The sequence below is a fragment of the Lacerta agilis genome, chromosome 15, assembly GCF_009819535.1.
Source record: "Lacerta agilis isolate rLacAgi1 chromosome 15, rLacAgi1.pri, whole genome shotgun sequence".
NCBI classification, from domain to species: Eukaryota; Metazoa; Chordata; class Lepidosauria; order Squamata; family Lacertidae; genus Lacerta; species Lacerta agilis.
The window spans coordinates 20,133,867-20,422,224 of record NC_046326.1 but is presented as its reverse complement, the minus strand read 5'-3'; the positions used below and the strand labels follow the sequence as shown (position 1 = coordinate 20,422,224).

General features: G+C 46.6%; 2 protein-coding genes across 3 annotated transcripts; both read left to right on the top strand.

Annotated features, from left to right (window-relative positions):
- The first annotated feature begins 64,097 nt into the window (after window positions 1-64,097).
- LOC117060066 (nectin-1-like) lies at window positions 64,098-191,335 on the top strand. 2 transcript variants are annotated; one of them, XM_033172156.1, is made up of 7 exons: window positions 64,100-64,934; window positions 161,879-162,229; window positions 165,657-165,959; window positions 166,711-166,828; window positions 171,773-171,802; window positions 174,385-174,536; window positions 190,485-191,335. In XM_033172156.1, the coding sequence occupies exons 1-7, from the start codon at window positions 64,853-64,855 to the stop codon at window positions 191,027-191,029; spliced, it is 1,581 nt and encodes a 526-aa protein (XP_033028047.1). In that variant the 5' UTR covers window positions 64,100-64,852; the 3' UTR covers window positions 191,030-191,335. The 2 variants fall into 2 exon arrangements, with proteins under 2 accessions (XP_033028048.1, XP_033028047.1); XM_033172157.1 differs by lacking the exon at window positions 171,773-171,802 and having other exon boundaries at window positions 64,098-64,934.
- Window positions 191,336-224,184: 32,849 nt separating this feature from the next.
- On the top strand, window positions 224,185-249,179 carry LOC117060067. The gene is made up of 5 exons (XM_033172158.1): window positions 224,185-224,388; window positions 225,450-225,597; window positions 226,716-226,806; window positions 227,202-227,315; window positions 248,357-249,179. Exons 1-5 carry the CDS (start codon window positions 224,214-224,216, stop codon window positions 248,576-248,578), a joined length of 750 nt encoding a protein of 249 aa, XP_033028049.1. The 5' UTR covers window positions 224,185-224,213; the 3' UTR covers window positions 248,579-249,179.
- Window positions 249,180-288,358: the final 39,179 nt, after the last annotated feature.

Here is a 288,358-nt window from a genome sequence, read left to right as displayed (position 1 = left end):
TTGGGCATAAATTGTGTATATTGCCTATTTTTTATCATTGTCAGCTGCTTTGAGACCCAGGTGGTGAAAAGCAGGATATGCATTTTAAAAAAATAAATAGAAATAAATAACAAGCACCTGTTCCACTCAGTTCCTTGTTCGGAATGCAGACAAGCTCCCTTGCTGCTTCAGCAATCATATTAGTGACAAAAAAAAAACCCCTGAAGATTCCAAGCTCAGCTATTGGCTGATGTTCATCCCATGCTCCAAACTTTGCATTCCCTTTCTGCCCTGGAACTTTATATTGCAAGTTCCTTGGGGCACAGAACTGTCTGCATTGCTCACATTACTCTCTGCAGCTCGTGTTACCCTCTCCTTTTTCCTCTTTTGATACTTGCAATAGACCAATTCCAATTATTTATAAACTGCAGATGAGATGGTAAAACAAGGGCTGAGATGAAATTCATCAGAATATATTTTTCATGGAACATTTCTGAGATTTCTTCCCCACCCAACCCCGCCGGAAGAAAAAAAGGACAATTTGCATAATTTCCCTCAAAGATCTCTCACCATTTTAAGTGGCAGCCAGCATTCTTCCCTCCTTCTCTGCAACCCCACATGTGCCCTGAAACAATTCTAGGTCCAGGGCACTGTAGCTGGTGCAAAATGATGGGCAAGCTGCCAACACTGTTGCTGCCCCTGCCCCCTGCCGCACTGGCAATGCCAGTTTTTATAAGGGGTAGGAGGGAGGAGGGAGTTGTGCTACTGTCACTGCTACTGTTGAGCCCACCTGTGAGAAACTGTTGCAGAATTTCTCCACCCCTTGGTGAAATTCAGTGAATTAGACCCCCTGCTAGTTTTTTTCTGCACACATATAGGGTGGAAAATGTCAAGAGCCCATTTTCTTGTAACTCTAGGTAAGGGTGTTTCTTGAATGGACCGTCTCGGAATGCTGGTAAGGTCTCACATGACAGGATGTGTACACACACACACACACACACACACACAGGGCTGCCACCCAGGACCGGTGCTAGGGTTTCTTGCGCCTTAGGCAGACCACCTTCTGGCACCCCCCACCCCCTGCCAAAGCCTGCTTTAGCGGGAGGTGGGGGGGTGGAGAGGCAAGCAGCAGTTTCTCCGCTGAAGCGGAGAAGCTGCTGCTCGCCCATCCTGCCGCCCACCCCCCGCCAAAGCCTGCTTTAGCGGGAGGTGAGGGTGGTGGAGAGGCAAGCAGCAGTTTGCTGCTGCTCGCCCGTCCCGCCCCCCACCCCCCGCTACAGTGGATAAGCTGCTGCTAGCCCATCCCGCCCCCCTGCCCAAGCCTGGCCAGTGCCCCCTCCATTTTGGCACCCTAGTTCACCTTAATGGATGCGCCGGCCCTGCTGCCACCCCTCATTACGTTGCTTTCCAGTCCCTCTGTGTCCTTCCATCCCTGCTTTATTCAAACCTCTGCTGTTGTTTAAAACCACATTTTAAAATCCTCATTCTCTTTTGCTCCTCTCTCCCTCCCTGACTTCATGCAAATCCTCCACTGGATTCTGTGTGATGACCACCTTGCATTTTTATGTATAGGGGCAGATCATACAATCCCTGCACACAGGGAAATAGCATATCAAGGAGGAGGATTCCAGTCTTCCCAAAGACGTGCCAGTTTTTCTTTTGGTATGGAGGAGGATTCTATCTTCTCTCTCTGTGTGTGTGTGTCTCTCTCTCACACACACACAGCAGCAGCAGCAGCAGCAGCCTGATATGTGGTTATCTAGACACAGGACAGTCCCTTTAGTTGGATCACTGCCCAAGACAAAAGGACATACCAAGGTTCAAGATTGGTGAAGCCACACCCATCCCTTCCTCTTTTTTCTGATTTATTGGCAACAAGACAGGGAGTTTAAGAGAATTTACTTGTCACCAGTAAATATTCTGCTCTGCACCATCTCAGTTCTTTTTTAAAAATAACTTTTTTTCCCTTTTTTCTTCCTTCAGCGTTCACATCTGATGCAATTAAGACATCGTTAGCAAACGAGGGGGCTGGAGGGGAAGGAAAGGAAGATGTTTCCTTGAAAACAACATTTGTGCCACCAGCCTCATCTCTTATTTTTAGAAGCATAATCAAGGGAGACTTCCATCTCCTTTCCCTCCCATCCCTTACTGAATCAGAACTCTACGTCTAGGAAGAATGGCGCGCTTTGGAAAGGAGGATGTGGGCACACGAAAACAGCAATCAGATCACAGGGGGCAGGGTTGGCAAATGTGGGGCTTGCCCGCCAAAACGGTGATGTGGAGTCTGGATCCTGCCAAGCCTTATCAGGCGCCTCTCGTGCTTTTGTCTGCATCTGCGAGCGAGCGAGAGAATGGGCGAGGGAGAGTCGGCATTTAGTCGTGGAAGAAAAGGTTTATTTAGCACATGCATTTACATTTTTATAACAAAACCTCAAAGTTCCGATTGATCAGACGGGCCCTGCTTGTAGTACAAAGAATGGGATGATTAAAAGGGTTCAGAGCTGTGATTGCAAGTGTGGAGATGAGAGCAGACTCTTCCTGCCCCCCACCCTGTTGCTGAGAAAGGTGCATCCAGTCCACAGGGCTGTGATTATTTCTCCCAAGGAGAAAGGATAGTTAGCATGCATAAAGCAGGTTTTGGGTTTTTTTTGCTTTTAAAGTGAGTTTTCAAGCCTTGTGATAAGAGAAGTCTGGGTCATCGGACATTAATAGATTGGCAGGACAGTCAGTGCAGACAAAAAGAAATCATTTCTTCAAACAACACATTGTTAATTTAACTAATCTGCTGCCAAAGGATAGGGTGATGATCACCAAGCCTTTGGATGGATTTCAAAGGGGATTAGCCAAATTCATGGTGTAAGAGAGGTCTAGTGGCTGTGGCTATTAACCACAATGGCCATGTGGAACTTTCCTGTACAGAGGCAGTCTACCCGTGAATAGCATTTGCTAGGGAGCAACAGCAGAGGAGGGTTGCTGTCCTGTTTGTGGAACCTCTGGTGGCTGGCATATGATTGACCAGTGGAGGATTGGCCAGTGTTAGATGAGATGGGCCAGTGTTCTGACCCAGGATTCTTGTATCCTTATGTAGAGCACTGGAAGAACCTCACATACAACAGCAATCAGGCCATTCCATGCTCCAGATTGAAGCAACCTGCTTTGTGGGGTACCACAAGTGGCGGGGGGAATGGGGACAGATGAAGGCATGGACAGGAGTTTGGTGCACTGTGGCTTTTATAAAGTGTGTGCCCTACAAGGAATGGTAACATGGGAAAGCTCAGGCATGCAGGACAAATATCAGAACATAAGAAAAGCTGTGCTGGATCACACTAGATGGACCTGATCCAGCCTCTGAATGCCAGTTGCTAGGAAACACAAGTGAGGAGAACACTGTTGTCCTTCTTGTAGGCTCCACATGAGCATCTTTTTGGCCACTGGGCAAACAGGATGCTGGACTCATTTCTAAGGCCAAAGTTTCCCTACCACTGCTTTCTACTGCTTTCTAAAACTATTATTATTATTATTATTATTATTATTATTATTATTATTATTGCTGCTGTGTTGTTATTTAAATTTCTATACCGCCCTTCTTCTAAAGATGACAGGGTGGTTTACAATATAAAAATACAGAAATATATACCAAACAAGTAACAAATAAACAAAAACAATAACTCCTCCCACAACACCCAGTATTGTTAGGTGCATTCTAAATGTAAGTCTTATATAGGTGTATTGACATTTGGTGCAGTGAAAGGTATCCTGGCTCCATCACTCTGGGATAATGGCTCTTCCTAGAGGAGAAATGGGTAGTCCTCAGGCCCCCATCTCAGCACAGTCATGTACTTATAGCTTATATTGAAATCTAGCATCTTTATCTTCCGACGAGAAGTATGATGCTATTAAATACTTCAAACAGAGTTGTATCAGCAAAGGGGATCAAAAGGTTGGCAAAGACGTCTCCTTAGATGATTCGGGAGTTCGAAGTTTCAGTAGATTAGCTTGGAAGGAGTTCAAATGATATAATTAAGAATCAAGATCGAGTTGAATGGAATTTGGATAGCTCTACAGGAAAAAAAAGATTTCATCAGAGTCATTCAAGTATAAGGCATCCCTGCATTGCGATACTTATGCAGAAATGAAATGAAGCAGCAGAGGTTCAGCTTTGCAGAAATTGAACATGTGCATGCAACGTAAGTACAAAAGAAGAGCCTGCTGCACCAGGGCAGAGGCCCATCTTATCCAGCATCCTGTTCTCATGATGGACAACCAGAGGACATGAGCCAACTCTGACATGGGCACAAGAGCACTCACCCCACTTGTGATACGCAGCTTCCAACCGTGGGGGGAGAGCATAGCCTTAGACTTAACTTCTATGGATTTGTCCAATCCTCTTTTAAAGTCATATAAGTAGACATCAGAGACTGGACAGAGGAGGAATGCTGGAGACCGCTTCCCCCTTCTGAACCTTCCAGAGAAGAGGAAGACAGTACAGATTTACAACAGTGGTTTAAGGAAGGTCACGGCTCAGAGGTAGATGAGGGGCAAAGTTGGGAAATAATGGAAGAGGGGGGGAGCAGAGCCAGAGCAGCTGGCTGTCACGTTATCACTAGAAAGCATTCCAGACCCCCACTCTCCCAGAACCCGGCAAGCATTGAAACTAGGAGAACAAATGGCTCGGAGGCAAATGGCAAGGTGGGTGGTGGGTGGTGCTGTTGACGATTGAGGAGAGAAGGGGATGGAGATTACTCAGAGCAATGCCATTACTCCAAGAGGCTACATTTCTAAGCCTCTCTCTGTGAACATTGGATAAAATGCTTTGGTGAGATCTGTCCTTGTCTATCTATTCCTGGCAGCCTACCATGGGGAGATTGGATTCCCTGACGCCTGACCATTACTGGCCATCACTGCCTCCCAATGTTGCTGAACTGCAACTCCCATGATTCCCACACCTATCCTGGAGAACGCTGACCTCACCGCAGTGACACACGCTTTTAAACTTTAAGGCTGGACTACTGCAATATGCTATATGCGGGGCTGCCCTTAAAGACTGCTTAGAGCCTTCAGTTAGAAAAGTGGGAGCCTGATTGATAGCAACTGATGGAATCACCTTACTTAACTGTTCTTTGAAATACTCTTCCCAGAGAAGCTTGTCAGGCTGTTTCACCTTTCAGAAATTAGTAAGGAATCCCCCCCCCCCATTTCAGCAAGCATTTGGAGGGTGATTTAGTTTGGATTTTTATTTTAATCTAAGCCAGGGATGGGGTACCTGTGGCCCTCTAGATGTTGTTGGACTGTTTTCTGGCTCCCACCACCCCTGACCATTGGCCGTGCTGATGGATTCCAACAACGCCTGGCGGGGCCCATCCCTGAATTAAATGGAGCATATTTCATCTGCTGCAGTTTGGTGTTTGAAAACAGATTCCGTTTTTTATGTAATTTGGGTTTTCATTTTAAAGGATAATGATGCTGATTTTAATTAGATTTTTTTTAATATCGCACTTTAAGTTTATTTGTATTGTTTTGCATGGCTGTTGTTGTCTCGCTGAGAAATGCCCTAAAGGGGTGGGGGGAAGGAGAAGCTGCGCCATCTTGGCAGGATGGAAATACAAATAAATAAATGAATAAATAAAGCCACAGATCTAGCAGCACAGATGGAACTCTCATATTGCCTCTTATGCAACATGCCTTTTTCTCCCATAGCCAAGTCACTTCACACATTCATCTGCCAGCTAGCAAGTGTGGAGGGAAATCTGCTACATGTGTGAACCAGCCCAGGGTTTTCTGAAGGAAAGAGGCATGAATGCTGCCTCCCTTAAATTCCCAGGAATAGCATGATGTACTGTGGCTGCCAGCTATTCCTGGCAACTGAAGGCTGAATTTGAGGGGCCTTTGTTCTGTGCCCACAAAGAAGCTGCATGTTCTTTAAATTTTTATTAGACTGGGTCAATGAAGGCACATCGCTACATATTGCAGCTAACTCCCTTATTTGCCTGCAAATGTCATCTGCTTCTCATGCCACGAGAAAATATTTTAGGAGACTAACACAGAGGTGGGAAACCTCAGACTCAGGGGCCAAATGTGGCCCTCCAGGCCTCTATATAGCCCTTGAAATGCACCCCCTCAGAGGACCTCAGGCAGTGGTGTACGGTGGAATTTTCTTCGTAGGGGAACAGTTAGGACCAGAGGTGCCAGCTTGCATGGGCAATTAGGATGTTGCACGTGAGTATCACACCTCCCTCCCTAAGCTGGGCAGAAGCTTCCTGGGCTTTGGGAGGGAGGTGCCAGGCTTTAATACTTTAATACTTCACCAGGATAATTTAGGTGTCTAGCGTATTCCCCCACAATGCACTGACTACATGCCACTGCCCTCAAGGCGTTTTTGCCTGGCTGAGATGCCTCCTTGAATTTTGAGAATGCCTCTTACTGGTCTGCATGGTGGATACAGGACCGGTGCTAGGGCTTCTTGTGCCCTAGGCGAGACCACCTTCTGCCCCCCCCCGCCAAAGCCTGCTTTAGCGGGAGGTAGGGGTGGTGGAGAGGCAAGCAGCAGTTTCTCTGCTGTAGCACAGAAGCTGCTGCTTGCCCGTCCTGCTGCCCGCCCCCCGCCAAAGCCTGCTTTAGCGGGAGCTGGGGGGGTGGAGAGGCAAGCAGCAGTTTCTCCGCTGTAGCGAAGAGGCTGCTGCTAGCCCATCCCGCCCATGCCTGGCCAGCGCCCCCTCCATTTTGGCACCCTAGGCAATTGCCTAGTTCGCCTTAATGGACGCGCCGGCCCTGGGTGGATAGAGAGGGGTTTGTGAGTGTGTGTATAAACTAGCCTTCTATACAAAGGTAAAATTGGCATTGGTTGTTCCAACAGCTTTTGCTTCTAGGCCCAGCACTAGCATGTGACCGTCAGGAAGTTTCCCAGAAGACAATGCAGCTTTCAGACTGGAGAAAATTGTAGTCCCCAGACTAACACATAGAAGGCAGGCCAGATACCTAGGCCTGGTTCAGGCTTTCAATGGCTGAATTAAGTAGGTTTGCATCAAAAGGCCACCTCAACCAATTTCTCCCAGTCTTACTTGCATTTGTGAATAAAGAAATGGTTCCAAGTGCTTTTCGTCAATTTCCACAGCTCCCCAAAGCACCCCTTACTTTTGAAACTCTGAATCTATTTCTTTCTCTCCCTGAAAGCTTCTGCCTCGAACTTTAAACGAGGCACACACAACAGCTGGAGAGATTAACGATGCGGGAAACCCAAGGCTCTTCATCTTCCTGATTTGAGAACGTAAGTCAAGCCTTAATTTAGAATTTTATCCAACTTTAAATTATATTTCTTTTGATTGGAGCACATTTACTATGGAATGAGGCTCATGTATTTTATTTGCCGTGCCGTGACTGGGGTTTGTGATCGATCTACCGTAGTGATGAATGCTTGCTTTGTTCTACCGAGTGAACATTCTGCACGTCTCTTCTTCTATGTAATTTTTATGGTCCTATTGTGCATAGTGTTGCTATTTTTGGAAGCCTGTTTTCTAATTCCTTTTTTTTTTTTACAGAGCAAATTTGGTGTCACATAATGAACCATCCGCTGTAAATGTATCTTCTCTGACCTGGGTTTGCTGCAGTGTGATGTGTGAACTATCCCATATATGCTGTTGCCCACTAGAACTGCAACCTTGCAGTAGATTTGTCCTGGTAGACACCACCTCATAGACTGGAACTGAACATTTGTCAAGCCTCCAGGGCTACCTCAGCCAAAACATGTTAGCCACCCTCTTGGAAGGGAGGTCTATCAATGGCTGTTATCCATAACATAGGAAGTGCCCCGACAGCAAGTTAGACCATTGGTCCATCTAGCTCCTTATTATATGCACTGAGTGGCAGTGGCTTTCCAGGGTTTCAGAAAGGGGGCATCCCTAGCCCTACCTGGGCATGCCAGGGATTGATCCTGGGACCTTCTGCATGCAAAACAGATGCATTAACCACTAAGCTACAGCCCTGCAACACCTGCAACAAATCCACCTCGTCAGTATGTTCCATTCCATCTCTCCCACCAGTTTTCCTCTCCCCCTTCCAACAGTCAGTCAACATTTCATGCCCGTTGAGTATGATCAGTCCTCATTTGGAAGCTTTGAGATGTCCCCTCCCTTTAAAACCTATCTTGCGCTACTTCTGCAAAGCTTGCAGCATCTCCAAGTCTGCCCTCTCGCTGTCTTGCATGTATGTGGATTCTTATGTTTTGAATACATAAGAATCCAGTCCTGGGAGATGACTTTGTTTTTAGTGTCTATGGTTGCTGTAGGAGGAAGAAGAGTGAAGGAAGCAGCTGGAGGAAGAGAAGAGGACGGAGGGTGAAGAAAGAGCTGTGAGTGGAGGGGGCCCTTTTCCCATATTCTGGACCCACTGGGAAACTAAGTAAACCAGCTGCACCCAGAACTGGGTGTGGAGAGAGAAGCTGAATGGGACAAAAGTGTGGGCAGCTCGAGGAAGTACCGTCCACCTTGGGCCTGCCCACGAAAAGCAAGTCTAGAGTGAGAGACCAGGGTGTTGTCTGCTGTTTCCAATAACTCTTCTCATTATGAGACTTTTCTGGGTGAGCTGAGTGTGTGCTTGGGCCATGGGTGAGAACCCAGAGGTTGAGAAGAGAGGGCATGTCAGAAATAAAATGAATTGGCATTGATTAGCAACTTTCTATTAATGTAACATTTTTCTATGTAACGATGTATTCTTTGTAATATTTTGATTATGTTGTCGCTTCACTTTTTTGCACAACGCTTGGATATATTTTTAATTGATTAAGTGGTACAGAAATTAAATTATCTATCTGACAGCATGTCACTGAATACTAGTTACTGGAAGAGGGCTGTTGCCTTCAGGTTCTGTTTGGGGACTGACCACAGGCATTTGTTGGCCACTGTGGGAAACTGGAGGCTGGACTAAATGAGCTTCAACCAGATCCATCAGAAAACTCTTCTTCCTCTAAGTTTGCATGAATATTCCATAGCTTTACTTCTGCCAGGCAAAGTTTTCTCTACTTGAAACACCCACATCTCCCTCTCTTACCGGAGCTGTTTGTCTAATGAGATGGTTGCCTGCTGGGGATCCCATATACTTATGAGGTAGAATATCTCCTTTGAGGATCCAGAACAGCAGCAGGGAAGAGGAAAACTGGAACATGGCAGTTCACCCTACTCTGAGTGTTGCAGTGATAAAAATGTGTGTTTGTGCGTGCACACACAGACGCACACATATTCTCTGGTACAGTTTTCTTTAAGCCATAAAATTCTGCAGAAGATGGCATGGAGCCCAAAAAAGGGCAGATAGTGATAGCTCAGCACAAAACACACATATAATAGTTAATCTAATGGCTTCCAACTTTTAGATTTTTCCAGCAGTCCCTCCGGGGTAGCCTCACAAAATGCTAGTGGGGCAAAAAGCTGCATAGGAAATTGTAACAGCACACAGGGGTGAACAGAATGGAGCTGACCATGGTGCTGAATCAGAAAGCAAACCCCATGCTACTTGTAAAACAAGGCTCCGTTTATGCCAACCTCTTCCTTCCTATCTAGACAACAGAGGTCACTTGCTGGGCTATATTATATCACAATCCTCTATGAATTGTTCGTGGAGTCTCTAAAGATATGCTAGTTGTCTGACTCAGCAGGTATCAAATGCAACTTATGCCAAGACCATGAACCTGCCTGCCTGCCTGCTGAGAACTACCTTAAACAATACAGATGGCAGTATAATACCACCATGGGGCAAAGGCACTATCAGCAGGTGACCCTGGAAGGAATGGCTCCAGGTGGCAAGGAGCCATACCACACAGGACAATGCAAAAACCAACTGCAGTGTGTCAAGATATTTGGACTGATGGAAAGTACCCCACGAAGCACTCAGGAGTCAAGCTGTGTTTCTAGTAGGGCTTTATTCCAGTTGCAGTCTTGCATCATTATAAAGCAATATTCTTACATCGAGGAATCAGCATACACAGGAGGGATCACATACAAGGGAGAAGCCAGTGGGGATAGTCAACCATACTTCTTTATACTAACTGGTTTTAGACCAATTAGCCAATGCTCCACCAGTTGTGATGCTGACTCATACCTCCTCGATCCATCAGCTTTGCTGAAATACCAGCTCCATCAGGTACTTTGCACCCCTGAACTGTATATATGCCAGTTCATCATTATTTATTTATTTGTTATTTATTTATTTGTTGCCTTTATATCCCCCTTTTTCCTCCAAGAAGTTCAAGGTGTTGTACATTATTCTTCCCCTCCACATTCAACCTTCACAACAGCCCTGTGAGGTAGGCTTGGCTACGAAGCAGTGACTTCTCCAAAGGAACCCAGGGAACTTCATGGCTCAGTGGGGATTTAAACTCTGGTTTCCCAGGTCAAGGTCCACATTGACTCTCATTGTAAGAACTACTATTTAAGAACTGATTCCTGGGTTTGCATTTCCCCCCTTCCCTCCTGGACACATTTCCCTTTTTTGTCATGACCTTTAAATTGTAAGCCTGTGGGCAGGGACTGTCACATTTTAAATGATTGTGTGTAAGCCAATCTTGGGCCTTTCTTTCACCGAAGAGCAAGCCACAGATGCTTGAAATCTAGCTAGTCAGTAGCTTAACTGAGATTTCAACTTGAGCTAAGAGCCTACCCAACCACCCAACCCATTGGCACTGGGTTTCAGGATGGCACCAAGGACAGATTGCATCTTTCTCTCACATGGTCTTAGCTCCTGATGCCCTCTTATCGCCTTTTGATCATTGTAGCTCAGGAAACAATCTCTCAATAATTCTGCTCTCAGAAGATGGCAGAGGAGAAGGGAGGGGGAAGTAATTCTCTTTTCATTGTTATAGGCGCTTCCACTAATATAGCAGCCCACGGAGTGGGGGAGATCAATAAAAACCATGTGGCTTCCACTTCCTTAAGACTTTATTACAAGCTCTGGGGTTCTGCTAAACAGCATAATAAAATGTAAGTAAGTTCAGTGGTGCTGGGGGGGGGGGTATCTCCAGATTGCTGCTACCATCTCTTTCACTGCTTGCTGCAATTTCCAAGGAAGATTGGGGGGGGCAAGGGGAATAAATGGGATGAGGAGTGTGTAAATATAGATCTCTGGACTCAGTAGGGAATGATGTTAAGGTATTATGTTCTTTGATCCTCATCTGCACTATACATTAAAACAGTAGTATGCTGCTTTAAACAGCCATGCCCACACCCAGCCCAAGAATCCTGGGAAATGTAGTTTTTAAAGGTTGTGATATTCTCATCAGACAGCTATAATTCCCAGAGTGGTTTAACAGTCTATCTGTCTTCACTGCTTGCTATGGGAATCAGAGCTCTGTGAGGACAATAGGTTATTCTAACAACCATCAGCACCCTTAACAAACTACAGTTCCCACAGGTAAACCATGACTGTTTAAAGTGGTGTGACACTTTATGGTGCAGCCGGGGCCTGAGTTACATGAAAACTGTTGGGTCAATATAAGGCACAACAAGTTTAACTCCCATTGTGTAGCATCGAAGAGTAGCTGCTTGTGGCAAACTTTGACTGGCCTTTCCCCTCTTTGGAGCCCATTACAGAATGCTCCTTTCGGATAGGACAGGCAATGTAGTTAGCTCTGTCAGAGAGTGTGCAAATCTCTGCGATATCCTGGATGGGAGGCTAGTATTGTGATGCTATGCCGTCAGGCAGCGCACAGAGAGGAGGCAGGAGGGTTTCGTTCATTTGGCTAAGAATAAGCATGAGTTTCTATAGAGGCAGTTGCTCAGTGTGGTGCCTGTGATGTCAGTAAATCATAGCCGTAAATGGTGTGTGTTTTGCAGTGCGGCTGGCAATATGCAAGTTGAATGCAAAATATGAGTCAGTCACAGAATCTGGTGCCTAATGAGATGTCAGCCTGAAAGCAGAGCTGCGGTCTCTGAAAAGCAGGGCTGCAAAGACCTGTGGGTGTACGTGTGAGAGAGATTTCTAATATCTGGCCTTCCTCCTTTCCTTCATGCTTCCACAGACATGACAGGCTTGACTGCCCAAATAATGTGCAGATTCCACAGTTGCTTGTGCAACCAAGGCATGCTTTGGGAAATTCTTAGCAGAGTGAATTATGGGCCTGGGAGTTTATTTTCTTTCTGGTTGTACACTTATATCCCACCTGTCATGGAATCCAAAATTGAGTGCATGTGGTTCCCAGGAGATCTCCAATCCAGGCTCTGAACAGATCTAGATCTGCTTCGCTTTGGCAAGGTGGTGGCCTCACGCCTTCAGACCGAAAGGCAAAAACAAAACAAAGAAACTTGTATGACTTGCGTATCAAGGTTTGCAGATCCCTCTGTGCCACCCTGAGAACCACAATTACTCTCAGTGCAATTCCTTTTACTTTATTTGAATTTAATACTGCTGTCGTGCCTTACCAGAAATCTTTAAATGCACTTAGCTTTAAGTGAAATCTGATGCCACCTAGAGATGTGAAACTCCTCCCTTGGGAAATTCTTCTAATCTGATTTAAATTCTTAGAACTTCTCTCAGAATTCTCCGCAAACACAGTAGTAATTGTAACTTTTCTGTGGCTTCCTTTAGATTCCTTTTCTGAACTCCACAGCCCAAAAGGTTCATGTCCTCTGCCCTAACCTTCCCCCAGCCCAGAAGTGGGCTTACGCAGAGGTCTGTGCCCTCCGGAAAATAACTGTTCCTACAAATTCAGAAGCAGCACATGCCCCTAGTTCTCATGGTTCTGAATGCAAACTCAGATACTAGTGGGCAATGCCCAGTGAACACTGGAGAAGGAGCTTATAAAAAAAAGCCCAGAGTGTAAGGCAAGAGATTCAGGACCCTGGACACCTCCTTACCCCTCACAATGGCTAGCAGAGGCTGGAGAAATCATGCAAATTTGTGGCGATTGCAGAATTCAGATTTTCCATGGCACAACGTTTGTCCCATCAGAAGTGTGTTTTATTTATAACACAGCATGCAGACAGCTCTGGGACCGAACACTTTCCTGGAGGTTTGGACAGATTACCTAAATGCTTTCAGAAATACCTTGGCCACCTTGAGGGCCAGAATGTTGCTTCTTCTTGAGAGTCTCAGGAATAAGAATTTTGCTCAGAAATCGCAGAAGATTAACCACTCCACCTGGGTGCATATTGAAAGCCTGATTCACCCTGAGAAATGCTGCCTTTGTAAGCAGGAGCTGGAAAGCGTTTCTGAGCACCTCGGTGAATACAGGAGGCCAGCCAAAAGAAACAACAACCAAAAAAACCCAAATGATTATGCAACCCAGCACAGCTATACTTTCACTGCTCCTCCTCTTCCATGAATGTTTTCACTTGCCTGTCTAAAACGGTTCTAATTGAAGACAGGAAGCCCAAAGTGATGCTGCCCCCAGATGCCCTATACACTGGCTCCCCCCTACCACCTGCCCATGGTTCAGTCCATCACAGGGACCAATCTGACAGCAGCATGTAAATGAGCATGTTGATGAAACCTTGATTGGTTCGGACAGCCCAGACAGCCCTGGAGGCACCAGAATGTTCTTTGGGTTGAGGGTTCTAATCCAGTGTCACAGGACTTGGCCTGCCCTACCCCACCTGCGTAGCCCTGCCCTGCCCCACATTACCATGTGGGGTTTTCCCCCCTCACAGGGTAGCTTGAGAAACAACCCCTCCTCCTCTACTTTAGCTGCCAAGCTAAGAGCTCCAGTGACGTACACACTGCTGGAGAAGGAAGCTAATCTGATGTGACATCTCTCTCTGAGCATGTGACACAGCGCGGACAAGACCAGCTGAGGCCTCTGTGTGGTGTGCATCATCTTTGTCCTGGGAACATTTAGCACCAGGCACTTAAGGCCAAACAAAGAAGTGCATGTCTCCAGCAGTAACACACGAGATTGCAACATGCAAGGTTGACCCTTCCCCGCCCCCGCATGCCCCCAAAAGCAATTCAAATTTCTGATTTTGCCTCTTCTGCTTAGATGCTAATGTCATGGGGGTTGGAGAGGATGCACCTCTGCATATGGGTGCACAGTGTGTACAAATTTCATTTGGGGGAGTGGTTAATTTCATCACACTTAGAGCCCTTCCTCCCTCTGAGGTGATTAGGGTGGCAGATATGGGTCTCCACTCCACCCTTCTCCCACTGAAGGCTACAATTGAAACACACAAGATCGACCCTTTGCACACGTATACACGCACACACACACACTCATGCACACGCACACAAAATTTCAGATTCTGTGATGAGAAATCATTTCTTTGATCTGTCCTGGCTAGATGCCAGTCTGGCAAAGGGTTGCGAATGTGTGTGCATGCCTGTGTGTACATTTTCCATGGTTTTATTTTATTCCATTTCTGAATCGCTCCCTATAAAACATCTCAAGGCAATTTAGCAATAATAACACCAACTATTTCATATCTCGAAAGCATTGCAATACAGGCACAGACTGGGGTTACAAATCTCAACCTAAAAGGATTTGGGAACCACCATTGGTCTGCCAGGTTGGTTCAGGTGGTCTGCGGCACATGTGTGGATTTGTGGTTGAAGATCAAGGAGGGCAGATCCATTGCACCAAATGGTAATTTTGATTTTTAATTGTATTTTCACTGCTTCTTTTATTGCATTTTGTTGTGTTGCAATTTGAGTTCAATGGAAGTGCATTTGCTACAGCAGACAGGAAATTCATTAAGTGGTCCGTTAAGACCCTCGGCAATTTTCAAGTGGTCTATGGGGGGGGTGGAGAGAGAGAGAGAGAGAGCTTGGGAACCAGTGATCTAGCTTATTTCTTTTGTAAAATTGAATTTCTTCTATGTTAGCTAGATAGTTAGTTTTTTGTCCCATTTGAATTTACTGATATGCTTTGCAAATGGACTTTTCCTCTCAACCCCCACCCCACCCCGCCATCCCCAATGCTTTGAATTTTGGTAAGTGAGTGTTTCTTGTAAGCCACTTTGGGCACAGCTCTAGGTGCAAAAGCAATAAATTCAATAAAAACATACATCAATAAATTCAATCAATCAATAACTCAATGCATGTGGAGGCCATCATAGCTAACAGGCATGAGCAATTTGTCATGGATGGAGCTGTGCAAAAAAAAAAAGTAATTTCTTTTCCAACTATTTTATTTTATTTTATTTTATTTTATTTTATTTTATGGGTGAGGGAGAAACAACCCCTCCAAAAAGATTATGGTCAAGGAAATAAAAAATCTCTGAAATTTTCAAGAGGGGATTGCAGCTTATCTTACTTTAACTTTATAAAGCCACAAAGAGTTTGGGGGTGGGGTGGGGGGTTATTGCTTGTTCATCTTAAAAAATAGAAAAGTTCCATACCAATCACATTTGCTCCAGACTCTCTCTCCACAACTTCCCATCAGTTAGGCTTTTTGGAACACCTTGGAATTGAATGATGTCACATTCCCAAGGCATTCTGGGAAGTGTGGTCAGCTAGAAGCGGTGCAAGGATGTCAAGGGTGCTTCCCAACCAAGGAATGCACATGACAGATAGTTAACTCTTTATTATCACAGATAATGCAGTTGTTTCTACAGCTCTGGAGACCTAAACACACCATTCTAGCATCTAGGCAGCTATTCCCAGGTCCATGCTCTATGGAGCAGTTGCAGCAGCTGGGCACCATTCTTCCTGCATGAGTTTATGTACTTTCCCGCAATGGACTGTATGCACTGGTTCAGGGAAACAGTGGGGGGGGGGGAGAAGTACCTGGCCCTTCACTTGCCTGGCCTGCCTCTTCCTCCATTTCTTCCAGCTCTGAAGCTTCCCCTGCCTCTGATTCTTGTCTCTTGGCTGGCACAGGTCCCCACAGACCACTGCTCCACTCACTTGACTCCATCCCCTCTTCCCTTGGTGAACACTCATCAGCATCCTGTCTGTCCCTGGCAAAGGATCTCTACAATTTCCCACTTCCAGGCAAGGCCCAGTAAGGTAAGCAACAAACACCTCCTGAAAATATTTGAGCAATGTACACATGCACGCTAGAAAAAAAATTGGGAGGGGGGAATCAGGTCCCCATTTTCATAGGGGGGAATATTTGGGCTAAATGCAGTGGGGAGGGGAGAGCGAATGTGTCCCTGGCTTGATCATAGCTAATAAGTAGTGTGTGGATTCTTCTGCCTTGCATTTGCCCTTGGACTGTGTTGAGAATCCCCCATTCCATGATGTAGCTTTGGATCATGCCCTCAGGATATTCCTGTGTGGGCCAAATGGGGAAGAATTTCCCTCGTTGCTTGGCCCACTGCAAGCTCAAATCTCTTGATGGGCATGAAGAGGGGGACCTCTGTAGGACTGGCCAGGCCATGGACTGCCCCACCACAGGGCATCTGATTGGCATCTTCTCTTAGGTGCCAATTAAATACTTCTCTGATCCAGCATCCTCCTTCGGTTATATAACTTACTATTCTGGCTGCATGTTGCTCTTTTTGTTTATGCTGGATTTCTTTCTCTCTCTATTTTTTTTTATTATTATTTTACTGACTGTTTTGGGATTTCACATTTTGCTTTTTACCACTTTGCTTTTTCGAGCGTTGGTTAAATTGCTCTGGAGGGTTCTGTTGTGGAACCGAACAATGAGATTTCAATAAATACATTGTTCTCATGCACTCTCTGATTCCCACGGATCCTCCACGGAAATTAGGAAACCACCAGGGCTGAGCATGGTGGAGGCTGGTCCATTGGGGCGAATGGAGCAGCACACCACCCACCTCAGTCTGTCCCCAAACAGCCATCACCTGCCTGCCTGCCTGCCTGCCTCCTGACTCACAATCAGTGCAAGGAGTTGCACTGCCTGCCAGATTCCTCCTCCTCTTTAGTCTTAGTATTGCATGGCAGATGAGAATGGGGACAAAATGAGAATTAGTTGGACTCTGTCTCTGTCACTGGCTTTGGCTCCATCTAGTGCAGGACTCCCTGCTTTCTGCTCTACCAGGCCCAATGAGCATGGAATCAGTCACACTCCAGCTGATTAAGGAGGATGCCTGAAGTCAGGACCACAAGACACATCAATACTCAGGAGGACCTTAGCTGGAACAGGATGCCTTCTTGCCATCCTTTCTGATTAGGAGTGTCCACTGGCCAACTTGGGTGAGTAGAGGAAGAAGAAGAAGAAGAAGAGGAGGAGGAGGAGGAGGAGGAGGAGGAGGAGGAGGAGGAGGAGGAGGAGTTTGGATTTGATATTCCGCTTTTCACTACCCAAAGGAGTCTCAAAGCGGCTAACATTCTCCTTTCCCTTCCTCCCCCACAACAAACACTCTGTGAGGTGAGTGGGGCTGAGAGACTTCAAAGAAGTGTGACTAGTCCAAGGTCACCCAGCAGCTGCATGTGGAGGAGTGGAGACACAAACCCGGTTCCCCAGATTATGAGTCTACCACTCTTAACCACTACACCACACTGGCTCTCAGATCTGAGTCCAGATCTGAGCATAACTTCACTGCCTGGATAGATTCTGCAACCTGCAGCTGGGTGGCTCACAGCATAGCTGTATGCCAATCCCAGGGCTCTCACTTGAAGTTCTGGAAGCTTCTGATGGCAAAGAGATGCTGCTTCAGCACTGAGTCTTTTACTGGTCTTATGGAACTCAGTGACAAATATGCATAGGTGAGTGAGGGATGCTGGAGAAATTTGATCACGGCGGATTAACATCTAGATCTGCAGCTCCTGGACTGATGTGAACCTCAAAATGTAATAATCCATGAGCTTGCATGCTTCCAAAGCAATTGTCATTTTCAGTTGGTGGGAAAATACGTATTTAAATGTGAATGTTGAGAAATTCACATTCGTATGTGAATTTTCATGCAGATATTTTTATTTTAAAAAATCAGATGATTTCAAAAAGAGGATGAACAAACTGCTGAGCAAGCACATGCTAATGTGGCAGGGGAAAGATATTGGCTGATTAATGTCAACCAGCCCAGAACTTTCCCTAGTGAACAGCTTATTGGCATCAACCTCTGAATCTCCCTATTGGTATTTTTGAAGCAAGTGGCACAGGAGACAGTTTCAGAGACAGCCTGTTCCAGTGCAACTTGATCTCATGAGTTCATTGTCTCAGGTTTAATCACCCATCTGCTTTCCCAAAACCAGGCAGTGGCGATGAGACTGCCCCCCCCACCCAGATGCCTAGTTCTAGCTGTCTCTTCCCATGGTGACCATAACTTGCATTCCTCCCTCTAGCCCCTTCTCCCTTGCTGTGATTGACAGGTTGGAGGGAAGGTGCTGACTAATTATGGTCCTCACTCCCTTTAACAACAGATTGCCCAGGAGCATGGCCATGTGGTCTCAACAAACAAACCCCCATGCACTGCCCAATTCATTGTTACCATGCCAGAAAGGCACAACTTGACCTAGTTTCTTTCCTGTGTGTAGGTCAACAAGAGCACAGCAAATAAAGCTAATCAGCAATGGGAGATGAACTTTTAATCTGTTCTGCTCCTGCCTTGCTGCTGTTGTGTATGTTAAGCTGCTGCAGCAGCCCCAGAGGGAAAAGCACTTGAAGGGAAACAAGCCAGCGCAATAGGAAATATGCTGGTTGGATCTTCTGTTCTCAGGGATATTAGGCTTTGCTTGTATTTAAAATAAAACAAATGGGAAGCCTCTCCGTTCTCATCTGGGATGTACTCAGTTGCTGCCATGCTGCCATTGAAATAATACCCAGTCAAGAATATTTACAAATGAATTCATGGGAGGGGAAAATAACACTTGGCAAATGCACATCGAGTGGTCCTGTCTCCATTCTAGTGACCATAATTTAAAAAGTTACAAAATCCAGCTTTAAGATGGCTTGTTCTCACCCTATTCAGAGCCATATGTATCGAGTAGGGCTGGGTGAAATCTGGTTTTCAACCACATGATATATCACCAGCTAAACATCACAATATACTGAGCTATGTAGAGGCATTGTCTGGCTTCAGAGTTTTTCCTGCATTGTGATTTTCCCCAGTGCCTGCTCTTGTGGTTCTCTGCCCCCTGCATGAGGCAGGAGAGAGCTGAGCTAGCAGAGTTAACAGAGGCTGTAGGAATCAAAAGAAACATTGGTTGCCTTCATGGTTTTTCCCACCTTGGGATTTTTGCATATCACGCACGCAGAGAGACATCATGATTTGCAATATATTGCAGGGTCAAAAATTATGAAAGCGATATCACGATATTGACTTCAAACCAGTTTTGGATGATGTATCAATCTATCGCCCAACCCTAGTATCAAGAATCTCTTTGACCCCAGCATCTGCCTGCAAATATTAGCCACAGAAGCACATGGCTTGGCAATATGCTTCCCTCTCACCTCTAAAAATGTCCTTACCATATGGTGGGATTCAAGAACTCCTGCACATCAGATGTCAGTACAGTTACCACAACTTGCCTTTTAAGTGAAGAAGGCAACAGGCCACCAACTGGCCCTTCCTTACCTCCAAATTCATCTGGAAGTAACCAGAGATGACCATGCCAGCCAAGAATATGTGGGAATGTTGTGGATACTAGAAGAGGATATATTGACTTAATAGTATCCTTCCTCACTCACGCTTGTGAGTCAGCAGCAGAGCAACTTTCCCCAATATATAGCAAGATGCTAGTTGGTAGATTTGTTTGATCCAATTCTTTCCAAATTGTATCCAAATTGCAAATACTCACAGTCTCAGTAGGCTTTCTATATTTTTTTAAAAAAATGAGAATTGATTGCTAGCATCCCTCAGACATGAAGCTTTGCGCAGAGAAGGAAGCGTTGAATCCACAGTACCCATGTCTCTTCTTAACCCTCTCACTCTCGGGGCTCTTTGCAGAGCTTTGCCGGGGAGGGGGGAGTTGCTCCTGGTACCCGCCGGATCACCAAGCCCTCAGAATTCCAGATCTGAGGTTTCTGAGGGGGGTCCGTAGCACTTTTGCGGAACCCCCAGCCTTCAAAGTGCTGAGGTTTCTTCCACTGAAGAAACCTCCATCCGAAAATGGAGTCACGACCAACTGGAAGTCAATCTGGCTTTGTTCAGATTGGAGTATGTTACTGGTAAGACCCCCTTTATCCCTCGTAAAAAGAATAAAGACACAACAGTCTTCTTTCAAAAGTAATAAGAAGTTTACTCATTCAGTTCACTCATTCAGTAATAAGAAGTTTACTTATTCAGTTCACGGTTGGATCCCTGAAGGCAGGCTTTAGCTTAGAGTTACAGAAGAGGGTTGGTGTTCATCCCATATGGGAATGAGCCCATGTCCTGGTGGCTGAGAGTCAGCAGACAGCAAAATACATCAGCATCAAGAGAGCATGGCATCAAGAGGAAGAAAAGTCCAAAGAGGAGGGTGGCTGCATAACTGGCCCTTTTACAGGGTCTCATAGGGTCACGCCCATCTACCTGGTCACATGCAGGGGGAGGACGCTCCAGACCAGGTGTGACAGGAAGTCCTCTTGGAACTGGAGTAACACCACACACACACACACACACACACACATATGGATGTCCACTCTGGGCAAACAGGAAGTGTTGTACTTGACTGCTTCTGTTGCATCCCACAGAATAATGTATTGAAAACCAAGATTGAAAACAGGAGTCTTTCAGAAAAGGATAACCAAGATGATGAAGGAGGTGGAGCGACTCCCATATGAGGAAAGGTTGTAGCATTTGGGACTTTTTACTTTAGTGTAAAAAGTGAGGTAACAAAAGTAGACGTTTATGAAATTTTGCATGGCATGGAGAAAGTGGGCCAAAGAATGTTTTTCTCCCTCTCTCACAAAATTAGAACTGGTGGACATTCAATGAAGCTGAATTGGGTAGGACAAATTCATGGAGGACCAGCCTCCCAATGGCTACTAGCCATGATAACTATGCTCCGCTCCATGGTCAGAGACACTAATGCTTCTAAATACTACTTGTGATAGACCACATGAAGGGAGAGTGCCCTGGTGCTCATGTCCTGCTTGCAGACTTCCCACAGGCATCTGGTTGGCCACTGTGAGAACAGGATGCCAGACTAGATGGGTGAATGACCTGATCCAGCAGGCTCACCCTATGTTCTTAAAATCAGCCAAACATAAAAGAGCATTCTAATTAGTTGTGGAAACCTGGAGAGCAAAGAACTCTTCTGCTGGAGTCTTCTTAGTGTGTTTCATCCATGTCCAGGGCCCCCCAGTCTTGCATCTCTCACCATGTCATCGTCGTCGTCCTCCTCCTCCCTGCTCCCTGCTGCAAGAGAAATTTCAGCCCCGGCATCTGTAACCCACAGTGTCATACCAGGTGTCACAAGCTCTCCTTGGTGGATGACTGTACATCCTCAATAATGTATAAATGTCTCCTGTCAAATGTTAAGTCCTGAGCAATTAAGCGCAGGATCTTGACAAGTGTTCTGGCAGGTTTGTTCTGAGATTCAAAATTATATGCAGGGGCTGTGCATTGCGGGGAGGGGGGGAGGCAGGGGCAGAGAGCAGGCTGCTCAGTCTGCAGAAGCGCACCTAGCAGTGCATACAGATGTGTACTGGCAATTGAAAGAACCAGCATTTATTATATGTGTCTGTTTTCATGCTACCTCCATTGGAAGAGAATGTTTAAGTGCTATTTTCATGTTTGGCGTTCTGCATATATAGGGGAAAGGGCCATAGCTCAGTGGTAGGGCATCTGCTTGGCATATCAAAAGGTCCCAGGTTCAACCTGAGGCATCTCCAGGTAGGGCTGGGAAATACTCCTGTCTGAAGCCCAAGAGAGCCTCTGTCCATCAGGGTGAGCAATACAGAGCTAGACGGACCAGTGGTCTGACTCAATATAATTCTAAATCAGGACACTCCAGCCCCATGGTGAAAACAGACCTTGTGTGTGCACACATGCACATATTAATTCTGCAAAATTTTATTCACAAGTCCCTGGTTGGGGTGGGAGTTGGCAGGGGAGGTTGGGGGACGAATTGCAAGAACAGGGGAAATTGATAGAGCAACTGGATTGTAGATTGAGGCTGGAGAGTAACAGAGTTAGGACTAGAGGAAGAGGTGCAAACAATATGCATCTATGTATGGAGCAACCATTTGGTACCCATGTTGGATACAGGGATGTTGTCACTTGCTCTCTGATATAGGGCAGAAGTCAGGAGTGGATCAGGTACAGAGAGATAGCACTCTATTCTAAGGTCCGTGCTGCAATGAAACTGAAGGTGGGGTTCAAAGGCCGCATTGCTAAACACCAAGGATACAAATTAGGGATCCATATGAGTAGCTGGCCCTTGGCATGCCTTCTTCCAGTTACAAGAAACACTTAAAAACAGTGACTTGTTGAGAAACACATGGGAAGGAGTTGAGATGTCTGCTTCTCTGAAAGTGGGCATTTATTATGGTGGCACATTCAAAAAGTCTACCTTTTCCACGGGTAAGGTTGAAGAATTGGGAAAGCGAGCCTAGGCTCTCAAGAATTTTGGACCTGCTGGGCTAAGGAATGAGTAGGGATGAGGGGGAAATTCAATGCAATTTCCATTTAAAGCCAAACCCACTTAATTTAACAACAAGCAAACTGAAGCACACCCGTCTTTCAAAATTCACACTTAATTAAATGAAATTCTCCAAATTTCACAGTGCAATTCTCAGTGCAATGTAATGGGCAGACAGATGCATATACTTGGGTGAAGTGTGCAGAAAAATGCATATATTTGTGAAAATAACATACAAAAATGCATTATACAGTATTAAGGAAAATGGCCTTCCAAAAATGTGTATATTGGGCTATATTGCATGCGCAAACACGTATATTGGGATAAATTCACATTGAATTCTGATTAATTTTCATGAGAACTTTAAAAAAAACCACAAATTGATGTGGAAATGTGAAGAACTGAATTGAGGATTGCAAATTGAGAAACAGAGAGAAACCAAAATTGACAGATTCCTAGGGATGGCTAAAAGTTGAAGTGTTTCCAGCTGCTGCTCAAGCTGTGAGACCCCCAGAGAGCCCAAGCCATGTGCAATAGTTTGAGAAGCTTGCATGTGTCATCATCAGATGATGCTGAAAACCAGCCCATTCAGAGTGCACTGCAGGAGAGATGCCTCTCTTTAGCCCTCATCACCCTTCTCTGACGCCCGCTGATTATTAATTCTTGAGAAGTCTTCCTGCATTTGAATATCACTCAGCCAGTTGTTCCTGTCCCTCTGCGATCAAGCTGGAGATGTCTGCTCCAGACCATTCCCTTTGCTGCTGCCTTGATCCAGGTGAGCATTTCATCTTCCCTGACAGGGTGCCAATCTCATTGCTTGGTTGTGTCAAGAACTTTCCCCTTGCAAAAGCTATGGTGCCATAGAAGGAGATGGAATGGGCCTTGAAATATGCTTGCAATGAGCACAGGATCACTTATTTTGCCTCTTTTTGCCTGTATGCTCGGGATTCTACCAACACTCTTGCAAACAGCCAATCAATATGCTCAATCCTTACTTTCCTTGAGGTTTTTTTTCCTCCCCAGAGAATTTTCCACACTTCTAAAAAATCTTGGAGTTCCCCACCCTACAACCTGCAGATTCTTCCTTCTTGTGCCTGGATGGATGTTTTGACTGCAGAATTCTCAGCACTCAAAGCGTGAATACGAGAAATAGAGACGATGAAAAGGTGGAGTTTAGGTCTGTCATTGTCAACTAGCAGTGATAGAGAAATGTAATGCTGCTGTCTAGAGGCAGTGTGTATCTCCAAAGGAGGGCTGTGGCACAGTTACACCCTAAATGACAGTCTTTGGGGGCATCTGGCTACCCCACTGTTAGACTGCTGGAATGGATGGACTTCTCGTTTGAATTCAGTAGAGCTCTATGCTCTTTTATGTAAAAACCACAAGAAAAAAAGTCCACCCATTTGAGCAGCTGAATGGCAGGGGGAGCAATCTGTCGGGATACATAGAATGTTGTGTAGCCTAGTAAGTCTGCAGGCTTGAGCTTGCATGTAAAGTAAAAAGAAGTTGATGCAATAGACCTGCAAACCTTACTGTGTCAGAGTGACTCAGCAAGAGTGTGCCGACAGATGATTGGCTGTTGTCTTGTATTAAAGGGGAACCTGTTAAGCAGGGTGTGGTGGTGTAGAGTGGAGTCAGAGAGTGAGAGTGAAGTTGTCCTACTTGTCTTTGTATGAACTGTCTGTATGTATATAGCTCACAATAAAAGAATACTGCAAGGAAGAACCTGTGGCTTTTGCGATTCTCTGCTACAGCGCCGTGGAGCAATCCGCGACACAATCTGCATGTTGTAACAGAGTAAGCTCTTGGCAGAATTATGACAATGTGTTTCCCAGGTATGTGTTGACCACGGTATGAGAAAGATGGGTCAAAGTTCAGGCTGGAGCCTAGGAGGAGAAGGACCACCAGATGGTACAAAGAAACACCATCACTGAAATGACAGAGCCTCCAGAAGATGCTGTTATTGGTGATTTTCTGATTCATCTCCAGTCATGAGGACTGGAGTCTTTATTTCCTAAATAGAAAGGGACATTTTCACATAGTCATGCTAATCCCCAGCCTCTACACACTCACAGAAGAGCAACATAATGGAATCAGGGCCCTCCTCTCTCCTCCTCAATCAACTTCACAGAGGTGGCACAGCAGAATGGTTAAAGACGGCAGGCAAATAGATAAAAAAAATGATGAAAAGGATTCCTGGCTTCTGCAGCTGAACACCATACTGTTCACCATACTGTGAAGCGTGACCTCCACAGAGAGTCCCAAGAATGTTGTATCCTCCATATGAGCAGCAAATGCATTCTGTGAGCGTAGATCATTATCCAGCACACAGGAGACAGAGGTATAAGAAGGGCTTGGGGGAATCCTAGAGAGTGTCTTTGTGGGAGGGGCCCCTAAAAGTGTGGAGGGGGAGAGAACAGCCCAGTGAAGACCGAACATGTTCATTTGGCAGAAAATGCTGATTGCTGGGGATAAAATGAGAATACCAGGGAGGTAGTAGAAGCAGAGAGGAAGAGGAAATGGAATGGGGTATTCTGCAAAAGACCATGAGTGACTCTCTTGAACCAGTGGCAGCTCAAATGAGCTGCTGCCCCATCAGCCTCAGTCAGCCCTCCCTTGCCTGCCATCTTACTTACAACGGATCAAGGTTTGGCTCAACCTATCACCATCTCTAGTGCCACCTAGTGTTGGTCTCCTTGCCTTCTGCCCTATCAGTCCCAAATGGGCACCAGCCACCTCTGTCTTGACCCTGAACAGGAGCAGTCCACACTGCAACCTTCCATCAGAGGCCTGCTTGCTCCCCTTGTTTCTGAAGCTCAGCATCTGTTTGTGTGGCCAGACCGGCACCAGCCACACACACCAGGCTGGCAAAATGTTTTCAGCCTGCAAAAGTAAAAAATAAATAAATGGGGAGGGGAGACCCACTGAGGACTGAGCGTGCACCGTGACTCATTGTTGGAAAACTGCATGTGACTGGGAATGGTGCTTCCTAGAAGAGGGCAGGGTTCCTGGCAGGCAGCCATGAACACTTCACACTGTAACATTCTGTTTCAGCTCCTGCTTGTGAATTCCTTCCTTCCTTCCTTCCTTCCTTCCTTCCTTCCTTCCGTCATCTACGCTGTCCTGCCTCAAGGACACAGGTGCATTCCCCAGGAACCAGGCAGAGGGCCTTCTTGGTAGTGGCACCTGCCCTGTGGAACGCCCTCCCATTAGATGTCAAGGAAATAAACAACTGACTTTCAGAAGACATCTGAAGGCAGCCCTGTTTAGGGTCGTTTTTAATGTTTGAAGTTTCATTCTGTTTTTAATGTTTTGCTGAAAGCCGCCCAGAGTGGCTGGGGAAACCCAGCCAGATGGGCAGGGTAGAAATAAATAAAATAATAATAGTAATAATAATAATAATAATAATAATAATAATAATAATAATAATAATAAATAATTAGCTACTATGCTGAGTGAGACATTTGTGGTCCATTCGAAGTGTGGTGGAAGGGGGGGAGGATGTTACCAACAGTCAAGCTTCTTGCCTGTTGCTCTGGTAAAAAGCTGTTATTTTTATTTCATTTCCCTTTTATTTCCCTGAGTTGGCTTTCCTCTCTCCGCCCCCCCCCCCGCATCACGTCCCTGCCGTGTGCATCCCTGAATCTCCAGCGCCCGAGCGATCAGCCTAATGTGATGTGACGCCTTCCCCCACACTTTTGTTATAAATATCGTGTGTCACCGTAACTGCCTCTGACACCCCCTCGGAGGCATCTACTCATGCTTCCTGACAAGATCCGAGCACGAGCGGCTCTTGCCGGCACCAGTCTCTTCTCAGAGTTGCTCAGCCTGGAAAGGCAGGAGAAGCAAAGGGAAGAGAAGATGGTGGGAATGGGGCAGGTCTGAGCACAAGCAATCTTGCAAAGCCCAGGGGAAAAGGCCTGCTCAGTTTACAAACCAGCCAGGCTGTTTGGAATAGGGGAGGTACTCTTTCAATTGATCTCGCCACAGGGTCAGGGAACCTCAAATCGGGGACACAAATGCAGCTCTCCAAGCCCAGTCTATCCCTTGGGACTTTCTCCAGGCCACGCCCCTTTCCTCAGGCCACACCCCTTACTGACCCTGCTTTCCCACACACACAGTTGTTTGTGACTAATTAATTTGTTTTAAAATATCTTCTGATCCATATTCCTACTTAATTCAAGAAAAAACATAGAATTCTAGAGCTGGAAAGGGTAATCTAAACCAGTGTTTCCCAAACTTGGGTCTCCACCTGTTTTTGGACCACAACTCCCATCATCCCTAGCTATCAGGACCCATGGTCAGGGATGATGGGAATTGTAATCCAAAATCAGCTGGAGACCCAAGTTTGGGAAACCCTGATGTAATCCAACCCACTGCAGTTCAGGGATCACAGCTGATGTCCAAAAGCAGCTTACAAAGTTCATGAAAGCACAAAACCACAGAATAAAAGCACCACAGTTAGAAAAACCTACAAATATTTGCCAGTATTCTTTAGCAAGTATGGGGTTCTGAGATCTCCAAACTAAAAAATAGAATTTTCCTAGAGTTAGGGGGTGGGTGAGAGCCAAGGTTCGGTGGCAGAGCAACTGCTTTGCATGCAGAAAGCCCCAGGTTCATTCTTCATGGGGGGCTGGGAAAAGACCACCAGCCTGAAATCCTGGACAGCTGCTGCCAGTCAGTGTAGACAACAACCCCCCTAAATTCAGAAGACAATACTGATCAGTCCCCCTAAATTCAATGCCCAACATCTCCAGCTTAGGGCTGGGAAAGATTCCCTGTCTGAAACCTTGCTGGTCAGTGTAGATAATACTGAGCTAGATTGGAGTGGAAAACCTCCTGTGACCCTCCAGGCTTGGCCCTTGAGACTCTCACCTAAGCCACACACCTCAGCAGCCCTCCATGAGTGTTTTTGCCTGACTAGCTGGAATCTATCCCCGAACCTTGATAGCAGGTGGTCTAGATGGAGGACCAGGAGGAGAGTGGAGAAACCAGCCTTCCATTCAATGGTTAAATTTGCATGCATTGCTTTTCCCCAGGCCCAACCCACCACTGCCATGTGCTTCCCCTGCCCAAAGAAGGTTGCCTAGAAGACCATGTGGTCCTCTGCCTGGGAAAGGTCTCCCACCACACCCCTGATCTAGGTGAGCCAATGGTCAGTCTTGGTACAGTATAGGGTTAGCTTCCTGGGCTCCTCCTCCTGTCACCCCTCATACATGCCACCCCCCAACCCAGCTTTTGCTCCACCCACAATGAAGTGATGGGCAAACCCCCACATCTGTTCTGAAGGAGCTTCTTCCTGCAGCTCTGAGAGCTGAGCCGTCGATGCTGAGTGGAGCTCACCTCCCGCTGACTTAGCCCCGCCAGCCATCTTCTGCAGAGCTCATGCTCCGCTGCTTGAGCTGGGCCTCTGGCGCTTGGGCCGACGTGTGACTCAGCTCCGCCAGTGCCGCCTCCCCTCTCCTCCTTCCCCTCCCCTCCCCTGCCTGTGGCCTCCTCTCAACTTGTTCTCCCTGTGCCGTCCTTCAAGTTGACAGCAACGTTTTCGCTCGCCTCTGCTGGGCTCGCCTTCCCCTTGACCCCCTTTCGGTGCCACTCGGCTCTCTCGCTAAGAGCTTGCATCTTCTTGTCTCATCCGGGGAGAGGCATCTGGCCTCACTTGGCTAATGATTCCCAGTGACATAAATCACTGTGACAAGAGCCCTCCGTGGGTCCTTTGCCATTTATCACAAGCCCAGCCCCTGTTGCGTCGCTGCCGGCAGGAGGGTGCTGCAAAGGCTCTAGACCACCAGCCACCAGGGCCTGGGGAGGAGGGAGGGCTGTGTGTGTGTGTTATGCACAAACGTTAACACGTTCACCATTAACAAGCATGTATGTGCATGCACACACATACAGCAATCCACATAAGTAGCAATTTCCAGAAGCTGGGTCTGCAGAGAGAAACAAGCCTGCCTGCATCCTTTGATTCAATTCAACTCAAGAGTCATCTTCAGGGAACGAAAGAGTGGCCTGTCATAAAGGAATACAGGGTCAGTATGATTGGGCACCCGCCGACAGTCTGCACCCCTGCAGGCACGGGGCAATGCTGACAATATACCCCTGGGCCTGCTCCTTCTCTTCACCATTGCCACCTGCTTGTTCAACCAACTCTCGGTCCCGGGATGAGTGAGCAAAGAGCAGCAGTGGGAGGAAGAAGGAAGGATAACTGCACCCCCTGCTTGTCCATTGGCTCTCCCTGGCAGCAGAGGTGAAGCAGCAGGTGGGAATGGTGGCAACGAAGGGGGCATTGAGGGCATCTCTTTCCCAGCTCCACCCCCCCCCAAATAAAACCCCTGGGACTAGCATTGAATTCAAATTAGTTCTGGCTCTGCAGGTTAGCTCGTGTGTCTCAGTGTGCATGTGAGTGTGTGAAAAAGAAAAGAGAGGGTGAGCAGGGATAGACAAGGAATTCGTTCTGTGTGCGTATTGGTGCAAACCTAGCTAATTGGCACTTTCTGAAATGTGCAGACTGAGACACAGCTACTCTCCAGAGGGCCCACAGTTCTCCCGGGTTTTGTGTACATCAGGGGGACCTGAAATGCATATATTATTGGGTAAAATGCATTATATCAGGGAAAACTGCTTGCAAAAACTTGTCTCTTCGGAGACATATGCAATAAAATACTGGCGAAAAATTGTGAGGCTGGTGTTTTTAAGAGTCACAAACTGTTTCAGATATGTGGAGAACTGAACTTGAAGTATGGCAAAATGAAAAACCAGGAGAAACTGAAATTGACCAGCTTGTCCATCCAAGAAGGAGAGAGATCCAAATCAGCAGAGCTTCTTTAGTCGGGTTTGAGTTCAAATCCCATCTCACCCCTAGATCTGTGTGATGTAGGGTGGTATTTGACTATATTTTACCTAAGAGTTTAGCCATGGAAACTAATGAACATGACTATTGTTAGTCCATTAATTTCAATGGGTCTACCCTGAGTTAAGCATAGGCTGCATTGACACACTACATTTAAAGCACTTTAAATAATTGTGGGTTTTCCCAAAGAATTCTGGGAGCTGCCTTTCATTAAGGGTGCTGAAAGTTGTGAGGAGGCCCCTATTCCCCTCACAGAGCGGCAGCGCCCAGAGTTCCCTGTGGAGAGGGATTGACTGCCAAGTCACTCTGAGAATTAATAATAATAATAATAGTAATAATAATAATAATTTATTTGTATCCCTCCCTCCCTGGCCAAGGCCGGGCTCAGAGCGGCTAACATCATAAAAACAAAACAATATGCATAAAAACAGACATCAATTAACTAAAATACATCTTAAAATTAATTCAGACAAGTTAAAATCTGGGCAGATGGCAATTATCAGGTTGGAATTGAGAGTGGTTAATACTTGCCAGGACCAACTGTTTCCACTGATCATACAAGGACCTGTGAACGGGTTGGGGGCCTCCTTTGGGCTTGTTTTATACAAAGGAAAGTAAGTCAAACTACATCCTGTCCAAAGGCCTGGCGGAACAACTCCATCTTGCAGGCCCTGCGGAAAGATGTCAAATCCCAGAGGGTCCTGGTCTCTTGTGAGAGAGTGTTCCAGCGGGCTGGAGCCATGGCCGAAAAGGCCCTGGCTCTAGTCAAGGCCAGTCTAATTTGCCTGGTGCCCGTGATTTTCAAGGTGTTGTTGTTAGCAGACCGTAAGGTCCTCCGTGGGGCATAGCAGAAGAGGCGGTCCCATAGGTATGAGGGTTCTAGAATTGCAGCTGTGAGAGGGGAAAAGAGGCCTCCTCACAGACTCTCAGCACCCATAATGGATGACAGTTCCCAGGATTCTTTGCAGGGGAGCCATGACTGTTTACAGTGGTATCATAATGCTTTAAATGTAGGGTATGAATGTGGCCTTGGTCAAATGTCACACCCTCTCTTCCTCACTATCCCATTTTTTTGTGGGGGGAAGTTTAAAAGAAGGGGTGGGAATCACTGTGGTTTATCAATGCTATGTATAAAGTCCAGGCACCCTTTAGGGAGGGAGAAGAGCAACCGCTTCTCTTCCTTCTGCCCCACCCCCTCCACCTCCACCCCATTTCAGTCTCATGTAATTATTTACTCAAGAACACCTATACTTCTGGCTAACTCACCAGTTTCTGTACATTGTTGAATGACTGTTATTACAAACAATTAAATGGGTTTATCTGCTACACAATGGATCTGTCTGGTAAAGGGGGGGATCTTTTTCTGTGTATAAGGTGCATGGCAGGGTGGCGGTTGACTTGTGTGGATAACATTGTTGGGAGTTATTACAGGTAATTTGGGGGGGGGGGGAGAGACTCACAATGGACGTTCCTAAGTAGCAATGGATGAATCTGTCTATGCCTGGTTCTCTTACTTTCTTGTTTTTGCCCAGGCTTAAGTTGCCCTCTTCACATTTCTTCAGGAACTTCTAGTAGGGTTTTTTTTCGGGGGGGGGGGGAGAGTTTAATCCGCATGAAAATTCATCAGCATCTTGGTGAAGATTTCTCATAATGCACACACTTTTCTATGCTGTTTTCCCCATAACATATGCAATCTTCTAAACATTTTCTGCCTTGATAATTGCATCACAAAATTTGGAGAAGCATCCGTTTCTAAAGATATTCTAGCTTTGGGTCACATTTGGCTTGGAAAATGCAAGTTAGGTTGTTTCTCAGTAAAATGAAAAAAAAAAAATGCTAGCTTCTCAATTTGGCCTTCGAGTCTAAGGTTACCAGATTTTTTTGCAATGAATCTGGGGGCACTTTTCAATTTCAATTGATTTTGTATAGGGACTGATTTGTAAATCCGGGGACTGTCCCTGAGAAACGGGGATGTCTGGTAACCTAATTTGAGTCTCTCTCCAGCCATGGCCACTCCCTCTCTCCTCAAGTCGCCTCTGCTTCATATCATCCCTGAATGGAATATGTCCTTGAACCCTGATCATGCCTCCTTAACCCACTTTAATCGCACAGGCCTAAAGTTTCAGCATGCGCTTGGATCCTCCGCCCCTCCCGAAATACTCCCCATCTGTGCTATACATTTTAAAGTAATATCATGCCACTTTAAGTAGTCGTGATTTTCCCCCAGAGAATCCTGGGAACTGTAGTTTGTTAAGGCTGCTGAGAGTTGCTTGGCGAGAGCTATTTCCTTCTCAGCGCTACAATTCCCAGAGTTTCCTGGGAAGAGGAATGGATTGTTAAGCTACTCTGTGAATGGTAGCCCTGCGAGGGAACTAGGCATCTCCTAACAACTCTCAGCACCCTTAACAAACTACACTTCCTGGGATTCTTTCAGGGAAACCATGATTGTTTGAAGTGGTGTCATAGTGCTTTAAATGCATAGGGGCCATAGTGACAGCCTGGAGGCACCCTAACTGTTATGGGGGGCCCCCTTAAAATGAGATATATCCAGCTTTCATTTGGCTTAGTTTAGACTTGACTGTGTGACCGCAGTTCTTCCTCCACCCCATGTGGTTTGGGGGAGAGATTATGGTACTGCACACCTCCCTACTTCCCCTGAGCTCTCCATCCCCTTTTATGTTGGTTTTTTTTTCTGGATCTTCCTTGCTCCATTAAAAAAATAACCTGACTCACTAGTGTTCGGATTATTCCTCAGTGCCATCAAAAAAAAGCTTGTAATTAAAGCTGAGCAGCCCACAGCGGGGTTCCCCTTCTCAATGGCAGTTCAATTTGATCCAAGCGGATTTTCGTGGCGAGCTGGTGAGAGATGCACGGAAGATCAGCCATTTGCAGCCTGCCAGCTTCTTGGCCTTCTGCACCCCAAACAGGTGCCAGGTGAGCTGCAATGTGTCAGGTTTCGAGAAACTGATGGTGCCTTACAAAAGTGAGAGACTGGAGATCATGCCAAGTTGGCTTTCCTTTTCTGGAGGTATTCCATCACAGGCTGGATGTACATTGATCAGGGATGTCATCGTTGCATCTTTCACAGAACAGGGGTTTGGATTAGATGACCTCAAAGGTCATGAACACACCCATGAAAGTTGAAGCTTTTTTCCCCCAGTGGACACGTTATTTTTTATTGTTGTTATTATTAGCAATGGATAACAATAAATGGGTTCTGGTTTTAACCAGTTCACTGGAACTGGTTGCGTTTGCTTCTGCCTCTTGCACTGTTGCTCAAAGACAGGTTTCCCAGAGAATTTATGCACAAAATATTTGTAACCTTTAACTCAGTGTTTTTCAACCACTGTTCCGCGGCACACTAGTGTGCCGCGAGATGTTGCCTGGTGTGCCGTGGGATAATTACTTTATATATTGTCAATATAGGCACAGAGGTAATCTTTTTAACATTTTCTAATGGTGGTGTGCCTCGTGATTTTTTTTCATGAAACAAGTGTGCCTTTGCCCAAAAAAGGTTGAAAAACACTGCTTTAACTGAAGCAAGCAGTTGACAAAATTAAAGGAATGGCAGCTCACAACTGCAGCCAAAGTGATTTGCCCTGTACTCCTAGTGCTCTGGGTCATCAACATTTATGCTTGTGTGTCATTCACTTGTCCTCACACTGCAATGTGGATCATGTAGTTTTAAGGTTGCATAAGCGGTCCTCTTTGCAGAAGCATGTTTCATTTGGCAAATGGAATGATTTCTGCATAGTAAGGCAAAATCTGAAAATAGACTGGGGCTTTCTCACCCACTTTTGAATAATTAACCACCACTTGACTGTGGTCTACCCTGTAAGCAGAAGTCAGCCCAAAATGAACCATTGTCTCTTCCAGGCTTCCTCATTCGCATGCTCTCTGGAGAAGCATCTGGGCACGAGTAAGATCAGCATGCCCGATCCATCATTTCCAGAAGGCATGTTAAGCTCTGTGTGCACAGGAAGAAATTTCTGAAATGCCAAGCAGCTCTGAACATATTGTCTTACCAACCAGTGACCCAACAGGCTTCAATTAGCTTGAGGATTGAGTGGTGTGGGTGGGTGTGTGTCACAAACAAACAAGCCTCTTCACAAGTTGCTCCAGGCTTCACAAGAGACGTACATCCTGGCTGGATTAGAGGGGAGATCAGTCATTCCTTTCCGTTCTAGCGCTGTGGAGGTGCCATTTGGCTGGAGAAGAAAGGAGTTGTCTTCAAGGAGGTGACTCTCTCCATGGGAGACTTTGTGGTCTGAGCCTTTTGTGAGGAAGACTTTTAAAGCGCACATGCATGCACGTGCGCGCACACACACACACACACACATCTTCTAACAATGAAACAGAATAAAAGTAGAGCAGGGAGAGGGGGACGGATGTGGACAGGAATCTTTGGTGATATGGAAAGCCCAGGATGTATTGCACTCAAAGCATCTGAAAACCCTCAGAAGTCATCTTTGAAATCCGTCCCCCTGGCTGGCATGCCAAGGAGCTTGGATTGCTTTTCAAAAGCCCCCTCTTCCCCTGTTTCGCTTTTGTAATGGGCGTCTGTTCCTAATTATCTGAAAATGTTTAATGCTGCCTAATTCAATTGGAACACTTGTTCACAGGCAGTAAATCCTTCATCTGTTCAGCTTTCAACTGGCTCTTTCTTGATGGGGCTCAAGAGTCCCAGCGAGGGGCTGGCACTGATGTCAGTGGAGCAGATTCAGATCTCAGGAGGAAAAGGAGAGAGGTTGGTCATGTGGGTCACAGAGTGGGGAAGAGGAGGCCAGAAGGGAAATGGGTCAGGGCCAGGGGGTGCCCTCTTCACCCTACTCTTCTCGTTGACATTTGACCAGAGATGTGAGGCTGAACGAACCCATTGGCTATGGTTTATCTTCTGAAATGCCCCAACATATCTATCTTGGTATGGATGGGTTACACACATCCTGAATGGCTTTTCTGGCTGTTGGGAAGCTGAAAGAGAGTGACAGATAAATAGGCAGGGAGGTATCCAGCTAACACATTCCATCAGCAGAAGGTTTTGTGCTGGGGCCCCCCACCTTCTTCCTGCACACATGGAGGGTATGACTAACAATGACTACTAGCCATGATGACTTTGCTCTGCCTCCCTGGTCAGAGGCAGTGATGCTTTTGAATGCCAACTGCTGGGACCCACAGGAAGGGAGAGAATTCTTCTGCTTGGGTCCTGCTTGCAAGTTCCCTACAAGTTATCTGCTTGGCCACTGTGAGAAGAGGATTCATCAACAGATACACAGATCTAATCTGGAGGGTTGGGGGTGGATCCAATAACAGATTTAGTGAGGAGGGGGTTCCATTGCACAAGCAGAAATCCTAGTCCTGGTGGAATGAGTTATGTTGAGTTACTTCGGAGACAATCTAATATCTACAGGGAAAGGAAGAGACTCCACACATGAGGAGAGCTGAGAAGTGAATAAAATACTAAGAAATGTTTCTTTCTTTCTTTCTTTCTTTGTTTATTAGATGTATATCCCACCCTTCCTCCCAAAGGAGCCCAGGACATAAAATAACAAGTAATAAAACATCTTTAAAACATATTAAATTCTCAATTTAGAAGGTTTGTTGAAAAGGAAGATATTCGGTAGGCACCAAAATGATGAAGGAGACAGTGCCTGTCTATTTCTGAAGAGCAGGTGACACCACATTCGAGGCCCATTTCCTACTTTGTACATAGTGGATTTCCTGATAAGATGGCAACTGCAAGAGGTCCTCACTTGCAGACCACAGTGTTCAGTTCAATATATAAGGGGTGAGGCAATCGTTCAAGTACATCTTTCTCCTGTTTTTCTGTTTAGTTGGTGGAAACGAGTGCTTTGTGATATTAGAATCCACTGCACTCTCCTCTTGGATGTGTTTAGCTGTTTCAGCAACCAATACTGCTCACCCTAAAGGATGAGGTAGATACATTCTAACCCATTTGATGGTTCATTGGTGACGGGTCAAGGAGAGACATGACCATAGACAAATAAACAAGACATGACAAGGTTGCTCTATGCACCTTCTGGGCATTTGGTGGTAGCATACCATAACTTTATTCCTAGGCATTATGTGTGCTCTAAATACCAGCAATCTGACATACTGTCTAGGAAATAATCCAAAACACTAGCTGAACCAACCTTCCTGAACCTGGTGCCCTCCAGATGTTCTGGACAAGCACTGCCATCAGCTCAAGTCAGCATGGGCAGTGGTAAAAAATGATAGCTGTGGTCCATAACATCTGGATGGCACCACATTGGAAAACTGACAATTGTCAATCTGTTGCCCCCTCCATAGACAGACTACATCAAAATTCCCAAAGTGTTGCAGAGAGTTATGGCTGATAGTTATAGCGATCAGGGAAATAACTAGAGAAATGTTGTTTTTGAAGCTAGCAATGTTCCTATTATGACTGTCTAGACAATATGTTAAAATAGAACACCAATGTTTAGCAAATAATTTTCTCATCGCAACACATATTTGAGGCAATTTATTTTATTTTTATTATTTTTGGAAGAAATGCAATCTGTCTGCCGTAGATGTTTGGTTGCAGAATGCCTGGCGAACTTAGGTAATGGTTTTTTTAAAAAATGCCAGCAATAAAATATTATGGTCAAAGAAATCTTTCACATGTTTTGGAGAAACAGAGAGCTTTCTTGGTGCACTAGAACCGTGCGCTGCTCTGGTTCGCCAGAAGCGGCTTAGTCATGCTGGCCACATGACCCGGAAGCTGTACGCCGGCTCCCTTGACCAATAAAGCGAGATGAGTGCCACAACCCCAGAGTCGGCCGCGACTGGACCTAATGGTCAGGGGTCCCTTTACCTTTACCTTAGAATAATATTACATATTCAGAATTGTTAAACTTTGCATAAAGGGTAATTCCCCCCCCCCTCTCTCTCTTCTATGTGACAGAAATTTAGGCTTGTGCAATTTAAGCCAATTAAAGAGCTCTGTCATCCTAATGCAAAAAGTCCGCTTTTTAAAGATACTTTTTGCAGTTAGGAAAGTGACAGGGAAATTTATAGAAAGTGTGGAATAAACAAGTGATTAATGGGAAGATGTATAAACACTCTTCAAGCAGATCAAGGTGAATGCAGGATTCATATATAACCTCTCTGCAACACAATCAGAATAAAGGCTCAATAGAGAGCCGATGACATATTCCATGTAAGCTTTGTGCAAGCAGATCTGGATGAATGCTGAATAAACAAGGCATATGGTAGAACCCATGCAGGCAGACATGTGCACATCAGTGAAATGTTGCCCCAAGGTTCCTTATTTTCTTTTCCTTTTTACAGTATTTTTATCCATGTGCACCTACGTATAAGGAATATGTGTATGTGAGAGAAGACACAAAGTAACTACTCGGTTTTAAAAATTAAAATTGGTTGGCTTATAGTATATAAGTATATATCCGAGTTAAAAGGCATAGAAGCTGGAGCTACCTGGAGTTACAACGTCTCCCCACCCATTCTGTCTTATTCACACATCGCTAGCATTGCTTAAAAGGGAAAAACAAGGGACACAGGAGTCCCATTGGTAAAGAAAAAAAAGATACTTTACTTCAAGTAACTTCATATTTACAAGGATGGCTTCAGATTCATGTACACTGGAGCTACTTTCATGGCATCCTCAAGCAAGAGAGAGAGCAACTAAGAGGAAGAGGTTAATAGTTAGCAGCAAACCAGAAAGTGTTTTTCCCAGTCTATCTGTTAGTCCAGTAGTGTAGCGTGGTTTGCCAGTGCCCGGGGTGGACAGACACACACTAGGGAGTAGGGTGGAGAGGGTGAACAGAGCCCACCAAGGCAGCTCAGCCATTGCCACCGCCGCTGCTGGAGCAATCCCCCACCAGAGGCAGTTGGGGCCACACTGCTCCACCTTCCTCCCCACATGGGGGGCAGCCCGGCTGGCTGACACAGCCCTTGGTGGGCAACTCCCCCAAGGCCCATGGGCTGGGCTGGGATTGAAGGGCATATGGCTGTTGCATATTTCTCACGCTGCCCTGCCCTGCCAACCCTGTGCCGCTTTGCGAGTCTGGGATCTGATCTGAATGATCTGAAACAATTTCCAAGGGGAAGCTGTGGAACACAGGAGTGGCTCTCCATTGTGTGAAGAGCAGGATGACCGTGAGGAACACATGAAATTAGTCCAAGGGCTATACATGTTCCCCCAGATCGCCGTTCTCCACTCCAACTCTAAACTCTTTAGAGAGCTCTCCAGCTGCATGGAGACCATTTTCAAACTCATCAATGAACTGGCCATCCTGAGATGTCAGCCAGCAATCTGCCTAACAAAGAAATCCTCTGCCAGCAGCTGTATCCGTGCCTTGCTCTGTTACAAGATTTCTCAGTGTAATAGTCTGAGACATTTTTGAACAAAACTAAATGCTAAGTGGACACCGCCAAGTGATTGGTCAGTTGCAGGAGGAGTGGAGGAGTTAGCTGTTCCTTCTCTTAAGCATATCCCTGGATTTTGCCTTTTAATTACCATACCTTCTGTTCATGAGAAAGGTCTGCTCCCAGGTGATCTCAACTTCAAATTGCTGACCTCAGAGAACAATAGGATGACACACACACACACACTGCTCCTGTCCCCTTCCAACAGTACTGATGAACTTGTTAGAGTCACAGACTCAATAAACCAATACTGAAAAGCTTGTTAACTTCCTTAGCAAATATATATACACATACTACTGGAGCAAGCTGTAACCTGGTACCTTAGGGGGGAAGTCACAGCATGGCTTACAAGAAAGCAATTTGGAAAGTGCTGTGTTAATGAAGCAGATTTCTCCAGCGATGAGGGGAAAGAGGGGAAAAAAGAATGCCCCAAACATTTATAAAACTGCAGAGCTAGATCTGAGCAAGCAGAGGGACACCGCAAGAACCATTACAACTGCCTCCTGCAACACCATCCTGTGTGCATGCCTACTAAGAAATAAGATCTGTATTCGATTGTGTTTCTTCTCAGCTAAGGGATGCACCATATCCATGGGTAGGCAGGCATCATTTGTACACATGAATGCACCTTGTCAAGGCAGGGGAGAGAGCAAAATAGAGGATGCATTCACACCATGCATTTAAAGCACTATGATATCGCTTCTTCCAAAGTATTCTAGGAGCTGTAGTTTGTTACAGTTGCTGGGAGTTGTTAGGAGGCCCCTATTATCCCTCTCAGAACTACAGTTCCCAGAGTGGTTCAATGGTCAACACACAGAACTCTGGAAATGGGAGCTCCAGAAGGGAATAGGGCTTTCCTAACAATTCTCAGCACCCTCAACAAACTACAGCTCCCAGGATTCTGTGGAGGGAGCCATGACTGTTTAAAGTGCTCATTCATTCATTCATTTAATTTCTAGACCACCCTATACCTGGAGGTCTCAGGGCGGTTCACGGAACAAGATCGACATAAAACACCACAATGTATATAATCAAAATAAAAACAACAACTCAATAACACACACACACCCCAAAAGAGCCACGTTTTAAAAGTATGGTGTGAATGTGGCCAGAGTCTGAAAGGGAAAATGCATGAAGTTATGTTGAATATCTACCTGTTTGGATTTGGGGCTCAACGGTGGCTTTCCCATTGTTCTGCAAGATTTTCCTTGGGAAACACACATACACACACACACACAAACTGAGGCTGTTCTCATTCTTTTTCCATTGGGCCGCCATTTCCTTACCTGTTGCTTCTCCTGTGCCATTTCTGCACCCCAGCCCAGCCACTGCATGACCTGCATGTAATTCTTTCTAATAAACAGGGGGGTATCTTCCTATTTGCCTCATCTCTATAGGTTGCACAGGAATGGAACACCCTTTCGGCTCCCCTGCATGAGAACATTAAAAGAGCTTGCTGGGTCAAACCAGTGGCCCATCTGGCTCAGCATCCTGTTCTCAGAGTGGCCAACCAGATGCCTGTGAGAAACCTGCAAGCCAGACCCCCCCCCCCACCTGTGGTTTCCAGCCACTGGCATTTAGAAGCATTGCTGCTTCCAGTTGTGGTGACAGCACAGGCATTGTAGCAGTGATAAATATCAAGTGATAAACATCTTAGCATTCCTCAAAGGCTTTAGAAGGCTATTGCATTCTTAATTCCCACCCACCCAATGCTCCCCGCACTTACTTTCACATTGGAGTCCCTCCCCTCTTCATCAATCAGAATCGATTCCCTATATTGACTGAAAAGGCCTTGGCCATTAATGAGTTCATTTTCCATCACTTAGCTACAGTTGGATTCATGTAAGGACCAAAGGAGCCACGGGGAACATTATTAACAGGCACAATAATGCTCATTTGAATAAATGTTACTCCATCTGATGGCGGCTGTCAGATGCCAGAGAGTCGGTTCTGCCATTCAAATGATGACCAATAAAACCCCCCAGCATCCCCCATCCTGTTCCCAGAAAAAGAACAAGCCTTCAACTTCCTTCATTCCTCTGGCTTGCTCCCTTGTTGCTATCTTTCCTTGGCACTTTAACATACAAGTTTGCATCAGTGTGCTACCAAAAATATAGTCCAGCATCCTGTTCTCACACACCAACATTTCTCCTTGCCTATGATTCCTCACAACTGGTACTCAGGATACAGCCTCTGGCCATGGAGGCAGAGCATAACCATCATGCCAGTAGACGCTGACAGCCTTACTCTCCGTGAATTTGTCCAAAAGGTTTGCTAAAAGCAAAATTTGAACCAAATTGGATGGGTTGGTGGTGGTACTTCTTTGAGTTAAACCAGGGATGGGAATTCTGTGGCCATCCATACATTGTTGGACTACAACTCCCAGCGGCTAGCATGGCGGGTGACATGGGATGGTAAGAATTGTAGTCCAGCAACATCTGGAGGGGTGGAGATGTTCCCCATCTCTGAGTTAAACATTCGAGCATCAGTGGACTCTTGAGATGAGCAGCTGATGGACCTCTGGTAAGAATCAACCCTTAAAACCAACATCAGTAGGTGCACAGATTTTAGGTACTGGGTAGCCAGTCCCATCATATTCAGCTAAAGTCCACGGGACCAATAGTGTAGTTCAGAAATGCATGGCCCCTTCACAATTGTCACAGCCATGGACCCACAGAGTTATGCTCTTTTCTAAGATTATACAATAATATTTTGTTGTTGTTTAGTTGTTTAGTCATGTCCGATTCTTCGTGATCCCATGGACCAGAGCATGCCAGGCACTCCTGTCTTCCACTGCCTCCCACATTTTGATCAAACTCATGTTGGTAGCTTCGAGAACACTGTCCAACCATCTGTCGTCCCCTTCTCCTTGTGCCCTCACTCTTCCCCAACATCAGGGTCTTTTCCAGGGAGTCTTTTCTTCTCATGAGGTGGCCAAAGTATTGGAGCCTCAGCTTCAGCATCTGTCCTTCCAGTGAGCACTCAGGGCTGATTTCCTTACAATAATCTTACAATTGCAATAATAATAATTAGGGATGCATTGCAATGATCAACACAGCTCTCTGTGTGTTGCCCTTCAGCTGGACCTACCATTTCCTGTGCACGTACTTGGGAAATGGTTTGGAGTGCTCCAATATCTTCTTCCAAAACATAATTGCTTTCCCCGGAGTTCCATTGTATGTAACAGAGCTTGTATGCCATTCTCATGAAACTGCTGTGTTTTCAGCATTCCTAAATTCTTAGTTTTGAGGCACACAAAACAGAAACTCCTCGGTGTTCTTCCTGAGTGCCTTCTCTGGAGTGATCCTAGGAGCCAATCCTCAGTGGCTGACTCACCACATTTCACTCTGATTGGCTCCAATCAACACAAATGATGAGAAGACGACTTCTCTGTGGCTAAAACCTCTTCTTTCATGCTGGTTGGGTGACTCTAGAATGCTAGAGGCAGGAACCCTGCTGCAGAAATTTTAACAGGTCTTTGACACACATACATACACACACACACACACACACACACACACCACTACATGGGACCACACTGTAAGATAGATCCTTCCATGGGTTGTTGTTTTTTCCAGATCAGAGAGCAGTGCAGCAACTCTGGGCTGCTTTGCAGCAATAATCTAAGCATAATCCCTCCTTGCCCACAAGCAGTGGCGTAGCTAGCTGCTCGGGTGCCCAGCGCAGTGTGCACGTCCTGCAGCCAGGGGCGGGGCAAGCTGCCCATGGGGGCAGGGTGCGCTGCATGGAGCTTCTGCAAAGCCTCCCCCTCAGCTGTAGGGCAGCTGAGGGAGAGGCAGTGGACAGACGCAAGATCCACATTGCCATTTCAGGCAGCGCTGAGCCTGCAGGTGCTCAAGCCACCACATCACTCCCAGGAGAGACACGTGGCTTGGGCATGCTGCAGGCCCCACAGTAAGTGCCGGTCCCCGCAGTGTGGTGCTCAGTGCCAGCCGCATTTTGTTGCGTTTGTTGACTGAACTAAAAAGTTTTGTGAGCCCAATTTTTATTTTTTATTTTTTATTATTAACTCATATTTTTGTCATTTTGTCACACACACACACCCGTGATGACACCTGGGGTGACCTGCATCCACTGCACCCCCCCTTCCTCCACCACTGCCAGAGAGAGAGAGAGAGAGAGAGAGAGCCCTGCAAAAGAGGCAGAAAAATAGAAGCCCTCTTCTGCAGGAGAAAACTTTTCTATGAATTGAAGGGCATGTTCTGGCACAACACTGGTACATTTCATTTAGATCCTGCATGAACCACATACAGAGAGGCTCAGATATGCTCCACAAGAAGCAAGGGAGCAAATTCTGGCAGAGATAAATCCTTTTCAGCCTGTGGGGCTCCAATCCCGCCCCCCACATCATCCTCTCTCTTTTTTTTCCCTCTCAGCTCAACCCCCTCCTTTCATGTTCTTCTGCATTCCCCTCCTCTACACCCATGGAATGTCCTTCCGTGAAGGTCATAGCATGCCGCAGCCCCTCCGGTTAACGGTACCTTTGACTCGCCCTCTGTTTATGCCTGTCAATGACTCTGTTTGCTTCCCATTACGTGTTTTATGCCACCGTTAAGTGCAGCAATGAATTTTATCTCACGCTCCCCACAGAGCATGGGGGAGGGAGGTGTAGCATACGGGCCACCATGGCTCCATTTTGCCTGCAGCTTGGGGTCTTTTGAGTTTTATTTGCACTCCCTCCCAGCAATTGGTGTGCTGTTCCTTTTGCTCCCTCTCTCCCTCTCATTAGGGATTATATGCAGGTGTGTGTGTGTTTTTGTTTGTTTGCTTGTTTGCTTGCTTGCTTGCTTGCTTGCTATATAGCAGTAGTTTCCAACCAGTGTGCCGTAGCACCCTGGGGTGCCTTGAATGATGGTCAGGAGTGCCATGGGCAACACTGGTCTCTGTCCCTCTTTCCTTCTGCCCCACCTCTGATGCCCTTTCTGTCTTCCAAAGGCTTGCACAGCTGTTTGTTGCAGCAACCCTAGCTACAAGCTCCCCAGGTGAATGGTGCCTCTGGGGCTGGCCAGGAGGAGCTTCCCAGGCCCCTGTGGGGCAGTGTGAGGAGGCACCTCTCTTTGGGGCAGGGTGGGGGGAGCTCAGAGACCAGGGGCAGTGGCAGCAGCTGCCCAGAGGAGTCCCAAGGAAAGGGGAGGGAATACTCCACAAGGGGGGGGATGTTTAAAAAAGGGTGAGAGGCTGGCAGCTCTGCAAGCAAGGGGTAACACAACTGGACTCCTGAGCCCCACAAGGGTGCCACAGAAAGAATGCAGTTGGTCAAGGGAACCGTGGACTCAAAAAGGTCAAAATCCTCTGCTATATAGGGATCCTGCTCCTCTCTGCTTTTATTAGCAGCATAGTTCAGAGGCTCTTGTCTCCATGGTTCATCTCTGTACCAACAAAAGTCTCCCCTGCAAAATTTCCATGTGTTGGGATGATGCCAAAGTTGCAGAAGCAGAGCCAGCAAAAGAAGAGGGCAACCCAAGTTGCTAGTATGCTAGGTTTCTATTTGTCTTACCGGTGATAAAGGCAGAAGAATCCAGCCATTTCTCTGCACACACATGCGTTCATGCAGGTTGTTTGTCTTGTTTTCACTGCAGCTGGACTATGGAAAAGAGTGGATCTGAACATGTGAACATTTCTAAGCTGCTTCAAAAGACGCATTATGTCCAATCAAGGGCAGTAATGGCCCCGCTCTTTTCTGCCTTGGTCACACCACATGTGGAATACTGTGTCCAGTTCTGGGCACCACAGTTTAAGAGTGATATAGACAAGCTGGAACATATGCGAAGGAGGGCAACCATGATGATCCACGTTCTGGAAACCAAGCCTTATGAGGAACAGTTGATGGAGTTGGAACTATTTAGCCTGCAGAAGAAAAGAATGAGAGATGATATGATAGCCATCTTCAGGGACTGTCACACGGAAGATGGAGCAAGCTTGTTTTCTGTTGCTCCTGAGGATAGGACCTGAACCAATGGATTGAAATTACAAGAAAGGAGATTGCGACTAAACATTAGGAAGAACTTGTTGACGGTAAGAGCTATTTGGCAGTAGAATTGACTGCCTCAAAAAGGTAGTGGACTATCCTTCTATGGTGGTTTTTAAACAAGGGTTGCGTGGCCATCTGCATTCCAAAAAAATTGTCCCTGTATATGGAGGTCTGCATTGATTGATGCAATGCATCCCTAACTACATAATTATAAGATGATTTTATAATTTTAGACAGTTGCATCATCTTAGAAGGGATGTGCTGTGACAATCATGAAGCGACCCTGCACTTCTGAATTTGCTACTACACTATGGGATAGACGAAGTGTCTGATGTGGTATAAAGCGTATCCTATATTCCTAAATCCACAGCTGCTGCTACTTTCCCCCAGGGGACTTTCCCAAAGCAGTGTTTACCTTGTATAAGCATGCACAGATCCAGCACAATTCCCAGGAACAGAAGCTCTAACAAGCATGTGCTCCAGCTCCCCCTCTTTAACAGAGGTGGTCCCTGTTTTGTGTGTTTTGGCTCTTTGTAAACCTTCCTCCCAAATTTGACAATTCTGGGGTGAGGGAGAAAGAGATTTGGAGTCGCCTTTCTGAAATATATATTTTTTCTAGTGCAAGTGCATGCATCGAAGAGTAGGATCACTTCTCTGCCATCCCCTCTACCACTGTCCATCCAGATAATCGCTGTCGCTGGTGCATTTGAGCTGTAGCTCTTCTCTAAATATAATGAGATCAGTAGTGAAATTAAACATTCTATTAAACATTCAGCACATTAATTCTACATTAAAGCGGAAACTCTTAAGAGTCCGTTTGCCAACCCGCTTATCTTCAGAAGCGGTGCTGCAAAAGCTAATATGCATCAGAGACTGTGGTGGAAGTGGGGGGTTCGAAATGGATGAGGGACGTACACAGAAGGAGCAAAGGGCATTTTGGAAGGGAGAGAACTGCCAGGATTTGAACTGAGTGCTAAAGGGCTTTGTTTTGCAGTCAAGCTTTACCCAAGTGACACAGGGCTTATCTATATTTACCTTTCCTCCACTCTTTTCCAAGCACAGCCCATGCTTTAAAAGCTCCATGTCTGAGCACTCTTTTCCCCCCACCGGAGCTTTCCCCACAAAACCTTGCTCTTTAAAGCTCATTTGGAGCATACTGTAATCCATGGCGAAACCTGAATTGATATTTGCTCCAACTGAGCGCTAAAGAGTGGGTTTTCATGGGGAAAGTTCCAGGGGTAAAAAGAAAGAAAGAAAAAGAAACAATCTGACACGGAGCTTTTAAGTGAGGTCCTGTGCCTGGAAAGAGCAGGGTGAAAGGCCCACAGTCTTTCTGAGCTTTTGTGTATTCTTGTTTCATAGAATTGCAGAATCTTAGAGTTGGAAGGGGTCCCAAGGGTCACTGCGCTGCTGCAGTGCAGGAATGCCAACTAAAGCATCCATGATAGATGGCCATCCAACCTCTGCTTAAAAACCTCCGAGGATGGAGAGTGCACCACATCCTGCGGGAGACCGTTCCACTGTCAAACAGCTCTTACCATCAGAAACTTCTTCTTGATGTTCATTAGGAGTCTCCTTTCTTGTAACTTGAAGCCATTGGTTCAGGTCCTACCCTCCGGAGCAGGAGAAAACAAGCTTGCTCCATCCTCCATGCAACAGCCCTTGGGATATTTGAAGATGGCTATCATATCTCCTCTCAGTCTCCTCCTATCCAGGCTAAACATACCCAACTCCCTCAACTGTTCCTCATAAAGCTTGATCATCTTGGTCACCCTCCTCTGCACATGTTTCTTTCAGTCCTGCTCTCTAGACTTGATGTTTGCCTTTATCCCTATACTGGAACCAAAGGGCTTGCCTCGTTCCAGCTCAGATGATCACCGCATCCGATCTACATGCCAGTCTTCCTCAACGTGGTGCCTTCCAGAAATGGTTGGACTACATTCCCATCATCCCCCTCCAGTATAACCTATGATCAAGAATGGTGGGAGTTGTAGTCCAATGACAAGTGGAGAGCACCAGCTAGAGGAAGACTGGGATACACAGACTGACAGAGGTTCTCCTGGGTCTCAGGCAGAGGTCTCTCCCCTGGCAGAAAGCTTGGTGTCCTGTTCCTGTCTTGGTTCGATCTATGACCTAAAATTCATCCCTGCAGTCAACACACACTGATCATCTTCACTCTCCCCCTGCCTGCTCCAGCTTCATTCACTGACCTGGGAGGCCCTTCTCTGAATTCTGGGAACTACTAGTTCTCCTTTATCCAAGGAAGGGCCATGAACTCAGCAGCAGAGCATCAGGCTTGCATGCAGAAGGCCCCGGGTTCAATCTCCAGGTAGGGCTAGGGATGTCCCCTACCTGAAAACCTGGAGAGCAGCTTCTAGGAAGTGCTGACAACCCTGAGCTAGATGGACCAAGGATCTAACTCGATTTGAGGCAGCTTCCTATGTTCATCTCTGTGCCCCAGCTGACTGCCTTTCTGAACTGAACTGAACTCAGTTTCCCCCTCTGACTTCAGAGGCACTAAATCAGGCACCTTGGCCTGACCTTTTCACTGGAGAGACCTCCACCTTGGGAAGATGCAGGTCCTTCTCCACTCCCTCTTCCCTGCCCCCTCTGACCCTGCAGGGTAGAATTGCCTATGCTCAGGACTTCATTGCTACTTTCTGTGCTTCAACCAGAAGTTTAAAGGTGCAAGGGGCATCTTTCTCAGCATTATTTCCACTGAAAACTGCCTTGTTCTGAAATAGACCATTATTATTGTCTACCCTGACTGGCAGCAGCTCTCCAGGGTTTCAGACATGGGAAACTCCCATCCATACCTGGAAATGCCAGGGATTGAACCTGAGACCTTCTGCCTGTAAAGCAGGTTGCTCTCCTTCTGAGCAATTGCCCTTCACTTAAAAATAAAGTAAGATTCTAGTCCTCATGCCTCTGGATAGAAAGCTGAATTAAATAGGAACCAAGGAAGCTGTCTTTTACTGAGTCAGACCAGTGGTCCATCTAGCTCAGTATTGTCTACACTGACTGGCAGCAGCTCTCCAGGGTTTCAGGCAGAGGGAATATACAGCCCTACTTGGAGATGCTGGGCATTGACCAGTCTAGACAGCTCCGTCAGTAGAGACTCTTAATCTCAGGCATTGCAGAAGGTTGGACTAGATGACCCCTGTGGCCCCTCTAGGATTCTATGATACCTCCTGCCAGCAGATTAGATGTTCTCCCCCTGAGGTCTGACCCTTTCCATGAACAAGCCCACATCTCCTTGGGAATGCCTTTGTTTGTGGTCAGCTCACCTGGTACATTTTGCTTCAAGCCGGAGAGAGCAAGTTTTATGGCTGAGAGGTTGGGGATTTTTGAGGCATTCCATTTTTCGCATCATCAATCCATATTGTATGGTCACTGGAGTAGAGGGGATGCGGGGGGGGGGGGGAGGCAGTGAGAGAGAGAGAGCACAGTACTCGCCAAAAGGGCAGAGCTGTTATGAGATAATGGAAAACCATTTAGCAGGAAGGAGGAGAAAGTGAGTGTGTGTTTTAAGCTTCACTATGAAAGAAAATAAAGGGGCAGAACGATATAAGGATTGCTGTGCCTTGAGCACAACCAGGGCCCACCCCCTGCAGAAATCAACAGTGCTGGAGATGAAGTACACACAGAAGGCCTGGCAGTGATTAAACACACACACACACACACACACACACACACAAATGCACCATTCTTTATTCCTTAGTACTCAGAGGTTTACCACTGGAACACGTCTACCAAGGATATCTTCCTTAGGCCAGGGGCAGAGGGAGGGGGTGAGGTAGGGGCAGGTCATCCCAGGTGTCACCACTGAGGGGGGTGACAAAATGCTGGGCGGCACTCACCGTGGGGCCTGCAGTGTGCCTGAGCCATGTGTCTCTCCTGGGAGTGACGCGGCGGCTTGAGCACGCATAGCTCCGTGCTGCCAGGACAGTCCACCCACCGCCTCCCCCTCAGCTGTAGGGCAGCTGAGTGGGAGGGGGCAGGCAGATTCCTCAGAGGCCCCACGGAACTTCCTGCCCCAGCTGGCCCCGCCCCACAGATGGCTGGCCCCGCCCCAGGCACAGGGCATGCTGGTTCCCCAGGCACCCGATGGGCTTGCTCTGCCGCTGCCTTAGGCCTCATCCAGCAGTGTAGTGTCAAATTCAGAAGTGCAAGGTCAGAGCCACACCTCCTCACAGCCATGTTCCATCTAAGATTATACAGCCTTCTGTGAATATACAATAACTTATAATTGTACAATAATCTTAATTAGGGATTCATTGCAAGGATCAAGGCAGATCTCCATGTGTTGCCTAGATCTATTTTCTCTGCATGCAGGGACAAAACTAGGCTTTATTTCACCCAGGGCAAAGACCCAGTTTACACCCATGCACATTTGCATACACAGAGAGAGAGAGACTTGGCACCTCAATGACACTGCTCTGGAGGCTTCACCGGAGGCAAAAAACCTGACTATAACCCCCACCCCTACCCTGGTAGCTATGGCTCTGGTGCATGCAAACTAAGTTGAGTTTTCAATGAAGTTCCATCGTGGATAACAGAACGTGCACACCATTCTCTTAAAACGGGTGCACTTTGGCTTCCGGTTCCTGTCTGCGGCTGTGGCAGCACCTCTCCTGTTTGTGGGAGAGACTTAGGCCAAGGGGAGGGGGTTACCTGAGGCTGTAAAACCTCTGAGGAAATTTGGGGGACCAGGGTACTTGTAGTTGTCTTTTGAAGTTGGGGGGGGGCAGAGATGATGGGTCTCAAACTCTCCATCACAGAGACAGTGTCCAAGTCTGTCATGACAAGCAGAAGTGCTCCTATGCATTTTGGAACATAGTTGTGGAAAACCCTCACATGGGACCCAAGCATAAAAGCATTCTCCTCTCGGCAACTGGTTTTCAGAAGCATCACTGCCTCTGACTAAGGCAGTAAAAGTTCACCCAGATTGACTTTTTAGAGGTTTCTTTCGTAGCCAGAATCACAGGGTTGGACCCCACAAAACCCATTTGGCCCAGCCCCAATCTCATTACAGTATCATAGGCCCTAAATAGTACTACAAACACGGGTCCCAACTCTACAAGTTTAGCTTTTCCATGTGAAAATTGTGGTATTTGGAGGTGTGTCTAAAATATATATATCTTGGATGAAGAGATGAAAGAAATAATTGCAAAGACTCAAAGTGTGCAAACTTTTCAAATTTCACTATTCAGATTTTGATATTTCATTCTGGATATGAAATTTTGCTCCAAATACTGGGTTGATTAAGATTGGCTGACAGTACTTTGTGGGTTTTCATTTTGTCAGGCATCGAGAAACCTTCTAAATGGCAAACACTAAACACCACTGAGCGCTCACCATCTCATATGATAAAATGCTATAGACCACTGCATGTCGGCAGCCAAGAAAATTACTAAATCCCATCCCTCGGCTGCTGTCAAGTATGAAACATTGTTGCATGTCAAGCAATCAAATGCCATCAATTGCCAGATGCAATAATGTGCCAGCAATCAAATATCAAAATCTATATCCAAGGACATGGCATGAAATAAAATTTAAGCAAGCATCAAATGGGGGTATCAAATATGCAAAAACTGAGGGTTGTTTGCAGAATATTCCGCATCAAAATTTGCAGAGGAGACATTTGGTGGACGAGACTGATTCCTAGCCTGTCTCAGCCTTCCCCAACCTGGCGCCTTCTGGATACTATGCTTTCCAACTCACTTCAGCCCCAACCTGCATGTTCAGTGAGAGTTTCAATCTAAAACATCTGGAGAGCACCAGGTTGGGGAAATCTGCTATAGCTGGAAGAGATGTGGGAGGTGACTTGTTAGCTGCATCAGGTTTCCAGCAACTTGTTAGCTGCATCAGGTTCTGATGTATTTTGAAATGCAAAGAGAGAAACCTTGTATCCATCGTATCCTTTGTGTGGTTTTCCCCGCTATCCCCTGAGCCTGCACAGAGGTTGGTTGGAGAGCTCTCTGCCTGAAGCAGCTTCTGTGTTTTTTTTCTTCCCTTTGTGTTCCTATACATTGTTAAGTACTCGTTGTACCTGGGCGTTTGTGTCTGTTTTTTTTTTTTTCCTGGTGCACCCCCCCCCCCTTTGCAAACCAGAGTCTGGCTTTCCACATTGCTCCTCTTCTTGTTGTTTTTAACAGATGGCATGCAAGATTACCATTAACAACCCCAACCATTCTTGCCCAAGTTCTGTCTTGGTTTTGGGGTCTCCAACAGCTTTCATATACCGGTCGACCTTGCAGGTAGTCTGCCAATTGATAGCTATAGCTACTTCTTCTTCTTCTTCTTTACCCTGCCCATCTGGCTGGATTTCCCCAGCCACTCTGGGTAGCTCCCAATCAAATATTAAAAACGCAATACAGCCAATCGAATATTAAAAAACACAATACAGCATTAAACATTCAAAACTTCCCTAAACAGGGCTGCCTTCAGTTGTCTTTTAGAAGTAGGATAGTTGCTTATTTCCTTGACATCTGATGGGAGGGCGTTCCACAGGGCAGGCGCCACTACCGAGAAGGCCCTCTGCCTGGTTCCCTGTAACATCACTTCTCGCAGTAAGGGAACTGCCAGAAGGCCCTCGGTGCTGGATCTCAGTGTACGTATGTATATCAGAAAGGCTTGGAAGCTGGAGCTACCCTATTCACCCATTCTGTATCATTTTCACACATCACTAGCAATGCTTAAAAATGCAAAACAGAAGATACTGGAGTCCCATTGCTAATGAAAGAAGAACTGTTCCTTACTGACAGTTATTTCATATCCGCAAGAGTGGCTTTGGATTCTAAACTACATGAGTGGAGCTGCTTTCCTTGCAGCCTCGTGCAAGAAGGAGGGAGAAGAAAGATAGTGAGTAAGAGACAGAGCTTAGGTGGTTCGACCACAGAGTATATTTCCCCTGACACTCTGTTAATCTGAAACGCTGCCCTCTACTGATGGGAGGAATGCAAGGTGGGTTACACCCAAAACCGATCCAGTGATGAACGAAGATGGTTGAGCAGCTTTTGATATAGGTGATGGCAAAAACGCATCACAGAAGGAACATAACGAGCTCTCTTATGCCAGGCCAGACCACTGGTCTTTCTTGGTCAGTTTTGGCTACACTGACTGGCAGAAGCTCTCCAGGGTTTCAGGCAGGGAACATTCCCAACCATACCCAGAGTGGCTAGGGATTGAGCCTGAGGCCTTCTGCATTCAAAGCAGATGCCTTGTCACTGAGCGATGGCATTCCCTGGCAGATCAAGCCATTTTGAGTAGTTAGACAGGCAAATACCTGCAGAGTCCTCCCCTCTCAGCCTACATTTTATTATTTATTTATTGCATTTAGATCACACCTTTTTTCTCCAAGAATTTCAAGGTGGCCTACATGGTTCTCCCCCTTCTCATTTAATCCCCCACAGCAACCCTGTGGGGTGGGTTAGGCTGAGAGGCAGGGACTAACCCAAGGACACCCAGTGAGCTTCATGGCCGAGCAAAGATCTGAACCCTGGTCTCCCAGGTCCCAGTCTGATGCTCTAACCACTGCACCAACACTGCCTCTAATTGCAATCTAATTTTATATTAGATTGTTTGAGCACCACATTTGCACTTCTCCTCTCCAAAGGACCTCAAAGAAGTAGACATACCTACAGTACCATGTCCTTAGGAACACAGGAAGCTGCCTTGTTCTGAGTTAGACCATTAGACCATCTAGTTCAGTATTGTCTACAATGACTGGCAGCAGGTCTCCAGGGTTTCAGGCAAGAATCTGTCCCAGCCCTGTGTGGAGATGCCAGAGATTGAAATTGGGATCTTCTGCTTTGAACTACAGCCCTTCTTTGATGGAGCATTCTCTCCTTTGATTTCATGGATCTAGATCTTAAAACAAGAACTCCTTGTTGTTCACATGAAAAGTAAAACACCATTTACTAAACCTGCCAAGCAAATGTCATTTGGAGGACTCAGATCCTTTACCAGCAATAAAAGCATGTGTTAAAATTTACTAAGAGAGCAGACTTTAATCTACTCTTTTGTAACTTCTGGAAGCTTAGATCTATGCTCCAATTTATGCCTTCTTAAGCATTGCAACATTTGGTTAACTCGCTTTTAGAATATTATCCACTTGAACGTAACAATAAACGTTAAAATGATTTGCTCTGGTTTTCTCAGTTTTCATTTTCATCGTGGGTCAAGTTACGAAACTATGTGGGGGGAAATCAAGGTCAGGGAGACCATCAAGGGAGTTAAAAATTCATTCCCAATACAGTATATCTATATATCTATATCTATCTATATTGGGCATCCCTACTGGACAAAGCAGCTGCATCCATACTGTCCAAGCATCTGCTGGACAAGAGATGAAACCAGCAGCTTAAGACACTGCTGTTCAGACACTAGATGGTGCTAGAAAGTTGTGCTTCTGCTCTTCTCATCTTCCCTTATAAAGGCAGAAGAGAAGAGGAAGGCAAAGTCTTTGCAGATTCAGAACCCTGCCTGGCAGGATTGAGAACAGGTTTCCCTGTGCAAAGAGTTTGCATTGTTATTGCTTTCCTTTGCAGTGTGGGCATGCCTGATGTACGGGCTTAGGCATCTGGAGAGGCTGCAGTTCCTGACTCAGTGGCATTCAAGTCCCCATAAGCTCAGTGGGGCTTGCTCCATCAGAAGGGTGCTCACAATTGCAGGGTGCCTTATTAAAATCACACACAGACAGCCCAGAAAGAAGAATGGAGCTAATTGATTGAGACTGGTGCTCAAAAGATATTATAAGCATCCATGCAGCTGGCAGAGTCTTCCCGGGGGTCTCCTCCTGCTGATCTCACAAAGGAAGGGGCGGGGGGAGCAGCATAGAGATGTTCTTGACTTTCCAAAGCATCTTCAGAGCCTCGGATGCAGAAACAGAGCCGGCCCTAGCATTGGGCATAGTGCAGCAGCTGCCTCGGGTGGCAAATGCTATGGGGTAGGCAGTGGTGGAAAGGTATTAAATGACAGAGTTGAATGCTGCCATGCAGCTTGGCCTACAGTGGAAGTTGCCGTCCCATTGCCGTCCTGAAATATAATTCAACAAGAGACTCCAGACTAGTCCTGGGGAGAAAGGTGAACAGAAGGAGCTTCCAGAATGATGCAGGATTCAGTCACATGCCAGCAAGTTCACAGACCCTCCAACATTTCTCTGACGAAAATAAGGAAGTCCTATTTAATAACAATAGTTTTACTATTTATACCCTGCCCATCTGTCTGGGTTGCCCCAGCCACTCTGGGAGGTTTCCAGCACATACAAAAAATAAATAATAAAACATTAAACAAAAAAAACAAAAAACCTTCTCTATACAGGGCTGCCTTCACATGGCTCAGGGGTTCAGTTAACTCCATACCCTCCAACATTTATCCGATGAAAATTGGAACATCCTAAGGAAAAGCAGGACATTCCGGGATCAAATCAGAAACCGGGATGGCTTCTATAAATCTGGGGTTGTCCCTGGAAAATAGGGACACTTGGAGGATCTGAGTTCAGGAGAGCAGAGAGATGCAGCATCAAAATGCCGCATAAACTGGGTATTACCGAGAGAATGTGCGTGAAGCACTTTGAAGACTACAAAGCACAACAGAAACAGTTTGTAGTCAAATGCTTTCTTCTCGCAATGACCCTGCAGGGTAGGCTAGCCTGAGTGGAAATCTCTTGCAGCGGATTTTGCCAGGAGATAATTAGGATTACCTCCCAAGTGAAGAAACTAGCCCTTGGCTGACACCCTTGTGTAGGCCAAAAGTGTTGCAGCTTGTTCACCATTCCTCCATCTGTGGATGCATTAATGTGTTTACAGACAACGGAGCGAAAATAAAGCTGGCGCTGGCGTTCAGATTCTGTTTGACACGGCGCTCTGCACTGATTTGGAATGTTTATAAACACCAAAAGGTAATGCAATCAAGTACAGCAGGAAATAAGCACGGCAGGTACTCAGCGGTGACAGGAGTGTCAAATATTTTCTCCCGCATAGAGCAGTGGGGCTGCCCTCGGAACAAAAGCGTCGGCCAAGCCCCAGGGAGGAGGAGTGTTCCAGAGAGCAATTTCTTCCCCTTTCAGCCTCCATGCTAATATTAGTAATAATAATAATAATGTCATCCATTTCCACAGTGCTTTTTCACCCCTATGGAGTGCTCTGCTAATGCGATGTCTGCAGAAAACTCACCAAATGCACATGAATGACTTCTCTGTTGGATGGATGCGGAATAAACAATGCAGGGATTTTGAACCTCGGAAGGTGAGAGGAGGAAGGAGGCAAATTCAATTGTTCCACACACCTCAGTCCCAGAGATTTAAGCACATATCTGGGTTTGATTTCCTTTGGAAGGCGGCCATCACAGGAGGTTTATTAGTGTTTTGTTACATTTGCATTTATTTACAAATTCGCAGGTTGATCATCGGTGGGCTTAAAACTCCAATAGACACTTCCTAAACCTCTCCAAGTTCCTGCAGATATTTGTGAAAAATAGCGTATGAAAAGGCATTATATTAGGGGAAGGTGATTTGCAAAAACGTTTATATTAGTATAAATTTGCACTAAAGCGTTGGTGAATTTTCATGAGGGCTTTAAAAAAAGAAAAACACCACCAACTGATGCGGAAATGCGGAGAAATGGACTTAATATGGGGGAAATGTGAAACAGGGAAGCAGAAACCAACAGATTTGCCCATCCCTAGCTGAATTGTCAGACCATCACATTGCTCGTGTGAGATGAGACACACCAGTTTCTACGTGCTGACATGTTCTTTATCTTTCCCCAGACCAAGTCTTGTTACATGCTTTAATTGCAATTTCAAGAACTTCATGAGCATGACAGGGCCGATAAGAGATGGCCAATTTACTTACTACAATGCAGCTAGTCTCTGAGGCTCGGGCGAATTTTACAGCGCGGTTATGGTTTTCCATCTCATAGAGAGTTTAACTCGTTGCCATGTAACATGAGGCACTCGATGCCCTCCACTTAAAGTCTTGCTCAGTGAGGATTGGCCAATACACCCCAGATTAAAAGGAGGTGGCTTTTATATAGTGATGGAGTATTGACATTGCAATGGTGAGAGGGCTATTGATGGCTACGCTCGGCCTCCACAGTAACGCTTCTGACTACCAATTGTCAGAAGCCACAAGAGGGGAGGGTACTCCTGTGTTCAAATCCTGCTTGCTGGTTCCCCATAAATATCTGATTGGCCACTGTGAGAACAGGATGCTGGACCAGATGGGCCATTGGCCTGATCCAGCAGGCTCTGCTTGTGTCGTTACGCTGAAGCTTAATTCATTTTACGCCAGTTAATTACTATTTACTGGCTACAGTAATCCATGCTCTATAATGTCAAGGATGGACTTTTGCAATGCACCCTACACAGGCCTGCCTTTCAAAACAGCTCAGAACCTTCAATTAGTGCAGAATGCAGCTTCCCTGAGAGCCAGTGTGGTGTAGTGGTTAAGAGCGGTAGACTCGTAATCTGGGGAACCGGGTTCGCGTCTCCGCTCCTCCACATGCAGCTGCTGGGTGACCTTGGGCTAGTCACACTTCTCTGAAGTCTCTCAGCCCCACTCACCTCACAGAGTGTTTGTTGTGGGGGAGGAAGGGAAAGGAGAATGTTAGCTGCTTTTGAGACTCCTTCGGGTAGTGAAAAGCGGGATATCAAATCCAAATTCTTCTTCTTCTTCTCTTCTTCTTCCCAACCATTGACAGATTTGTGACAAATACAGGTAGATCATATAACACCAATTCTGTTCCAACGACGCTGACTGCCATTATGCTTCTGAGCCCGAAACCCTGATTTTAACCCATAAAGCTCTTTACAGACCCAAAGAATTTCTGAGACAACTCTCCTGGTATGAGACTGCCTGGACCCTTAGATCTTTGTCTAAGTTTCTTCGTCTGAGGGATGACGAGAGGGTGGTGACAAGGGAGAGGGCCTTCTCTGTTGTGGCCCTCTGTGGAATGCTCTCCCCAAGAGTTGTCTGCCAAGTACCTTCATTGACAACTATTAGACACCAGATAAAGACTTACCTTCTTTCCTAGGCTTTTTAATAGACTAAGATGATCTTTCCTTACTAGTGTTCTGCCAAACATTGCTGTGATGGCAATTGTTTTGCTCTGTCTGTGTGGCATATAACGTATTTATATGTATGTTTTAAATACGTTGTAAGTCACTTGGAGACATTTGGGTATCAAACCTAAATAAATAATAAAATAGTAAAACTAATAATATCCAGTGCTTTTTTTCTGGGGGGACGTATACCCCTAAACATTTCGTGAATCTTTGCACTTTTGTGCATTTACTATATTTATTTTCCCCCGACTTGAACTATAAAATGGTGGTTTTCTTGAGTCAAAATGAGAGTACCCCTAAACAGTTTTTTTTAGAAAAAAGGACTGATAATATCAAATCTAAAATGAAATGATAACACATAAGCAAAGTCTGCTTAAAGACATACATGTTCAAACAGTGTGGTGTAGTGGTTAGAGTCAGACAAGAACTGGAGTGGCCCAAGTTCCAGTCTCCCATTCAACTCTGGGTGACCTTAGACTCTCTTGGCCTCACCCACCTCAAAGGGTTGTTGGGAGTGGTGCTGGGTTGTTGTTGGTTTTTTTTTAAGAAAAATGAACATTTTACTAGTTCTCTTATAATAGAAATGGTGTCCACCTGAGAGGTGCTGGAACTGAGTTCTGGCTGGGGAAAAAAGCCCTGGTCGTGAGGATGTGGAGATGGGAGAAGCATGCGAACCACCCTGAGATCTCTAGCTGAAGAATAGGATAACAAAACACACATTATTATGAATAATAATAGATTGGAACAGATACTCATGCAGAAGCCTTCTCCAAGGGTTGATAAGTCTGTTGCGCCTGAACTGGGAGTCGATGAAAGATGCATTTGCACCTGACACATAAATGAGGTTATCTAAGTGGAAGGAGGAAATCCCAGAGACTGGTTTATACACAATGGGGGAGCCTCCTCTGAGGATGCCGCCGCATCTCTGTATGGGAAGTTAAGGAATAATCCAATTGCACATGATGCAGAGACAGAGAATTAACTCCCCACCATCAGCTATGGAGGCCATGAGGAGGAGTCCGGAAGAACCATAGCTCAGTGCTGGAGAGCAAGCCTTGAATGCAGAAGGCCCTTGGATCAGACAGAATCTCATCCAGAGACGTGACCTGGAGTTTCCCCTACAAACGGCCTCTTCCGGCTTATCAGAGGCCTTCCTCATTCTGATTCCTTTTCTTCCACGCTGGTTCCCGAGTTGCAGCTCACCAGTGAGCGTGCCAATGTGTGCCTTTGGGGGAACAGCTACCCCGATATCCTCCCTTTCCCTCCCCTCTCCCCCATACGCCTTACTCAGCCTGACATTTGCAGAGACGGCTCCAAAGAGGCAGAGGGGGTAGGATCTCGAGCTGCCGCCCACCCCCACCTCACCACCACCACCCTTACCATCCCCCAACCCCTACAAATCTGGAGCGGCTGCTGCTGATTGGGGCTGCAGCCGTAGGCGCTAAGCAGCGCAGCTTGACAATCAGGCCGCCATTGTGTGTTCTGTAGGAACAAGGCTCATTATTTATTTATTTTGATGAACAATAAGAGATGCCCTTTAAAGCGACGGGGGAGGGAGGGAAATAGAGGAGCAAAAAAGGGGGGGGACTCCCGTAACCCAGCTCCAGGCGCCCTGACGATTAATTAGACTCACAGTTGCAAATGATAGTTCTCTGAGAGTCAATAAAATAAAAATAGAGGTATGATCCGATAGGCAGCTGTTTCTATTCCAAATGGCATAAAAGTTTCTTGATTTACACACAAACACACACACACCCAAATACCCTAAAATAAATCGCCACTAGGAGCAGTGTCAGAACCATAAATATTATATCATTACTCATATCAGTTTAAATACACACAGTCACAGGTATTTTTAAAAAAACAAAAACAAAAACCCACACTCACACAAACAATGTCCTTCCTACACAGTTCTGAACTCCTGCATGAAACTAATTAAAAGGTCCAGCTGACAGAAGGAAGAGTCAAAACTGGTAGATGCATGCCTCACTGTTTGGTTATAGCAGCGGCCGCTGGTGCCCACCAGAACCGATAGGGTGGAAGGCAGGGAGTCGAACAGTAGGTGGCATTAGAGAGCCAGTAAGAGGCAGAGCCAAGGAATTATAGTCTCCCCCCCCCCCATCCTCTTCCTTCCTGCTGAGTTTTATAAGGGGCAATGCTGAGACAAAGGATGAGAGAAAATTGATAGGAAGTGCAACCCGCTGAAGTGGGTTATTTAGAGGGTAATGTTGATATATATATGTACTAGCGGCTGCTGCCCCAGCTCATTCGGCTTGCCAACCCCACCTATCCCTTTGCCAACCACCCTTCCCCCCCCACCTGACCAAACCCTCCTCCCCTCACAGCTCACCTCAAGCCCCTCTCCTCATACCTCACACCACCCCCAACCCTTTTTTAAGGAAAGATGGAGGGACTTTACACAGCAACTTGCTAAATCGCTGTTTGAAGCACACACACACCCCAAGCCTTTTTAACAGCTTGCCTAGGCCAACTGACCGCCATTCTACTTGCTTGCTTGCTCACCTGCTGCCTGCCATTGTCTTGCTAGAGTTGGTGTGGCCACCTGTTGGTAGCCATATGAACTGCAGTGAGATGGCTGCCTTACATTTCTATGTATATAGGAAGATTACACACACACACACACACTTTTTTTTAGTGTTGTAGGAGGAAATTCTAATAAAGTACTAATTAGCCTTGGTGGGCCCACTACTTACTGTGGTCTCCTTCCTGTCTTGATCAGCCCCTGGGTGGGACTAAGGACTGGTTACAAGCAGCGGGATCAGGTGGTAGAATGGGCAAGAACCACTGCAAATGGCAGGCGAGTCAGGATTCAAAAACGGTCCCTTTCTGCAAGAAGAGAATTAGCTCAGCAGGGAGGGAAGCAGTGGACTTCAATTCCTGATGAGCTAGCTTTCTACTTACGTAGGGTGTGTTGGGAAGGGGGACAACTTATTTTCAAAGGAACATTCAGTCATGGCGGGTCCTTCCTGCCCCCCGAAGTGGTGAAGTGAACCCTCCTACCTCAGAAGTCTACTGCATCAATTTCGCTACGTGAGTGTACCGTTAGATAGCCCCAGCACAATCGTCTGTCATTTCAGCCACAAACTTCCTTTATGTCTGTGGAGATGAACCACTGGCAAGATAAACGAAGCAAAGGCTTGCAAGGACACAGGAAGGCATCTTTTTATAGCCTTTCCCCCCTCTTCCACCTTCTCCATTTTCCATTGTGTGTGACACCCTCCCCATCAGATTGTCTCTTTTCTTGTTTGCCAGCCATTGATTTCTTTCTGGGCTGCTTCTAATGGTGCTTGAAATCAACATGACTTTCTAGCCGGCGTGGTGACGGCGGCTGTTCTTTACGTCTTTGTGCCTCGCTGTCATTGCCCAAGTTGCTACAGATCGGAGATTGAGGCTTTGTTGGGCAAGAATAAATAACACACACTTCTTCTTCTCTTTTTGCATTTGCAAAAAATAAAAGCCCACTAACAACTCAAGAACTAATGTGGGTACACTACTTCTCCGAACTGGGAAACTTTTCACAAAAGGGGAACCAGATAATTTCAGATTCCAGCTCCCACCAGCCCTAGCCAGCATGACACAGTGGATGATGAGAGTTGTAGTCTGCAATGCATTCTATGTGGGGCTTTCCTTGCACTTGACCCAGAAACTGCAGTTACTGCAGAATGATGCAGCTTGGTTGCTGACAGGAGTGAGACCCTCCAATGCCTAAAGCCAATACCTGTCACATGCTATAACCAATAAAGTTGTGGCCTTATTTTGCCCATTAACCTAAAATCTTGTGTCCTTGTGTTTTATTTACTCCACGCGGGTGGCGGGTCATCGACTCGCAATGTGGGGATAGGGGAAAGGGGCTCTCAGGTGCTGGAGGTGGGAAAAAAAGCTTCCTTGAGCACCCAGTATATGATGGGAACCAATGAGGGGAAATGCAGTTCCACTAAGCACCTCCTGAGCTGTGAAGGCAGGTGACACCAGACAGCCAATGCAGTGCCACAATCCTTGGCCAGCTGTCTTCCCCTAATATTGGGAGACTGGCAGCCATTAACAGCTATCAGAGGGGAGTCGAGAGTTGAGCCACGCTCCAAAATACATCCTCAGATCCAAGAAAATCAATGGCTAGCCTGGGTGTGGACAGTCCAGAGCCTGAGAAAACTTCACTGCCCAGTAAGATGCTCCAAACTGGAGTTCCGTGGGTCACCACATGGGGCAGCTACACACAAACTCTTGGTTCCAGCAGCTCTGCTTGGTCCCGACACCTTTGTTTCAGCTTAGAGAACAGGGCTTCTATTGCAGCATCCTGTTCTTGCAGTGGCCAACCAAATGCCTCTGGAAAACCGGCAAACAGGAGCTGAGTGCAAGAGCCCTCCCCTCCTGAGGCATCCAGCAACTGTTATTCAGAGGCACCACTGCCTCTGACTGCAGAGCATAGCCATTGTGGCTAGTAGCCATCAATAGCCTTCTCCTCCACGAATTTGCCCAATCCTCTTTTAAAGCTTGTAAAGTCAGTGGCCCCTACTGCTGCCAGTGGGAGTGAGTTCCCTAGTTTAACTATGCTCTATAGCAGTTTCCCAAACTTGAGTCTCCAACCATAGCCATCATCCCTAACCGCAGGAGACCCAAATTTGGAAAACCCTGGTCTATAGGAAGCGCTTTCTTCCTGAAACCTGTCCTGAAACTTCCAACATTCGGCTTCATTGGATGTTCCTGAGTTTTGGTGTTACAAGAGACAAGGCAAAACTTTTCCTTATCTACCGGTACTTTCTCCGCGCTATTCATAATGTCACACAACTCTTACTCACCTTTTCTCTAAACTAGAAAGCCCCCAATGTCTTTCCTCATAGGCGAGCTGCTGCTCTATGCTCTATCTATGCCCTCGATCGTTTTGGCTGCCCTTTTCTGAACCTTTTGCAACGGTGCCATTTTCGAGGGGAGGGGAGGAGACCAGAACTGTACACAAATGAGACCGCACCACAAATTTGTATAATGGCATTATAATGTTGGCAGTTTTATTTTCCATTCCACTAACCCAGGGGTCTGCAACCTTTAAGATAAAAAGAGCCATTTGGACCCGTTTCCGAAGAGAAAAAAAAACTGGGAGCCGCAAAACCATTGCGGCCCACAAAAATATAAATACCCAGAAGTTCATAGCACAATTTAGACAGGTAATGAAGAGCAGGTAATGAAGGCAAAATGGCAAAATATCACGAAACACCCCCCCCCAGCCAAACAACAAGCACTGTATTAAAGGAACCGTCCGAACGCCTGACGCTGCAGGGGCAAATCTAGAAGGGGAAATCCAACCCCCCAGAATACTTCCGCCCCATGAACAGCACAAAAACCTCTTTCCCCCTTCTCTCATTGCACACACTTTGTAAACCAAGAAAATCTTTTTTTAAAAAAAACAATTTGGGAATCCAGTTGCGGTGAGGTAATAGCCCAGCTATTAAAGAACAATGTAGCTAATTCCAAGGCAACTGAATAACAAAGAGGCCAGCGATTAAGCTACAGTGCCTGGGGGGGAAAAGTCAAAGGGCAATTCTAAAATGCAGCAGGGTGACTTTTAAAAAATGAAGTTTTTTACCCACCAAAAATGGTGACCTCCAATATGTCCCCAAACCACTGCCCAACACGGATGCAAGTACAGGCTCCAAGCACTATAAACACCCAGAAGCTCATAGCACAATTTAGACAGGTAATGAAGAGCAGGTAATGAAGGCAAAATGGCAAAATATCACGAAACGCTCCCCCCCCCCACCAAACAACAAGCACTGTATTAAAGGAACCATCTGAACTCCTGACACTGCAGGGGCAAATATAGAAGGGGAAATCCAACCCCCCAGAATACTTCCGCCCCATGAACAGCACAAATGCAACCCTAAAAGTTTAGCAAACTTATGCAAAAGCACACAGCATTCACACTGCCCCAATCACTATTGGCCAGCAGAGGGGCTGGGCAAGGCAGCTGAGAGGGGATGAAGCAGGGGGCTGATCACGTCCCCCCTGCAGGCGCGGGAAAACATTCCTTCAGAATGGATAAAACCCTTCTTTCAGTCCATGGGACTCCCGCTTCTAGGGGGGCAGGGGGCTTCTGGGGGGGGCTGCCCCCTCCTGCCCCCCCTATCGGTACGCCCATGCTCGGGCCCCTTTCGCCACGCTGCTTAAGGGAAGTCTCCTGCGCGCCCCCGAAACAGAGCCTGGGACCGGTCGTCCCCTGAGCTTTTTCCCGCGCCCATCTCATCCCGTTGGGCCACCCTTAGCTGAACAGCCGGGCTTCCTTTTCCTTCCCAGACTGCCACGTGTCCTGGAGCCGGGCCCTTCCACTTTTTAAAAAGAGGGCTTCCCCCTTGCCCGCCGCCCGCCGCCGCTGGCCCAGCCCGCAGCTGCCTCCTTACCTCGTTGAGTCGTCGCACCTCGTCGAATTGCAGCAGCCAGCAGCTCCACCAGCAGCAGCCAAACACAAGCACCGGGACAGGCGCCAAGGAGGGAAGCTGCTGCGGTCTGCTGCTGCGCCTTCGCTGGCACGAAACGAGGCACGCATGAGCAGCACAGCCGCCGGCAAGGTAGAGAAGTGGGTTGGTGCAGGCGGGCCAGCAGCGTGGCACAGCGACCCCTACATTTCGGTGCTAAACGCACCGGCCCTGCCCAGAGCCGCAGCAAAGGTGCAAAAGAGCCGCATGCGGCTCCGGAGCCGCAGGTTGCAGACCCCCGCACTAACCAAATGATGCTGTGGTTTAACTCTGTGTCCACTGGAGGAAGCTGTTCAGTTACGGCTCTGCCCCAGCCTCTGCCTGCCTGCCTTCTTTTACACAGACAGCCCCTGGGTTAGGGCTGCCTCCCAGCTTCATCTTCCTTAAGTCCCATTACTGCCCTCTCGGAACTCAGCAGGGAGGAAGAAGATGGGATTAAACTAGAATTAGTTGGCTCTGCTTGTGATAGGCTCTGTCTCAGCCTATGATTAGGCTCCTTGCCTTCCACCCTATCACCAACACCAAGCCCCCTCTTTTGGTGTCCGACCCCCGCATCATTTCCCATCTTTTTGCCACGTCTCGGGAAATATCCATTCACACATCCCGTCTCTCTCCATCTCTAACAGCGGCCCCTGGGAAGCTTACAAGCACAGCGGAGGACCATAGCGAGAGCTTAGCAGTAGAACTCAGAAAGGGGAAAAATCCTGCAAGGATCACGCACGCTTCTCTTCCTCCTTTAAACACACCCATTTGGATCAATTCCTTCCATTTTGAGCCACCGCTGCCCCCACTCCAATGAAAGAGATCTAGTTGGGTCTCAATACCAGATGGGCTTCAGTTCAAAGTGTTTCACTATGGCTGGATCAGACCCAGAAGGGCAGGGGATGAGAGGAAAAGGTCAATAAATATAGCGGGGAGTGGGGTATGAAAGCAAAGGAGGAAGGTGATAAATGAATAAATAAGAAAGGCCGTAGCTCCGCGGTACAGCACGCGGTCCGCATGCAAAAGGTCCCAGGTTCAATCCCTGGCATCTCCTCCAGACAGATACGGGTGATGATCCTTGAGCTGTTGCTGGACTCCAACTCCCATCAGCCCCAGCTAGCTCTGCCGAGGCTCGGGAGTGATGGGAGTTGTAGTCCTGGCGCGCCAGAGTTTCCCCTACTACCCGGTCTCCTGGTGGGAAATGCCGAAGACTGATCTGAAACCCGGGACCGCCGCTGGCTGCCAGCCCGTGTCGACAAGACTGGGCTACCCCACGGACCATGCAGCAGCAGCAGCTCCTGTGCTGCAAGCGGGAAAAGACGGAGGGGAGAACTGCAGGGGCAAGGAGGAAAAGACGAACCGCGTGGGGGGCAGCAGGAGGGGGAGTAGCGGGAAGCGAAGGAAGCGTGCAGCCGCCGAGCCTCTCCGACCACACCAGACGGACGCCGGAGGAACGCGCGGCACTGCGCACGCGCCCCTTTCGCGGAGAATTAACGCCGGGGCCCCGCCTGCTGTTTTGCATGCTGTGACATCACAGCCGCGGGGGGCGGGCCCGGGGATCCAGCGGCGGGGCTCTGGGGCGAGTTGTGTTTGCGTGTGTTAGAGAGCGCGCGCGCTCCGCTCCTCTCCCCCTTTCTCCCCGCTCTCTCTCTCTCTCTCTCGTGCGCTTGCGGGCGAGGGTGCACGCGCAGGCGCGCCCCCGCCGCGGCTCTCCGGCTGGCCACTCTGCTCCAGCTCAGAGCAAGCCGAGGCTGCCCAGAGAAAGGGAGGCGCCTCTCGCCGGTGCTGATGTTGCAGCGAGGAGCTGCTGCTCTCCTCCTCCTCCTCCTCGTCGTCGTCCTCCGCCCTCTTCGCCGCTCCAGCCGCCTCGGAGTGCTCTCGCCAGTCCCATTCGCGGGGATCCGACGCCGCCGCTGCCGCCGCCTCTCCTCCTCCTTCCCGCTCGCCGTGGGGTTCGCCTAAAGCTGGGATCTGCGAGACATGGAGCTTGTTTGGAGCACTTTACGCCGCGCCGGGGCCCTCTGATCGCCGGGCGGCGGCAACAGCAGCAGGAGCAACAGCAACGTGTTCGCGGGATCCCACCGCGCTCGCTCTCTTTTTCCGTCCCAGAAAAGCCCCAAAGCCACGGGGGATCCGGCTCGGTGGCTGGCGAGAGAGGAGGGGGGAGGGAAGGAAGGAAGGAAGGAAGCGAGAGAAAGGAGGGAGAGAAAGCGGGGCAAAGCCGATCCCTGGTCGGAGGCTGTGCCGCCTCGCCGCACGAGGGGTGTCCGAAGCATCGGGAGATGACTTGTCGCCAGGATCCGGTCTAAGCAGCCCAGGAGGAGGCGGTCTTCTCCTTTCTCGCCCTCCGTGCGTGCCTTCTCGTTTTTGTGCCAGCTTTGGCCCCCGATCCCAGAGGAGACGACCGGACTGGGCTGGCCTTGGAGAGCGCAGGGGGCGATTGGCAAGCGGCTGCGTCGATCTCGGCAAGCAACTTGGGGGCGTGTGTGGCTTGATTTCCTCTGGTGGATATTGCACTCCCCCTTTAGCCCTTTCCAGGACCCGTAATTTTATTTTTTTAAAGGGCCGCGCTTTTTTTTGCCAGCGGATCCGATTGATGCTACTAGCGTGGGGGGTTCTTCGCTTATCAATCCGCACCTTCGGCGTCGCTTCGTCTTTGTTTGAATCGCCAACCAGGCAACCTAAGGAACTCTCTCCCCGATGGCCGGGAAACTGCAGAAGGGCTGGTTTGGGGGCTGGTGGACTACCGGAGTTTGCTTGACGGCGCTTTCCTACGTCCCAGGTGAGCGATCGTCTGAACAAGACGCTCTCTTCTTTTTCGTGCCTCTCATTAAGAACGATGGTTCTCCGGTGGAGCTACCTTGGAGCGTTTGGGTCTCTCTTATGTGTCTCGGGATCTCTGTATAGGAGACCGAGAAAGTTGAGCTGGGCATCTGGAGGAAAGGTTTGCCTCGGTCTGGAGCAGGTGATGGTGGTGGCACTATTTTGGCGAGAGGGTGGGCAGCTGTCCTGGTGGCATGGGGGAAGAAAGGGGTATGAAAGACTCTGGGCATTGGATAGGCTCGTTATGTCAGCGGGTGCCAGGCTGGCTCCTGCCAGCCCGTGCCTGTTTCTTTTTTTAAATAAAAACCCAGTTTTGGCCACCTTCGCCTGCTGAGTGCTACCCTGGCATGAGTGCTACCCTGGTTTTGCCAGAGCTCAGCAGTTGGGAAGGCTAGCTTGCTCCAGTATTGTGCCCTCCAACGCCCTAGGTGTGTTCTCCTCCTGGTCCAAAGTGTCAGGTAGAGAACGCATCCATCGCCCACCCTCGACAGAATACATCTTGGTTCTGATAGATGCCCAACCAGGGTACAGATGCCCTAATATACACCCTTTTCCTGCAACTCTCTCCTTTATGCCTGACTCTTGGTAGGAAGCAGAAAAGGGGAAGACGCTGTCTCTTGGTATGATCTTGTCTTTCCCCCTTTTTAATTTCCTGTGCCCAGCTGGGTAGCCGACCCACCTTGCCCACTCTTCCACAACTGAAAAGAGAGGGGGGGGGAAACCCTTCTTTGTGCTTTTGCCTGCTTTGCACGCAGTGGGTTAATCCAGTTGTGGATGGGGGGGGCACACACACACATCCCGAGAAGACACAAGGTGGCTGTGCAGGAGGATTCCTGGGGAGGCTGGAGAGAGAGGCTTGGAGGAAAAACGGGAAGTCCATGCCGATTGTGTGTCAGCTCCATTAATGGAAAACTGTCTTCCAGGAGGAAATCCAAGTGTGGCTTTTGGGGGAGGTCTTGCTGGGAGGTTTAACTCTTTGGGCTGTGGAGGCAATGGGCCGCCCTGCAAGGAAGATGTGCAAGTGTGTGTATCACTGCCCCCAGGTCTGCCATGCCCAGCTTGTCTTGCAGGGGTAGGAAGGGGCTGTGTGTGTGTGTGCTGCAGTGGGAGGGGTTGCCTTTTGGAGAGGGAACACTGCAGCGGGCAATAAAAGGGGAAAGATGCTCTGGGAGGATACAGCTGCTGCTGCTGAGCGTTCAGTTCCAGAAATGTGCAGGGAAGTGAGTGCCCACAGTTTTCAAGGGGCTGGAGAACCCAGAGGGGTTTTCCTTCTGCAAGCAGCTGGGTCGCTGGAGGAAAGCTGTTGTGGGAGCCTGTTCCGAGTCCCTGTTCACTGCTGGCTTTTTGGTGCCCGCCGGAGTGGCAGTTGGCAAAGAGGTCTATTGGCTTGGCTCTCTGTGGCGGTGTTGCTGCTGCTGGTACAGTAGGGGGCAGGCTGAACTGAGGCCTGAGGATGGGCGGAAGCTAAGGGGAAGGTAGGAAGTGGGATCCAGAGTCTTCAAAGCACAGAGCAGTTAACAGTTGGTAGTGACCCCATCCTTTCTCACCTAGGGCCAGCAGTATCTCATAGAAGGCGATCCCCAGGAACGAGCTGTGTTCATGGTGGAAAGGGAGTCTTTGCCTTGTAACTCCTTCCATAGAGGATTTTAAGCTGCTAGTCCCTAGTGTTCCTTGCATTGAAAGAGAGGCTGCTCTGAAAGCTGGTTTTCTTGGCCCAATCCCAGAGTTGTGCCGGGAGAAGAGGATTCAGATCATAAGTTTAAAATCTGAGGAGAGGGGGTCTGGGAATGTGATGGACTTCTAAAGTGGATGTTAGTTTTCCAGAGGCAGGTGCATGAATTAGGTAGTTGGGGTTTTTTTCTTTTCTTTTCTTTTTTAAAAAAGTATTTTGAACCTCAGGACTGGAGGCTAGCAGGTGAGACACTGGTGTTTGGGCGGGCTCTAATTCCATGCTCCCCAAAACTTCAGCAAATTTCTTCTGTAAACTTCGGTGAATGGAATCAAATCCATGAAGTAATCTGAGTGGGCTCTTACTTTCCAGATATATATATATATCTTTATGTCTTGGTAGCTTAATAAAATACTTAACACATGCACCCACGGTTTTGAAATACCAGACTCTCGCTCTTTCTCTCTCTCCATTTTCCTTGCCAGTGAAAAAGCATCAATATTATGCAAGCATACTTTCCGGGAATATTGTGTGTTTAAGAGCGGGGGTGTGGTGTGGGGAGTGTGTGATGTTTTTGTTCCAAAAGCTTTTAACTGTTGCTTCCTAGGCTCAAGAAATTCACTGAAATCTGCGTACTCAAACACACATGCATGGGTTTATCAATAGCTGAATGGGATGTCTGGGACCAGAATGCCACTTGGAATTTGAACTGCATATGTCAAATTTGAATAAAGTTCTCAGGGGTTTTCGCACAGTTGTTTGCAGAATCTTGAAGTGAAGGGTTTTCTGCTTGCAGATATGCATTCCGAGAATTTGATGGGAGCAAAGTATTACAATTCTATCCAGCCCATATTTAGTCATATGGATGTCACTCTTAAATATTCTTCCTAGCACCCAAATCTCCTGCTGCCTTTTTTTTGCATTTAGACAACACCATCACACATACATGGTGCTGTAAGTTTTATATGAGGAAAAAGTCCTTGCCCCAAGGAGCCTACAGTCTTAATTTTGATAGGCGGGTGTGGGGGAGAAAGAAGAGAGAAGTGGGGAGAAGCAAAGATAACAGAGAGTGACTGTGAGCAAGTGTAGTTACTTAGGTGAGCAATTGTTTATACCTATGTATTGGAAAGGTGTAGTTTGTATTCTGATATTAAAATAAATCTCACTTCCTTAGGCTTTTGTTTCAGTTGTGGATGAGGACAGAGGGTTTACTCCAAAGGCCTCATGTGGCTGTGCTGCAGCATCATGCTAGTCCACATTGTGCCACTTTGAGCATTCATTCATTCAGCCATGTGTCTCAGAGCACCATAGATACTGATGTCATGGTCTGTGGGAGTTTAGCTCACAAGGGCAGTTAAGACCACATCTGGTCTCAGGAGCAGAATTATATATTTCTATGGCATTTCCTGGTTATGATATGGCAGTTCATCTATTAGCTCCCTTCCTTGATTCCGGGGTGCGGTGGGAGGAACCCCACTTGCATTTCAAGAAAAGCCAGTGCTAGCAGCTCAGGAGAAAGAGACCTTTGCTTTGGAAACTTCCTGCAGCAGGGGTGTCCAGCAGTTAACAATAGCAAGGAGGTGATGCTTATATGCATGTGAATAAACTTGTGGTGTGGAAATCTTGCACATTAGGGAATGGGGGGGGGAAGGGAGAAGAGATTTAAGAGTGCATGGTTATTATTTTCATTTCTCTCCCAGGTCAAAAGCACACTCTTTTAACTCACCTTACTCCCCACCTCCACCCCTTATTTCCTGGCCTGATGCCCTGGACAGAGTGGATCTGCCTTCTCTTACCAGACGGGCTGCAATGGAATCATCCGGCTGTCTCTAAGTGTTTTCTCCGCAGTCTCTTTCATGTTGTTCATATGCATCCCTTCAATATGGGGATATAGATATATTACTCTCACTACTTCTCGGTTTTGCCTGCCGCTCCTTATTACAATATTTGCTTTTTTTCTCTTGTGCTAATAAAGGGGATCTATGTATATATATGCCATAAAAGTGATAGAAGATCTCCCTAAGAAAAGAGCAGCATCCTGTTCCGTAAATGTGCCCTTAGTATGGTCGGCTCAAGTACCCATTGCGGATCTTCCTTCTGCAATCTGTGATGCAACCTGCGTACTTTCCCTTCCCCTGCAGAGTTTATAGCAAGCTGTGGCACGTTTGGATGACTCGAGACGCAGGTCTGACTATTTAATACTCTGAAACATCCGGGAGTGGGGGTGGGGTGGGGTGCAAGATGACAAACCGCTCAGGGCTTCTGGGCACGATGCTCTTAAAGAGAAGCTTTTAAAAAAGATGAACAGTTTTGTTACTTGCCTGTCATGGAAATGGGTACAAAGGGGAAAGCAGCACTGCTCATTGCACTCGGAGCAGACCAACAGTCAGTCTAAGAATGTGTGGTGGTTTTGAAGACAACTGCTGCGTCTGTCTCGAGAGACAGTGGGCTGTTCATAGACTCATAGATTTGCAAGGCTGGGTGGGACCCAAAGGTTAATCACTGCAACCCCCTGCAATGCAGGAATCACAGCAAAGTTATTTCAATTAATTAAACTTACCAGTCGTTTGTTGCCTAAAAGATCTCCAAGTGACTTACGTTGCTACTTTCTGCTGTGTGCCTGCACCTCTCTAACCCACATTACAATTGGTTTTAATGGAAGTTGCTTTGGGCCACTCTGTGAAAACCATAATATCAGTGAATATCCTGGTATAGGTGATGCACTAGGAATTTAGGAGCAAGCCTGCAAAACCAAAGAAAGGGTCCCTGTGATTTAAAAAAGCCAGTATCATGTGTAGCAGAAAACTTCATCATCAACAGCAGTAAAATGGCAGAACGGAAGCAAAAAAGCAGATTCCAGATATTTTAAAAAAGATGGGATTGGAGTTCCTGCCTTGGTCTTCCTCTTTTAGCCAAAAGGACCTTCCAGCTAGGATCTCCCCTGGACTGTAAGACTCAATTGACAGCTGCATTTATTTCCTCTCTCCCCTCCTCCCTCCTTTGAAGTTGGGTTTACACATCCCTTCCAACACAAGTAGAGGCTTGTGGTGAGGCCTGGGCATGAGATGTGCTGAGTAAGGGAAACAGGCTGTCTCTGCATTGTGTGCACATGGTTGGGGGTCCGACTGACCCAGCAAAACAGTTAGCCTTAACCCTTGGAGCTTCAGAGTTCAAATCCAGCTCCTACAAGAGCTTGCAATCTTGCAGGGGAGAGTGAAATTCTCCACCCCAGTTTCCCTGGCCATCATTTTGAGGGAACCAAGAGAGGCCTTGCAAGGCAAGGTGGCAGTTGTTTGCTGTTGCTGGAGTTGTTATAAACTGCAAAAAGGAAAATTGTCACCTCCTTAGAGCCTTGGGAAAACGCTGGGCTGCAACACTAAATAAACACACTCTTTCAAGTTCCTGAACAAACCATAAGTGATTATCATCGGTAGTTAATTCAGAGAGATGCTGGAACACAGCCCTGCCTAGAAGCAAGTGCATTTAATTTTCAGCAAAAGAACCAGCTTTGCTTACTGATTGGTATGCGGAAAGGCACTCTGCACGTGCTCAGGGCCCATCCTGTATTATTATTATTATCATTACTTCCCATGTTCCAGGGCAGTGCCGAGGAAAGTAAAACAGGTTTAAGGGCTGATCCCCACCTCATGTTAATCCCTGATTAATATCATGCAGCGGTCAAAATAACACCAGGCCATGTCAGTGACGGCAGTGGGGTGTGTTACTGTCAGGGAGTCACTGGGAACTTTCAGCACTGTGCTCAGTTGGAAGATTATGGTTATTTATGTCATCCCAGTGCTGTGGCTTTTACAGCGTGGCATAAGCAGAAGACAGGTCCCTGCCCCAACGAGTTTACAGTCTGGATGTTGACAGAGGAGATGACATTTTAAAAGCCAGCTGGAGGAAGGTGCTGCTTTGAAGGATTCCCACAGACATCTGGGTGGCCACCGTGAGAACACAGCTGGACTAGATGAGCAATTGGCCTGATCCAACAGGTTATTCTTAAACAAATTCTTTAATAAGCACTGGAAGTTCATCAGGGAAGGGGCTCGTCTGGCCTCAACTGTTCCTGAGAACTGAGCCCACCATGCTGCTGGGTACGAGCAGTGTTTGAAATTAGCCAGGCGCCAGGCACATTTTGCACCAGCCTTTCAACCACTTTTGAGACCAAGTGAAGATGTCTGGGTGCCAAGATGTCACCTGACATCTCCACCATCTGGGGATCCTTGGACCTGGACTGATTTCACACACTAATGTAGAATTCTGTCAGTTATAAATTATCTGCACAATCAGAAGGAATTTTTGGATCCTGATTGCTTTTTCTGTGCAGCCTTAGCAGGAGCAGTCACCATCAGGGAAAAAAAAGGTTGGAATAGGCCAATATATATGTGGACTGTCCCTTGATAAAGTAACTTTTCTTCTTTAAGTTTTCAAAGTTCTTAACCTAGCTCAAGGTTGTCATCTGAACTAGCCAGATGTTTAACTGATAATCAATGACAGTCAGTCCATCATTTGAAAAATAAGGCTTTAGAGCCGTTTTGCCTCCAAATGGCAACTAGGCATTCCGTTCTGGTGACTGAAAAATTAGCTTAAGGAGCCTAGCTTATATATCCTGAGTTTCTAACACTGGTTAGGAGCCATGCATCTGAGCAATAGGGGACCACAAACAGTGACTCCCAAAAAAACCTCAGTGATTTAACAGGGATGTAAGAGATCTGGACCCGTTATTAAGGGCCTTGTAAATTAATAGAAGAAACTTGAACCCAGCCTGATAGTATAATGGCAGCTAGGGCAAGCTTTTGAGAAGCAGTGTTAGGTGCTGGAGATAGTCTGTCCCCATCAACCGTCTAGCCTCAGCATGTTATAGCAGCTGGAGCCTCTGGGCGAAGCCCAAAGGTAATGATCTCCTGTGCTCCATTTGAATTTCATGAGGTTCTCTAAGTATAATGCAGACATGATGCTAGTCCTGCCCTGAGGACTTAATGGTTAAGCAAGATGGCCAGGGCAGAGGTGAAGGGAGGTGGGACAAGGAACAGCAAGCCCAGGCCACACCAGCAAGGGAGGATGAGCTACCAATGCAGTGTGTGGAATTGGTGGAGGTTGTTACAGTCTAGGGAAGAGGGTTGGGAGGACAGTTTTGGAGGATAACTAGGATTCGGGTTGAGGGATGGAATTGGCAAAGGCTGATGCATGGTGAGAGTGGGAAGGGATGGCAAAAGGAGCCAACAGAAGGTTGCCTCCAGCCAGCCCAAACTAGGTATCCCTGGGATTTGCACATAGAAATTCTCTGGTTCAATTTGTGACTTTGCTAGAAGGGCTGCAGCTCAGTGATAGAGCTTCTGTGTTGCATCCAGAAAGTCCCATATTCAATCACGGGCATCTCCTGGTAAGACTAGAAGAGATCCCTGCACCAGAAGCACCAGAGAATTGCCACAAGTGATTGCCACCCATGTGGAGCACAATGGACTCAGTGCTCTGACTGTAGTTTAAAGTAGCTTCCTATGTTCTTAGGTAACAGACCTGGGAAGTGTGTTGACTGCTGAAACCCTAGAAAGCTGTACATCAGAGTAGGCCAGGCTTTCCCAACCTGTTGCCCCCTAGATGTTCTTGGAGTACAACATCATCCTTGAGTCCAACAACGTTTGACAAACAGCAGGTTGAGGAAGGTTGGGGCAGCCCATGCTGAGTTGGACAGGCCAATGTCCTGGCTCCACGTAAAATGCTTTCATGTGTTTTTGCATGTTCATTGTTAAGAGTAGTCTGCTCAGTTGGTCAGCCTCCCAAGTTGGCCAATGGATTTCAAGCTGTATTCTGCTGAGTCTTGAGGTTCTCTGGAAGCTCACCAGAGGTTTGCCTATGTAAAGATCTGTAATAGGGACCCATCTATCCAAAATACTGCTTGTTCACCATTATCAGTGCAGATGTAGAACAATGCCTAGTGTGTTCAAGGTTTTGCTCTGGGTTTAAATAGGGTGAGGTCAAGTGAAGACCGCTTTGAAAGGGGATCCATGGAGCATAAAGGCTATCCTTGGCTACTCCCCATCTTGGCTTCCTCCCACCTCAATTATCAGAGGCCGAGAGTGACGCTGCTTCACTCATATCCTGCTTGTGGGCTTCTCACTGTGGTACCTGGTTGGCCACTGTAAGAACAGGATGCTGGACTAGATGGGCCATTGGTCTGATCCAGCAGAGCTCATCTTAAGTTCTTATGGTTGCAGCTACTAATTTAGAGTGGGGTAGATTGTAGGCCCTTTGAGCAATCCCCCAGAATCCTCTGCAGTGAGCTAGAGATCTATTTCAGACTCCTTTGGAGTGCTGGACTCCTTTGGTAGATAAGTAGATGTGGAAAGACTACCTTAAATATAGAAAAAAAACTCTGTTGATATGACAACTGTGTCCCCCCCCCCTGCACACTCCAAAAACACAACTAGATGCCATTGTTTATGGGGTATCATTGAACATGTGTGTGTTCTGCTTCTCATGGGATTTGCTAGAACCCACTGGCCCTGGTGGAGCCAGAGGCAAATGTATAGACTTGAAGGGGAGCAAGTACTGGTTGGAACCAGAACAAACCAATGTGGTCTTGCCTCATCTTCTATAGTTGGTTCTCTGCTCTGGCTGATGGAGAAATGAACTTGAGAGCCGGACAAGCACCGAATCATTCATTTTCAAAAGAGGGCAACATTTTTAAGCGTTTGCCTAAACAAGGAGTGTATGAATGAACCCAGCAAGCGTTTGGAAACTTTTGCATCATGAAGGTATTCCCATTGGAGAGCCAGGGTTCAGCTCTTTGCTAAGCCTAGACTCCATGGCAAAGCCTGGTTTGGTACTTTGCCGTATGGGGAGAGAGAGAGAGAGGAAGAAGCAGAATTTGACCCAGCTGCTGAGCGAAACCCACCGAATCTCATTGGAAAAATGCACCATCCCATTGCATTTTTGCTTTTTTCATCTGAGATCCCATGTGCAAGGAGACAAGGCTTGGCTGGTGCTTGGAGAATGGATAGGAGATAAGGGGGAAAAGGTGGGTTTTTTGTTTTGTTTTTTAGTGGGCATGAAGAAGCAGCCTTTCTTGGAACGTTGTTCCTTGGCTAAGGACCGCCAGTGACCTTGGCGAAGTCTGGAAGCTGTGTCCCAGGCTTCATTCTGCCTTGCTCACCCAGGAGCTTGCTACATGGTTATTATTTTATTTCGGCACTGCCATTAATCAGCACTGAAGGCTCCCGCGGGCATCGTCTTGCACCCGAGCTGAGTCAGAGGAGGAACCGGAAGATCTAGCTCCCGAGTGACCTGCTTTCCCAGGCCTGATCTAGCCAGTGGCACCTCGCCTCCCTCTGTCTGCTGCTTTCCCGCTCTCTCTTGCGGGGAAACAGGGGCTGTGTAATAAGCCAGATAGCGCCCCATGGGGTGCGGCATACAAACCTAGATAGAGAGAGGAGATAAGCAGGGAGAGGTTGCAGAGGAGGCCAGGAGGGAACAGACATTGGCTGCGCTTCAGTGAAACAGCTGTAGCCCCGGGCGAAAAGAGGTTCGGCTCAACAGTGCTGTGTCATCGAGATATTCTGGCCTGCATGGGTGCGCCACCCTGGGTGGGTTAGGCCCAAGATGAGGGGTGGAACAGAGAAAAGCCCCCTCTTCACTGTATATTTCAAGCAGCATGGTGCCACGTTAAACAGTCATGGCTTATCCCAAAGAATCCTGGGAACTGTGGTTTGTTACAGGTGCTGAGCATTGTTAGGGGATGCTTCTTCCCCTTCTAGAGCCACAGTTCCCAGAGTTCCCTGGGAAGAGGGATGGATTATTAAGCCTTTCTAGGAGTTGTGGCTCTGTCATGGGAACAGGGGGTCTCCTAACAGCACTCTCAATTGTAAGTTTTTGAACTGTTCTAAACCCTATTTTAAATTATTGTAACCTTCTGTGGGACTTTAGGGTAAAGGGCGGGTTGTTATTATTATTATTATTATTAATAATATTAGTAATGACATTCATTACTTTCTTTGTTTTATACTGCACCATTGGTGTGAGTCTCATTTTACAGAGCGCAAAAAGACAGCACCCTGCCCCTAGGACTTTGCAATCTCAGTTTCAAGCGTGGGAAGCAGCAGCAGCGGAGGAGAGAGAGAAAACTGGGGGGGGGGGGGATGAGGGATGAATGTGCTTCGGTGCAGTTGCACATTCGCAGGGCTTATTTTTTGCTTGGGATGTGCATCTGCAGATGGGATGCATTCGCAGGTTTACAGCCCCTCCATCCGAATTCAGCGGATCCTGTTTCCTGGTCTGCAGGTGCTTAGCACCTGGTGTTATGGCTTGCAGCCCCCTCCCTTAGCAATGTTTGTTTATGGGGCTGTGTGCGTGTGCATGTGTGTGTGTGTGTGTCTGCATGTGTGTATACTCTTACATCTGTTTGCCATTCTGCACGAGGCAAAACAAGATCCATTAGAGCGGAGGGGAATGGAGGAAACGCAGCAAGAGACGTGCTACTTTCTAATTAAATAATAGAGGAGGGGAAAACAGCTCACTTACTCAACAGCATCTGAAATTTGCCGAGCTCGGGAATCTCTTGCTGTTGTGGTGCCACCCAGGCAGTGGCTCCAGCATGGGATTTGCATATTGTGGGAATGAGGCCAAGCGCCACTATTCGATTCCTTAGGTAGAATTCAGTGTATGTCCAGTTGGTGAAGTGTTTCCTCGTAGTATAGATGTGGGGGGTGGGCGGGATTAGTTTGGATCATGTTTTAATGCAAAGCTCCCTAATTAGCATTTTTCGAACCAACATACCAACCCAAATGCTGCTGCCCTTAAAGATTTGCCCTTCTATGAGTTTTGTGATGCAGTTCTCTAATAATAATAATAATAATAATAATAATAATAATAATAATGTTTTTATATGAAGGGGAAGTGTGCCCACAGTTAGTGAAAATCATGGCAGAAATGCATTACATTGGAGAAACATGTTTGCCAAAATGCACATCATATGCGAAATGCATCCACAATTAGGATTTTCCATGCAGGCTTTTGCAATGAAGTTGGCAAACAGAGTTCGAGAAGGGGAAAGCGAAACTTTAGAAAATTAAGGAACTGAGAGAAATGGAAACTGACAGATTCACTCATCATATGTTACATTTTTTTCCCCAAGTGTAAAAAGCAAAAGTGTAAACAGGAGAGGAAGGAGCTGGAGAAAATATGGGTGATTACAACATACACATCAATTGCAATACAGGACTGGCGACGACAAATCCAGAACAATTCTTCACGTCGTGCATCAGCATTGACAAGGGATAGGCCAATAGGCAGCCAGTTTGTGGAACTGGGCTGGGTTGGTTGTCATTCCAGTTGAGCCAGCCACAACACTACATGGGCTGGAGTAAAGGTAAAGGGACCCCTGACCATTAGGTGCAGTCGTGAACGACTTTGGGGTTGCGGTGCTCATCTCACTTTACTGGCCAAGGGAGCCGGCGTACAGCTTCTGGGTCATGTGGCCAGCATGACTAAGCCTGATCTGGCAAACCAGATCAGCGCATGGAAACACCGTTTACCTTCCCGCCGGAGTGATATCTAATTATCAACTTGCACTTTGACGTGCTTTTGAACTGCTAGGTTGGCAGGATCAGGGACCGAGCAACGGGAGCTCACCCCATCGTGGGGATTTGAACTGCTGACCTTCTGATCAGCAAGCCCTAGGCTCTGTGCTTTAGACCACAGCGCCACCCACGTCCCATGATTCGGAATAGGTGAGATCAAATGCAGGAGAAGCTACAGTGGAAGATCAGGAGGACCAAGGGCAGATGGATAGTCAAAACCAGAGACGGTCTAAGGAAACACGAACTTTGGCTGAGTCTTCACACGTGAGACAAACTACACATACTGAGGAGGAAGGGCTGTGGCTGGGGGTTTATAGGGTAGAGCTGGCTGGGGACAGGGGGTGGCCAGCTGACCAGGTTCTCTAGCAGGCTGGTCCTGCAGCCTTGGTGGTGCCCTTGAAGCAAACGGCCCAGTCTGCTGCCAAGTTCTTCAACTTTGTCTCCCAAGATGTTCTTGGACTCCCATCTGCTTCAGCCAGCTCAGCCAATGGTCAGGGATAATGGGAGTTGTGATATTTAGGAACCCAAGGTGGAAGAACTCTGGTCTGCTGGGTTTTGCAGAGGAAACGGCACACCAGTGTAGGAAGTAAGCCATTGGGCCTCGTAAGCTGGGAGTCCCCATTTTTGAGGCCCGCCTGCTGGCCTCACCTCAGGGCTTCATGTATTGTGTGAGGCGGTGCTTCTATACTTTCTGCAGGAGCTGACAGCTCAGGTGTCTCCTGTTGCTCGCTCTTCTGTAGCTTCTGATGCCAGCAGGTTGTTTTGTGGTAGAATGTCAAGCGTTTGAATGGCAAGCCCCGGGTTCCCCAGCTGGTAGAGGTCCCCAAGCACCACTCCTCCGAAACAGCCAGCAAGTGTCTCTGAATACAATAGGAAGTCTGTTTGGGTGTGAAATTGAGGGGCTGGAGGAAAGTTATTAATGGCCGTACAGTCACAAATAGCTTCCCTTCCCCTCTCAAGGCTTTAATGCATATTACATCACCAGATGTGGGGATGGAAGGCTTTGATTGGTTCTCCAGTTGTGGCCTCCGTAGGCCCATTTCCTTTTTTAAAACCTGCTTCTGAATCCCAAGAGTGCCATCCAGAGTGGCAAGGGTCTTTCCCCCAGAGGCTGGAGATTGCCCCCAGGGCCTTCTGCATATACTCCACCAATAAGGTACAGCCCTTTCCCTGTAGAGCTCTCAGGTGTGGGGTTTGTCTAGGCTCAGTGTCCTCTGACCAATTCCGGCCAAGTGATGGACACTGACTGCTATTCATATATAGGGTTAACCCTTGGGTTTTTTCTTCTGTTGATGCTGCATCTCAGGAAAGGCTGGCCCTAACATTAGGCAGAGTCAGGTGGCAGGTGCTGAGGGGCGGCAGTGAGACACAGCTGGGTATCTCTCTTGACCTCTGCTCCCTTAGGCTAGCTTGCTGCCCTCAGGTGCAGAAGTGGCCAGTGCCCTCTCACCAGTGTTGCAATAAATTCAGCTGTCAGTCAGGTCAGCTTTGGTGTGTAGACGGAGGGGAACTACCATCGTTTCATTTGCCTCAAGCAGCAAAAGGTTTGGAGCCAAACTTGATTATGGGTGTGGCTATTTCTAAGGCTTCTGGGGGGGGATATGATTGCAGGGGGAGGGGAATCAAATCCTTGCTAATCCTTCCATAAACCTCTGCCGTGGTGCTAGATGAAAACTTGCCAGTCACCTACTGCTAGCTTCTGGAGTTAGCGTGGGGCCAGATGCATTCTGGGAACTCTGACGTGTTTTCATGCTGGTGAGGTTGGGCCACTTCTCGCTGTGCTTGTTTCGGAGTCCACACAGGCCTCAGGCTTCCTAATCTCTCTCTTTTCTTGTGGCTGGAGCTTTGCTTCTCTCTAAAAAGAAACAACAACCCATCTCTTTCCTGCCTCTTTTTTATTTCCCCCCTCTGGTGGCTTCAGTCTTCATTGCATTGCACAGATGTTGGCTTTGCCCTCTCAAAGCCGGCTGTGTCTCGTTCGGTATGTGCTGGATGCACAGCTGTCCTGCTGGGTGTTATTTATAGCTGAAGCTGCAAATGCGGTCATTTTTGGGACATCTGTACGTCGCCTTCCTCTGCCATGCCAGGTGCGGCCCATCAAGCTTCAGGCGGGGATGTGACAGGACTGCGGACGAGGGCACAGCGCTGGCTCCACGGCACGTGCGGCATGGGCTAGTACCCTGCTAGCGGAGCCCAGGCTGGAGAAGCGGGGAAGTGGGAGAGAGGAGTTTCGGAACACCGCAGCGAAGCTATTGTTGCCCGCTAGCTGTGCATCTGCGGCTGGCAAGACCGTGTGGCTTCAGTTCAGCAGCTCCAAAGATGACGATCTGAGTCACAGGGCAGGCTTTATCTTGGTCTCCATCCAGAGGGGATGATCGCAGCACAGAGGGATCTTGAGGGATTGATTTTCCTGGCATTTGGGTCGCTGTTTGTGTTGCTAGAGAGCCAAAGTCTCCCTGGGATGCTGGGAGTCTGTCATTTTTAATGCCGTGAACGGTGGAGGTGCTGGATGAAGGGAGACGCAAATGGCACGAATCGAGGGCTAAGAGGGAACTGAAGTCCGTATCTCTGCAGAAGCCAGTTCTTGAGATCTGGTGGCATGCTTCCAGAGCCCTGTCGCTCTCAAGTGTGAGGACCAAGGCTACAACTGCATCATACATTTAAACCACTATGATACCACTTAGAACAGCCATGGCTTCCCTCAAAGAATACTGGGAACTGTAGTTTGTTAAGGCTGCTTAGAGTCTTCTAGTGCCCTCCTATAAATATGAATTGACATGGGAGGGGAGCCAAATAGACAACTTGCAGCATAGAGTTCCAAAGTTCCAGAGCAGCCATTGAAAAGGCCCTGTTTTTTTGTTTTGTTTTTTTGGGTAGAGAACTGTCCCCAGGAGACAGAATTTGAAATGGAGCTTCATTGGTAGATCTTATGTTTTCAACTAGGTTTGTAGCTGTCATTTATAGGGCCAGTTTAGTACAGTCGTTCTAGTTTCTGACAAGAACCTAGGTAACCAGGGTTCAAACCAAAAGCTCATTGAGTGACCTTGGGCTCATCACATTCTCTCTGCCTAACCTACCTTGCAGGATTCTTGTTTCAATTAATATTAATAATAATAATAATAATAATAATAATAATAATAATAATAATAATACTAAGGCAAAAATGGAGCGGGAGAGAGGCAGGATGTAAATGGGATTACAAAAATGTAACATTGGTTCATACTAATACTTTGGAGAGGTTCAGGCTAAAAATCTTGCTATTTATTTGACACATTTCTTGAATGTTCAAATTGCTTCATCTGTATTTTCTGAGCAATCCTCAAAGTAACCCTGTGAGGTAGTCCTATGTGATTATCTTCATTTTACCAAAGGAGGGGTGGGGGTGTTGTGTGAGGTTATATTTGGGGTTAAATTAGGGACTTTCCCAGCTTGCTTCTTGCTCTCCTAACCCCCATGCTTCATTGTCTCACAGTAAGTATCCAGATACTTTATTTAAAAAACAGATAGGGAAGAAGGAAGATGACCAGTGGCTGCATCCATTGTGGAACAGCACAGTGGAAATGTGGTCTTAAATGACAGGAACGCTGGCTGAGGATAAATCTTAGGGGAAACGTCCACATTCAAGTCCACTAATGAAATATGCTGCCTAGAAATGTTGGGGGTTATTTTTCCCAAAAAGACAAGTCTGCACATGTTTGTCACTCCTCTGCCAAGCAGATAAATTTCTGCTAGGCACAGATTTCACCACCCTAACATCCTAAAATGTGCCTTTTTTACCTAAAGGAAAAAAGAGCAACAGCACACCACTGCCAACTTTCTAGTCCTTAAGGTTATGAGGGAAGATTGGCTTGAAATTGTCTGGGCAAATGCCTTGTAAAACCACAGAAGACAGAGGGAGGCCAACTGTCAGGTTGCGGGGCATCAGTTCAAATCTTATTTTAGAGTGATTTTTTAAAACTAAAGTTTCCTTTTTCTGCACACTTTGCAGCTGATCACACAGCCTCAAGAGCCCACAACACTGAAATACAATCTCCTGTATCAACAAGAGGGTTTTTTTTCTGTCTTTGGTTCTCGCAAGCAGAAGATTATAGGAGGGCTAATGAGTCTTCTCCAATATGCAAAGCAAAACTTAAGAACTTAGAAACTTCCTTTTAAAAAAAAATTCAAAGCAAAGATTCTCAGCTTGCTGAATTCTATACCGAATATAGATGTATTTTCTGAGTTCTGCATTTCCTTTAACCAACATAGTTTGATCCAGTTGTGGAGAAGTCTGTGTAAACCTGGACTGATTTCAGACATGTTGCTCAATCCATCCCTTAGAATTCCTTGCTTGTTAATCTGGTGCTGCACACATCATGGAATTGATTATCCCAGTACCTGGTAACCTATACATTATATGCCTGGTGCAATTGTTACTTAATTATGGGAAGGAGGGAATCATAGCAGCTCTGACGGCGAGGTTGCGGCGAATTTGCATAGTCATGAATTTACAGTGTTACGACATCCTAGAATTTACAACGTTCCCATGTTAGCTACAGTAATTCCGTGGCTCATTTGCAAGCTTCTTCCAGAGTGCAGATTTGTTTCACACGCAGGAGGAAGAGGCCAAGACTATCAAATCACAGGAGAGTGTACCCAAAATTCTCCTGTGGCTCAAAGTGTTGGGGTGGGGGAGAGAGAGATAGTTGAGAGTGGGGAAACCAAGACGCAGTGTGAAAATAGCTGCTTTCAGGTCCCAGAGCATAAGCTTTGGGGGCTGAAATCCAATCGACACCAGAGGTTGTGGGTTCAGTAAATAATTGTGGGGCTAAGCAGAGCTTGCAAAGCAGGATATCAGATGTCATAGAATCATAGTGTTGGAAGGGACCCTGAGGATCATCTAGTCCAACCCCCCGCAACGCAGGAATATGCATCTGTCCCATACAGGGATCAAACCTGCAACCTTGGCATTATCAGCACCATGATGCATCCAACTGTGCTATCCAAGCACAGGATGCCAGCTTTTAAGCTGCTCAGAGCTTTTCTTCAAAAGGAAGCAACTGGAAACCTTCCATTTTGCTTTGTTTAGCCTTCGACTGAGCCCAGCTGCACTGTTATCTCAGACTTTTTTAGCTGAGAGGAAAAAATGAGTACGATAACTTGATAGAAGTTTATAAAATTATTCACGGCATGGAGAACGTGGGCAGGGAAAAGTGTTGTTTCTTTCATGGACATCTAACGAAGCTGAACGTTGGAGGATTCAGGGCAGATGAAAGGAAGGACTTCTTCACACAGCTCATAGTTAAGCCATGGAACTCCCTCCCACAGTAGGCACCGACTTGGATGGTTTTAAAAGAGGATTAAACAGATTCATGGAGGATAAAGCTATCCATGGATACTAGCCAGGATGGCTATGCCCTCCACTGTTGGAGGCAGTAACACTTCTGAAAACCAGTTGCTAGAAACCGCAGGAGGGGAGAGGGTTCTTGTGCTCAGGTCCTGCTTGCAGGCTTCCCTCAAGCATTAGGTTGACCACTATGAAAACAGGATGCTGGAAAAGATGGACCATTGGCCTGGTCCAGCAGTTTCTTCTTATGTTTGTATTTTAGTCAATCCATGGTTTTTCGTTCATATTGAACCCACTTGGTCACCTGTTTTCTGACCAGTGGCAGACTTTGCCTTCTAGTATACAGTATCTCAATATAGGTATCTGAAGAAGTGTGCATGCACATGAAAGCTCATACCAAGAACAAACTCAGTTGGTCTCTTAAGGTGCTACTGGAAAGAATTTTCTATTTTGTTTCAATATAGGAAGATGCCTTACACCAAGTTGGAATATTTGTCCATTTAGCTTAGATGTAGTCAACATGATGCCCTCAAGATGTTCTTGGAAGCACATCCTCCTTGACCATTGTCTGGCCCTGGGCTGATGAGAGTTGGGAGTCAACATCTAGAGAGCACCCCACTGGCTACTGATCTAGCCCAATACATGTCTCCTGACTGGCAGGAAGTCTCTCTGAGGCAGCCTCTTCAAGCTTGGATCCCCTGATGTCATTGGACTATATCTCCCAGCATCCTTGATGAGGATGATGGAATTGTAGTCCCAAGAACTTATGGGGACTCAAGGTTGGGAAACACTGCTTTGGGAGTCTCAGATAGAAGTTTTTTTTTCCATCCCCTATTAAACCGGCAATGGCAAAGACTGAATCTGAGATGTTCTGTGTGTGTTCTTCCATTGAGCTGTAGTCCTGGTCCATCCCAATAGGTACAGTCAAAACATGCTCTAGGAAGGGAGCCATGGGAAACTTGTATCTTCCCATGCTACCCAAGGGAGCCATGGGAAATTGGTATCTTCCCATGCTACCCAAGGGAGCTCCAGCTCCTGCTGTTCTGTGAAACTGGATGCATGACCCGCAAGGTTCTTTCTGCTCTTCTGTTTCTTTTCTTCTCTGGTGTTAAACACAGCAGGGGGCAGGTTTTATTTGTGTTTTAAATAAAAAATTGAGCCTGCAGTATAAATACCAAAAAAGGGGGGGTTATGGTCTCCCTCTCTGCCATTCAGCCTTCTTTCCTGGAGTTTGGAAAATGTTGCTAGCCTGGGGAGATGCATCTTTCAGAGAGATTTATAATTGCTGCTTTCAAGCGATGTGGAAAATGAACCTTCCTCTCCCCATAGCCAGCCTCGCACTTCTCAAAAATTAATTCCTTTTTATTTGCAGGGGTCTACTAATAATTAAAAGCAGCATCTCATTCTAGGCATTCTAATTATTTAAAGGTATATTAAATATGTAGTCTCCGGGGATGCAAGTGGTCCCAGGATGCTGCTCTGTTGCCCTGCTCAGTTACTCAGCCCAGCTATTCCTGCCTCTGGTTGACCATGGCCAACAAATCACAGGCAAGTCTTGGCATCTCTTGCTCATCGTGAATCATGCAAATAAATGCAGGCAGCTGCCGTGGTGAGCAGGACAGAGATTTAGGCTCTTGGCAGCTCCTTGAACCAAGATCGGCCAGCACTCATTGCTTATTTCCTCTAATACAGGGGTGGAGGACCTTTATCAGTTTGAAGGTTGCATTCTCTTCTGCAAACTGCATGGCAGGGGAGGGCGGGGCTAGAAGGAAAAGTGGGAGGAGCCACGGACATTAACATTATCTCAGTACACTAGGCTTGTTTCTGGATGCCCCTCGGCCTCCTTCCCCAGCAGGAACATGAAAGTCGTTATCAGTGTTCAAGGACACATTCCAGGCAGGCCAAACCGCTGGAGGGGAATAATGTGATGCAAGGTCAGTGAGGGAAGCAGCCTGAGAAAAGGGTGTGTGGCTGAGGAGGCTGTTTGGCATGGGAAGAATCCTAGGGGCCACACATTTGCCCCTTCTCTAATGCAATGTTGGGGAACCCAGTGCCACTGGATCGCATGTCCCATCACCCCAACCATTGACCATGTGAGCCGACGGGGTATTGGAGCCTGTGAACTTCTGGAGTGCCACAAACCACATCCCTGCTCCACTGTATTGGGCTGCCTAAGACTGGGTGTGCCGTCTATAGGGATGGATTGATAAATGCTGCCCAGGGGTGTGTGGATTAGTGTGGTTGGATGTTGCAATGCCCTTGCCCCTCAAGGTGTACTCAAACCTGAACTTAAGAGTATATATATTCTGCAACTCTGGATCTTGTGAAAACAGGGTTGGTTTGTTTGGGTGGCATCCCTTACCTCTCACAATGCTGTTTGCTTGTCTGGATGGAGGAACGTATGAGAGTGTGCAGAAAGTGGCGTGCGTTTTTACAAAGCTAGAAGCTTGCTTTTGTTTCCCGGGCCACTTGTGCCTCTGGCTCTGCTGGCATGAAGTGACTTCTGGAAGGTGGTCCTGTAGGGGATGCGGTTCTCAAGCTGGAAAAAAAGTTCCTTGGGCCTGCCTCCCGTTTTGAAAACTCTGCTGACTACTAGAACCCCTGCTCTCTCTGTACCTGTATCCTCTTGCTCTCCAAAGCAACGAGACATCGGCTGAGATTTTCTGTGTTGATGCCACTTCAGAGGCACCACAGAATGCCTCTTGCGATTCCAATTAGTGGAGGTTGCGCGGCTGCTGCCTGACAGGTCAATCGATCCCACTTTATATGGGGAGAGCCTCCTGCACGAGGCTTCCAGGCCCCTGAGGCGCCGACAGTACGCAGCTGTGTACATAGAGGGCTTGTTTTATACCCTGAAGTGAATGATAACAGTGCTGGGTTTGAATACTATCAAAGGCAGGCCTGTGATTAGGTCAAAGTCTATAAGTCCTGGACAGAACATTGTGTTTTATAGCAGGGAGGGGAGGGTATCTGTAGCTCTGCAGACTTTGCTGGATTACAACTCCCATCATCCCTGCCCCATTGGGCAGGGATGATGGGAGTTGGAGTCCCAGGGGTTCTGGAGGACCACAGGTTTCCCTACCACTCTGTATAAAGTTGCATATTCACTTGGCTGTTGCTAAATGCCACACGCCTTCCTGGGAGATCAGAGCAATGTAACATGCCTTCCCCAGCTTATCCTCTCAACACTCCTATGATATAAGAGTTTAGAGGGAGGGAGGGGGGGGAGAGAGAGAGATGGACTCCCAGTGAGCATCATTTGAGCAAGGATTTGAATTCAGGCCTCCCGCTCGTCTAAATCCAGCACTCTATCCATCACAGTTCATTGTCTCTTAGGTTATTATGACCTCCATTGCATTACATATGAACCTGCCTTTTATCAGATCAGACCATTGTTGACATTATCTGCTGTTGGCTCTCCAGAGATTCAGGCAGGAGACTTTGCAAGCCCCATCTAGAGACACCAGGGATTGAGCATGGAACCTTTTGCATGCACAGTATGGGCTCTACCGCTTGAGCTACAGCCTTTCCCCACCGGATTACTTGCTGACCTAAACATTGCCTGTTATGGCTGGGCTAGTATCCTTGCCCTGCTCCTAAAACAGTTGAAAAATTCCTTCCCTGACTACTTTGAACTTAGGAAAGCTGTCTTATACTGAGTGAGATCCTTGGTCCATCCAGCTCCATATTGTCTACCTTGACTGTCAGAAGCTCTCCAGGATTGGGGACAGGTGTCTCTCCTAGCCACACCTGGAGATGCCAGGCGTTGAACCCCCAAGACCTTCTACATGCAGAATAGGTGCTCTGCCACTGAGCTACTTCCCTTTCCATTTCTTTGTGCTTCTTACCTGTTTGCTTTGTATATTCCTTGGGGCAGCCCTGCCCCTCCATCTCCCCCCCCCACTTTTTTTCCCCAGCTCCTTAGCACAAGTGCTTGAACTGATCTCTGGGCACATTTGTTTTAGATCTGGTCCTGGCAGGTCTGTGTTCCACTCTCTACTCACCTGTGAAACCATGTTGGCTGCATCACAACTTTGCAGTGTCCCGCACCTATAACCCAGGGTTATTGCTGATTTGCCACAGCAGGGTGGTTGTAAGGGCAGGGATGTGTACGGAATTCACTGCCAGAATATCTTAGGAAAATAATTATTCCATGCCTCTGCGATAGCTCAGTCGGTAGAATATGAGACTTTTAAACTCATGGTTGTGGGTTTGTGCCCCACGTTGGGTAAAAGATTCCTGCATTGCAGGGGGGTTGGGCTAGATGACCCTTGTGGACAAATTCCAGCCAGGCAAAAACACTAGAGGTGCAAAGCAAGGCAAGATGTGTTGGAAAGGTTCCAAGGGCCAGATAGAAAGCCATGGAGGGCCACATCCACCCCTGCCAAACCAGAAGTTCACTATAGTAGATTCTCTATAGTAGATTCTCTATAGCATGTGCTCTGTAGGAAAACTGATATTGATTACTATTTATTTAATGGTTGAGCAGGGATTAGGGGTAGAGGGTAGGAAGGAAATACTGCTTTGTCCAAGGGCAGAAGAAACACCAACATTTGGATGGGGAAACAAGACAGTTTTTATGGCTGTTCCTCTTGCTTTCTTGCTTTCTGATCATTGAGACGGCGAGGAGGCCAAACCTATTAGCTCCTGCAACTTGGGTTCACTGCTTCTCCTGATCAGAGTGTCTCCCGGGGAGCTGTGAGCGAGGCAGCTGGATCTTTCAGCAACAGCTCAGGGCAGAGGTGCAGGGAAAGGGGCAGAGGAGGATCCGTCTTATCAGTGGGTCAGGGAGATGGCGGGGTGTGTGTGGCGGGGGTGGACACTGGGCCGTGATGGATTGGTCCTTGGCCAGAGTTGGCAAGGTTGCCCGCTCCCATTAACTCTCTCCAGGGCCATCTGCGTGTGCCTCCCACCTCTGCATGCTCCGAACGGAGGCCAAGGAAGGAGGCAGGCGCCGTCCAAGAATTGCTAAGGTTGTGCAGATTGTGCGTGTGTCTTTTGCTGCAGCTCCTGAGAACATTGGAAGAGCCCTGCTGGATCCGGCCAGTGGCCCATCTATTCCAGCATCCTTTTTTTCACAGTGGCCAACCAGATGCTTGTGGGAAGCCTGCAAGCAGGACCCCCAAGCACAAGAGCTGCCTCCCCTCCTGCATTTTCCAGCAACTGGTATTCAAGAGACACTGATAGCCATACCCTCCGTGAATCCTCTTTTAAAGCCATCCAAGTTGGTGTCCGAATCTCTGCCTCCTGTGGGAGAGAGTTCCATAGTTCCTTCACTACAACAGGGATGGTGAGCATGGGAAGAACCCTAGTGGGACTGGGTAAATAATCTGGTTTTCAACATGATGATACATCACCAGGTTAACATCGTAATATACCAATAAAGCATGATGTCTGAAATAAGGGTGGAACTCCGCAGAGGCGAACAGTAGGACTGGACGATATCTGATTTTCAACTTCATCATATATCACCAGCTAAACACCGTGATATACTGAAATATCACAATGAAATAAGGAAGGAGCTATGGAGAGGCTTTGGCTGCCTTCACGCTTTCCCCCACATTGCAGTGTTTTGCATAGCACACACACACACATCATGATCCACGATATGTTGCCAGGTCAAAAACTGTGAAACCGATATCACGATATGGACTTGAACACCCAGCCCTAGACAGTAACTCATTGGCAGGGCATCTGCTTTGAAAGCCTGGAGAGGCCCGTCCAGTCAGAACAGATAATACTGAGTCAGGTGGGCCAATGGTGTGGGCTCAGTATTGGCTAGCTTCGTATGCTGCTGTCGCCTTCTGGATGTTACTGAACTACAACTCCCATCACCTCTGAGCATTGGCCATACCAGCTGGGGCTGATGGGAACTGGAGTTCTGCACCATCTAAAGGGTTTCTGGTTAGCCACTGTGTTCGTAAGGACGGTCAGTGTGGGGAACTGCAAAAGCCAGCGGCCAGCAGACTTCACATGGCCTTCCTGGGGCCCCACTAGCCCCTGCGCTGCTGTCCGCAGTCACCAGGCCTGGTGGGAAGTTCCTAGGGGTAGTCATCTTCTCCTGAGCAGGAGACTGAAGACAGCAAAGGTACCAGTAAGTGAGGGGAGGAGAGGAGGGGGCGAGCAGTCGGGCGAGGAAAGGGTCAGCGGCATGGAGCGAGCGAGCGATGGAGATGTGGTGGGGGTCTGGGTTTTTGCTGTTCAGAATATGGCAACTCTAACATACATGCACAGAAAAAAACTGTCAATTTCTTCCAGGACTCTGGATGAGCTTATCGAGTGTAAGCCAAAAATTCAGATTTCTCTTGGTAGTGATAGCCAGAAGTAATCTGAAAAATAAGTGACCCTGGCATTATCTGTGCAGCTTGATAAGATGTTCTGGTGTATCTGCTGTGCTGCTGCTGCAGAACTGCTTGCTTTGAGGGGTTCCTGTCTGCTGTGAAAGGAGACCGTCGTTGAAATACCGGGTATTCGTTAATATTTGCATGGTGAAGAATTGAAGGCCACAGGAACTGAACTGTGTGGTTTTGTTGTTTAGCCCTCTGCTGTGTGTCAGAAAAGACGTCTCACAGAAGCACACAACCTCTTCCATGTTAAGGGAGCAGCACACTGGAGATCCTTCACCCTCCCCCCCCCCAAAAAAAAACACTATCCTGACAGGACCCCCCCCCCCCAAGTGTCCCTATTTTCTAGGCAAGTCCCTGATTTAGAAAAGCCATCCCGGTTTCTGATTTGACCCTGGAATGTCCTATTTTCATTGGAGAAATGTTGGAGGGTATGGAGTTATCTGACCCCCAAGCCATCTGAAAGCAATTCTGTATTGGGAAGCCTTTTTAATGTTTTATTATGTTTTTATATATGTTGGAGGCTGCCCAGAGTGGCCGAGGCAACCCAGTAAGATGTGTGTGGGGTATAAATAGTAAAATTAACATTATGAAATGGGACGTCACTATTTTCATTGGAGAAATGTTGGAGGGTATGTCCTGACTGGGGCAGCATCATTAACGCTGGACCTACATCTCTCTCTCCCTCCTCCCCACAGCACTCTTGGGATTTTGCGGGGAGAGTATTCCTTTGTGATGCTAGCATGTCACTCTAGCTCAGCTCTGTCTACACAGAGTGGACAGAGCGATCAGCTAATCTAACCAGAGATTGGTGACCTGGTTTTTATCTTGCGTGTATCCCCCCTCCCCCATTTCTCTTCCCAAGAAGCTGCTGGAGTGATAGGCGTCTGTTTCCCTGCATATCACCAATTGTGGGGCATTGTTCAGCCCTGGGAGATGAGAGGGAAGGAGGCGTGGAGGGTGTTAGCCCTGGGCTTTGTGTGGGGTGGAAGGACCAGCAGTGCACATCCTGGGCTGCCTTTTCTTTTTGCTAGAACTGGATGCTTTGCATCCTTCAGAAAGGGCGAGTTGAACTCTCCCCCCCACCCCCACCACACCCCAATGTAACCCCATAAAGCAAGGTTGCACATTAGTTAGGTCGTTTTAGACTCTGGATTTAATGGCTGCATGTATGTGTGTGTTTGCATGCTCGCATGGGGGGTGGGTGGGCTTTCTTTAGATGGCCGTGTGAATTGCGTTGTTAAGGCCCTTTTGGGTATCTGAGCAGTGATTTGAACTCAGCTCTCCCTGGTTCTAGACCAGCATGATACAGGTCCTCTGTGCACAGAACAATGGTTTGTGACAAGGCTTCTGCTATCAGCCCCAGCCAGCATGACCAGTGGTCAAAGGTGATTCAAGCTTTTTCTTTTAATTTTACTTGTCTATTGCATTTATATCCCACCTTATTCTCCCCATCCTCGTTTAATCCCCACAACAATCCTGTGAGGTAGGCTAGGCTGAGAGGCAGCGACTGGCCCAAGGCCACACCCAGTCAGCTCCATGGCTGAGTGGGGGTTTGAACCCGGGTCCCCCAGGTCCTAGTCTCGCACTTACCACTCTCAAACAGAGAGTCCCAAACATCTGGAGGGTGCTAGGTACTGCCATTTATTTACTCTAAGTTTCAAGGTTGTAACCCACCCTGGGACCGTAGGCAGAAGTGCTACTAATTAAGAACAGCAGCAGCAACAAGAAGTGGTACCACACTTGTCTTCTTTTTAGAGTGTTGAAAGCATTTTGTGCCCATTATCTTGTCATCCTTGCAGCAATGCTGCAAAGTAGGTCAGTCTTATTAGCTCCATAATGCAGACGGGCAAGTTGAGCCTGAGAGCAGGGCGTAGCTTGCTCGAGGCCGGCGACGTGAGTTTATGGCAGAGGCGAGATTCGCACCTGCAACTTCTCCGCCATAGCTTGGCCTTCCAGCCACTATGTGTGCTGGCTTTGTGGTGAGCTGTCCCAAAAGCAGGAAGCCGGGACTGTGCCCCTCAGAGCTTGCAAGCTTCATTCGAACCCTCGCCTCGCCTCTGCTTTTTTCTTCCCCGGGAGCTTTTTGACTGGCTTGTTTTGCGTGTTTCCTGCCGCAGCCTTGGAAGACTGGGAAGCGGCTTATTGTTTTACAACGCCAAGCTGAGATAAAGCCATTTATGGGGAAAGAGGCAAATGCTCATCTGTAGCCTTCAAAGCTTCACAGAGGAAAACAGAAGCACTCCAGCGCGCATGACAAGCAGGCCTGATTCTTCCACCAAGGCACACTTAAATAGGAAGGTTGCTGCTGTCCGGTGAGACTTCTGAGAAAACATGCATAGGAGCTGCCTCACTCCAGGGACTGATGCCTTTGCTCCCACCTCCTTCTGCTCAGTATACATTGCTAAAGGCTGTTTGCTGTATTGATTTACCCCGAAACAGCCTGCTTTCTGTTAGTAAACTGACCACAACACACACACACACACACACACACACACACACACACACATACACACACACACACACACACCAGGTATCGGTGGATAGGATTGTAGGTCTAATCATGTTATACATTTGCATCGCATTCCATTTCATTCCACCACCCACAGTTCTGAGTGAGGCTTTTTGCACGTGGATGTATTTACTGTATTTTTATTTATTTATTGCATCGATATGCCGCCTTTATCTTCCAAGGATCTCAAGGTGGTGCAGCCGGTTCTCCTCCTCCCCATTTCATCCTCACAACAACCCTGTGAGGTAGGTTAGCCTAAGAGATGGTGACTGGCCCCAGGTCACCCAGTGAGCTTCGTGGCTGAGTGAGGATTCAAACCCTCGTCTCCCGGGACCTAGTCCAACACTCTAACCATTATACCACACTGTTTCTCCCTAATGCAACCATTCCTAGTATGGTGCCCTGGATGACTGTGGGGCTGATAGGAGTTGCCCTCGGAAACCTCTGGAGGGCACCAGGTTGGGAAAGGTTGCACTGGTTGAATCGAAGCTGGATAGTAGCTCCCTTGCTGGATCAGACGTGGGTCAATTGAGTATCATTCCCCCCCCCACCAGACACTTCTGGATTCTCACAAAATTATGAATGCCCTTTCTTATTTAGCCCTAGTAGTTACCTGGCAATCCAAGGTATACTGCCCCTGAACTTGGCGGTTCCATTTAATTATCATCGCAGAAAGCTGTTGATTAAACCAAATCAGCAGCATATATTTCCCCGTTCTAGAATGCGGGTAACCTAGGATAAGGATTTTGTCTTTTGTTCCCTGGCAGGGTGCCGTGTGCAACAGAAGGAGATTAAACAGGTGGAAGCTTTTTTTCCTCCACTGCTTCATCTCTGCGCTAGGGAGAGCTCCGTTTATCTTAAATTTCAGCCTGTGTGGCAGTTGTTAAAACTCCCCTACCCAGGGCAGGGTGGCGGGATGGCAGTGATATTCTGGAAGAGCCATTTCACACCCTCTGGAAATGCCTTCTAGCCTTGGCTTTAACTCTGCTCTTCAGACTAGTGGGTTGCAAACATTTGGCCTCCCGGAAGACTACGGACTCCCAACTCTTAGTCAGTTCTGGCCAGCATGGTCAGGGATGATGGGAATTGTAGTGTAGTAACACCTGGAGGACCACGAGTTCTTCATCCCTGTCCTCAGCATTTGCTTCAGGAAACAAGATTCCATGATCTCATAGTCCTAGAGTGCACCTGGGCCAGAAACACCATTGGCTTGGGCCCACAATACCTAGATGAGGGATACATCTCACCTCCCTTTGTTCAGACTTTGGCTCAGGGAGGCACCAGTTGGTGTGAGAGAGTGGCTGGAGAAGAGAGGAAATGTCTAGTTAGCAAATGTCTGTGGGAAATCAAACCCCCAAAGATTGCTTCTTCTTCTTCTTTTCGGTTTTTGTTTTGCAAACCAGATTTTTTTGGGGGGGGGGAGAGAAAGATGTGGGTTTTTGCTGGACCTGCAGGGTTTTGCTCTCAATGTGCACACCTGGACTTTCGGCTGTCACTTTCCTCTCCTTACCTTCACTTCTTGCACGTCATCCATATTTTTGAATGTGTACTTTTGTACTGCAAGTTTGATCTTCACAGATCAAACGTCGCAGGGCAAGCTTTCATGTCTCCTGGTGTCTGGTGAAAATCAAGTTCCTTTTCCTCCCAGTAGAGACGGTTTGTAAGTTCAGTCATGAAACTTTTGAGTGAGGCGTATGTAAATAACACCCTCTTTGGTGGGGTTTGGACTGGGTGAATCACCTGCAGGATAGGTGCTCCATTGCCCTGTGTTTGCTAGGGACAGACCCTTTTTCCTGCCACCTCATAAATCCTTGCCTCTGTTTAGGGTTTTTTCCACCCAGAGGTCATCCAGTCCAACCCCGATGCTGGTGCATGAAAACCACTGCTATAGCGGCCATCAAACTCTGCTTTAACATCTTGAGGAAGAGACCCACACTTGCTACTGTTATAAACAGCTTTTATCCTTGACTCAGAATTTCCCACTTTGAATTTAAAGCTAAGAGTTCAAGTCCTGCTCTTTGGAGCAGCCTTCCCCAACCTGGACTCCAGCTCCCAGCATCCATGACCTTTGGCCATGCTGGCTAAGGCTGATGGGAACTGTAGTCCAGTCATATCTGGAGGGCACCATCTTGGGAAGGCTGCAACGGGAAACAAATCTGCTCCAGCACCCATAAAACAACTCTTTAGATACTTGGAGTTGTATCTAAAGTCTAGTTGTCTCTTTTAATTGCCTTTGCGACAGCTGGGCCTGGCAAACTATCAAAAGGTCCCTGGTCTACACAGCACTGCCTTTTGCGTGGAGCACCTGAGATGAGCTTTCACCTTTCATCTTGTCCTGTTTAAGAGGGGATCACCCGAGCTGCCTTGTGCTAGGCACCCCTAAATACTGGAACTGGCCTACAATTTACACCATTTACCACCACCAGTGTGCTCCAACACCCTGCCATGCAGGAAGTCCATTAAATCGTTCCCTATTAAGACGTGGAGCCATTTCCTTGCTGTATGTTCCAAATCAGAATTCGTCCAGCTTTGTTATTCTCTCCCCTCTGTTTGTTTTCATTGAAAGAGTCATTTGCCAGGCCAGATTAGGCTGCAAATTTAGTTTCTCTTCAAAAAGAGCTTGTCACGAAGTCTGCCAGAGAAGAGACCAGCAAAACAGGGAAGTGGGGGGTGGGGAGGAAAGATTTCCCCTTCCCTCCCGTTAGTGAAACGTTGTTGGGGAAAACAACCCAGCGAGAGGAACAAGAGAAAATGCATGTTTGCCTAGAGCCTTCTAGGCTTAGATGTGGTAGATTTATGCAAGCTCCGGAGAAGGTGAAAATGAAAATAAGCAGAGCAGAGCCATCTCCAGTGGCAGCTCCAGATTTGCATCAATCAGTTACCTTGCCTGCTACACGGATGAGAATTAGCTGCTTTCTCATCTGGCCGATGAGCTCTGTTCAATTCAGGAGCTTGTAGACTCCCATCACCGTAAGAAATTGACTCAATCAAAGATACCGTGTGGTCTTCCCCTCCAGTCCAGTTCAGCAGATTCTTTGTTGCTGCTACTGGAATAACCTCCTCTTCAACCATGAGGACTAGAAGCCTTGTTAGGTTTTATCATGAAAGCTGGAATACAGTTCTTTGCTACTAGCAAAATGCCTGCCAGGTGATGGGAATGTTCAAAGCCCGCTAGTTGCAGCCCTGTGTTCATCTATGACACTTTGCTTCCAGGCTAGTTAAGCATGCTGTTTGTCTCTCGTGTGAGGCTTGTTGGTTGCTGGGCATGCAGATAGGTATGAGGGGAAGCTGGGGATAGGTGCTGTGACTGCTGATCAGTTCAGCCCTGGAGTTTAACCCCCAGCACCTACAGGTAGGATTGGGTGTCCCCCCCTTGCCAGAAAACCCACCTATCCTGCAGGAGATTCACCCAGTCCAAACCCCACCAAAGAGGGTGTTATTTACATATGCCTCACTCAAAAGTTTCACGACTGAACTTACAGAAAACCCAAACAGCACCCAGGTCAAGGAGCCACCGTCCCTCTCTTCCTATCCACTTTGCATCGTTTTATAAGCCTCTTGTCTTTGCTGACCTTGAAATCTTCCATTTTGTTGTGATGCTTCACCCCTTAGGGTGTGACTTGACTCACTCGCTTGAGTCACACGGAGTGCTTGGCGCTGGGTGTGCAGTTGCGCAACACACTTTCTCTTGTACTGTACCCTGCACTTGCCTAACTTGTCTAGGATGGACGGATGGAGCCTTCCTTGCAAAGACAGGTTAGACCAGAAGGACCACAGGCTGGTTCCTTTACAATTCCCTGATTTCGCACTGAGTCTCTCCCATAGTACATAGGTTAGCCTGGTCCTTCACACAGTGGAGGAGTGGCCACCCCTCCACCTCCTCCTCCTCCTCCATGCGGATGATGTAATGTAGCTTTCCCCAACCTGCCAGGCAGAACTGAAGATCCTGGAGCAGCCAGGCCTGGTTAGCATTGGATCCTGGCTTCCTGCCCTTGCATGGTCCTCAGAGCAGCACCTTCCTATCCACTGCAATCCAGCTCCACTAGTTGCTCCCATCATCCCTTGCCATTGGCCATGCTTGTTGGGGCTGATGGGAGCTGTGGTTCAGCAACATCTGGAGGGTTGAAGCTTCCTCACACCTGGGCTAGACCATCCAATGATTTGGCTTGGAGTCAAGCTGCTTCTGATAATGCAAGAAGAGAGAGAGTCAGTGTGGTGTAGTGGTTAGAGAGTTGGACTAAGACCTGGGAGACCAGGGTTCAAATCCCCACTCAGACACGGAGCTCACTGGGTGACCTTGGGTAAGTCTGACCTACCGCACTGGGTTGTTGTGATAATTAAAGGAAGAAGGAGAGAACCATGTTTCTCCTTGGGGGGAAAAGCTGGGGTATAAATGTAAATCAACCAAGAAGACCCAAAAATAGTGTCTCAACTGGACTTAATCCAACAGTGCGCCAGAGTTTTTCACCTGCTACTGTGTGTTTTCTCCTTGTTGAGTGAAAACGGTAAAGTAAACCAGAGTGTCCTTCGCAAAGCAGGTTCAATATGTAACTGCAAATCCACATTAACGTCTGCTTTTACCCACCCCTGGTCTTTCTGAGCAAAGCAAACAGGAGGCCTTAAAATGCTAGGCTTCTTGGTTGTTGTTATTATTATTACCAGTATTTTTAATAATGGAATTGATTTTTATTTTTAAGTAGCTCGTCAATAAGCACTTAAATGAGCCAATTCCCTCCGTGGCTGAAACAACAGCAAAAAAGCAACAGCAGCAGAAGGGGGACTCGGGCTCCTTATCCCCTTGAAAAGCAAAGTTCGTTAATTGGCTTTTAATCTGAGAAGCTGAGCACTTGTTTGGAGTCTGTATTGAATAGTAATAGAGGATAATATCTTTCCTTTGAGTGATGAGTTATTTGATCTCCGTGTGGCAGGAAACTTGCCCATCTGTGTGCAAAATTCAGGTGGAGAGGGCTGGGCATTGGCTCAGAGCCTGGATGGAGAAACAGCTGCTTTCTCCCTTTCTTCCTCCCCCTGCCCCAACCCCATTATTCCTACCAATAATAATTAGAACCAAGGCCAGGAAGAATCAGGTTTTGTCTCTTTGTCTGGGGCATTGAAAGATGCAAGGAGAAGCCGTGGGTGTGGCTTAGAATCATAGAATCATAGAACTGTGGAGTTGGAAGGGACCCCAAGAGTCATCTAGTCCAACCCCCTGCAATGCAGGAACCTCAACTGAAGCATCCATGATAGATGGCCATCTAACCTCTCCTTAAAAACCTCCAATGAAGGAGAGTCTAGTATCTTCTGTCAGTTGCACTGCTGATCAGCTCTTGCTGTCAGAAACAAAATAGAAAATTCTTTCCAGTAGCACCTTAGAGACCAACTGAGTTTGTTCTTGGTATGAGCTTTCGTGTGCATGCACACTTCTTCAGAAACTCAGAAAGTTCTTCCTAATTTTTAGCTGGAATTACAGTGGAAACACCAAGCCAGGAAGGATGTTGTGACACTTTGCACCCAGGGCAAGTGGTGTCCTGGAACCAGCCACAGTGAGCCGCCTCAGTCCTGGTGCATCCGCACTACAGCCGGGCGATACCTGGTTTTCAACATTGTGATATATCATCAGCTAAGCATCACGATACACTGATATATCTCGACGTCTTAGAATCATAGAATTGTAAAGCTGGAAGGGATCCCCAAAGGTCTTCTCGTCCAACCCCCTGCAATGCAGGAATTAAGATTTTTGTTCCTCGTTGTCCCATACAACGATGTTGCTTTTGGCCATGGCCAAAAATGTTCATGGAAATGACCTTTTTACACGGACCTTTCAGCTTAGCTCTGCTGTACACCCACCTGTTTTGTCACTGCTGGACCACTTGTTCTGTCTTGTTTCGGAAGCTGGGCCAGAGCAGGCAACGGAAGAAGCCACCTGGGGGAGGGCACCAGTGAAGCAGAGGATGCTAGGCAGGAACTCAAGAGCTCCATCCCTGTGGCCTCTACAGCGCTGCATGGGACCTGGATCAATGCCTCTCTGTCCATCCTTCCTCTGCTATGATGGAAAACACACATGCGCCTGTGTGTGCAAATCCAGAGAGCGTGAGAGCTTACCTACTCCAGTTTTACAACCAGAATAGAATAAGTCAAAGTAAAGCTGGTTCAGGCAGATGTTCTCTCTTTGCATCATTTATTTCAATGGTGTGGTGTCATTTCTCCGCTTTTCTGGTCACACGAAGTGTGGGGAGGTAGGCAGTCGGGGGGGGGGGAGAGAATAAATATCTGATTAACCCTTTGCCCGCTTTTGAGCCCAGACTGCACTTGTGGAGACACGCAGGTACCAAGGTTGTTAAGTGAGAGGGGTCACTGCGAGCCGAGCTTGAATCAATGAGAAGCAACTGGCGTTTTCATCTGGTCTCTGCTGAGCTGTAAATATTTCATAAGGTTCCTGAAACTGGCTTGGCCGGGTGGTTGAATCTCCCCTCCCTATCCACTTCTTCATTTTCCTCTGTTAAAGACAGGACTGGATTTTCATATCCTTTGAGATTGCCTTCAATTAAATCCTTGGCTCCATCCAGAGCAAATTCAGTGGGGTTGGGAGTGGGGACTGGTGGGTGTGGTTTTTTGTGTGTGTTTTCTGGTGTGTGCTACTAGCTGTTTTTAATTGGGCCCTGGCGTCCATTTCAGAAAGCCTAATCACCATACTGCACCATCCTGGACCACGCTGGGCTGTTGCAGCTTATTCTGCTTTTCGTCCTATTGTACCATCTATTAAGCGAAATTGGGTTAGCTGGAGGAGAGACTTCAGGCTGTCCGTTTCACTGGTCAGATAAGAGCCAATTAGTTTTAAAGCATTAGCATTGTGAGAATATTGAAAATGAGCATCAGCAGGTGAGATGGCGGCGACATTAAATTGGATAGTCGTTGCTGCAAAACAGTAAAGTTGACTCCAGAATTAATGTCAATGATTTTAAAACACTATTAATGAAATACCTGTTCCACTACCTTCTGCTCTGCTCTTCCCACGAGGCCCATCTAGTTCAGCATCCTGTTCTCACAGTGGCCATCCAACCTGCAAGCTGGATGTTGGTGTAATCACCCTGGTCACCTGTGATTCCAGCAACTTGCATTCACATCCCTCCTAGTTTCATCTTCACAACAACCCTGAAAGGTAGGCTAGGCTGAGAGTGTGTGACCAACCCCCACAGTGATGCAAGTGCAGGGGCATCTTTGACCCTCCAAATGTTGCTGGACTACAACTCCCACCATCCAGGAAACCAGCTTCCTCTAAGAGTACCTGATTGTGGCCTGCAGCCACCAAGCTCAAGAACCTAGGCTGGTAATTACTTAAATTTCCTGAATCTGGGGAGGGTTTCTTGAGTGGTTTTACCACGTCCTCTTTCAAGCAGGCAGGATCCACCCCCACTTGAAAGGAGGCATTAATCACCTCCCTGGGCCAGCCAGCTGTTCCCTCCCTGCTAGTTTTTATCAGCCAAGAGGACCAAGGGTCCAGAGCACAAGTGGTCGCAACTTGTCCACATCCTTAAGCCTTACTAACTAAAACTCATCCAACACAACAGGACTAGACAGTGCTCTGGACACCCTTTGAGATTCATTTGGAGCCAAGATCCTGGGGGATGCAAGTGATTTTATCCTCAAAATTCTGTTCCAACAACTCACAGCGAGCTACTGTTGGCTCTACCTTCTCCTTTGGGCCAGACTGTAAGAGGCCCCACACTACCGGAAAAGCTCTGCCGCGTGGCACAACGAGGATGCGAAAAGTATGCCTTCTTTGCTGACTGCCTTCACTACCACTAGGTAGGCTCGATGATAGGCCCTCACCAGTGCTTGATTGCATTTGACCAGAGTTTTTCTCCACTCATGTTTGAGCTTGTTTCCTCACCCTAACCTCTGGAGTATACCGGGGACCCAAGTGGGCTGCATGGAGTGGGAGAGGGCATTCATGTCAGTGGCTCCAGCCATTTGGATGTTCCAGAGGTTGACCACAGCAACTCCCCCTCCTTGATCCTCAAGTCTGCCCTGATGCTGCACTGAGTACCCAGGTGGGCACAGCTGGGTGAGACCAACTGCACTCTGCTCACCCATCCAGCTGTCAGTGATACAGAGCAGATCGGCCTCCTCATCCATGATCAGATTCAAAGCTGACCTGGCCTTCGGCAACAGCAGTCACGGACCCGAGGGCTGACTGATGGGACAACCACAATTCCCCAGGTTGGAGGAGGGGCTGTGTCACTAACTGCCTGTGTCATGTGCCCCTTACTCAACCTGCCCCACCCCATACCCCCCTTTACCCAGAACCACTGTGATTGGGGTCACCCCAGCTCTCCCCAGCTCATCTCTTCCCAGGCACATATTACGGTATGTTCCTTGATTTTAAAAACAAAAACCCTGAATTTAAAAACACACAAGTTAAAAAGCAGTTAATATTTTTTTTAAAAAACCCAAACATTAGGGCAGCAATAACAGCAACAGAACCCCCCCCCCCAAAAAAATACCAATTAAGCAATACAGCAACCCAGGCAGATCTCTAGGTTGTTATTCCACAGAGTGCCCTGTTTCTGTTCCGCTTCCACAGTCCCATTCCCCAGGGGAGCAATGTCCCTGTTTGCTCTTAGATGATTCTGGCATGCTGCTGCCCAAGCACATCATTTTGGGCACTGCTCAGGCTTCCCTTGGTCATGGTGAGAGCTGGAAACATTCGAGTCCCATCTGCAACTGTTGGCAGTCGTCTCCTGACTCCCTTTCCATCTGGACACCGATAAAGTTTACGGGTCCTGTCTTAATGATGAAACAGCTACGGAGGAGAAGCAAATGGACAGAGGTCTATGATGGAGCCGGCAGAAGGTCTCAGCTTCGATCCCCAGCAGTTGATGGGAGTGAGATGTCAGGGCTAAGAAAAACCCCTCTCTGCATAAAGCCTTGTGGAACCCCTATCAGTCAGTAGTCATGATTTCTCTATCGGCATCCTTCATCCTTGGATTTCCAGAGCAACAACTTCCATCACCTCTCACCATCAGCTAAGTTGGCTAGAGCAGTGTTCCTCAACCTTGGGTCCCCAGATGTTTTTGGCCTACAACTCCCATCATCCATTACCACTGGTCCTGCTAGCTATGGATGATGGGAGTTATAGGCCAAAAACATCTGGGGACCTAAGGTTGAGGAACACTGGGCTAGAGAATGTTTTAGTCCAGCAGCATCTGGGGACTCAAGGATGAAGGACTCTAGGGTGGGCAGAACATTGGAGGCTGCCTTAAACCAGCAGAGACTCTTTGCCCACCTGGTCCAGTATTTTGTCTTGCAGATTCCTCTCCATTGTTTCAGGCAGAAGGTCTTTCCTGCTCTCTGCTGCCAGGGATCCTTCTAACTGAAGTTGCTGGGTATGGAGCCTGGGACCTTCTGCATTCAAAGCACATGCTCTCACCACTGAGTTATGGCCCATCACCACCGCTTGGTCCCCACAACAAACCAATGCACACTCTCCAATGCTTCAGAGATGAGAGATGAGGTTTGCTTGAAACATATCCATTCTCTTCTAGGAACAGGCCCTTATTCAATACATGGATATAATCAACATAAAGAGTCAGACCATCAGGTCTGGGTGGGGGGGAGGCTTCTGTTACCGAGTAACTGCTGAATGTGACAGAAGCAATTAACAAACATAATAAATAGAATGATTTTGCTCTGCTGTGGTTTGCCAAACCATCGTGACAGCATCAAGTGTCAGTCACTCTGGTGTTCCTGGATTTTTGAGGATGGGGGATCAGCAGGTACCACAATCCCAGCTGGAGAAAGGAAGTTCAAAATCTTGTCCAGCATCTGAGCTGAGCATAGCACCTGCCTTGCAAAACATTCCACGAGAGCAACTGCAGCTCTGTGGGAAAGAGGTGTGCTGATGTTTTAATGGGTGTTGCACAGAACAGATAATGGGAATTTTGGGTACCCTCAGAGTATGATGGAGTCAGAGGCTCCCATGTTTGTGTCTGATTTCACTCCTGTTCCCCCCCCCCACTATCTAATCTGCTCAGTGTCAAAACCTTCCCTCTAGGAGCTTTTCCTTACTTGCTAACAGGGTATGCATGCTTTAGAGTGGCTTCTTTTATAAAAGGATTCACATAGCTTCAAGTGTTCGAAAATGCAAATCTAGACTGCTCCCATGACAGAATGAGAACTACCCCAATTCTCAACACGCACACACAATAAACTTGCAAGATTGTTTTGACTGAGAGATAACGATTGAGGGTCAACCAAGAGAGCTGAGTCAGGATTCGAACCTAGCTCTCCCTGATCTTAGTCTGGCATGCTGTATTGTAGTACAAACCAATTCAGTATGCTAAAGATGGGAAGCAGGGCTGGAGGGTGATTAAAAAATACTTTGCAGAGCCTTCAGGGATGCTGTGCAAAGTCTGACCTTGGTGTCCTCCTTCTCCCAAGTATCTCCAGCAAAAGAGCCTTTGTTCTCCGATGCCTGACGATATTGCAAAACACAACATTAAGGAATTAGCATTGCAAAATATTACGATCAAGCTTTATTATGCTGTTTCCAAATCTCGACAGCTGTTCCGTTTTCCCGCTCTGTCTTTTCCTGTCTCTCCAAAGAATCACATATTTCTGTTACAAAGAGAGAGAGAGAAGAAAAGGCAAGCCGATTAATAATCATTCCCATGAGCAAATGTGGGTATCATCATTTGGCAAGAATTTAAAAAAATGGCTTTTCCCTTGACTTCTGCCATGGCTTACACCACCTTTGAAGAGAGGTTTTGTCTAGTTGGCATGGGAAAAGCTACATAAGGGCCACAGAAATAATTTCCCAACTGTGTGCCTAGGAACATTACACTTCTGGTGGGGGGGGGGATAGTCTACTGTGAGAAATAAGTTAGCAGAATAATTAAAGACTAATCTGAGCTCAGAACAACCATCAACAGGAGGTTGCCCGCTATGTCCCCATGGCTTCATTGGTCTGGCCCTGCCTCCTTGCAATCACTCTTCCAGGGATGGGTAATGCTATGTTAGGTCTTGTGGGATCATTCAGTCAGTCCCAAGGCACCCAGAAGTACAACAGAGTCACACCCACCCAAAGGAGGGTGCCTGTTGCTTCTCTGCATGAATCACTGCTTTGAAGTAGCCATGTTGCTGAATGTTGTGCTTTCCGGCTTGGGGACCTAATCAAATCTGAGGTGGATACTAGAGACTGAAAAGTTCTGAACAATCTGAACAAGGATTCGCTCTGTGCCCTCTCTATCCACTTCCTCTCGTCAACTTATCTTTATTACTGCTCTGGTGGTGATGGGAATAGAGGAAGGAAAAGAGAACTCTTTCCTTCTCTGGTGCCTGGCGTAGACTCTGGACGTAACCCCAGCCTACTCGAGATGGCAATGCTTTCATGTTACTCTCTTCAAAATGTGGCCAAGCCAGCCCCTCCTTGCTACATTTTGGGTACCCCCTTCTCTTTCTGCAGAGCATAGACTTTGGATCTCTGTCCCCTGGCAGCTCCACAGATAGGAAATCACCCATAATCTTTTGAAATCCACCTCACCCGCTTGCTGTGTGTGTGTGTGTGTGTGTGTGTGTTGATCCTTTCCCCCACCTCTTTTCTTTTGTGTGCTTGGCAATCCCAGTGCCTGGGCTGAGAGACTCCCAGGGACACAATCTCTGAGGCCATCCATCTTCCCTCCTAAGGGTTGGAGTAGACTCTGCTTCTTTGAGTGATGGGCTGGACTTTGGAGAGAGATGGGTGGGGCGGGGGAGACAGAATCCTTTTATCCTCCTGAAGGCCCGCCAGCTGGGGCAAGGAAGCATTAGCAGAGGCCACCTGCACCAATGACACAACCAGTGACAGGGATGGGGGTGGGTGGGACCAAGGGAGGGGGTCTGGCTTTGTTCTTTGACATCCCTTGTTTGTTCAGAGAGACTTTGCCAGATCAATGAAGGACGAGGCCCCATTCCCCCCCACACACACACATTCTGGCGAAACTGTACACACCACTGGGGAGAGACGGTGTGGCGCAGTGGTTAAAGTGCTAAAAGACGAAAGATCTGGATTCAAATCCCATGAGGTTCACTGGGTGATATTGGGCCAGTCACCCTTGAGCTCCTTGGGGGAAAGGTGAGATATAAATGTAATCCGACGATCAATCAATCGCTTGCAGACAGACAGCTACAAAAGGCTGAACGCATTTAGAAATCCACAGCAAATCTCCCTCTTGTCTTCTTATCCCCTGTGGCTAGCTTCTGGACCCTTCCTTGCCCCCTCCTCTAAATTCCCCAGCTCTACCACAACCCCACCCCCTTAATCCCCACAGCAAATCTAGGGAGGACTGCAGGATCCAAATGACAAGGCTTCCACCCCCTCTCCGACAACAACACAATTACTCTCCTTAAGTCTAGGGTATTTCCCTTGAGGGGTGCTGCTCCTCAGCCCCTCTGCCAACTCAGCAACCAACCACAGCATTTTTGGAGTCTCCAGTTGGGCTTCAGACCATCCCTAATCCTTTCCCACATATAAATACAGCTGGAGATGGGGGAAGAGGGGTGGGGAGGTGCAGGACAATTTGCCTTGCATTTCTGGAGTCCAGATGATGAAAGGGGGGTGAGGAGAGGGCTGAGACAGTCTAAATCCTTTTTTGCAAAGGGTGCTTGTGGAGAGGGGTGAGGCCTTATACTGGGGTGAGGGGCGGGCTTCTTAACCCCACAGAGTGGGTCAGCACAAAGAAGGAAAGAATGGAAAGGAAAGGCAGACTACAGACCCTCAAATCCACACAGCACGACTGACTCTGAATGGGGAAAGAGGGAGCCTCCAGGATCCCAACCAGAAGTGGCTATGAGACGGAGCTGTGAACAGAGACTAGGCAGCATAGCAGAGTGGCTGGATCGTGAAGACCCAGCGCTAGGTCATCCTGGGTTCAAACCCATGCTTAGCCAAGAAGCTCCACCTGATGTGTCGCTTCAAGCTGGTCGCTGGCTTTCAGCCTAACCAGCCTCGCAGGTTTGTCGTGCAGATTAAATGAGCAGGAGGGGGTTACTGTGTAAGTTGCTCTGAACTCCTTGGTGGGGTAAAAATATAGCCCAGGCTACCATAAATGCAAACTGCTTCAGTGGGTTGGCTTGAAGCAGGAAAAGGGCGCAGAAGTAAGGGTTAACACGCCTCTCCTGAGGTCTGGATCCCGTTTACTCTTTCTCTGTGGAAAACCAAGGGGAAACTCTGGGCTTCTAGTTTGGCTTTTACTAGGAAGGCTTAAGGAGGTGGAGGGAAGGAGACCACTTATGTCCTCTAGCTCTCGGCTTTCCCATTTGCAACATGGGGATAATGATACTGACCTATTTTGCAAAGTTATTGTGAAGATTACTATGTTGCTGCTTGCAATGACTTTAAATAGGGCTTCTAGTCATGATGACTGTATAATGCCTCCAGCGTTAGGGGCTCTCTGCCCCAATCACTGACGGAACACAACACTATTGTTCTTGTGAGCTTCCCAGAGGTGTCTAGGTGGTCTGGTCCAGCCCAAGCATCTCCTTGTACCCCAATCCTCAGCTCCCTCAAAGCAAAATGGCTGGACTAAGTAAACCAAGAGGTAGCCAACATTGTGCCTTCCAGGTGGACTGCAGCTCCAGCCAGCATGGCCAGTGGGCCGCAATGATGGGACTTATAGTCCCACAACATCCTGGATGACACCACATTGCCTATATTGACTTTTTGTCCCTGGTTCTGCCATCAGGTGTGGGCATCCTCTTCACTGTATCATTTGCCTTTGGGAAATGTCCCAGGGGACCTGAGTGGAGAAGACAATGAAGTGTGTCTCGACCCACCCGAGAGCTGTATCTCTTCTGACACCGTGTTGCACAGGGAGTGAGCCAACCCTCCTCTCTCTCCCGCCACAAGGAGTGGGAATTAGATACGGTGAATAAATGAAGGCACGTTTAATCGTTATTATTAATGTGTCAGAACTAATTGCCATCTTCTGGACATTCATCTCTTTGCCTGGTCCCCCATGAATCAATGCAATCTATGAGAATCAAATAGAGAACGGCTCCCATTGCTCCGTGATACAGCAGAGGTGGGAGATGGTCAGAGCTTAGAGCTTTTTCTTTCTTTGTTACGCTGAGCAGTAACAGATGCAAGGTGTGACCTTCAGCAGGGTGGCAGTGAGTTCAGAGCCGGGACATTTTAAAACTCTGACCATGCGATCTGGAAGAAATCTGGATATTACTGCATTTTTATCACTCTTCTTTTGTTGTGTATGCAATCATTCTTTAGCCCAGAGGTGGGGAGTGTTATTTTTATTTACTTTTTTTTTTTTACCCGGAGGCCCTCATTTCCTTCTGGCTTACCTTCCCTTTGGTCAGAGTAACCAAAGTGGGGCCAGTAGCAGAAGCGGAAAGCACAACAACTGTAATATTTTACTTTGTACAGTAGGCTTGCTTCTAAACACACACACACACACACACACACACACACCTCTTTATTCTCCATTCAGGCAAACAAGAATCATTACCAGAGTTCAAGGACACATTCCAGCCAAGTAGAATCACTTGAGTTACAAAGCCAGACCAGCGAGGGGGTGTGGCCTGGGGAGAAGGGGTGTGACCTGAAGATAGTTTTGAAGACCGCTTGGAAAGGTCTGGAGGGCCACATAAGCCCCTCAAGCCTGAGGTTACCCCACCCCCTTGGTTTCGGTTAAGAGCTCAGAATCCAAAGAGCAGATCCCTGAAAACAAAGGCAGGATCAATGGTTTAAAATAAACCATAAAATTAATATACCTTTTTTTATTATTAGTGAGAGGTGGGTGGAGGGAAACGCGAAAAAGTTCTGCATAGCTGAGAACCACGCAATAATGACTCCTTTCGGGAATTGAAAATAAAATTAGTCACAGCATGCTCCCTTGTGCATTATTTATTTATTTTGCTCACAAGTAAGTCCTATCGTGTTCAATGGGGCTAATTCCCAGGTAAGTGGATATATAGAGTTGTAGCTTTAGGCTGCAAATGATAAATAAATTAAATATCCTGAGGAGTAAGCCTTGCTGAACACAGGTTTTGAGTAAAAATGCAGTGTGAGCTTCCAAATTAGGCATCCGTTTGTGGGTGTGCAAATCCCACTGAAATCCCTTGCTGAGGAGCTGGGTTACTTTGTGAACCCTGAGCTTCTGGGATTGCTCACCCGGCCCAGAGCTTACCTGCAGATAAGAGCTGTTCAGCAGCTGAGGGTGAGCAAAAAAGATCTTGCCTTCTCAATCTGACCTCGGCGCCCATATTTAATAATTGAAACGATGCAACCAGATACGATCCACCATTGCACCGTGCTCTGCAATATGCTTGTTCTGCCTCAGCAGCGGTGTGATGGACTTTCCTGCTCAGATACAGGTTCAGGTTTATAATGTGTCAATTCTAAAAAAAGAAAAGGAACAAATGCTCTGGTCTCGTTCAATCTTACCGCACACTTTTAGGAGTCTCCTCACCCTCCCTTGCCATTCCCTGCACATTGGGGCTCAAGGATTAGCTCTGATTTATTTTTTCACCGGCAGGGCTTTTTTGTTTTTTTACATGCCACTTCCCACCTGCACCCTGAAGTGGTATAGTCTGCTCTACTATTTCAGGACTCTACCATCTCCTCCTTCCCACGCGTCTAGACTGGGCCTCTTATTTCTTCTGAAACGGCAAGTCTGGGCCGAGATCTCGAGAGATCTTGTTGTCTGCGTGGGAAAACCTCTGACGGAAAACATATTTGTTTGCTTGTTTGTTTGGGGAAAAACTTAGCATCCCTCCCTGCTTCCTTGTGTTACCTCTTCACCGCTCAGGGTCATGTTGCCACATCAGCCTGTTGGTACTTGAAAAGGTTTTAACAAGGAACGGGAGACCCAGAAACGAGTAGCTCCTCTGGCATAACATGTGACCGACCTGCGGAACTTCTAGCCGTGGGATTTTGCGCCAGCCAGTGATCCCGCCGGGATTAATACCAATATTTAACAGGGCAATGTCATCTATCGCCTCAACTTTTATACGCATGTAGATGGTTATCTCACCCGCCCCAAAAGAATTGCAAGCAACGAGAATGCCAAGGTGCTCAAAGAACTCTATTCATGGCGCCTTTGATGTGTGGGATGGGATCATGGCTTTCACTTGAAAATAAGCCTTATAGTGCAACCTTTTGCATGCTTGCCCCAGTGTAAGTCCTACTGCATTCAGTGGTGCTTACTCCCATGTAAGTGTGCGCAGGATTGCAGCTTGAGCTGCTGGTGGCTTTCTCCTAGGGGCGCAAAGGCCGAGTGTGGTTAATAAAGCAATAAACAATCCATGCTGTTGAAATCTGTGTGTGCTCAGAGGCACTATCCTCTTTAACCCTGCCTTGCTTTAAAAAAAAATAGTAATGGAGGGGGCTACGGAATCACCAGCCTGCACCGCTTCATAAATCCTTTCCTTTAATACCAGATATGGCTGTATCTAATCTGTAGCTGGGGAAGGGGAGGGGGAATTCCCTGGACATGCTTAGAGGCACGCCACTTCCATCCTGCAGCATTGAGTTCAGCTTGAATTAAATTCCACACATTCGCTGGGACCTCCTACTGGAGAGATGACAGTGCAGGTGCTTGGACACACCACTCCCTTGGCCACCAAATAGAACTCACTTGCTGCAGCTCCTCCTCCTACCTGTGACACCGCTGAGAGCTTGGGTGCCGTAGTGCTGAGAGCGTTGGACTAGCACTGAGCAGACTCAGCCTTGCAGAACGCCGGGTAGCCTTGAGCCAGTCACTGTCTCTCTACTTCAACCAGGGGTGAGGAACCTGTGGCCCACTGCATGTTGTTGGACTACAACTCCCATCGTCCCTGGCATTGACCATCCTGGCTTCTGGGAGTTGGAGCCTAACTGTACCTAACATAAGAAAATATAAAAAAGCCTGCTTGGTCAGGCTTTTGGCCCATCCAGTCCAGCATCCTCTTCTCCCAGGGACTAACCAGATGCCCAATTTTTGGAAGCCCAGGACTGGAAGACAAGAGCATTCTCCCCCTCCTGCAGTTTCCAGCAACAGAAGGCACCATTGAACATCAATAATCTACCCCACAGGGTTGTTGTGAGCTGGAACTGCCTGTGTATTATTATTATTATTATTATTATTATTATTATTATTATTTTGGCTGCCTGGGTAGCCTCCCTTCCCCTGCAACCTTGTGCACAAACATTACTCCAGGAATTGCCTCGCTGTTGCCATCCCCTGCCTTGCAGATTTGCACAGAAGGGAGGATTTTGCCTACTGCAGCTTTCCGTATCAAAGCAGTTCACCCGGGAGCTCCCCCACCCCAACCCACCTGCGCAACCCTCGGAAAAGTTGCAGCAATCAGCCTCTGCATCTGGACCTGGCAGCCAGGTACTCTCAGTCATCCCAGCCGTGCGCCAGGGTGTTTGGGATCCCCCACATCGAGCCGCGATAAGTACAAATTGGCATTATTACGGAGGGGCACGTCGGGGCCTGAGCCAAGGTGGGCGTTTGTCTCGGTCTCCCAGCACCTGCTTCGCCTCTGGTGCTGTCATTTATGGGACGACTCACCATCTTCACCTGCGGAGCATCTCATGCCAATTTCCACGGAGGGATAAGTAGCTCCAGCCATAATTGCGATAATGAGCCAGGCTTACCCCATCCCTCAACACAACCTCTGTGCTCTCTCCTCCCCTCTTCCTTGCCACTTAATTGCTGCATATGCAGCAGTGAGACATGTTCCAGGTGTGGGTCTCTTTAACCCAAAGCACCACAGTACGCATTTTTAGGGACGTTTCTTCTGTCAGGAGTGGCAGAAACCCAAACGAGCGCATGAAAAGGAGAGTCCGGCCCTACTGCGCTCTGCTGAATTCCTGCCTACCCCCTCTGCAGAGATCAGCTTGGCCAGTTGCAGGATTAGACCCAAGAGGGCTGTTGTGTCCTTTGGGAGCGTGGCAAGTGTTTGCAATGAACTGGGCAGGGCAGGAGGGCTTCCTGGTTTTGATTGCAGTTGAAATGGCAGGAAGGTTTCACTCACCTCATAGTGAGAATTTGTGGAAGAAGCGCTGTTTCTGAATTTTCATTGGAATCCACACACACCCCCACGCGTACTTTTGCTTTCCCCAACCCATTTAGGGTTTTCCTCTTGGGCTGAAAGAATAAAATGTCATTTTTTGTTGTAGCACATATCCTTCGACATTTCTTTTATGAAAATAGGGACGTCCTGTTCCATAACAACAACAACAACAACAACAACAACAAATTTATTATTTATACCCCACCCATTTGACTGGGTTGCCCCAGCCACTTTTTGGTGGCTTCCAACATATGTGAAAACATAATAAAACATGAAACATATAAAAAAAACACTTCTCTATGCAGGACTACCTTCAGATGCCTTCTAAAGGTTGTATCTCCTTATCTCCTTGGCTTGGGGGTTCACATAACCGCCATATCCTCCAACATTTCTCTGATGAAAATAGGGATGTCCAGTGCTATTTTTTTTCTAGAAAAAGAGGTGCCAGAACTCAACATAAACATCTCCTTTGTTCTCTTATAATGGCAATGGCACTCACCTGAGAGGTGCCAGAACTGAGTTCTGGCTGGAAAGAAAGCCCTGGATATGTCCTAAGGAAAGGCGGGACATTCTGGGACCAAATAAGAAACCAGGATGGCTTCTGTAAATCCAGGACTGATCCTGGAAAACAGGGACACTCGTAGGATCCGATAGCATTGCAACTCATGACATGAGAAAAACAAACAAAACCCTAGTGACTAACCAATGTGCAATGAAAGAGATCTAGAGCAAGACTAGATCTTCAGCTAAGCCCACCCTAAACTGTCCAGGAAAATCATCCAGAGAGAACATAAGAAGAGCCTTCTGGATCAGGCCAGTGGCCTATCTAGTTCTGCATCCTGTTCTCACAGTGGCCAACCAGGTGCCCCAATGGGAAACTCGCAAGCAGGACCTGAGTGCAACAGCACTCTATCCCCTCCTGTGAATGAATTTGTCTATTCCTCTTTTAAAGACACCCAAGTTGGTGATCACCCCTGCCTCCTGTGGGAGTGAGTTCCATAGTTTAACAAGGTGCTGCATGAAGAAGTACTTTTTATCTGCCCCAAATTTCCCAACAATCATTGGATGCCCGTGAATTCTTGTGTTACGAGAGGAGAATGCGTAATTTTATAAACTTCTATCATGTCACCTCGTGCTCACCTGTTCTCTAAACTAAAGATGCTGAAGTCTGGAGCTACCACTAGAATCTGATCTGCCCATCCTGCTTTTAAAGCAAGAATAATCCCAAGATGCTGCCATGAATACATGAGTTTTACAGCCACGGTCAGTCCACTTTTTGTAGGGGTGCTACATTTCTCTGCATGCTGTTGTTGTTGTTCAGTCGTTCAGTCGTGTCCGACTCTTCGTGACCCCATGGACCAGAGCACGCCAGGCACCCCTATCCTTCACTGCCTCTCGCAGTTTGGCCAAACTCATGCCAGTCGCTTCGAGAACACTGTCCAACCATCTCGTCCTCTTTCGTCCCCTTCTCCTTGTGCCCTCCATCTTTCCCAACATCAGGGTCTTTTCTAGGGAGTCTTCTCTTCTCATGAGGTGGCCAAAGTACTGGAGCCTCAACTTCAGGATCTGTCCTTCTAGTGAGCACTCAGGGCCGATTTCCTTGAGAATGGATAGGTTTGATCTTCTTGCAGTCCATGGGACTCTCAAGAGTCTCCTCCAGCACCATAATTCAAAAGCATCAATTCTTCGGCGATCAGCCTTCTTTATGGTCCAGCTCTCACTTCCGTACATTACTACTGGGAAAACCATAGCTTTAACTATACAGACCTGCATGCTGTACCCAGGGTGATTCCCAGCACCAAAAAACAAACAAACAAAAGTCCCATCAATATGCATGCACAACTTAATTGAAAACAAGCTTTGCAGTAACAGAAATACTTAAAGGCGCCTTAAAAATTCATTAAAAAAATAATTTCAGTTGAGGCAGCAGAAGTGTATGCACCCGCTGAGGATATGAACGACATTGTCCCAACAGCTTTGTAGACATAGTGGAGAACCATCGCCTCCACATGCAAAAAGACCCAGGTCTGGTCTACCTCGCAATGCACCAAAGATGTTGGGCAGGAAACTTTCAAAGGCTTACATTTTTCTGCATAACTTTTTTCCATTTCACAGTTCAATTAGTAACCACGATTGGATGTCCATTGCAAATAAATATTGGGAAGATGGGCAGTTTTTAATTTTTTTTAGCTTTTGTTTGCTAAACACAAGTAAAAGGAACATGGTAAGTTTGATCATTCCTGAGGGGGATCAGAAGCATTTCCAACGCAAACAGAACGTTTCCCAATGTAAATTACCCTACTTTTCATGGGAACCCCCCCCCTCGATTTCCCTTCCGGAAAATTTTCCAATTCAACCTTTTTTCAGAAAGACCACATTGCTGCTGTGCTCTGTTCCCCTAAATCTGACACATTCCTTCTCTTGCAGGAGAAACCCTGCTGCAGGCAAGTGTTCAGAGCCCTACTGGGGGAATTGTATAAAACTTCTGAAGTTAATACTGGCGTGGAATAGGAATTTTGTAGACCACTTTGCTGAAGCTAAGGATTCCTGCGTTTGGCCTGTGCCTGTATGAGAGCCCACTTTTTGCAATGCCTTTGAGTTTCATGGGGGGGGGGGGAAGTAGGATGCTGATGAAAGTATGATACTAATCATTATTCCTCACATTTGTATTCTCCTTCTTTCAAGGAAGATCAGGGTGGCGCATATGAATGGGCCTTTTCCCTGTTACCCCCCACACAACTCTGCGAGGTAGGCTGGAAAGAAAGCTCAACTTGCCAAAGTCAACCAGTGGATTTTTAGCCCTAGCAGGAGGGATATGGACCCAGATTTCCCTGGGCCAACAACACCAACGCTCTTACCCATTATCCCACATGCACAGGGAATAGGTACAGATTAGATACAACCGTATCTGGTGTTTGCACCCACCCAGTCAAGCTCTCAGAGCTGTTCACATAAACAGTAAAATGCATGCTTGTCGCATGTAGGTGTAATAGGAAAAATCTGCCCTTATTCCCTTATGGGGTACACAAGAGCCCTTGCAAAGTCCTTTGCAGGTTCTCCATTGGTAGGAATAAAAAACAGAGGCCAACCAGAGAAGATTGAGAAGCAAAGCAGCTAGTAAGCTTTATTGGAGCTGTTGCAAGAAAGGTGTTTTTCAGGGGAAAAGACCCAGAACAATGCCCCCATGCTCTTATAAAGACATTTCAAAATCCCTCCTGGAGTCTAGCCCACCCCCAGAAACATCATCCAACCAACAGAAGCGATGTAACCCAAGGCCACTACCCCCCCCCCATACATCAGAGCTACATCACAAATTGGGGAGGGTCAGAGGAGGTAACTTGGGAATTTTCCACACCTGTGCCATCTCTCCTTGACCCCTCCCAGACACACATTTCTGCAAAACAAAAGGTTTCCTCCATTGTGAGGGAAGTGGCCCATCCTCAGGCAGAGACTTCTCACCTCCTCCCTGCAGATGAAAACACTTGGCCAGCTAGGAGTCAAAATGGAGTGAGACCTGTCTTTCTGTGCTGTTTTCAGACATGTGGCCTTATTTGTTTGGTAAATTAATAACAATTATAATATAAATATGAAAGACCTTTTAATTCTTACAAGGATAGAATAAGTCATGAAACGAAAAGCCCAGCCAATGCCCTCTACCCAATAGAAACCAGCATGAAACACAGCATTACTTCTTGACCTTCCACACTACATTCCAATGGGTTCAGAGAGCCACGTTCCCCAGAAAGTGAGCATATGATCGTGGCCGTCCCTATTTATTTCAGATCCTTTTGCGCTAGCTGCAGGTGGGGCCTGGCTGCCCCTCTGCTCCATGGAGATGTACTGTATTTCTTCTTCCTTTCCTCTTCACCCTCCTAATCCCACCCAGCCTTTGCCTTGAGAGCTCTCTGGCCCACTTCTGTTCCAGCTGAGAGCCTTTCCTACCTCTTCCCACATCCTTCCTTCAAACCCCTCTTGCTCCCTGCCTGTGTCTCAGGGCTCTTAATTCCTTTCTCCCCAGGCTAGAGGCATGATTTAATCCCCCACTTATCGCCCTGCAAATGAGCTGAAATTGGGTGAGCGCCTGCTCAGAGAGAGAGAGGCTGTAGAGAGTCAAGCTTGCATCCTCCCAGGAAGAAAAGAGGGCAAATATTTGCTTGTGCAGTCAGAGAGAGATGTAGCCTTGGGCCAGCCAGCTAAGAGAGAGAGAGAGAGTGCAGGGGGGAAATAATAGGGGCGAGGGAAGTAAAAACTCAATGATTAAAGCTGCTATTCCTACAGAGGAAGCAAGGTGGGATCTTTCTTTGGCTTTTGCACAGCACTCTTGAGGAAGGGAGACATGTCCTGAGCTCCCAGGTATTGGAAGCAATTTGATCTACTGCTCTGCTCTTAAAATTATTAATCAGTTCTTTGAAACATCCAAATCCTGTGCCAAGAACAGCCAAATGCATCCGCACACATCCTGCAAGTTAAAAAATGTTCACAGGCTTGCTTACTTGGCGCAGTGCATTGCATTTGCAGGGAACTGCACAGATCTCTGAAGCCTTGTCTTCCTCTTTGGAGTTTTCCCCTTCCTCCCTTATCTTTCAGGTCTGGTTTCTTTAGAGAGTCTCCAGGAGATCTGAGGGACTAGAAGCTTGTTTTAGGGTCAGGAAGCGGAGACAGAAAGACAGACACGCAGAGAATTAGGTCCAGTGACATTAGAGGTTCCTTTGCTTTTAATGTGCAAGTTTAAGAAACAAAAGAAAATAGAACTTTTTTTTTAAGGTATGGTTCTTAACATTCTTTATTAAGGGTCTCTGAAGGTATTCACAGCAAAGCATGGAAGTCTCAAATATCAAACAGCAGTACATAAATAAGGATTTTATATAAATGTTATATTTTGAGAGAGAGAGAGACACCAGAGCAGCATCCTCCCAAAGTTGTGTCTTTCAGGTTGAGAGCAAAGCCATTACTAAGAATCTTAGGGGAAAGTGTGGTCATTTCATAAGATTTGGTTGGTACACAACAGGTTGGCATATGAGTTTGGGCAGGAAAAAGAGGAGGAGGAGGAGGCAGATTAGAGGCCTGACTGTTTAGCAGAAAGGTACAAATGTAGGATTTGAATGCCTTCCAAGCTTTGGGGTGATTCTCCCAGCCCCACATGCCACCCTCAGCATGTGCCCCTCTCCCCCACCGCCCTAGCAAGGCTCCACCATGCCGCTGGAATAATACATCACCTGATGTGATGTGGGCACCATAAATCATTCCTCGATTTTCTTTGAAAGTGGGCCTAGGGATGCCTCAGGGCTCTGCTTGCAAACCTCAGAGAAGTCTCGGGTGAGATCAGCCTTGAGTCTCGAGTTCGTCATTACGGCCTTGCCTGAACCACAGAAAACCTTTGAGGCCAAACTTTCCCACAGCTCTGCGTAGCTCATCTTATGGCTCCCTTGTAGATAAAGCAGTTGTCTTAGGCCTTTCTTAAATCTGGGAGCTAGTGGCCACACCGGCTGGGGCTGATGAGAGTTGTAGCCCACAACATCCAGAACTGGAGGAAGGCTGGTCTAGATGTTACACAACACGTAGAACAGCTGTCATTTTGAATCTCTTTCTTTTTCTCCCAATGCCGGTGTCTATTATAACACATGGCGTGTGATGCGATGCCATCAGCCTGGGCATTTTCTCTTCTGCCAACAGCTGATGATGTGAGATGGAGAAAAAATTCATGGCGGGGTGATGTCACATCACACATTGTCTTGTCGTTCTTGACGGGTCCCAGAAAGAAGGGAGGCAAGAGGCACACAATGGAAAATATTCTCCGTTTCTCCGTTTCTTGTGTTAGCTCCGTGGCAGGTCATGGAGCTAAAAATCTCCAGTTAAGAACACAAGAAGATCTCTGGCAATCTCTTCTGGGGAACCCGCAGCAGGCAGGAGCTGAGTGCAGCAGCCCTCTATCCCCTCTTGTGGTCTCCAGCAACTGGTATTCAGAAGCATCACTGCCTCAGACCATGAATGTGTGTCCACCAGAGAGGTGGGACAATCTTTTATGGCTCTGTCTGGAGGAAAAGGAAGCTTTCCAAGGGAAATGCAGCGCCTTCATTGTGTGTGCAGACTTTGCCCCCACCCCCAAGACCTCTTGAAAATTGCTGAGGGCTTCAGCAGACCACTTAATGGTTCTCCTGCCTGTTGTAGCATTTGAAATGTACCATGCTCAATGCTATATTTTTAATTGCATTTTCACAGACACATCACAGGCCACCTGAATGAAGCTCATGAACCGCTACCGGTCCATGGACCACAATTTGGGAACCCCTGGTTCGTTTCCTGTCCCGCTGCTCTTCTGTTGTGGAACTCAGGGCCGAAGATACCTGAGAGATCACCTTATTCCCTATGACCCACATCCTTCTCTTATGCCAGTTTCCATCTCTGCTGCACTAGATACCATTGGGAGTATGGGCAGAGGGTGCCGTGTCTCCCAGCCAAGCAGCAATCGCTGAATTCCATCTTATTTTTCAAGGCAGAGAGTAATGGGCACATTCCTTTGCAAGCCAAGACAGACCCTCCTCCCCGCTTTAGTACCCAACCCCTTCCTTGTTTACCCAGGACAGGCCCCGATCCTCCGCCACAAGAGAAGGGTTTGCATTCCTCGCCCTCTTTTCCCCTGAGCTGACATTTCTGATTAAGGCTCCCTTTTTGGCTGGGCAAGTTGGAGCAAGAGGCCTCATTTTCAGGTTGGGCAACCTTTGTTCCTGATCTGGGGAAAGAGAGAGAGAGAGAGGGTGTTTTCTCTCTCCTTTTTTCCCCTGTGCAGGTCTTGGTGGGGGAGGGAGGCGAAGAGAGGTGAGTCTCCTGGCCTGGGAACGGAGGGATGCGTTGAAACCTGCAGAAACCGCCCCAGAACCTTGAACTTTTTGAAACCTCCTTTGGTTTGAAAATGGAAAGGGAAAAGGCAGGCGAGGGCTTAATTTTAAGCCAGGGCTTGGCTCCAGAAACTATACAAAAAGACAAGGAATCACTACATTAGTGCTGAAATATAAATAAAGAAGGGCACTTTGAGCATGTGCAGAGTGAGGTTCGCCCCTTCCCTTGCCACTAAGACAACACAACTGCTCTCTGTGAGTCTGGGATCAATTCTAGGTCAAAAAGTCCTTTTGTCCATTTTAAACCAAATTCTTGGGCTGATGTTGGACTCACTTGTTGAAGTGGTGGTGTCCTTTCATGGTATCAAAGCTTTCTGCTGCCCTCATCTCATCTCTTTGGCTGCAAAGCTCTTCCAAAACCAGGCTTTCAGTTGAATTCTTGTGACTCCATGGAGCATTTTATTTGCCTGTTGTATTTATAGTGTACCATTTTCTCCCAAGGAGCTCAAGGTGCAGTACGTGGTGCTCCCCCTCCTCATTCAATCCTCACAACAACCTTGTGAGGCATGTTAGGTGGAAAGAGTCAGTTGACTGGCAAAAGGTCAATCAGTGAGCTTCATGGCAGAGTGGAGATTTGAACCCCAGTCTCCTAGGTGCTATTCCGGCACTCTAACCACTACACCACACTGGTAGGGTTGGAGTGGCAATGGCATGAAGGGAGCTTCAGTGCATATGGCAGCCTTGGAGCAGAGGCAGCCCTATAGGTGGCGTTGGAACACAACTCCCATCATCCTTAGCTAGAGGGGATAAAAATAAATGATTTTTTAAATATATAAATTGGATTTTTTTATTTAAATTAGATTTTTTTAAAATTTAAATTGGATTTTTAAAATGAAATGCTTTTGGAGGGAAAATCTTTCTAAAGATAGTTTTCTATTTAGGTTACATTATAGTCCAAAGGCTATTCATCAGGAAATAAGGATTTGTTTAAAGTTTTTCTTGTGTGCTAAAACTCAGTCTAAGGTGTGTGTTTTTTTAACAAACCCCCCCCCCCACAATTTTTTTAACCACATCAGTTAACAAACATGGATACATATGCTATAATGTTATTGTTTTAGTTAAATAAATTGTTCAAATTGTTATTAAGGAAATGATTATTTTTCTCCTTCCAATAAAGTAAAGCAGAAAGTTGTCGAAATATAAACAAGGTAACTTATTAAACCACAATAATTTCAATGTATTTCCAATAGAATAACTGAATCAGTAGTTTTTGATATAACTGTTAAAACTACCTTGAAAATTTATTACTCCAGAAATGAAACCTTCATCTGGTTGTAAATATTAAGATTATGCCAGCAAGAATAAGTCTTTCTGTAAAAAAATAATGATGATGATGATGATTTAAATCAAGTCTTAATGACTAGTGATTTAAATCAAGTCTTACTGACTAGAGATTTAAATTGTGATTTAAATTGTGATTTAAATCAAATCCACCTTGTCCTTAGCCATTGGCCACACTGATGGGAGTTGGAGTCTGAAAACATCAGGATGGCACCACATTGGCTACCCCTGACTTAGGATCTCTAAAGGATCTCCAAAGGATTACTGTATTTTTCGCTTCATAAGACACACTTTTTTCCTCCTAAAAAGTAAGGGGAAATATCTGTGCGTCTTATGGATCGAATGGTGGTCCCTGGAGCTGAATTGCCCAGGGGCCAAAAGAGAATCATGCTTTTTATTTTACAAAGAGAAAAGGTGTTGAAAGGACCCCGCTCAGCAGCTGATCAGCAAGAGATCGGGAGAGAGATAAGAGTCCCGGCTCCCTTTGGCCCCGCCCCCTTGCCCAGGCCTCCATTGTTGAATGTGCTGCAGAGGGAGGTTGTTTGTTCCCCCAGCGACATGTGACTGGCTGATTAGATTTTCTGTCTGGAAACTGTAGAAAAGCCTCCCTTTCCTTTAGAAGCTGCAGAAATGTGAGTTGAACCCCATAAAAAACGGGGCTTTTCCTCCTTGCTTTCCCCCCTTTGCAAAAAAAGCTGCAAAACTTTTAGCTGATCCTCAAAAAAAGGGTTTTTCCCTTTGCAAAAAAGCTGCAAAACTTTTAGCTGATCCTCAAAAAACCTGGGCTTTTCCCTTTGCAAAAAAGCTGCAAAACTTTTAGCTGATCCTCAAAAAAACCAGGGCTTTTTCCTTTGTAAAAAAAGCTTCAAAACTTTTAGCTGATCCTAAAAAAAAACCAGGGCTTTTCCCTTTGCAAAAAAAAAAGCTGCAAAACTTTTAGCTGGTCCTCAAAAAAGCAGGGCTTTTAAAGGAGGAAAACCAGAAAAATATATATTTTTTTCTTGTTTCCTCCTCTAAAAACAAGGTGCACCCTATGGAGTGAAAAATACGGTACATTATCTCTGGGCAGGACCTGCCCTTTGCCTTCCTCTGTTCAAAGATGGAGGTGCTTGGGGTAGAGGAGGACCTCTGGCCTCTTCTGCCTCCGCCTTCCCCACCCAGGCAGCTTTGTCCTTGCAGCTTTATCAGGTGACAGCTCAGCTCACTCGTCAGTGCTCTTTCTTCTGTGGCAAGCTAAGCCGCTTTGGCAAGGCCACCCACAGACAATATGCATGGGGGGGGGGAGAACTGAGGCCCTGCACCTTCTCCCCCTCCCCCATCCTCCCCTTTTCCTTTGGACAGCATCCCCAGGAGGCAAAGGATAATCAATTGGAAATCCCAGCCAGTCTGCTGAAGATTTTTTTTTTTTTTTATGGAGGTAGGTGGAAGGATGAGAGATGAAGACTCTTGCCCATTCATGGGCCTCCTTAGGTTGCTTGGTTACCAGCCAGGTTCCTATAGCTATCAACCCTCCCTGCTGTTCCCCACTGCTATATACATAGCTGTCAACCCTCCCTGCTGTTTCCCAATGCTATAATAAGGGAATTTCCTGCAAAAAAGGGAAAGGTTGACAGCTATGTAGACTTGGACCCCCTGCCCAGAGCATCCTCACATAGGCAAGGTGGCTGCAGGGAGTCTTGAAGGCTGAGTTTAGGCTTCTTTTTCTCCTCTCCTCTTCCTCTTTCTCTCCCTCTCTTTGACTTTTTATCCTGCTGCCTCTTGCTCGAAAGGCACCTTCACCTTTCCGAGAAGTTGTGCCAGGCTCCCGTCTTGTAGGTATCTGGGAGGTCAACACTGCCCCTTTGTTCCCTTTCACAGGCAGAGAGCAGGGACAGAAAAGCGGTCAGGCGAAGGAACAATCCCTGTTCTCTGAGCATCTCTTTTATCCTACTGAAATGCTTCAAGATTCTCTTTCTCCCTCACTTCCCGTGTGTGTGTCTCCCCCCCCCCCGCATATCCCTACAGTTCTTATTCTGCTTCCCTGAATGTCTTCATTCCCCCACCCTATCTTTCTTTCACACAGACACACACACACACACACACACACACACACCATTCAAAAGCAAAAACTGTAAACTTAACAACTTTTAACTTCCCGCTGCACCCCTGAAATAAATGCAGCACCCGCTTCCTCGCCGCATGTGTTCCAATTACTGGAGGATGCTGCCTTTTTTAATATTAGGAATGCAACCTTCGAAATTGTATTCATGAGCTGTATGAATCGCTTTCCTGCTGAAAAGAGACATGTGGAGGGAAGAAAGCAAATGATCCTGTTTGGCTGCCTGAATACCTGTTTCCGTCTCCCTTTTTTTCGGAGTCCAGCCATTTAGCAAGGACAGCTGTGGGCAGCCTGGGGTCATCTAACTGGGTTCCCAGTTGCCACCATCCCTAACCATTGGTGGGAGCTGGGGCTCTAACCACCTGAGAACATACAACCCTGTGTACATGCCTGCTCAGAATTAAGTCCTGTTGAGTTCCATGGGGTGTACTTTCTGGTAGGTGTGTATGGGACTGCAGCTAAAGGATAACCAGTGGAAGCTACAACAAAGTGTTGCAGTGCATCATCACCTTTTAACAGGAGGGTTCTAGTTTAGGGATCCAGCCAGCTAGCCATCCATCCATCTTTTCCTCCAGGTTAGTCCATTTCCCCTCTGCCATTTTCCTTCTCAAACTACCGTGTTTCTCCTAAAATAAGACACCGTCTTATATATATTTTTGCTCAACAAAACACAGTATGGCTTATTTTCAGGGGATGTCTTATTTTAACCGTGTCGCATCGGTACGCTGCATAGCCACGCCTCTCCAGGCTGTTTTAATGGGAGGTACCACGTCACTATGGCTTATTTTCGGGGTATGGCTTATTTTTGGGGAACGGCTTATATTTCGCAAATGCATAGAAATCATGCTATGGCTTATTTTATGGCTATGTCTTATTTTAGGAGAAACAGGGTACCACTTATAGTTCTGTGGCTGCTGAGTGTGTACAATCCTCACCAAATGGCATTTTAACTTTTCCAGCTTTTGTGGAGGGGGGGGGGTTCAGTGCTCTCTGTGGTTCTCCTAACCCACTGACGTCTCTCCTGTTTCTTAGTGGCCTGCTCCATTGGCACTCCCCCACCTGCGTTCACTATTAGCAGGAGTAATTGCTGGCACTGGATGTACACAAGTGAAATGATGTGTTTTGTGGGTTATAGGGAAGAGTATTGATTTCCCAGAATATATTTAAGGTTTCTAATAGACTTGTTTGCTGACCTCAAGATCCTGCGAAGCAGTTTGCTTGTCCCTCACTTGGTGCCCTCAAGGAGCAGCTCCTCTGCTTAATGGAAAGCTAGTGGGCCTATTTTTATCTGGCAAACACAGGGAAGTATGCTGCCGTTTCCATTACAGTTGCTCTCCTTTCTCCTTTTCTTGTCCTGTCTCATCAATTTCCTCTCCATCCTCCCACAGAATGCAATTACATTAGTTGCAGGAGAAGGGTGGGGGGCACAACAAATGGCCACATCTGCTGGGTCCTTCTCCAACCCCCACCCCCACCCCGCTTTCCTCAATCCCCTTTTCGCAATTCCATGCACTTCTCGAAATGATACCCCAAACATTTTCTGCTCCTGGAGGGTTCTGGCCTGGCACGATTTAGGGAGGTGCAAAATGCAATGCAGAAAAGGTTGATACGCTATGGCACGTATAGGCTGCTCATTTCAACCCTCTTTGAAACTGGCTCAATGGTTGTGGTTCCCTCCAGTAATTCTGACTGCTGTGGCTTCACGGGAAGGCAACAAGTTCTTTGAATAGGCTGTGTAGATGCTGTCCCTTTAAAATGTGCGAAAAGCACAGCCCTCTCCAAAGCATCGTGGGAATTGCGGTTTGCTAAGAATGCTGGGGACTGTAGCTCTGTGAGGGGTAAACTACACTCCCCAGAATTCTTTGGGGGAAGCCTAGTGCTTGAAATGTAGAGTGTGGATGTGGCCACAAGAAGCAGCAGGCTGGTCTAGGTGGTTGCTTTCCTCTGATCCAGCGTGGCAGTCATTGTTTTTACGGGCCTCCTGGCTAAACAGTGCCTGTGGTTTGAATATGCTTCAAAGCAACCTCCAAGAACTTTGGCCCCTTCATTGACTGTAAGAACATCAGAAGGTCCTGCTTCATCAGGCCAGTGGCCCATCTAGTCCAGCACCCTGTTCTCACAGGGGCCAGTCAGATACCTGTGGGGAAACGACAATCCCTCATTTGTTTAGTTGAGGCCCATGGCATTTAAACTAGTTGGGAAGTGATTCAAGTTTGTAGTGTAGATTTTCCTTTAGATGCATCCCAATTGACATACCTTTGAAGGCATCTCTGGTGGTTTTGTTTCTTTGTTTTGTTTTTGACCCGGTGGTTTGACTCAAACAGAGGCATTTTTCTGGAATATGCTTGTACGTGCACATGCGTTTGATTCCCATCCACACCAGCAAATTTCTGCCCACATCAGTTGTGGTTTAGTATTAATAGGAGTTTCAGCAGAGTTTCCTCAAACAACCACAAAGTGGATGCATTTGGACCAGCAGCAAGCAGCCAGGTGTAGCTAATGAAGGAGAAAGGTACATCTCTGGGCATCTTTAAATGGCTTTTGATGTAAATCTGGGGAAACCCAATCAAAATCCAGGCTTAGCTTACTGACCTAGTTGCACACAATGTTTCTACGGCCTCTCGGAGACCCAGACAGGTGCAGAGTTACAAATAACCTTACCTGTGTGGCAGGTAGAGTGACCTATCATGTAAGGGAGGAGGCACTGGCTTATCTCTGCCTTCCGTCGAGGACCTGGGTATGTACATCTTACTCAAAGGCAGGTCCAAAACTAGCTGGTGGCAGGAAGAGAATATGCTTCAGCCTGGAACTGAGGATGTCACTGTTTTCAGATAGGTACCAAGAGGACTTCTGATGTACAGGTACAGGAGAATTTTCTGGAAATCCTCTTAAGACTGCAGCGCTGTCTTAAACAGACTTGGAAGTAAGCCCAATTGAATGCCGGCAGGGGTTTTATTCTGTGTCAGCGATGGGGAGCTTCAGGGCCAAGTGTCTTTCTAGCCAACCATTGGGGCTTTCCCAGGCCACACCCATTTCCCTAGGCCACACCCCTCACTGGCACTGCCCTCCTCAAATGGGGACTTTGATGCAACTGGGTATTTCTGAATTGGAAAAAGAGTGTGCTCAGTTCAAAATGCAAACTACCTTTTCCTTCTTCTTATCAGTTTGGTCGCCATCTTGGAAAAATGGCTGCCCATTTTCACATTGTTGTTTACTGGGTGCAATCTTATCAAATCTATCCAGGTTTTCTTCTTTTAATAGATGTTTTGTAGGATTTCTGTGAACTTCAATTATTTAAAACTGATTCATAAACCAAAAAAAAAAATGTGATAGCACCGTTTTCCAAAGAAAGGGGTAGCTGATCCAAGACTGGCTGCTCTGACTGGCTGTGGCTCCTATCACCTGCTCCTTCCAGATCCTCCATTTTTAAAAAGTGGAGATGCTGTGGATTCAACTGGCTGCCCTCCTGCATTCCTTCACCACTCCAATTACAAATAAAAGTTCACAGAAGTGCATTGAGGCAGGGATGTGCAAACCACAGGCTTGCTGACTCTACTTTGGATTGAACTAGAACACCATGTTCGACCTAAAGACACATTGTTAAAATTGAAGCATAGGCAGCTTCTGAGCTTAGAAATTAGTTTTTGGTACCAGAACTGTTCTGAGTTCACAGTCCTTTCAGATCAAAGTTTTTCCTTTCTTTCTAGCGCCTAATAAAAACCATGTTGTTTGGAAGTCAGAAGCCTTGACCATCTGCTGCACATCACACAGAGATGTACCAGCAAAACACTGCCCAGCCCAGTGTTTAAACAAGTATAGGGTTGTCTCCAGCTAAGTCCTACTCCGAGTAGACTCATTGAAATGAATGAACCTCAGTTAGTCGTACCCATTAACTTCAGTGGGTCTCCTCCGAGTAGGAGACGAGCAATGGAGAATAATACCCATGGATTTTCTGCCTGACATGATGTGAGTGATTTGACGCATGTGTCCTGGGAGAGGATATGCTCCCACCCCCCAGGCTCCTGGTGGGATGCCGCAGTGGCAGGTAGGTGGGTGTGTTTTACTTGGAGGTGGTGGGGGGAGTTGTTGTTGTTGCTGCTTTCGATGTGCCTCGCCAGTTTATGCTCCTGTTCAAAGGGAAGAGGAGGAGGAGGAAGAGGAGGTGGCGGCTCCAGCAGGTCCCAGCATGTGCAGCAAAGTGCTTGAAAGGTTGCAAGTTGCAGCTGGAACTGGGCAGGGCGCGGCTTCCCACAGGAGCACCTTGATTTGGGGGAAGGGGGGTGGCAAGATGGTACAGCAAGAGACCCTGTGAGATCGAAACTGCACCTCTCCTAATGCCTGGAGGGGAGGCAGAGCAAGGGGAAGGAGAGGGAAGGGGAAAGATGGGATCACGTAGGCAAGGAGGAGGGGGTGGCAAGGGAGCGTTTCGGGGCAAGCAGGAGGGGGGGCCCTCGTCTTTTTATAGGGGCTGCCTCATTTCAAAACAGGCCACTGTACCAGGCAGAGGTCTTTTCCAGCTCAGCCTAGAGGCAAGAAAGGAAAAGCCAGAGGCCCTCTCTAGTCCAGTATCCTGTTTTCAAAGTGGCCAACCAGACACCCTATTCTCTCCCTACTTGAAAAAAAAATCATTTAAAAAAAAATTTAAGCCATTGGTCAGCAAATGTTTTCAGCATGGGGCTGGTCCACTGTCCCTCAGACCTTGTGGGGGACCGGACTATATTTTTTTTGGGGGGGGGATAAATAATTTCCTATGCCCCACAAATAACTCAGAGATGCATTTTAAATAAAAGCACACATTCTACTCATGTAAAAACATGCTGATTCCCGGACCGTCTGTGGGACGGATTTAGAAGGTGATTGGGCCGGATGTGGCCCCCTGGCTTTAGTTTGCCTACCCATGATTTAAGCTCAACAACCTTGGCCCAAAAAAGCTCAACATTTGCGTCTTGATCTGTGAAATATGGAAAGCTTAACGTAGCCATTGCTAACATCGGTTATCGTTTCTTCCGCTAAATGTCAGGGATTCGATGTGGGACTTTTGGCATTTAAAATGTGTGTTGTATCATTTTATCATACCACAACACGCCCCCTTCAAAGTGCTCACAATACTTCACTGACTCAGGAGTCACAACAACCCTGCACGGTAGGCCAATATTATTCCCATTTTACAGAAGGAGAGGAAAAAGAGCTGAGAGGCCGTGACTTGCCTAATAGCACCACTGAGTCTGTGCCAAAGAAGCTGAGATATTAATCATGTGGACCCTGTCTATGACACCGGCTCTCATTGAGACATGAAGGTGGGCCTTCATGTAGAAGTGCGACCATATTTTTGATTGCTAACTCCATATTAACTTCCTCCCCTTACCCATAATTCATTTGGGGCAAAGGCAGAGCACATTCCCAAGTATAGCATGAGATTTATCTCACGAGCCAATCCAGTCCTGCTCAGCCTCTGGCTTACTTTGCAGGGATGTGATTAAAAAAAAAAAAAAAAGTGCTGAACTCACATGTGCGCAAAGTGCTTGAAATGCATTATAGAAGTTGCTTGCCAATGTGGTGGCTTACAATGGAAAGCGGTGCAAAATGGCGCTTGCCGAACCGGTTCCAACAGTGTGGCGGAGGTAGCTCGGATTGGTTTTGCACACATATAAAATGATTGAGTGTGGCCGCGCACATTGGTCCTGGTGGGTCGAAAGAATTCTGATCTGAATCTGAACAGAGTGGAAAACCGTGAGGACTAGAAATATTTGGGGTTTTGGGTAGCTGCACAAGTGAGTGCATGTGGCCTTTATGTGTGGAGTTGCATGCCAAGAGGAACTTATGTAGGGCTTAACCTCTCTGCCAAGGCAGGTACAGTGGTACCTCTGGTTACGTACTTAAATCGTTCCGGAGGTCCGTTCTTAACCTGAAACTGTTCTTAACCTGAAGCACCACTTTAGCTAATGGGGCCTCCCGCTGCCACTGCGCTGCCAGAGCACAATTTCTGTTCTTATCCTGAAGCAAAGTTCTTAACCTGAAGCGTTATTTCTGGGTTAGCCGAGTATGTAACCTGAAGCGTATGTAACCCGAGGTACAACTGTACTTGGTTGGACCCTTGGGCTTACTTCTTGGCACTAGACAGGGATTTTGAACTTTGGGAAAGAAGGTGGCAGCATAGGGTCCCTTTGATGCCCTGAGACGTTTGGAAAGATTTAATTCCAAGCTGTGGATATTGTTTTGACGATGAATTATGAATTAGCGCCTTTGGAACACCTCAAGAGGAAAGAGCCCTGTGGGGTACTGGCGGTCGGTCCCTGGGATCATCACGTGTTCCTTAGCATGATAGCTGTTCCTACACGGCTTTACAACTTCATTTATCTGAATGGCCTCTGGGAACGCCGGGGCAATCGGGAGTTTGGCTGATCCTGAGTGAGATTTCCATTGTGATGTGTTGGCTCATGGCTTGCAACCAAGTCCCAGATAATGGGTCTGCGTTAGCACCAAAAGCCTTAATTGATTGGATTGATGCAGCTCCTTAATTCATTCGATTGCTGGTTGAAATTTTTGGTTTTTAGAAATTAGGTTTTAATTATAGCTGGCGCCCGCCAAAGAGTTTTATTCTGCACTGTGCTGCTGTAAATCTCCATGCGTCTCTTCGGGCAGCGTTGAAATCTGATTTACTCAACTGCTGGTGCTGTGGAAATGTTGCTTCACAGCGATTTTCCTCCCTCGGTATTAATTTGGTAAGATGACCCTTCTGGAAAGGCATCGTCCGTGCAGCAAAGCAGCAATTTACAGTGTCCAGAAAGAGAAGGTGGGAGGGGAACAGTTAGGGGACAATTGTTCAGGACATGAGAGCTGGTATAGCAGTTAAGAGTGTGTGCTATGAATCAAGACACCCAAATATCACATCAGCAGTGGTCTGGGGGGGGGGGGAACCTGTGAGCTCTCTGCCCCAGTTTGTAAAATGTAGATGATACGACTGTCCCGCCTTGCAAGGCTGTTGTAAGAGCTGCTAATACCCTGCAGCATTTCAGAGAGGCAAACGGGCAGTTTTTGTGTGTGCTGGCAATGCTCACTTTTGAGACAAAGGACCAAGACCTGAGATTTTACACACATGGGTACATACCAGTATATGCATTGCAGCACTACAACAGCCTTTTGTCACCTGCTGCCAAGATTCGTCCCTGCTCTTGTTCCTTCAGCTGCAATTCTGTCTCACCGCTTAGGTGGTAAATGGACAAGGAGTTGTGGGCTGATGTTTCGTGCCCAAGAACCCGTACCGACATGCACGGGGCTGTTCCTTTTAAGTGCGGAGAGCTGGAATTGCATGATAGGGACATAATAAGCTCTTCATCTTCTGAGTCAGGCCCTGGATTCTGTCCGTTCTGTCTGGCAGTGTTTCTCCACGGCCTCTGGCAGAGAAGGGTCTTCTCCATCACTTGCCCCCAGAGCTCCTTCAACTGGAGACACTGAGGACTGAACCGGTGAAGGAATCATTTCCTTCCCCTTGGAGCTCAGAGCCCCTCTTCCTCCCTCTCTCCAGAGCTCTCTTTGCCCCTGATTAGCTGGGTGAATTATGCCAGAGAAATATATGCAAATCTGCTAAACGCTTGCAAAAATTTCTAACACATTGGAGAATTTAGCCTTTGTGTGTGGCATAAGGCTTAGATTTTGCAAAAAAAGTGCATTCTTATATGTGTGACTATTGTATATTTCCCATGCACAGAGTTGTATCCCTCGCGGTGTTGTTGCTGAAGCTCTAGCTGACCTCGCCAAATCCCTTCCATTCCAATGCCCAAACAGCAATTTGGAGTTTTGTAAATGGGGGATTTCTGTCCTGGCCTGAATGTGAAGGCTTCTTCCCCCCCCCCCCCAGGATCCCCCAAACAGGTTTTTGCTTGCCCTCTGCTGGGTGAAGGGGCCTCCCTCCCTCTCCCCCTGTTTGCCTCTCAAAGGTTTTGTTAGATTAGTTCTCCCTGCCTTAAGCTGGAGCCTCCCTCACTCTCATGTCAGAATTTAATCAAACAGAACATCAACAAGCAGCTCTTAGTGAGATATCCCGGCCCCTTTGGGGGCGCTGGGCTTGCCTCATCCACTGCCTGTTTTTCCACTGATCCTAGGTAATTAAAATGGCTTAACAGCCCTATAAACCAAACAGCTGTCTCTCGATGAATCGCCCTGCTACGCAGGAGACCTTCGGTTCATGAAAAAGAACCAGAGAGAGAGAGAAAGACCTCATAATTCTAGAGATCTGAGGGTAGTGGCGGGGGCAAAGCAACGATTTGCCTTAAATGGCGAGGAATTTGGGGGCAGGAGGTGGAGGAGGGAAGATTAAAATGCCTCAATTTCAAAGGGGAATGGGTGGAAAATGGAGAGGGTGGGGGAGATAAGGAAAGAAGGGTGGGAATCTGGATTCCAGGAAAAGGGTAAAGTCTGTTGACCAGATAATCCAGCCAATGATGGGAATGGGCACGCAACGGTTATTGGAACTCCTTTTGGGCACGAAAAATGCAAAATATGCTTTGCACACATCTGTTCCTTTATTTATTTTAAAATTTGCTGTAGTGCCCTTCGCCGTCAGTTCCAGGGCAATGTGTAACACATCAAAACCGATAAACTGCAGCAAGAATTATAATGCCAACAGCTTATGTAAAATGATTAAAGCACCAGGAAGTGAAGAGTGGAACCATTTGTGATGATTATTATTATTATTTGTAGTAGTACCGGTAACAGTGGTCCTGTGGTCAGTTGTCCTGCACTCGGTTCTCATGTCCCTCCATTCCACCCTGATGAAAACCTGCATTTTTGTATGATGGCAGGCCCTCCAAGTGTCCCTATTTTCCAGGAACAGACCTGGGTTAGCAGGTGCCATCCCAGTTTCTGATTTGATCCCAGATTCCTTAGGACATCCCTATTTTCACCAGAGAAATGTCGGAGGGTATGGAGCTATGTGACCCTCGAGCCAATGTGATCAATAACTATACAACTTTCAGAGGACATCTCAATGCAGGCCTTTATAGAGAAGTTTTTTTAAAAAATGTTTAATGTTTTATAACATTTTTATATATGTTGGAAGCTGCCCAGAGTGGCTGGGGCAACCCAGTCAGGTGGGTGGGGTATAAATAAAAAAGTTGTTGTTGTTGTTGTTGTTGAACAGGGCATCCCTATTTTAATCAGAAAAAATATTGAGAGGTTATAAAATTGCATCAGTTTTATCCTGAGCATACAGCCTGGCTGGCACTGCTCATCAAAGGGCCTGGTGAAGCAAAGGATTTGCCATGCCAGTGGCAAATGGAAGCGCCAGTGTTGGTACTTGCTATCGATTCCCTCGATCCACTTCCTTCGACTTTTTTTTTTTTTTTTTTGGAAAGCAGCGGAGCCAAGCCCAGCTTGATCGCATCATGGCTGGAAGGCTGCAAACTGGTTTGGGGAGACGATCCCCTGCCGTCGGGGTTGGCTCTGTCTGAATGGGGGTTTGCAGGGGTAGTGCACACTTTCCCTGGATGGGTGTTGTTCCTCGCCAAGAGGCTGTTTCCGTGGGAGAGAGAAAGAGAGAGTGAGAGAGAGTTTGCTGGTGAATGCAGAGGAACAAACTTTTCCAGTGGGTGGGTGTGCCTTTCCCAGCATTTGCAGGCTGAGAAATTGACAGCAGAAAATCTGCACATTTTGGGACTGGGGCGTTAGGCAGTCTGCAAGGAGCAGAGTCCAATTTCAGTCCTCTGCCGTGTTAAGAGTCCAATTTCCATGCAAAAATATTGTGGGACAATATGTCAGAGATGCCTGTGATGTTTTGCAGCACTGACTAGCTCGTCCCAAAGTTCCTCTCCTTAGATTCTCTTCTCTTTCTGCAGCAAGTCTGAATGTCCGAACACACAGAAACTCACTGTGTTCTCAGGAACCTTTAAGTCCTCTAGACCCCCTCATTTTATTAAATAATGGCATAGTTTTGCATGAAGAAATAGCCCAGGTAGCACAAGTTCCTCTGTTGGGGGTTGAGGAAAGGACTCAGTCTTTTGCATCTGCTGCAAGTGAGAGTGCACAGAGGATGGGTGTTTCGTGTGTGCACAAAGTGTGCACAGGACATTTGCGGGCCCTTGAGTTTTGGCTACCTCTCCCTTCCCAAAAGGCCTTCCCAGTTTACCGGTGCAGGTGAAGGAGGACATAAGAGTTCTGCTGCATCATGCCAGCGGCCCATCTAGTTCAGCATTCTGAATCTTCCAGCATTCAGCTTTGTTGGCTGTCCCCGAGTTCTCGTATTATGACAGGGGGAGAGAAACATTTCTCTGTCCACTTTCTCCAAAACATTCCTAATATTATAATCTCACTTTCCCTCTAAACTAAAAAGCCTCAAATGTTGTAACATTGCCTCATAGAGGGGTTAGTTGCTTCATCTCCTTAAGAATCTCCAACCTGGAATTCAATATTTCACAACTGCTGTGATTTCAGTCAGCATCTGGTTTGCCTCTTTGAGAACAAGATGCTGAACTAGATGAGCCTTTGACCTCATCCAGCAGAACTCACCTTATGTTCCCCAGCAACTGGTATTCAGTCGCCTGGTTTGCACTTCACATCAGACCATAGTTTAAAACAAACTATGGTTCACTGTGAATGAGTGTGCTGGTGCATAATGGTAAAGGTAAAGGTACCCCTGACCGTTAGGTCCAGTCGCGGCCGACTCTGGGGTTGTGGCGCTCTCTGAGAGTCTTCACTCCCACACTGCAAACATGTTGAGACTGGGCAGACTGTTACAGGTGCTCATCTCGCTCTATAGGCTGAGGGACCTGGCGTTTGTCCAGAGACAGCTTCCAGGTCATGTGGCCAGCATGACTAAGCCACTTCTGGCGAACCAGAGCAGCGCACAGAAACGGCGTTTACCTTCCCGCCAGAGCGGTACCTATTTATCTACTTGCACTTTGACGTGCTTTCGAACTGCTAGGTTGGCAGGAGCAGGGACTGAGCAATGGAAGCTCACCCCATCGTGGGCATTCGAACCGCCCACCTTCTGATCGGTAAGCCCTAGGCCCAGTGGTTTAGACCACAGCACCACTCACGCTGGTGCATGCTACTCTATAAAGTTTCTGGGGTGCTTCTCCCCTGCCTTGGATGAAACAAGCCAGACTCTGGCTTGCTGCATCGTTCAAAACTAGGCGTGTGGCTGGCTTCCTTCAAACAAACCACAAATGGTAAGCAGGTTTACTCGGAATAGTTTGGAAACACCTGTCGGGACCTTGCCAGGTGCTTTTCCAAATCCCAAACAGTGGAAGCAATACTGGCAGAGAATCTCTCTCGGGACCAATTAGCTCAGCTGCCAAAATCAATGCCTGTAAATATTTTTTGGAAAACATTTATTCTCTGATAAAATGCTTTCGTTCTAATTAGGCAGAACTCTGCATAAACAGATGACGGGTGATGGATGGGCCCACTACTTTGCGTCCGGCTGGGCAGAAGAGCTCTTTGGGGAGTAACCGCTTTTGTTTCTTTGCCGATGGGGCAGGTTACAGTTGGGCGAGCGTCCTGGGAAGGAATAATTGAGAGGGGGGAAACGTATGGTGGTACCTCACCACAAAAAGAAAATTGTAGAGTTGGGAAAGGTTCAACCAAAACGATCAAGGGAGTGGAGTGATCCTCCCATGAGTAAAAGTTGCAGCATTTGGGACCCTCTGTTTTAAAGAAAAGGGGAGTGAGAGGGATCGTCATAGAAGTTTATAAAATTATGCATGGCATGGAGGAAGAGGATACAGAAAAAGCTTTTCACCATCTCTCATAATGCTCTAAGTCATGGGGCATCCAATCAAGCTGAATGTTGGAAGATTCAGGACGGGGAAAAGGAAAGACTTCTTTACACATCCCATAGTTAAACTATGGAACTCTCTCCCACAGGAGGCATTGATGGCCACCAGCTTGGGTGGCTTTAAAAGATGATTGGACAAATTGGGGGAGTGGGGATAAGACTAGCAATGGCTGTTAGCTACAATGACTGTTCTCTTCCTCCATGGTTAGAGGCAGCAATGCCTCTGAATACCAGTTACTGGAAACTACGGGAAGGGGTCTTGTGGTGGGGTGCTGCTTGAGGGCTTCCCATAGGCACCTGTGTGGCAACTGTGAGGATGCTGGGTTAGATCAGCCATTCACCTGATTCGGCAGGCTCTTCCGATGTAGCATGGAAGAGCTGTGACGGAAACAAATGAAAAGTTGCAAGAATTGTCCTTGCACAGCATGCCTTCTTGAACGCTTGCATACCCAAACACGTGTGCTGGCTTGCTCAGTGGAACCCTGTTGACTGAGTGCCTTCCCGGGCTCTTTTATATAGAGTCTTAGCTGAAAGGACTCCTTTTCTTGTCGACCTTTCAAGTATGCTAAAAACTGAGATTGAGAAATCCTTCCGTCCCTTCCTCATGTCGAAAGACGTTTCCCTCACCTAGCTTGTGAGGGACAGGTGACTTTTAAGTATGGTTTCTGGTAAAAGAAAGATAGAGGAGAAATGTTGAATTGGCGTCTTCCTTGGACAAGGCACCTTCCCCTGTTCTAACCTTCCTAACCCCCGATTACTCAATAGCATTTCCAACCCACATTACTTATACTTTGCAGACCCTCAGGTGTGAGATGGCTGGGGAGGAACTGGTTATCACATGGTCGCTGTTGCAGAGGGGGAGATCCAAAGTCCAGCAGAGCCTCGTGTGGGTGTGGCTTTATAAGAGGGCGGGGCTTCATCACCTGCACCATTGGTCTGTTTTGAACATGCACAACCATTCCCAAATGGGTTCCAATTTAGAGCATTAAAGGCTCCCTTGAAAAACTTCCCCGCTGACTGAAGTGCAAAGAAGATAATTTTTCTCTCTCCCTCTTTATCCCACCCTGCCAAATCATCCTTTTAAAAAAGAAGAGGGAGTTCTCCAGGGGAGATTCCCTCCCCACAAATGAATCTTCCTCCTTAGTCATTTCCCTTCTGCCTGGGGAGCTGCTTGACATTTGGGAAGGAGGGGAGGGGTAAAGTTCATAATTAAAAATGCAACGCTTGCTAGAAGGATGGCATCCAAACTGCCGTGTCTACTAAAAAATGAAACAGTTTGCTTTGCTTCACATTTTTGTTTTTTTTATTTAAAAAAAAAGAAAAATCAACCAGCCGAGAAAGCCAAACGCAGTCTCCCGTGCACCCATCAGAATGATGAAAACAGCAGAGAGCAAACTGCAAAGACTAAAGACTAAACTGGCGGGGGTGGGGTGGGGACAAAACCTTATTTACAGGAGGGGCAGAAAGCAGGCATGTGTATCTGGGATGGGGGAAAGCAAGCCAGCCAAAGGACGAAGTGATATTTTGGAGACAGAGGCTGATTCTCCCTTTCTGTTTCCCTTGCTTTCGTTTCCCTCTCTCCTTCCATCTGCCTGGATGCTGCTCATTTCCCCCAGGTCAGGAAGGCCGGTGCTTGCCGCTGTTGCTTCAGCAACAAAGCGGTTGAGAGCGAATTTAGCTTAAATACATGCATAAGAAGCATGCCCCATGCATTCAAGGTGAGGAGGCAGGTCAGGGAGGTCCAGGTCTGGCCAAACTTTCTTCCTGATATACTAGCTTTCTCTGTGCCGGGGATTCTTCATAGTGAAGGGGGTGGGTTGGAATTCAAGCTTGAAATCTATACACACAGATTCTGAAGTTGTACCATCCAACAGGAGAGCCTGCTGAAGGCAGGACCAGTCTGAGACATTTTGTTTCCTGAAGAAAAGGGCAACCCCCCCCTCCAATTCCCCCATTCATTGTGCAGAAGCTCATTGGACCGGCATTTGAATCTTACTTCAATGCTGGCAGTGGGATAACAGCCTCCAGTGCACCTGAGGTCAGCAGGCTGGTTTATGGGATGTAGGGACCTAGGAGGCTGCTTTAAGCTGTGCCACTCGTCCCGTTCAGTATTGTGTACATGAATTGGCCGTGGCTCTCAAGAATTGTAGGCAGGTGTCTCTGTCTGCCCTACCTGAAGATGCCGGGGATCTTTTACTTGCATCTTTTACTTGCAAATGGATGTCCTACCTCTGAGTTGCAGTCCTCCAGCCCATGTTGGTGCCTGAGGCTGAAGATCCATTGAATTGCACCCCTTTGTGGATATAAAGCCAGCAAACCCAGTTATTCCTTTCCATGTCTCTTACAGGCCACAGAAAGAGTTGGGAGTCTGGTTGACCCAGGTCTGTCTGTGAAGTAGTGCATGATCTGGGCCAAGCTGATTGCATGCAGGTGGGCGAAAGACCTTTGTCAGCTGGCCAAGGCTTGTACTGAAGGGAAGCTAATCTGATGCTCTGTTGATGGCCGAGAATGCTGGTGGAAGTATATAAAACCTGGGTTCTTTGTGTAAAGTAGGAAACTATATGTGACATCTCCAAAAGGTCCCGTGCTCAATTCCTGGCATCTCCAGGTAATGCTGGGAGAAACCCCTGCCTGAAATCTTGGAGAGCAGCTGCCAGTCAGTGTTAGTAGCACTGAGGTAGATAGACCAATGATCTGCATATGTGGAAGGCAGCATGCGTTGTTCCCCAAAAGCCTTTGTGCTAAGTGCTGTACAGAGGCAGCTCCACCACCCATCTCACATTCCCAGCAAAGCAGGAACCCAGAGACTCACTAGTTGCAACCAGCTGCTGCAAATCAACCCTCTGTATGAAGTGTGCTTAGCAGACAATCCTCTGTTGTGTGTCCCTGTGTGTGTGTGTGTGTGTGTGTGCGCGCGCACACACACACACACACACACACATATGTTGGTGATGGTGCCTTACACAGGTGGTAATGTTCTTGTTGAGTCACTCTGCACAACCTGTAATTCCAGCTCCGTCTGGTCCATCCTCCACTTGTTTTTCTCACCGTTGATCTCCCGGGGCTCCGGACTGCCTGGGAGACCAAAGACAGCTGTCTCTTGGGGGGATAATGGGGCACCACAAAGCCGGAAGGATGGCTCTGATCTTGGCCCATCATCCTCTATGTTTTTGCTGCCTTCCCGTTACTTGCTGCTGCTGGCGCAGACCCCAGGCATGCAAAATCCCATTAGGCAAACCCCAAATTACCACCATTTACCAATTTTCCTCTCTTCCAAGCGAGGGATTGCGCCCTCGGCAGGCGTCTCACAAGGGGATCAGGAACAATTAGCTGACTGGGCCAGGAGCCTGGGAAGATTGTCTGGCAAGTCACAATTCATTTGTGAGTTGGGGGAGAAGAGTACTAGCTTCACAGCATTTTTCCTGAGCAGCAGTTTGGTTGAACGGGTTCTGCGGACGTCACCAGGGTCGATGCTGAGTTTGGAGCAAGAGCTTAACTTTTCACGGCGTCTCGGGTGGTTGGGGGGTCTTCAACTTTCTGCTTGCAGGGAAAGACTCCCAGATCAATCTGTCTGCCTCACAACCCCAGCGTAGTGCAAAGGATTCTGGGACATGATCTAGACTCAGGAGTCAGGCTGGACCTCGTTCATGCTCTGGGTGAACTGAGAGTACATCCCAATAATATGTCCAGTACTAAAACCAAGACCAAATTTCTCAACTATCCCCTAGGTAGGAAGGTAGGATAGGAAGACGGGAACTTGAGAAGGCAGCATCTCAGATGAGCTTGTTGTGTGGGGCAGTAGGTAGACACAGAGGAGAGCTTTAGTTAAACCTTGGCTTGGGCACAAAACTCACTTTGGTGCCAGCATTTGCATAAAAATAAAAATAAAAGCCTCCCTTGATGTCTCTAGAGAGTACATTGACCTCCAACTAGAAGGGCACAGGTCTGACTAGTGGTACCATAATCCTTTCTTGATTTTTGTTTGTTTGTTTGTTTTGTTTTCCATGAAAACTATTTATTTGAAGCATACAGCCTTGCCAAATAAACAATTCACTCAGTAATCCCTAAAAATGCTGTTGGATGCAGATAATTTTTAATTATTATTATTTATTATTTATTTTGCTTCTAGGGGGGAAAACTCTTCATTTTATTCTGCTTTTCTATGATGCAGAGTTTTGGAACAGGAAATGGCGCCTTGTCTTGACATGTTGAGCCATTCGTTTGCTTTGTTCCAGATGAAGATATAACAGGGCTGGGCATCAGCATAGCCAGCCTTAAAGTCATATAGATTAAAAAAAAGTTTGTTAGGTGAGTGGAGGATTCTGTGATATGCCCTGAATTGCTGTTTTGATCTGGGTTTGGAAATACCTGCAACACTTTCTGCAGGACGAATGTTCTCTCCCCTGCATTGGCCCACAGTCTCTGTTGAGGGTGGGAGGCATGTGTGATTCCCTACATAAAAGACAGTTTTCGTGGAACTGAGGAGGAGGATTCCCTCCCAGGGCTTTCCACATTCTGTTTAACAAATCATTTCTCTTCCTGTGCCCTGTTGCAGTGATAAGAGGGTTGGACTGGCACCGGGCAGACTGGATTACAAATCCCTTCTCTGCCACAAAGATCACTGGGTGACCTGGAGCCAGTCACAATTTGACCTACCTCGCAGGATTTTTGTGAGGATGAAATATGGGAGACAAGGAGAAAGCCATGCAGGAATAATTAAAATCAAAATAAATTAATGAAGTTGGACAGAGCATCCATTCAGCTCCCTGAGAAACTCCGCTTTCCACAACAAGAACAAAGTTTCTAGACCTTATGATTTTGGATAAATTTTTGAAAGGCAGTGGATGTCTGGAAAGCAGATGGGTGGCTGTGTAAGATTCCAAGTGTTTAAGGAACCCCTCATATATATTTTTTTACCATGGGGAACCTCTGGTAAGGACCCCCAAAATTGCAACAAACATAACTTGAAAGCTATTCCCCATCCTGATCCCTGGATCCAGACCTCAAAACTGCAAGTCAGCCTGCAGGATTGTCATTTTGGACTTTGAATCCTGACTAACTCCTTGGGTGGCCTTGGGGGAATGATGGCTCACCTCCCTGGGTTTTAGGTTTCAGTGCCTGCTAAACAGGGATAATAGCATTTCTCTGCCTCTCTGGGGTATTGGGCGGATTAATTGGTTCACGTTTGGGGGTGGGGTATCTTTTGAAGATTCAAAGCTCTCTGTAAATACTGCATGTTTTTCTTCTGGGTGGGGCCGAAAGAGGACAAGCAAGGACTCTCTGCCAGGAGGCTTTCTCTGTGTAGGAAAGTGGAGAAGTCCATCCAGATGGGAGAAATGGTTTGCAATTTGTCATGTGGATCTGCAGAGATTGATACTTTTTACCAGTCTGGCTGCAGAGATCCCACTTTGCAGGTTGGGGCAGATGTTGAAACGGCAGCAAATCTGGTCTACAGTATTCAGACTAGTAGGAACAGCAAGTCCAGTGGGATGGGGTAAGGGAAAGAGGAGAGTAAGGTAAGATTGCAATAATGTCATGGATCTTGCTGCCTGACCCACCCTCCGCGGTGCTTCCTCCAGCATCACCTGTAGATCACGTGGATATTTGCCTACAAGCCTACAAACACAGCCTAACATAGTTAACCCAGTTCCTCAACTTAATTGATTAAACACCAGTTCTAGTGATGGGTAAGCAAAAATATATATATGTTAGGGTTAATTTTGATCCTTCAGTGTGTTTCGGGGAGAGCAATCTTGTTCCCATGGGTCAGACATCATAAATTCCAGTTGTGAAACCACAAATACAACTAATGTTCAGGGAAGAAGAAGATGCTGCAACCAACAAGGGTTTCTTTCCATTGCTCAACAGTTCATACAAGTCAGGAGGGACGTTTTCCCTTCCTATCACCTCTAAATCTCTCTCTCTCTTTTTGCTATGACTTGAACTCATTGGATGCAGTCCAGGGAATTGTTAAGTACTCCGAAGCCCCAGCGAAATCAGTTGTGCATTACGTGCCGGAGCTGCGCACTTGTGTCACTTTGATTTCAAGGGGACGGAGCTGGATTTCAAGTGGACGCCATTTCCGCAGGATTTAATTTTTGCTAAATTGTGCGCATTGTTCCCTGTCCTTCCTTCTGTCGCTTGATAAGACCCGTTCCTCACCCACTTTCGGATGGCAGCTGTTTTGAGTATTTGATAGCTGCTGTGATGTTACCCACCCACCCTCGTAATCTCCGTTTCTTAAAGCCAGGATGATCAAGGGAATGGAGTGACTCTTCTGTGATGAAAGGTTGCGGCACTCGGGTCTTCAAAGTTTAGAGAAAAGGAGTATAAAAGGAAATGATGGGAGTATATGGAATTATGCCTGGCATGGAGAAAGTGGACGGAGAGAAGCTTTCCCCCCCTCTTTCATAACACAAGAACCCGTGGGCATCCAAGGAAGCTGAGCATTGGGAGCTGCAGGGCAAAGGAAAGAAAGTACTGCTTCACACAGAGCAACGCCAAACTATGGAACTTGATCCCAAGGGAGGCAGTGAGGGCCACCAACTTAGATAGCTTTGAAAGAAGAACAGGCAAATTCATGGAGGTGAAGGTTCTCAATGGATGTTAGCCACAACGCTCTGCTTCCATAATTGAAGGCAGTAATGCTTCTGAATTTTGAATTATGGTGCTGGAGGAGACTCTTGAGAGTCCCATGGACTGCAGAAAGATCAAACATATCCATCCTTAAAGAAATCAGCCCTGAGTGCTCACTGGAAGGGTAGATCCTGAAGTTGAGGCTCCAGTACTTTGGCCACCTCATGAGAAGAGAAGACTCCCTGGAAAAGACCCCGATGTTGGGAAAGATGGAGGGCACAAGGAGAAGGGGACGACAGAGGATGAGATGGTTGGACAGTGTTCTCGAAGTGACTGGCATGAGTTTGGCCAAACTGCGGGAGGCAGTGGAGGATAGGGGTGCCTGGCGTGCTCTGGTCCATGGGGTCATGAAGAGTCGGGCACGACTGAACAACAACAACAACAACAACAACAAATGCTTCTGAATACCTGTTGCTGGAAACTATGATGAAGGGAGATTGTGCTCAGGTCCTGCTTATGGGTTTTCCACAAGGATCTGGTCCACTATGGTCAGAACAGGATGCTGGACTAGATGGGCCATTGGCCTGATCCAGCAGGCTCTTCTTATGTTGTTGTGGTTGTTGTTGTTTAGTCATGTCCGACTCTTTGTGACCCCATGAACCAGAGCACGCCAGTCACTCCTGTCTTCCACTGCCTCCCACAGTTTGGTGAAACTCATGTTAGTAGCTTTGAGAACACTGTCCAACCATCTCGTCCTCTGTCGTCCCCTTCTCCTTGTGCCCTCCATCTTTTCCAACATTGTGGTCTTTTCCAGGGAGTCTTCTCTTCTCATGAGGTGGCCAAAGTATTGGAGCCTCAGCTTCAGGATCTGTCCTTCCAGTGAGCACTCAGTGAGCACTTACGTTCTTAGGAGTGAGTAAAAGGGGGAGACTGAACATGGCCCATGAGACTTCCCACAATCCTCATTGGTGCATTGGTGTGCGCCAATGTTAGAAACTCTGATATATAAGTCCTGATTCCCCTTAGCAACCTTTTTGTTTCAAAGAAGACTGATAATGATGTTTGAAGATGCATAGCCAAGATAGGGTGAGAGGGGTCATTTTACCCCATATATGCCCACTCAACCTCTTAAACCTGCAGAACTGGCCCTGTTACAAGTGGCACACAATACCCTGCTCTGCACTCATAATAAATTGTCCTTTTTGTGTGACTGCTTAGAGGTTTTGCTGCAGTCAAGCAACTCATACATTTTGGCACATGAAATGTTAGGAAAAGTACGGAGGGACAAGAAGTGTCAATAAGGCTACCAGTCACTACTAGCTATGCCACACCTCTACTCTCAGAGGCAGTATGTATATATCTCAAGAGTTGGCTCAGTTGGTCGAGCAGGAGACTCTCAGGGTCATGGGTTGGAGCCCCATGTTGGGCCAAAGATTACTGCATTTCTAGAGGTTTCACTAAATGAGCCTTGTGGTCCCTTCCAACCCCACAATTCTATGACTTGATGTGTCTGGGAATCACAGGAGGGAAGGGGGCTGTTGGGCTCAGGTCTTCCTTGCAGTCTTCCCAGGAGCATCTGCTTGTCAGCTGTGAGAACAGGATGCTAGACCTTTGGGTCTGATTCAGCAGCCAAGCTCTTCTCATGTTCTTGCACAGCTAGCTGTGCCCTGCCCCCATGAGTGCTGAGCTTCAGAGTTGAGTCAGCACAGTTTCAGCTTTTGTCATGACTCCATTGTGCTGCCAGGTGACTCATCATCTCTACCAGCCAAGTGGTGTAAGCTCCTGGCTTCCGCTTCCCTCTCTCTAATCTGCCAGGTCAGGTGTGTGTGTTTTGTTACCCTACTGGGTCCGTTTTCCTCCACCCACCACCCCTGAAATGGTAGGGGCTCTGCTTCCTTTCTTTCGGAAACAAATTGGTCCAGCAGACTTAGAGGTATTCAGTCTTCCATTGTTCCCAGCAGCTGGAAGGCTGGCATGGGGGTGATGAGAGGGGGGAGCAACATTTTGAGCCCCAGCAGAAGTGGCTCACTGGGAGGGAGGGACTCAGACCCTTGCATTCATACGCAACAGGATGGTGATGAGAATGGTTGCACCAGAGAATTAGAAGCAAGCAATCCATAGGGAAACAGAAGCCATCATCTTTTAAATACTGAGCTGGCCCAAGTGATGAGTGCTATGATTTTTATTTTATTTTAATTTATTTATTTATTTTTGCAAAGCGGTTTCCTTGGGGGCAGCTTTGCAGCCTTTAAAAATTTATATACTATTGGTTTTGTAATGAAACGGCATTGCTCAACTTGTAACAAAACCTGTGGAGTGTTACATGTGTACATCAGAAAGAGAATTGAGCAGGGGCACTGTCAAATGACTGAATCATTGAATACTTTGCCAAGGCTTCAACTGTCCATGACATAGCCTCTCCATAAGCAAGCACAAGTGACTGCATGTCTGATATTAACATCGCTTCTGTTCACATAGCTGATATACGGGGACCATACCTTATCAAAACGATTCTGTTAGGTTGGCCTCTGACAACCCTTCTGTGTTACATTAGATGCTCAGAAAGAGCCAGACCACAAACTTTCACTTGCCATCCTGTCAGAGATGGACCTTAGGGATCTTTCCAATGGACCACCTCTAGGCAGTCAATGGTTAAATAGCATGGCAGTTAGATCTCTATATATCTTGTCAGGGTCTAGATCTGCATCTAGTGACAGAAGGGCCAGAGCAAGGTTTGAGTTCTATGACTGACTAATAATTGCAGAAGCAACATCAAAAGTATTTTGCCAAAAAGTAAGCTTATCGCACTCCCACCATAAATGTAGGAGGGTTCCTCTCTTGTTACAACTCCACCAGCATTGGGAATGAACTCGCAGAGATGTTGTGAGAGAGCTTGACCAGATAACAGTGCCAGCAAAATGCTGCCTACAGCACTGTCTTTCTGGACTCTGACCCAAAAGGTCTTTGTAGAAGGCTTCACCCGTAAGGCGTTTTAAGAGGGCTCTTCATCCTTCACAGTAAAGACTATGTTAGCGGAGAAACAGGGAGGGGTTTTTTTTTGCATTCTGTACAGTAGCAAAACTTGGAGAGGGTAAAACAGGTGGAGAAACCAGTGGCCTTCTGGACTCCAACTCCCACCAGCCCCATTTCCTGCAGCCAGTCACCATGGATTATGGGAATTGTAGTCCAGAAACATTTGGGCTAAAAGGTGAAGGAGTGGGTTCAAAAGATGGATGAATGGCAAAAAAAATAAAAAATGGTGAGAATGAACACACTGGGCAGGGGAAGTGTGGCGGATGCAAAAACAGTTGTGTGAGCCATGAGATCTACAGATGAAGGGCTGTATACTAATAGTGATAGTAATAGTAATAAGTGATCATGGCAGTCAACCTGGTTCAGGAAGAGACAAGGCATGGCTCTGGCACACAGAAGGTCGTAGGTTCAATCAATGGCATCTTCGTTTAAAAAAACCTGGGTTAGAATTGGTGGGAAAGACCTTTGCCTGAGATTCCAGGAGCCACAGGCAGCCAGAGTAGACAGCAAACTAGATGGGCAAATAAGCCTGACCTGATCGAAGGCAGCTTCCTGCATTGGCACCTGCCAAGGTTTGGTAACTGGAGAAAGCGCTTGCTGCAAGATTTGTTCACAATAGAGGGTGGCGGATCTCCCAACCCTGGGAACCCGGCTGCAGGAGGAACCTCTCTGTTCTCGTGCTGAGCTTTTGGTTTTGCCTGCATTACAACAGGGAAGCCAATCCCAGGACTGTGTCAGCACTTCAGGCAGAGAGTTCTCAGCTTCCTCTTCCTCAAGAGCCAGTTCAACCAGAACCAGGCACCTTGTATCATGCTCAGGCCTCTCTCTCTCATCGTTCATAGCTCTCACTTTTGGAAACAGTGACCGGAGCATGGTCTTGGGTAGAACTCGAACTCGGGACCCTGCAGAGGGAATGTAGATGGCACCATTGCTAGGGCTACCAGACCATAAAACCTTGACATGTTTCCTGAGCAAGTGCAATGGTGCTGCTGTACTGTAGGGATGAGAAGATTTTGCTTGTTCTCCTTAACTCTCCTCTTCTGGGGGGTTCAACCTGCCCTACATTCCACTGTTCCTGAATTTTGGTTTAACGAGGATTTCTGAAACACATTCTAGAATTGAAGTTCTTGCACAGTCCAGATTCAACCCAGATGCATATTTTCCCTCATCTTAGACATGGTGTTGTCTTTCAGATTATCATAGAACATCAGAGTTGGAAGGGACCCTCTATTCTAGGCATGTCCAAAGTCCGTTTCGGGGACCTAATCCGGGGTAAAATCCTTAAAAAAGCTCAACAACTTCGAACTTAAATGTTTGGGCACCCCTGCTCTAGTCCAACCCCTTGCAATGCAGGGACATGCAGCTGTCCCATATAGGGATCAAATCTTCAACCTTGGTGCCATGATCTAACAAACTAACTAGCTGCAGACCATAGGGCTTTAAAAGCCAGAACAAGCACTTTGACTTGCCCCCCCCCAATAACAAATTCCTATTAAAACCTATCAATCACCTTACATTTAGGATTCTCAGAATCCCTTCACTTCCCCCCGTCCTTCTCTGGTTTCCATTTCCCATCTCTTTTTATTTAATTTATCCTCTATTATTTAACTTTTCCTTTATACTTTATCCTTTACAAGTATCATTCCAATCCTGCCAAAGTTTTTAACTATTTACAATGTTCTCTTAAATAAACTATAATTCTCTCTCCCCCCTCCCCGCATTATTTCTTAAACTTATTCTTGTCCTTGTCTCTGATTCTCCTGGTCAATTTTGCCATTTTGGAATAGTCCATCATCTTCATCAGCCATTTTTCTCTGGTTGGAATTTTGTCTTCTTTCCATCTCTGGGCCAGTAGTATTCTTGCTGTTGTCGTCGCATCCATAAATACTGTAGTCTTTTCTGCTCTTTTGGAATCTCTGTACTTATAATGTCTAGCAAAAAAAGCCTCTGGTTCCCCCCCCCCCCCAATGTTATTTTAAACATTTATTTTCATCTCATTATATATCATTTCCCAGAATGCTTTTGTTACTTTGAACGTCCACCACATGTGGTAAAAATTAAAATTTACAGCGTGCTGTCCGTTGAAAGAAAATTATATGAAAATGATGTATAAAGGGTAAAGGGACCCCTGACCATTAGGTCCAGTCGCGGACGACTCTGGGGTTGCGGCGCTCATCTCGCGTTACTGGCCGAGGGAGCTGGCATACAGCTTCCGGGTCATGTGGCCAGCATGACTAAGCCGCTTCTGGTGAACCAGAGCAGCTCACGGAAATGGCGTTTACCTTCCCGCTGCAGTGGTACCTATTTATCTACTTGCATTTTGACATGCTTTCGAACTGCTAGGTTGGCAGGAGCTGGGACTGAGCAATGGGAGCTCACTCCATTGCAGGGATTCGAACTGCCGACCTTCTGATCGGCAAGCCCTAGGCTCTGTGGTTTAACCCACAGCGCCACCCATATAGATGTTACTTAACACTGGTGAAATTAGCGAAGATGTATGGAACTGCTTCGAATACATGTTGGAAATGTAAAGAAAAGGAAGGCACGTGCAGCTGAAGTTTCCAGTGGCAGTCCCACGTAGAGCACATTGCAGCAGTCTAGCCTGCACACCGAACTGGAAGCCAGGCCTTTCTCACTCCCGCTGCCTGGTTTCTAATTCAACCTTTTGCCTCAGTGATTGAGTATCGGTGTCTATAATCTTTCAGCGCCTAGAGCTTGCTGGCTAAGCAGTGTTTGAGCAGGACTGGGACTTGGCTGATGAAGTAACTGTGATGAATGCCACTGATTCATTCAAGAACCTGTGCTTCCTTTGGTGGGCATCCAAGCACTGACTCAGCACAGGTGTGGCAAAGGTGTCCTCTTTCAGCAAAGATGTAGGAAACAAGGGTGGCTTTCCTTCCCCCCCTCCTTTTTTAACCCCAGCTCTTCAGGAAGGCATCAGTCAACCTACCAGCACATTCCCCAATATACAACAAAAAGGATGTTGGATCAGAGTCTCGGCCAGACCCCTCGGCCGGCAGCTCTGGCAGTCGTCTTCCCCCTCTAAAAATTCCCCTGCAGTTTTGCTTGAACTCAAAAGTTCCTCCTCTGTCTCGCACCCACTCCATGGGGAGTGTTTCCCTCTGATGTTAAATGCCCATCCTACCTAAATGGCAATTGCATCACATGACTGGCTGATATGAATCCCAGTTCTCCTTTTCAAGCCATCTAAGCTGGTGGTGACATCTTGTGGCAAGGACTTCCTTAGTTTAAGCATGCTGAGGATGAGGAATCTTTTTTCAGCCCGATGGCCCCTTTCCCTTGTGTGGTGGGTGGGGCCATCGCCTTAGCCCATACATGCCCACTTGACCACTTTGATCTGTGGAACTAACACTGTTGCAAATGCCACATTATAGTTGTTTCGCATCTTTTAAGAAATCGATCTTTTTAGTGCAGCAGCACCCAAACTTTGGAACTCCCTGCCTATTGACACCAGGCAGGCACCTTCACTGTGCTTTTTGGGGCACCTGCTAAAAACATTTTTCTTTAGGCAAGCCTTTCCAGGCACATAGAACATGTTTTTATCTGGGGGTTTTTTTAGGTTATTGTTGAATTAAATTGTGGTGTTTTGTTTTTTTAAATGTTTATGTGTGTGCATTTTTTTAAAACAAAAAACAAAAAACAACCCAGATAATTTCATTGTTTTATTCTTTTTGTAAACCACCTTGACAGTTGTATTTTTTACACTCAAGTAGCATATGAAGTAATCATAAACAAACAAACAAACAAACAAACAAATAAAAGAAAGAAAGTGGGCAGAGTGATTAATATGGATTCTACCTTTCTACATAAGGATAGGTTTCTACACACACTCGCATACCCATCTCCAAGCTCTCAGACACATTCCAACCAGGCAAAAACACTCAAGGTGGGAGAAAATCAGTGGCAGTGAGAAGGTGTGGCCTGGGGCAAAGTCCCAAGGGTCTGGAGGGCCACATTTTGCTGATGGGGTAAGGGTTCCCTATCTCACACACATGTGGTCTGTGAATAAATACATTAGACTGCAACCTTTGGGACAGAGGCAGCATTTCTGAATCTGTTTAGTCGTGGGGGGGGGGGGATGGCTCCCTTCCTTCTCTCCCAGGTGGCAGATGTTGATTACGTGATCCTCTTGTGAAATTACAGCGCTAGGAAGGGGGCTTGGAGTTTTCTCCTTTTGGTCTTTTCGCCCAGAGCTGAGTCACAAACCCTGCCACCTTTCCGTGTCTCTAAACCCCATGACACGTCCATTAGCAAGATGTTCTCTTGCCACATCTCACACTGCGGTGGATGCCGAGGAAATGTTCCAGCGACTATCCAGTGCCTTAGGGGGTTGGCAGGCAGGATGAGTTATCTGGGAAGGAGAGAGAGAGAGAGAGAGAGAGAGAGAGAGAGAGAGAGAGAGATCAGCAGCAGGCTGAGTCTGTGGGAAGTTGTGCAAAGCAGCCTCGAGCCCACGTGGTTCTTCTTAACAAAGAGTCATTGATTTGATGCTCGGCAGCCGAGAACATAAATCTCTCCTTCCCGGTGATTGGAGATCATCTCCCCAGCTTAGGAAGTGAGACTCTTGAGCACTTAGTTCCTGATAGTGAAGTGCAAAAGAGGCCAACTCTTTTCAGCTCAAGTAGATGGGAGCACCTGTTTGAACACGGCAGAGACTGCCTCCAAGTTCAAACTAAAGCGAGCCATTTGCATCTCCTGGGCTCGCAGGATGAAGCAAACAGAGCGACTTCATCCAGGCGTTTGAAGATGCAGAACGTGAATCTAGTGGTACTCAAGAGCCAGTGTGGTGTAGTGGGTAGAGCAATAGGTTAGGAACCGGGAGACCAGGGTTCAAATCCCCATTCAGCCAGGAAGCTTCCTGGGTGAACTGGGGCCAGTCACTGCCTCCCAGCCTAACCTATCTCACAGGGTTGTTGTGGGGATTAAATGAGCAGGGGGAGAACCATGCACTCCATCTGAGCAGTGAGACCTTGGCATTTGAGCAGATGGTCCCTGGTCTTAACTCAGCCCAGATTTTACCAGTCACCCCACAGCTAAGTGCAGGGGCCAGACCAGGAATTGGGATGGTATAGAAATGATGAGATATAGCCAGAATCAGAACCTGTGGGCTTGTTTGTTTGTTTGTTTGTTTTTACTCTGAAATAGGTCTGCTAATCCAGTTACAAATTGGAGCCAGGAGATTTCTGGGGCTCAAAGCATTGGTCAATGGAGCATGGAGCAGTTCAGTTGCTAAAACCTGGACTTACGCTGTGCTCACTGAATAACTGACTAGCTGGGACTCATAAGTAAGGCATTCTGAGCTTCTAAGAGCAACAGCATGTAAATATGTGAATATTTGTGTGTGTGTGTGTACATGCACACAAAGCATAGGGTTAGATTTTTTTATTAGAAGAAGAATTTCCTTTATAAAGAAGAGTGAGAAAAAGAAAAAGTAAAAAGCAGGTGTGAAAATAGAAATACTGAAAAGGAAAAATACTCTGTTGCATTTCCATACATCAGTATACAGATGTGTATATTCTTATTATCCCCTAGTGCATATATCTTTATCAATAACCTAATATATTCTGTGCAAAGCCATTCCAAATATCATCATATTTATCCAAAGAAAGTCTGCGTCTTTTATGCAATCCATTCACACGCAAGCAGAGGATTAGTTAACAATAATTTAGTAACACATTTGGGTTTTCAGAGGTAATTTCATTTTATGTTTTCAACCTTTCTGCAAGAGTACTGATGTGCTGTGGAGGGGCATTTTAACAATTCTTTTGGGAAAAGAGAGTGAAGAGAATGCTTGGAGATGCTTCTCCGGGTAATAATGTTGCAAAGAGAGTAAACCCACTTGTTACAAGATTCTGGAGAAAGTCTCCCGAGGTGGTCATTTCCTGCTTTCAACATCCGGTTGGCCACTATGAGAACAGGATGCTGGACTAGATGGGTTATGGGCCTGATCCTGCAGGGCTCTTCCAGTGTTCTCATGCTAGTATGACCAGACCACCAATGTTTGTTAAAGTCGTCGTGGTTCATTGTTGCAACTGAAAATAATAAAAATTTTGGCAAAAGAGAGAGAAAGGGGGATGCCTCTAACCAGTTTTGACCCCCACCATCCCTGGCTTCAACCCCACCTAATGCTGGTCCTTGACACATAACCTTCACCACCCCCTTCAAGTCCTGAGGGAATCCAGCCCTCAACAGGATTAAAAGAAAAGTCCCCTAACCCTTCCGTTACAGATGTTAGAAGGGAAATTCCCTGCTTGGATGTTCGATACAGATATGGGAAGAATAAGGAAGTTTTGGGGGTGGGCAGGGAGAATAGGAATCTTATATATCTATCATCAGGGACGGATTTAGGTTTGATGAGGCCCTAAGCTACTTGAAGGTAATGGGGCCCTTTATATGTCCAGCTGTCCTTTGTCAACAACAAATTGTCACTTCTAAAGCCATTTGCACATGTTGCCATGAAGAATGTAGGCACCCTATATATAGAAATGAGCAAACCAGTGATATTTTAGGGAGCAGGCTAACAGGCATGGCCCATTACTTACATCATAGGAGCCTATACAACATAAGGCACTGTTGCTGTATGTAGGTTTTATTTTATTTGTTTTTTATCTTATTTTTTGGAAATGTGCATGCCTTCTTTCTGTCTCTGGGCTAAAAGTGTCTGGGCAGCAGTGGTCACTTGGAATTTTGGCACCTACAATTCCTAGAAGAAAAGCTTCCGGGTTTTGTTGTTGTTGTTGTTGTTTAAAGAAAAGTCTATTTTAAAGATTTTTTTTTCCAGGGTGCTCATGTCCCCCTTGCTGGCATCCCATGGGGGCATTTGGTTGGCCGCTGTGAGAAAAGGATGCCAGACCTTTGGCCTGATCCAGCAGATTGATTCTCCATTGGTTCTTGTTCCAAAAGCATCATCTTACAAATATCCATCCACCTGCTTCCTAGAATAGACAGCAGGAGAGAGTAGCCTGCCTTCTTCTGAAGGCATCTCGGAGGAGCTATGGTTGCAAGACCCAGCCAGTCTCTCCGGCTCAGGCATGCCACACAAACCACTTCAAATGCAACAGCAGAGGAAGGAGGGCCAAGGTCTCTGCTAATGAAGGCTTGGCACCAGAGTGTCTCCAGCACTCAGCTGCTTTTTGGCCCTGAACATGAGAGCAAGAGAGAGAAAGGGAGAGAGAGGCGCTCAACCCAGCATGCTTGGATGTGCACGGCTAATTTTTGTGGAGTACTCCCACTAGCTGGTTGACCCCGTTTGAGGGCAGGGGGGGGGGGGAAAGGAGGGAACCAGTGGTGCTGGAGAGATGGAACTTGGAAGCAGAACCAGCTGTACCCTGGTTCACTTAGGCTGCACTCAGATGCACACTTCACCTGAGAGAAAGCCCCAATGGACACACTTCCAATTAAGCATGCATGGAATTTCACTGTGCACCTTGCATCTCATAACGTTCACAGTGCAAGCCCAGGTATGCTTAATCATCAGTTAAGCCCCACTGTGTTCAGTGGGGGTCACATCCTGATGGTAAGTGCCTTGTAGGGTTGCAGACTCAAGCATTCTCTCTCTCTCTCTCTCTCCCTCCCTCGGTATCAGAGGCAGCAGTGCTCAGGTCCTGCTTGCAGGTTTCCCACAGGCGTCTGGTCAGCCACTGTGAGAACAGGATATTGGACCAGATGGGCCATTAGCCTGATCCAGCAGACCTTTCTTATGGTCTTATGCTCTTGACTATTTCTGGAGAGGTAGGCATGTTGTTAGTCTGCTTTGCATGCAGATGATCCGAGGTTCAATTCCTGGCAGCTCCAGATAGGGTTGGGGGGGTGGGGAGATCCCATCTGAAATTCTTGAGAGCTGCTGCTAGTAAATTTAGACCAGGGGTTCCCTACTTGTGATCAGTGAGTCTCTGGTGGTCTGTGAGCTTCATTCAGGAGATCTGCCAGACGACATGTCTGTGGACTTTTGGTTGATGATGTGGAACAACCCATCCATCCTGTTGAATATTCATTATGATTTTTCATTGGTTTTTTTCTTGCTTCTTTTATTTCTTATATTGTATTTTTGCAATTTGAATTCTTCAGAATTAGAATTGCTATGGCAGGCAGGAAATTCACTAAGTGGTCTGCAAGACCCTCTGCAATTTTTCAAGTAGTCCCGGGGGGGGGGGGAGTTTGGGAACCTTAGCTTTAGATACTGCTGGACTAGATGGACCAAAATACTTACCCTCAGCATATGGCAGCTTCCTGTGAGGTGGTTGTTGTTACAATTGATTTCTTAATCCCTATCCTCTCAAGGAGATTTACACATGAGAGATAAGTGGTTTTTAAAATAATAATAAAAACCAGGTACAAAAACAACAAATCTATTGAAAATAAGACTTAAATCCTAGGCAGTGGGCACTCATGGTAAAGACCAATTTATCCAGCTGGGAAAATCTGTTCTTCATCTGTGTTACAATAAAAACTGCAGCCTTGTGGCACCTAACAAATTTACCATGCCTTTGTGGACTAGCATCCACCATTACATGGCAGGGAGGCGATATTAACAGTGAGGTTGGAGGGACATGAAATGTAGAAATTACATACAGGTGACTCACACCTTAAGCACGTTTAACTTGCACACGTTCACCTTTATGCACTTAACAAAAATATTTTTAAAAATTTAAAAGGGGAAAGAAAAGGGGTGGGCACCCAAGAAAAGAGACTTAGGCAATCCCACCCATCATTGAACCCAATGTATTTGGGTTATATTGGATATATGCACTATCCCCGGAACATAAACCCCGCATTAAGTTGAAAGTCACCTGTACATATAGTGGCAATTTAGTTAGAGCTAAAACATATGCAGAATAAGTGCATATGCATCAGTGATATTCGATAAAACAACAAACCACCTGATTGTAATGCTGAGTTAATTAATGCCTGTAATCTCACAAGAAGCCATTGTCTCTATTCAGACCCCAGTGAAGAGAATCAATGATTGCAATCCATAGTTTTCATACGGGAGCCCCCTTTCGAAATTCCTTTGTTCAGTTATGGCCTCCTTCAGATCAACGAAAGACTCAATGGACACAAATCTGACAGCAGAGCTGACAAGGTTCAGAAACCAGTAGGAAGAGATTTCAATTTTAGTGAGCTTAAAGATAGCCATCTTTGAACAAAGGAACTTCAAAGGGAGGCTGCTGAACGAATCACAATTCTTGATGAAGTTCAAATCTTCTCAGTTTGGCCTGAATGGAGATGAAGGTTTCCTATCCCACTGAGTTGATTAACTCAGCATTACAAAGTTGATTGTTGGATCAACCTATCTGTCATAAAAGGCCACTGTACTTATTTTGCATAGTATCATCCCTAATGGAATTGTCACCATCTCTGCTTGCATTGCATTTTCCTTCTGACCTCACTGCTTATAATGCCATTATTTGCAGTGTGTGTGCATACCTGCAAACTGAGGATCCCACTTCATTCATGAAACGAAACCTTAGCCTTATGCTGTTAGTCTTTACAGTGCTACAAGACTCTTGGGGTTGCTGTCAGCTAATGTTTGCCCTAAGCCCTATAACCACGTAGAATCAGTGTGCTTTGAGTTTAGAGGAGGGATCAGAATGACATCACAGTCATCTTGCAGTTGCTTCTTTCATTCTCTATAAAGGGTATTAACTCTTTGGGGTTAAATTCTCCCGCACCCACACACCAATGGACCCCAGTTCCTGTAGGCCAGGAGAGTGGCTGTCCCGTTCTTCCCATTTGGATCCCTATGTGTCTTGGGTGGAAGTTTGTTTTCCGGCCTGGATGTTGCATTCTTCTTCCTTTTCCCTGCAGACTTGAACTCTGGAATGTGTTGTTTTGAGAGCAGGGGCATGCAAGAGCTTGATGTGGCCTGTTGCAAGCCCGCCTGGCAGAGATGAGCTGTTTTTCAGGGTCCATTCCTCAGCTGGCACAGAGTTTGTGTTGGCAGCCTCAGAGAGGTGAGGCTTCCCTGAACCAGCTGCAAGCAAAGTATATCTCCGAAGAGCCTGGCTGCTTATGCAGGTTCATTGCCATGGGGTGGTGCTGAACGCTGTAGGTGCCTCCTTTCCACAGGAATGCTCTCAAGTTTCCTGCTTAAATCTTCAACTTTTTTTCTTTTTAAAAACACATGTCTCTATCCCTTTTCTTTAACTCGGGCTTCCCCAACCTACCGGTAGTTCCCTCAAGACCTTTTGGACTACAGCTCCCGTAATGTCTGGTTGGCCATGTTGGCAAAGGCTGCTGGGAGTTGTGGTCCAAAACATCTGGAGGACACCAAGCTGGCAAAATTCGATTTAAGCAGAGACAAAGGTGGGCCTAGGGAGTTTTCAGCACAGTTTGCTACCTGCCCAGTTGCTGAGCAAAACATTGACCCATTCCGTTCTTTCCAGTAAGTATAAAGGCATTAGGATAATTGCCGAGTTCTTGAGGACTCTGGAAAATAAATAAATCTGTGCTTTATTTAATATATTCTTTAATAATTCTTTAATAAATGATTTGGCTGCTTCTGGGCAGTTTTTGCTGTTTCGTATTGATATACTATTTGCCAGAGCAAGTGCTGTGGCTCAGTAGCAGAGCATCTGTATGCATGCATAAGGACCCAGGTTCAATCCCCAATGGCATCTCCAAGCAGGGCTGGGAAAAGACTCCTTCCTAAAACCCTAGAGAGACCCAATCAGTGTAGACCAGCCTTCCTTAACCATGTCAGCTGCAGGCTGATTGGAGTTGTCATCCAAAACATCTGGAGGGCAACAGGTTTGTAGGGGAGGCTGGCACTGCAAAAATATTGAGCTTCCTATACCCCCTAAATGGTTGAGATAGCTCAGTCGGCAGAGTGTTAGACTCTTAATCTCAGGGTGGTGGGTTCGAGCCCCACGTTGGGCAAAAGATTCCTGCATTGCAGGGGGTTGGATTAGATGACCCTTTTGATCCTTTCCAACTCTAGAATTCTATGATTCTATGAGACGGAGAGCAGTCAGCAAGTGTGTGAGTCTTTTTGTATCCCTCAGTTGCTCTCTGTTGGCCTCTTTGCTGTCACCAGACTTCCCAGCCCAGGAGGATCTTAAAGTACTGTGTCACTCTTTGGGGCAGAATGAGTGGTACTAGTTCCCTTTCATAATCAGCAATCTAGCAGAGTGCAAGTGTTCCAGCTGAAGCCCACAGTACATGGAAGCTGTGGCAAGGCATAGTTAACTTCAGTGAAGATTTTGTATTTCCCCTTTCATATCTAATCCAGCATTTGGATTCCATGCTGGCCAACTGGAATGTCCACTGGAAAACCCACAAATAAGGCGTGGGGGCAAGAGACTCAAACCCCCCCCCAGCATCTAATATTCCTTGGTAGACTGCCAATGGACATGGAAGTTCTAGGACAGCTGTAAAGCTATCCAAAGAGCCCTGCAAGCACTTAGCCCAGCTTGCTGCTGCTTATTTGACTGTGTCTGCACCACTTAGCACATAATTAAAGCAAACAGCTTCTCCCCCCCCAAAAAAAAATGCTGGGAAGTGTGATTTAACCCTCACAGAGCTGCAGTTCCCGGTACCCTTAAAAACTACAGTTCCCAGGATTATTGGGAGGTCGGGGACATCACAGGATTTAAATGTATGGCATGGACGAGAAAGTGGACTGAGCAGGCATTTTCTAGAAAGCCCACATGTGGAAAGGTAGTCTATTTTTAGAATGTGGGCTAGGAAATTTGGTGGGCTGCATTTGCAAGGCTGGTTTGGGTGGAAACAGACCTATCTGGGCGCCCGTTCCCAAACCTCTGAGCTCGCTGCCCAGTTGAGTGGAGAGCCTCTCAGCAATGCTGTTTTAATGAGCAGGAGAGACAATGTGCCTCCCTGGCTGGGCTTCAAGAAACAGGGGCGGGGACCCAGCACAGCCGAGCGCCATCTCCCCAAAGCCTGGGAGTGAGTGAGGCACAGCTCAGTGCAAGGAGACTGTTCCCAGGACCTCGGTTACGTGACGGCTCTTGCCAGCCGACAAGCTCCCACACGCTCAGGGGAGTCGTAAACACTCTGGAGCTTGGCAGCGGCTCAATCACCTTGTACAGGTGTGGGCAGTTCCAGAGTCAAAAGCTTTGCTTTCCACGGGAAGGGCAGAGGGAGTGGGAGAGTGGCAGGCTCGAGGCGCTTGCTGTCTCGACTCTCTCTCTCTCTCTCTCTCTCTCTCTCTCTCTCTCTCTCTCTCTCTCTGCCTTTTGGTGATGCTCTCCTCTCTGTGGGGCCTGTGCATTGGCTGGAGGCCCCACGCTTTCTCACCAGAGCTTATGCACTAAGCGAAAAAGAAAAAGAAAATTCAAATCCCATCCCAGGGCAATCCAAAACAGTACACCCAAGAAAGCCAAATCCTGCGCAAATGATGCAAACTGGGCACATTCAGACCAATTTCTCTCGTTTGCTAATCCCCAAGCGCATACAAGATTTTACTTTATTTTATTGCATAGCTTATTCTGCTTTGGCTAATCATAGGAGGAATGTGGCACAGTGTGGGGCTTTCTGTCTCCCCTCCTATCAGTGCCACTGCTGTAAGTCTTGCTCAACAAACCCTTTCGCCATTGAGATTAGAGCCCTTGTTGTCCACAGAGACTTTTTTTTAAAAGCATTATCTTTGCGAAGGGGAAGAAAGCAATATTGGGTGAAGAATTCCGCTCCGTGGGAATGTCAGGTTGAAGAGGAAGAAACCATGAGAACTCGCGGGCATTCAGTGAAGCTGAATGTTGGAATATTCGAGACAGAGGAAAGAAAATACTTCTTCCTGCAGTGTGGTTGACCTATGGGACTTGCTCCCACGGGGGGCAATGACAGCCACCAACTTGAATGGCTTTAAAAAAGGATTGGACCAAAACATGGAGGAGAAGGCTATCAATGGCTACTAGCCCCAATGTTTCTAGTCCTTATGAATGCAAGGGTGGACTTGAAAAGGGATAGGCAGTACCTTCTGCAGTCTTCAAAGGATGATCAAAGAAGGTTTCCCAGTGGGGAAGGGGAGGCCCTACGTAGCTCCCCCCAATTTACATAGTTTTGTTCCCATGACTAGCAAAAGCAGCAGAATAAATGGTGCATACTAAGCATAAAGGTGAATTTTTCCTCGATTTGCATCTACTTTATATTTTGGAAAGTTGTTTTGCTATGCATTTGGATATCCGTTAAGAGATGACCGCCAAAGTTTGCATGGTGGTTCCTGAGATCAAGTAGCATGTTTGCATCTGTACAGTTGGACATAATTTTGAATCAACATGGAACTGCACTGATTTTGATTCCAAAACTGCAGGGTGGATTTTTTTTTTGGGGGGGGGGGCTGGGGCTGGGCTGGAGTTATTAGCATTCAGGAACAACACCAGGTATGAGGCTGCTTGTGATCCACAAGCAGAATCTAGCTTTCCCTTGCTACAGAATTTGGACTGTGGAATTTTAATGGCTTTTCAGTGTGGAGGATGCAAAGTCACCTGACCGCTTCCGAGGGTGAGCAGAGCTGCTTCCTAACGCAACATCACACACCTTCTGCTGTTTCTTTGATCCTCCTTTTTATTACCTTGCCCTGGATATTTGTCCCTATCCAGAGGTGGGGGCATGAGGAGAACAAGAATCAGCAATCTAGGAGGGAGTGGATGTTAGTTTCCCCGAGAAGATGCATTTGAGCTGCCATTTCCATCCTCACACTGTGCCCAGCTCTGGAATCCTTAGTCAAGGGAATAAACAACTACCTGACATTCAGAAAATATCTGAAGGCAGCCCTTTTTAGGGAAGTTTTTAATCCGTGATATTTTAAATGTATTTTAATATTTGATGGAAGCCGCCCAGAGTGGCTGGGGAGACCCAGCCAGATGGGCGGGGTACAAATAAAAAGTTATTATTATTATTAGTCCAACTGGTGCCAGGACCAGCACATCGCATATCTTCCACACCCCCTTGCAGTATCTTTAGCAATGGGACAGCAGTTCCATCGCGCCCACATTCCCAAGCCCAGTTTTTGCTTGTACAGCTGCAGGCGGTGTGTTGAGCCAAACAGCGACCGCCAGCAGGCTCAGCGGAGAGGGCATGTGTGGCAGCTAAATGGCGGCGGTGCCACAGGCACCAGATTGCATCTGTGTGTCACAAAGCTTTGTCAGGGCTTGCATACAGAAGTGAGGGGTGGCAGAGGAGATGGGACCTCAGAAAACATAGTGACAGGGTTGTCAAAGCCGGATCACAAAACATGGTTACAGTTACAGGTGGGTAGCCATGCTGGTCTGCCATAGTTGAAACAAAATAGAAAATTCTTTCCAGTAGCACCTTAGAGACCAACTGAGTTTGTTCTTGGTATGAGCTTTCGTGTGCATGCACACTTCCTCAGATACAAGTGTGCATGCACCCCAAAGCTCATACCAAGAACAAACTCAGTTGGTCTCTAAGGTGCTACTGGAAAGAATTTTCTATTTTGTTTCGAAACATGGTTAGTTGGAGATCATGGAATTGTATAGATTGAAGGGACCACAAGGGTGTGGGGGGGGGGTGCATGAGTGTTTTTGAAAGGGGTTTGCTAGTGTCTCAGGGTCTTGGGGAGGCATTCAGGGTGCATCTGTGTTAGACAGGGGTATTTTTCCAGAGGTCACTAACCAGCAGTCGATCCAATTCCAATGCATCTCTTTGGCCATCTGGAGGCGCAATGGGTTGGGAAAGCTCTAACCAAATTTCTTTCTCTCTCCGCCTCTTCATTTCAGCAGCCATTCAGAATGGCAAGGCTTTTGTCACAACCCTTTGCAATGTAACCCTGTGTCCTGTCAGAAACACAGTTTTCAATGCCAACCAGTGTGCATTTGGGGACAGGAATATACCCAGATCCAGACCTTTTAGCAACTTGGTTGACACGGCAGGCGCCAAAACCCACTGGCAATTTCTTGGGACGGAAAGTATCCCATTCCAATTTATCCAAGCTGCCATCTGGAAGAAGAAGGGTTTCCTTTGATATATTCTGATATTGTAGAACAAGCCAGTGGGTGGGGCGGTCAGTGCTGGCCTACCTCACAGGGTTGTGGTAATCTGGGAAAAATGAGTAGATCACAGTCTCTTGAGAGTTGGATGTGCCTGAAATATGAGTTGTGTCTTTGATTTTTAATCTAGATCCCACACACACATACATGCACACCAATTTTATTAAGTTGTCCACTGAGGCACCCAGCCATTTTAAATGGTCTGCAAAAAAGGAGGTAAGAGAGTTTGAGAAATGTTTGTTTAGTGCTGGTTTAATTCAAAAATTCATGGTTTCCCTGTGGCCATTTGAACAGAATACAAATGATCAACCCTTAAGCTGTTCCCAGTGTGAATCCTATGCAGAGCAGACCCATTGAAATTAATCGGCATGACAAACTTAGGCCCATTAATTACTGAAACTACTATGCCAAGTAGCATTTAGTTGGACACAGTCCCTAGTCATAAATGTCTCTCCACTGTTTCCCTGAGCTGGAAGGCCAGTTTCCCTGCAGACAGGCTGGCCTATCCCAAAATTACGAGTCAGGACTTCTAGAGCCTACCGGGGGACTGTGGACTCTTTCTGAGTCACCTCTTGAACGAGAACACAAGTTGGAAGCCTCCCGACATAAGGCAGTTTCGTATCGTTATCTCCGGGTGTCTGAAGCCTCAAGTGATAACTTGCATGTATGAACGAGCCATCCCAGATCTAATAGATGGGACTTTTGCATTTCTTCGGAGAGCTGCCTTCCCCTGGGGTGATCTGTCTGGACTGTGGGTGGGTAGGTACAGAACCAAAAATGGGTGGAGCACAATTTGATTTCTCTCCCCCTCTGCTGACTTCTTTTCTCTCTTATCGCCCCTTTCTCCACCCCACTCCCTTGCTGCTCACATGGAATTAGGCTGAGGACCACATTAAATCATGCTAAGGGCCACATTCAGCCATTCGGCTGCAGGTTGCCCACCCCTGCTTTAAGCAGAAAGTGTTTGGGTGAGTGAAAGGTGACATCTGTACCTGCCAGTCCTCAAATGTGGAGGAATCGAGAGGTGTGTGCATGTATGTGTGAATTGGTTGTGTGAGTTGGTTACCTGTACCAGTAAGTAAGGGTGTGTGCCCCAGGAGGGACTCTAGTATTCAGAGTCTTTTCAGTCATGCCAAAGGATTTGTTGCACCTATGAAACATCTGCTGACTCAGGCCAGGGTCCAGCATCTTGTTCTCACAGTGGCCAACAAGAAACCTGTAAGACAGCACTCTCCCCTTCTGCAGTTTCCAGTAAATAGTATTCAGAGTCTTTGCAGTCATGCCAAAGGATTTGTTGCACTCGAAGTTTGGGGGATGCCCTCAAAGCTCTTACCACCATCTGGAATCCTGCCCCCCCCAAAGATCTGAGACTTACCTGGGGCCCAGCAGAGAAAGGAGGTGGGCACTCACCAGCTCTTACAGAGCATCATTCCTCCATCTTGCTCTGCTCTGCTCCAGGTCAATCACTAAACCCTTGGGGGACTGGGGCAGTAGTTGCAGCCCCTGGCATTGAAAGAGGAGTGTTCACTTTTGCAAGCACCCCTGGGCGAGGGCTTGTGAAATTCCATGCCAGAAAGAGGTTCCTCCAAGCCTTTGCCAGGGTGCTAGTTAAACAGTCAGTTTTGTTCTTGGTCGTTTCCCCAGAATGTTCTGGAAAATGCCAGGGTTCCCCAGAAGCTTATCAGGGGTACCTTGCAGCAAGATCAGAAAGGGAGCACAAGATTTCCTGCTACCCACTACAGATCTTCTACAGTGCTCTGTCATAGGGGCGTGTTGTAAGATGAAATCTCATTTCACATGGGGTGGTGGCAATCCAGCCCAACAGGCCGGTCTGGTGTGTCACATGGATTCAACATGTGCTCAGACAAACGCCCCAGAATCCTTTGTAACTTGGGGGGGGGGGCTTCTGCAGCAGGTGTGTGACGGTCTCTCTGCCAAGATGCTGATGTGTTGAGAAGAGATGTCAAAAATCACCACCTGAGAAGGCAGGGCCAAGAAAGATAGGGTAAGGGTTTTGTTTTGTTTTGTTTTGTTTTGTTTTGTTTTGTTTTGTTTTGTTTTGTTTTGTTTTGTTTTGTTTTTGCTGAGCCCCACATTAGGGGTCGGCCCTACTGTTAGGTAAAGTGAGGTGACTGCTTCAGGTGGCAGGTGCCGAGTGGTGGCTCCCGCCTCTCCTCCTGAGACTCCCCAGCATGAATATATCAGACTGTACAAGGTATTCCTCATGGGTAAAAACAGAAAAAGAAGGGAGAAACAGAGTATGAACAAACCCACAGGATCTGCTCCTGCCCCAGTTCTTTGGGTTTGTTGGACCCAAATCGTGGACCCTACTGGAGTAGGAGGCAGGCAGCATAGTGACATAGATCGTGTTTGGTCTACTTATTGATCTGATTCGAAACGTTCTTTTAAAGCAGACAGTGGGAAGCCCGTGACCCTCTAGTTGTTTTTTTCAATTCCACCTCCCATCAGATCCAGCACAGCAAATAGGCAGGAATTCAGTCGTACCTTGGTTGACGAACGCCTTGCGAGTTGAACGTTTTGGCTCCCCAATGTCACAATGTGAGTGTTCCGGTTTGCGAACGTTCTTTGGAACCTGAATATCCGACGCAGCTTCTGATTGGCTGCAGGAGCTTCCTGCAGCCAATTGGAAGCCACACCTTGGTTTCCAAACGTCTTGGAAGTCGAATGGACTTCCGGAATGGATTCCGTTCGACTTCCGAGGTACAACTGCAATGGAAATTATAGGTAGTCCAACAGCTACAAGTTTTCTGCTCCTGCTTTAACATCAGTTCTGCACATGTTCAGGACCTTGATGTGGGGCAGGAGGAGAGATGCACTTTCCGCTCCGCCTCAAGCAGCAAAATACATTGGCTCTGGCTTGCTCATGCGAGCAAGAGTCGCTGCCTTCCTCTCCTTGTGTGGAGCAATCATTCCTTCCAGTGCCGCATTCCCACTCTGACGGCTTCTCTAGCCTTCCTTCCCATGTCCCTCGTGAAAAAGACCATTGCTCAGTGATAGATGATCTTCTTCCCACACAAAAGGTCCCAGGTTCAATCCCCAACATCTCTACGGAGGGCTGGGAATGTCCCCTGTCTGAGTGCAGCAGCCGGTCAGTGTTCACATTACTGAGCTGGAGAGACCGAGGCTCTGACTCGGAACAAGGCAGATTCTTAGATTCCTATTTTAAAAGAAGCCTTTTATTCAAAACAATGAGGACTAGAATCTTTCTTGATTTGTAGGGAAGGGCCATGGCTCACTGGGAAAGGAAGTGCTTTGCATGGAGAACGCCCCAGGTCCAATCCTCAAATTTTGCAGGTAGGGTTGGGAATGCCCCCTGCCTGAAACCCTGGAGAACAGCTGCCAGTCATTGAAGACAATTCTGAGTTAGACAGACTGGTGCTCTGACTCGGGATATATGGTGGCTTTCCTCTTCATTTTCTTTCATGCTTTGCATGAACCACTGTTCCTTGGCCTCCTCTCCTCAGGCTTCCCATTTCTCGAATGACCTGTTTTTCCAGTTTTATGCTACACTTTCACCACCCGTCCTCTGCTTCCCCCCCTTTCGCTTTGAATATAAATACAGCTATATAATTATTGAAGTGTTCTCTCTAAACACACAGATTAGGGAGAGACACAGCAGCAATTTTGCATGTGTGTGTGTGTGTGTGTTTGGGGGGGGGTGAAGCTGGATTTAAATGTTGCTCATCCTGTAAGAGACTTCTCTCTTTCTCGGTGGAAGGGAAAGGTATTACCTGAGATGGAGTACAGACAGTGTTTTAAAAAGCAAAGTCACCCATTGATGGTCTTCAACGGGAGAAATGAAACATCCCAAGGTCCACAGTTGGAGAATATACCTTCACAATGACCGAGGGGGAAAGGTTGCAGAATGGTGGTAAGCTTTGGAGTCCTGCAGAAGTCTTTGCCAGGCAACGTCTTACACCAGATAATCTCACAGGGCGATCTTAGGCCAGTCGCCATCTCTCAGCCTAACCAACCTCACAGGGTTGTTGTGAGGATGAAAGCAGGAAGGGGGAGATCCATGTGTACCACCTTGAGCTCCTTGGAGGAAAAGAGGGGTGGGGGTGGATCTAAATGTGATAAAAGAAAATGAAAGCTGGCTAGAGTGTGGTGCTGATAACGCCAAGGTTGCAGGTTTGATCCTTGTATGGAACAGCTGCATGTTCCTGCATTGCAGGGGGTTGGACTAGATGATCCTCAAGGTCCCTTCCAACTCTACGATGCTGTGATCCTATGATGGGGAACCCAATGCTCCCCAGAGGTTGTTGGACTCCAACTCCCAGCGAACCTAATGGTTAGGGGGTCATGGGGGTTGTAGTCCAGCAACATTGAAGGACCACAAGTTCTACACCTCTGTTTGTTGCAAGGAGAGGGCTATTGATGGCTGCTAGCCATGATGGTTCTGCTATGCCTTCACTGTCAGAGGCAGCAGGGCTTCTGAATGCCAGTTGTTGGAAACCACAGGAGGGGAAAGGGCTCTTGGGTTCAAATCCTGCACACGGGCTTCTCACAGGCACCTGGTTCACAACTGTGAGAACAGGAGGCTGAACTAGATGTCTCATTGGCCTGATCCAGCAGGCTTTTCTGAACATAACATAGATAAATTTAAAAAGTGCAAGGCAGCAAGCCAGCTTTTGTAGCCATGAGGCCAGCTTGTTGACTTGCTTCTCTCCAAGGTGCTAGGGGCTGCCAATCATCCGCTTGCACCCCAAGCATTAAGAAGTCATAGCCGCTCCCCATTTCTGAAAGCATGAAGCCCAGCTGTTAGCCAGATCTGTCTTCATGCCTTAAGCAAAGCACGCAGGCAGAGAGAAGAAATAATGAGAAACACAGCAGTCTTTATTCTTTATTCCCAAAGACAGAGGTTAATTTTGGATTTGGGGAAAGGGTTTAATCATGTCGTATCACTAGTGGCTGGAGAGGATGTAACTCTCAAAAATGCAAACCTGATGCTCCCCTTTCAGTAGAGGAGTCCATGAATAAGGAACACACACCCCCTTCCAAAATGCTATGTGCATGTGTAATTAATTGGTTAATTGACTATAAATCATGCACTTAGTCAACGTTCGGTTGCAATAATCAACACTAGAAAGCAAGGCCTGTCAAACACAGAGAGACTTTGGATAGCATGATTCCCCCCCAAAAAAAACCAGTGGGTGACAACCTCCCTATATATCTACATCTCTGTCTGTGGAGACCTAGATAGATATTCTATATGCTGTATAAATTATGCAAATCAAACACATTTGCATGATTTCCCCCACAAACACACACACAGATTTTGCATGATTCACTCTGCAATATTTGCTACCTTGCGTCATTCATTCTGCCGTCCTGCTAGTTGCAGGGAGGGGCACAGCACTGCATAGGGCACTGAATCTCTAACCCCCTGAACCCTGGGAATCTTCCAAGATCTGCCAGGCAGGCACTGCAGATGTACACACACACACACATGCACTTATCCTTGCAGCCTTAAGGGCCAGGAAAAGGTAGAAACACAGCCACCAGAATTAGCAGCCATTGATAGCCTTGTCCTCCATCATTTTGTTTCACCCTCTTTTAAAGCTATTGATATTTTAAAGCGGTCTGTTGTAAAGATGGCATTCTATGTGTGCTTATTCCTCACGATCTCTTGCCATTTCATTACTCAATGTGGGGGGGGGATTCACATCTGCATACCCCCTTCCTGCCTTTCTCATCACCATTTTTCAACTCTCACATCCCAACACTTGAAGCTGTGCAGTGATGTGGCTGAAAGGTGAGGAGACACTGGAGTCCTGGCGGCAGTATCAAAGCTGGGGTGGCTCAGTCATACATGCCAGCTGCCACTTAACACTGCAGTCAATACGCTCTAAACATACCGTACATGTGTGGACCGGCTTATATAGATATGTTTGTGCCAGGCTGGTAGAGTCACCCATCTGGTCTAGAAAGGGTGGGAAACCTCAACCCTCAAAGCCAATTGCCATCCTCCGAGCCTCTGTCTCTGGCACTTGGGACTTTCCTCGCAGCACAAACCCAAGGCCACACCCCTCACACACACACACCCTGCTTTGCACCCCCTTGGGTCTTAGCTGGGATGTGTCCTTCAACTCTGGCAATGCCTCTTACATGTCTGGATGGAGGATCAAGCAGGATATGGGAGTGTGTGTCGTCTACTGTATAAAGATGAAAATTGCATTTGTGGCACTGCCCACCTTTTCCTCTGTCCCCACCCAACACTGGCATGTGGCCCTTTGAAGGGTGACTAGAACGGAGTATGGCCCTTCAGCCAAAAGCAGTTTCCCGTCCCCTTGAAGTATGGCCACTCGGTGGCCTTAGCCATCTCTTCCAGGCAAGCAGAGAGGGCAATTTGACAGACGTTTCCTGTCTCCCATTTTTAGGCGCAAGTGAGCAGCACGGTTTTATGTACCACTGGGCAGGCAAATCTGAAGGAGGAACATAGTGGGACTATTTGCGTGGCTTTCCTGTCTTCCAGCCAGCTCCGTCGCAGGCTCAGGAAACTCAAATGCACTTGTTTAACTATTGGGAAGGGGGATTATGTCCTGTAGGCAATTTCTTTTTTTCCTCTCTCTCTCCAATTTATCTGCGGAGCTGTGAGCCATATTTAGCTGGGCTTGCGCGAACCTGCTGCTTCCAAGCTACAAGCAGAGAGAATTAATTGGGACAAACGGTGCGCTGGAATCCCAGCAACAAGGACCATTTCTTATCACTCTGCAACTGACTCCTCTCCCCCCCCCTCCCTTCTGCTCTCATTTCAGGCCTCTGGGCTCAGACGGTGCTTGTCAACGACACGGTCTCGGGGTACATTGGGACTGACGTGAACCTGCACTGCACCTTGACCAACCCCAGCCTCGGCATGAAGATCACCCAGGTCACCTGGCAGAAGGCCACCAATGGCTCCAAGCAGAACGTGGCCATCTCCAACCCCGTCATGGGCATCTCCATCCTGCCCCCGTACAAGGACCGGATGGTCTTTCGAAACACCTCCGCCCAGGATGGGACCATCCGGCTGTCACGCCTCAAGCTGGAGGATGAAGGCGTTTACATCTGCGAGTTTGCGACATTTCCCGATGGCAATCGGGAGAATCAGCTCAACCTCACTGTGTTGGGTAAGCTGGCTTTGCTATCTTCCAAACAACTAGTGGTCCTTCTACCCTCCTGTCTGAGCAACCAGCTTCTTAGGTTTTACATACTGGTCCCGTAACACTAATGGGTTGAGTAGGAGCAGAGGTTTGGGAGCCAGGCTCCCTAGTGAGCTTGAGAGGGGAAGCCTAGTCTATTTCTCCCACCTCTCCTCTCCTTCCCTTCATGGGGTGGTGGGGTTACAGTCATCATCCGGCCGCCATTGCTGAGTGACAGCAGAGGAAGCAGAGGCAAGGACTATCCTTGATCACCTGGGTGCAGAACTTCCATACCCCACTCTCTGCAGAATCCCAGACCAAGTCCTTAGGAAATGCTTGTTCCCTGGTCTGCTGAGGTAAAACAAGAAGGCAAATTTTACAGCATTTGCCATCGACGATGCTCACCCCTCACCTTATTTTTGGAGAGAACTTGGAGGTCCTGCAAAATGGAACAGAAGCATTCTCCAATTCAGAGTGAGGGCAAGAGATATTTATCTCTCTTTCTGATCTGGCTTCAAATTGTCATCGCATAGCCACATCTGATTGGTTAGGTAGTGCCGTGATGTCACCGCACTGCCTATATCATCCCTGATTGGTTGAATCATGTATTTAGCAAGAAGAAAACTCCTTTTGGATAGATGATGATAGATAGATAGATAGATAGATAGATAGATAGATAGATAGATAGATAGATAGATAGATAGAAAGTTCTACTGAAACAGCACCTGTGGAATATAGGGAATAGATTGAGAAATTATATGAAAAAGGCTAGTTTTGCAGGACCTAGTTTGGGGACCTTTGAAAACGTTACTTTTTTGCATGAAAAGTGTTGATCTTTCAAACTTTGGCTCAGCCTTTATCATGGAACATTCTGAGTATCACATTCTGTATTTACCCAGAGTCCTGCTTTGTTCTCAGTTTAAAGCAAAGGTGAAGACCCAGTTAGACTACACCTCCCATCATCCCTGACCATTGCCATGTGTGCTTGGTGCTGATGGGAGCTGGAGTACAAAATCACCTTTGGGGGGCACAGGTTGCTCATTCCTGTGCTGATGGGTTAATTTTTCCTCATCAGCACTAGCAAGCCTATGCTCAGAAGCTAAGGCATGCTCTCCCTCTTGCATTTCCCCGAGGACCCATTCCACTGGGACAGCCCCATGCATCAGGTCAGCTTGAAATGAAATCTCCTAACCTTGTACCCAAAGCAGCGAGTGAAACATGGCAATCCCCCCTGCAGCTTCCTTGACAAGTTTACTGCATCTCCCTCTGTTGCAATCTGCCTCCAGTCCCCTTCCACTGGAACAGCATGCTTGAAGCAGTGAGAACAAAGGATTAGATTCTAGACTGATGCAAGGCATCTACCGGGGTGGGGGTGGGGAGTGGTTCTGTGCCCAGATACCAAATGTCCTATGGGATTCCGTTCTGTGTTCTCCTTCCTAAGGGATGATAATGACGATGCCATCAGTGTGCAAATGATGCATTTCAGAGTTGCATGGGTGGCGTAAGGTTGCTGTCTCGCTTCTTCCACTGTATTATCTTGGATAAGGATTGATTGCAGTGATCTGTTTCCCAAGGGTGTGGCAAAGCTTTGAAAATGATGCTCCTTTGGGAGCCTTTCCCTTTGATGTCCCAAAATGGATTTCAGAAGGAATTGGCGAAGCATCGTTTTTGGCTTCCTTTGTGTCTGAGGTTTTTTTTTTTTTGGAGAGGATGTGGCTCTGGATTCAAGCCCTGTCACCGAGTCTTCACTTCACTTATCAAACCTTTATTAGGCATTTACATGTAAAATCGCGATAGAAAGAATCACATGCAGGAACTTTAAAATATATATACACAAAGAAACAGCAATTAAACTCATAGGCTGATTGTATGTGTGTATTAGTAAAATCTACAATTTCGTCCTGTTAAAGTACTCCTTGAAGCACTGCTGCCAAAAACTCGGCTACCCCTGCAGTCACCCCTTGGTCAATGTCAGAGAGACAGAATCCAACACTTCCACCCTGCTGCGGTTTCAAACCGTCCAAAAGGGGGGACAACAAGCGTTCACGCAGTGTATTGTGTAGTGGACTCTACAGTGTCCGGGACATTCAGGGAACATCTGCAGTCTTTCTCTCTCCCCTCCTGCTTCTGTGCATTTCATTTAGACCAAGAGGTCTCCATGATCAAAGCCCCAAAAGTCTTATGCATGGCTGAAGGTGCAATGGGTAGCTGTACCAAGTCATTGATTAGAGGTGATAAGATATCTTTATTCTTCCCATTCATCCATATCAGTCTCTTAGCCACCATTTGGGCATGTAGAATCCATTTTTGTTGCCATGTTGTTAACTTCCATACAATAGGCATATAGTTCAAAAGAATATTCTCCGCTGAAAGTTTTAGCCTTTTTGGTACAGCCATACTTATACAGTCCAGCACGAAACTTAGGAAGGCATAGACTTTGTTTGGCTAAATATGATAACATTTACCTGTAGGATGAGTTTCTACAGAATGTAGTAGGCTATTAATATCTACATATGTATTAGGATACATATGTATTAGGATAATAACATCAAAAATATCCATGTGGTAATGTATGGGAGTATACAGTCAAACCTCGGCTCACGAATCCCTCCGTTTTGGAATGTTTCCAGCACACTGGAGATCTTTTGGCACAATGCTGCATTTGTGTCCAAACCTATAAGGGGCTATAAACTTGCTTTTTTCTTCTCTCCCCCCCCCTTTTTTTTTAAGTGGAGCAACAGGCGAAACAATAGAAGTTGGCAAAATTATGCAGGGCATGGGGAAAGTGGATAAAGATTTTTTTTTTCCCCCTCCCTGTCTCTTAACGCTAGAACTCGTGGGACATCTCACGAAGCTGAGCATTGGAAGATTCAGGGCAGATAAAAGAAGGACGTTTTTGTGCAGGACATGGTTAAACTATGGAACTCACTCCCATAGGAGGAAGGGGCGGCCATCAGCTGGCTACAAGCCACGATGGATGTGCTCTGCCTCCATGATCCAAGGTAGTAACACTTCTGAATAGCAGTTGGCAGAAACTGCAGGAGGTCAGAGGGCTCTTATGTTTGGGTTCTACATGAGAGTTTCCTGCAGGCCACTGTGAAAGCAGGATGCCAAACTAGACGGCCCATTGGCCTGATCCAGCAGTCTCTTCTTACGAAAGGTGGAATTCTGATAAATATTGACACTGCAATAGAGCACAACGTTTGTGTTCAGTGTCTGCAGGATGGTGTACGGTGAAGGCCAGGGAAACTAGTGTATTCTGATGAATCAGCGAAGCCACTTTGATTTCGAACCCCTTGTATGTCTCAGCAGGAGATTAACCCCAAGGGCTGACCAAACAGCTCACAGCACACGCTACCGTAGTAACCTCAAAGACCCTCCCCTCTCGTCTAACCTTCTCGCCTCTTCTCCTCAGCCAAACCGACAAACCGGATGGAGGCCACCACGAGCCTGCTCATTGCCAAGGCCGGTATGACGGAGAAGATTGTGGTCGCCACCTGCACATCCTCCAACGGGAAGCCCCCCAGCACCGTGTCCTGGGAAACCAAGCTGAAAGGGGTGGCGGAATACCAAGAGATCCGTAACCCCAATGGCACCTTCACCGTGGTCAGCCAGTACCGACTTTTGCCCAGCCGGGAGGCCCATCGGCAGCATCTGACGTGTGTGGTCAACTACCAACTGGACCGCTTCACTGACAGCATGATCCTCAATGTGCTGTGTAAGTGAGAGAGGCAGGGAGGCCAGCCTGGGCTAGAGGTTCCAGCATTGCAGAGGGTTGGACTAGATGACTCTCACCGTCCCTTCCAGCACTATAAATCTGAGATGCTGTTATTCGTTCTCCAGCAGCGGAGCTGGTATCTTTAAGAAGATTATGAACCCTTTTTGACTTTCCCAGGGCAGAACAGGGGCGGATTTGGGTGTGGGGGAGCAGCTGTAGGGCATTTTCTTTTTAAAAGTCAGGGTTCCCCTGTGAGAATGAATGAGTGAAGGTGTAACAGCACCCCTGAACATGTGGAGAGGGATTTTCTCCTATCCCATCCCAAAACTTATTTGTTTGTTGTATTCATGGCCAACCGTTTCTCCCAAGGTGTTCACGGTTCTCCCCCTCTTTCATTTAATCCCTACAACAACCCTGTGAGGTAGGCTAGGCTGAGAGGCAGTGACTGGCCCTAGGTCAGGGCCAAGGGGGGGATTTGAACCCTGGTCTCCCACATCCTAGTCCAACACCTTAACCACTGCACCACACTAGATCTGCAGCATGCCCCGGAGCTGAGCTAGGAGACAAAGATGAGCCAGAGTGAATATTAATGGCCTTTTGTTCCCCTCCCTTGTCCACATCTTTGTACCTCTCTTTTCACCCCTCTCTCCTTTCTTCTCTTCCGCTCTCCCTTCCCTGGCCTCTCCTCTCTCACCGGCCTGCCCTTCGCAACTTCCTCCCCTTCTGCTGTCATTCCTGTTCCGCCTCGCAGACGAGCCCGAAGTGAGGATTGATGGCTTTGATGGCAACTGGTACCTCAACCGGAAAGATGTGAAGCTGACTTGTATCTCCGATGCCAACCCTCCTGCCACCTCGTACCAGTGGAAGCTGTAAGTAGCCACCTACAGGGTTCCTTTTGACTTGACTTCCCTCTAACTCCGAATGCAGAGTGATCCTCAATTGGGCAGGAGGGAGACGTCTTTCTGCTGAGAGCGTCGCACCTTTGCTCCCAAGTCCTACGGAACTGTTGGGACTTCAGTCTCGCTGTGATGGTCAATGTGGAACTAACCAGTTCCGCTTCAGGTTTTGCAGATTGCGAGAATTTGTGTGTGACGTAACTGAGTTATTTCCTAAACTGGCCAAATGCCTGGCATGTAGAAAGCTGTCATATCAAAAAAGAGGCAGATTAGCATAGCCTTCTCCCTGAAGTGCTGCTTTACTTTGTGTAAGCATTTTTTTAAAAAAAAATATCATTTATTCATTTATATTCCTTCATGTGAGTCCCCATGCCGACAATACCCCCATGAGTGCCTTGCCCATAGAAAGCTAGCATATCAAGGAGGTGGCAGTCTAGCCTAGCCTTCTCCCTGATGTGCTACTTTACTCCTTGCAAGCATTTCATTTCATTTCATTTCATTCATTCATTCATATCCTATCATGTCACTCCCCATTGTCCAGTCTGAATTAATGCAGCCCAAACGCCTCAGTAAAATCCAGGCCTGGCTGTAACAGGCCATGATGATTTGACCTGTGCTAAGTCACCCCTTCCAAAATAACAACAATAATGACATTAAACCCTTGTGGCCACAGGAAAACCCACCCGAACACATCACATTTCAAAGCACCAACTGCATATATACTATATGAGTGGACCAGAAAGTAGATCAGGACCTACCATTCAACAACTGGAATATTTGTTGCAGATTGACACAAATTTCTGACTCGGAATCACTTAACAATAGCAATGAGAGACAACAGCCCCCCCCCCAAAAAAAAGATTGTGAGAATCTGTGAGTTTCAGTAGCTCTGATGCAGATGTGTACTTGCAGAAGCAAGTTGCCCCAGCATGTGGCTCATGGGGTACAGTCAGTCACTGCGTCTGCTCTTAGACGCTGTTATGCAGCTGGGTTTGGTTGGTGCCCCCCAAAGTTCTCATAATATGGTACATCCCACAAGCCTGTCCATGTGACATCCTCAGATGCCCCCTGCTCCCCCCCCCCCCGGCACTTTCCTCTTTATATAATGCTCCTTCATCTTTGTTCTGTAATGAAGGCTCTGCTGAGGAGGTCAGTTTCCACCTAGATGAGCATCCCTGACTGGGCATATGTAGAGAGGAAAAGGCTGCCCATGTGTGTGTGTGTGTGTCTGTGTGTCTGTGTGTTTGTGTGTGTGTTACAGGCAAGGCAGATTTGATCAGCAGCTGGGTGACTCACAAGCCTGATCACCTGGGATGACCCGGATGGAGCCAGGCATGCGAGTAGATGGCCTAGTTCTCACAAACAGCAGAGGAGGAGGTAATCCTGTGTCTGGACTGTACAGATTCTAGTTGCAGCTTGCAGCTTGCAGGACTGAATGCTCCTCCATTAAAAAAGAAAAAGAAAAAAATCCACCGTATATAGAAAGCTAGCATGCCAGAGGAGAAGCGCTACAGCCTAGCCTTCTCCCTGACATACCAAATTTCCATGTGCAGGGGTTGTTGTCGTTTTTTTGCTTGCTTGCTTGTTTAAAGGAGAATGCAGTCATATGGGCTCCCACATGCAGTCGGAAGTGGGTGCAGTCTAGGGCTGGGTAAGAAGGTGATCGAGATCAACTGGTAGATCACTCGTTTACTTGCAGTAGATTAGCAAGGATTTCCTGACTCACTGTTTTCCAGTTGGCTAAAAACCATTTCTACCACCCTCAGTGAAGCAGCTGAAAACAACAGTCAGAGGAAAACCAGGAGTGGATTTTTAGTTTGGAAGGACTGGGTGAGAGAGAGAGTTTTGGCCCAAACTTGCATATACTTTCCACCTGTGTGTTAAGTACAGCTGAGCTGGAGTGCAGAAGAAGCTGCTTTCCACTCACCCACCCAATTGGCATGTGTTTCTCTTTGCTCAGGAACGGGTTCTTCAGCATTTATCCCTGCATTCAGCCTGGTTTTATGGACTCCCTTAAAAAGCATTTTTGATCGACAGAGCCTATAGGAACCACTGCTCTGACTAATAAGCAATGCTGCTAGTTCTTCCCCTTCCAGGTTCCATTGTTCGGTGGAATGGATTCAATCTCTTTCTGAGTTCCAGTTTTTTTTGCTGAATAAAATAAAAGATCAAGGCATGGACCAAAGCCACTGGGAAGAGAGAAGGATCAATGCAGATAGAATGAGAGAGAGAGAGAGAGAGAGAGAGAGAGAGAGAGAGAGAGAGAGAGAAATTGCTAAAATGAGACAAAGAAAATCTTGATAGTATGAGCTTTTATTCACCCAGTGTGAGAGCCAGTGTGGTGTAGTGGTTAAGAGCGGTAGACTCGTAATCTGGGGAACTGGGTTCGTGTCTCCGCTCCTCCACATGCAGCTGCTGGGTGACCTTCGGCTAGTCACACTTCTCTGAAGTCTCTCAGCCCCACTCACCTCACAGAGTGTTTGTTGTGGGGGAGGAAGGGAAAGGAGAATGTTAGCCGCTTTGAGACTCCTTCGGGTAGTGAAAAGCGGGATATCAAATCCAAACTCTTCTTCTTCTTCTTCTTCTTCTTCTTCTTCTTCTTCTTCTTCTTCTACCCAAGCTTTGCCAGTGGGGATATAGGCCTAACAATGGTGATTCTGGAATAAAAAGCTTGACTGTCTAGTGTTCATCTCCCTGATCAAATCTCTCTGGCAGGGATGGGAGTACCTTATTCATCCTGAGGGCCACAGTCCTTTCTGGGAAACCTTCCAAGGGCCATATGCCAGTGATGGGTAAAGCCAGAAGTAAAAGTGGGTGGGCAAAGAAAGTAAATTTTACCTTTATACACCCTACTGGCTTCTACACACATTCCCACGCCCCTCTCAGTCTTGCAGCCAGACAAAGCAAGAGGCATTCTCAGACCCCCCAAGGACACATTCCAGCCAGGCAGAAACTCTTAAAAGAGGCTGCAGAGCCGAACCAGTGTTTTCTGCCACTGACAGGTCCACTACCCAGCTCAAAATGGTTCATTTCTTTTTTGAAATATTATCACAAATATTAAACTTCACCCAAGATTCTTCTGAATCTCAAGACTTCCTTCCTTCCCTCCGTGGGTTCTTTAACTAACTTTTTAAACTGGATATTGTCAGTCTCTCTAGTTTATCATCCCTCCATAGCAGGCTTCCTCAAACTTGGCCCTCCAGATGTTTTTGGCCTACAACTCCCATAATCCCTAGCTAGCAAGACCAGTGGTCAGGGATGATGGGAATTGTAGTCTCAAAACATCTGGAGGGCCAAGTTTGAGGACGCCTGCTCCATAGTATCCAAAATCTATGCATCATTGCAAGAGTCATGTAAAGCCTGCCAAAACAGTTCAAGTGTTTACAGTGGTCTGTCAAGTATGTTATATATTTATCCCATTCTTTGTTGAAGTTTTGATCCTCCTGATTTCTGATTTTCCCGGTTAATCTTGCCATCTCTACATAGTCCAATAATTTCATCTGCCAGTCCGCCCTAGTAGGTATCTTGTCGTCTTTCCATCTCTGGGAAAGAAGCACCCTTGCAAAATGCTTCATTTCTACCTTAGCTGAAAGAGAAGAAAGTGGACGAAGGTATTTGAGGTGTGCATTTTACGGAGCCGGCAGAATCTGTTCCAGTTTAGGCTCCAGGCTAAACTGCACCATGATGCCAACTTGAGCTACAGAGTCATGCCATACTTAATCATCTAGGTTTTCCCCTGTCCTCAACTCCTCATTCTGAACTAGGTGTTTTGTGTTGCTGAGAAAGATGGGTGTCCATTGTTACAAATGCCCCTTTGAGTTAACTGGGTGTAATGTTAACCTCAGCTTTCTGCTCAGTGTGGAAATATTTTGAGTCCCCCAATTTTTGTGTGTGTGTGTGGTGGTAAGTTGGGAGATATCAGGAATCTCCACCATTCCGAGTTTCCAGCCCTAGTACTCAAGCTGTGTGGACTGAAGAGGAGGCAAACAGCACATGTGTGCTAAGCATGCAGAAGGGCAATTCCTGGGTCCCTTGTTAATTTTGCTTGAAGGATCGAGTTCCCATTCAGCCAGCAAACTTGTTTTCAATGTTGGGTGCTGCCTTGCCAAGAGGCTCATTTATTAGAAGTGTGGAACGAGAGTTCTGTGGTACCTCTAACTGTGCCAGCTCTGCAGATCGAAATGGTCACGTGGGCCCACATGGGGGTAAGGCGATCTCACAGGCAAACCACCCCCAAGATGTTAAGGGCTTTATGCACCAAGAGTAACACCTTAAATTTGGCCTGGTAGTAAAATGGCAATCAGTGTAGACCCCTGAGCAAATGCAGACAGGGTCTCACTTTCTGCGCTAACTGCAATTCCCTAGTCAAGCACAGGGGAAGTCCCAAACAAAGCACATGGCAGTAGTCAAAGCTCCAAGTAGCCAATGCATGAACTACTGTAAGATAGTTCTGAACGTTAAGTGAGGGAGGAGAGGTGGCTGCAGCGCAGGAAGAGAAGTGAAAGAAAGAGAGATTAAATGTATGAGAGTTGGGGGCAGGGAGGGTGAAGGACTGTGAGACAGGCTTAGTTACAAAGTGGGGAAAATATAGGTGTGATGGGAATTGGGGAGGGTTGAATGTCCCACAAGTGTGAATAGCTGTGAGGCATCTTCCAGGGGTGAACCTCAGAACATTCTGCTCATGGAAGGTGGTGCATTGCTTGGCTACAAATTCATTTATAAGCCAGCATGGGTACTATCCCAATATGGAGATGTTCAAAATGGCAGCCAAACGGTAGAAAATATAAGTCACGGGGGTAGGGGAAAGGTTTCGTGGCCAAAATAGGGGTGGGGTGGGCTAGCTCCCTCTTTTCTCATTTGTCTGGTGCACAGTAATAATCAGCAAAGCTTTACCAAAGTGTTCCTTTTTTCTTTCAGGGTCCCATTGCCTAACGTAGGTAGGAATAGGTGAGCAGGCGATCACATTTCCTATGGACTAGTAACTTCTGGGCTTCTTTGCATGACTGATGCTGGGCATCTTCTGCCCTTTAGCCATTCAGAACATGACTCTGATCTTCCCTTTCGCTCTGCACAGAAGTGCGCCTTCATCTTTCAAGAGTTGCGCAACACACTTGATGGATAAGGCTGTCATGGCTTGGCTTGGGTTATAAACGCCTCTGTCATCTCTGGGTCTTTAACTATATTGAGCTTTGCTTTTATGCATGCTAACGTAGTCATAGACAAAATCCTAACTTTTCCTGTTTATATACTACTTGCGGATTACTGTTGGTGCTTTGGAGGGGAAGGAGAGGATAGAAGAATTTCCTGTATTGTCAATAGGAATTTGCATTCTACTAAATTGCTCCATTGGTCCAAGGCCGCCTACTCTGACTGGCAGTGGTTCTTACAGGTCTTGGGCAGAGAGAGGTATTTGCCACCATCAGCTACCTGGGATCTTTTCTGGGGCTGAACCTGGGTCCTTGTACACGCAAAACATGCACTCTGCCACTGAGCTTTTGGGTGATCCAATTACTCTAGCTAAAGTAATTGCTTCACCTTGTGCCAGTAATTAAAAATGAGCAAGCTGCATTATTCTTTACCTGCATGTATACATGCAGTTATGGTTACATTTTTTTTGTTCCACGACTTTCCAAAACAGTTTGGGATTAATTCATCGATGAGTTACTGGCCTTTGATTCCAGGGTAACACTGTGAGGAAACAACAACAACAACAACAACAACAACAACAACAACAACAACAACAACAACAACAACAACAACAACAACATTTCAGTCACCTTCCACAAACGTCTCTCAAACCATGTGAAATAAAAACAATTAAAAATGACATAGAAAGCAATAGCAGATAAATTTTAAAACAATACAAAATGGACACCCATGGCAAAGACCCATTCGCCCAGCTGAGAAAACCCATCAGAACAAAAATGCCTTCAGTTGTTTCTGGAAAATGCAGAAAGTGGCCACCTGTTGTATGTCGACAGGGATGCTGTTCCACAGAACAGGGGCAAGGGAACTAAAAGCCGTACTCTGAGTTGCCATGTTTTATTGCTTGATAGGTTGGGGAAAACCCATCAGGGTAGAGATAAGACTGATTTTGCTAGCATGGAAGTCAGGCAAATTGAAAATATTGCTACAGGGTTAAGAAATTGCCACAAGTTGCCAAGTTCAGCATCTCAGTTTTTTGTTTTTTGTTTTTTTAAATAAATCCAAGTTTCCAGCCCCTGGAAACTTTGAAGGTAGATCTAAAAGAGTGTGGCCAGCATTTCTAGCTGATGGGACAAGGCATCAGTTTCCAACTGGTGGGGCTTTAGCACCAACTTAGCTCTTTGCCCAGTCTAGCATAAGCAGGATAAATTATGCAATGACACAGTTATAATCTGCATAATTTATTGATGTTGCATACTTTGCAGAATTCAAGCTATTGCCCTGAGATTTCCCCCGCCCCTCCACACACACCACCCAGCTCTCTTCTGAGATGTCCATGGCTTGGGAAAAGACGTCGGGTGGAATATTTAGTGACACAGCATCTTTTTTTTAAAACACAAAGAATGTCCTGGATTTGATCCCCAGCACCTCCAGTTAAACGAATAAATCATCACAATAATTTTCTTAAAACCATTGCAAAAGTACAAAGAAGAAAAAAAACAGGCAGATGGTAAATCTGTCCTATAAAATGATCCATGGTGCCTTGACATAAATTGTCTCCTGATTGTAGGTGGCCAAACTGGGAAAGACCTCTCTCTCTATCTATCTATCTATCTCTCTTTCTTTCAGCTGGGAGACCACAGGAAACCTTATTGAGAGTCAGAACATTGTCTGATGAGTGGGAAAAATATTATTATTATTATCATTATTATTATTATTATTATTCCATCTAAGTCAGTGTTGTCTCCAGGGTTCCAGGTTCTGCAGATCTTACCCCATGCCCCTATTGCTCCCCAAATCAAAACCCTGCTTGAATATGAGGAGGGAGGGGTGCAGGTACAATTTTAAATTCATCTTTCATTTTATCCCACTCTTCAAGGAACTCATGGTGATGTAGATAGTTCCCTCTCACCAAGTTTATCCTCACAACAACCCTGGTAGGTAGGCTGGGCCAAGAAATGATGGCTAACCCAAGATGTGGCTCAAATCCTATAGCTACCTGGTTGTCATTCCACTACAGTGACCACAACCTGCTGCCTTTACATCTAAGCCCTTTTCAGGCATTATTCCCCCCCCCCACACACACACACAAATGTGAGGGGCAGTCAGTGAACACGAACCCACTCGCTCCATGTAGTGAGCCTTATTGTATAAGGGCATTTTACATACACTAAATTCAGAAGATGTTGGATTTGGAAGGTAGTAGGCAATGAAGGTTTTTGCAAGAAAATTGGGTTGTAGAACAGATGGACTTGAACCTCGACTAGGTGGGCTCAAACAGATGGGCTTGGATAGTCCTATAATAGCTCCAGGGAATTAGCCAGGATTCACTGTCTACAGGAAAGAACATTCTCACTAACCATTTGACCTTCCTTTTGTGACAGACTGAACGGATCGCTTCCCGACAACGTGGAGGTTCAGAACAGCACGTTGTTCTTCAAGGGGCCGGTCACCTACAGCCTGGCAGGGACGTACGTCTGCGAGGCCACCAACACCATCGGGACGCGGTCTGGCCAGGTGGAAGTTAACGTGACAGGTAGGAACCCCTCGTCGGAAAGGCAGCCTCTGTTTGCTCAACGCGTCCGCGTTGTGGGAGGGAAGTGTAAGCAAGTCGCACACCGTTATTTGTTTTCCTTCCTCGCTGTCGCTTGACAGATCTCCCACCTCCCACCCTTTCCTCTCAGGGCGGAACCAAGCTGGCGGGGGACCCCCGATGCTTCTTTCGCCATGCTTGAAGAAGTGCGTCCCAAAGGAAAGCTGTCTTGCTGGAATCATCTCCTCTCTTTGCGCTTTCCCCTCCTTTTGTTCGCTGGTACTTTGTTCCCCCTTGTTTTCCTTTCTACGTCTGGTTCAAACAAAGCACGAGAGCATCAGAGCTGTGCTCTAAAGTGAGAGGAGCACAAAAGGAGATGTCACAAAGGGATGGCAAAAAAGAAGGGTGTCCCACTGTGGTTGCAGTTATATGCAAAGGACTAAGGAACAGAGGCCATCCACTATAGAAATTCTCTTGTTTGGTCTTGGTAGGTTTGTTTTGGGGTTTTTGGCGTGTGTGTGGATTTTTTTCATTTTATTTTTAAGTTCTGAGCAAATTGTCTGTCCATGTCCCTACCCAGCCCATTTTCTACTTTGTGACTTGTCTGCACTGTTTTTAAGGAGTATTGCTCAAACAAGGTCCATGAAGAGAAATCATAGAGATGAACCACTCCTCTAAGCTTCAGAAGGAAGTGGTGAGACTGGGAGGCGAGGCATTGAGGAATTGATGTCGTATGACAATTTGAGAAGTTATGAGGGGAGGGGGGAATGCTGCAGAATAAGGGAAGATTTTGGGTTGGCCCAGAGGAAGTGATGTCTGTTCTTGTTGGTACTGCAAGGAGAGGAAATGACATCACACAGGCATAATCAACCAATGGCAATATCTGCACCATAAAGGAATAGCTGGGTGATTGGAGAGTAAAGAAACACCATCCATTTCCAATGTCCTTCTGTTTGGTGGCAGAACAGGCTTTCAAAGGGTGAAAGAACAGTGTGGTTTCCCATCTCGAAGAAATCCCAAAGATTATCCAGATTCCAGGCTTTCCTTTTGCTTCCCAGGCAGTCTGTCCTCTGGCTCATAATGATAAGCTATTATTATTATTATTATTATTATTATTATTATTATTATTATTATTATTATTAAAGACTATATTGTAAGACGCATAGAGATATTTTTTGTTGGTTTTGAAGCCTCTAGCCTTGATTGGCTGAACTGCCCTGATGTCACAGAGCAGGAAGAAGGCTATCAGGTTGTAGTTGATTGAGCTTCCTAAATGGGCAGGCCAAGCCTATAGACAGGGCTTTTTTTCAGTCAGAACTCGCTTAAACTCACTTCCAGCACCTCTCAGGTGGGCACCATTGCTATTATAAGAGAACAAAGGAGGCATTCATGGTGAGCTCTGGCATCTCTTTTTCTAGAAAAAGGGCACTGCCTATCGAACAGAAGAATTGGAGGCTTAGGAAAGGAAGGCCAGCCTGAGATGTTGAAGTCGGCCAAGAGTTGCAAGAGGGAGTTGTCCAAAAGAAGTGAGAGAAAAAGGAGGGGGGGTAGAAAGAAAACCTGAGGGGACAAGGAACAGAGAGGAGAAAGTCATGCACAGCCAGGTGTTTGAGAGATGAGAAAGGCTGGACTTCACCTCTTGTTTTGAAATAGCCATGTGCAGTTTGCAGCAACAGGTCACTGAGCAGATTGGTCATCCCATAGTCTCTGGTTTTCAATGGTCTTTGAGTCATATCAACGCCAGGGTGCTCAGCAATAAGGGCAAATACAAATTCTTCCAAGAAGAAGCTCCCCATTTGACACCCGTCCAAGACAAGTATGATCGTGTCGCAGAGACTACACAGGGGACCTTTCTGCTGATGGGCCCATGGGGCTTCTGTGAGATGGGGGATGTGGTGAGTGAGGAGAGAGAAGGATGCTTTATTTCCCAGCAGAAATGACACAGAGCTTGCTTGACAACATGCCAAAAACTTATCGGGCTGATGACATGGGTGTAGCCAAGATTTTTGTTAGCAAATCAGCAAGAAGATGTTTCCTGGGGTTAGGGGAAAATTTAAGGTGGACTAGGCATCTAGGCTCAGCTCTGACAAATCCTTCCATGTAACATAAGTGAGGTTTTGGAGTCTCTCTCTGTTGCTTTTTTAAAGTTTAGACCAGCCTTAGCCAACCAAGTGGCCTCCACATGTCCGACTACAGCTTCCATCATCCCTGGCCAATTGGGCATTCTGGTTGACGCTGATGGGAGTTGTAGTCCAAAGCTTCAGGGTGAGGAAGGGCATTTTGTTTTGCTTTTCAAAGACAAGGGAGACTGTGATACAGGTTTGCAAAATGCTGAATGAATTTGCTGGGGATGGGGAGAATTATTATGCATTTATCATAATACTAGGCTATTGAGGTCGGCCAAGGAAGCAGATGGGCAGTGGGCATTTGTGTGGCGTAGGAAGTAAAAGCGCCAGGCTAGAACCTGAGAGTTCAGAAACCCACTCTGCCATGAAGCTCAAAGGAGCCTTTACTCTAAATTCAAAATGCTGGTTCATAACTGAGCCAGTGTGATATTTATTATGTGCTTTCTTATATTCATATCCCCCTTTTTTTCCTCCATGAAGCTCAAGGTGGCATATATGACTCTCCTCTCCCAGCTTTCTCCTCACAACAACCCTGTGAGGCTTAACAGGGTCACCTATTCAGCTTTGTGGCTGAGCAGGGTTTTGAAATCCGACCTCCTGGACCCTAGTTCAACCCTCTAACCACTACGCCATGCTGTCTTCTGCAGTGGTTTGAGTGTCACAATAGGACCTGGGAGCCTCAGGTTCAAGTCCCCAAATGACCATGAACTCACTGGGTGACCTTGGGCCAATCTCATGCTCTCACCCTGACCTACCTCACAGGTAGGATGAAAGTGAATGGGTGGGAGAACCATATTCACTGCCTTGAGCTCTTGGAGGAAATCTGCAACATCGGCGTAATAAATAACGCTGAGGACAGGACAAACGAAGTGTTTCATGCACCGTTTCAGCTACATGTTCTAGATGTGCAGTTAACTTCATGGGTAGCATCCCGAAGTGGTAAGGTGAACTATACCATTTTTCAGACTTCAGGGGTACCATTCCTGAACGTTCCCTCCCATTAAAAAAAAATTGCCTGCAAATAAACAAGAAATCTAACAAGTCGTGGAAGTTCCTCGCTCAGCCTTCTCCCTGCGGTACTAATTTTCAAGCTGCAAATTTTGTTGTTTTGTTTTTTAACAAACTCATAAATGTGCCCTCCCCACCACTGCCCACCGTCAGAACGAGCACAGTCCCTTCAGGACCTCATCCGTCTCCCCTCTCAGAACAAGCCACAGATGGTTTCTAAAGAGGATTAGACAAAGTTATGGCGGATTGGTCTATCAGTGGGGAAATCTAGCGTTACCCAGGTGGACTGCTTGGCCTTTTCCAGCATCGTGTCCCTACACTTAATTGGTTTAATTGGCAGACTAATTGGCGACAGCGGATTTTTAATCCGCAGGTTGGAAGTTAAGGAGACCTCCTTATTTATTTTTCCCTACCAAAAGGGTTGTTTTTGTTCCGATGCTGTCGCAGACGGCGGAAAAGGCTGTGTTAAAAAGTGCAGCATCTGCGTACAGCAACAAATAGCAGAAACAGTTTTTGTTGTTGTTGTTGTTGTTCTTCAGTTTCAGACCTTTTAAGCGCTCCTTTCAATGGCGGGGCTTTCGCCTGTATGCAAATCCGCCGCGCGGTTTAATCGGTTGGTTAATGGATGCATCAGTTGAAAAGGCGGGTGATTAATCAATTAACGGCTCTCTTAAGCACGTTGACAGTCTTAATCGGAATAATTGTCGGTAAGGAATTGAGCAAAATGAAATGAAACAAAACGAGTAATAAGCAAAATGCCCCCCCTCCCCCAGTATGGATTTTGATCCCCTGAACAGGGAGGCGGCGGGCGGGCGGGCGGGCGGGGGAGAGCCCAGGTGGCAAGGGAGGCGGCTGGTCAGGAACTCCTGCCAGGAGATGCCACGTTTGCCGGGATTAGCAGCTGTCTCATTAGACCAGGATACATAAAGCAAAATCCTTGTTAATCATTCATGGCCTCGGAATATGTTTATCCGGCTCTCCCCAAGGGCCGATTAGGCTAGCGATGGAGCAGACTCAGTCAGCTTCTCCGAGGCTATTACAGGTAGGTTTGTTTGGGGCTTGTGGGCAATTTAGGCACCATTGGCAGAAAACTCTTTTCTCCCCCCAAAAACGGCTTGCCGCACATTCAGCTTGAACCACCAAGCAGCCAGACAGTCCCCAGGGGCGGAGGCGACCCTCACAGCGTGATCTCATATAGCCATGGCCCTTCATGGCTCATGCAGTCGTTATTTGCTTTTGTTCTGCTCTGATCAAAAGAGGTTACGTAGGTTTCGGGAGGGCTCCAAAACCTGCACAACCTGTTCTGTTCAGAAATTATGAAAAAGGCGGGCGGTGGAATTAATATGCATGAGGAATAGTGCAATGCCTCTTGCTTTGTTCCTTTACTTCCTCAGATATTCAGCCTTCTCAGATACACAGATTTGGGGCAGTTGTCTGCCAGACTGATTTATTTATTTTTTTTGCACGGGATCTGAATCATTCTCGTATCACACAACACCATCAACATTCTGCTTTTCTATCAAAAAGTTCCCAGAGTGGGTTCTACAATAAAAGAAAAATAGAGAATTTCATAGAGAATAAACACTTAGGATTGGCTATGGAAGGCAGCAACTGAAACCATGTTTTGCAGAACTGCATGCAACCCTTAACCTGGAGGGGGGATTGAGTGGGGCACAAGTACTGCTCTGAATGTGGCACACAGTCCCACTGCAAAAGCCCATAGAAAGCTCCCCAAGTCCCTATTTACTGCTGGCCCTCTTGAAATAGGATGTCCCCGGGGTGGTTTGGAGGTGGATTTGAATCTGTGCGACCCCAAGCCTCCTTGTTCCACTAAGGGGCCCTAAGATTGGGCCCATCCACTGTGCCAAGCTGGAGATAGTGTCATTCATTCCCCCAAGAGGATTCCTAATTGGTTTCAAGGAGGGGATTTAGCTGGGTTGTTCTCAATAAATCCTTGCCCACCCTAGTTCCCCCCAGGCTCTTTTGAATTACCGTCAGCCCCAGCCAACACAGCCATGCCCCCCTCAGCCCCAGACACATACATCTGGGCCGGGCAGAGTCTGATGAGAGTCATAGCCCCCAACGTCTGATGGCTGGTGAAGGTTACTGTAAACAGTCTATTGCAGATGTGATCCACGGTGGCACATAGCATGCACAATTGACTTGATGTTGCAAAGCCTTGCACATCAAGCCTCTGTGCTTTTTATTAACTCCGATCCGGCCATAATGTTCTGAAACCTGCTGCCTTTTTTGGAACGCATGGCAGCATCGACAAATGCGTGGTTTTTGAATCAAGAGCTAGAAGACATGGATCATCTTGTTATTTATTACTTGGTTATTTTTTAAAATTCCAAAGGAGCCCGGGTCAGCAAACATCTCTGCAATAAAACACAAATAAAATGGAAAGTAAGAAAAATATTTAAGACATTTTAAAACATCTAAAAAGGCTAAAACACAATAAACCATGTGTCTGGATAGGACTGCTGAAACAGAAAAGTATTCAGTAAGTGTCAGAATTTCATTACTACTACTACTACTATTAATTTTCTATAGTGCCTTCATCTGATGATCATAGGGCAGTTTACAATGATGGCGGCTGCTTAACATCAATAGGCAAGGAGTTCCAAAGGACATGTGCTGCCATGTTAAAAGTGTGCCTCCTTACAAACTCAGAATGGGCATTGTGTGGCCCTTGCAGAAGTTCCCATTCTGTAGATTGAATTGATCAAATAGGCATGTACAGATTAAGGCGGTCCCTTAAGTAAACTTGTCCCGAGCTCTTAAGGGTTTTCTATACCAATAGTAAGACTTTGAACTCATTGTGTAAAATGGTATTTATTACACTGCCTTGAAATTCCCAGCAAATAGTCATCTATGCGAAACCACAGATGATCCCAGATCGGAGAGCCCTCTGAGAAGGCTGTGTCGGGGGTTTTCATGCTTGCAGTTGAGCATAAACAAACACAGTTTCCCACAATGCTCTTTGGCCCTGCAGAATCTCACCCTGCCTTGAAGAAGGAAGGAGTGTGTGTGTCTGTCTGCCTGCATGGGCCAACCCCCTGATGATGAGCTCCCAGCACTGGCTGAAAGCTGGCATTACGAGTTACAGCACATTAAAAAGATGGATAAGTGGAAGTTTAATATTTTATTCCCACAATCTGTTCACGTAATAGGTTTCCTGGCGTTGCAGGACATTTGTCAGCCGAGGTGAATCCAGGCTGCAAGACGTGCAACTTCATTACGGCTGGCTTGATTGTGTGTTTGGGGGTGCGGAACGAGGAGGCTCTCGAGGAGAGGCTTAGCGGCACCCACACGTGTCTTCGGAGGGGCTTCCCAAGGACATGCATGTTGCCCTGCAGGGGAGCATGCTCCACCAAGCATCTGCGGTCGCAGAAGCGCAGGCATGCACAGGGAAGCTTCACGCACGGGCACACAGATGCAGAATCAGCCAGAGCTACGCAGTTGGAAACGAGGCAGGATCTTCCTCTGCTGCAGTCGCGCACGCACCCAGACGTCCAGTTACTCGTGTTTCCTCACGGCCCTGAACAGTAATAAGAATGGGAGAAGAGCCTGCTGGATCAGGCCAACTAGTCCAGCATCCTCTTCTCACTGTGGCCAGCCAGATGCTTGTGGAAAACCCACAGACAGGATCCAAGCGTGTGGGCTCCCAACTCCACCAGCTCCCTTCAGCCTCCCCCCAATAAAATATTTGAGGAGGCCGCCCCCCCAAGTTGATAGGTATTGCCATTTCACCCATTGTCCCAGGGCAGGTTACAACAATTAGAATGCAATATTTAAGAGCAATTGTAAACACTATGGGTCCTAAAAATAGGTCTAAGTAGGCAAATGCATATATCATTGATTTTTTACTATTATTATTATTATTATTATTATTGGGGGGGGGCAACCAGATGTCCAGAAACTTGGGCTTGGGGAGAGTTGGGTTCAAGTCCCTTTTTAGCTTTAAGGATTCAGAGTAGCCCTGGACCAGTCGTCGTTTCTGAGGCCAGTCCACCTCACATAGCTGTTTTTTTTTTGGGGGGGGGGGGTTGAAGTTCGTGTGAGAGGGGAATAAACTTTCACCAGCCCTAGGTACCTCCGTTTGCTAGGATCGGAGACAGGGCTTATCTCTCTCTCTCTCTCTCTCTCTCTCTCTCTCTCTCTCTCTCTCTCACACACACACACACACACACACACACACACACACTATTTTATTAAAGTTTGCACCCATGCCTGAATGCAACAGCACTCTCCCCCGTGGCTTTTAATTGCATTTAGTTGATTGGCAGTTTAATGCTTACACACAATTTGGCTGTGGAGTTTTCTCCAAGACTCTTTTGGTTCTCCTTCATTGTGCGAGGAGGAAAAGGACAGGAAACTGAAGGAAAGCGATGGTGCAGTTTCATTCGAAGGGACAAGCAAAAGGCTTTGCTTCCAAAAGCTCACACCAGGCTTCCCCAACCTGGTGCCCTCCAGATGTTTTGGACTACAGCGCCCCAACAGCTGTGCTGGAGAGTTGTAGTTCATCGTGCCTGGTTGAGAGAGGCTTCAGAAAGTTATCTCACACGAACCTCGGCAACCTCCTGACTATAGGTTTCAGTGACACTTGCATTTGTTTTCAATGTGGTCAATGAATGAAAATGGCTTCTTGGGTTTTTAACCAGAAATCAAACAGGGATGTGTACATCTTTGGTAGACGACAGCTTTAAGGAGGACGTGTAGGAGACAATGATTGTTGGTGATGAATTAAGCAAGCAAGCAAGCAATAAAAAATGAAAAACATTCCGGCATAGATGGAGACATCTCTTGATCCAAAGTCAACAATTGAGAGGAATGGGAAGAGGAGAGGGGAGATATGAGTAACTGTGAGAAGGTGCCACTTTAAAATCTCTTATTACCTGTCCATTTTGGCCCAACTTGAAGGAAAGCAACACATTTCAAATAGGTAAATGGACAAGTAAATTGCATGGTAGCAGAGCACCAACTCCTCCCAGGCACCCCCCCCCCCATTCAGGAGTGAAACTCGGCTGCTTTGAAACCTGGCCTCCTAGTCTGCAGGGCGGGGGGGGGGCAGCATGCCAGCCCCCACCTCAGCCCCCCGCCAGGAAGTGCTTGATTGACAAGCAGTAGGTGACCCTGCAGAAAGATTAAATCCTAAGACCCGTCTGGCATCTGTCCCGAAACCTATCGCAGGGGCCTGGAAAGCCGACAGCAGCTGCTGAAACCTCTGGGTGAGTCCCCAGTGGTTTCAGATAGGGACATTGCACACAGACCGACCCTTTCTCTCTTCTTTGGCACAATACCCTACCATAGGGTAGAAAAGGCAATTTCCTTCTATTATCAGACGAGCCTGCTGGATCAGTCCAATTGAATTATAGAGATGAAAAGGAAGCGCTAGGGTCATCTAGTCCAACCCATTGCAATGCAGGAATCTCAGCTAAAGCATCCATGACTGATGGCCAGCCAGCCAGCATCTCACAGTGGCCAACCAGGTAGAGAACTCTTCTGCATTATTTCCTCTAAACGTGGAAGCAAAGCCCAGAGCCATTGTAGCTAGTAGCCATTGAGAGCTCTCTCCTCCATAAATTTGTCTAATCCTCTGTAAAAGTCATCTAACTTGGCTGGCCATCCCTGCCACCTGTGGGAGTGAGTTCCATAGTTCCTGCAGAAGAAGGACTTTCGTTGTGCTGAATCTTCCAGCGGTTTGGTGTGCCAGAAGGCTGGGAAGGGGCAATAGCTGAGTGGTACAGCACCTGCCTTGCCTTGTCTTGCCTTGCCTGCAGAAGATCCCAGATTGAATCCTTAATGGCATTACCACATAGGAGATGGAAAGGATTCCCTGTCTGAAACCTTGGGAGAGTCATTTCCAGTCGGTGTAGACAAAACTGAAATCAATGGTCTTGACTCAGCATAAGCCCACTTCCTATGCCCCTATGGGCTGGGTAGCCACAAGCCACAAATCCAGTCCAGAGTTTCACTGAAACTTGTCTCCACCCACTTTTAGAATCATATGCTGATCCTGATGAACATCATAGTGGAGAAGGGATCCATGCTTAGCCCATTCCCTAAACACTCCACTCCAGGCTTTGCAACTTGCTGCAGGAAGAGGTGGATAAAATTAAGGTAGTGTCAAGTAGCTTTCCCCAACCCTCCAGAGGGTGCTGAACTACAACTCCCATCATGCCTGGCCATTGGGAAAGGCTAGCATAGCAGATGGATGTACTGGTAGCCATGTGATATAGTCGAAAGAGGGGTGGAAGAATGAGGAGCTTTTACCATTCAAAAGCTCAGGACGTGTGACTTCAAATATGACTCTGTGAAGCTCTAAGGAGAGAAGCAGCCCCTGAGATTCTGTGGCAGAAAGGGCACCATGGAATCTAGAAACTTGATGAATGGAAGGTCTCCCTCCAACCTCTGTTGCGTGCTGGAAAACGACTGCATGGCGTGCCTCCGCGAATAATCAGCGTGAGAGTTATTAATTTGGTGTGCTCTGTTTCCAGCTTCGTGGGAAGAGAGGGGAGGCCCTCTCCGGGCATCTTTTGCTGCCATGGCCCCTCCAGCTGTCTGTCAGCAACAGGTGGGACCCACTCAGTGCCAACCTCTCCTGGAAAGGATCCTAGAAACCTCCTTGCCCAGCAGAGGAGAATCCCCGACTCCCGTGCAGGCCCCTGTTCGCACTCATCGCTCTTTCCTAAATAAGTCCCCCATTGTCTTTCCCTTTGGCGGGATCAAAGAAACGCAGCAGCCTCGGCCACGTTCCAGAGCGAAACCCAAAGCGATCCCTCTATTCTCTTTGCTTCCAGCTGCTGCCCCAGGAGATAGAGCCATTGGCAGCAGGACAGGAAGCCTTGCCTGAATGCAACAGCTGTCAGAGCAAAACGAGGAGGGGGTGGAATCCGAGGTAGCCGCTTTTCATGCCCCTGCCCGCTGTTTTTATGGGGGGGGGTGAGGACAAAAGAGGTTTATAACCAAAGTGGGTGGAGATGTGTGATGGGTTCTCTTTAAACCGCTCCCCACCCTCTGCCTGCTTCCTATGTCATGGCAGGGCTTTAATCCTTTCCAGATTGTTTCCCTCCTAATGGGGTTTTCAGATGCAGCAACAGACGCCCCCCCCCCCAGTGTAGATTTGCAGGGAGACTGGGCCCCTTGGAGGCAATGGGTGTCCCCAGGATTTCTAAGGCTGGCACAACCATTTTGCAAGGGCCTGTCCAAGCCATTCCGGTGCCAGAGATAGGGAGCCCCAACAGCAGACATGTACACCCATTCATTGGCATGGGGGCCCAACGCACCAGGAAGCGAATGATCCTGCAGAGTGGGCTAAAGAGCTCAGTGGTCAGACAAGAGTCTTGGGTAGCTTCTTAGATTTAGACATCACCAGTGGGGAGAGAGAGCTGTGGAGCTCAGGTCCTGCTTGCAGCCTTCCCACAGGCATCTGGTTGGAGAGCAAGATGCTGGTCTCGAACATAAGAAGAGTCTTGCTGGATCAGGCAAGTGGCTCATCTAGTCCAGGATGTCGGGCTTTGGCCAGGTATATTCTGCAGTGGTGCAGGCCTGTGGTGTGTGTTTTCTGTCACTGTGCAATGTGCGAAACGAACCACACAGGACAGATGGGGCAGCCGAGATGCCTGAGTGAGGAAATCTGGAATGATCCCTGCGGAAAGGATAAGTTATTCATCAACAGCAGAGGTCAACTTTGGGCCAGCAGAGCTGGGTGGAAAGATGACACTGATTTGGGGGTGGGGGTGGGGTCAAAAGCTTGCATGCCACTGTATTCTCTTCAGAGCTGACCCATTGAAATTAATGAACCTTAGTTAGATACAACCAGGGTTTTTTCCAGCTGGAAATTGACAAAACTCAGTTCTGGCACCTCTCAGGTGGAGGCATTCATGGTGAGTTCCGGCAACTCTTCATCTTCACCCATCAACTTCAGTGGGTCTTCTCTGAGTAGAACTAGCATTGGATGTAACCCCAAATCTTTTGTCTTTTGGTGGACCTGGCTGAGAAAAAGCCAGTTAGGAAGAGCTGAGGTCCCAGGTAATTTTGGAGCAAGCAAACAGAGTTCATAATCCAATGGGGTTCAATAAGAGGCAATGTTGTGTAGTGTAGCATTCAAAGTGTTGGACTATGACAGGAGTGGAGAACCTCAAGCTGTCTTCCTTGCCTCTGGATTTTGCATGGCTGAAATGGAGCCTGCTGCACAAAGTTAAGAGTCACGGCCATAGCTCTGCCCACTTTTGGCCTTGTCTCCACACGCCGTTGCCTCTGTCTCCACCTGCTGCTAGGAGGCATGCATGCCTCAGGCTGGAAGAAGAAAAAGGCTCCCCATCACTGTTTGGCAGGGGACACATCATTGCAATTCCACGTTGTTTTCCCAACCCTGTTGCAACCTGGCATCTCATTGAGGTTTCTGAACATCTCCGTGCAGTCAGAGAATGCAAAATGTTCCTAGTATGACTGGCTTGGGAGAGGGAAGGTTGGGATACAGGCTAAGGATCTTCTGAGCCCCAAAGGGAATCACAACGGTTTGGGATGGCGCTGTTTGTAGAGGATCTCCCTGTCCTTAGGGGATCTCACAGGAAGCAACCCTGGTTTGGACAGAAAGGGAGGAAGGCAGGGCTTGTCCACAAAGGATGTTTGTAGAGGGCAAAGGGCTGCAAGGAATCTCAAAATGCCCTTGAAATTCGCCTCCCCACCAAGAATCTGGGATGCAGAGCTGGTCTCTACCACCACCAAGTGGCAGTGCCGTGAATGTCCCTTTTCATTGTCCCTTCCAGAAGATGGTCGTCCCTTTCTCTCTCTCTCTCTCTCTCTCTCTCTGTCTCTCTCTCTCTCTCTCTCTCTCTCTCAAAAAAAGCCTTCCCTTCCCTTCTTTTCTACTTCTGGTTTCCTTTTGCTCTTCCTCCTACTCTGATTGGTATTTCCCCCACAAAACCGGGTTTCCTGGGCTTGTAGCCAACTTGGTTCCGCTTGGAGAAAACCCCATTGAAATGAACTAGTCTAAGGTAGTCAACGGGACACGGGTGGCGCTGTGGGTTAAACCACAGAGCCTAGGGCTTGCTGATCAGAAGGTCAGTTGTTCAAATCCCTGCGACGGGTGAGCTACCGTTGCTCGGTCCCAGCTCCTGCCAACCTAGCAGTTCAAAAGCACCCCAAAAAATGCAAGTAGATAAATAGGTACCACTCCGGTGGGAAGGTAAACGGCATTTCCATGCACTGCTCTGGTTCGCCAGAAGCGGCTTTGTCATGCTGGCCACATGACCCGGAAGCTGTACGCCGGCTCCCTTGGCCGGTAACGTGAGATGAGCGTTGCAACCCCAGAGTCGGACACAACTGGACCTAATGGTCAGGAGTCCCTTTACCTTTACCTTTAAGGTAGTCAAGAGCCCTACTCTGAGTAGGACTAGCCCTGGATTAAACCCAAAGTCATTGAACAGTGAGCTGTGCGAGGTTGCCAAATTTCTAACCAGCTGCTGCTCCTCTGCCCCTAAGCGGAACCCTACCTGAGTCCAACACTACCCAGCCATTTAGCAGGCAGGGCTTTCTCTGCAATAGGAAAGGAATAGGAAACATTCCTTTGTGTCAAGCCTTATATTTTAAGCCCAGTAAAAGAGAAAAAGACAACTTGGAGGCAAAGGATAAATTTTGGGGGGTGGGGAGCAGGGAAGCAGAGAGACTGGATGCAAATGCCGGAAACTATAATCTCTCTTTCCCCGCCCCACCCTGCCCCCCCAACCACAATTCACCTTGCAGGCTGCATTGGGGAAGGAGAGATCTGTGGAAGTGTCATGGCAACGGGGTGTCACAGGGGCAGGCACACAAGTGTCGGGGGATTGTGTGAAAACAAACGGCATCTTGCTATTTTGCTACTGAATTGTGAATAATGGGAAGTGTGGCATGGCGGGGAGGGGGGGTGAGGGGTGAGCTTGGAGTCTGAGCCCAGAGTTGCAGTCTCCTTTGCAACTGAGAGACAGGCAGGGAAAGAGAGTGAAGATTTCCCCTCTCCCTGCTGTTTTGCTCACCCCACAAGTCACAAGTGAGGAACCTAGGGAGCTGCCTTACACCATTCATGCCATTGGTGCATCTAGCTCTACTCTGTCCGTCAGAAGCTCTCCAGGGTTTCAGGTCTGGATCTTTGCCCCAGCCCTACCTGGAGATGCAAGGGATCGAACCTGGAACCTCCTGCATGCAAGGCAGACTGCTATACCACTAAGCTATGGTCCTTGTTCACGTTGTGCAGGTCTGCCCTTGTGGGAGATGGGCTCCTTTGCTCGGTCCCTGGCAGCACCCTCCTTACAACTGCAATGGAAAGCTTGCTCAGTCCTTTGGAGTGCTATGTTTGGGGGGATGCACCCCCTCCCCACAAACGTTCCCTGACCGGGGCTTTCGGGAGTCCAGGGCTGAATTTGCTACGCCCAACTCACATGGTGCAATAGAGAGGAGAGAGGACTTCTGAGCAGATTGCAGAGTGCCCTTTCCTCACCACCGAGCAATCGCAGCCCCATGTGGTGGGATCTGGAGGGCAAGGTTTCTAGACTGGAACATGTAGTGAAAACAACTTGATGGTTTTTTGGGGGGGGGGAGATGAGGAAATATACTGGTGGGGTTAACAGATGCAGGTGAGCCTGGGGTTTGTGGTGACAGGGCAGGGAGGTTTTTCAGCTGTAGGATTCTGGCATGCACCAAACAAGATACAATGTGCCCCCTCTCTGTGTCTTTCTTTCTTTCTTTCTTTCTTTCTTTCTTTCTTTCTTTCTTTCTTTCTCTCCCTCGCCATCCAGCATTTGCTTGGGCTAATTTGCAGCAACAATAATACCCTTGGCTCAAAGCCAGGCATCTAACCCCAACTTCACCCCCCACCCTGTTCTGAGTTCTTGGCCAGTCTACCTTCTCGCACTCCCTTTGCGGGGAGGGGGCAGGGAAACTCATTTTTTCCATTTTGTGGAGGAAGAAAAAAAATGCTTCCTCTATTGTAAAGAGAGAGAAGGTGGGATGGGAATTGGTGCTTCGGTGTGAAATGGATGGCAGGGCGTACTGTGGAGGTTTGTAAGTTTGCGAGCAATGGGAGAGGGTTGCTGGTAGGAAACCACTCCCTTCCTTCGGGGAGAACTCAGGGTCAACATAGTGAAACTGGCAGGGCATAAATTTGTGAGAAGGAGTTTGCTTTCCCCCTTCCCCAGATGCAGAGGTGACCACTGTCTTGGCAATAATGGTTTTCTCCAGTCAACTCCATGGAGGGATGTACGTCTCAGCAGCTATTAGCTATGACAGCAAAAAATAAAATAAAAAAATGAAACCTCCATATACACACGCAGTCTACCTCTGAGTGCCGGATTTTACAAAATCAGTAAATAAAAAGGTGTAAGCTTAACATGGATAACTCACACAGGTTGCAGGGGCTTTCTCTCTGGGTCCAGATATGGGGTTAACTTGGTGCAGATTAACATTATTTAAATAAATGCAACACACCCCTGCTAAATACAGTAGTTGCCCTGATGGAACTTCCTTTCAGTGCTGGTTTAATGGATTGCATCACATTAATATTTTCCAAAGCGTCTCGCACATTTTTAGGATGGTGGATGGCATGAGCTAGGAGAGGGCGTAATACCACATCCTACCACTTGAGTGTCTGATTCACACAATCTCTCTTCCCCAATTTTCAAAGAGGAATAATGGCATGATTTGGACATCTGTGTGGCGAAGCCACATCTAATGAAATGTTACCTTTCTGTGAAATAATGGGGGGTCTCTGGGGGGTGGGAAGTGTGGTGGGAGAGGGTGCCTCTCTTTTAACCTTTTCAGGTGTGCCTGCTGTTTATCCCTGGAAAGCTCACACACAGGGGTCTTATTCCAGGCAAGCTCTAGAGACCAGAGCCGATTCCTAAGTGGGGTGCCCATTGAGCTGAAGCAAATAGTCACAGATAGGAGTCCCACCCACCCACCCAAAACCAAACTGGACAACATGTCGGAATTTGCCGTTTTGCAAATAGCTGCTCTTTGAAAGATTTTTTAAAATAATAATAATAAAAATACCAATAACCTTACTGTTTTATTCTCTTTGTAAACTCTGAGTTTTTCTTCAACCCAGCAGTATTTCAAATGCATAAATTTCAAATGCATAAATTGCCTGCAAAATTGCAAACTCGAAGCAAGAATAATTCAAAGTTGCATTGCAAATAGGACGCTGCATTTTTAAGGCTTGGCGGTTTCTTTCCACCTGCCTTGATTTTTCATGGGATCTTAACATCTCCAAGTGGGAAACTTTATCAAACACGTATCAAACAGCAACAGAAGCCCGATGATCACCCACTGTCAAATATTCTGCGAATATTCGGCAGATGTGCTTTGAGTGCTCAGGATAGGGGTAAAAGAAATGTGGGGTGGAATTCTGAAGGGAAATTTGAGGAGCACGGTGTCTTCAGCTCAGGTCCCCAACACCTAAAGATGTTTCCTTGGGGTGGGGTGGGGTGGGTGCATGCAGTTGGCATTTCAGAGCTCCTGGCTCTGACAGGAACATGGAGTCGGGATGTTCCAATGCGCTGGGCTGATGCATGAGGCTAACTTGCTTGCGCTGACAGAAGCGGACTTTGAGGCTTAATCCGCCGCACAGAGGCTGAGCCGAGGGCCTCCGTAGGTAGCCACCCCCCCTTCCCCGACTTTTCCCTCCCTTTTCCCTTCTCCTCATCTCCCCACCCCCCCCCCACCCTCCCCGATATATTTTTTTTTTTGAATTTGGTTTCTTTAAACTCTTAAAGCATGGTGTGGCCGTTCCTCACAGACTGACGCTTGTTCCCCCTTCCATCTGTCTTTTCCTACCCAGAATTCCCCTACACCCCGTCTCCACCGGGCACATCCGTGGCGCAGTCGACCATCCCCACCGCTGTGATTGGGGGCGTGGTGGGCGGAGTCTCCCTGGTCGTGGTGCTGGCCGTGGTGGTTTTTGTCGTGCTCCGCCACCGGCGCCACACCTTCAAGGGCGACTACAGCACCAAGAAGCACGTCTACGGCAACGGCTACAGCAAGGCCGGCATCCCCCAGCACCACCCTCCCATGGCGCAGAACCTCCAGTACCCCGACGACTCGGATGACGAGAAGAAGGCCGGCCCGCTGGGGGGGCACAGCTACGAGGACGAGGAGGAGGACGGCGCCGGAGGGGACCGCAAGCTGGGCGGGGGACCCCCCGGCAAGTACGAAGACGACTCCAAGCGGCCTTACTTCACGGTGGACGAGGGCGAGGCCCGCTCGGAGGCCTACGACGAGAGGACACTCGGTTTCCAGTACGACCCCGAGCAGCTGGACATAGCCGATAACATGGTCTCTCAGAACGACGGGTCATTTATTTCCAAAAAGGAGTGGTATGTTTAGCTCGCTCCGGCCGCACACCCCTTCTCTTGCCTCCTCGCACTCGCCACGCGCTGCCTCCGAGCCCCAGGGCCAACAGCTGTCACGCACAGCCCCTGCGTGCCCTCTTCATGCACGAGCCCATGCGCACGCACACATAACACACAAAAACACATCGACCTGGGCAGGGCGCATAGTGTGACAGAGACTCTCTGTTTTTTTTTTTTTCCGTTTAATGAACTGCTGCTGGTTCAGAGGCAACCAGGACAAGGCGAGGCAGGAGGGGGCTGGTCGTTCGTTTTATCCATTTTTGCTTTCGTTGTGGGGGGGGAGGGGTGTTGGGGGAGGGGGGGGACATTTCTCCTTCCCTGCTCCCCCACCCCCGCACTCCCTTAAGTCCTCCAGCAGATCTTTGTTCCCTAAAGTGTTGTTTCTGTGGCTTTGGTGTTAAGATTCCTTTCCTTTTAATGACTACTGCCCACCCTTGTATAGTATACTGAAACTCCCCCCCCCCGAAAAAACCCTTCTGTTTGTAGTCTTAAGGTGTCTCTTTGTCAACATTTGGGTTTCCCCTCCCAATGCCCCCCTCCCCCCCAACAAAAAACAAAACAAAACACTGGAACTTGTATGTTGTCTTAACGTTGTACGGGGGATGGGGGGGCCTAAATCACACACCAATGAATTTTGGAATGGGAGGGGGGCCACAAGGACAGAAAGCACAAAAAGCTCAGATGATCCAGGGGGAAGGCATCTCTGTCCTCATCTGGGCTTGTATATCTTTATCTGTATATTCATTTGAGCTCCTGTTGCCGTTTCCCACAATGCACTTCTGGTGGGGAGGCGAAATCCACCAGCCTTGTGTGTGTGTGTGTGGTTTTTTTTAGGAAACATAACGAATGACTTGATCATCAAAAGAACAACTGCGAAAGTACAACAGGAAACTGCATGATATCAAGGAGGGCGAGTGTAGCCATTTTCCTCCTGTGTTCTTGCTTTGCTTTTTAACAATTATTGTTATTTTCAGTTGGAGGGGTGGAGCATCCGAGGGCCGTAGCTCAATGGCAGAGCACTGCTTTGCATGCAGAAGGTCCCGAGTTCAGATCCCGATAACATCTCCCAAATAGGGCTGGGAAAGACTGAAATCCCGGAGAGCTGCTGCCAGTCCGTGCAGACAGTACTGAGCTAGATGGACAAGCGGTGGTCTGGCTCAGTATAAGGCAAGCTTCCTTTCTCCCTAAGTTTCCCCCGATGGGCATGCCTCATGTTCAGAAAACTATCTGTGTTATCAAACAAGGAAGGGGTACCGCAGACATCCTTACAGAGGCAAATTGGACCCAACATAGAGGTTGCCAATGGGCCATTCGGATCTCATGGCTCTCTCTGCTAACTCCTGCCAACCTCCTGCTCTGGGTTGGCTGTGCAGAGCGATTCCCTTCCCACGTGCTCAGTTTTACTTGAAGGCTGCAGAGGACAGGCCACAGCTCGGTGCTCAAGGGTGTGCTTGCATGCAGGAGGTCCCAGGTTCGATCCCCAATGGCATCTCCAGGTAGGGCTGGAAGAGAACCCTGCCTGAAATCCCAGAGACACCTCTGCCAGTCACTGGAGACAGTACTTGAGGAAGATGGACTCCACAGGGGATGTGGGTGGTGTTGTGGTCTAAACCACTGAGCCTCTTGGACTTGCCAATCAGAAGGTCAGCGATTCAAATCCCTGCGATGGAGTGAGCTCCCGTTGCTCTGTCCCAGCTCCTGCCAACCTAGCAGTTTGAAAGCACGCCAGTGCAAGTAGGTAAAAAGGTACCGCTGCGGCGGGAAAGTAAACGGTGTTTCCGTGCGCTCACAGAATTTATCTTAGTGGGACTCCATATAATGCTCTATGAAGGAGGAATAATTCCGCAGGGCTGGATCAGGCAAGATGTTGCCTCCTTCACAGGATCAGTCCTTGCTTGACCATGCATGCACACCCATCATTGCTTGCAGGGAATGGAAGTGGGCATGCCGATAGCGTTTCTTTAAATATTGGCGACTTGGCAGGCAGCAGCCATTGCCACGAACCACCTTGCTGAGGAGGAAAGGGTAACATTTTCAGCTGCAGCCACAGGGTTGGCAGCGGCTGCTCACTGCGGGCATAGCTTTCATTCCCATGGCTCCTTGATCGCTGGAGGCTTCTCTCAGACTGAGCACAGGGGACGTCTGCCATGTGACATCTTTCAGGGTAGCGTAGGGACGAAAGATCCCCTCCTTCTGTTGCATGTCTTGAGGGAAGGCAGAAGCAGGATGTATATACTGCAGGGGAAATGGATTCCAAAATTTTCTGCATCTGGGAGGCCGAAATTCCGCAACCTGAATAAACGACACATTTGTTTGCATTGATATGACTAGATGTGCATCATTTTCTCCTATGTTGAGAGTTGAGTTTTCAAATAATCTGGATGGTGGGAGGGGGCGTCATTTGCTTTTTTCAAGAAAGGGGTGAGGAACAGAGGAAAAACACTGAGATGTTTTTACAGGCAGTAATGAGATCTGGAAACTTGAGCTCCTCTCAGATGTCCCGTATCCGTGGATACTGGATATGCATAGATCAGAGGTGGATCTTGTGCTTATGCACCCCAATCTGTGCACATTCAGTGTCCGCAGTGTTTTCTTTTAGTAAAATCTGATACCTCCAAGATCCCAAATATCCCTCCAGATGGCTTCAAGACCATGGCCATGTGGAATGCACAGAGAGATCTGTACATAAGCTGTTGGCTCCTTGTAAGAGAAAACGAGAAAGGTTTCGAACAAACGAAAAGCAAGTCCTGATCTAAATATTGCATCTGTGTCTTCAGTAGCCACAGGGCACAGAGCAGTTTGTCAAAGGCTGCAGCAAAACACAGAGGCAGCATCTGCTGAATTCCTCTTGGAGGGATCTACTCTGCAGGCTTCAGCAGTCATCCGCTCTCCCCTATAGAGCATGTTCAACACAGTCAAAACTACAGTGCCCAGGATTCTTCGGGAGGAAGTTATGCTGGCTAAGCTGCACTATATGTTTAAAGCAATACCATACCACTTTAAACAGCCATGGCTTACCCTGAACAAAGAATTCTGGGAAGTGTAGTTTGTTAAGAATCCTGGGACTTGTCAGACTTATTCTCCTCGCAGAATTACAATTTCCAGAGTTCTCCTAGAAGAGGGATCGGTTGTTAAACCCCTCTGAGAAGTGCAACTCTGCAGAGGGAATAGAGGTCTCTTAGCAATGCTCAGCACCCTTAAATTATATGCCACAGTTGTGGTACGATAATGCTTTAAATGCATAATGCAGATGGACTTTATATACGCCGTTTTGATCCTGGACACATCTGATCTATAGACATACGATGGCAAATATCACAGATAGACCTGTCCTCCATTTGAAAAGCCTCTCTCCAATGGTCCATGTAATGAGTCAATTTGGAGTCCAACGCCCAGGACAGATTTCCTGTATGTACATCTATGCACTTGTTCTTCTTAATCTGCCGTGGAATGGGAAGGCAAAGCAACCACCAGCCTTCGTACCGTGCCTGCTGAAGCGAGCAGGACTCCAGATATGCAGCAGATACCGATTCCATATAGACGTATGACAGCACCCAACTGGAGCTTCCAGGCCACGCTTGCAAGTCGAAAGAGGCGGGTGTTAATTTGGCACGCAGGATAATGCGCGGGTGCCGCGTCGCTGTTTGCGCAGCATCGATAATCTGTGTAGGAAATTCAGCATGTATTAAGCGGCCCTGAATTGGATGCAGGACCCCCGCGGGACCCTAATTAGCAAGGCTAAATGATTCACAGTTAATCCATAGCGTGAAATAAGATGCCTGTAAAAGAAAAAAACAGAACAAAAAATTATGGATCAAGGCTTTTGTCAGTGCCAGGCCTCTGATAACACCAGGAACATCCATTGCTGCAGCTGTATGTATCTGGAGATTCATGTTGCCATCGTCCCTGGCCAGTGGCTATGCTTTCTGGAGATGACAGGGGGTCACCCAGTGACCTTTGGGGACCCATAGTTGGGAACAACTGCAGTATAGACCCATAGAATAGGATAGAAGCATCAGGTGGTTTTGTCAAGATACGGGATTTCTGCTTTTCTCCACCAAGAACCAGGAACCACCAGTAATCCTAAGAAAGTTTGTGTTTCTTGAAATGCCTACAGCTATAGAACATGAGCTCTGTTTTCCTCGCTTTCCTTGAATTTTGTTTTAGGCGAAGGTTTGTTAGCACCTCAAAAAGGTGGCAAGTCCATCTGAGAAGTATTCAGAAATCTTCTGAAACTGCTTTAGGCTACTTTTATCATTTCTGAGCATGTGTTGCTTGAGCAGGACACAGGCTGCAAACCCACTCAGATTTCTTTACTTTCCCCTCAAAATTTGGTGGCAATGTAAATTTAAAAAATAAATTAAGCGGGAGGATGGGTTGGTTAGAAAGCTAACCTGGTTAATGCATAAGGGGATGTTCTGTTAACTCTTGATTCACCTCCATTGCACCAAGTCCTGAAGAGTGCAGCTCATAGAGGCCTTGCCAGGAATCGCCAAGACTAGAACCAGTATTATTTTTCTTGAAAAAGAGGTGCCAGAACTCACCATGAATGCCTCACTTGTTCTCTTAAAATGGCAATGGCACCCATTTGAGAGGTGCCGGAACTGATTTCCAGTTTGGAAAAAAAAAAAATCCTTAGTAGAACCATAGGCTGTTTTGGGTTTCACTGCTTTTTCTGGTGAGCCACTTGAGGCAGATAGAAGAAGGAAGGAAGGAAGGAAAAGGCTGAATTAGGGCTTGAGCATAAAAGGAAAAAAGAAAATGAACTTTAACATGACAACCATCATGTTTTCTCTCCCAGAAGCCCCTTTAGAGTGACGGCAAGAAGGATTGCCCACACTCTGGCTTCTGGTCGATGCCCATAGTGATATAACATAGTTCTGAAGCCAGTTCAGAATGAGGACAATGCTTCCTGTCTTCACTCTTAACCTACTTATGAGAGTAAAACAGTGTTGCATCCACTGCAAATAACTGGCAACAACGAAAGAAGGACTGGGGCAGTTTGGGGAAATGTAAAACAAAAAAACCAAACCATAAGTTCAGCTTTGGTTTTCTTCTTCTTCTAGGTACCAGTGTATCTTCACCCCCCCACACCCAGTGTATTGGCTGCACATGGCCCAACATTTGGGCCACATTCTGTCCTTGTTAATAAGAATCTCCAAGCACATTCTGAGCCCCCAATTTTCCCATTTATTGCCTCCACCTCTCTTCTCAGTCCACTTTCCTGCCAGTTTGGAGACCAGCTTGTACTGAAACAGCTGGCATAATTGGGGGGGGGGGTCCCCACAGGCCCAATAGAGAAGCCCCTTAAACTGCAGGCTGGGAGTTCCTTGCTCCTGTTGTACTTCTTAGAGTGTTACATCTTGTTTCAGACTCTCCAGCCACTGAACCAGACTGCAAGTGTTGAGGTGGCCATTTTGTATGTGATTGGGGTGCATAGCAACTTTGGCACAAGCCGTGTTACAGAAGGAAGACACACTAGTTGCTGTTTGGTCCAGAGACTTGGAGGTGACACAGTAAAGCGGTTGCGGGGAATCCTTTGGCCCTCCAGGTGTTGCTGAACTAAAACTCCCATCAGTGACTATCCACTGGCCATGCTTGCTGGGGCTGATGTGAGTTGTGGTTCAGCAACATCTCGAAGGCACCAAATTGGCAGAGACTGCTAGAGACCCAACATGCTGTTCCCAACACCAGGCAGCCATCTGCTACCCGAAATTGCACAGCCATGGCACAAAAGCAGCAACCCCTATCCTGTTGTCTGCTACATCTGGTTCTCGGGGGTAGACTGCCCCTGACCTGTAGGTTCCATTTGACTTTTATGGCTAATAGTCTATTGTTAGAACCACTCCCCATATTTTCTCGATCCCTTGCCCATTTTGATTAATGTGAGGTCGATCCCAAAGATGTGCAGTGGGGTGGTAGAGAACAATGTTTCTGGGCACAAACTTATCTTCCTGGACAGCCAGCAAAAAAGGTGGGGGGAAGAAATCTGTGTTATCGGCCAAATTAAATCCATTTGAAATAGAACATGGCAGGTGTTTTTTCTGATGGGATTTATGTCTGGGATTACCCATCTCAATTTACCGTAGCGATTTGATTTCCCTTATTTAATTACGGGACTGATTTTCTTTCCTCGCCTCCCTTTGAATCATTTTTATTCAGCCCATTTAAGAGAGAGAGAGAGAGAGAGAGAGAAAGGGAAGGTTTCCTGAAGGGGGTGGGGGAAAGGCACAAATGTTGGGGTGGGTTTGATTGCAAAGCAAGATGCACACTGGGGGGGGGGGGAGAAGCCATTTAGATTTTTAAGGGGTAGGTGATGCCGGAAAGCCGTTGGTTGTTTGCGTAGAATCTCCGGGAGATTTGGCCAAAGGGGTTTTTCAAATCCTTAAAACGAAGGCAAATGATTGATTGAGGCAAAATATTGGATGCCAGAACATGTGAGTGGGCAGTTGAGATATACTTAGGCTCCCTGAGAATTCTGTCAGGGAAATAGCTGGGAATCTACAGCCACGTTCACGTCATACATTTGAAGCGCTACAAAATAGCCATGGCTGCCCCCCACCCAAATTCTAGGAGCTGAGAGTTGTTGGGACACTCCTATTCCCCTTCCAGAGTTACAGTCCCGGAGTGGTTTAACAATCAATCCCTCTTCGTGGGGCACTCGGGGAACTGCAGCAGGTTGTCGGGCTCCCCTAACAACTCCCAGCATCCATAATAAACTACAGCTCCCAGAAGCCAGGAGTGTTTAAGGTGGAATCTTAGAGCTTTAAAAGCATGGTTTGACAGTGGCCTAAATCCAAGTCGATGACTGCAACTATAGTGGCAAGCTTGGCCCCGCAGCCGTGGAAGTCCAGGGCCGTGGGTGCCATGCAGTGTGCATGACCCTGGCACCAAACTTTGTGGGTGCTCGGCTCCTTCATGGGGAATTTTGTGGGTGCTTGGGCACCCAGGGTGCCAGGGAGTTGGCACCTATGGTGGCCAGCCTCAGAGTGGCCAGCCTTTTGGGTGGTGGTGAGAGCCACTCTATCCAAATACAAAACCTTTCCAGCTCAGGTGATCCCTGAAGATTTACCTGAAGTGGAGAACAGGCAAACATATCACTGGTTGACCTTACAAAGACAAAGGGCTAGGATCCTGGTATTTATTCAAATTCGGGCTAGCCAATCCTGATGCCTCATACCACTTCCCAGTCACAGGGAACCATCCTGCGCAGCCTGATCCCAATGTAGTTCCATAAACCAGGCCCCGGTTTAAACCCTGGTCGTCCGTGTCACTACTGGAACCCAAGGGCGTTCCTGACTCCAGAACGATTAACCAAAAGTACAAGGGTGTGATTTTTTTGTGTTAACGTGGTGCTAAATGGGGAGGGTGGGGGTATTCTGTTTTGCTAGAACATTCCGTGGGTCCTTCTTCTCTTGAAAGCGAATGTATATGTAATGGCTCTCTAGGGTAAGATACTCAAACCGGTGTAAATAGATAACAATGGGGATTAATTGCACACCAGATGAAAACTTGGATGATTATTTTATTTTCCATTAAAAAAGAAAAAAAAATCTCCAAAGTGTTTTCATCCACTCGTGACTGTATCCACACCCTTTTCCTCCCCTCTCCTCCCATCCTACCCGCTGCTGTAATGATCATTGTGACATAAGATAAATAAATAAAAACAGCATTCGGAAAAAAAAATCTACTTTTTTGGTAATCTGTGTTGTAAGTGCTTTTGTAAAAAGAGAGAGAGAAAGAGAGAAAAGAATATTATGAATAATGTAATGGACTGAAATTGCTTTTATGATTATTATTTTTTGTTTCTTTTATTTTATTCCTTTTTATTTTGTTTCCCCATTCTTTGTAATAATAACTTTTGTCGTCGTTCTTTTTTTTTGTTTGTTTGTTTGGGCTGAACTGGGGGGTTTTTCATTTTGGGGGAAGCAATAATGGCTTCGCCCTCTTTTACTTGTATAAAATTTTTAAAAAAGAGAGAACTAGTGGTTCAACTGTGGAAAGAAATGTACTTTTTTATAAATAAAGAATTTTAAAACAAGGAAGCTGGAACGCCTGGATCTGTTTCTCCTTTGGAAGCCTGCAGCGGGTCTGGTTCTCTGCCTCCTCTGGACCACCAGCAAAACTACATGCATCTTGGGAGAGTGGGGTGGATCGAGGGGAAACTGGCAGCAACATCAGCTACTCTCAGGCTCCCTGCGGCTTCTGATAACCTGCTGTCAGTCTGCTTATAGTAGCTGGATTATGGTGCATAGAAGCCATTTCGGAAGGAAGCTGCTTGGCAGGCAGACACTTCCTGCCCTTCTCCTTGTCCTCTGATTCTCCCTGCAAGGGATTCCTCCTAAGCCTCTCTTTCCTCTTACAGCATTTCTCCACAGCTAAGTGGCAGAGGGTCCTTTCCATGCAGAGGGTCCCAGGTTCAGTCTCTGGCATCTCCAGGTAGGTCTGGGAGAGATCCCTGCCTGAAACCCTGGAGAGCCACTGCCCGTCAGTGTAGACCAGGGGTCCCCAAACTAAGGCCCAGGGGCCAGATGCGGCCCAATCGCCTTCTAAATCCGGCCCGCGGACGGTCCAGGAATCAGCGTGTTTTTACATGAGTAGAATGTGTCCTTTTATTTAAAATGCATCTCTGGGTTATTTGTGGGGCCTGCCTGGTGTTTTTACATGGGTATCTCTGGGTTATTTGTAGGGCATAGGAATTCGTTCATTCCCCCCCCCCAAAAAAAATATAGTCTGGCCCCACACAAGGTCTGAGGGATGGTGGACCGGCCCCCTGCTGAAAAGTTTGCTGACCCCTGGTGTAGACAATAGAACTGGATGGACCAGTGGTGTGATTCGGTAGAAAGCAGCTTTCTTTATCTGTAAAGGGCTATAGCTGAGGGTTTGAGCATCTGCTTTGCAGGCAGAAACTCCTAGGCTCAGTCTCCAGTAAGGGCTGGGATTGTCCCACTTCAGATAACCCTGAAGAGCTGGTCAGTGTATATGATACTGAGCTAGGAGCACCAGTAGTGTGACCTGGGAGTAAGGCAGCTTCCTAGGTTCCCAAGCCCGTTCCCCACATGCCCCCCGCAGGACACCCCCATCACTTTGAAAGTAGCCTCCCTCCCATCAACCCCCTTCTGTGTGTGCATGGCACTAGCATAGACATTGGCTGCCTATGAGCCTCTTGACCCTTTCCTCCCTTCCCCACTTGGGCATGGCCTGCTCCTATGCGCAAATATACACACAAAAAGAGATAGCATTTAAATGCCCTGCTGGATCAGGCCAAAGGGATGTCCAATCCTGTTCTCACAGTAGCCAACCAGATGCCTATGAGAAGCTCACAGGCAGAGTCTAAATGCAACAGTGCTCTCCACCACGTGTGATTCAAAGCAACTGATATTCAGAGTCATGCTGTCTCTGAAAGTGGAAGCAAAGTATACCTATCATGACTTGAAGTTGTTCACGCTAATGGGTTTGTTTAAGCCCAAGTGGCGCAATAAGTCCAGTTTCACAGCTCAGCCAATCCACCAGTTGTCAGTTTCCGTGCATGGATGTAGCCATACTGTTGTTGAGGCTATAGGCAGCCCGAATTTGGGGGCTGCTCAATTGACCTGTGACTGCCTGCCTCATCTCTAACCATGGGGACACCTCTCCACACAGTTGCTTGTGTGAATAATCATCAGAGGGGCTAAGCTTTTCTTTTTAAAATGCCACAATCTCTGTCCCCTCTCTGCTTGTCCCTGGTCTGGAATGCACAAACTGCCCTTCAGAACTCTTGGCAACTTATTAAAGTTGGGGGCCGGGGTGGGATTGCCTTCACTGAAGTTCATCAGATGTTTTCCTTACCTGAATAGGACTATCCAAATTTCATGATTAGGTAAAGCTCAGTGGCATCTTAAGAGTTTACAGAAATTCCACCACTCATGGAATGTCATCCATTGTACAGTTTCCCACCTTCATTTGAAATGGCAGAATTACTTCACTTTTAAGGCGGGGAAATCTGAGCGCCATCTTGAAATTTCATTTTCAGTAACCTGGGGTGGAGAACCTGTGGACCTCCAGTTAGTGTTGGACTCCCAGCTCCCATTAGCCACCATGGCCAATGGTCAGGGCTGATGGGAGTTGTAGTCCAAGAATATCTGGAAAACCGCTAGCTCATTCCCCCCCCCCACGCCTTGTGGTATCTGCTCTGTGTTCATCAGATTCCCATGTACCTGGCTTCTGAGTTCTCTGCCCAAGGAACCCCTAGGAAATGTGGTTCTGTGAGTGAAAGCTGAGATCTTGGGGGGGGGCATCTTTTTCCTTTCCACTGAAGCTGGCTCAGGAAGGGCCAAAGAACGAGAAATGACCCCACTATGATCTTCAACCAAGATGTGGCTGTCGCTTTGGATCACAGGGATGTGTCACTAGGTCCCTGGCCAGCAGGAGAAGCTATGATGTGTCCTTCCGAGTGCCAGCTGGGGACCTGTCATTTCAGGTTGCCTTCGGGGGAAAGGGAAATAGATAGACAGTGGCAGCGGTGGAGGGTGACTGCCTGGATAGATGGATTTGGCCTCAGGGCTCCTTGCAGGATCTGCTCTAGAAGGGGAAGGTTATGGTACTTCCTTTGGTCTGGTCTGGCAGCCATCTTGCTCTCCCATTGCCCTTCCTTATCAGAGCAGCATTTGGCCTATGCCCAAGGAGCTGCAGCTTCTAATACCATCTGTCAGGCTCATAGCTCCAGCAGAGACTACCTTGCCGCTTAGCGGATCAGTGTTGTGTATGTGTTCGAGATGCCCTTGGGTTTGGGTTTGTTTGGTTCCCCCCCCCCCCTCGCAGCAAATTTCAGGACAAATTTGAAGACATGTCAGCGGAATTCCACCAGAAGCCAAAGAAAAGTGTTACTAAAACAAGTGGAATTCTAACAGTGGCACTGCACATCCATTGCTGTCTATGGGAATGAACCCACAGAGAACATTGGTGTGCATGTTTAGCTGAGCTGCATTGCGGACATCACCTTTTTGCCTTTTCTTGACATTTGGGGGCCCTGTTGAGAGCTGAGCACTGGTAAATAATGATGGTTATGTTCTACCTCCACTGTTTGAGGGAGAATGCTTCTGGTCTAGCAGGCTGTTTTTATGTTCTTGTGAAAATTGCCTAAGAGTTGCTGCCAACTTTCAGGCTGTCCCTTGGTTAGATCAGCAAAAGAATCTATAGGGAACTCAAAGGGTTTTGATAAGACACTCTTTCTTTTCCTTTTTTATAACAATATTTGTTACTCAACAATTATATTCCAATTCAACAATTCCAATTTAACTTCCCGCTCACCCAGCGTTGATGTTTATAACCCAAAATGCAGTTTAAGGTTCTGTCTTATCTAATTCCATCCTAACATGTTTCTTAATATACTCTCCTGTTTTCTTACACTTCAAATCCCACTGTGGTCTTCACATATGGGGAAACAGCTTTTTAAATAGACTAGAAAGGGTTTCCAGGATTCTCAATGCTCAGAAATGGAAGGAGGAGAGAACACCTCAAGGGATGAATGATAAGACACCCTTTCTTGATGCCCTCAGAAAGAAAGCATTACCACATATCAGGGATCGCAACTTCCAGATGTTGTTGGACTTCAATTACTACCAGCCCAAATCAGCAGATCCATTGGTCACAAATGATGGGAGTTGTAGTCATTATGTTGATTAATCCTGTCACAGATTACTAGTCCAGCTGTCCTATGGGCATCACAATGCTCAACTGTCCTGGAGACCCTGTTGAGAGTGGAGGGCTGGTGAAGAAACTCTCTTTGCATTGGCCAAAGTTGGTATCGAGTTGAGTGAAGAAGTTGTGGCCCTCCAGATGTGGTTGAACTCCAGCTGTCCTCAGCCCAAACCAGCATGGCCAAAGGTGAGGGAAACAATAGTCCAACAGCACCATTTTCCTGGAACTAGTGTTTCTCATGGCTTTTTTCGAAAGGAATTTTGAGGTTCTTGCTTTGGAAAAGCACCTGAAGAATTTTGAGGAAAGCGAGTCTTGATAATGCGAATGAAAGATCTCGAGGCTTGGGGGTGGGGGGAGAGGCCCCGCAAATCCCTAGTATGTATAAATCTAGATTCCTAACAGCTGGTTCAACACAGCTAGCCAAGCGCAGAAAACAGAACAAAGGCACACAGATTGGGCACTGAACTGGAAACGGCAGAGAGGGAGGGAGAGAGAGAGAGCCTGGCTGCAACGTGGCAAATGGCACTGTAGCAACAACCCAGAGGGAATTTCTGCCTTTCTTTTCCCAGGCCTGTCCCTCTCACAGCTGAGCAATGAGGGGATAAAACCATAACATGGGGCTCTCTCTTGCTCTGTTGGAGATGCAGGAAGCCTGGAGCGGGTGCCCTCCCAGTTTGGGTTTCCTTGGAACAAACGAGGAACAGGTGTGAGTCCAAAATTCCCACAGAGAGAGCAGGGCGGGGAGGCGGGAGAGTTTCTCAAATTGCTTTTGCAGCTTAGAAACAGCATTGCCAGAGCTCCTCGCAGCACAGTTCAGCTTCAGGCATAGCTATAAGGTTGTATGCAACCATGTTTCGCTCTGAGTAATCCCACTGCAGTGAATGAATCATAAGTTAGTCATGCCCATTGACCTCAGTGGGCCTACTCATTGGATGCAACCCTATAAGGTTGCAGCCAACTAAAATCTATTCAGAGTAGGCCCATTGCAATGAAATTGATTTGTGAATTGAAAGGAACAGAACCAAAAGTTGTATAATGAAGGTGCCAGACTCACCCCTGTGGGTAGGAAAATCCAGGATTTAAGGGATACCTTAGAAACGGTCATCTCCCAGGTAACCACCACCCCAAACTTCTGAGGGAGGTGGAACAACTAAAGGGGACCCCTCTGCTGATCACAACACCCAGGAGATTCTCAGTAGAAGGAGATGGTCTCCCATATATGTGGGGTACAATCAAGTGGTGGTATACAAATGCTGTTCAGTTAATCAATCAATCAATAAGGCAGGGGGTATCAGGATTGACTTAGCTTGACAGCAGCAGACTAAAGCATGCAAATCAGAGTTTGTGGCACACACAGCTGTTCTCCATTTCCTCGCCATCTCTGCCCAATCCCCATCATCAGCCATCTGAGGCATCTACTCCACTCTATCCAATGTTAGGGCTGGCCCTGCATTCCCAGTCAGGCTAGAGCAGGGGGCACCATCGTAGTGCCCAAAGGGGCCACTGTGCTTGCCAGTACCTCCTCTGGCACCCATGAAAGGTCTGAGCAAAATCCCTCTCAGAAATCCACAGCACAATGAGATACCTTTTGCTCTTCCTACTTAGTTCCTGTCCACACCAGCTCAGCCTCTCGTACACTGTACATGTTCCCTGAAACATGCCCATATTCCATTGCAAGGACCGGACACCCACCCTCCTTCCCTTTCTGAACAAAGGAAAGGAGCAAAAAGAAGCTTTCCTTAGAACGAGAGTGGCAGTCCTGATGTAGCTGCCTTTTCACCTCCACAGGAGGTGTGGAATCTAATGGGGGCTACACCTGCCCCATATTTTGCCCCTTCTTCTGCTTTTTTTTAGATGTGGCAGCCATTTTGTGACTGGCACCTGCAACCCTTTTTCGAAATTCCAAATGGGCCCAGTGGCCCAACAAAATGGACGGCCCCTGGGCTAGAGGCTGCTTTAACGGCTGCTCAGCATTCATCATGGCCTCTCAACTGTGTCTCTCTTCCTCTGAATAATACATTGAAACAGTTGGAAAATCCAGACATTTCCTTCCCAACAGATATTCAAGGCTATGTCTTTAAGCCAACATTATATTGAAAGGACTCCTTTTAAAAAACCAGATCACTGTCTCCACAGGTTTTTCTTATCCTAAAGTTGAAATACTATACTGTATAGCTGTTGTGTTAAGTATGGTACCCAACCTGGAAACCTTGTGCTTGAATCCATGTTCTATTTCCTTCCATCAAGCTATCTTCTTTCAGTTGCCAGACAGCAACTGGCAAGGAGAGATGAAGTCTGAGGTGGGAGCTCTGTGTCTGTTTGTGGCCTTTCTCTTCTTCTTCTTTTTTTTTAGCAAAGGCCCTCAGAATCACCTGGGGAAATGTAGGCAGACCTACATTTTGGGCACCCTGAAGCTTGAAATGTCATGGTGGCCTCCTCACAACCAGCAACGGTGGTCTGGGCAACCACTTTTATCTTCTTCCGTGGGGTTGTTTACCACAACAATTACATGTGTGCTACTAACTCTCAAACTTTGGGATTGTTGAAATATATACAAAAAAATAAAATCAACCAATCAATCAGTTTGAGTCGTGCAACTCAAATTGGGTTTACTGGACCCATTTTTTTTAAAAAAAGCAATGGGGACCAAATATGCTTCGGGGGCCCCTCTGGGATTAGGGTCCCTGAAGTTTAAACTTCATTAGTTTCATAGTAGACCTGCCCCTGCTTGTGAATGTAATTTAGTTCCTTAGAAGCTCTTTTTTCATTTTTACATAAAATGATAACATGCAATAGGGTTCTGCCATCTTTCTTGGGTTTACCCTCACAATCTTTCTCAGGAAAACCTAGGGTGGATCTACACATGGGGGGGGGGGGGTTGCTATAAATAAGTCATAAATTAAATTGTTATAACAAAAGAGAGAGAAAACCCTATAGAAAATCACATGGAAAAGTTTTGTGCTCTACAGTGCCATCTGGTGCTGCATGTTTATAACACATTTAAGACACCCTTTTTTGACTAATGTAGCTGAATCCCCGAACACAGAATCTAATTCAGGCCTGGTCTACCCCTGCTACTAGATGAGGCCCTGGAGGCCTGAGGTGATAGAATGAGCCTGCCTTTGCCAAGCCAAGCTGCTCCAGATGTAGTTGTACTCCAGATCCAATCATCCACAGCCAACAGAGCCAATCATCAGGAATGATGGGAGTTGTAGTCTAACATCTGAAGGCAACTAGGTTTGGGGATGACCGCCCTTTAGTATTATCCAGAGCTCACATGAAGCATATGCATGAACTAAAACCAATTAAAACACACTGGATTAAATTGGGGGTGTGATTTTGTTTTATACTTTTTAATTACTGCAGATCATACCATTAACCTCTTAGTCATAGCATAGGCTACACACACGGTCTTGTTCATCATATAACAAGTAGTTTTAATTGGCTTCCAGTGTTCAAGGGAGAGGTGCTAGTTGTAAAATCAAACTAGTTTTAAAATATTGCTTAGAATTAGGGCAGAATTAGACAACAACAACAACAACAACAACAACAACAACAACAACAACAACAACAACAACAACTTATTTTCTTAAAATACATATGCACAGACTTTGAAGACACACACACACCCGGCTAACATTTTCATGTAGGACGTAATCCCTTGTATCCCTGCTTGCTTACTGAGGTCTTTGGGGAAGCCACCGCTGTTGCTGCCACCATCGCTTGGGACATGACTTGGCTCATCCTCCTTCCTCAGCAGTGGCAGCACTGGCAGGGGGAACTGGGACCTTCCAGGATCAAATCAGAAACCAGGGTGGCTTTCACAATTCTGGGGCGGACCCTGGAAAATCGTGACACTTGGAGGGTGTGCGTTTGGTATGAGAACTGAAAGCTGTGAAATTTTGGACCAGACCCAAGTCTGCTCAACTCAGGACCATATTTCCAACTGGTCTCCTATGTATAATGAAAATAATAGGGTTCTCCTTGCTTGGAAAGGATGCAGGAGCAGAGTTAGAGGATGCCCTGGGGACCCAAGTCCCTGATCTTATGTGCCAGACCTCTCACACTTCCTGCCTCTTCCCCTCCCTTTAAAAATGAAACAAAAACAAAGCTTTGCCCACAGGGTGGCTGAGTCAGAACGGGACGTGGGGCAAGAGTCCACCTTAATTTCCCCAGAGGCATCTATCTATCTATCTATCTATCTATCTATCTATCTATCTATCTATCTATCTATCATCTATCTCTATCTAAGCATATGCACATTTACATCATGGGTGCATGCCTTTAAGAACCTACAGAGTCCTTTAAGAGCCCAGAGATACCCTTGCCTGGATCTGTAAATCTATTCCTTTTCCATCTCACCCCAAAGATGTTTCTTGTGGTGGGTGGGCCAGTCAGTGTAGGGTTAATCCTTTTCTTTGCTTCTGGTCTGTGACAGAGCTGGCTGAGTGATCTGCTCCAGCTGCCCATCTTTTTCTGTTTCCATTCCCCCCCTTATCTCCATGTCCCTCTCCATCTCCCCTGACTGCTGCCAGCCTGTTTATCTGGCCGTTTTGGGAAAGAAAATTGCCAACTTCACACCTGTCAGCCTGAACTGATCACCCGTCACAGAGAGACTGCAGCCGGTCCTGACCTCGCAGGCTTTGTGCTTTCTGCAGGGAAATTGCTGCGGCTCCCCGAGGAGCAGGAAACATGCGCCATTTCCCATTTATGCGGGTTGATGTGCATGACCGTTTGGACATGGCAGGACGTGGCTTCAATCAGCCTTAAGCTGGCGTTTCTGCATGTTAAAACCATTCGTCTCAGTGGTTCGCCACATGCTCCACTCATCAACAGGCCTACCATGAGCTGATCCATTTTTGCAAATTATTTTATTATTTACCATTGTGCACACCGGCCAGCAACATGAATGCACAATGATACCAATAGCTCCATTCACACCGCTAGCCTTGCCCAGGAGGCATAGGCACAAGGAGGTGGTCTGCATGCTGGTCTCACCCCCCAGGTGTCCCTGTGTACTCCAACCCCCAACCTTCCCATGTTGAGTGCGAAGATCTGAATGGGGGTTTGAAGCACATGCTTCAAGGTGGACAAGCTTAGAAACTTTCGTGCATTCAGGCCCCATCACCCCCTGATAATACAGTCATGCAGAGACTTGATCTCCCATTATCAATGTCACTGTTTCTTACTGGAAAGGGCGCTGGTGGCACTGTGGTTAAACCACGGAGCCTCTTGGCTTGCCGATTGGAAGGTCGGTGGTTTGAATCCGCACGACGGGGTGAGCTCCCGTTGCTCTGTCCCAACTCCTGCCAACCTGGCAGTTTGAAAGCACACCAGTGCAAGTAGATAAATAGATACCGCTGTGACGGGAAGGTAAACAGTGTTTCCATGAGCTCTGGTTTCCGTCATGGTGTCCCGTTGTGCCAGAAGCAGTTTAGTCATGCTGGCCACATGACCCAGAAAGCTGCCTGTGGACAAACACCAGCTCCCTCGGCCTGAAAAGCAAGATGAGCACCGCAACCCCATAGTCGCCTTTGATTGAACTTAACTGTCCAGGGGTCCTTTACCTTTACCCTTACTAGAAAGGAGACAGGCAAGGCAGCAGTGAGGCTGGCTACAATTCTCAGAGTGGTTTAGCAATCAATCCCCCTTCCCAGGAACTCTGGGAATTGTAGTTCTGCGAAGGGAAGGGGGCAGTCTCCTAACAACTTCAGCACCCATAACGAACTACAGCTTCCAGAGTTCTGTGACCAAAGCCAGGAGTGTTTAAAGTGGCATCACAACGCTTTAAATTTATGGGCTTCACCATGTATTTCCAAATGAGCGCTTAGGCTCAGAATCCACTTGGAAACCAGCATCTTACCAGTGGGAAGGTGAAAACCATATATCAGTGCAGGATTATTCTGTAATAGCCATGGTATACCAGAACACACCGATCCAAAAGTTCTCTATTGGGATGTACCCACATTAAATACCGGAGAAGAAGCTGGTGGTGGGAATATATGTCCCATCCAGCTGTTTGCAGCTGGACAATGCAAAGAAAAGAGAAGATGCCAAGGACCATTCAGGGAATTTAATCTCAACAGCTGTCCAAGGGCTTGAGTCATTGCCAATGCGGGGAAGCCGAGATGGAATTCCTCAGACTAGCATTGCAACTGAGTTCTGAGAAAAGAAATGATAAAGACTGACGTTTTTTTAGATTATTACAGAGGAGGGGCCTATAATTAAATAGACATTAGTTTCCTAAATGGTCACTTCCTGGGGTTGCACTGCCACCCGATTAAGTTCTATCTTTTTTCCATTTGCATTAAGTGATACATGTTTAATTGTGTTATTAATATGCTGCAGCCGGGAAGCTTGCAGGGTTTCGTAATTGGCGTTTAACTGGATAGTTCCAGCGTATTAGTGGAGGTTTTTTTTTTTTTTAATAGCAGCACATGAGGAGTTCCCAATTGTCTCTGACCGATACATTTTTTGGTAAGGGTCTGTTTTTGAAAGTGTTACCTGAGCAGCAGAATAGACAGTGTTTCCCCATTTCTCCCCATTCCACATTGAAGGATCACTCATGTAGAGGAAATGTTTGTTTGTTCTTAGGTCTGGGCAGTGCTTTTTTTCTTTAAAAAAAAAAGTTTAGGGGTACTCTCATTTTCCTACTCATATTGAAATACTGCCCCTCAATGAGGCCAAACCTAGATTCACAAAATGTTTAGGGGTATGCGTACACCTGCGTCCCACCAGAAAAAAGCACTGGGGCTGGGTGCCTCTCCAGCTCCTGGGATTCTCCAACTGCTTTTTTGGCATCTTTCCCAGAGGAGGGCGGGGAGAGAGTAAAAGTCCTATTTGCTCCCAGAGCCAGCCAAGGATATCGAAATCTAGACCACAAGGGAGCATAAATTCAGGGTCTCTAAACTCTGCCGTTGCTGGAACCTAGACCTGTTTCCTGCCCTGTTGACCAGGCAAGGTCAAAGTTTTGAGTTCTCTTAAGAGGACTGAATGACTGAACAACAACAACAACAAGAGGACTTTCAAATTGAAATTGGACATGGTGAAAGACAAAATTTCCCTGCTCTAAGGAGAATTATGGGTAGTGATAGCAGCACTAACACTCATGCGAGAAAAACCTGGAAAAGGAGAACTGGCCATGAGTGGAGAGGAGCCCCCTCTTTCTACTGGCCTGCTTAACTGCATCCAGACAGGGGAGGACTGTAGCTCAGTGGCTGGGGCAACCCACCCAGATGTATGGGCGGGGTATAAATAATAAAATTATTATTATTATTATTATTATTATTATTATTATTATTATTATTATTATTATATCTGCTTTGCACACAGAAGCTCTCAAGTTCAACCCGCAGATTCTCCAGGTGGCACACATCGCAAGTGTCCTGGAAAAATCGGGACGTCCCATTTTTTCCTCACTAGAGAATGGCAGCCATTTTGGGCACCGGGATCTCACATTGTTTTGCACCATGATTTCTCCGGGGGGTGGGGGGAGTGCTTTTTTCAGGACGAGATCACAGCGCAAAATTGCACCAGATCACAGTGGTCAAAATGGTTGCCATTCTGTTGCAAGAAAAAAAAGAGAAGAAGATATCTGGGAAGATGGCATCCTGCTTTTTGCTTTCAGGGTGTTGGAGGCTATGAGATTGGAGTAGGAAAAGCTCCTAACTGAATCCCCAGAAAGCTACTGTCAGTCAGTGTCAGTAATATAAGGCCTCTTCCATTGTTCCCCTGACAGTTGGAAATTTAATGGGTGGGGCTTTTCTTGAAAGAGCGATGAAGCCATGAGGAAAAGGTCACCTGGTTAATTTCTGTATGGCAGGCAGCTGTTAAAAACGGAGGTGCAGAATCAGAAAAAAAAAATAGCAGCCTTAGCAACAAGGTGTAGACTGCATCAGCTGTTCACGATATGTCCTTGGACACATGGCTTGCCAAACAGATGTTAGAGTCAGAGAAGCCCCTATGGGCAGACAAGAAGAGCCTCTCCTTTAACCCCTTTGCCAAACATAGCTGGACTAAGCATTTCACACCCAATTTAAGAGTGGATGAAGCAATTGGAGATGTTTCACCAAGCCTGATTTCATTTCCCCCCCTCGCTAGTACGCCAGATTAAATTTCTTCCAGGAGTGACTGAGTTAATCCTCCGCTCCCCGCTGTGATTTCTCAGCACCAAAATCCACTTTCTATTTTTCCTGCTTCTGCTTCTGCCTGCTACCTGGAATGCACTCGAAAGAGAAATTGCAGCAAAGGGTCGCAGGGGGTCAAGCTGCATTCCACAAGAGATGATTTCCCCCCCATATCCAGTGACTGTTTAATGGCTGATGGCTCCTCTGCCTCACCTGCAGGAGAAGGGAGGTGAAAGGGAGCCTGCTGTGATCAAAGATACCTTAGCACACTGATGGGCATTTGCGCGGCAGGGTCACAATCTCGATCTGGAATTCCAGTCCGTATTTTATGGACCACCAACCCGGCAGAGGTGTTTAAAAGGGGGGAGGGGGTGTCTGAAAGTGAAATTGATGTGTGTCTCTATCTCTCAGCCTTCATTCCCCATACATTAAATGGGGATAATATGCGCACTGCTTGCTTGGTTGCAGTGAGGGTGGTGTGGGGCAGAGGTGCACATCACAACATCAGCTGTACATTCACACACACATAAATTTTAAACCAACTTTGGAGCTCTAGTGCTTTTTTTCCTTGGAGCGCATGGTTTCAGTTCTACATTCATTTTGTAGTGATGCAGTTTGTGTAGAGATATTAGCTGTTACATGTGTTTTTATTATTATTATTGATTATTGGCTATATTGTAAACCGTCCTGTGATATTTGGATGAAGGGCAGCGTATAAATCTAACAATTTATTATTAAACAAACAAACAACTGCAAACTGCCCAGAGGACATGTTCAATTGGTTGGCATATAAATGCCCCTAATCAACAATGAAATAAATCCATTCTCCTTAGTAGCCGATTGCAAATTCTGGGTGCCTGTAAAACAGGGGTAGCCAAATTTTCTCTTACTTGCTGACAGGGATGGGGGGGAGGCTTCTGGGGTGGCTGAGCTGCCAGGAGATAGTCCAAGGGGTGTCAACTTGGATAAAATATGGGGGGCAAGTATGACAGATCACATGATGTGGTGCACACACACCATTTGAATGGCATTGCTCATCAACTTTGGGACGGGCAGCCCCCTCGAATATTTTATTGGGGGGGGTTGAAGGGACCTCAGCCCCTAGGACAGGCATAGGCAAACTCTGGCCCTCCAGATGTTTGGGACTACAATTCCCATCATCCCTAGCTAACAGGACCAGTGGTCAGGGATGATGGGAATTGTAGTCCCAAACATCTGGAGGACCGGAGTTTCCCTATGCCTGCCCTAGAAGTTTTCTATGGCGTATCCCTTGGGCCATTCCGCCAATTATTTCTGGGGTGGACAGGGAGGAACCTGCATTTGCTGACTTCATCTGTGAACCCAGCACTGATCTCATCTCTCTCCCATCCTTCATATTCGTCTCCAGAATCCACCTCTCCTGCATGGTCTTTGGCTTACCCTCCAAATCGTCAATCCCAACAGTAACCAAGCTTTAAGTCAGTGGTGGGAACCCCAGGCCAGGAGCCAAAGGTGGGCCTTCAAGTTGTACCCCTTGATCCTCGGGACTCTTCCCAACTGCACTGCCTCTCCCCAGGCCACAGCCCTGACTAGCCCTGCTTCATGCCTTCCTCATGGTGGAGGTGGGTTGGATTGGAATGTGTGCTTGCATACTGGTGGTGCCTTTTGCTTTTCTGGATGGAGAACAGAGAAAGGGTATCCGAGTGTGCCTAAAAAGTAGCGTCCTGTAAAAGGGGGAGGAAATGGCACCTTTTGTTTTCCCCACTTTTGCTACTGGTGCCACCCACCATGGGCAGGTGGCCCCTGGAAGGATGCCCAGGAGAGAATGTGGCCCCTGGGTTGAAAATTGCTCCCCGCTCTTGATTTAGATACATGTGAGGTCATGTACCCACCCTCTCTCTCTCTCTCTCTCTCTCTCTCTCTCTCTCTCTCCTTCTGTCTCGCCACTGTCTGTTTTATATTGTAAGCACCCTGAGGGAGGTGGGGAAGCCTTATCCATGTCACCTGGGTGTAACTCTGCAGGGCTCTATATAAATCAGTGCATAGGCAAACAGGAACACAGTGCTACTTCCAAGTAAGCATGTGCAGGATCTTGCTTTTGTTTGACCCTCTCGCAATTGTGTTTTTGCAAACAATAATAGCATTTTATTTTATTTATTTTTTAAAGGGAAAAAAAGCTCATTTTCTTCCTTTGAAACTGGCTGCCTTCAATTCCTCCGTATCTTTCGCCTTCAATGTTAAGAACTCTTTCTCATTCACCCCCTGGGTAGCCGGCACTTGAATAACTCTGTCTGTCTTCTACCGCACCAGGAATGATGCTTCCATTGCTGTTTTATTGGACAGGACAGTAAATCTGATCCAGATCTCTGTCGCTGCAAATGGAAACATCAACCCTGCAGCAGCCTTTCTACAGGAGAATTTAATAGCTAGCAGGCTACAGCAGAAGGGGGGGGGAGAGAAGGGGAGAGAATGCTCCACCCTGACATGACAACTCATCCATTCTGACGGCTTCTGTGCAATGACTGCGTGATCTGTTAAAGTCTCTGCAAGCTACTGGGTTAAATAAGCCACAGATTATATTCCACGGTAATTGCTGAGGACAGATACATGGAAGTGTGTGTGTGTTGCGGGGTGGGGTGTCATGTTCCAGGAACTCACAAACAGCACATAAGAAGGAGAAAGGCTAACACATCTGCAGCTTCTAAGTTTAAAAACACAAATCCGACTTCCGGCGAGGACGCCATGCTGGGCGGTCGTGGGTTGCTTCGGTAGCGAGGCGACCCAGGCCAGCCCGGGGGTTGGAGCCCTGCTACCGCACAGCGGGGCTCCGATAAGCCGTGGGAAGAGCGTCCCACGGCTTGGGCTCTCCAGCGAGCCCACTATGGCACTGAACTCTTCTCCCGATCCCCTTGTAAAAGGGGAAAAGGAGTGAAGAGTCCACAGCGTCGGGCTGTGGAGGCATTGCCCCAACCGGGCGGCGATGCGGCGGCTGCCGCCTGCATGAGCGCGTCATTCTACCTGTTTTGCATTTAAAAGAAGGAAACTGGAGGCCGTGAGCACGAAGTTAATTGGCTTTAAAATTTATGGCATTTGGCACTCCAGGAGGATCGTAAAAAAGGAGCCCGTTCCTCCTCCCTTTGCTGATCGGAGAAGATAACATTGTTGTGAGCTGCTGCTGCAGTAGTGGATACAAAGTTTCTATGGAACTTTTAACAAGTGAGACTGGTTGAATCCCCGTTGGGGGAATTAAGAGTTCGGAAATATCTCTTTTTGGAAAATGATGGATTGCATTCTTTTTACCCTGACCCGGGGGAAAATGGCGGCTGAAAATTATAGTTGAAGATGGAAAAGTACTGAAACTTGATACCCTATGCCTACTTCTACCATGCTTGGTTTCGTTTTTAAACTGGCGTTAGACTCTGAATTGACTCATGAACAAAGGATTATTCTTCTGAAATTAGAACTGTTAAGCCAGAAATTAATTTTGCTGAACCAGGATCTTGAGGAAAAGTTATATATTACAGGAAAGACCTTTGCTAAATTGGAAAAAAATCTTGCTGGGGAACTTGAGGAAATTTTTGAGAAACAAAGTACAGTGACTGCGCAACTCCAAGAAGCTGAAAGACCCTATTGGTGTGAGAGACCTAGGGTTGGAATACAATTTATATCCAATTTCTGGGGTGGGAGCCCGGAAATGATGGGCAAAAGACTTGTGAAACTACAATTTCAAGATGAATGCAACTGTGAAATGGAGATGCTGGAAGATGAAGATATGAGTTTCCTGGAGCCCCCTGCAAGGATATTTATGGACTGTGTCTGGTCTGTTGGTTTCAAAGGAAAAGAGGATATTCTGGGTAATGTTGTGGTAAAAAGATGGAGAAATGTCGGGGAAGCGACCCCGAGATTGCGAAGGAAAATGGTTAGAAGAGGGATAGGGTGAGACTATTTAAAATATAAACAGGACGGCTCACCATGGTACCCTGAAGTCAGTGTGTTAAGAGTTTAAGATTTTGAACTAGTGAAGAGATATTGGACATGTTTATTAGCAGCAGTTTAAGAAAATAAGATGTAAGATTGGAGCTAAGAAGTAATAGGTTATATCATGAAGTTAAAAATAAAAATTAAGAAGTTTGTTTGTTATTATGAACATTATATGTAATAATTGAACATTAAGAAGTTTGTTTAGATAATTTTGATGATTTTAAATTTATATATGAGAAGTTAGATGTAAGATTGGAGCTAAGAAGTAATAGGTTATATCATGAAGTTAAAAATAAATATTAAGAAGTTTGTTTGTTATTGTGAACATTATATGTAATAATTGAATATTAAGAAGTTTGTTTAGATAATTTTGATGATTCTAAACTTAAAGATGAGAAGTTATCAAAGTGGATTGGAATTGGAAACAAAGGAGAGAGGACGGGGGAAGTCATTTAGTAAGATTTGAAACAAGAATTTTTTTTTTAAGATGAATAAGAAATATTGGTGTTTGTTTTGTTGTATTTGTTGTTGTATTGTTGTTTTGTTTTGTTTGTATTATGTGGAAAACTAATAAATTCTTTGTAAAATAAAAAAATAAAAACACAAATCCACTAAGTGGCGTGGAGAGGGATGTGACTGAGGTTTATAAAACAGTGTGCGGCATGGAGAAAGAAGATAGAGAGGAGAGGCTGTTGTTTTCACCCTCTCCCTTTCTTCTAACACTAATACCAAGAACAAACTTAGTTGGTCTCTAAGGTGCTACTGGAAAGAATTTTTATTTTATTTTATTTTGCTTTGACTCTAAACTTGGGATCATTTGATGACAGCGACAGAGCTACTGTTAGGCTGGGTGAGGCAGCTGCCTCGGGTGGCAGTTTTTGGAAGGCAGGGAACCACAGGGAGGTCCTGGGGATGGGGCCTTGGCTCAGTGCCAGAGCATATCAAGGTAGGAATGGGAGGGATCCCTGCCTAAAACCCTGGAGAGCTGCTGCCAGCCAGTGTTGTTGTTGTTGTTTGTTTGTTTATACTGAGCTAGATAGACCAACAATCTGACTCTGTATAATGTCCCTATGTTGATCTTGACCTAAAAAGCTGAGAAGCACACCATCTGAGAGACTACCATCTCCCATACCAAATTACCCAGATTATTGCAATCTGATGGGGAGGCTATGTTGACTGTGCGATGGAGGTGCAGAGCAGGGTCTTTTCGGTAATGGCTCCTAACCCGTGGAATGATCCTCCAGAAGAAATCAGGCTGGTGCCTTTCAGAAACAATTAGGGATGTTACAGGGTTGGACTTCAAACTGAAAGGAGAGGAGGATACTTTTTTTAATAACATGACAAAGGATGCAAAAGAGTTTGGCACTTTGGAGATAGATTCATAGAACTGGAGGGGACCATGAATGACATCTAGTCCAACTTGCTGCTTCGTGGAGGAAATCCTGAGCTACAGCATCCTCCAGAAATGGCTGTCCAAGCCTCAGCTGGCAGAGCTTCCAATGAGAGAGAGCTCCATCAATCTTCTAGGTGGTTGGTGGTTCCACTGTCTGGCTCTCTCATTCTTAAGAAATGTCTCCTAATGTTGACATGAAATCTGCTGTCCTGTAACTGAAGATATGCTCCAGGCTTCTGGGTCAGCTGAGAGCTCTGCCCACCTTTATATCTCATTATTTAAAGAATCCTATCACATAGTCTTCCCCAAGCTAAATATATTCCCAGTGCCCTCAACCTTTAAACGCCATTTCCGTGTGCTCTGGCACGCATCACAGTGTCCCGTTGCACCTGAAGCAGTTTAGTCATGATGGCCACATGACCCGGAAAGATGCCTGTGGACAAATGCCGGCTTCCTTGGCCTGAAAGCGAGATGAGCGCCACAACCCCATAGTCACCTTTGACTAGACTTCACCATCCAGGGGTCCTTTACCCCTTTACCTTTACTCAAAGGACTTGTGTTCCACACCTTTGGCCATCTCTGTTGTTCTCCTCTGAAGCGATTCCAGTTTGGCTAAATAGATTGTTAAGGAGCAGTCGGGGGGGGGGGTAACAGGAACTGTGAAAGGATGTGGATGGTTTTTGTTTTGGTTTTTGCTGCTGCTTTAGGGCTATGGTTTTGACTTCCTGTGTCCCTGGGGGCTTGCTTCCCATCTGCCTTACCTGTATATTTGGAAATATGCATGCACTGAAAAACAAAACACCCAAGCATGCTAAGTGTGACACCCACCCATCTCCCCTCACCCCCTGGTTTGAACATTGAACCCAGGGAGGTAAAAGAGCCATTTGCAAGGCATTTATTATGGGATGGGGGACCTACCACCCTAGAGACATTGTTGGACTCCAGATCCCATCAGCTCCAACCAGCATGGCCAGTGGTGAGGCATGATCATTTAGATCCTTGGCATTTCCAGTTAGGAAGGGCTTGGGAAACAGACCTGCCTTTCAGAGTAGACAATCCTAGGAAAGAGAGACAAAAAGGCTGACCTGCTCCAACAGGGTTCTGGAATCTGTGCTCCCCTAGATGTTGCTGGACTCCAACTCCCATCAGCCCCAACCAGCGCAGCCGGGGTCAGGCATGATGCGAGCTGAAGTTCAACAACATTTGGTGGACCACAGGCTCTCCATCCCTCATGCTGTATTGTATGCTGCCTAGAGAATTTTAGAAAGGCAGGTTAAGGATCAGGCACCCCCAAACTTCGGCCCTCCAGATGTTTTGGACTACAGTTGCCATCATTCCTGACCACTGGTCCTATTAGCTAGGGATCATGGGAGTTGTAGGCCAAAACATCTGGAGGGCTGCAGTTTGGGGATGCCTGTTCAAGATATTAAAATGGGAAACTGCTTTACTGTTTGTGTCCAAACAGCCATCTAAGGTAGGGACGCCATACATCTGGAATTTCCCAGACAAGCCGGGATTCAGCTGTTGGAAACAGTGTCCAGGCGGAAATCGCTGAAATGTCTGGGAAAATCTGGACATATGGCAACTCATGTCGAAAGTGTAGGTTTTGGTGAATTTCTTTTTAAAAAGCTTTAAAACCAGTGATGGAAGAAGCCTCCGCGCAGCCTGGGGCAGCACGTGGAGACACCCCCCTGAGGGCTGGGCATCGCAACATCACAACGCACGTTGGGACAGGCTGCACATGAACAGAAATGTCACGCATGCACAGCCCACCGGCCCAGCGCTGCTGCTCCCACGACGGCCGGGCGGGCCGCTGGGTGAGCGGCGGCCCGTGGGGCTGCCCCAACCGTCTGTGGTGCAGCACGGATTGGGTGCCGTGCAGTGGGGAGTGGCGGGAGGGGCCGCCAAGTGTCATCCCCCTCCCCTGGAACCCGGGGCGGAGCGTCCCCTATGCCCCGCCCTTCCTGTGCCACTGTTTAAAACGCCTTCTTTTTGAGATTTTTTTTGGGGGGAAGCCCAGCAACTTTGGGTAAAACTAAAAAAAAAAGCTCAACAACATTTGTGTCTGAGTTTTCACGTTTTGAAATATGGCAACCCTAATCCTTCCTTCTCCTTCTCATCTCTCCATCTTCCTTCTCATCCACATGCTCCTCTCTCCACTTTTGCCAACATGCATCCCTCACTCCAGCTTGCAGCAAAAGTTCACATTGATTTCTGTATCCCGTTCCCCTTCCGTCAAGACCTTTCCAATCAAAGTGCCTGATTAGATTTACAGCCTTTCCAGGGGAGCTGATGGCACCCCCTCCCCTTGCTACCTGCTATCAGGAGGGCCATTAGGGGCCAATCCATCACACGGAAAAATCCCCCCAGCCAAAGCAATCCTCCCCCCCCACACCCCCAGTTTGTTGCCATCTCCTTCCCTGCCACAATCTCTAATGTAGTCAAAGGGATCATATCGCATCACTCTGGCTGTCTGCTTAGGCCTGGCAGTTAAGTGAGCTGTCTCGAAGCAGAAATATTATTTATGGGATAATGTAGTTTAGAGAGAGAAAGAGAGTGACACACAGCCAGGGGAGGTAGAGGACGGGGACGGGAGGGGGAAGGAGAAGGGAGAAGGGAGAAGATCGGCCTTGCACTACGATAACTGTCGGCAGCTCCAATTCATCTTGGTGACACCCAGGCTCATGCAGTTTAATGGAGGGCAGAGAAGGCCAGGTGTAGGACACAGGGGGAGAGGAGAGGAAGGCAGGTGTCCCCTAAACGTATGCAATGAGATGCGGAAAGGAGATTTTCTCCCCTTGCCACACTTCTAGGATCCACATGACCAAGATGTTGATAGACCAGAGTCCTTTGATAGACCAGAGTCCTGAGAGCCAGTGTGGTGTAGTGGTTAAGAGCGGTAGTCTCGTAATCTGGTGAACCGGGTTCGCGTCTCCACTCCTCCACATGCAGCTGCTGGGTGACCTTGAGCTAGTCACACTTCTTTGAAGTCTCTCAGCCCCACTCACCTCACAGAGTGTTTGTTGTGGGGGAGGAAGGGAAAGGAGAACGTTAGCCGCTTTGAGACTCCTTTGGGTAGTGAAAAGCGGGATATCAAATCCAAACTCTTCTTCTTCTTCTTTCTGTTGTGGATAATTCAGACTGAAATTCCCAGGTGTCAAAAAAGGTTATTTATGTATGCTACTACTGCGGCCCGTGTTTCGTTAGCCCAAAAATGGAAAACGAGTGAGGTCCCAACTAAAGAAGAATGGCAACTTGAGTTGACAGAATATGCACAACTCGCCAACCTAACACATAGAATAAGAGAACAAGAAGAACATACATTTAAAGAAGATTGGAAAACATTTATTGAATATATGGGAAATAATTGTGTACAGCTGAAAACGCTGGCAGCATTAAGATAAATTCAACAGTGTAAACAAGTTTTGATGGATGCAGTAATGGAATACTGAATGGTATAGTTTCTGTAAAATATGCGGGATTTATGATATGTAAAATGAACCGTGGAAGGAGAAGAAGAGAAGCCATTGATATCTTAAGGATGTAGAAGGAGTACTTTAAATTGTAAAACAGAAAATTTAATAAAAAATATATATATGAAGTTGATACTGTAGTTTGGCACCTGGTTCTGGGTATGAACTAAGGGAGTCCATTGCTCAGTCAGTTGGAGGCAGTAATGCTTCTGAATATCAGTTACTGGAAACGGCAGAAAAGCAAAGGGCTCCTGTACTCCAGTCCTGCTCGAGGACTTCACAGAGGCATCTGGTCAGCCACTGTGAGAACAGGATACTTGACTAGATGGGCCATTGACCTGATCCAGCAGACTCATGTGTTCTTACTCAACCAGAGTTTCTCCCCAAATAATTTAAAACGAACTGTTGTGAAAGTGGTTTGTTTTAACAGCAATTTTGTCACTGTATCCCTTCATTTGTATGCTGCCTCCTAATAATACCAATAATAATAATAATAATAATAATAATAATAATTTATTTATATCCCACCCATCTGGCTGGGTTTCCCCAGCCACTCTGGGCAGCTTCCAACAGAACATTAAAATGCAATAATCTATTAAATTGTTGGCACAGGGGACAGAGACCAGGGAGGGGGACCCCGTGGCACAAGTGATGCTGCTGAACTCCAGCTCTCATCAGGACCAGCCAGTGGAGACAACCGTCAGGGATGATGGGAGATATATTCCAGCAACACCTGGAAAGGCAGAGGCTCCCCATCCATGGGGTTGAGCAAGGGTGGAGGACCTGTGGACCTCCAGATGTTGCTGGACTACAATTCCTATCATCCCTGACCATTGACCATGTGAGCTGGAGGAGCTGATGGGAGTTCAAGTCCAACAACAACTCCCCAGGTTTGGGCCATCGGCTGCCATCAGGAGGACAGTGCAGCTCCTGTACCTTTAGGAGTGCAATAGAAAAATCTCAAATTTTTGGCAGCACTTCCAAAAATGTCTTCATCCACACAACGGTCACAAGTGGGAACAAGGCTGCTGCATTTATGATGGCAAAATCTAGCACAGGGACTTTTTGACTCGAGTATGAAGATTTGCTTCCTTCACGGAAGGCAGGAGAGAACCGTTTGATGGGCCGTGCTGTCAGACCTCATGAAAACAGCTCGCTTCTTTGGCTTGCTCACACTGGCGTGTCACAAACTTCTGTTTCACATAATGTAACGCTCACATGCCTGTTTTATGTCAGCAGATGTTAGGAGGAGGATAATCTCTGTAGCATTTCTCTCTCCCCCCCCCCCTTAAGACATCAGGCTTCGGTGTGCTTTGTTACAAGCTACATATTCTATTCTCCTCCCTCACCCTCCCATTATTTGCAGGTGATCAGATCATTTTGCCCTCTTTCCCCCCCATTTTAATTTCCCCCCTCCTCTCCTGCAATTATCTTTCCCTTTCATCACCACTGGAGCTGGAAGTACAAAGTACCAATTAGCTGGTTTTCAACTTTAATTAGCTTGGAAGGTAGAGCAAATTAAATCCTTTTATCATATGTTTCAAAGCCCTTTCCCATCAAGCTCCCCCCACCCACCCACCCAACGCAACCTCCCCACCCACCCTGGCTCCAACACCCCCCCCCCAAATTGCCTGCCTTTGAATGTGAAGGTCATTTTCACACTCTGAGGTCAACCCCAGTCTCTGTATCCCCCCCACACACACACCTAACTTGGATTGGGGCCTTCCAGCTCCATGGGGGGCGGGGCGCTGACTGATACGTCTGTTCCCTTTTCATTGAGTCTTCTCTGGCTGATTTTACAGGGTGAGCTCTCTCAAATGATCTGCAAGGAAGAGAGATGTTCAGCACTGTGTAAAAACTTTTTGGACAGAACAGGATAAGAGGGATTCTGATTGCCACTATGTGAAGGCTGAGGTCATCTTTGTATCTGACATTGCAAAGAAGCACTGCTTAGCCCCTTATATCATAGCCCAGCCACTGAGATTTTGGGGGAGTCACTATTGGTGCCCCTGCTTGCCTCAGACGCAGAGCTCCTAGTGACCAGAAACTGTGCATTCCATGTTGTAGGTCCAAGCCTACGGGCTGAGATTGTACAGGCACCCTCTTTGCTGAACAAAGACCTTCTTGCTCCAGCAGGCATTTTTAGATAATAATTGGGCTCAGTTTAATTGAGGGATGTTGTTTTTTGTTTGTGTTTGTTTGGCTTGGTGTGGTTTTTATTTATGTACTCCGTTTAAGATATGCTAAAGATTAAGCAGCATTTAAATGCCAAAAGTAAGCAAATAACAGTTGGAAATACAAATGTGACTTTGGTTTAGGTAGAAAGGCTCCTGGAATTTGGGCTGCTCCAGAATTTCGGCAGCACCCCAAAAATTATTTGGAGGGTGCTGGATTTTGCACATTTGTTTTCATATTTATTTATGGGGCTCCTTATAAGAGGATCTTTTTTATCACAGACATGAATTTTATAACCTATTTTAATAATTTTAATAATTTTAACTCTACCCTTTTAATAATGTTATATGGTATTTTGTGTAAAGGCATGGACCTCACAAATCTAATAAATGATGATGATCATAGAGTGGGAAAGAGTAAGCCAGAGATCATCTAGCCAGACCCACAAATGAATGCAAAATGGCTCTGCAATGCATGATGTGATGGTGGCACCCATGACAGGTGTCGGCTCAACTACCTCCAGGGCAGATCTGTCCCAGTTCCAAACAGCTCTTGCCATTAGGAAGGTTTTCCTAACGCTCAGCTGAAATCTGCTTCCACGCTGCTTCTTTTCTGCCTTCCCAGTCCAGACTAGAACCAATATGCTGCTTCTCTTGCCATGCAACTATCAAAGATGCGCACAGGAATATAAAACGGCTAAAACAAGTCATCCGATAAACAATACAGTACAATGAAATGGAATGAAATTATATGAAATGAAATGAGAGATGGAAATTTTAAAATGAAAGGTAGACAGAGGCAGCGGAAAACAACCCAAGAATTGTCACCTGGCTACAACAGAGGGAGAGAAGGGAAGCAAGTCCTCTCCATGGTCTCAGCTGAGAAACCAGCAACATTTCTCTGCTCCTCTCCTCGAAATCTTAAGCTGGTTGTTACAAAAACTCTGTTACAAAAGACGAGTGGTTGAGTTTGCCATTCTTCTCCTTCCTCCTCCTCTCTTTTTGTTTTGTGTCATGCCTTCACTATAAGCTTGAGGACAGTGAATGGCACTCACTGCAATCTCTCTCTCTCTCTCTCTCTCTCTCTCTCTCTCTCTCTCTCTCTCTCTCTCTCTCTCTCTCTGTGTGTGTGTGTGTGTGTGTGTGTGTGGTTATCTACACAAACCATGGATTATTTACAGCCAAGGCTTGCTCTGTTCCAGGTGTGGGGAAGCTTTGTCCCTCCAAATGTTGCTGAACTACAACTCCCATCATCCCTAGTTACTGACCTTGCTTGCTAGGGCTGATGGGAGTTGTAGTTCAGCAACATCAGGAGGGTCACAGATTCTTCACACCTGCTGTAAGCATAAAGCAAAATGAAGTTGAGTCCAACATGTTAGACAGTCGTGTGTGTGTGTGTGTGAGAGAGAGAGAGAGAGAGAGAGAGAGAGAGAGAGAGAATTTGGAATGTCCCCTGTACAAGTAAAGCTTAGACTCTCTGAATGTAGAAAAGTAGGAAAGCACAGGAGAGGTTGAGCTAAAACATTTTTCCTTGCTAGATCTATTTATTGCATTTATTTATTCATTTCACTTATTTACTGCTTTTATGTCCCACTCCACATATTTCTGAAAGGAGCTCAAAGTGGTTTACATGGTTCTCTGCTTCCTCCTTTAATCCCCACAATCACCTGAGGTTGGTTAGGCTGAAAGGCAGTGACTGACCCAAGAGTACCCAATAAGTTTCATGGCCAAGTGAGGACTTGAACTCTGGTCTCCCAAAGCCTTAGATCGCAGAGTTTTCTAACTCCCCCCTTCTCTATCCTTTTCTTTCTTCTTTTTCTTTTCCCTATCCTTTCCTCCTCTACTCACCCTTCCTTCCTTCCTTCCTTCCTTCCTTCCTTCCTTCCTTCCTTCCTTCCTTCCTTCCTTCCTTCCTTCCTTCCTTCCTTCTTCCCTCCCTCCCTCCCTCCCTCCCTCCCTCCCTCCCTCATAAAATATAACCCACCTCCACTTCCAGTATGAAAAGGTGCCATTTCCAATGTACCACCTCATTCTGTTGTCTGTGTGGAGCTGGCCTGAATGTGTGAACAGGATCTGCTGAAATAAAAGTGGGGAAGGGAGATGACGCAAAAGTTCTAGCTGTGTTTGGCTCATTCACACATGAAAGACTACACCTGAGGGTGCCATTGTCAGCTGCTGAACATCCACGTGCAAACTGGCTTAACCCAGCGGGCCCTGGGTTTTTGGTCCTGTGTCCCTCCCAACATCATCACATCCCCTTCTACAGAAGGCACTGCCCCACTCTTCCTCACCATCAAGGCATTTCCCCAACAGACCAACAACTGGCTGCAGCTCAGAAGGAACCTGTCGCTGCATGATGGAGGCCCAGCAGGATCCATTTATCACCCGGCAGGCAGCTTTATTTTTTAAAAAAGACGTGAGAGTATATCAGGGCCAGAAGAATAAAACAACTCAACAAAGACAAGCAAACACGGGAAAGATGACAGCCTGGCGAGATGAAGATGTACAACTGGTGGGATCACAGGAGGGTAGAAGCGGTATTTGTGTGGGGTGTGTGTGTTTGTATCTGCTTGCTGGGGAACCAGCTAAACAAGCACCTTTCCTGAGCAGGTATAAACTGACTCAATGTGGGTCAGTTTCTAGGTTGCGTATTGGGCTGAGACTTGCAGCCAATACTGATTTTCTGCTGCAAAGAGGTAGGGAGAGGGGTGCAATTTGCACAGGGTGAAACAATGGGTTGGCACTTCTGCCTCCACCCATTCCAAGCCACTTTGCGCTCTTATTTATTTATCATTTATTTATTTAGAACATGTGCTGTTGTTGTTTACCCACCCTCCACTTTAAGGTCCCGGGGCAGGCTACAACAATTAAAATAGAATATTTAAAACAGTTCAAAACAACTTACGATCACAGAAATAAGGTGGGTCCTAAAAATATTCAGTGTGTGTGTGTGTGTGTGTGTTACATACCACGCCAATCTCCAAGCAGGGAAAGACTCCAGAGGTTCCTGCACTTACCTAGGTTTAGATCCTTTGGAATGAAGCTCAGATGGTATCTTTATGATATATGGCTTTATTTACGCATATATACAACCTGAGCATAGGAAGCAAGGGCTCAGAGTATTAACACTCCCATAGATATTGCTCCTCCTTTATTTTATTTATTTGTTCACATGTGAAGTAAACTTTGCTATGAGTATTAAAATGCAAACAGACAAGAGTCACAGGAGCAGACAAAGCTGCCTTATATCAAGTCACACCACTGCTCCATCTAGCTTAGTACTGCCTGCACTGACTGGCAGCAGCTCTTCAGGGTTTCAGGCAGCTTATGTTCCCAGCGTTACCTGGAGATGCTAGGGATTGGATGGGAGAGATCTTCTGCATGCAGAACTGATGCTCTGCCAATGAGCTGCAACCCTTCCCCACGTTGCCCATCCCCTAATAAATGGTGTGATCAGGGCCTACCATGCAGAGTTGATGTGAGGATAATACTCCACATTTTGTTTTTGTTTTTTGCAGGCTTGGAGAAATGATAGAATGCTGCTTATATGATCTTGGTGCCTAAGACTACTTTTCCCTATTAATTACAGATAAGCCATTGCCCCGAGGGATACCGGGAGGCATTTTTGGAATCCTGGGCGTCGTTGCTGCTGCTGCTCTCATTATCAGCGTGGCTGTGACGGTCTTCATTGTCTACAGGCGACAGCAAAAGGGCCGCTCTGACACTGACAATGATCTGTGAGTACCACACGCCCACCACAACCCCATATCTGTTCTCCCAAGGAGGAGGAGGAGGAGGAGGATGACTGGGATCAACTTTGAGATTGCATGGGCCAATAAAAGGATAGGGCACCAACTGTGGAAGATGCTATTGTGTGGGCATTCCCTGGACTGTGTTAAGCACCCCTAATAGCAGGAAAGAGCTGTCCGTGGTGCTGATCTTCCATGACACAACTCAAGAGCAACCTGAGGGCCCCATCAGTGGTATGCATTGAGATCAGATACATCCAATGGAAATCTAGTGTAGAGGGTTCACTTTTGCACTCTCTGGGCCGTGTTTTTTTGCCCACTTAATTTCAACTCTAAGAGGCAAATAGCTTTGACAAGTCCCTGTCCTGGGCTTGCCAGCCTTCATCTCATTGCTTCCCCTTTTAACGGGGCCATTTTCTTAGTACTGGTAAAGAAAATATTCTCTCTTCAGAGGGCATTTGAACATACCTCCCTCTCTCCTCTGCCTGCCTGCAGCTTCTCAAAGCATCCCTGGAGATGAATAGGGTTTCTAGCGGAAATGTTATTGTGCCGGGACAATGCATGGCCTGTCCATTTTTGTAAATGCATCTCACTCCCCACTTGAGCCCATTCCTGTATGCCACTTATGCACCAGTGGCACATGAGCCTTGACTCACTCTGTACGCGGAGCCATTTTCATTGTGGAGACTCTGGGATTGCTTAATAATATTCTAAGTGGGGGAAACCTACATCAGCCACCACTGTGCTCACTCCTTGAGAGAAGCTCTTTGCCCCTCTCCTCTGTTCAGAACTGAAGTGGGAGGGATCCAATCCTGGCATCCAATGAAATATGGACATGTCTAAGGGTGTATGTTCAATTTGGGAGAGGCTGAGCCAATGAAAACAAAGAACTCAGCAGGAGGGGAGAAGATGGTGGATTTCTGCAGGGATACTTATGGAGACCTTTCACGAGCATCATAGGAGGTATTGGTGGGCACACTGGCACCCAAAAGCACCACATTAGTGACCCTGCTCTAAGATGAAGAGTGGAACCTAACAAAATAGACTTTCTGGGATGTTCCTGTGCCCTGCATTGTGTCTATGGCTGACCATTTCTCTTCCTGCAGGATTGACCTTCCCCCCTCCCACAAACCTGCTCCCCCACCTCCCAAGCGGAAGCAGGAGATGAAAAGCCACCTAACAGCAGAGGATATCCAGGTACCTTCCCCCGTTGCTGACCATCCTCACCTGAAGCAGAAGGAAGCATGGTTTCTCCAGCCACTTGTCAGAGTGGCTCTGCCCATCCTATCTGGGGAAGCCTTTTGGTGGGGAGTCAGTTTGGTAGGACGGGTGTGATGAGGTAGGATGGTGAGGTAGGATGCGGTGAGGTAGCCATTTCCATAGTTCCTTCAAGGGATACTGTAATTCAATTTGCAACTTTGGCAAGGAAAAGAAAAGGGGAGGAATGAATTAGAATTAAGGGGGAAAGGGAGTTGGGGAGAGAGGGACAGAAGATAATTCTAATGGGCAAATAATACAGATGGTCTACCAATAATATTTGTGAAGAGTTGCTAATCTGCCCTCTTGAACTTTACTCGCCCCACCAACCACAGGTTGTGCACTTGGACAACATGAAGGAGCCAGAGGAAGAGATCCAGAAGTTGCCACCACAGCCCCCCTACTATGATATGGCAGCCACTGAGCCAACCCCTCACTCTGACAAGATGGTAAGGGCGGGGGGGGCACTGCCTGCCCGCAATCTGGACCTTTCCATGGAACAAGGATGGGGACCCTGCATTCCTCCAGACACAGCTGGACAACAACACCCATTCTCCTTGACCGTTGGTCATAATGGTTGGGGCCAATGGGAGTTGAAGTCTGACAACATCTGGTGTGCCACAGATGTCTCCATTCCTGATCCAAGAGGAGGCCTTCCTTGCTCTCAGGAGGGAATGTCTCTTCTAAATATTTTTTTTGTATGCAGTGTGGAATGCTGCTTCGTATATCAGAGATGGGTAACCGGATGCTGGACTTCAATTCCCATACTCCCTGACCATCGACCATGCTGGCTGGGACTGATGGGAGTTGGAGTCCAAAAGCAAACTGGTGCCCCATTCCTGACATACAACCTAAGCACCACCAGTAGTCAGCTGGTGGTCCAATTTGACTCCCTCAGCTATTAGGTCTCTCCCACCCACCCATCTCCAAAAGGTAACTTCCCATCAAGAATCCCTTGCTACACCTGGATTTCTTTTCTGGGCGAGAAGCAAAATACCACAGATGCTTCTTTGTATGATCTTAAGCCTGTCACTCACAGGAGGCAATAGCTGCTGTGGTACATCCTGCGAGCACTTCTCCAACTGTGAGATGGGAATTGTGAACCTGGCCTGGGTGGATTGCCAGAGTATCAGCTTGTGGATTGCCAGAGCATCAGCTTGGGAGAAAATGGTGATGGTGCGATATTAAAGGAGAGCAGTAGCCCCTATGGGATGGTGAGCTATGCTGTGGGGCCAGATGAGAAAAGGGAAGAGGGCAGGTCTTGGTCCAGAGTCAACGGCTGCTGCTCTTTGCTGTTGGCTCTGGTTGCATCCCTCTTGCAGGACTCAGACCTTTGAGGAAGCCAGCTTGAAAGCAACAATGATGCAGGGGGCCTCTGTGCAGGTCCCCAAGGGGGGGGGGCTTTGCCTGTGGGGAAGCATAGGGCTTCCCACCAGCCAGCACGCCCCAGACTGGGAAGATGTCCACACAGAGCATGGAGAGAGGGGGAAGGAGGGAGGGTGGATGCCCCGGCAGATGGGTGATCTGCCAGTGGAGCGTGCTGGTGCTTGACTGTTAAATGAGGACAGCACTTTTTTTCTGAAAGCCCTTGTATTGTATGAATCTGTTTCAGCTGCAGGCAGGAAGACAGTACTGTAAATGCAAAGCAGGAGCGACAGCAGGGAGATTAGTGGGGGGTCACCGAAGGCGAAGCGAGTTGAGTGGAGAGGCAGGCGAGAGGCCACTTCGGAGGAGGGAGAGGAATACAGAACAGGGCAGGGAAGGTGGCTTTTTCTCCCTAGCCCAAGATGGGCTCGCAAGACCCGTTTGCAAGGGAGACCGCTGCTCGGCGCTTCTCAAAGCTGCACATTCAAAGCCCGAGACCAGCCCAGGTGGGCCCCTTGAGGAAGGTGATGGAGGTGACGGTTCTCCCCAAACTGTGTCATTCTGGCTCCTTCGCAGGTAACCCAGAGCCATAGATCAGAGGTAGCCAATGTGGTGCCTTCCAGACATTATTAGAATGTAACTTCCCCCCCCCCATCCCTGACCATTGGACATGGTGGCAGGGGCTGATGGGAGTTGGAGTCTTCACATGGGCTATCAAGCTTCAAATGGTGCAGGGAGGGCACCGATTCACACATCATCCCAAACAACAGTGTGCACCACCATCGTGTGACTTTGTAAATGAGAAGAGCAAAGAGCTGGGCTTTAAAGAGTTCTGCTGATTCAGACCAACGGCCCATTTGCTACCTGCTTCCCAGCTTCACCAACCAGATTCCGCTGGGAAGCAGAGCAAGAGGATCATTCTCTACTGTTTCATCCCTAATGTTTCTTATTCAGGGGTACACTGCTTCTGACCCTGGAGGTTCTGTACGGTCAGTCCAGCTATCAGCCACTGACAAATCACTCCTCCTGTACTCATTTGGGTCATCCTCTGTAAAGCCATCTCAGCTTGCAGCCAGCACTGCATCATGTGGCAGTGAGTTCTGTAAGCTACTTGTGCCTTTGGAGAAGAATCGCTTTGTTTTGTCAGTCCCAACCTGCTGCCCATCAGATTCATGGGATGACCCTGAGTTCTAGTGTTGTGAGTCTTCTTTTATTGCTATTGATTCTTTTCATACTGACAATAATTTTAGAAACCTCCATCCTGTCTTCCCTTCCTCATTTTTTTTTTTTTTTTTTTTTTTGCTAAACGTAAAAGTCTCAAATACTTTTCCTTGTCCTTTACTGCACTTTCTCTAACTTTATGATATTTCATACAGAAACTGGCTGGGGACCAGTTTACTTGCAGCATTGCTTTACCCCACAGATACCCACTCAACTGCTTCAATCTGCAGAATTGGCACTGTTGCAAGCGCCACATAACATCCACTCCGAAGTTGTAATAAATTGATCGTTTAGCGTGGCAGCTCCCTCCTTGTTAGGGCACCCCATATTCATCTCACAGAGCTACAGTTCCCAGAACTCCCTGGAAAGAGGGATTGATTGTTACAAGAGCCTGAGAATTTTAGCTCTGGGAGGAGAATAGGGGTTACCTGGTAACTCTCAGCACCCTTAGAAAACTACAGTTCCAAGAATTCATCAGGAGAAAGCCAGAACTGTTTAAAGTCATATCACAGGCGCTGTGTGGTGTGAACATGGCCTGAGCTTCCTGCACTGCCCTCAGATTCTGAAATTGGACTCACTTCTGTGCTTTGTGTCTGCGCTGCTTGGGCTGATGACCCTGGACATTAATGCCGGTTGCTGTTTGATGTTGTGGTCAGTTTGCCAGCTGGCTCCTTTCCTAGCAGACTCCTAAATCAGCAGGTCCTCTGAGCTGGCAGAACAGTCCCAGAGGCATGTGGCCTCCCTAGTCCCTGCCAGGCAGCGCAGTTCCAGAGTCAGGTCAGGGGCTCTGAGAAAAGCAGATAAAGCACAATGGCAGCGTTAGTATGGAGGCAACAGGTGCCTGCGCATTATGCGGTGATGCAGGCAGTGCCGCCACCTTCCCTTATTTCCTGGGACATAATGATGGCTGTCGCCAAATGAAATAAAAGTGCATGGCAGCACTAGGAACTCAAGATGCTGATCATTGAACAGATCAGATCCTTGGTCTGTTTAAGACAGTTTTGTCCGCTATAACTCCCAAAGTCTCAGGAAGAGGCATTTCTTTTGGGGGGGTGCACAAAATGCACACTCAACATGGCATCTGCAAGAGGGAGGGATCAGCAGACATGCGGGGAACCCCAAATTTTGTAGAAATGGGGAGGAGAGGGGAAGCCTAAGAGCAGGATAACCCCCAAAGGGCCCATTTGGGGACTGAGCATTCTGAGTTGGTGAGGAGTGTTGATTGATTGCTAGGGCTTAGGGAATTGGAAATCAATGAAGCAGGGAATGGAGTAACCTGGGAGAGGGTATGGCTGGCTGGCTGGCAGGAACTGAACAGGCGCACACTATGCTGCAACATTTTGTTGCAGGCCCCTGTTGTATCAGTTTAAATCCAAGCACTGAAAACAAGCCCAAAGGCTATACTCCTTGACTGACTGAGGTACAACAAACCTCAGAATGGAACTGGGTCAGCCCCATCACCGCAATCAGCACAAAGAGGTCAACTGTAAATTGATTTTCTCTGATTGTGTTCCATTGCAATTGGGGTCAGCGTTTCCACATGGCCTGTGTAAAATCAGTTGGAGGGTTGTGGACATCATATTCTGAACAAGGCCATCCCAACAAGTTTTCTTAAATTATCTCCCCCTGCCCACCTTGCCTTATCATATACTTAGTGGCATGGCCCTAGCTCATTAAATGACTACAACTGGACCATTTGGGGTGCTGTAGTTTATTTCTTAAAATTATATCACGCCTTTCCTTCCTTGGGAGACCAGAGTGGCAAATGCATCAAAATGAATTTCTTAAAACAGTTTAAAACATTCTGAAAACATCTTCTTTGCAACTGATTCAGGGAAGGCCCGTCCCATTTTGCCACCTGAAGTAAAATGGGATTGGTTGCCTCCTGCCCCCAACCCCCATGGCCCACCACGACTCCCGCCACTGGGCAGGCATTCTGCAGAACATTGCCATTCCACTTCTCTACCCAGGGGCAGGGAAGCCGAGCAGCAACATTATGTTTTGCAATATATGAACTCAGCATGAGAGGAAGCAATGAGTGGGCTGCCCTCCTCTTTGTGCTACCCCCCAACCTCCAAAGAATGAGAGAGGGAGAGAGTTGTAGGGATTGCTGATCATACCTGAAGTTCACTGAGGACTGAAATCGGTGTGGTAGTAATGCTAAGGAAGGGACTCCCTTCTCTTTTCCAAAAAAATGAATAGTGCAGTGTCTCCTCATTTAAATTTGATTTAGTCCAAGAATGTGTGAATGCACACCTGTTCCTTAGGTTGATGGTTGTGCAGAGCTGGAAACTTGTTTAGGTGTGGAGGTTGAAAGTAGGGACAAAATGGGGAGGGGAAGTGGTAGAGAATAAGTGGGATGGAGGGAGGAAAGAGAATAAGGGGAAGAAGAATAAGTGGGATGGAGGGAGGAAAGAGATGGAGCTTCCATGGTAGAAATGAGCAATGATCTAATCTTAAAACTCTGATCGGGGGGAGGAAAATTATCATGAATGAAGAGGTTGTGGAATTCTGAACTGAGAGGATAGGTGGCATTCTTTTCCCTCCTCTTGATGCTCGTAGGGCTGCTGTCAATGGGTGATGTCTTTTTATCTACTTGTATGTTGAAGATCTGCAGGTAGCCAGAAGAAGAAGCAGCTGAAGATGTGAGTGTTATGTAATCTCAAAGAGCGAAACTAAACGTAATCCTGCCAAGAGCTGTGTGCCCAGGCTGGATTGCTGTTGTATCATTACTAAGTGGAGGTTTAAAGGACAGTAAAGGTGGTGGGAGCTACAGACCTTTCCTCACCACCACCTTTTATTTAAAAGAAGCAGCACAATCCAAAGTGGACCCAGGAAACACCTACAATCCAGCCACCGAGAGCCTCTTACTTGCCAAATTCAGAGTTGACCACAGCCCTGTGTAGACGTCCTGGCAGAAAACGGCTGCTGTGCACATTACCTGTCACAGGCAGGGTTTCTAAACTCTGGTGCTTTTCTTCTGGTTCACCACAATGGTGCCTTAAAAACAGCTTCTTGAAAACTCAACAGGTACAGTTTTGGACCACTGATGCACATACAGTATACACAGGGGAAATCTTCCCCTGTTGAATTTCTTCCTCTCAGGGACTAATAAACATATGGTGATGGGGAAGGTGGGAAGGTGGACAGGAGCATGCTATTTAATCTCTCGTCAGCAAAGGCATCCGAGTGTCTGCCATGTTAACAGAGAGCCAAGTCCGGGATATGGTACTCTGAGGCAGTCAGAGGCAATTACTCAGGAAATCAGCCCTTGTAACAACAGGCTCTAAAGTGCTTGTTATGGAGCCATAAACCTCTTTGAGTGGCTTCCCCACAGCTGGTAAATGGCTGCGAACCGTTTCAGAAGGGGTGGGAGGTGCCTTGGAATGGAGCACCTTTTGCATAATATCTGTGACAAGGCAGTGCCTCATGTGGTGGGAAAAAGCTGAGAGATCATTATTGGGGGTATGGTGGGAGGGGGTGTAATAACGGGGAGGTTCATTAAGAGACACTCCTCCCCCCTCCAATCTGAAGACTTGGCTGTATCAACAATGCTGCCTCAACTGTTAATTTCCCAGTCCTTAAAGTTGGAGAGGAAGAGGGTCCTCTGCTAACAGTCCCTCCCTGTGTATAATAATAAAATCCAGCTGGTCAAGCACAGATTCAGGATACTGCCATGTTTTCATAGCTTTTCAATGGCGTGTTTGGTGTCACGGGTGTCCAAAGAAAGATAATACAGGGAAGGGTGGTCTTGGATCTGGGAGTCCTGGTGGACCAGGTCTTTGGGTATACAATGGTACCTCAAGTTACAAATGCCTCAGGTTACAAACGCTTCAGGTTACAAACTCCACTAACCTGGAAGAGTTACCTCGAGTTGAGAAATTTGCCCCAGGATGAGAACGGAAATCGTGTGCCGGCGGTGCAGCGGCAGCAAGAGGCCCCATTAGCAAAAGCACGCCTCTAGTTAAGAACAGTTCCAGGTTAAGAACGGACCTCCAGAACGAATTAAGTTTGTAACTAGAGGTACCACTGTATTCCACACCACAGGTTTGCACTTGTTCAAGAGTCCTCCCATCTTTCCAGGGGGATTCTGGGAGCTGTAGCTCTTCTCTGCAGGGGGCCCCCTGCCCTTTGAAGGCCAGCGAGCCCCTTTGGGGGTTTTCAAAAGTGCTGTGTGTGGCAGCTGCTAAAATGGCTGCTGCGATGGAATGTGTGGCTTAACACAAATGGCTACCACATCTGAAAGAGCAGAATGAGAGACAGGTCCTTTTGCAGACACCATAGAGGATACTGGTGTGTGCATTGATGCCCATGATCAACCCCCAGTATAGATATAAGGTGAGGCATTTAAAGGTGATCTCCCTCCCCATTTGAAAACTGGCAGAGGACATCTGATATACAGAGCTGTAGGTAGGTGATCTTGCTCCCCGGCAGAACCGTCCAGATTGCGCCCCCTAGCCACAGACAAATTAATTATTCTTTCCACCTCTCCTCCCCCTCCCCCCCCCCACTCCCCGGCAAGCCCCTGAGGGTGAAAATTGTGCCCTAGCAGTGCTGGGACCATGCTGGAAGCAGCTCGGAGCCTCCTGCAGCACTGGGGTGCTAGTTTCAGGAAAGGCACCAACTTCGATTTTGTGCTCCCCTCTCGCCTGTGCCCCTGATGGTGACCCACTTTGCCAAACCTTAGCTACTGCTACTATACGGTTCTCCTGATGGTGGTCTTGAATCATAGCAGCTGACTCTGAAGGGTTGTTGCTGCAGGGAAGAAACCAGTAAAGACGGCAAATTGAAATACACTATACTATTGCTAATGTGGAGCAGGCAAGCATTCAGGTCCTCGATGCGATGTACGATGCCGTTTTTTTTACTGTTCATTTTAAACCTTTTTTTTATCTCTTCCCCACTGTCATTCTTTATTTTCTGCCTCACTTTGTCTTCCTGCCCCACACATGACCCACCCCATACCTCTGTTTCTTCCTTCCTTCCTTCCTGTTTCTTTCTTGGCACGATCCCATTGGTTGTGTGTTTTTGTCCATGTGCATTTGGGTGTGTGCATCTCTCTCTCTCTCCCCCATGCCTGTCTGCCTTTGTGTCTCTTCCTCACACAACACACTTTCCTTCAATGTCATTACCTTGTTACCTTCCTGTCCTCCTCCACCGCCACTGCCACCGCCACCCTCCTCCTCCATGTCTCCATGCCTCACTGCTCTCTCGTCTCCAGAACTCTGGCAACAGCAAGGACTCCGACGTCCAATACGCAGAGTTGGACACCTCCGCTCTGGCGACGTCACCCAGCCCCAGGACTTCGATCCATGCTGGCGGAGACCTTGTCGAGTACGCAACCATCCAGGCTAACTTATGCTAGCGCATGACACTGTAGGCCTTTCCCCCCTCAGATTCTGGCCTCAAGGTACACAAAAGCAAAGCACCGTTTTTTCAGTCCTTCCTCTCTTGGTTGATTTCTGGCTTCATGTCTGTCTCTCCTCCCCCCCCCACTTTTGTGGAATGGCTTCCCCACCCCCCTTTGCATCCTATCTTTTCCCCTCCCCTCTTTCTCCTTGCCATGGACCTGCATGCTCCTTGCAATGGATGGTTTCCCCCTTTGGTGTTGCCTGTCCAAAGAGAACAAGAGCTGAACCCAGCTTTTTGCCTTGTGCTTTGTGCATGTAGCTCGTGGCGGCATGGCCTGCCTCCCTCTTTTGCTTTGTACAGCAGAGGGGAGGACACGAGGGTGGGCAGGAGCTATGCACTGGAGACAGGCCTTCTGTATCCTTTGGGGGGAGAGTGAGAGGAGGGTTTTGAAGTTTTCCAAGTGGATGGGTGAGGCAGAGAAGAAAGACGGTACTTGGCTCACCACTTGAAACTGGTCTGGTGATTGCCTAGGGTGAGGTTGATTGTGAGATGGGGAGAAAAGGAATGCTTGTGTTGGGGGAGGTCACATGAGAGCTTAGAGCCAAGAGCATCCCCCCGCCCTCTGTCCTCAGCCAGTTCTTCCAGCTTGGGGATCTGAGCAGAGCAAGAGGATACTTAAGGAACATGGGTGAGAAGGAATCCAGCAAAGAGCTGCATTGAGAGAGGTTAGAGTTGCTTCTGAAGTTCAGGATTCCAGGCTGTACAATTATCTAAGGTGGTTGGAAAGTCAAGAAGTTGCAAAACCAAACACAAAGAAGAAAGGTGTGTGCAGACAAAAGCCACCACTGCTTCAGGGCCCATCCTAATAGGCCAACCCAAGAGCACACAGGAAGAGATTCTGGAGAGGCTCACAGTGTTGAGAAGTGGGATTTAGCTGGCCAACTCAGTGCCAACTGCCACAGCCAATGGTTGGGGTGATGAAGGTTGGGGTCCAACAGTGTCTGAAGGACCACAGTTTAGCATCCCATGGCCTAGAGACTTTGAAGAATGGACAACAGAGGATCAAGAAAGCCCTGCAGAGTATCCATGGACCAAATCTCCACCACCCAAAGCCTTGCAACCTAGAAAGAGCCAATTACTCCACCAAAGGGCACAAAAGGTGGGGCATTAATCTGACTAAATCTGTGGTGGTTGCAACAGACCAGTGCTGAGGCAACTTGTTCCTGCCTACAATCATATGCAGGGTTGTTGTCCATGGTCCTGAAACTGTTGTGGTTAAACTCTGAGCCAGTGCCCTGAGTCCTGTCCAGGGTCCTGACTCTGTTCCAACACAAAGTCCACTGAGTCCACTTTCATCATTTGGACCACTGCCTTGTCATTGTGAAAGAAATTGCTATGGGTATGGACATGGTGTCCAGGCAGAGAATACCTTTGCCTTGTTGAATTTTTGCCAGCCAGGCAGCTGTTAAGGACACAGGAATCCTGTCAAGAGAAGGGGAAAGTTGCTAAGTCTGGTGCCACTTAGGTGTAAAATCTAGTGAAATTTGGTGATGGAAGGCAGGGAGATAAGACTAAGGGAGTGTGGAGGATTCAGATCTCTTCACTCACTTGAGTACCCCTTCTTGAAATATAAAATGTATCCTACTTCTTATATCTGAATTAGACAGACACAAGGCTGCTGTCAGCCCCTGGCATGCTAGGGAAGTGGCTCCAGCAACTTATCAGGGCCTGCTGCCAATGTCTGCAGTGAATGTCCTCTAAGATATTTCTTTTTCTGCACTAGCACACTTGGCTGGGTCTAGCTGTCATGTTAACTTTTCAGAACACCATAGAATAGCAGGCCATTGGGGGATAATAGGGGGAATCAAAATGGTGGCTAGACAAAGCTATCTGGTGCAGCTCAGACCACTGCTGCTCACCTCCAAGTAAGCGTGGCCTACCAATGGGCAGTTGGACCAGGCTCCCTAAAACCTGGAGCCAGACGTAGACAGATGTGCAAATCACCAAACAGTACATATCACCTCTAATTTAGCCCAGAGGTGTTCAGCTTTGCATTGTAACAGTGAGGGAAGCCTAAGATGAAATACTGCGAGAGAGGCAGAGGCTCAGGAAATCAGCTCCTGTAACAATAGGCACGGAAGTGTTTGTTTTGGGGCTGTAATTTATTTATTTATTTTTGCATTGGCTCTCCACAGCTGTGCACTTTGCATCAATGCTGTGATTGTACAGAATTTGCCAGGTACGGGGGGGGGCACAATTTTTCAACGGAGTATAGTTGCAAGTGGCAAGTCATACTGAGTGAAGTCGAGAGCAACGACACTGAAGCAGAGGGCGAGTAAGTGAGGTGGGGTTTGAAAGCACTGGATGATGGGCATTGTGATACATGGTCAGCAGCTTCTCTATGATCTGGGTGTGTGTGCAGAGGGTACAGCCATTTGCACACTGCTTATTGATTCCCCTAAAGGCAGGTGCAGCTGCTGCCCTGGAAGACATTAGGAGAAAATAATAATTATTCTTTCAATTAGCTTACAAATGCTGTCGGATCTTGCAAAGATCATTGCAAGGGCTTGGCTGATTTTGGGGCCTTGTGGTGATTGACAGGTGCATGGCACCACCCACCTGTCAAGTTTGGCCTGGGGGAGGGAAGATAACAATCTGAGCCACTGGATAGATCAAATGCAAACTTACCTAATTTGCATGTCCCGAAACAGTACACAGGCGGAAATGCAGCTAAGTTTTGAAATTCACACTTTGAATTTGACAATGCACTTCTCAAACCCTAAAATGTGTACAAAACTGCATCTAATAGGGGATAGTGTGCATGAAAGTGCATATATTAGCAAAAAATATTCATACATAAATGCAGCGTATTAGTGGGAATGTATACATTAGAAGTGTCCACTAAAATGCTAGTGAATCTTTATGAGTTTCTTTTAAAAAAAAGAAAGAAAGAAAGAAAGAAAAGAAAAGAAAAAGAAAATCTCAAAATGGTTAGTAAATGTGGCAAACTGAATTTAGACCGGGGGGAAACGAGAGACTGAAACTGACCAGTCCCTCAGTCCCTCATGTACCAATCTCTTTAGCTCATTGCTGTTCATAAAGGTCTGCTGTCAGTCTGGTGGCAGGACTTTGATATTGACCAAGATGCCTTTTATCCCTGCTCCCTGGCCACATCAGCCGGGGAAACTGCACAAGAGACCTCTTTTCTGCATCAGGTCTGGCAAACGTTTGTGCCTGGCAACTTATGAGCTTTGGCGAGGCTGCTTCCAGGTGTTTTCTCGAAGGGTTGGATATATGTTGGGAAAAGAGGAGCATTTGGGGTTACAGGAGCCCTCTGTGAACATGGCCAGAAAGGCAGGAGTGGAGGTGGGGTGCCAGTAGGGCTGGGTGGGCCTCCCTCTGTTCTTGCTGCTCCCTTTGTCTCCCTGCCATGCCACTAGCCCTGTAGAGCCTTCTGTGATTGCCGTAGAGAAAGCAACAGCAGTAGGTAAGGAACGCACTATTTCTAGCCTAGCCAAAGAGTAGCAAAAGTAACCTCTCTGTTTTACGGTGTCTCACTCGTGTCCTGCGTTCAGAATGAGGATCAAGGTCTTCGTAGATGTAACAAGCGAGAGTGGACAGTAAGTTTTATTCTCTTTTGCCCTTTCCGGATGGATTTGGGGAGGGGGGAGGTAGGCCTAGGACAGCCTTCCCCAAGATGGCACCTCTGAATGTTGTTGGACTACAACTCTTGTCCTCTCTGACCATTGGCCATGGGCTAGTTGGAATTGTAATCTAACAAACTCTGGAGAGCACCAAATTGGGAAAGGCTTGTGTTGTAGGGTTTGGCAAATACCTAGATGGTTATATCCTAAGAAGAGCCTTGCTGTACCCATCAATGGCCCATCTGGCCTTGCATCCTGCTTCGTAACGGTGGGCTGACAGAAGCCTCTGGGGTATTCACAACCAGAACATGAAGGCAATAGCCTGAGGAAGTAGCATTTAGTTCTGTGGCAAACTATCTCCAACGATGGAAGGGTTGCCTCCAGCTTGCTTCTTCTTTTCAGAGTGGATCAGTTGCAATGAATGGACCTACGTTAGCCATGTCTATTAATGTCAATGGGTTAACTTTGAATATGACTAACCCTGGGTATAATCAGAAGGTTCCATTTAGTTGTCATAGCCAACAGCTTAGATGCCTTTGCAGGAAGTATGTGGATAAATAAGCAAACAGCTGCCAGTATATCCATCACTCACGAACATGGCCAATCCCATTTGAAAGCCATCTAAGCCAGCAGCCAACCCACATCTAGTGGAAGTGAGTTCTGCTAATTATGCATTCAAGAGTTTTTCCTGTTACCTGTGCTGGATGAAAGCCACCATCCAAGGGCTGGAACCAAGCTCGCTTTTTCTCAGTCCAAAGTGGGACATGGCCTATTGTCTGCTCTTTGAAATGTCCCAGACTATGTCCATCTCAGGGCTTACACTTTAAAGCCCCATGTCTGAGCACCCCCACTTTAAAGCCCCATGTCTGAGCACCCCTTCCTTTCTGTCCCAGAGCTTTCCGCACAAAACTCTGCTCTTTAAAGCTGAATCAGAGCAAGCTGCAGTCTGCAGAAAACCCGAATTGCCATGTGCTTCGATTGAGCCCTAAACAGGGGGTTTTCACAGGGAAAGCTCTGGTGGAAAAGAAAAATAGTTCTTGGACACAAAGCTTTAAAGTGCAGGCCTATGCCTGGAAAGTGTGAGTCAATAGGTAAGTGTGGATAAGGCCTAAGGCACTGCGGGGAAAGCAAAATGGCAGACACCAACTACAATGGCATTCTCTGCTGGTGGTTGCCATTTCCACCTTGCAGTGCATTGAATGCACCCAGTGCCTGAGACACTTTGGTGGAAAGGAAATGGTGTCCATCCAAGGGTGGTTGGTGGGACTGGCGGGGAGCCCAAATAGGAGGTGACAGGCAGAGCCAACCGATTCTAGATTTGACCCATCCTCCTCCTCTCTGCTGAGTTATACAGGGCAACACTCAGACTGAGGAAGAGGAAGCTGACAGACACCTCCTGGATTTCATGCCTATTCCCCTAATGTGAAAAAATATATAGGGGTCTTAGCATACTACAATGAGTCAACAGTGTGGTGCGGCAGCAGAAAAACTTATGCAATTATAGACTCTATCAACAGAGGTATGGTGCCCAAATCAATGGAAGGAATAGTATCTCTCTATTCTGTCTTGGGCGGACCCCCACCTGGATTACTGTATCCATTTATGGGCACCACAGCTTAAGAAGGGTATTAATAAGCTGAACATGTGCAAAGGAGGGAGATCAAGATGGTGAGGAGTCTGGAAACCAAGCCTTATGTGGAATGGTTGAGGGAGTTGAGTATGTTTAGCCTGGAAAAGAGAAGAGGGAAAAAAGAGGTGATATGAAAACCATTTTCAGATACCTGAAGGGCTGTCACATGGATGATGGAGCAAGCTTGTTTTTTCTTCAGCTCCAGAAGGTAGGACACAAACCAAGGGATTGAAAATACAGGAAGGGAGATTCTGACTAAATATTAGGAAGAACTTTCTGATGGTGAGATCTGTTCAACAATGGAATAGACTACCTCGAAAGGTGGCCGACCCTCCTGTTGGAAGTTTTTAAACAGAGGTTGGATGGCCATCTGCCAGGGATTCTTTAGCTGTCGTTCCTGCATTGCAGGGGGGCAGGACTCAATTCTATGGGCCACTCAATTGCAGGGGGGCAGGACTCTACAATTCTATGGGCCACCGCACCCACCATGTTATGTGGGTGCTGAGAGGCAGTGAAGCATTGGTGTGGTGTCATTTGCAAGCACCAGGCCCTGTGAGCAGAGAAAAAGATAGACTGCTCTGGCCCATGGGGGCATTTCTGTGGGAAGATTCAGTGAGATTTGTGCAGCAGATCTTCCCTCTAGATGATGCCACAGTTTAATGAGTGTGTGTGTGGGGGGGGGACTTTTTGGATTTTCAACTTCAGAGACAGCCCCCCAAAACAGCTCTTATTTTTTTGTTCCCAAATGACACCCCCCCTCCCAATTACATATCAATAACTAGTCTTAAGATGGTTCTCCTCTCCCCTCCCATCACTTACCGTCCCCCCCATTCTTGGAATTTCTCCCTCTAAGCTGGGAATTTGTTCCTCGTGAAACAGATGAGATGAGTGTCCGTCTCCCCCCACCCAATCCGCCTTGGGAGGTCTCATATTATTTTGTTTCTTTATTCCGGAGGTGGATGATTTTTATTGTCAGCGAAAGGATGGTAATCCTGCAAAATCCACAGTTGGGAGCCCTCCCAGTTCTTCTGAAGTAAGAACTAAAGCCAGTCATATGGCACTTTGAAAATGTAATCTCATTGCAGCGAAATTTCCCAGCTGAGACACATTTTGTATTAAAAAAGAAGAAGAAGAAGAAGAAGGGGGTGGAATTCTCTCAAGGCTTCTTTGAGGGTTTCTGTTTCCTCCCTTTTCCTTTGAGCTTCCCATCTCCAACCACACAGGTTACAGAAACTCTAAAACACCCAAAGGTGAAAGCTCAGTTTGCTGAGGACTCAAGGAAGATAAAATTGGAAGAAAATGGTATTTATTTCTCCACTGTCCAAGAGCACTGTAGAGCATGTACTAATTCCCTGCTCTTTGCCCTATTGGTCAAAGGAGGTAACTGCAGGCAGTTTGATCCAAGATGCAAACAACCAGAGCCGGAATCCTTGTGGGTCAGGGAATCAGGTGACCACTAGCAACCCAATCCTGTGCCACTACCTGAGCTGCTGGGCTCTTGTACCTTTAACAAGTACATGAATAGTGGAAATGGAACTACAGAGTGGGGAAAACTTCTGCTGTAGTACGTTTTGGCTTACTACACATTTAGAGGCATAGGAGCATGTGGGGAGGGAATCTTGGTTTCCCATGTAGCATTTCCTAACCCATCAAATGAAGACCTTTTAAACCAGAATCTGCCAGGCTGTTAAAAAAAATGCCGGGATTTTGACATTCCATTTAAAATAATAATAGAAAAGAGATAATTTAGCCTTATGTAGGAATCGCTTTGGAGATAAAGGGCGGGAGGGTGAGGGTAAAGACACTGGGATGAAAAGAGACACTCGTGCCCATTAAATTTAATTAGCTCATTACCCTTAATTTAATATCAAATTTTTCTGAAGGTAAATGAGACTCGGGGAGATTCAGGGAGTGACTGGCAGGAGCGGCCGAGGGCTCTGGCTGGCAAATGCGTGAGCTAAGACAGACTCTCCTTTGCTAGCCTCTCTACCTTCAGCTGCAAAGCATCTGCTTTGCATGCAGAAGGACAACCGATAGCATTTCCAGGTAGCACTAGGGATGCCCCCTGCCTGGAACTCTGAAAAGCTACTGCCTGCCAGTGTGGACAGTATTGAGCTAGGTGGGACAGTTGTCTGGTAATAATATGTTCTTACGTTTGGCTGTGCGCTGAGACACATGACCTCTGGAGGCAAATGTAAAAGCCTTGGAGGCTCCAAATCTTCCAATATTTTAAGCGGAAGGGCAGGAACTAGGAGATGGTCCTTTAGCCTCTCGTAAATCAACCTGAGCCTCTGTGATGGATGCTCTCTTTGGTCTGCGTTCAGACCCATAAGCTCTGTGGTATCTGGGCCTGAAGGCTTCACTGCACGCAAACCTTAATGGTGTGAGGCCGCAGATGTGAGCTTGACATGAAAAAATTATCCTGTGTCTGGACAGGCAGCTAGCTCAGCATCCGGAGGCCACCCTGGAAGCACCATCAAATGCCAGAGGGCCCGGGGCTCATTTGCATATCAATATGTAATCACCATAACAGGCATGATCACTGTAGCTATTGAGGGGCTCGCCTGTGACCTGGGCAACCCTGCGCCTCAACGGCAACTGGCTTCTTCCAGCCAGGACCTGATTTCTGGAATCGTAAGGAATCAAATTCACTTGACAAACTTCTGCTTAGCCAAACACTCCAAACTCATGGCCAATGGGAAATTATGATACCAAAATATCATATATATTTTTAAGAAGAACAGTATCTGAAATTATAACAGAACCATGGCATAAACAGAGCTGTCTCATATATAAACTGACTATATGCAGCGATCCCACAAGAGCTGGTGGGGGAGGGGGGCATATAATGTTATATTGCACTGTTGTCAACTTTCTACTCAGAGAAGCCCCACTGAAATAAAAGGGCATTACTAACCAAGGACCATTAATTTCCAGTCAATCCACCTTGAGTAGAACTTAGTGGACTATAACCTATTGTGTCCAGAAATCAGCCTTCTGAGAAATCCAGGCTTTCCTTTAAAACAAAACCTTACCTTTTTGATGCTTTCAAGAAGTAAGCGTCGTCTTTATTAAAGAATGGGGAAGCTATGTAGATTATTTGAAGAATCATTGTAAACAACTAAATACATTAGCAGGACTAATTTAAAAGAAAGCAGTTAAAATGTGATCTCGGGGGGGGGGGAGTAGATAGAACTTAATTTTTTTAAAAAAAAGATGTTAAGGGGAAGGTGCAGTGTAATTAAATGAATTTATTTTGTAACCAGAGAAGGAGAGGAGGGAAGTCGACATGGGGGATATAAATGTAAAGGATGACTATTGTTGTTAACTTGAAAAACTGAAAACAAAAATAAAACAAAGCCTTTTGGCTGCAAATAGCTTGTAATGCCGGGGAAAGTAGTGGTGGCAAAATGTTTGCTAAAATCTTGGAAGCTGGCGGCAAGTGCTCAGGAGCGGGTAGGTCTTCAGCCTCCTGCCTAGTCCCTCCTCATGATTAATCAAATTGGAATACATTATGCAGAATAAATGATAATAAGGTGACATTCTGCAAAGTTGTCCAATTTGCATAATTGCAGTTTTCAGCATTCAGCTTTTCTTGTTGCATTAAGAATAAAATAAAATAAAAAAACACTGCACACACAGACTGACTCTTTTCTCCAAGTTTTCATATTGCTTTCCTGGAGGGGATGACTCCATAAGAGGAGCACAAGGCACTCCTTCTCCACCTACCACCCTGACTTTCCACTCACCAATCCCCCCCCCCCAGTGCTTAATTTACCCCCAGTGCTCCAGTCAAGGTCTAGACTTCATTCATCCACCTTCACACATCCAGCCAAGAACAGGCAGTTCTCCAGAATGCGCTCCCTGCCTCATGAATCCATTTGACTTTGCAGTTCCATCAATAAATCATTAGTGATATTTTGTTTTCAATGTTTGTGGAGGGTGGTTTCCTCTCTCCCCCTCAAAAAAAAAAAACAACCCAATCATTATGAAATATTTGGCATGGGAGTTGGCAGCAGGTGTGGTTGGCAGATCTCAAGTGGGCTTGCATGGTGTTGTTGTTTTGTGTTCTTCCTGAGCCTTCAGGCTTTTTCTCCCAAGGAAAGACAATCCAAAAAGACCTTGATGCCAAACAAAAGCCCTTGACAGGGTTTCTAAGCAGGTCAGAGAGAAGGAGGGAGGAAAAGAGTTGGAAAGTGGAATGCAGATCAAAGGGAAAGTGTTTAGAAAAATGATAGGAAGCCAAGACAAGGCTTGAGAAGGTTTGCATGCAGAAGGTTCCAGGTTCAATCTCCAACAGCATCTCCAAGCAGGACTGGAAGAGAACCGTGCCTAAAATCCTGGAGAGCTACTGCCAGTCAATGTAGACAGTACTGAGCTAGATAGCCCCAATGAACTTGGTAAAGGGCAATTTCCTGTTAAAGATCAGCCCATGCCCAGAGGCAGCCTTCTCCCCAAATTCTAGATTCAAGTAGGTAGCCGTGTTGGTCTGACACAGTCAAAATAAAAAATAGTCCAGTAGCACCTTAGAGACCAACTAAGTTTGTTCTAGATATAAGCTATTTTATTTTTTTATTTCTTCTCCCCAAAGATCACTTTGTTGGGTCAGATCTCCTGTATTCAAAAGAATAATGTGCACATCTCTCAGTCTTCTCCAGGCTAAACAGACCCAACTCCCCCAACATCCATAGCCATATGTGACACCCGCACAACAGGAAGTTACTCAACACTTCCTGTGAGCCCCGGGCAGGGATGCCCAGAAACCTTGCTGAGACATTTTGCCAGTTCTATCAACTATAAAGTTGATAAAAGATATATACCCACCTTGCAGGGTCAGCATCAAGGCTTGGCATAGTTAGGTATATGTTGAGGGCCCTAATCCCAGAAAGACGCCTGCTGTCAAGAGCCACACACACACACACACACACACACACACCGGACCTGCTCTTCCTCTTCACCATCGCAATGTGTTTGTTCACCCACCTCAGGTCCAGATAAGTAGAGGGAAGGAACAGGGTAGGAGACGCCACTGCCAGCTTTCTCATCGGCTCTCCACCATTGTGGCTCTGTTGGTGGCAACTCTGTGAGGCTTGCCTTCTCCTGCAACCCCTTTCCAAGCAGAGCTGCCACAGTGTCTCTGCTAGCTGGAGACAGGTGGGCCTGAATGGGGAAACAATAGCATGAGCTACACAGGCTAGGAATCCTATGAACGTTCCATGTGCGCTGCGGCAGAAGGAGGCTGGGAACCCGGAAATGTAAGACTTTGCAGGCATGCTTCTTACTTCTGTTTTGTGAGGGGTGCTGCAGCTTCTCCTGAACTTCACCCCCAAAGCCAAGGTGGAAACCTCCATTGCTGATAGCACTTAGAGGAATGTTGCTGCCTCCTCCTTTCCTACGCCTCCTGCTCTTTTCTCCCGATTTGTGTCGGTTTCATTTGCCTTGGTTATGGGGAACGAAATAGCAATGCGGGGAGGGGGTGAGCATGACATTTGCATGTGCCAAACAAGCATGTTCTGCTGATACAGATTTGCCCAGTCATTGTCTCCCGCTTGCCCTAGATAGCAGCACTGTCTATTCAATGGATTCCGTCAAGTGTTTTCCAGCTTCGTAGCCAAACTCTGCATAGTACATAGAAAAGGTGGAATTGTCTGCTAAATTATACATTTCTCTCGCAGCCCAGTCTCCAAAGCACTTGATAGGTCTGGGGAGCAATTTACAAAGGTGGATAACAGAAGGGTTGATGCGAACGAGAGGCTATATAAAAATTATCCATTTTGTGGGCTTACATTTGGAGCATGCCCTCATTTGGAAGGGAGTGAGCTCAGTGCCACTCACATGCCATAGAGCAGGGGTGGCCAACTCCCAAGAGACAGCAATCTACTCACAAAGTTAAAAACTGGCAGTGATCTACCCACTTTTAGGGAGGGGGAAAGCCATGTTTTGGGGGGGGGGGGTGCAGGGCAAATATGTTGAGCTTTTTTAGGGGAGCCGAACTTGTTGAGCTTCTTTGGGGGGGGGGAGCCAGTGATCTACCAGTGATCTACCACAGACGTCCAGTGATCTACCAGTAGCTCACGATATACCTGTTGGACGTGCCTGCCATAGAGAGACAGCAAAATGGGATGAGCGAGTGACATGGGAGATTTTTTTTTATTCCCCCCCCCCCCCCCCGAGAATTGTTTTTCAAGGTTGGAATCTTTTTCTTCTTCTTTTGTTCTCTGGATCACGGTGACTGAATCGGGAAACAGAAGGCTTTGGAATGGTTTAAACATGATAAACATTCAGGCCCAACCCACACTATGCATTTAAAGAAGTATCATACCACTTTAAACCACCATGGCTTCCCTCAAAGAATCCTGGGAGCTGTGGTTTGCTAAGGGTGCTGAGAGTTACTAGTAGACTCCCTATTTCCTTTGCAGAACTGCAATTCCCAGAGTTCCCTGAAAAGAGGGACTGATGGTTAAACCACACTGTAAACTGTAGTTCCATGAGGGCAATAGGGGCCTCCTAACAACTCTCAGCACCTTTACAGTCCCCAGGAGGAAGCCATGATTGTTTAAAGCGGCATCCATCCTAGTGCTTCCAATAAAGGGCACATATGGGGCCTCAGTTGTGTGTCTGCACATGATGTTGGGATTGGTTGTCAACTTGACCACACAAGCACTGGACCTTTCCATTGCAGGGGGTTTTTTTTTGGTAGCGACTAGCTAACGCAAGGACTATACATGAGGTTGTCTCACACTGACTCTTTTCATTGGATCCATCCATCCTGAAACTCCTAAGTGGTAGATAGCCTTGAAAACACTGGAAAGCAAAGCTAAGGCTTTATCGTGCAAAATGGGATGAGGAACAAATTCAGTTCAGCTAGGGTTGCCACAACACTGTTCTGATTTCCACTGTTCGAAACATGGCTACCCTAGTTCAGCTCACATTTCAAATGCAAACTTATTTAATTTTCACTTACTGAAACAGTGTGCAAACCAAAACGCAGCCATCCTTCAAACTTTTCACTTCTCCAAAATTATGCAGTGCAGTTTTCCAATGAAACATGCATAGGTTTGGGGGAAGTGTGCATAGAAATGTATATATTAGTGAAAATAACATATAAAGATGGATTCTATTAGGGGAAATGGTTTGCCAAAGTATATATTTTCTGAGTAATGTGCAGAAAAAGGGCTTATGAATTTTCATGGGGCCTTAAAAATAAAATTTGTAAACTGGTGCTACAGAAAATTGAGCTTATGATAGGTAAAAGAAGGAACTGAGCAAAACTGAAATTGACAGATCTGTCCATCACAAAACTGGCAGATTTGCTTATCCATCATGGCAGTTTAGAAAGGAAGGGGTGGGAAATCTGGAAGTGGATTCTGCATAGGATGATCTCAAAAACTGCTCTGCCATCTACCGATTTACTACTTTCCCCTCGAATTTATGACTGAAACTCATTTGTTTTCTGTGTATTTATTATTCCCTCAACGCATGGCCATCTGCTCAATTCGGGATGTTAAGATACCGCTGCTAAATGCATTCTGCAAAACCAAAGAACATTGAATGTGCATCCCAACACCCAGAGACCCATTCAGATATATATATTTTTAGCATGTTCTGAGCCACCCAGAGTTGATTTGGGTTGTTCTCCCTACAATGGAAGGGTGGAAAATAGAAATGTTCCTACATTCTTTTAAACATGAAGTAAACAAATTGATAAGGCATAACTGCTTGACATATAAAGCAACGATAAGGCTGTTCTTTATACTAACCTCGTACCTTCTAGCTGTTTCAGACTGCAACTCCCATCTGCTGGGAACTATAGCCCAAAAACAGCTGGAAGGCACCAGGTTGGCAAAAGCTGCTTCATACCATGCTCATCATACGCTGGGCAGAATAAGGCCACATTCACAGCATACATTTAAAGCACTATGATGCCGCTTTAAACAGCCATGGCTTCCCTCAATGAATCCTGGGGACTGCAGTATTTTAAGGGTGCTGGGGAGTTGCTAGGAAGCCCGTTTCCCTGCACAGAGCTACAATTCCCAATTTGTAGCTTTGGGGGGGGGGTCTCCTCCTGACTGCTCTCATCATTCCTAACAAACTACAGCTCCCATAATTCTTTGGGGGAAGCCGTGCCTAATTAAAGCAGGATCGCGGCACTTTAAATGTACGCTGTGAATGAAGCCTTGGCAATGCAATGGCTTGTGTGCCCTGTAAGACACGGCGGTGATGTTTAAACTTGTGATTTTACGGTCTGTGGCTCTTCCTCCCACCCTTTCCCCCACAGAACTTTGGAAAGCGTCACACAGAGATACCGGATGCGGGTGATTACTTAAGCTGCCGTTACTCACGTGAAGACCAGTACCTGGCGAGAATACCATATGTCTATAGTCCCTTGTCATATCTCCCAGAAGACGCCTACTCATCCCGCCATTCCGAGGCTTCCTTTTGCTGCCCACCTCCCGGTTCCAGGGCGCCGTACATCTGTCCCAAAGAACAGTATGTTTAAAAAGAACCCTGCAGGAAAGCAATGAAGACAGGAGGGGCAAAAGAAATATTCTCCACATGTCTCCAGCTACCACACATCAACTACGGCCTTTGAACCTACCCACTTGCACCCCCTCCAGCCATTGGGGATTGTGTCTGGGTTGTGTGTGTGTGTGCGTCTGTGTCTGTGTGTGAGTGCCGGTTTCTCCCCATCGCTAACACCCACCGTTTCTTCTTTTTTACTATTTTTGTTGAAAAGTGTCAATGCATTTGTACTTTCCGTTGTTAGGTTAAGGCTGCGGTCTTAAACACAGTAGCAAGGGAGCGAGCCTCACTGAACAGAGCGGGATGTACTTCTGAATCGACATGCATTGGATTGTGCTGTAACCTCTGCCTTGTTTGTTAAGGAACATCCTCCTCTCTCCCAACCCCATCTAATTTTGACCCCTTGGGGCTCCCGTTCCATGCAGGCTTGGTGTGTTCATGCACCAGTGCATTTGCACTACTGCCCTCTGCTGGATGGAATGCGCCTCTTGCTCAAATGTCCACTCTCTGTTTTCCATTTACACAATTTTGCACTATGGTTAAACTTCCAAGTTAACTCTACCCCTGAAGGTTGGGACTCTTGTTGTCTTCCTTCCAAATGCAACATGTTGCACTCCTCGAAGAACCTTCCAACTTTAAGAGCCCTGTCTGCATCCTTCCCATTCATTCATGGGTCTTGTTTCCAGAAATGTAACAAAGCATGACATGAAAGCTTGAGGCAAAGGTCATTGCAAAGAAAACTCCAGTGAATATCCATGTGAAAGAAATGGTCCCCGTCCCTTAGCCCTCCTGTGACCTGTTTATTTCCTTTTAACCCAGGGGGGCAGTCAATTCAGAGGTTTCAGAAGGAAAATGCTGGTTGCTTTTGCGAAGTGGATTTAAAGAAACATGCTCCTTTAACCTGAGACCAAAAGGAAAAGCCTTGAATTAGGAAGGGGGGAAATGCATCTATAACTTTTAAGTTTAGTTCAGGAATCAACAGCTTCCCAGTTTTGCTATGCACAAATTTGATTGGAATTCTCAAATCAACTCAGGCAGGTGGAGATGAATGATTTTCAGGTAACCTCCTTGCTTTTAACAAAGGATGAAAGCCAATGCAGGATCAGACCTTTGACTTTTTTCCCATTTCCTTTCCTTTTTTCCTCCTCTCTGTCTCGGTTTTGTAAACAGCAACAACCCAAGTTTGGGACTGTACATTTTTATCTCTCTCAGATATATAGATATGCATAGTTATATTCGAAGTGTGGGTGGGCGTGAAACCACATGTGTATTTTCCTGCATCCTCCAAGTGTTATAGATAAGGACATTCATCTCCACCTCACCTCTTTGCTCACATGCAATAGGATTGTACGAAGTCCTGTGACAGGGGGGTGCTGAAGAAAGGACGATGGAGGAAACAAAGTGTTGGAGAAGAGTAGGTCACGAGGATGAAGAAAAACCATGAAGCACCTGGGATAGTGCTGAAGAAAATAGAAATTGATGCATTTATGAAAACAGATGTGTCAATGGTTGGGATTATCTTCTCGTCCTACTTATGGGGTGAGCTATGTGTGCCCTTCTGCCAATGACCCACAAGGACACCAGGGCAAAGGCACACCCACCCCTAAGTGATCATTTGCTCTTATGAGCCATATTTCTGCCCTTATGGTATTAAGTGTCTCACTACTTAGAGGAGATCTGCCAGGGGAAACAGTGCAATGGAGGCTGTCACAACCTAGCTGAGCCAACATTTATTTTTGTACCTTTGGTTGAAGAAGGCTAACATTGCTGGATGCACTTTGGACCCCCCGTGTTGTTTTCCATGCACTTTAGGATTTCACTTCTCCCCTGTGCCCCTCCCCCCATCCTGATGTTTAGCTTTACCACCCCCTTCATTTGACACACAAGCTAAACTGTGTTCACACTACCTCAGCCATTTCCTGCAAGCTTAAAAACAAAACAATGAGAAGCCAATGGTGATGAGACCAAAAGCAAGATGGCGGCACCTCCTCTTGACTCCTCTTGACACCACCTATTTCCACTTGGGAGCCATTGCCCGGAGCTGTGATGTCATTTCCTGCCTAAGGCAAGAGGCGGGCGAGCCATCTGAGGAAATGTGAATATCAGGACTAATGGTGCTGTTGGCTTCCTCCTCCCCCCTCAAGACCCTCTGCAGAGCAAAGAAAAGGGAGTCATGCGCTTCCTCACCCAAAGTTGGTGGTGATATTTATTGTTGTTAGTAAGGCCTATGTTGGCCATGGCGTGGAATGTTCCTTTTTTGGGGGGGGGGGTAATGAAAATATGTTAGCACTTTAAATATGTGGCCCAAAATTAAATCCCAGCTGAATTAAGTTGTTCTGGGCATTTTGTTTGGTGGTATGTGTCTGGCTTCATTCCTTTACTTGCTCCAAGACATAGACTAGAAGTGGGGGAACTTTTTCAACCCAAGGGCCACTTTCCCATCTGGGCAATCTTCTGTGGGTCACATGCCAGTGGTGGGTGGAGCCAGAGGCAATAGTGGGTGGAGCAACCAATGAAAATCTTACTTTTGTACCAGCAGACTAGTTTCTACACACACACTCACTCTCCTCTTTATCCTCCATCCCAACAAAGGAAGAGGCATTACCATAGTTCCAAGGAAATTATTATTATTATTATTATTATTATTATTATTATTATTATTATTATACCCCACCCACCTGACTCATTTATCAGTCTGATGGGTTGCCAAACCTACCCACTAATAAACCCTTTGCAGTCATTGGCTGACATGCTCTGATGTCACAGTGACACTGTGCTACTCTTGCAAGGGAGCAAAGAGCGGGTAAACAGGCTTTCACAGCCTCTGTGACATCAGTGGCTCCTCTGCCTGCCATTGACTTTGCTGCTACATCGCTACAGGGAACCTGGCACGCCTCATGCCGGGCAGCTAACTACCTGCGTACCCGTAACTCTGAATTCTGTCAATGGGAAACTCTTGAGTTAAATGAAGCAGAAACAGTAGGTGAGTTTATTCCACCAGATTTCAAGCTACACTTTGGTGCAGATTGGCTGAGCGCTTGATCCATGGAAACAAGGATGGGAGGGACTGTCACCATTTCAGGCTGATCCATTAGAATCCACGTGTGTTCACTAATGGCATGAGAACCTCTGTTGTTGTTGTTTTTAAAATGGGAAGAATAGACCTGGGAACCTTTGTGCAGAGAATGTTCATCAGCAGGGCAGAATCTGTGAACTGTCATCTTTCACAGAAGAAGCTTCAACAACTGAAGTGTTCTGAAGCACAGGAAATGATACTCTACAAAACTGGCTGGTCGCAGTCTTTTTAGTTTGCAAAGATCAATGCCAGGTCAACACCAAATCTCCCATCCTGTACAAATTCTTGATTTTCTTCAGTCAATTGGTGTTCAGTTGCTGGCTATCTTGACCTCTGATTCACAACACAGCATCACATAACTATTCAGGGGCTTTCAGATATTCTAGTAACAACAGCAGTAATTCTCTAACTTGGGTTTCAGACTCAGATTCCATGGAAGAGAAATTTAGGTGGAAAATTAACCTCCTCTGGATTAGGGGCATGTGTGTGAGAGAAGGAAAGTGGTGGCCAAGATACCTTCAGAGCAGGTATCCCCCAGGTGTTGCTGGACTCCAGCTCCCATCAGCCCCAGCAATCACGGCTAGTGCTAAGGGATGATGAAAGTTGTAGCTTGGCATGATCTGGAGAACCATGGCTTCCCCATGTCTGCTGTACACTGAGGGAAGGGGATAGGGAAAGTTTTGAAGTCACTCTTAGGCAGGTTGATAAAGCTACTGTTTTATTCTTGTGTTCTTACACAAGAGCCTACTGGAACAGGCCAATGATCCATCTAGTCCAGCATCATGTTCTCACAGTGGCCAGGCAAATGCCTGTGGGAAATCTGCAAGCAGGACCTGAGCACAACAGCACTCTTCCCCATATGGTTTCCAGCAACTGCTGTTCAGAAGCATTTACTGCCTCCAACCATGGAGGCAGAATGTAGCTATCATGGCTAGTAACCATTGACAGTCTTATTTGTCCAATACAGTGGTACCTCAGGTTACATACCCTTCAGGTTACAGAAGCTTCAAGTTACAGACTTCAGGTTAAGAACTTTGCTTCAGGATAAGAACAGAAATTGTGATCTGGCGGCGCAGGGGCAGCAGGAGGCCCCATTAGCTAAAGTGATGCTTCAGGTTAAAAACAGTTTCAGGTTAAGAACAGACCTCCAGAACGAATTAAGTTCTTAACCCGAGGTACCACTGTACTCTTTTGAAGTTACCTAAGTTGGTGGTCGCTACTGCCCCTTGTCGTCCATAGTTTAACTCTGCACTGTGTGTAGAATTCCTTTCTTTCATCTGTCCTGAATCCTCCAACGTTCAGCTTCTTTGGGTGCCGGCGAGTTCTTGTGATAGGAGAGAGGAAGAATCCACTCCAATACACAAAGCCACACACCCTGCCGAGCCGGGTACATAATGCCATCATTGTTATCAGCGATCGTGATGACAGAGAAGTTATAAAGAAAGCAGTTATTTCAGTCACCCTGCTGAAATGAAAAGCGATGTAAGACCTACAACTGCTTCACTGGTCTCTTTACTATAAAACAGATCAGAGGACTGGTTCGGGTGCATGCACAGCATCACAGCATCAAGCGCCATAGGAGCCAAATCCTAGGGGCTGTGAGGGCTTCAGCCCCACAATAATATATTTGAAGGGGCCAGGCCTCCTCCCCAAAGTTGATGGGCATTCCTATTCAAATGGTGTGTGTGCACTGCATCATGTGAGTGATTATGTGGGGCAGGGCTTACCTGGGCCCCCACAATATTTTATTCAAATTGGCACCCCTGTCAAGTGGTGATGTCTCCTTGTGCCATCATTGATTGAGCACCATGGACAGAAACGGCCTCGGTCCTCTATACCTGAAGGAGCGTCTCCACCCCCATCGTTCAACCCAGACACTGAGGTCTAGCGCTGAGGGCCTTCTGGTGGTTCCCTCACTGCGAGAAGCGAAGTTACAGGGAACCAGCAGAGGGCCTTCTCAGTAGTGGCACCCACCATGTGGAACACCCTCCCATCAGATGTCAAAGAAATAAACAACTATATGACATTTAGAAGGCATCTGAAGGTAGCCCTGTTTAGGGAAGTTTTTAATGACTGATGTTTTGATGTATTTTAATCTTTTGTTGGAAACTGCCCAGAGTGATTGGGGAGACCCAGCCAGATGGGCCAGGTATTATTATTATTATTATTATTATTATTATTATTATTATTATTATTCACCATCACCTTGCACATCTTCAGGCAGCTTGTGTTATGATCAACTTGGTTCCCACCCATAAATGGGAGGGATGTCAGGTAATTCCTGTGAAAATGGAAACAAGAGTAGAAACTGACAGTGCTCACTTATTTTCCCCATGCCCAGAACAAAAATCAATCCAGAGAATAAGATCGATATTCATTGTTGTTGTTGCTTTCAGTCTGCAAACTATACGTTATTGATTGTGTTTCCTTTGCATTGAAATGAATTGGTGGAATAACATAACGACAATGTAATTTATGTGATTAATTAAGTAGATTGCATAAGTTACATCACTTCGCCACCGCAAACAGCAAGATGAATAACATAGTTTTGGGCGAGAAGAACGATGCAGGTTTCGCTGGAAGACAAACTGCAATGGAACGGAAGCAGCGCTGCATACAAACGAATACAGGGCAAAATGGAAAATAAGCCTCTTACATCCCTAATTACTAGCAATCATATCAGCCTGATTCACACATGTGCCTGATTGCTCAACAGCCACGACAGTAGATAAACTAGTGAATGAATGTGTGAACTTTCCCCACTGAAACCAAGGCAAAGAGGAAAGGGTTACACGAAAACTCTTCCTGGGCTGTTATTTCTCCAGTGGTCCATACACACATGCAGGAGATCGAAACATGTATTTATGGATCAGTCTTGAGCGTAACCCAGTTTAGAGAATGCAGATCATGCCCTTGCATGTGCGAATCAGGCTGACATAAGGAGTGATTGAGTGGTAAGAAATCAAGAGATGTTCACGAATGTGCAAACCCGCCCTTGACACTCTGTTGTGGCGCCGGCCTCCTAGCTGACATCCTGCAAGGAGTTAATGTGTGAGCATGAGGGAGGACGAGAGAGAGAGAGAGAGAGAAATCCTGCTTCCTGAAGTGTTAGATGTTTGGATTGATGAACGCGTTGCACACGTCTTTGCTTCAAGGTGATGTTTGACAGGCCTTGTCTGGTGCTGACACGCCGCATGGAAAACATCAAGGAGGGATAGGGTTGAGTTGTGAAAGCCGCGGCTTCCTCCATCAATAGTGCAGGGAAGGGAGACAGTTCCCATTTAATTACATGCTCCACTAATGCCCATGAATCACTGTGGCCCAGCACTGACTCCTTTTGCCGGTGGCACCAGTGGTGATCAAACATCTCCTGGCATTGCTCTGAGCTGTGGCCAAAAGTAGTTTATGCAAAAACATCCCGCGATTAATCAAGGCTAGGGGAGAAGCAGCAGCAGATGTGTTGGAATGAGGAAAGGGACTGGGGGGGGGGAAGAGAGAAGAATTTTGAAGTCAGCGAAGAGGAGGAAATGGGAAATGGGAAGAGACAGAGGGTTAGAGATTGGACAGAGGGGAAAGGGCGGAAGGGAGATGGAACAGGGTTACACAAAAAGGCTTTTGCATCATAGGAACCTAAGAAGAGTTCTTCTGCATCAGGCCCAAGCCCCATCTAGGCCAGGGGTCCCCAAACTATGGCCCGGGGGCCGGATGCGGCCCAATCGCCTTCTAAATGCGGCCCGCGGACAGTCCGGGAATCAGAGTGTTTTTACATGAGTAGAATGCGTCCTTTTATTTAAAATGCATCTCTGGGTTATTTGTGGGGCCTGCCTGGTGTTTTTACATGAGTAGAATGTGTGCTTTTATTTAAAATGCATCTCTGGGTTATTTGTGGGGCATAAGAATTCATTCATATTTTTTTTTTCCAAAATATAGTCCGGCCCCCCACAGGGTCTGAGGGACAGTGGACTGGCCCCCTGCTGAAAAAGTTTGCTCACCCCTGATCTAGGCCAACCTTCTGTTCTCAAGCAATAGCTCTCTCCTTGGTTGTGCATTCCAGTATCAGATATACCTCCACATACTTTGCAACACATCAAGATGAAAAACTGGGCCATGTGTCTCCAGGAGTCATATGACCCATATGAGATTGTGACCCCCGAAAGATGCAATTTTGGAAGGGGTGGCTGTGCTCTTATATAAGAGCATGGTGCCCAGAAACACACATTTTGGGGTGCAGTGTGAGTTTGTCATCATCCCCAAAAATACCCTTTGGGGGGTGAGATTTCAACACCCAAAATGGCTGCTGATCTCACATGTGAGAAAAGGGGATGTCCCAGTTTTACCAGGGCAGTTGAGAGGTATGCCTCTAGAAGGCCTTAGCCCTGGAGTGAGCAATCTGTGGTCCGTGGACTGTATGTTACCTTTGGCCAAATTTAATGTGGTCCTAATTTCATGAAATTTTCAAAACTAGCTGGGGTGAAAAGGGGTGTGGCCTGGGGAGAGGGGGTGTGGCCAGGGAAGGGTGTGGCCTGGTGAAAGTCCTGAGGAGCAGCTAGAGAGGCGTTCAGAGCTGCATTTGGCACCCAGGCCTGAGGTTCCCCGCTCCTGGAATTGACCTCTAGGCAATTTCACCGAGGACCTGTGAAGAGACAAAAGGATGTGCAGCGTGCATTTCTGGTTGGTTTACATTTCCCTGAGATCTCAGCAGGAGAAAAAATTATCCCAGTTTTCAAACACAAGACTCGCCGCTGAACAAACCTCGATCAATATGCAATTAGAACATTTTTTCGCTCGTGCCGCTAGCTCTATGAATGAAAGGTCCCCACGAGGGGCGTATGTGTTTCAAATGACAAGAGGGCAGATGCCCAGGGATAGAGAAAGCCCCGAAGAAGAAGAAACATCACAAAGCTGAAACAACATATCCAGGCATCTATACATGTGGGTTCCATGAATGATTGTGGCTTGTAGCCATTGAGAGATGTAACAGCAATTGAGAGACTCTCCTCTATGAATTTGTCTGATACATCTTCAAAGCCACCTAGATTAGTGAGAATATAATAAGAGTCCTGCTGGATCAGGCCAAAGGCCCATCTGTTCCAGAGTTCACTCTGTTCTCATGCTGGAAGCCCACAAGTAGGACCTGAGTGCCACAGCATTCACCCCACTTGTGATTCCCAGCAACTGGTATTTCAAGGCATGCTGTGTCCAACAGGGAAGGTATAGTGTCCCTATTTCCCCAGAGACAGTCCCAGATTTGCAGAAGCTGTCCCAGTTCCTGATATGATCCCGAAATGTCCCGCTTTTCCTTAGGACATCCCTATTTTCATGGGAGAAAAGTTGAAGGGGATGTGTCTATTTTCACTGGAGAAATGTTGGACGGTATGGAATCTCATAGCCATTTTGGCTAGTAGCCACGGATGGCTTTAGCCTTCATGAATTTGTCTAATCTGCTTTGAAAGGCATCTAAGCTGGTGGCCGTTACTACCTGTTGTGGGGGTGGATCTACACACAGGGGGGAAATGCTATAAATAAGTCAGAAATTAAATCTTTATAACAAAAGTGGGGGAAAAACGCTATGTACAAATCGCTTAGAAATTATTTTTGCTCTATGGTGCCGTCTGGTGTCACATGTTTATAACACATTCAAAACGTGTGGGTTTTTTTGTTTTTGTTTTACTAATGTAGCTGAGTCCTAGGAGTGTGTTCCATAGTGTTAAGGAGTCCTTTATTTTGTCTGTCCTCAGTCTCCCAATAGTCAACTTCATAGGATGTCACTGAGACCTAGTGCTATGAGACAAGCTTGTGTCCCCTCTTGCTTGCCATTTCTTGGCACTGAAAAGTGCCAAATGCTGTAGCCTTTCCTCATCTTGTGGCAGCGAATTCCCCAAGTTATTTATGTATCGTCGAGGCCCATGAATGGCACTACACTCAGGCACATAAAAGGCCTGCAGTAATCTAGAGAGAAAGCCAAGCCCAGCACCTCTCACAGTTCTTAAATATATTTTTGTGAAAGAAAGAAAAGAAAAGAAAAGAAAAGAAAAGAAAAGAAAAGAAAAAATAGCCCATCTGAAGACAAAGGATGCAACAGAACCATTTGCAGTATAACCCTTGCTATTCTTTCTCAACATCTTGATTGTCCGAGCTGTGAAACCTCAATGAAAAGAGAGAGTTTTTAAGTATCAGAATCGCTTTCAGGCTTCGCACTTTCTAGCAGCAGGGTGGTGGTGGTTTTTGGGTTTGGAGACGGCTTGAACAATTGCTCCTACTCTGTGTGTCTTTTTACCATTCTCTTCCTCCCACCCCATGACCATCAGAGCTGGAATCCAAGTCAGCACCACATATGAGCATTTCCAAGCCTATGCCAAATCTCTTTTTGGCAAGGTTAAGAATTAACCCGTCATGTCTCATGTCGTCTCCTACCGGGCTGTGCAGTTTTGAGATAGTTTCTGTAGATTTTGCCAGCAGGCTTTAGAGGAATCTTTTGATCTGCGAACAAACAATGTTATGCCTTTTGATCAGGGCAAGAAAAGTGAACCCAGATTCAAGGGCAAAGGGGGGGAGGGTGAGGAGGGAGACTGTTGGATTAAAACAGTGCTCCATGTCCAACTATTTCTGACATGGCCCTAACTTTCTGAATTGATCCTACCAGTTTGCCTAATTGAAGGAGAAGGCAAAAATATGTCAGCAGAAGATTTCAGGTTTGGTTCATGGAATCTCCAGTTAAGTCATCATTCTTTAAAAGCATTTAGATGGTAGATGATAGATACAGATGATAAATAGATAGATAGATAGATGATAGATAGATGATAGATAGATAGATAGATAGATAGATAGATAGATAGATAGATAGATAGATAGATAGATAGATAGATAGATATAGATGATAGAGATAGATGAGGGAGGGAGGGAGGGAGGGAGGGAGGGAGAGGGGGAGAGAGAGAGAGAGAGAGAGAGATGATAGATAGATAGATAGATAGATAGATAGATAGATAGATAGATAGATAGATAGATAGATAGATAGCACACACACACACACACACACACACACACACACACACACACAATCTCCCTTTGTCCTGCAGCATCTCTGTGGGGTCTGCTCTGGTGATAACAAGTGTTGTTGTTGTTGTTGTTTGGGGGGGAAGGGTGCCGGTACTCAACCTCTGGCCCCACAATCCAGACTCCACCTAGCTACAAAAGCTGAGGTCTTTTTAAGAGGCCAGAGACCACCTTGGCTCAGAGTCCTTCAAGACCTGCATCTTGGGATGCCTGCATCTTGGGGTGTTGCTTAGGAGTCTTCTCATTGGCGTGAAGATTTAATTTCAGAAACATTAATTTTGCTGTTCTTGCTATTGGGTGGGGGGTTTTTTTGTTTCTTTATTTTTAGAGCTCATCATGACTTGTGTGGGGTGGTTCAATTTTGTCACACACATTCATGATTTTATTTCTCACTTAGGTCCACTTTCGTTATATTTTTGCAACTACGCAAATCTTTTCCTGCTGTGTGCTGCCCTCAGCAGGGTTTTTACCATGGAGAGATTTCACAAGAGGAGCAATATCCACCTTCCTGGCTGTTAGAACAATCCAGCAAAGGAAGGTGCCACTTGGCACAGAGGCTAGGCAGGCACCTGCCAAGAGGCCCTTGCAGGTAAAAGCAACAAAGTGTCCTGAAGACATTCTGTCCAGGCTGATCCCAGCCCTGTGCTGCTCTGGCTGATCTCCTCACAGTGGGCACCATGATGTCCCCCTGTACCCTGTGAAGCTGCCTTTGAGTCTGGGAGGAACATCTCATGCCTTTTCAAGTTGAATGGAGACTGGGACAGAGACCGGAGCAAAGGGTTCACCATACCTGGCAGCATCCAAATCACCCTCCCTGCCTCTTTTCTGCACATGCATTTGCCTTCTGTTGCTCTGCGTTCAGCTTCCCAGGCTTTGGGAAGGAGGCATGAGGGTTCCCAGACCCTGCCAGAAGCTTCCTGGGCTTTGAGAAGGAGGTGCCAGGCTCTGATTTTGTGGTATGTGTGAAGTGCCGGTACTGTGAACCAGCACATACTGCCGGGGGGGGGGGGGGAACAGTGGTGATAACTCTGGGTTTGCTTGCACGCAGTGGGTGAAATGACTCTGAATGGTTCCTTCTAGCTGCAGCTTGCAAGCATTGCATTCAGGCAGGGGTGCCGTCTTGCAGCCAAGGTACAGGGCAGAATGCTTTCAACTTCTCGGCAAAGCAGGGCCACTGCAGGCCAGTTCACAGCAGCCTTTGAGGCTGCGGCAATGTAGGAGCTTCTGGAGCTCAGGCTGGGAGCTTTCAGGTTTGTGTGTGGCTGCCTTGTGTGGTGAGCCATTGAACTGCAAGTTGTGTGCCTGCATTGTCAGTGTGATATCGTCAGGCTCTGGACTGACCAGGCCAGCCATTGGATCTGACAGGAGAGAGGCTAAAAGGAGGCTGCCGTTTCCCACTTCACCCCAATTCTTGCTTGAGTGAGTAGGGCCACATTCACACCATCCATTTAAAGTGCTACGATACCTGGACATGTGAGAAACACCATTGATTGGATATACTCCCTCTAGGTTTTCAATACATTTATGTACAGTGGTAGCTTGGTTGTCGAAAGGCTTGGCTCCCGAACTTATTGACTCCCGAACACCACAAACCGGGAAGTAAGTGTTCCGGTTTGCAAATGTTTTTTGGAAGCTGATTGTCCGATGTGACTTCCATAGCTTCTGATTGAGTGCAGGAAGCTCCTGCAGCCAATTGGAAGCTGCACCTTGGTTTTCGAATGGTTCCAGGAGTGGAACAGACTCCCGTAATTGATTAAATTTGACAACCAAGGTACCACTGTATTTTTATTCTCTTGTAAGTTGCTCCAAAACATTTCCAGGAAGCAGTTCATACATTCAATACAGATATCTCTGCCCAATTTGTTCTGCAGTACTCTTGACTATTGCAATGCGGTTCTTAGTGGTTTAAACCTATACTAGATTGCAGATTGATGCTCAAATGACACAGAATCATGGGTAAAAATTTGCAAAAGTGACTCAGACTCAAACAAGACAGATCATCCATTCTAAATGGGATGCAGGACCAAAGAGCTCAGCTGCCTAATCCTTTTTTAATATTTGCTCTATTATCATCTACAACATTGGTAGGGGACCTGATGCCCTCCAGATAATGTCAGACTACAATTCCCATCACCCATTCGGCCTCGGTCCTGTATACCTGAAGGAGCGTCTCCACCCCCATCATTCAGCCCGGACACTGAGATCCAGCGCCGAGGGCCTTCTGTCGGTTCCCTCACTGCGAGAAGCAAAACTACAGGGAACCAGGCAGAGGGCCTTCTCGGTAGTGGCGCCCGCCCTGTGGAACGCCCTCCCATCACAGGTCAGGGAAATAAACAACTACCTGACATTCAGAAAAAACCTGAAGGCAGCCCTTTTTAGGGAAGTTTTTAATGTTTGATATTTTTGTATTTGATTTCTGTTGGAAGCCGCCCAGAGTGGCTGGGGAAATCCAGCCAGATGGGCGGGGTACAAATAATAAATATTATTATTATTTATTCTAGCCAGGACTTGTAGCAGTTGAAGTCCAGTATCTCTGGACAGGCTCGTTAAGCTACTAGAACTGAATTTCAAATATTATTTGTAGGAAAACAAGACCGTACATATTCAAAGCCTATGGTGAATCAGCTGCACACATACACCCTCCCTCATAGTTCTGACTCCAGGAACATAATTTTCATATCAGTGCTAATTATATTAATTATTCTCCACAGCAGAAAACTCATTAAGCTGGAATTTTTGGTTCATTAACTCAAATCTAAAGTGGTGTTAGCTCCTTCACTGGTGCACTGGGGGGCGGGAGGCATTAATTCTGCCATGGGAAGAGGACCATTATGGGTGAACAGGTATTCAGATGCTGAACTCGGGAGAAGCGCTTCCAGCAAGTGAAGACCTCAAGGCGGATCTTCACCTTGTTGGCAGGAAATTAGAGGCAGCAGGAGCCAGGAGCCACATATAAACATGCCAAACAGACCTACCTTGCCATGCCATCCAGTTTCTGAGGACCAGTTTATGCACTCAGCCGAATCTCGTGGTAAAGCTGCATCAGACATCTCATGTTGACAGGGAAAGTGGCCATGTCAGTGACCTCTTAATGTGTCTGGCTATTGGGAAGAATCCATTTGCCACTCACAAGGCTACCTTGGCACCGCCCAGATTCTGACAGCATTCCTAATTACAGTAATTAGGGAGTCAAACAGAACGGTGGTAAACAGGAGGCCAGGAACCATTAGAGTCCCATGCAAGATTAAGCAGATGGTGACACTTGCAGATGAGCTGCCTCCAGCTTTGAATTGTGGAGACCTGAGATGACAAGGGGCCTCTTTCACGATGAGTGGCGTCACCTCTCTCGTGGCTTTTGCACTCCAGACCTTGTCATGTAGATGTATCTGAGCCGCTGCTAGACTGAAAATGGAGGGAGGCACCCGACCTGCTTCCACATCCCTCACAACTTCTCCATCTCAGAGAGGCTCGCTCTTCATGGTTCGAAAGCTGCTGGGAACAGGAACCATTCATCAGAAAGCTAAATACTACATAGCCCCTTTTACAGCTTCCCCCAGATGTTACGAGAGGAACGCACACACTGGAGAAGTTTCGTTCTGTGGCGCCGATTCCTGAGGACATCTATCTGCTCATTTGCAAATGTGGTGGTTCTCCACCTCAATTCATTTGATATAAGCACACTGTCAATTTCAGGAAAAGCCCCTGGATGCTTTCACACTTCTGTGGTTTGCATTTGGTCACACTGCATTATGGACTTTGTAGTCCTTTGCATATACTTAAGTCTTTCATACATATCAGCTGGGTCAGCCTAAAACACTTTGAACAGCCAATAATACCTTCCCACAGTTATAGTGCATAAGGCAAAGGTAAAGGGACCCCTGACCATTAGGTCCAGTCATGTCCGACTCTGGGGTTGCGGTGCTCATCTCGCATTACTGGCCAATGGAGCCGGCGTACAGCTTCCGGGTCATGTGGCCAGCATGACTAAGCCGCTTCTGGTGAACCAGAGCAGTGCACGGAAGTGCCGTTTACCTTCCCACCTGAGCGGTACCTATTTATCTACTTGCACTTTGATGTGCTTTCGAACTGCTAGGTTGGCAGGAGCAGGGACTGAGCAATGGGAGCTCACCCCGTTGCGGGGATTCGAACTGCCAACCTTCTGATCAGCAAGCCCTAGGCTCTGTGGTTTAACCCACAGTGCCACCCGCATCCCGTTATAGTGCATAGTAGCCCTGAAAATGCACAAAGCTGGCACTAAAGGAAGGATGGAGGACCAGCAGCCCTTGTGATGCTGCTGCACTATGATTCCCATCATCTCTGTCCATTAGCCATGTTGGCTGAGGGTGATGGGAAGTGCTGTCCAACAACATCTAGAGGGCCGCAGGTTCCCCATCCCTGCTTTTAAGCTATCCTTTTCTTTCTTTTTTTATAAGATTTTTATTATTTTCCATTAAAACAAAAGAGAAACAAAGCATAAACACTAACATTAACACTATAAAAACACAAAACATAAGCACAATCGAACAATAACAATAAAAAGAAAAAACACATACAAACCTTAAACTAACACTTATCTTCTTATTTTTCTTGTTTCTATCTTCTCTGATTTGGGGACTTCCCCCGTTCCCTCCACTGTCTTCAAAATCATATATATCTTCTAGGTAGCTTTATATCTTGTTCCATTAACATTTGCCCAAATTTTTAAGCTGTTTAACTTTTCTTAATCAATTACTTAATCACTTGTAGATCTTATCTTAACCTCAAATCTTAACACCTTTCTAACAAATAGGTCATTTGCACAAAAACTTTCATCTTAACAATATTATCTAACTTAAGCCTACCAAAGCCGATCATCTATTTAATTCTGCTCAAATATTCAATTTAACTGATTTAACTAAATATTCTTTAAATTTTTTCCAATCCTGTGACGCCTTCTCCTCCCTCTGGTCCCGGATTCTGGCGGTCAGTTCTGCGAGTTCCATGTATTCCATCATCTTCATCTGCCATTCTTCCACCGTTGGTATCTCTTCGCCTTTCCATGTTCTTGCCAATAGAATTCTAGCTGCTGTTGTGGCATACATAAAAAACACTCTGTCCTGACTGGGTATCTCTTCATTGGTTATGCTCAGAAGAAATGCCTCCGGTTTCTTACAAAAGGTAACTTTCATTACCTTCTTAAGTTCATTATAAATCTTATCCCAGAAAGCATTTACCGCTGGACACAACCACCACATATGAAAAAAGGTACCTTTCGCATGTTTACATTTCCAACATACATCTGACATTTTGGTATTCATCTTAGCTATCTTAACTGGCGTCAAGTACCATCTGTATACCATTTTCATTATATTTTCTCTTAAACTATGACAAGCAGTAAATTTGATACCTTTCTGCCACAATCTCTCCCAGTCATCCATCATAATATTGTGCCCTACATCCTTTGCCCAATCTATCATTGACGATTTAACCAGTTCATCTTTCGTATGCCACTCTAGCAGAAGATTATACATTTTGGAAAGGCTCTTAAAGTTCGATTCTATCAATTCTGTTTCCAGTTTTGATTTTTCTACTTGAAAACCAACCTTTTTGTCCATTTTAAATGTTTCGTACACCTGATAATAGTGCAGCCAGTCGGGGACCTGATTTTTTACCTGATCATAGTCTTTTAACTTAAAAGAGTCCCCTTCCTGCTGCAATATGTCCATATATCTTAACCAGTTTGCAGACATATTCGGTCTCTTATAGGCCTTAGCCTCCACTGGAGATATCCATCTAGGAGTCTTTCTCTCTAACAAGTCTTTATATCTGATCCAAACCTGATACAAGGATTTTCTAACTATATGGGTCTTAAAAGTTCTGTGGATCTTAACCTTGTCATACCAAAGGTATGCATGCCAACCAAACATATTGTCATGTCCTTCCAAGTCCAACACATCAACATTCTCTAGTTTAAACCAATCCTTTAGCCAGCAAAAGGCCGCTGCTTCAAAATAAAGTCTTAAATCCGGCAGGGCAAAGCCTCCTCTCTCTTTAGAGTCTGTTAGAATCTTGAACTTAATTCTGGGCTTTTTGCCCTGCCATATAAACTTTGTTAAGTCCTTTTGCCATTTTTTAAAGCAATCCAGTTTGTCCAAAATTGGTATGGCTTGGAATAAAAACAGCATCCTTGGTAGGACATTCATTTTTATCACAGCTATTCTTCCCATTAGCGACAGTTTTAATCTTGTCCATATTTCCATGTCTTTCTTTATCTCCATCCACAGCTTTTCGTAATTGTCCTTATACAGGTTCAAATTCTTGGTTGTGAGATTGATACCTAGATATTTTACTGTTTTAGCAAAGTTGAGGCCGGTGCCTTCTTGTATTCTTTGGATTTGTTCTGCACTCAAATTTTTGCCTAAAACTTTGGTTTTCTGCTTATTTAATTTGAAGCCAGCTACAAGTCCAAATTGTTCAATTAATTCCAAAGCTCTGGGGACACTGCTTTCCGGTTCTTGCAGGGATAACATCAGATCGTCTGCGAAGGCACGTAGTTTATATTCTTTCTCTCCCACTCTAATTCCTTTTATCTGTTTGTCCTTTCGTATCATATTTAGGAGAACCTCCAGGACCGTGATAAAAAGTAAAGGGGAGATAGGGCACCCTTGTCTTGTTCCCTTCTCAACTTCAAACTCCTCCGATATCACACTGTTTACTATTACTTTTGCTCTTTGTTCTGTATATATGGCCTTGATGCCATTCAAGAATTTTTCTCCAACTCCCATTTTTTCCAAATTCTTTTTCATAAATGTCCAAGATACTTTATCAAATGCTTTCTCTGCATCCACGAATAGTAGTGCCGCATCTATGTTTATGTCTCTCTCCAGTTTTTCTAAAATGTCCACAATAATTCTCGTGTTATTGCTAATTTGTCTTCCTGGCAAGAAACCTGCTTGGTCTCTATGTATATAGTCTTTCAACACTCTTTTCAACCTTGTAGCCAAAACATTTGCAAAAATTTTATAATCCACGTTCAAAAGGGATATTGGACGATAATTTTTCATTTGAGTCTTATCAGTATCTGGTTTTGGAATCAGTGTGATAAAGGCTTCTTTCCACGTCTCTGGTGCCCTACCTCCTTCTAGTATTTTGTTGCAAGTTTCTCTTAACGGCTGCGATAGCCAATCTTTCAATGTCTTATAATATTTTGCTGTTAATCCATCCGGTCCTGGGGCCTTCCCTAATTGCATATTGTTTATTGCATCTTCTATCTCTTGTGTCGATATTGGGTGGTTGAGAGTGACTAGTTTTTCCTCTGGGACTTTTTGCAATCCGTTTTTTTCCAGAAATCGGTCTATCTCTGCTTCATCTATCTTCTCCTCCTTGTACAGTTGCTTGTAGAATCTTTGAAAACACCATCTGATTTCCTCCGGTTTCTCCACATTTTTTCCATTCACTACCAAATTTGTGATGACATTTGCCTTTTGTCTTTTCTTTAATTGCCAAGCTAGTAGTTTCCCACACTTATTAGCAGATTCGAATGTTCTTTGTTTCATCATTTTCACTTTCCATTCAATATCCTGGTTCATTATATTCGCATATTGGGATTGCAAGTATTTAATTTCTTTTTGGATTTTAACGCATCTGGGGTGTCCTCTTAATTCTTTTTCCTTTTCTTTGATTAATTTCAACAGTCTCTCCATTTCTGCATTTTGTTGTTTCTTCTTTTTTGCTTTTTCACTAATGAGGAATCCTCTCATTACCGCTTTACTTGCATCCCAGGCAATTCTTTTCTCCACTCCAGAACTCCAATTTATTTGGAAGTATTCTCTCATCTTTTTCGCCGCTCTTTCTACTAGCTTGGTATCTCTCATCAAAGCGTCATCCATTCTCCATCTGAAGGAGTCCTTGGAAATCATTTTTAGATTTAGCTGTACCGGATTATGGTCTGAAAGTGTTTTAGGACCAATTTCTGCCTTTTGTATTTTTGGAGCCAATTCGTTCGAGATCCAGATATAGTCTATCCTCGACCATGACTGCTGAGATTCACTGAAATACGTTGCCTCTGTGTCTGTAGGGTTTTTTAATCTCCAAGAATCCACCAAATTCAAGTTGTCCACCATTTCAAAGAAAGTCTTTGGGAGTTTCCCATCATTCGTTAGTTTTGTTCTTTGAGATCTGTCCATTAATGTGGAAACTGCACCATTGAAATCTCCGAGGCAAACTACTTTTACATCCAAATAGTCCATCAGCAAGTCATGTATTTTTTTGTAAAAAATCGACTTTCCATCATTTGGTGCATAAAGTCCCAGAAATAAAATTTTTTCGCCTTGTACATTAATTTCAATTGCGATGTATCTCCCTTCTTCATCTTTAAAAAGCTGTCTTGGGCTGTATTTCTCCTTTGCATATATCACTACTCCTCTCTTCTTGACCTTATCCGATGATATAAACTCTTGGCCTAATTTTTTGTTCTGTAATAATCTTCTGTGACGTCGGGCTATGTGGGTTTCCTGTAGACATATTATATCCAAATTCTTCTTTTCTATGCTGTAAAACACTCTGCGTCTCTTTGGTCTCTGATTCAATCCCCGGACATTCCAAGTCATTAACTTGAGCGCCATTTTCCTCTCTTTATTCTTCTCCTCCAGTTGCTTCTCCTTTCTTGTCTTTCTCTGGATCCTGGCTTGATCCTGGTAGTCCTGGCGGTGGTGGAGGTACTTCTGGAAACCTATAGAGTTGTGCTGGATCCAATGGGGTACCTCTAAATTGTTCCAGATGCTTATCCAAAAACTTTTGCTTTTCCACCAAGGACCTTATTCTTATCTTTTTCCCTTCAAACGTGAATGCTAGGCCTTCTGGAAATTCCCAACTGAAGGGGATTTTTCTTCTTCTTAACTCAGTCACCAAATCGTTGTAGGGAACTCTTTTGTCCAGGAAAAATCTGGGGATGTCCTTATAAAAAATTACTTTATTCTGCTGTACCACCAGGTTGTTTCTGTAATGCAAGTCCAGAAAGAAATCCCTGTCGTGTCGATCGTGTAGTACAATCAAACAGTCGCTGACTGTTTTACTGCTTTTCTTTCCTCTGGAACCTCTTGGTCCGAATCTGAAGGCCTTCACTATGCGCGCTGAGACGTTTACCTCTTCTAGCTCCCAGTAGGTTGAAAATTGTTCCACAATATACGCTTTTAAGTCTTCCCCTTCCAATTCTGGAAGACCCCTTAGACGGATGTTTCCCTCTCTTTGATGTAGTTGCAGAAAAGCAAGAGACTCTTCAACAGTTCTCTGTCGTGTTCCAATATTCTCAATCTGCTCCAAGTCTAAATTGTCCAATTTTTCCTCCACCTTTTTTATTTTTTCTCTGACCACTTTAATTTCCTCAGAGTCCTTTTTCAAAGTGATCACCTCCTGCCCAATTCTATTAATTTCTTCTCTGTTCTTCCTTACGTTCTCCTCAATTTGCCCAATTGATTTTTCCAAAGTCTGCGTGGAATTTTTAATATCTGCTTTTATATCAACTTGGAGTTTTTCTATTGCAGAGTTCACTGCTGTATTTCCTGATGCAACTTGATCTTGTGTTTGCTTCAACCCTTCAGTAACACTTTTTAGTCCTGCTGCAATTTCTGCAACACTCACAACCAATTTCTCCATTTGTTCCTGGAGAGTAAGGGAGACAGAGCCTCTTTTTTGTGCAGAGCTGGAGCCGGCTGTTTTAGATCTAGTGTCCATATCCTGTGGGCTCTGCAATTGTAATCTCAAGGTCACTCCAGTTGCTGTGGTAACAATCTCAGACATTCACAGCAGAAGACCAACAGTCCCAAAAGTAAACACCAGGTGGCCAGCAGCTCAGTTCTGAGAACAAAGAGCCTGCTGAGCCAGGAGCCCACACCAGTCCCAAAAGTCCAACTTTTAGGCAAAGAGTTTAAATTTTCCAAAATAGTAAATTCCTTAAAGCCAAGAAGGATTTATTTTACTCAGCCCAAGTCAGTAACAGTTTCTAACTTGCAGTGTTACCACCAAAGTCCATAAAGTAGCTTGTATCTGGCTACAAAAAAGTCAAAATGTCTCCACTGGTAAACAGTCACTGAAACACCAACAAAGAAAAAATGGCAACCATGTATTGCAGCCCGCTACTGACCCGGAATCCTAATCCAGAGGGTGAGGGGCGTCTTCTTTTGCCATATCAACTGTTTTTTAAGTCTTTAAATATCCTTTAAACAACTTTTAATCAACTTTTAAAAAGTTTGGCAGAGTTCGCAAAACTTTCCCGTTAGTCGCGGCTTTGATCTTTTAGCGCTACCAAGCTCGCACAAACAGTTCAAAGGGAACAGGCTTCCTTTTAAAATTTCCTCTGCAAGCAGTGTTCTCCAAACTTGTCAAACAGTCCAAAACTTTTACTTACAGAGTTTCTTTGGAAGTTTCTATGTCAGAAGTGCCGGGTGCTCGAGTCTGGCGGGATCGCTGCGTTGATCCTCCGGTGGCAGTCACTTCTTCAGTCCCGTGCCGGTGCTTCGCTCGCCTGATTTTCCCCCTTACGAGGGTCGATCAGGAGCGGAGACGGCACGTCTGGGACCCACGAAGCCAGCAGTCCACGGGACGCTCTTCCCGTGGCTTTAAGGGACCCCTGGCGCAGGCAGGGTAGTCCCTATAGCCTATCGGAGGACGGAGCCATCGGACCCCCGTCCGCCATTGACCGGCACCAAACCGGAAGTCCTTTAAGCTATCCTTTTCTTTCAGATCAGTAAGTAGACCAAACATAATATACATTACTATGCTGCCAGCCTCATATCCCAAAGACACAGGCCACCAAAGGCAAACAAGTGATCAAGAGGTTGGAGTGACTCCCCCATGAAGAAAGCTTGCGACATTTGGAACTTCTTGGTTTAGAGAAGAGGCAAGAGGTGACATGATAGACATTTATAAAATTACCGGTATGTGTGGCATGGATAAAGTGGAGAGAAAAGTGTTTATCTCTCTCTCATTATGCTAGGACCCATCCAATTAAGCTGAATGTTGAAAGGTTCAGGACAGATAAAAGAAAGGACTTCTTCTCACAGCCCATAGTTAAACTGTGGAACTCACTTTCACAGGAGGCGGTGATGGCCATCAACGTGGATGACTTCAAAAAGGGATTAGGAAAATTCAAGAAGAGGGCTACCAATGGCTCTTAGCTATGATGGTTAAACTCCATGTCCCTGGCCAGAGGCGTCTGAATGCCAGTTGCTGGAAACCACAAGAGGGTAGAATGCTCTTGTGCTTAGACCCTTTTTGTGGGTTTCCTATAGGCATCTGGTCAGCCACTGTAAGAACAAGATGTTGGACTTCATGGGCCACTGGCCTGATCCAACAGGCTCTTCTTGTGTTCTTATGAGTCCAGAACTGAATATGTCACAGTGTTGTAGGGAGTGGTCTAAACCACTGAGCCTCTTGGGCTTGCTGATAAGAAGGTTGGCGGTTCAAATCCCCGTGATGGTGGTGAGCTCCCGTTGCTCTGTCCTAGCTTCTGCCAACCTAGCAGTTCAAAAGCACATCAGTGCAAGTAAATAGGTATCGCTGTGGCAGGAAGGTAAATGGTATTTCCATGCACTCTGGCTTCTGTCACAGGGTTCTGTTGCACCAGAAGAGGTTTAGTCATGCTTGCCACAGGACCTGGAAAACTGTCTGTGGATAAACACAGGCTCACTCTGCCTGAAGTGAGATGAGCACTGCACCCCATAGTCGCCTTTGACTGGACTTAACTGGGTCCTTTACCTTTACCTTTACCTTTACCTTATCTCACAGTGTGTCCTGGGGGTTGTACTGTACATGCTTCCCTCCCCCACACACTTTTTTGTGTGTGCTTCATTTACCCATGAAGAATTACTTCCACAATTTCATGTATCCATGTTGAGGAAACTGAGGGGGAAAGACCAGACATAGTTGCCACCACTGTGGCCCTGTGTGCAGGAAAAAGCTTGGCATAGCTAACAATGTCCCTGGGCCACAAAAAGCCTCGCTTCATGCATTCCAAGGCCTTCTGAGCACAACACCCTCCTCATGTTGCACAACACCCTCCTCATGCTAACTGCTTCCAGTGTTGGAAGACTCTTTCTTGATGTCAGTTCTTTTCAAGGCCTTGAAGAGTCTTGTACCTGGGCTGGAAAAGGACATGTACAATGCTACTGAAAAGCAGATGTTGAAGCTCTGTGTTTAGGCAATGTTACAAGAATGGGTGAGAAGAGCAATAGCTTCTCCCCCTGTTGGCAGAATCCCACTGGTGGCCCTGGTGGGGAGCCACAACTGGAATCACAGCTAATGAATGAGCTAACAAGTGTTCTGCATTGCCTTTCCAAAGAGATCACAAATGCCCAACTGAGTATGCCTCTAAGATCAATTTCACTCCTCACTGCACCTTCTTTTTTTCAAATTCCACCCCCAGCACTGTGATTCAGCAGGTAATTCCAAAATCTCTTCTGTGTCCCTTGCTCTTCCCCTGCCCACACAATTAGAGTTTGCTTTTCAGACATCCTGTGGACTGAATCCTTCCAAAGGATGCCTGATATTCCTCCCAACAGAAGATGATTTAGGGGAGTGCGACTGGCTCGGGCATGGGCATAGCCAGGGGCAGGAGGGCAGCTGCCCCCCCCCCCCCGTAATTCAAGCAAATAAATAAAAAATACTTAAATACAAGTAGAAATTGTAAAAAGATTTTGACAGACTTTTCTGAGAACTTGGGGTCAAAAGAAAGTAATTGAAAAGACCTGTTGTTGAGACATTTCATTCTGAATCTGCTAGACAGAACCAGATAGAGAATGATGACAGGTGGATGTCTTGCGCCACCCTGCCCCCCAACATAAATCCTGGCTACGACCATGCCAAAGGGTGCCACAACTCTGATGTAGAATGGAAGACAAGAGGTGTGTGTGTGTGTGTGTGTGTGTGTGTGTGTGTGTGTGTGTGTGTAATTTTGGTGTTGAACAGGGTGCTGCTGAAATTTGAGACCCCATGGTCTGCCACTGCTTCCAAACTTGCTGATGTTCTCGATCTGAATGTGCTCTAATTGCTTGCTATCTTTCCAGGCCCAGAGATGGTCCCTGCTGCTAGGCTGGCTCTTCTCCAGTTCCGGGGATTGAAAAGCAAAACAAACAAAAGGAAATAAATGATTGTTAAGCTTTTGTTAATTTCCACCCCTTGTTTTCTCATCAATACTTCCAGCTAGCCTGGCTCAGTCTTTTCACGCCCAAAAAAGCATGCATTTATTTTTTTGCCTTGCAGGATGATTGTTACCAAAAGACAGGAGATCTTTCAGCTGAGTAGGAGACCACCTGCTTTGCCCACAAAAGGTCCCAAGTTCAATCCCCAGCATCTACCATTAGGAGGATCAAAGGGCAGCTGATATGAAATACCTCTGCCCCTGAACATGTACAGAGTGCCTTCGACTTTACCCTGAATACGTACCCCAACACAGAGAAGCCATCAATTAGCACTTGATTTACATACAGGAAGTCCCTGGGTCTCCAGTTAAAAATATCAGGCGAAGAATCATTCTCTGTCTGAGATCCTGGAGAGCTGCTGCCAATCAGAGTTGGCATCACTGGGCTAGAATGGCAAATTGTGTTCCTTCTGTCCATGTAAGAGCCAGAGGTTTCTAGCACACACTCCTGTCCATCCTCCATTCAGTCATGGAAAGGGCATGTGTCTGAACACACAATATGAAGAGCAATTATGAAAAACAAGGCATTTAATTAGGATACTTTCTTTGCAGGGTATACATTTTCCAGCCAGGCAAAGAATGAGAAGGACACAGAGTAGGGCTGGTGGCCTAGGGAGAGGTTATTTGACCCAGGGGTCATAGAAATACCTGGAGGACCACTTTCACCCCCTGGTCCTGAAATACCCCACCCCTGATTTAAAGGGAATTTTGACTGTGCAATGAAATATCACCTTGTTCTGCATTTACACTGTTCCTCTTTGCTACAGTAATTATCCTTTTAACTTGCTTTTCCCTAGTTTTATAGATCTGCCCCAGTTTATTTATATCCCTCCATCCATAATGATTCTGGTCCCATTACTCACGGCAAAACACCAGGAAATGTTCCGTTTCCCAATTTACGGTCGCAATTATGATATCTGACGGAAACAAATGCAGCTGCCTTCCATTTGAAGCCATATTTTGATCACAATAATTAAGAGAAAGAGAGAGCAACTTCGTGGCATGGCATGTGTTAGATGAATTAATGTAATGTTATGGCTGTATTAAAGGAGCGGGGGTAGAGAGAGCATATACCAAAAAATATATATTCTGAGATCAACAATGGGAACAAAGAAACGCATCATTTTAACCCCTTTGGGCCTCTTCTGAAATCTGCTGTTTTCATGCAAAGCCGCTATGCTGTTATAGTAACAGTTAAACTGCCCTATTGAGTCTAATATCTGTTCCACCCTCTTTCCATTTATGCTTCTTTTTCCCCCCTCTGAGTCCCTTTCCACAAAATTGCTAGTTATGGAAATGTTTGTGTGCAAACAAGAATGAAGGGTTTCTGTGTGTTTTGTCACTTCATATTTCAGCCTGCCTGTCTGAATGAGCAGGGACAGCTGAAACCCAGATGATGATATTATAATCATCCTTCCAATTGCATCTTCTAAACCTGATAACAAATTGTGTCTTCTCTCTCTCTCCCTCTCTCTCTCTCTCTCTCTCTCTCTCTCTCCCTTCCCTCTTTATCTCTGCAAGGAAGAGCGTGTGTGCAGGGTGGTTTTGTATTAATGATGACAAAGGCGGCTTTGTGGGAGCTGGCACTTCTAGGAACAATCGCGAGGAACAATCACAGACCTTTCATGAATGGTGGGGATCATTCAATTAGTTTTAATTTGTTGGTGGAACGACAGAAGGCTAAAAATTTTGACTTGCTTGTCTTTGCTGCAAAGCAACGACGGGCAAAAGCTTGTGCTCTGGGCTTTGTTGTGCTCGCCACCGTGAAGTTCCTCGCTGGTTTATGAGCTGCTTTTTCTCAATACCCCATGAAGCAACGTTTCGAGAATCCTCCATCTTTCCACAAAGGGACTGGCTAATTCAATTCATTCATTCATTCAGAGTTAACTTAATGCTAAACTGTCAGTCCCAGGAACTGGAAGTCTTGGATTGATCAAAAGTGTCATGCCGAGGGGAATAGCAACTCAGGCATTTCTCTTACTCACAATTTTACTACATTTGGGGGCCCACTGTGGAATTCAGATTTTTCCCCCCATAGGTAATTGTGTTCCAAGACTGTGGGAAGCTTACCAGAATCTTCATTTTTTCCCTTGGTACTTTTATTCAGCAAATACTCTCTTGTCGTTTTAAAAAAATGATATTCTTGTGATCTCATGTGGAACAACTAGCTAAAAACTTCCTAAACCACAGTAGGTACATGGGCAAAATTTCCATGCATGGAAATGCTGATGAACTGTAACTGAACTGAGACATTGATAATATCAGAAGGTGTTAGGGGAGGAGTAGGACCTCTGGTGGGGGACGCACATTGTGCTCCTTCTGGGCTAGTTTGTCCACTTTTGTACTTAGCTCTCACTTGTGGCTTCTAGAAACTGTCAGCATGTGACAGCAGCCACACCCTGGGAGTGGCTTTGACTGGCCAGCTAAACCAAGTGAGTGTAGCTGATGGGTCTCAAACCTTCAGTGAGTTGGGAGCTTCCCCTACATGCAAAGACAGGCTCTGGTGGGTTGGGCAGACAGACCAATAGTGGGTCCAGCATCAAGGAGAAGGTTTCTGCACATGCTGTAGAGCAGTGTTTTTCAACCTTTTTTGGGCAAAGGCACACTTGTTTCATGAAAAAAATCACGAGGCACACCACTAGAAAATGTTAAAAAAATTAACTCTGTGCCTATATTGACTATATATAAAGTAATTATCTTGAATTTTTCAATTTTTCCCACGGCACACCAGGCAACATCTCGCGGCACACTAGTGTGCCGCGGAACAGTGGTTGAAAAACACTGCTGTAGAGGGAGGTGAGAAGAAGAAGAAGAGTTTGGATTTGATATCCCACTTTTCACTACCCGAAGGAGTCTCAAAGCGGCTAACATTCTCCTTTCCCTTCCTCCCCCACAACAAACACTCTGTGAGGTGAGTGGGGCTGAGAGACTTCAGAGAAGTGTGACTAGCCCAAGGTCACCACTCAGCAGCTGCATGTGGAGGAGTGGAGACGCAAACCCGGTTCCCCAGATAATGAGTCTACCGCTCTTAACCACTACACCACACTGGCTCTGTGGTGAGGGGCAGGTGGGGCTTGTCAACCCGGGAAGTTAGCTCATCTAGGAGAAAGAAGGAAAACTCTTACCCTAAACCTCCATTGCCTTCTGGAGAAAAAGGCTAAGGAGTAAACCCTACACAAATCCAGAGTGGAGTTACAAAGACAGTTGAGTGGTATCTTGTATGCCTCCTCCTGGGTAATCCTGCAGCCAAGCTGGTGCCAAATGTATTGCTCTGCTTTCCTTTGGGCCACATCAGCAAGGCTGAGAGAGGGGTCTTGTCATCTGGGCAAGCCAGGACCTCCATACACACTGCCCAGGCTTGCACCCCAGGGAGATCACTTGGTGCTGCTATTGCAGAGGTTTAACTTCACCCCTGGAAGTGTATTCCACTGTCTCTTGAGACAGATGGATGCCAACAACAACAGGACAGGCAATGCTAATCTTTTTCAACACATGTCCACATTTGGAATTTTGTGTGAAAAACATGGCTGCCCCCTTCTGCCCTCCATGATCAGCTTCCCCTCCCCTGAAAACCTGAAAAAAGAGAAAGTGGGTGCACACCCACTCACTTTGCACTCTCTCTCTCTCTCTCTCTCTCTCTCTCTCTCTCTCTCTCTCTCATGTGTGTGGACCAGATCCAGTAGAATTAATCTGAGTATTGAAAAGTGCATAGATATGAAAGGCAACGTGGGAAAGAGTGTCACTCTTACCACTTCCTCCTTCAGCTCTGTACACTTTTCAAGGGAGAAAACGTTAACCATCTTGACCACCAAATGACCAAAGCCCTTAATGAAACCCACAACCTCCACAATGCCTCAAACCTTAAACCAAATCACACCTTCCTTTTAGCCTTCAGAAATAACAATTAAGGACCTCCTGCAATTCAAGCTCTTCTTCCCAGGCATCTTGCATACCCCTACATGTTGGAATACAAGATTTATGCAACTTCAGGACACCATCCTAATGGTAAACATACATTTCCATTGGAAGAACATACTACATGTATCTGTTCTCAGACCCAGCTCACCAAACATCCATATTTGTTCTGTAAACCAGGGATGGAGAATGTTTGGCCCTCCAGATTTTGTTGGCCTCCCATCACCTCCAGCCAGAATGCTCCAGCCAGAATGGCCAAAGATCAGGGATGCTATAGTCCATCAGTGAATGGGCAGGGGTCATAGATACCCCATCCCTAGTGTAAACTCTGTTGCTCACTCTGTCCCCCCCCCCTCTCTCTCTCACACACACACACACACACCAACATCATCCACCAATAGCATCAAATCCAGCTCAGACCCCTTCGCCCATATAGTTTTGTTTCCAAGACCAACCCCCCCCCCCATTTTTTCTTTTTACTATCCCACCTCATCTGTAGGAAATTTAAGAGTGTCATGAGCTCTGAGATGGAACTACTTGACTTGATGGATAGAAACGACTTGACTGAAATGAGCAGTGGGCATATTTTCAAGGGAAGCAAAGACTCTATTGATTCAAATGGGAATATTTTAGTCACCAGAGGCAGAAAGAGAGTGCTATGGAAACCCAGACAAATCAAACCAAGAGTTTTTAGATGCTGCCACTGTTTGCTTTATAGGCAAAAAGAAAAGTCCTGCTGCCCTGGGTGCCTTAATAGTTATCTCATCCATCCTCCCACTGTGTCAATAGAGTCCTGAGATGCTTTCTCAGTGTTTACTGCCCAAATTGCTCTGGCTGCCATTGCATCTATCATGACTCCCACATTCTTCACTTAGTCCCTGTGCTCTAGCTTCATTTCTTCATTATACATATTATAAGTGGGAGGATGGAAAAAAAGGTGCGGGGAGAGTTTGAGCCATTTCTGTCTGCATGTCATCCTGTCCCCATCAGTCTAGCCTCCCAATTTATATGACTGGAATCCCTCTGTCATCCTCTATCTTCTGCATAGCCATTTCTAATATGTCAATTTATTTCCATCAATCCAAACCCAACTATCTTCCATCTGTCTACTATTTCTGCAGTGAACATGCTCATCTCTTGCTTTGGGGGATGTGTCTGTACCTTTTCCCTGTTTTGCTCACACCCTTGTTTATCCAGTTTTGGCCCCTGGTTCAGATTTGGAATGATGAGGCCCTCTCTGCTACTTTAGTGAGTCAACTCTTGACGTGTTGGATTTCCTGGGCCACGAGTACCAGCTCTAGCTGGTAACAGTCACTTAATTAAATCCTCCAGATATAGTTGCAAAGGAGGGGAGTAAAATGTCTTTGCTGGTTTGTATTGGTTTGCTGGGATTTGTGTCTTCTTTCTACCATGATAACAGCGGGTTATGAAGAGCTGTCCATCAGCACCAGTCAGAATTCTCTGATTAAAAAACAAAAGCTGAGGTGGGAGTTGTTTATCAGCACCATATTTTGAGCAGATATGGTTTCCACTTCCACTCATCCTTAAGGAGAAAGAGAGAACAAAGGTGACTAGATTTGACTCAAGTACACAATGTTCCCATTACATATCTAGCACAGATAGAAAGATAGACCAGCAATAAAACCAATCAATAAAAAGAACAACCAATTAAATCTTATCAAAATGAGCAACAACAACTTCAGATAAACTCACAGGCCTGTCTAAATAATAATAAAAAAGCTCTTTTCACCTGCTGACAGATATGGCAGGAATGAGGAACTGGATCTGACTGGTAGACCAGACCCTGACCTCCAACAAGCCTTGTAAACCATTTTGACAAGTGGGCAGTCTGAAGTTGCTGTGGCACCAGTTGAGACATTTTTCTTTGCTTGTGTAGTTTGGTTTCAAAATGCATGGGCACATGCACAGGTGATTTCAAGTGTTGGCAATAAGCTGATTGTGGCACCTTGAAATAGCTCACTTCCTTTCTCAGGTGGTTTGAAATAAAACTATGCAGGCAAAAGTACAGGGTTTGTTGTTGATGTGTTAGTATTCATTCATTAATTTCCTGCCTTTCCCCTAGAACCAGGACTGGAGGTGGCTCACAGAAATTAAAGCTTGTCTAGGCCTAGTTAGGCTCACAGATTGAAAGATTTCCACCCCTGAGATAGAGAGATAGGAAGAACTTCCTTGGAGAATTGCTCCAGTTGTTTCAAAGCTTAGTCCAGGCTGCTGAGAAGGCTCTCTCTCTCAAATCCCAACCAAACACACATAGGATAATTGTTGGATGGAGAGAAGGCCCTTTCTCAAACATCTCAAATTTCTCTCAGGTTTGCATAGGAGTTGAAAATTCTTCAGGTAACCTACCCCAACATTGTTTAGGGCTTCATAAGCCAAAACTAGCACTTTGAACTGTAACCCAAAACCAACCAGTTGCCAATGAACATTGGCTAAAACATTGTCTCATCCTTATATATTTAATTTCTTATTAATTTACCCATTGGAACTCCATTACATTACAGTATATATCATAGAGGCACTGTCTTTGTGGTCTCTTGAGGGACTGTTGAAGACTTTCCTCTTCCAACCAGCCTTTTAAGTGGATATATTTATCCCAGTCTTTATCTTCATTGGTCTAGGAATTGTCTTTCTAAATGCTTTCATTGTTGATGTTTCCATTGTGAAATTGCTTGGGGATGTTTTATGGGAAGTGATTCGTGAATGAAATAAAGAAATGCAGAAGGTTCTGAGCCAGCTGGAGTTTCAGAAATGTCTTCAAAGGCAAACCCATGAAGAGTAATCCAAGGCATAGTCTTATGCATGTCCATATTTGTTTTTGCAGGGATATCTGCAGCAACCCTTTAGCATGACACTCCCAGAGGCCCCTTGCATTTCCTAATGACTATCGAAGTTGAGTGTGCTTTGATGTCATCTGTGAGCACATTAAATCTGCACAACTCACCATTCTTAGAATCTTGACATATACTGTATATATATTGTTTCTAACCCTAATACTTGCAGGGAGGAATTTTAATACACACAGATAATGCCAGGTGATTCAATAACAATTTTACTGAATGGTAGGGTTGCCATATGTCCTCTTTTTTCAGGACACGTCCTCTTTTTCATGGGTATATAAAAATGAGAGTCGTCATAGTGATCCATAGTTAAAAGTAGAAGTCAGCAAATGTGTCCTCTTTTTTGCTCTTCAAAATATGGCAACCCTACTGAATTGTCTCACTTACAGTGGTACCTTGGGTTTCAGATGCTTCAGGTTACAGACGTTTCAGGTTACAGACTCCACTAACCTAGAAATAGTACCTAGGGTTAAGAACTTTGCTTCAGGATGAGAACAGAAATCGTGCGGCGGTGGTGCAGCAGTAGTGGGAGGCCCCATTAGCTAAAGTGACACCTCAGGTTAAGAACAGTTTCAGGTTAAGAACGAACCTCCAGAATGAATTAAGTTCTTAACCCGAGGTACCACTATATTTGATTTCTGTATTTTCCCTTTCCCCTCTCCAACACCTTTATTCTGAGGTCCAGTGCCAAGGGCCTTCTGGCAGTTCCCTCACTGCGAGAAGTAAAGTTACAGGGAACCAGGCAGAGGGCCTTCTCGGTAGTGGTGCCTGCCCTGTGGAATGCCTTCCCATCCAATTATTTCCCATCCAATGTCAAGGAAATAAACAACTACCTGACTTTTAGAAGACATCTGAAGGCACCCTTGTTTAGGGAAGTTTTTAATGATTGATGTTTTAATATATTTTTAATCTTCTGTTGGAAGCCGCCCAGAGTGGCTGGGGAAACCCAGCCAGATGGGTGGGGTAGAAATTTATTACTATTATTATTATTATTATTATTATTATTATTATTATTATTATTATTATTATTATTATTATTATTTGCCACTGATCTACTCACTTTGCTAGAGTTTTAATTTATTCTCTTTTTAAAAAAAATCAATGAAGAGGTTCACTGTAACCCCCAAAATGTAAGTCTGAAAGGAAAGCAGCTGAATGAAGAATGGAGGGTCTTAAAGACAACTTTGTGAGCCATCTGAAATCACTCATAGTTACTAACTACTCTTCATCAGACTTCAGCTCTTAAAACCCCTGATAGGGCCATTCCAATCCATATATATTAATACCAATATATTCTTCTTCCTCTAAATCTGTACTGGCAACTTCCCCCCCTTGCATGAGCAAATAAAAACAGTGACTACATTCCCCCCCCCCCATATAATAAAGCCCACCATACAATGGAAAATTACCACAATGTTTGAATATCACATCAGATTAGGTGGAGAAGAGCAAGTTGACATTAAAATAAATTAGCCAATCATATCCCCCTCTTCCACCTTTCCTTCCCATTTCTTCTAGTATCTGCATTTTGATAACTCATCTGAACACAGATTTTCCAACACAGGGAGGGGTAATTTTCTATGCAGTTCATGTTCTGACAGCAAGGCAAAGGGTTTTTTTCTTTTCTTTTTAAACCACTCACACATACTTCCAGCAAAAGAAGCCGAGGAGGAGACAATCTAGTTTGAAAGAGAATGAGAGATAAAGATGATTGACTCCTCTGATGGCTTCTCCATCATGATGACACCTCATTTGAGCTGGTCAATGCAAACTGATTGTTAATCTCCGCTATGTGAGGTCAACCTGGTTTAAGAGGACCACACTGTAGATGCTCTGCTCTGCCCATCATTGCTCCAAATCAGCAACCATAATCTCTCCCAGATCAGAACTTGTTTCCCATTATCTACTTGGTGTTGGCCGATGATATATGAAGCAATTTCAGCCCCGACAGTTGTGTTGGGTGCGTGCTCAAAGGCTAGCCTGTGAAATCTATATACTTCCGTTTTTCCTCCTCCTCCCCTTTTTTGCTAGGAGCAATATTTTTTAAGCTAAAAGGAGTTTTCAAAGAGGAGATGCCATAACTCATCTTTATAGTCCTGCACAATCCGTTCATTTAGACACTGAATTTCCTCTCCATTATACCACCATCTGAATGCATTAATCTGCTCATTGAGTAGAGGCTGCTTGATGGGGTTGTTGGAAGGAGCAAAGCGAAGGTTGAGGATTATTTGTTTCCATGTTGTCATTCAGCAAGCCTCTAAAAGTATTTAACCCTGTCCATAAACCCAGAGATCCTGAAGAATGCAACCACATTTGGTGTGCAGTGGCAAAAGGGAGGGTCAGAGGCAGGCAGATCCAATTTAAAGGTGGAGTACCTGGTCTCTACTCCAAAATCTGTGCAGTAATCTGCCGGAGTTGGAACCAGAGGTAGGACTTGGACAGGAGCCTATTGCAAACCAAGCAGAAGGTACTGCTCCATTGATGAGCACAGGCAGATGGTCAAGTCCATAGCATTTATGCACTAAGCTTCATTGTGCCTCCACATCACAGGGGATGATTGTCAGGGTGGAGTTATAGGCAGCTGTCAGAATGCAACCAGGAGCCAAGAATTGTGCTAGGTTAAAGGTGCAGAACCTTTTTCATCCTAAGGACCACATCTCATTCCAGAAGCAAAAATGGGCGGACCAATTGATATAAATTTTACCTTTGCATGGTAGGCTAGTTTCCACACATTCACATACCCCTCTCCATTCTTCCTCCAGGAAAGCAAAAGACATTATTAGAATGCAGTTCATCCATGCAAAACACATGGAGGTGCAAAGCAGAGTCGGTAAGAGCTGTGGTCTGAGCACAGTTCCAAGGGCCAGATAAAGAGACCCGGAGGGCCACATGTTGCCCTTGGGCCTAAAGTGCTTTTATCCCTACCTCACTTCTATTCTAGTGGAGATCAAGACAACGGACGATTCCAAGGAGCAGACCAGAACACAATGGAGCCAAGAAACTTTGTTGCTGCCCAGTCAGAGTCTTGACCTCTTCTTGTCTAGAAGGTCTCAAAGGACAGCCAGGATCACTGGCACCAACTCCAAGGGGCCCCGGGGGCCCAGGCACCCATAATTTTTGTGTGTGTGGGCCCCCGGCCTCTGTCCCCTGCTCTGGCTACCCAAAAGTTGCCAAGGTATCTACACATATATGTGCATCTTTCCACCCAGGTGAGTAAGAGACATCAACATAGTTCCAACGACACATTCCAGTCAGGAAAAAGCACTAGAGGAGGGTGTGGAGCAAGGCAGATCAGGATTATAGCCTGGAGAGAATGAGATTCTTTCATGAGGAATTCCAGGGATCAAACTTAGGGAAATGGACATGGCTCAGTAATAGAGCATCTGCTTTGAAAGGTCGTAGGTTGAATCCCTGGCATCTGCAGGTAGGGCTGGAAAGGAACCCTTCAGGAAATCTTGGAGAACGGCAGCCAGTCAGTATTGTCAATATTGAATTTGATGGGGAAATGATCTGACTCAGTGTAAAATAGCTTCCTATGGTTTAAGTATTTAGGAAAAAGCTATAGTTCAGTGCTGGAGCATCTTCTATGCATGCAGAAGTTCCCAATCTCAATCTCCAATGGCATCTTAGATCTAGGAAAGACCCCTACTTGAAACCCCGGAGAGCTGCTGCTAGTCAGTGTGGACAATACTGGGCTAGATGGACCAAAGGGTTGATTCAGTATAAGGCACCTGCCTACATTCCTAGGTTGTGTGTGCAAAGTATACAATTTATCACTGAGCCACGGCCCTTCTTCAACCATTTGGGATGGTGCTGTGTTTTCTCTTTTAATCCATGCTGCATTTGACAGTGTGTTATCCCTCCTCTGACTCCTTTCACAGCAACCAAAGCAAAACAAATATATTTGCATCCTTCTGGTGGTTGTCTTGATTGCTCACAGGAGAAATAATGAAACGTATTATTATTTTTCTAAAGAGAGAGAGAGAGAGAGAGAGAGCGTTGTTCCCATCCAAAGGGTCTTAAAAATTAAACAAAGCAATGGCAGGCTTCCTCGCCCCCCAAACAGCGTTTTTGTCTTTGGTGTTGATTTTCCACTGTAGCTCTTTCTCTTGTAAATACGACGGCACTGCCTTAGTGCTGTGTAAATGTCACGTTGAATAGCAAATTTATACAAAAAATTTGGAAATAGATAGCAGGATGTAAAACAGGATTACAAGCCCCGTAATACAATGAGAAGAGATTAAACATTCAGAGAAGAGATCAAAGTAAATTTAGGGAGCAAATGAAACGTTTTCAGATGGGAAGTTTGCTTTCAAAAGGGGGAAGTGTATGTCAAGGTCAGGTGGTGGTATTTGCAGGACAAGACATCAAACACAGGGGAGAAGGCAGGGAAATGAACAGCCTGGCATGGTATCTGGTATTTATTCAACAAAATAGCCATCCAATGTCAAGCTTCTGGAAAATGATCAGGAAAGGGTTATTTACCTCCTGTATCATCTGGGCTGAGAGTCAGACATCCTTCCCCAACCTTATGCCCACCAGATGCCTTGGACTGCTACTCCTGTCATCCCGCACAATTGGCCATGCTGTCTGGGGCTGATGGGCAGTGCCAGATTAACCCCTGTGGAGCAAGAGTCCTGTCTAAGACCCTACTGATGGTTGTAGTAACATGATGCTCACCTGAAATATAAGGTGAGCAATGCACTTACTGCCACCACACACCCCAAGTTCTTCTCCGACTCAGATTTTTAATCCAGGAGGGAGAAGACTCTCCTCCACCTACTCACCAGCTTGCCTCCAACTGGAACTAACCTGTGGCTCTCCAGATGTAGTCAGACTCCAGCCAGCTTAGTCAGGGGGGATTGAGTAGTAGTGAAGGAGTGATGGAGTATTAATCAAAAACATCCAGAGGGCACCAGGTTGGGGAAAGCTGTTTTAAGGAAACAGTCCCAAAAACAATAGGAGAGGAATGTTCATCAGGTTCATGTGGGTCAAGATGAAGACACCCAACTGCAAGACCAAGGGAGAAATGCGTCTACTGGATATTTTGAAAGTCATTTGTCTGTCTACCTGCTGTCAATAGGTTTGGCTGTCTGTTGATACATCATCATCACATTCAAAACAAGGGTTCCCAATGTGGGGGTGGGGTTTTAAAAATTAATATTGGGCCACCGAGTGCCATTTGAATCAAGATGGTGGACCAAATATGAATTTGGCACGAGTTTGCCCATTTTTTGGATAGGTTTGGCCACCTCTCAAGATATTGTTGCCAAACTCAGCACATGGATTTCCAAGATGGGGGAAAGCAGTTTTTGTCAATATGCAGATGCTGGGTGACTTTTTGATTCAAGATAGTGGAACATAAATGTGACTTTGGCATGAATTCACCTGATTTTGAACATGATGAGTCCAAACTCACTATCCAGTTAAAAATAACAAATTGGGAGGTTTCTAAAAATTCTCTCTCTCTCTCTCTCTCTCTCTCTCTCTCTCTCTCTCTCTCACACACACACACACACACACACACACACACACAGTTTGACCAAAGTCCTTGGAGGATTTTTTTTTATCAAGCACAGCTCCAGACTGAAATAATTATTATTCTAATTACACAGAAAAGGGCTCGAAGGATAATGCCATGGGTCTGTGCTTTCCTCAGTCTGATGCTCCCTCTGTCTGCCACATCCAGCCTCATGATCTAAGATGATGGATGGGGTCCCCACAGCAGCAATGGGCTGAAGCCCAGAAACAAAAACCCCTTTGCTGATGTTCTTAATTAGATTCGGTGTCCTTACGGCCACCCCGATTCCACTGACATGTCCCCCCAGCTGAATTAGAATCCACAGCAGATAAAACAAGCAAGCCAAGATCAATTTTAATTTGTTCAGAGCGCGGTGCATTTTGTCTCACCTGACACAGGTTCTTCGGGAAGCCATCCTTTAATGTCATGAGGAACCTGAGGGCCAATTTGCAGGATCAATACCCAAGAGGCCATTAACGTGTCAGGTTACCGCATCATAGAGGTCTGTGTGACATCACTGGCTGCTCTGGTAATAGAAGGGTCGGCCCATCCTTATACCCACAAGAGTTTAATCGTATGGTAAACATTCCCCCTATGCTCAGAACATTTGTGGTTGGCAACCCATTTTAACAGGGACGATATTTGCAAGGTTTGGCACCATCAGCCACACACCCTGGAGAAGATAAATAAAATGAAATAGAAGTTTCCAGGCCGAAAGTCTCTGTAATAAAACAAAAAAGTTTTCAAATGGTGGCAAAAGACCACTAGGGATGGAGCTAAATCAGGGTGGGAAACCCTTTTCAGCCTGCAGGCCCCATTCTCGTGTGGAAAGCAGATGCCAGTGGTGTGTGAAGGGGCATGGAAAAAGTGTGTAGAACAAAGCATGCAACTCTTAACTTTGTGCAATATGCTGCATTTCACCCACACAAAGTTAGAGGTTTCAACACAAACCCCTGATAAGAATGATCTATCTTGAATCAGACCATTGGTCCACCTTGATCAGTCTTATCAATACCTGCATAATAGCTCAGTCGGTAGAGCATGAGGCTCTTAACCTCTGGGTTGTGGGTTTGAGCCCCACATTGGGCAAAAGATTCATGCATTGCAGGGGGTTGGACTAGATGACCCGTGCAGTCCCTTCCAAATCTACAATTTTGTAATTCTGTACTAACAGGCAGCAGCAGCTCTCCAGTGTTTCAGCCGGAGGCACCTCCCAGCCCAACCTGGAGATACCAAGGATCAAACCAGGGATCTTTGGCATGCAAAGCAGATGCTCTATGACTGGGCTATTGTCCTTCATCTAAAAAAAGGGGAGGTATGGTTCTAGTTCTCATGCTGCTGGGTAAAGGGCTGAATTAAATAGGAACATAGGAAGCTGCCTTATGCTGAGCCTACAAAACAGCTGTTTGGATAGGCTAGGGGAGAGCAATTTTGATGGGGAGGAATTTGTACAGGGAGAGCCATCCTATTGCAATCACCTCCCCATGTTAATCACTTTCCCCTTAAAGCATGTGATTGTAATGGGGAGGAAGGAACTCAGGGAAAAGTCACCCCAACCACCTTTGTACCCATGTCAACTCTCCAAACAACTGTTTGGTGAGTTTGGTAGAGTGCAATGTCTCCCTGCTGAGAAAGAATAGCATCTGTCCTCCTCTGTCCCAGCTGGAGAAATGTTTGAAAATGAAGATCCCACTGGCTGCTGCTGATATACATAGTAGAATGATCATAGAATAGTAGGGTTGGAAGGGACCACAATGGTCATCTAGTCCAACCCCCTTTTGCCCAACATGGGGGTCGAACACACAACCCCGAGATTAAGAATCTCTTGTTCTACCAACTGAGCTATCATCTTGGCTTTCAAAGTGCTCCCCCCCCCCACTCCATGCTGGGGTGGGGAGGGTCCTGTCCATCTTTGCCACATTGAGGAGAGACTTGTATTTATATATGCACACACCCAGGCCATGCCTCTGGCATGAGACCAAGGAGTACTTATCCACTCTGCCTCCCACTCTCAGGGGCAAAAATGTTTGTTATTAGAACATTATATTGTAAAGTTGGAAGGGACATCAGGGGTCATCTAGTCCAAACCCCTGCAATGCAGGAATCCTTTACCCAACATGGGACTTGAACCCGCAACCCTGAGATTAAGAGTCTCATGCTCTGCTGAGCTATGCCAGGCCCCTGTGCCTTGTCTACCTGTGCCTTGAAACATAGAGATGGCCAGTCCAGTTAGTGGCTCATTCCTTGTGGACTTTGGGGTGAGTGGGGAATATAGCCATGCTGTATTATATTACAGCATGTCTTACAAGGAACGGCTGAAAGAGCTGTGTGTGTTTATCCTGGAGAAGAGAAGATTAAGGGGAAGTATGTTAGCAGTCTTCCAATACCTGAAGGGCTGTCACAGCAGACTTGTTCTCTGCTCCTCCAGAGAGCAGAGGTAGAACTGATCGGTGGAAATTGCAAGAAGCCTATTTCAGCAAAACATGAGGAGAAACATCCTGGTAGGGATTATGGGGGAGAAATTTGATTCAGTTTGTATTTAATGCTGAATCTATCAAAATCACACTCTGAAATAACATGAGAACCAAAGCACAGACAGCCTATGAAATTCACGCTTTCCGGAATTTTGCAATGCAATTATCTAACCAGCCAATGTTTTGTGTGTGTGAATGTGTGCAAAAAATGCTTCTATTAGTAAAACAACCTATTAAAATTAAGCATAGAATCATAGGATTGTAGAGTTGCAATGGATCCCAAGGGCCATCGAGACCAACACCATACACTGCAGGAATCACAGCTAAAGAACCCATGACAGATGGCCATCCAACCTCCATTAAAAAACCTGCAACCAAGGAGAGTCCACACCTTTTGAGGTAGTTTGCTCACTTGTCAAACAGCTCCTACCACAGCAAAGGTCTTCCTAATGTTTAGTGGGAATCCACTTTCTTGTAATTTGAATCCATTGGTTTGGTTCCTACCCTCTGGAGCAACAGAAAACAAACTTCCATGTGAAAGACTTTCAGGTATTTGAAGATAGCTATCATATTACCTCTTCTCTTCTCCAGGCTAAACATACCCAACTCCCTCGACCATTCCTCATAAGGCTTGGGTTTCAGATCCTTAAACATCTCAGTTGCCCTCCTCTGCACAGATTCCAGCTCGCTAATATCCTTCCTCAACTGTGGTGCCCAGAACTAGACACAGGACATCCCAGGTGGGTCTGTCCAAGGCAGATCAGAGTGGTGCTTTTACTTCCTTTGATCCTGACACTATACTTCTATTGTTTATTTAATTGTTAATGCATTGCATTGGGGCAGATGGCTTGCAAAAATGTGTACATTGGTCAAAAGTGCATACAAAAATGTGTTTGGAGAAATTTACACTAAAATGACGATGAATTCTCATGAAGATTTTTTTTCCTTGGGAAAAAAAGAGCACAGATTGTTGGAGAAATGTGGAGAGCTGAATTTAAGATTGGAAAAATGAGAACCCATCCCCTCTTTGAATTACAAGAGCCGTTTAATGGCAATAGCCCCAGGAGCTCCTTCAAGTAGGATATTTAGGCAAAGACAGGGTGGTCACCTATGGGGAGTGCTGTAATGATGAGATTCCTGCATTAAGCAAGGAGCTGAAGTGGACAACCTTCAAAGTCACTTTTAACTCAAGGATTCCATAATTCTATACCAGTCTACTGAGAATGCCTCAAAATCTGGGAGAAACCAGGCCACCAGAGAAGAAGGAGCCCAGCTGCTGGGAGATGGTTTCACTTTAATGCCTGGCATGCTCAGCTTTGGGTGTTCTATTCAAAAAGCAAAGAATTTGTTAAGCAGATGAAGAGAATCAGCAGTGGGGAGATACAATAGCAGAGGAGGATTAGGCCTGGAGTAAGTGTCTGCGCTTGGAAGAATTAATCAGGAGGCTGTGATGGATTTTACATGGTGAAAGGGATTTGCTGAATGAACGCCTTAAGTGAAATGAAATTAGTCCCACTCCTGCTGTCACAGAAGGAGAGGACTGGAGTCCCCACTGGAAAAAGCAACATTGTCACCAGTCGGAGCCCTGATTCTTAGGCAGAGGTGCAAAAACTCAAAATGTGGCCCTCCAGACTTCCCTTTCTGGCCTCCAGGGTTCTGTCTAGCTCAGTGTTTTTCAACCTTTTT

Excerpts from the sequence above, each read along its gene's own strand:
- LOC117060067 (XM_033172158.1), top strand. The coding sequence starts at position 224,214 with ATGATGGAGGCCCAGCAGGATCCATTTATCACCCGGCAGGCAGCTTTA. Across the intron at positions 224,389-225,449 it reads ACTGGTGGGATCACAGGAGG|ATAAGCCATTGCCCCGAGGG; the intron begins GTAGAAGCGGTA and ends TATTAATTACAG. Across the intron at positions 227,316-248,356 it reads CCCCTCACTCTGACAAGATG|AACTTTGGAAAGCGTCACAC; the intron begins GTAAGGGCGGGG and ends TTTCCCCCACAG.
- LOC117060066 (XM_033172156.1), top strand. The coding sequence starts at position 64,853 with ATGGCCGGGAAACTGCAGAAGGGCTGGTTTGGGGGCTGGTGGACTACC. Across the intron at positions 64,935-161,878 it reads GGCGCTTTCCTACGTCCCAG|GCCTCTGGGCTCAGACGGTG; the intron begins GTGAGCGATCGT and ends CTCTCATTTCAG. Across the intron at positions 165,960-166,710 it reads CATGATCCTCAATGTGCTGT|ACGAGCCCGAAGTGAGGATT; the intron begins GTAAGTGAGAGA and ends TCCGCCTCGCAG.